The sequence below is a fragment of the Hermetia illucens genome, chromosome 1, assembly GCF_905115235.1.
Source record: "Hermetia illucens chromosome 1, iHerIll2.2.curated.20191125, whole genome shotgun sequence".
NCBI classification, from domain to species: Eukaryota; Metazoa; Arthropoda; class Insecta; order Diptera; family Stratiomyidae; genus Hermetia; species Hermetia illucens.
Genome location: NC_051849.1, coordinates 185,322,619 through 185,593,707, shown reverse-complemented (window position 1 = coordinate 185,593,707; position 271,089 = coordinate 185,322,619). Strand labels below are relative to the sequence as shown.

Sequence of the window (271,089 nt, the reverse complement as noted above, 5' to 3'; positions counted from 1 at the left end):
CATAACTAAGAAAAACGCGAAGAACTCGCCGGTCCATGTGTAATAGTGAATAAGTAAGTAAGAGCAATTTATTTCAACTAGTGGCAAAGCAATTAATGATAAACCCGATATCATAACCAAGTCCGATGGACTGATCCGGATAAGTGATTCAAGATGTATGGACACCGTGAGAAGTAGAAAAACGACAGATTTGAGTGGACATAGTTTATGGAGGAAACCATCGTGGAAATTTCCCGGGCGGAAACGCAAATTTCGTCAGGGAAATGATACTTCTAACTAATTGTCCTTCTGTGTCTACTCCTGATCCCGGCGATAGCTACTCGGCTATTCGAGACCTATAATCTCCTATAACCAAGCTCTTTGCGTCGTCACCTATCAACAGTCCTCGATTTGAAGGGGGATTACGAGCTAAGGGAAGAAAGATCGTGCTTAGATCGTAGCTTCAAATATTTAATGTTCATTGGATATTCTAGGAATGTTCGACAATTGGTATGTTCTGGATGAGATTTCTGGCAAGTTTTTGAGATTCTGGTGAATCTCTGGAACATCGACATTTTGTGCAATTACTAATTTAGTGCCTGTTATCTTTTATAATCTATTAAAGTTCTAGTTATTCCATTTTTACCTCATTTTCGTATTTCTAGCATTAATCATTTTTCTTGTCTATTTACGTTGTATTACATTTGATAATTTTGGTATTACCTCGCGGGGCAGGATCGGTTACGAACTGCGGCTGGTGACGTTATTTGCTACTTTCCTCCGAAACCCCCTCCTTCCTCAGCAGATTATGGATCGCTTTCATTAATCTTTTCAGCACCCTCCAAGCTCAAAAGCTAGCATGAGGTCCACGCTATTCTCGGAGGACAACCGTGCCACGGCATAATTTCCGCCTCAGCTCTGTATGTGAAGAACTTCAGGCAGTTCAAGACAACATGCTCCGCATCCCTCGGAATCATCTCGCATGTCGAACAATATGGTGACTCGCCACGCCCGAAGCGACAAAAATATGCAAGGTACCCTACGTTTCTGCTTATGAGCATTTCATCCATTTTTTTAAGGTTTTGTGTAAAACAAAACCTTATTAAAATCGATTCAATGTCTGTCTGTCTGTCTGTCTGTCTGTCACACGCATTTTTCTCCAAAACGGCTAAACCGATTGGAACGAAATTTTTGGACAGATGGGAACTATGAAATCCCACGCATACAGTGAGTGGCATAAATTTAGGTGGAGTTTAAAGGGGGGCTCCCCATTAATGCAAAGGGGGGATTCAAAAATTTTTTTTCACCGGATATAGTTGTGTAGGGTATCAAATGAAAGGTCTCGATTTATACTTTCCGAAACTGACATTGGTTTTGGCATAAATTGCAAAGTGCATGAGTAAGGAGTCAAAATGTATGCACTTGAAGTAAGACAGGACTCATTTTCAGAAACTACCCAACCTAAAAATCCGAAAAAAATCAGGGTGGTGCGCTTAGATGAAATCTTGGCCTCAAAATATGTCCCATTCCGATATCTGCTCAAATAAACTTACTAATAGTATATTACTACTTTTTAGAAATTTACTGAAAAACCCCCCTTAGGTTCATCCTAGGACTTCCGAATTTTGTACCAGCATAGAGGACAATATTTCGTATATATGTTTCATGGAATTTCATGGAAATCAGGCAATTAACGCCAAAGTTATAGCAGTTCAAACTTAGCAATTTCGCACGAGTTTACTGCTTCCAAAGCCATGCAAATCAGATGCTGACGTCATAATTACCCGGAATAATTGACATTCGAGTGGAATATTAAAGTCACATTTATGAAGAATCCATTATCTGCAGCCCTTTTTAAGGTTTTTTGTAAAACACTTATGTGAAATCTAATCTTCGAGAGATGTCCCATTCCGCTATCTGCTCAAAAAATTTACTAATAGTATATTATCAACTTTTAGAAACAGACTAAAAAACTCTCCTTAAGTTCATCCTAAGTGTACTAAATTTTGCACCGACATAGAGGACAGCCTTGTGCATACACATGCCAGGTTTCATGAAAATCCAACTATTAGTGGGAAAGTTATAGCAGTTCAACTTATCAATTTCGTGCTAATTAACAGCATTCTAAGCCATACAAATAAGATGCTGACGTCATAATTAACGAGAATAATTGAAATTCGAGTGAAATATTAAAATTCCATTCAAGAAGAATCTAATTCTCTCTAGCCCTTTTTATATTTGATGTTGGTTAAATTGTGGGCATTTTCTAATAATATTAAACTCAGTGTGAAGCGTATGAGGTTGACCATTATCAACACAGGGCTTTCCATCAAATGATTTAGTTAAAACGCTTTCTAGAAAATGGAGGGCAATGGAATTTTTAGCTATATTACACGGAGCTGTCGTGCACTCGTCGCTCCTCACATCTTTTTCTTTTTCTTCAGCCTTCAGTTCACAAGCGGGGTCGACTCGTGGTGATCGGTTTCGTCATTTTATTTTATCAAATGCCTGATCGGGATGTAATCGCTAGACCTTTAAATCCAGCGTATCAGGCCACCATTGTTTTGGCCGGCTTTTTGGTTGCTTACCATTGCTTTCGATGTTCTGACCAATGTGTGTGTGTGTATGGTGGGGGAGAAGCTACAGCTTCTGAGCACTCAGGCCGTGTTGGCCCATTGTACTCGCCTCCGCCGTTCTGACCAATACTGGTTGATGAATTCTCGTTAGGGTGAATTACGTGACCACACCATCGAAAACGCCTCTCTCGCAGTCTACGATCGGTGCAAACCCATATCGATCGCGGATATTCTCATTCCAAACGTAATCAAAACGTGTCACGCCACCAGTGCAATGCAACATCATCGCCCCATTACCGCAAGACGCCGTTCATTGTCCTTTATAGTCGACCAACACTCAGAACTATAGAGAGCGGCAGACGGACGACATTGCAGTAAATTTTAGATTTGGAGCGTGCGCTGATATGTCGATCACAAAGAACACCAGTGGGGGAATGCCACTTCATCCAGGCTGCATTAATGCGTGGAACAATTTCATTACGCAGTTCTCCATTGGCTGATAGCATTGACTAGAAATATTTAAATCGCTCAGTACTGGCAATGGAAGTAACCTGCCCTTCGAGATATTAAAATCGCTCAGTTCTTGCAATGGCAGTAACCTGCCCAGAACTGAGCGATTTCAATATCTCAAGTCAATGCTTTCAGTCAATGGAGAACTATGTTATGCTCCTCACATAGGGAAACACAAAACCTTTTATACCTGAAGCGTCAAGCTTCCGGTTTCCCGACTTGTTCTTTTTTGCCACTCCAAAATCGCTTTATTTCCTGCTAATTGCTTGTGATACGTGGCATTCGCAATGCATTCAATCGGTATGGGACTGTGATTTTTCTTTTATTTGCATATAGCTTCAATTAAGATGCCCAGGCTGAAGCTGCATAAAGCGAGATAAAGAACCGACGGCTTCACCTAGGGCCACTTACATTCGGTAACATTCTTACTAACAATGTAGCAATCCCGAAAGCTTTTGTTGCTAAATTCTTAAGATGGAGCTTGAATTTCAGCCTTTGGTCAACCATGATTTTGTCTTCCTTCGCTTGATGATAAAAGTTACCACGGTTCTGTGAGCGTCAGACCAGAGTTTTCTAGTCAATATCTGATTTAAAAAATTGCCTCGTTTGGGAGAACCTCGATCTCCTCAATATCTTGTGCCTCGATAGTCATTCCGATGTCGTCTGCGTAGCCAATGATTGTCACTCCTTTGGGTAGTTGCAACTTTAAAATTTCGTCATACATTATTATCCACTTGAGAATACCGAGGACCGATCCGTTCGAATCGTAACACAATAGCCTCGCATCAGGTATTTAGGAGCGCCTAATTTAGTGAAAGCTGCTATTATTTTGCTCCATTTTGCAGTTTGAAGACACTCTTCGCATCAAGAGTGACTACCGCGCAAGATTTATTTGTCTCCATTGCTTCCTCCCCAATTGTTGTCACTATTCCAATCGCATTGATGATAGATCTGTCTGTCTGTCTGTTTGTCACACGCACGTTTCACTAAAATGTCTAAACCGATCCGAACAAAATTTGGTGGACATATGGGAACCATGAAATGACATAAATTTGCATAGAGTTTAAAAGGGGGCTCCCATACATGCAAAATGGGGGTGTAAAATTTTTCTTTACCGAATATAGTCACGTGGAGTATCAAATAAAAGGTTTCTCTTCCCTTCCTCCAGGCACAGGCGTCATTCTCCAATATTTTGACCTCAGGAAGCCAAGGCAAGGTGGGAGCCCCAAAGGCAGCGCTTCTTGAACATCTGAAGCGGTACGGATTAATGGCATATAAAGTTTTGTACAATGACATGCGGGGAGCTGAAGTACTTAATGGGCCACCCTCAGATTTCCGACCCTGACTAGTAAAAAGGCGCGGAGCGCATGTCAATGGAACACTTCAGTAGAGCTTCAATATTTATGGGCGTATGCTGCTGTTTGCGCTTCTGGGGGATCATCCAAAAATTCAGAAGAACATAACCTATAATTCAATACCGTTTCTGCAGGAGCAGCTTCCTCAAATAGCGTTCCCGGTCAACCTAACGGACATCAGACTTCATATAGTGATTTTCCAGCTTGTCTTAGCTCCTAAATGTTATCCTACGAACGGCGAATCAGGGCTCAATACGAATCAGGACTTAGATCAAGTTGGCTGTGAGGTAATCAGGGATCATCAAATTCAACCCTTTGAAAAACAACTGAAACTGTTGCGCAATGGAATGCCGGTCAGCAAAGTATGGATTTAAATAATATGGCGTGGCCTTTGTGGATCATACACATATCCCGACACGACCGAAGGAGATCGCTAAGGAGATCCTGGTGAAACGTAATGAAGCAGTGAAATATAATGGTTCAAAAATAAATCAAAATAAGACCAAAATCACGACTCAAACCAAAAAAGAACTCCAATCGGACAAAATGTGACCTTGGACCATGGCGATAGTTTTATATATCGTAATTAGGCGCAACTCTGATAAAGTTCAACAAAGAAATAGACAAAATCAACAGGCAGATCATACTTACAAAATGTAGACAGGAAAACAGGGTTCACAATATACAAAACTTTGATCGTACTTGTCCTGCGCTACGGCAGTGAGACATAGACGGCGAAACAGACCAGAACAGAGCAAAAAATCAATACTTTCAAACATCGAGGGGGTACGGCGGATAGCGAATCAGATTAAAAAATGAGTTCTGCCAATTGTACGACTATATATACCAGAAACCGTCATCCATGTTAAAATTGAAAAGCTTCGTTGAACAGGCCGTGTAGAGTATATGGTCCAGAGTAAAATTCCCAGGAAGAAAAACGGCCAACAGGCAAGCTTCGAATTCAGTGGACAACACAACTTACACGCAACTCGGTTTCCAAATTTTGGGGCACGATCGTTCGACTGAGAAGAGAAAAGAATAAGACTTTGTGAGGCCATGGGCGACATCGACTGAATCTCTATAGAAGTGAGTAACCGTTGGGTTTATAGAAGCGAAGTCCGAGGTAATTCACTATAAGCGGAAGCGGAACGTATATAGGCACAGTAGAGTAGCTTCAGTACATCGAAATTGTATTCGATTCGAGATAGGTCTGGTTATCAGTGTCATCGTTCGCATTGATCTATCGCCAGCGAGCGATAGAAAATCTGAAACGCCAATAGGAAAAATAGGAAAATTGACGGAAGTTGGTCGCGAAACTAGGCGTTCTTGAAATGATAGAAGATTCCGCAAATTTTCTCAATTATTTCCATCAAATGAGCTAATCAGAACATTTACGCTTTATTTTTGTTAATGCAGAAATAAATGATTCTGAATATAGCGTTTCCTGTTCACTCTTTGGTGGAGTATGGGGCATCCACACAGTCAGATTGTGCTTCAGTTTCACTATCATCACACTTAACGCTGCGCAAGTGATAAACTCACAGCAACGAGACAAACACAAGATAAACACAGACACCCATGGCGACTAGGATTCGAACTCAGAGCAACGAGATTCGGAGGTTGACGCTCCACCCCCTCGACCATCGTCGAAGCATAACACACCCGCCAACCGCCAAATTTTTATGTGTAAAACAAGAAAATCCTAAAAGTGAACTCTGTGAAAACTTATGAAATTTATTGACATTCGTTTAGTTCCAATTTATCTCAAAAGCGAATATCCTCAAATCGCCTCTACAACTTCGAACCATAGTATGACCGGCATCACGCCCCTCTATAAATGTTCAGTTTGTATCTCTCTCAGCGTTTGTCTACCGCTGAATACTACCCTTTTGATATTATTTCGTGGATTATTCTTTCAAATGCATACTTAAATTGCATCGAAGTTTTCGGGTTCACTATACAGCCTATGTTTGACTTGTAATTAAAAGCTGAATAACCTTTAGTTCCTTGAGAGGGTCCTCTTTGATCGACTGGTTGTATAGGGAACATCTGAACTCTATTGCCCGCAAGGTCGGCCTGTTAGAGTTTTCTCGTTTTCATCTCTTGGCGCTGCTCAATCCATACTTTAAGGTACATTTTTAGTACATACATATATGTATAAAGTATCTATTGGTCTATTGGACTTGCTTATTTCAGAACATTTCGATTTATATGGTAGCGGACAAATTGATTTCCAGTTGACTAACCATAAGCACTCTCAGGACCCTAGAGCCATATGACCTGCCTCTGGAAGGTCATCTAAATTTAACCTTTAATCAAATTTTTTAACCAACTGTGTCAACCCCTCAATTTGGCATAAATGTATTACCTATGTCACTGCAAAATCCACCTTCCTCTGTCTGCAAACTCTCAAACTCCTTCTGTCGCCATTATCTATGCAACTTTATTATGTCCTTCCCATCAAAACATACACACCATAATAACAAAAGAGTTATTGCAAACATTTCTAAAACATTCCTGAAATAGTTCAGATCATTCACAGAGTCATGGACGTTTCTTGTACATAAACAGACCAACAACCCTTTAGAAATGCCAGCCACAAAGGCTACTGAACTCTCTTGGCAAGAGGTCCAAGTTCAAGTGATTTGAATTAGACAATTAGAAGATACGCAATATGCACCGGCTAGATAGCTCCAATTATAGTCGCCAGTAATAGAACATAGCGTTAACAATGCCCTAGCCTCCCTTCACTCACTCAAGCCGACAATGATCCTTTATCACCAATCTAGCCAAGATGCAAGAAATATTTTTGTTGTCCCCTGAAAATGCGCCGCCGGCAATATGAAACCCCTTGTATCTGTGTTCCGCGATCTTTCTCAAGTTGCTACGATCGCAACAATGATGCTGCACTTCTGCTCGTTACGATCTCCATTGTAATGAATTGATGGTAATTACACCAGTGCATATTGTGCATGAAAACCGACGTTTCTTCCGCTTGACAATCTCACTAGTGCCCCATAGTGGTCCATATGCGATTATGAACCCAACGAGGAATTCGATAGATGAAAGCAACAGAATAAATTCAAGAGATTTGAATATCAATTCAATTCTGTGCAACTACAAGTTACTAGCTAGATGTATCTGATAACAGCAAATTGATTAAAATCACAATATTGTTTTTCATAGTTCAGATAATAATATTTTGTTAAGGAAAAAGCGTTTAAGGTTATATAACTAGATCAGCAATTCTTTTAATTTTCTCAGCCCATTAAGATAGCATTAGCACATATATATGTACACTATGTATAGTAGAGAAAAGTGTCTTCGCGCTCTACTTTCAGAGTTGTTTTACTAACCGAATTTCACTCCACTGAAGACGGAAAGACCCAATTCCTCACTGGTAACTTGTTCGCATCATTGCCAGTTGACTATTTCGACATTATGTGAATATTTGTGACTTTAACAAATGCGTTTGCAAAATTAATTAAAATAGTGCTCCACTGGTTGTTGCGACCATAGTCATAATATCTCGACAAATACCAGAAGTCATGTTCACTATTCAACACGTCTTGCCTTCCTCATTGAGTTCTCTGACTTGACAATAATGGTAAAGGCTGTATGAAGGCTACCAATGGATGTGACTTCTAATTCTCAGAACTTCTTGCCGAGGCCTGTTTCAATGGCATTAAATTAATTGACTTCTGCGGCTGAACATTTGAGCTATTCTTGTCCTGATGCCAAAAATAGGAGGAAATATTTTTTGACAGCAAACTGCAAGCACTTGATAGTATGAACAGGGTCAACGTTTGCAGCATCTTTGATGGAAGTTCGTTATTTCGATTGTTGTTCCGCAGTCGTGTATGTCAATAAAGAAATTAGTATAGTTTACATTTGAATATTTATGCTATTTTTAAACATATTCATCTAATTTTTCAAAGTCCTTTAATCGTGAACAAGAACTATCCTTGAAGTCCTTAGTGGACTTTAACAGCACGCGATACTCATGCAACTGACGTTAAGTTTAGCATAATTTTTGAAAAATCGACTAAAGTCAGTTCTGAACTAGCTTTACACTCATGACCCCCTGTTAGGGCAAAGATAATAGACCGCAGGTTAGGAAGAAAAAGCGGACAGGCCAAAAAATGTATCTAAAAATTAAAAATTATTTATTAATGAATAAATTATAGATACGGTTTCCCTTGATGTCCTGAAACTTTCGCACAGTCTGGTTCAAACCATGCAGAAGTACACAATTCTGCATACGTGCTCGATGTTGCGGGGAGTTCTCGACGGATTCTCCCAATAACCTACCAGCGGCTACGACCACCAGCGCTCCTTTAGTTTTTAAGTAGGTAGGATCGTTTGAGCCTAAATGCTTCGCACTTAGTGCCAATCTGCCATCTGCCGAGATTGTGATAACTCAGAAATAGACATAATTCCTGAGCTATTTTACGATGAAAAAGTTTTTAACATAGAGCCGCAAGTACACCGTGATTCGCCGTTTTGATGCCACAAACTCCTAAGGCCGAGACTGCTGCTACGACAGCAGGGAGGCAGAGTCCAGCCGGCTCAAATCTTCAGAGTCAGCCCGTAACATTCACGAAGGAAAACAGCTCTTCCACCCTGCAGCTAGCAGTCTCTCTGGGGTTCCCAAAGAATAGTTTACCATGTGTCCGTAGTCTGACTCTAGCTAAAGCTAAACAATCGCAAAGGAAGTGCCTCACGGTTTCCCCCTCTTCTCCGCAATGCGAATTGTAGGGTATGCTGAGCCTGGCGAAATAGTCCTTTATGAACCAGTGCAGACCGCCCTAATCTTGTATGCATTTCCACGCATTTGGCACAGGAGATCGCGTGGTCGACTTTTCTTATAAACTGGCCAAATCCTCCTTGACATGGTACAGGTGGTGAGTCTTCAAGTCGCTCATTCCCCTCTATGCTCCTATGACCGGGGACCCAGAGGAGGATGACCTTAAAAGTGCTTCCCACTCTGTTCAGCGCGTTTCTGTAGAGCCTCACCAGCCTGGACGATGTCGTCACTGAATACAAGTCTTTAATGGCTACTTGGCTGTCAATCAGAATGGCGCTCGATCACGCCCCAGCCACCGAAAGATTTCCAGTATCGCCAGTACTTCCACTTGGAATACGCTGGTGAAACCTGGGAAACCATACGACTCTGATATACTGTGTGTATTAGAGAAAACCCCCGCGCCGACTCCACAGACCATCTTTGATCTGTCGGTGAAGAATACCGTGTCAAAGCCTTGTAACACACCGCCAGTCTTCCACTTTGCCCTGGTTGGAAAGTGCAGAGCAAAGTTTCTCGTGAAGTTCAGCTTGCGTGTGGCATAGTCCGGGGGAATGCCCAGATTTCCCGAGGTACGTCTAGGATGTTACTATGGCCGTAGGACTTCGCTGTCCAGCATCAGGGCTTAAAAAGTCTGATCGGACTGCACAGCACAACGTATTTCATGTGAAGGTCTAGGGGAGGAAGATGCAGGAGTACATTAAGAGCAACCCATCTTTCTTAATTCACCCGCAGTAGATGGAATCAGGTACCCTTTGGTTTGGTGGTGAATAGCATCAGCTCCGTTGTGGTTGGGTTTGTGCCGAGTCCGTATCTTGCGGCCGACAAACATCCTTTTGCAACCCTCCTCTCATAATGTCACTTATAAAGGAAGGAAACATCTCTGACACTGATATCACCCCACTGCTGTCCAATTTTCGCAAAATTTCATTCATCATTATTAACCAGAGCACCAGAGAGATGGCGCCACCCTGGGGTGTCTTCACAGCTTTGGTCAAGTGGTTACCTCTTAGATGCGACTGGATTATCCTGGTTCTTGGTATGGATATAATCCAGTGCGTGAGATACCCCTCTAATCCAATACTGTTCAATGCTTCCTTGATGGCAATGGTATCAACGTTGCTAAATGCTTCCTCTATATTTTGGAAGGCTCCTAGGATATTCTACTTGTACTGCGGTGACCGCTTAACCGTGCCAGGCCCCTCGTGGATTTGCCTTTGAGACAGGCGTGCTGGCACTTAGAGAAAGGCGTTCTCTCCATAATCACCCTTAAGTGGACGTCCAGGACGAGATTCAGGATCTTCAACACGAAAGAGGTGGGACTAATTAGTTGAAAGGGCTTACGCAATTTTCAAACAGCTTCCTGGTAATACTCGTGGCGCCAGAAAGATTTATATGGACTTCTTTATGATCGAGCGTATGCCATCGGTGGATCTTCTGTCCACCAACCGACATATGAGGTATTCAGAGAGAGAGCATACCTCTATCGATTTGAGTATGACAATTTGTCATATTAACCTGCCTGAACAATGCAAAGTTATAGGTTTTATTTCAATGCCCAAGATTGGCAGTTCAAATGACCTCATTAGAGACTACAACCAGATAGCACTTAAACCGTAAAAACATCTTGGAGTGAATGCTAAATGCGAAAGGAATATGGACTCAAGCTAAAAGGTGATAGCAGCCATCCATAACAAGCTTAAACATAAAAAAATCAGTCGAAAGGAGGAAACAAGTGAAGAGTGTGTGTGTGTGTGTGTATGGTGGGGGAGCACTCAGGCCGTGTTGGCCCATTGTACTCGCCTCCCCCGTCTAACGGAATATTCCGGATTCGTTAACGTATAGCAGGATTTCCGTTAGTGGATGTGATGCTACCCGTCCCAATTGGAGAACATCGGCACCAAAGATCTGATGCCTGATGCGTCCATAGACAGGGCATTCACATAGGAAATGCTCCGTGGATTCCGCTTTCTCAGTATAGGAGGGACACGTATCATCTTCGGTAATTCCTATTCTGAACATATGCCCAGCTAGTGAATTATGGCCTGTCAGAATACCCACAATACACCTGCAAGTCCTCCTGCTTTTCGACAGGATAAAATTTGCGGTACGTATATTAGGCTCTGGCAGGAAAAGTTTGGTGTGTCGAGCAGCATTTAGGCTTTGCCACCTGTCATTATGGGAAACTTGTTCCCAGTTTTTGAAAACAGATTTAGCCAATGCTACTGATACCCCAATTGCTGGCTCTGGTCCCGGCATAGGGGAGATTGACCCCTCTTTCGCTAAAGTGTCCGAGATTTTATTTCCCTCTATGCCACAGTGACCAGGTACGATTTTCGAGGTGATCAAAGGACTGCTCAATGCCCTCAGTGCAGCTTGACTGTCGCTGCAGATTGCGATGCGTCTGCCCTTCAACCGCTCGGCAATCACCCAGTTTACCACCCTTGGGATCGCATAAACTTCGGCTTGAAAAACTGTTGCATATTGTCCCAAAGGAAAAGCCCACTTCTCGTTTTTATTCAAGAGATAGACTCCGGCTCCAGAACCCTCTTCTGTTTAACAAATGAAGAACAAGAACATGAATACGAATGCAGAATCAATTTTGATCACCACGACATAATAGAGTATGAGAGTGCCTTGGGGAGAGCTGAAAAGGAGGGGGGGGAGTAAGGTTCGTCAAGTCGGGGTGGGGTTTGGGTTTTTGGGTTTGGGAGGACTGAACCACTTTCCACACAATCAGACAGACAAACTGTGAGAGCTTGCCAGATCTCCTATCAGGGTCAACCTTATTTGACGGATAAAGACACACTTCTTTATGTGTAAATATGTACTTATGCACCTACTTTTCAGGCCATGCATTGGTATATAAATATTCTGTATGCAGTGATATATAGATATTCTGTACATAAAACCACCATTTAAGACGAGAGAAGGAGTAAATTTGCGGTGCAGGGGATCAAATCCCCAGCCCCTCTCTCCCCTCCTCCTCATTAGGAGTGAGCATGCAGGCTCCGTGTGGCCGATATCCCTCGCCGGCAGTGGACTGGTGGTGGACCACTTGCCCACCGTGGTAGCTAATGCCAGAAACAGCTTAGATTATGAGAAAGTGTTCAAACCTAGTACCGCCTTACCGAATACACCAATAACAACACCGCATTTGTTCAAGTCATGCAACAGCAGGAGGTATCCCAGAGAAAGGCCTATTCAGGAGAAGCTCACCGCTAACATCTTCGTCATCACCAAAGATTTTAAAAAAAATAAAGGCCAGGGTAGGTCAACGAAAGCTAAAGGTGAAAGGCTGTATAATAGGAGTAATCCGGGTGGGGCGGAATTGCTCTTCACACAGCTAATTGATGCAATCCGATGCTATAAAAAATAGAGTGACAGCTATTAGGGTCCTCCAGAACAGATCGCAAAATTGAAGAAGATATTCCAAAGTGCCTGCTGCCCCAACAGGGAAGGTTATTTCCTCCACTGTGATGTCTATGATTAGAGAAGCGCATGACATAAAAGAGTTTTAGTCGCACACTTGCTATTCCCGTAACCACTCCCAATCTCCCCTTCCTTCATTAATTTTGCTGACTCTAATGTCAACTCCCCACAACAGTCCTATGACCTACTCTGTTCTTACTTTTGTTCCATGTTAACTTCCACCTCCAGTGCACCCTCTACGCCTCACCTGGATGCAGGTTGCCCCGAACCTGTCGACTTCTTACGCATTCCTCAATTGAGTTCCTCATTGGCAACCTTGACACCAATGTCAAACCCGGCACCGATGGGCTTCCTAACCTCTTAATTGGTAATTTTAAATAATACATTTCGCTCCCTGAGTGTATAACTTTTAACAAAGTCAAAGGCTCTTTTTATCCTTATCCTCAAAAGTGGAGACCACCTCTAGTTGTGAACTACCTCTCTTTCGTGAAACATCGACCTAGCACTTCAAACCTTCTGGTCTTTATCAACTTCACTGTTAGATGCCTTAATTTACGACAGGAGGTACATGCTATTTATACCGACTTCTCGAAGCCTTTGGTACCAGTGGCCACAATATTCTCCTCTCCGAACTCTGTCAACTAAACTTCCCCTCCTCAATCCTCCCACGGCTATTCTCTTTCGTATTATATCGTTTCCGTAGAATTCTTTTCTATGGTTACTCATCCCATTCCTCTTGTATTCCCCTAGGCTCTATACTTGGCCCTCTACTATTTTTATTTTTTATTAATGACGTCCCCTCCACCCTCATCTGCCCGTGCTTTCTTTACACAGACGACCTTAAATTAAATAAAAATTAAAATTTTACAGTCCAACCTTAATAACATAGTCCGCTGGATGCCACTGAATGTGTTTTCCACTTAAACCCTCCCCAATATCCTTTTCCTACTCTTTTGGTGACTACTGCTGACCTCGTTTAAAGCCCTGGATCTTCCAAAATTTTTGGTTTGCTATGAGGGGAGCGTACATAGCAGCCAATTAGCATGGCCAAAGTCGAGAAACACGTGATCTGCAATAACTTTGGATGAACAGACGTTCATAGAGGTGTGGCTAGACCACATCCCCGAAACGTGTGATTTGAACATGACTGGGAGATGCAAATTCGCGAGTAGAAAAGCTAACTACTCGTGGCATAGTAATCAAGCCAGCCCTCGAACTACTCAAAGGATAGCGGCAAGGCGGGGACACCTATAAGGAAACCCGCAAAACCTGCAAAGTGGATACCAAGCGAAACAAGAGGGAATATTTTAAGGAGCTCTGTTCGTTGTAAACCCATGGGGAAGCGCTAATAGAATCAGGATAGAAATGGGAATCTTCTCCACAGACTACGTACCCTACCCTCATGTTGAAAATAAATCAGTAACCAGAGACGAGCTATTGAAGATTTGCAGCAGAATAGGAGACAATAAAACCCCGGACATGGCCGGAATACCCAATAATGCATTTAAGCTAGCTTTGTGAACATGTTTGCTGAATAATTTATTGTGTATGTACGAGAGGATATTTTCAGCAGAATCTGGAGTTGCTGCCTAGGACTGGTAAACCTCCAGGTTTGGGGATTATTCCCGGTTGTTGAAAGCCAAGGAGACGTCAGATCGACAGTAGTCTGGTAAAGCCAGATCCACCATTATGCCATCAAATTTGCTACTGGCTTGACAGAAGATGCAATTCATCAATAGGATAGTACCAGCACATGGTTGTGACCCGGGCGTGGGAAATGCAGAATTCAGCTAAATGAAACCTTATACGGAAATCGCGACCGAAGATTGGTATTCCCACATATTTCGATACTATTGTCAATAGTTATTTACAAAAAAGAAGGCTCAAGTTTGAAAGCTATTGCGGAATAGGTTGACTCCGCCGGTATACCACAGAGCTCCGTCATGTGGTAGGTTACTCTGATGCGATAGCATGAGTTTTAGTCGCAAAGTATCAAGCAGTTAGTTCTTTTAAGGCCTGGTTAGAGAGTTCCGATCTGACGTCTGTGGAGGAAAAAACTGAGAAGGTCTTCATCGCCAAGCGCCGTAGAAAAAAATTACCCACATAAAAGTCGGGAGTCATACCATCACTTCAAATAACTGTTCAATTGTAAGTAATGCGTGCATTATGCTTGAGACAAAGCATCCATCGCAAATATAACTCTAGGAAAGGTTATGGCGAATGTAGGAGAGCTGGTGCTCTAATTTGGGGAAAGACTTTGCAGGTCTCATTTAATACTCATAAACTTAGTGCAGTTTACAGGAGAACAGTCTTCAGGACTGTCATTTAGGGAATGACGGTGATTGACATTTTGGTAGATGATGAATGATGAGGAACATATACAATGTGAAGTCTCTCCTTTAGTACGCTGAATTTAAAACAGTGTTCATTGCCGCAACCTGTAAACAAAAGGAAGGGTTCCGGTTACTTCGATTTATCTAGAATTATTTTACTTTCCACTGAAATTTTATCTAAATAACTGTTGATGAATTCCTATAAAAAAATGCTGGTCTCGATTATTCGAACGGTTGAAATTTAGCTTTTGGTCAACGTGGATTTTCTAATTCAACAATATCATCCCCAGGATATGCAGTGTACATACCACGTACAAATATAATTACCTGACTAAGTAACTATCTAATAGGCTTAGTATTTGTATAAATAAAAACGAGAATAAAATTTGAAATGCAATGAAATGGGGAGAGCACCCGTTTGCAGCTATTTCTTTTATTTATAAAATGATTCAAAGAATGCACACGTGGGCTTTGTATCTACGAAAACATATTTGGGGCGAAAACACCCAATACGTTGTACGAATTTCCAATCCATTAAATTCAGCGGTTGATATTTTCACTCCCTCATAATTCAGTAATAGTTTCTATGTAGTTTTAAAAATATCTACTAAGGGGTAATGGGAAAATAAAATTCTTACAAGCACATAAAACGGGTAAATTATGTCCGATCTTTTAAGATCACAACCCCAGTTTGTAACGCAATCTTTACGACATATCCCGAACAAATCACAACATGTGACTTTGCATAAAATAAATCTCAATAACAAATCGCATTAATTGAAACTCCCGAACAAATTAAATTTAGGAAAAATAATAAAAAAATCTAATAAAAATAGAAACATTGATGCTTAACCTATTACTTATCTAACGTTGCGCCATTTTGTAGTAGTCATTCCATGAGTTTATATCCATCAGGTATGTATGTAGGTAGCAATCACAATGTGCACGGAAAAGATATCTTTTACGCATCCACTTTAAATCTTGGCTAAGGATTGTTCTCATTTGATTTATGGCAGCATTAACACTATTTTTACCAATAGGCAGCAATGGAGCGGAATCTTTATCGATGTTTTATATGTGCAAGATGTCACACGTAATTAATCAAATGTGTGACGAGGAATTCACGGTATTAAAAGTGTCCTTTTCTCAAAACCAAATCGTATTTTTTCCGCCGATACATTTAGGATTATACTAATGACACAGCTTATTCTGTATTCCAATGAAAGTCCATTGCCGAGAGAGAAATTGTAAATTATATGAGGCATTTTTTGAATGATTTTGGAATTGTATCTGAAATTCATCACTGCTCTATTTATTTTCGCTTTGTGTGCGACAAAGCTTTTCGTTTTAAATCTCCGGAGCAGCAGGTCATGAAGAATAAATTTTATAGTATATCGCCGAGTGGAGACAGTTTAAACATTGATATATGTGGTATTTTCATCCTTCCTAACGTAAATTAAAATTGCATTCAGTGGAACCTCTTAAATACAGTTACTGTTAAAGTCTTCCTGGTCTAACCTCATGGTATTTGTTCTCTTTTGGTGGTTACGATAGAGTATACCTTCACAAAGACATAGCTGGAAACCACATGATCAGTAAGCATCAGAATCATTAGATGTTTGCCAAGGAATTTCAAGATAGGCGTATGTCGGTATTATCATCTTTCCACGCGTCAATGGTGTGTATACATCCAGTTAATGCATTAGGGTGAAAGTCCTCAGGTCTCACCTATCCCAGTCCTACAGCTCCAGAACAATCTGCACGATGTCTCATACTATTACTGAATTTAAGGCTTCCATGTCAGCTTCAAGTCGAGATGTACTTCTAAATACTTGACCCGACGAATGCGATAAGACCTGAATTTAGACTCAGATTCTTCACTTACTCAGGTGGGAATCAATCTAATTGGGACCCAGTCCTGAACGGACGAGCCGAAGCAGGCCCCTTCTGTCAGCACTCCTGACCCTAGGCTCCAATCGGAGCCACCTGCTGAGGCTAAAGTCTTGGGTAAGCATCTGTCCACGGACAGCAAACAGCCAAACCGCCTCCGGGCAAACCGCCTATCGGCAAATCACCTCCGGGCAACCCGCCTTCGGACAAACCGCCTTCGGGCAAACCGCCTCCGAGCAAACCGCCTTCGGCCAAACCGTCTCCGGGCAAAGCGCAACCTAAGGGCTATGCAAAAGTTGTGGGGAAAGGATCGTTCGGGGCACTTGCGGTAAACCGAAGTGGCAGCGGTCCTCGGACGATCCTAACTCTTCGACACAAAAGGAGCAAAGAGGGCTCGGCCGGAAACGGGGCCGTACACCGTAAAATGTTACGGTTAAACCGCCGATAGGCCAGACACTTTTCTCACTACCGGCGTTCCCGAACCCGATGTTAACAAGGTTCGGGAAAAATCGGGCTGCCGAATCTACTACGGGCTAGGGACCGTCACGTTACAACTGTCGGTTCCTAAAACCATTTAAAGGGACGTGCAACCCTCGGCATCTTCATCTGAAACGTAGATGAGGTGCCATATTTCCCAAATAAATTTGCAGCATTGTAAAGCGGCGACTGCACTTATCAATCGTCGGATCAGTAGCTGCAAGACATTTATATACCTCATACAAGATCCATGGGTTGTTGGTGGGGTAGTAAGGCCTAAGCCTAAGCTTCCAACATGCTGACCTGTATGCCAATGGAAATGATCGACCCCGCTCCTTCATGGTAGTCTCCAAAGACTTCCAGGCTAATCTGGTTAACAAGTTATGTGATGGCGACACTATATCGGCTAAACTAACCATAAAAAGTCAACAGGGAGATAAAGAAATATTATGGTACTCCGGATATTTCCCCTATGAAGCAGAAAACGTTGCCAGTGGAACATTCATCAGAGCTACCCAACATGCCAAAAGTAAAGGTATGGGGCAATATCAGGATGTGATGTCAACGCTCACCACATATGCTGGGGCAGTTCCAACATCAATTCAAGAGGATACTGGAATATCTAGTAGGAACCGATTTGCAGATCCTTAATTTGGATAATCAACCCACTTTCTTCAACGTGGTCAGGCGAGAGGTCATCGACATCACGGTGGCATCTCCTGACATCGCGGCTCTGGTCGGAGAGTGGAAAGTATCAAACGATATCACACTTTCGGATCACAGACGCATTGATTTCGTAATGGGCATGGATCCACCTCCACCCATTTCGGAATCCGCGGAAGACAGATTGAGTGATGTATAAAATAGAATTGAGCGCACGATCCCTGGCAAACGCATCAAATCCATTGCTGGAATTGAGAAGATAACCCAAATGATCACAACTACCATGAGAGAAGCTTGCGAAGAAAGCTGTACACTCAAGATGCCAAAGAAGGGTAAAACACCATGGTAGAACTCGGATTTGCCAAACAGAGGAGAACGACAAGGATGCTCCTAATTCGTGCTCTGAAGTGTAATTCAGCTGCTAAGTAGAATCGCTATAAAGAGCCAAAGAAGACTCTAAAGTAGAGCATAAGATCCACTAAACGATCATCACGGAGACGCTTTCGCGAAGAGACTAAGAGATTCTGGTTAAAGAACGTAGCCAGAAGCTGGGTTATTTACGTTTATAGAACGGGAGGTACACAGAAGCGAGAAACGACAAAGCATTTGCTGGAAGTGCACATCCCAGCCAACATCCAAAATCAAATCTTGCGCCAACAGGAACATACAGCCCTCAAATCTGGCATGCAAAACGGTATCATTGGGGCGAGTAAAATGGACATTTAATTTGTTCCATAGATACAAGGCAGGTCCGGATGGCATCATTCCTGCGCTAGTAATAGAGGTAATGGATGCCCTGGGTCTAAATATTCGGAATATATATCCCGCATGTCTACCACACACTTACATTCCAATTAACTGGCGTGATGGGAAGATGTTATTCATTCCAAACCAAGGAAACCCGCCTACACAGACGCAAAAAGCTTCCGACCGATCAATCTAACGGACTAGAAAGACTAGTAGATCGGTTCATAAAGGATAGATACATTCCAAGTGGCCACTTTACCATAGGCAACATACCTACCAGAAAGGCAAATCCACGGAGACAGCACTCTATGAACTTAAGGCAAAAATTGAAAAGGCGATGTTAGAAAAGAATACGCCTTAGGCACATTCATGGATATCGAAGGTGCCTTCAGTTATGCCTTATTCGCGGCAATTTGTGATGCGGCAAGACAGCATGGAATCGAACCGCTGCTGATAAGTTGGATCCTTCACATGCTAGAGTGGAGAAAAATCCACATATTGGTCGGCCAGAAGTCGATTGAAGCAGGATGTCTAAGGGGCTGCTCACAGGAAGAGGTTCTCTCTCCACTGTTATGGCTCTTGGTAATGGATATACTGCTGTGGCTCCTGGAGGATAAAAAAACCTCGCACAAGCATTTGCGGAGCCATAATAATTAACGGCAAGTTTGCGAACACACTATGTGACCGCTTGAATGCAACTCTGCATGAAATCCACAGTTAGTGCCTCCGCAATGGACTCACGGTGAACGCTAGAAAGACTGGACTAGTTGGACTGGGATCGAGCCCAGGGGTGTTGTCGGGGAATCCGATTATAGAACTGGCCCGACCCCCCGGGAAAATGACGACCATATTCCAGGCGGAGGTATATGCCATTTCATTAGTAGCAGAAAAAAGTTTGCGACAAAAATGGAGGGGTCGCACCATTCGACTCCGTTCGGACAGTCGGGCCGCATTATCAGCACTAAACAGTAACGTCATATTAAGCCAGTTAGTGTGGAGTTGTCATCAGGTGCTGCTGAAACCCGGCCGACTGAACGAAACATTCGTGATGTGGGTGCCGGGATGCTCTAACATCGCTGGTAATGAGGAGACTGACAGACTGGCTCGCCGAGGGTCTGGATCCACAATGGTGATGCCAGAAGCAGCTCTTGGAATCCGATCATCTACTGTCAAGTCCCCTCTGAAGGGTGAAATTGTAAGGATTCACGCAGCCGAGTGGAACAATTTGGACTCTTGCCGGCAGGCGAAAATCCTTGTGAAAGAACCTAGGGTCCCTAGAGCGGCATTTTTGTTGTCCCTTAAGAAGTGGGACATGAAAACCCTAGTTGGGCTTTCAACGGGACACTGCTCCTTAAACTACAATATGAAAGAAATTGAGGTGGTGGTTTCGGCTATGTGCAGTCAATGTGAGGAGAAGATGACCCTGCACTTTTTATGTAGCTGCCCGGTCTCCTCAGATCTCAGTCGAAGACACCTTAGCAAGGTTTTTTTCAATGAAGAATCTGCACCCTCTCTGCTTTTAGAGAATGTTCTCAGATTCGCTAAAGCCTGCGAACGCCGTAGGCGGTAAGCCATTGAATAGGCAATTTACGGGGATAGTATAGTAGCCTGAGTGCTCAGAGCTGCGGCTCCCCCCAGTAAACTAAACGAATTAGTCTTCAATTTAACTTAGTATCTGGGATCACACCCAGATACTTTAATCTGAAAAAAAGTGGCAGTCTTTGTTTATTTTTCTGCGTGACGTAACGTTTCTGGTGCTTTCTTTTTCCCAAGTCTAATTGATGTTGCCCCATTCAAGGACAGCATGTTAAGCTCTTAACTTTTCGGAGAATACCTCAAAAATCCTGCTTATTAATGAACGCTCTTGCGTTACATAGCGCATAGTAGTGGAGAGAAGTGCAGGCTTCCCGCGAAGTCCTGGAGGGAACTGCAAAACATTCCAGCGAATCGGCAAAGATGTCGGTTAGATATGTTTGACACACTATGCCGTATTTAAGGCTCATTATAAGCCTGTACTGTCTTTCAAAATGATCCCTTTTCTATACAATTTTTGGGCTTCTTAAGGAAGCTCACATAACCCCTTATTCCAACACACTACGAATGATCTCTGTTCATTCATTCATTTCATTCTTTTTCATGGTCGTTTTACATTTCACATAAACGCCACATCTTCATAAATGCTCATCACTCAGTAAGTCTACTTAACATCGCCGCGTCCGTCATATTAGTAAAAATCCAATAAAGTTTTATGACACCCCTAAGGAACTGCTTTAATTATTTCACCGAGGAGCCTTCTCCGCGTTTCAACCACTTGACCTTCAGCAAAATATTCCAATTCCAGCTGAGAACTAAATCATTTGATTTCCTGTTTAACTCTTAGATATCATAATTTTTCAGCAAATGCAATGCATCTAATCTTTATTACCAGTTGATTTTCATTTCCCCATTTGAATTGTAGTACCTCATGGCGTGAATTATCCTCACCAAATCTGAAAGAAAAACAGAAAAGAATGAAAGACGTGAAAAATACCAAACATAAAAACACACTCAATTCGGGAAAATGAGGAAACAAATGTAGCTTTTGATAATCATCGCGGGCCAATATTTCTGTAGTAAAAATTTTCAAAAATAGAAAAACCCATGGAAATTAGTGTACGTGGCTCGAGTATGATGTGTTTCAGAAATAGGAATTCGGAGGAGGAAGGGGCCATCCTACAATTCGGGATATTACAGGGTTTTAATGCAGAGGCGGATCATTTGGGAACTTCAGTTCGAGCAGTCAATGTTCGAAAAGGGATACCATTAGTAGAGCTAAGGGGGTAGTAAGTGGGAAAAATAAGGGAGCGGTCTTCTGGATGACTTTGCAGTCATTAACTGGATAAATTTGGACGTTCAGGACCTGATGTTCAAAAAGGGATCAGCCGAATCTACCCTCTAGTATTCGCAATTAAAATTGGTCCCAAAATCTGCGGAATTAGTCTGAGTCAGACCCCATTTTGCTGTACCAACGTTACATTGCTGATTGTGCTTTTCGGGCACCTGTAGAAATTAAAAATAGCCACATGGTGGGATTAAGAAAATAAATTTTCACAAGAATACATCCTCAAATCGTTTTATGGCTGCCTCAAATGGTCCAAGATCGGAAAGTTACGTTCCCGCCCCATGGCATTAGGCCCATTGCAATGCACCCTAGTATCTCTAGTGGAGCAAATAGTCAGCGCATCCGCATGTCTAGCAGCGGGAAAAGCGGATGTATGGGAAAACGGATAGGGATTAACTTAAAGGGGGATTTCCTCTATTGAGGTCTACCGCAGAGGCTAAGTCGATACCGTTGGCAAGCGTCGATTAATGGTCACAGATCCAATGTTATGATTGTTTACAAATCCGTTTTGTAACGACCGGGCCCCGGAATAAATGATTGGTTGGAACATTCGACAGCGTGCGTTGGTACAGCTTCAGCCGCTCTCATAAATTTCCCGATAATTGTCATGTTCGGCACTCAACAGTGAAACGTCCGCTTTGTTGTTTGTTCTGGATTTAAGTGTTTTACGATATCTAAGACAGCTCGCTTTTTGATGATCCACGGCACACTTCAAATACGAGATTTTCGGATATGATTTTGGGTGGAAAAATATGAGGTATACCATGATTTATTCAAAATGTTTATAGTTCGGAACATAATTAATGTAAAAGTTTCTATAAAAATATTATATTTGACTGGATAAGGCAGCTGTGCGGAACTATACGAAGATGCAAGATACTGAACTACAGTTCAGTCAAAAGACTGAATTTATGATAATTTCTAATGCAGATACTATCATTCGAAGTATTTAAAAGGGAAGTTCTTTGGATTTCTGGAGATCACTCCTCTATTTATGCGTTTATCGCCCCATATATTAGGTGCGCTACTTGAAAAACCGCGTATTTGAAATAAAATGTATTTTCATTCGGAAGAAATGGTTATACATAAATCAACCTTTTCATATTTGTCTGATCCTTTAACGTTATCCTTGAATCGTTAGTTGATATCAACAGAAGTGCTGTCAAGATAACTCATGGGCAAAGCAGGTGAAAGTTCGAAGAAGTCACGTCTAGTGAATACTGAGGATGGGGTAGTACTTTCCATTTCCTTGTTCCGAAGTATGTTTTGACTCGTCTTGCAACATGCGGCCGATCGTTAACATGTTAAAGGATAGCTTTGTAATGTCTTCTTTCGTATTGTGGTCGACGGTTATTTCAGTCTTATCAAATGCGGTCGATATCGGTCTCAATGATATGCTGATATGATATGATGACCATGCTCATCTAATCCCATCAAATGCTGAGCATGAACTTCAAGAAATGGATATTTGGCTTTCCTGATAAAATTGGTGCATGATCCGGCTTACCTAATTATCATAATGCATCCACTCTTCTTCGCCGGTAACAATACTATGCAAAAAACCTCTCCGAGTTTGTCGTTCGAGCAGCAATTCCACGCTTTTTAACTTCAATTCATACAGTACCCAATTTCCTTGTCTTCGGACCATCTCTAGTAAATATGGGAAGCCTAAAGTTAACTTCACAAATAACTGATACCGACTTCAAGAAATGGGATTAGATTGGAAGGGCTGCCCTTTTTGAACAAAAAAACACCCTAAATCAGCTTTGATTTAACGAAGCTAAATTATTTTGCTTGGCACAGACGGAAAACGCTATTTTCGGCATCCTGAAGGTTCGACCAAAGGTACACCTTTAAGGCCATAAAGTTAGAGATGGGTCAGTCATCATTTGGGGTTGTTCTTCAATTGCTTGTGCTGGTTTTCTCTGCTTGTGGAAAAAAGAACGTATGCTGGATAGTACCTACACACTCTGAGAACAAAAATGCCAATAAATGCTAGAGTATTCATCGAAATTATTGAAAGCTTGGCTGCAGTCAGTAAAAATTCCACTTATGGAATAGTCCTCAAATTTCCAAACCTTAACCTCATAGGACTGTGGCCTACACACTTAAATAGCGACTAACAAAGGCATCATGCAAATTTCCATTTGTTAATTATGAAAACTCAATTAGAAAACAATGTCATTTATATTTTTTTAAATTCACTCCAGAAACTCAACTCTTTTTCGCCGACTACTCACTCTCTACTTTTTTTTCCTCCACGATTTCCGCCAGCTTCATGACTTTCACCCCGCTACCCACAGGTAGGCGAGCAACTCAGGCGGGTGAGTTTGACTCCATGGTGAATTGCATCCTTGTGGTGATCCTTCCGCTCAGGACAGTTGTAGCGTTTCTTAAAAAAATATGTGGGAACTCATAGGAATAAAAATAAGAGTGAATTCTGGGCAGGAGTCATAAAGCAGCATCTCTAGTGAAGGTAGTTCTAAATTTCTTAATTTGATGTTGTAGCTTCTCTCTTTTTAAGGAGTTGCAAACAAATACTATTAATTTATGCTCACTTTATATTTAAACCCTTCTTCTTCTTCTTTAGCCTTTATCCCGTTTATAAGCGGAGTCGGCTCGTGTAATCGGTTGCGCAATTTTTCTGTCAAAGGTCCGATCTGGACGCAGTCGCGACTTCCATGTTCAGAGCAATCTTGCCAAATAAATGCTCGTTACCGCGGCTCTCTCGTAATTTTAAATCGCTCATTTCTGGGCAGATCACTACCGCTGACAGTGATTGTGCCTGTTTCATGGAGATCGGTCGTCAAAAATTCAGTTTTGTTCAGATTCAATCTAAGACCGTGTGGCATGAGGTTATCATTCAATTTTTGGACAACGCTAGAAAAACACTATCTGCATAAGTCAGCGTATAGGGTACCGGACATTGGATGTCCCGTGTGACAGTATCCATAACAAGAACAATGAGGAGTGGTGAGAGAGTGCTTCCTTGATGAACATCAACAGAGACACGAAGCGATTCTGATACACCCGGCACACTTCGAACTTTACTTTTCGGATCGTGGTAGAGCAATTGAACCCAGCGCATGATTTCTTCTGGCACTAAGTGTTGAAGTAGAGCATACCAGCTGAAATTGTGTGGCACACGGTCAAATGCTTTCTGCAGATCCAGAAATGCAATGTAAAGAGTTCGATGCTTCTCACCGTGGTTCTGCATCAGTAACGGTGTCGTATGTATTGCGTCAGTAGTTCCCGGCCTGATTCACGGTTATTTCAACAATTTCGCGGATACGGTTGTGAAAAATGCCATGGTATGGGAAAGTAACCGGATTCGACGGTAATTTGAACATTCTGCTGGATTACCTTTCCTTTTCCATATTGGAACAGTGGTACTTTCTTGCCAGCCAGATGGTGTTCTAGCTTCCTGAATAACCCGATTGAAGAATTCTTCGCTTTCCAGATCTCAGATACGATGTCGTCAAGTGCTGTTGCTTTCCTCGATCTCATTCGTTTTATTGCTTCTTCGGCTTCAGTTGCCCTTGTCAGTGGAACTGCTGCATATGTCGGAAGTGCTTGTGGAAGTGGCGGTTGCACAAGTCCTTCCGCTGAAATCCGCTAGAAATATTCTCGCCATCTATCTTTCGGGGCTCGTCGGTCGGTAAGCAAAATACCGTTCTTGTTGCAACGCAACAGAAGTGATCGATATTCTTCTTCGTTGGTGTCGGCTTGTGACAATTCGATACAGATCTCTTTCGCCATCCCGGGGCGTCTTATGAGAATATAGTCGATTTGCGATTGCGATTACATGTACAAGGTCATGGGTATCCGCAAAATCGATTATACGCTCGCCACCCTCATTGCGCGCTCCAAAACCGCTTTCCCCCATGGCACTCGTCACCTTCTGACTTTTCACTCACATGACCATTAAGGTCACCGGCAATGATGATATAGTCATCACCAGGCACGTTACATGTTTTTCTATCAAGAAGCTGCAAGAAGGCATCGGGTCGACTTGTCTGTGGTGCGTATGCGGTGAAGAAGTGAATAGTGCGATCAGCTGATATAATGGTAAGCTTCATCATTTTCAATGGCACCACGGAAACCCTCTGAGATGGTGATGCCAACGCCGTATTGAGTGTGTGGACTACCAAAACAGAGAAGTTCATAGCCATTTTTACAGCATTCGCAGATTTTGGCACCAGACCATCGGGTTTTTTGCAAAGCGCAGATATCAATGCGCCTTTTCCTTGATCCTTGCGCCTTGCGTTGCTCTTACGAGTTCCTGGGCTTTTTAAGTTATATTAGCGGCATTTAGCATGCAGGCATGTATCTGTTTTGCTTCTGCTCGGACTAACTTTCTTACGTCTTGACGGCATCCATGCATCAAGAACGCTTGCCCATTTCTCAACAGGACCGGGACCCGTCCTGCCGCGTCGAATGAGATGGACGCCGTAGCATTTTTCTGAGGTTTATAACTTGATCCGATCATCTTGTTTCTAATGACATTGGATGTTTTTCTTGGTCGGCCTGCCATGGGACCTGTCACCAATCGAGATCAGGTAGAATTTAGCACTCCAACTATACTTTATTTATCTCTTTCCCTGGTCTCAGAATTTAATTTTTGTTTTACTGAGGATAGTACAAAGTACGTTGCCTCAATCCTTCTCCTTTACCTGCATTTGGGACCAGCATACTATGTTCTTAGCATGGCGGAGTTGGAGACAACTCATCATCATTATGAAGAATGGTTCCTTTCTATTGGTTTGTTCAACGAATACTTTCATTATAGGGGGGTTAATTGTATTTTTTCGCAGCCAACTTCACATGAGTATTTTGACAGGTGATATGACAAAGTTCGTCCGTGAAAAATATTGTCTGATTTTATGCCGTAATTTTTGTTTGGTGCCCTATCGAATATGAAAGTCATTTACGTCATATTGTATTTTGTACTACCAAAAAGATAAGCATGACATTCCACCATAAGAGAAATTAGTCACTATGTAACTGATGAAACCAAATTGAAGGAAATGACAACCCAGCTACCCGCCGAACAACAGATCGCTGAACGATTAAATATATCAGTTAAAGCAGGAGATCATAGAGGAAAAATACGAATCCTCTTAAAGCACTTTGAAAATTGATATGCATCAAAATAAGGTAATGCTATCTATTTTTGCAGTATGAGTGGGATATTTATCTAAGTTACTATATTTTTCAAATCTGGCACGTTCATATTACTAGTTACTCAAGCTCCGTAATTTTTTTTTTTGTGGCAGAATCTTATCTTAATGTATATGAAAATTTCAAGAAGGTGTTGTGTCTTTTGCTAGCCAGGATCTAAACTTTTATAGGGGTGGGATAATGCTAATATTTAAACACTACAAAAAAATAGCGTTTTATTTTCACTTCATTTCATTTTCACTTTTCCCAAAACCTTATATTTACTAACGAGTTTGTAACAATTTTCAGCCGACATACGACCTATCCACTACCTTTTTCGCCTTCTGATTAACACGTTTGCAGGAATCTGGTCAACACTTCGAAGTAGTTATTCATTCGAAATTATCCGACGGAGGCACGAATTGACATAAGTTTGGTGCGGTGACTTTATACATAGATAGGATCATCGAATATATCTTCAAGTAATGGCTGCCTTGTTTCGGCATCTTTCCATTTCTTGTGGTAGCTTTTCAATAATAGCTAATCCCCGGAATATTTCTGCTGTTGAAACAGTATCTTCTCTACCTCCTCTGGTTTCAGTTGCATGGGGATTAGTTCATTTTTGTTTTCAGTTTTCATTTGTCATCATCATCAACGGCGCAACTACCGATCTAGGCCTACCTTAACAAGGAACTCCGGTTTTGCCGCGAGGTCCACCAATTCGATATCCTTAAAAACTGTTTGGCGTCCTGGTCTACCCCATTGTTTCATCTCAGGCAGGATCTGTTTCGTCTTCTTTTTCTACCATAGATAATGCCCTTGTAGACTTTTTGGACTAGATTATCCTCATCCATACGGATTAAGTGGCCCCCACAGATATTCGCTGGACCATCTATTTCCTATCTCAGTTCAAAAAATATGTTAGTTATTATAATTTTTTACTTTTTATAGGGATCCTAATCGTTTACTTTTACATATAAGTGGCCGTTTTGAATAGATTTAGGCTCCAACAACCATCAAAACCTTCAAAATTTGAAATTAAACAATTCTCTACGAGCCATTCAATCATTAGACGTATTTCAAAACTGAGGAAAACAAGACAGAGGAACTAGTCATTATTTTTAACACCTAATTAGCACGACAATCATAAACTACACAACAAATAAACTAAAATCGCGTTATCTCCTCGTTAAGGCCATGTCAGCTAATTGTAAAAACTTGCATACGCTACTTCCACCCAATATTTCCTCACCCTATCTACTCCGAGAAGAATGGAAAATCATGGACATGGCACCCAGAAGAGGTCCCATAAGAGCTACAATTCTGTCCAGCAGTCTCGTTCAACAGAAATATCCCCATCATGTAGTCGTTAAGTGTCGATCAAGCATATAAAAAACTTTCGAAAAAGTCATAAAACTAATTTTAAAAAATCGTAAACAAGACAAGATGACGACTGCCTCCTGATTTTGACTACCTTTTGGATCTGCTGCCACCACACGGTATGGTGATATATTTGAAACAGTTTTGAAATTTGAATTTGAAAATCAAGAAATTCATATTTTTTGTACGGAGGTGTTGTCAATTCGAGGCTTGCCCAGTTATTTGCAACTGCCGTGGGTGGCACATTTGTGATGACTCATTAAAGGTGGATAAGCACCCAAAGAAAGTTCTGGAGATAGGTGCATTAATTTAGTGGGGTACCAAATACCATACTAGGTTCGGGGATGCAAAAATGACTATATACATTGTAGATACAATGGCAAATATCCCCTTTGGTTACCTATTTCATCCTTTATCTTTTATTTGCTATAATCTATTAAGGACTAGCATTGAACTGACAATTTTCACGCAATTTTGCTTGTTCCAAAGGCAGATCTTTCTAAGACTTTCTCTGACAGGCAACCCTATCCGTCCGCTCATATTTGTATCCCAAAAAAATGAAATCTGATTCTAATTTCGAATTCTAATGTTAGTTATGAATCTACCATATCATGTTCAACTGGAAATCGCGTCATCTCATTTCATAATCAGTTCACGAAAGTCCCGAATCGACGTAGTAGCCGCCTCCACGTCGACACGGGCGTCTCATCATCTGAATAATTTAATGTTTGTGTAACGATTTATGAATTAGTTCTTGCTTTGTTTCAGATATGTATAAACCACGATCAGCTCATCTAAAACCATCGCTTCATCATTCTAATGTGGCGCGTATAGCGCACACGTCTTACCGCGGATTTACCCTAAAAAATCTTCTCCAAGCAGAAAAAATCCCCGACAGTTTTTCAAGGAGCTTCTTGAGCTTGAACGGCGGCCGATAGATAAACAGAAGATGTTGTCATTTGGAAGCCTTGCCTAAGAACTCCAGCGTTTTACAGACGTCTGCTCTGGTTTCTGGATATATCGAATTATGTTACGAATGATAGGCTGACATGTGGAGATGCAGCGTGCATATCGCGAGAGACATTTGAAAATACCCCACATTAGGACGTAGGCCATGCTGTAAGCATATGTTGCGCCCTAAGTACAAATTTGACGCTTAGACAAACTGAAAATGCATTGGAACAACAGTCGTGCTAATGACCTTTGGCAATATGTTTCAATGACGTTTACAAGTCATCAAATGCAGGGGAGATTGAGAAGATTGATGTCCCCTAATCGCCGGATGGATGAAAACAAATTTTCGTAACACATTTCAAATGATGTGCAATGATTTAAATCTTGGAATCTTAGTCTAAACTTTGACGCGAAATTCCGGCTTACTTGCCTTTTGAATTTCAAATTTTGTTTTGAATTCAGCTGGTTTATTTCATCCCATAAGAAAAGTACCAATCTTACCATTGGGTAATCAAAGGCAGGAAATTAATTGAGTTGCAAACCAACGAGGACACTTCCCCAGGCATTATTCCTGTTTGCTATATTCCCAAATAACCGTTAAGAATTTACAATTCATGATTCCACTTTATGAGATATGTCCTTAGTTTGAAAATAAAAATGTTGTCCCTTCTATAACCCTATTCCTCTTCTTCTTATCCTTAAAGTGGGGCCAAATGAACTCCGATAGATAGGAAAGCAACTTTGTCAACAATCGTTATTTCCGAACCAAATCGACTTACACCACTCCCTGGATAACCACCATTCAGTCTGGTGGCGGGCTAAGAAGAGTAACATCTGCAAGTACGTTAAAAGCAGGCTCGGTAGATTCCTGACTAGTGCGTAATCCCGGCTCTGAACACTAACTCCCATAAGGATTTACATCAGTCGACACGTGAACTCCTTGCTTGCATAGACAACCAAAATGATCCGCTTGGTGACTGCACTTCCCAGCGAAAATAGCGACTTGCAGCTGGATCCCAAAATACAATGGCCAAATCAGCAATGATAATTACAACGACACAACCGGGAACAGTAAACATTTTTGGAAGGAGCGGTAATACACCACCCTTATCGCTTCTGGCAGCTAAAATGGAAGATTCTACTATAAATCCCTTTGCAAGAAATGCGGTATTACGATCATCGCCTACTGGAAAACCAGAAAGGCCCACTATCCGAACAGAGTGGCATCGTAGAATATAAAAGTTCTGGCGATGAAAAGGAAAAACACCATCCAAGTAGAAAAAAGGGGAACGAGAAAAGATGGCTGTGTAACCCTCCATTGTCAGGAGAAAAACTTACCGGAGAGGAAGGACCTCATCTGAAAGGTAAGGGTAGAGACGAAAAGATTACTCAAGAAGTGTTTGGTGATAATCAATGTGTGATTCGCGGGAAAAGTTTAAAGAATTCTAACGTAACATTGTCTCCTTCGCTAATAGTGATTGTTTTTGTTAAGCAAATATTGATATTTCGGGAACAAAGGGGGAAGTTGTTCCCGAAATAACGATGTTTGCTTAATAAAAATAATCACTATTAGCGAAGGAGACTATGTTACGTTTTAATTCTTTAGGTCTTCGTTCGTTGAACAGAACATCTTTATAGATGTGAAAAATGCCTGCTGGACCTTATTACATTTCAGCGAAACGCTTGCAATACAGCCGAAAAGAAACTGATGAAGAAACACGTCACCAGCGGACAAAAGCGGTGACCTCAGCACGGCAGAGGCGAACAAAAAATGGACAGAAGGAGACGAGAGGAAAATAGCGTGAATTTACACCCAAGAACGCAGTAAGACGAATTCCACGAGGTGGTTACCAAATGGACCAAGCAGCATCGAAAACAGAAAAAAAATCACTAACAACAACGTAAATTGAATAGTGACGTCATTAACTCCACTGTAGTAAAATCGAGGTCAACTTCGACCACAACATCAGCGCTAAAGAAAAAGAGAAGAGACGAACTACAGTCAATGGTCATTCTCATCAAGCCGAACGAAGGGAGATCTTCGGCGGAGATTCTTCGAGAAGTTCACGATAACTCCAAACTAGATGACGCTAGGGTGCGTGCGTAGGTCTAAAACTGACAGTATATTTCCCTCGAAGTGACAAACGGCCTCTCCCAATGTTCTGATGTCCGGCAAACACCTACGGGGTGGAAGATCGGCAAAATCAACTTTGAAAAATTTACGGAAACTCTCGCAAGAGGGAGAAATGAGCGACAATACCCAGGCACGGACAGAAGAACTACAACTGAGTCACAAGTACATTCAACAATGAATGATCCCTTCACGAGAAATTACTTGTATACTGGTAAGCGCCTGCAAGGAAGGAACTGCCTCAGAATATACAGAGAATAGAAGACAGCAAAAAATAAACTTCGCCAATAAATCAATAGTCAATAGAAAGAACGCTGCTGGCAAGAACTAATAAGCAACGTCAACAAGGAGCGATGGGGTTTTGGGGACAAGTTGGTTACCGAAAAATTCGGTACCCATCGATCACCATGTTTTACGAAAACAGTGAAGATGGAAGAACCCGTGCAGGCACTTCTCTGCATTTAGAATATTAACGATTTGCAGGCTGATGTCCAACTTCGTAGGTGTCTTATCCATTAGGTGCCGTTTGCTGATGAATTCATTTCAGTCCATCCTTCTTTACTGCTCCTAGGTATGGGCTGGCCTCCTCCAGTAAGAAGATGTACTGTAAGCGCCTAGCGCAAGAGCAACGGCGAGAGGCTTTGCGAGATGCGTCCGCTTATCCCACCGTCTTGGAGCCAGCAGTAATGTTGGCAATAGGAGTTATTCCGATCCCTCTCCATACTGCTGGGTGAAGCTTTATATAACTCTGGCGGGGCGAGGGAAATAAGGAAGCCGGTGCTTGTGCGGAAAGAGCTCATACGTACGACAACCCTGGAGACGTGCGCTCATGGTTTTCATACTGAAAGCGGATGAGCGCGGCGACGAACCCGAGATGGACTTTTGGCCAATCAGCCTCACCTCTTTCATATTAAAGACTCTACAGCACGCCCTGGACATTAACTTAATTGCGATCATGGATAAAAAGTCCTTCTCCAAATCTCAGCACGACTACCTCAAAGCCAAATCCACAGGAAGCACTCTTAACGAAATAGATAGCAAGGTTAAGCGGTTGCTACACTACAGGCTATATATCCTACCTGCTTTACTGGATACAGTGGGAGCATTCGATATATCAAAGCATGTAAAGATTCCCTAACCCGAATAGGATTGTAGTTGCGTCTTACGCGGATATTATCCATGCTAAAAACTAGGATAATTTATTGTCATTTGGGATGTAGCTACATGACCAGAACTTAATAGAATTCAAAGAACCGCGTTTGAAGGTGCTACTAGGACGTTACCGGCCTGCCCGCAAATACCCTCAATGTATTCCTACACCTCCTCCCCCTAGACCTTTACATTAAACACACTGCATAGTGCAGTGCTGTCAGACTGCGGCCATAATAAGATTCTGGAATACCTCGGCAACTCTGGGCATTCCAATATTCTTCACCGACGGATGAAAGATCAGCTAAGGAGTCGGTGCGGGAGTTTTCTCGGATACGTACAGTGTAATCGAGTCGTGCTGCCTTCCAGGATTCGCCAGTATATTCCAGACGGAGGAACTGGCGATACTGGGAACCCGTCGATGACTGGAGCATGATTGTAGTTCTAAACGTAACATAGTCATTTTGACGGACAGCCGAAGGTCTTGTACTCAGTAGCGACATTCTTCAGTCTGGTGGACCAGTACATGGAGTCACCTTCCTCTTCCCGACCATGGAAACATAGAGAGGAATGAACGGGCCGATGGGCTGGCCAGGCTAGGTTCTGCTCTTTGCAGCCCCTCGGTGGTCGCAGGCAGCATATTGATAGCAACTGTTAAGAATGGAATCTACTCGCTATACTTAACAGCCGCTAACTTCAGATGGCCAAGGCTCACCACCTGCGCCACGTCATGGAGAACGCGATCCTCTTCTAGCAAGACATAAGAGTTTTTGGACCAGATGACGTGACGGAGAGGAGAAGGTAACCATCAGACACTTTCTCTACTAGGTTTAACTAGAGACAGGCTGCACACGCTAAGCAAACAATTCTTTGGGGACCTCAAAGAGATTTCTATTTGCAGGATGGAGGGCTCTGCTATCGGTTGGACTCCGTTCCCTTTGCTCTTCCTACGGCAGCATGGGCTTAGATGTTTGTAGCGTCAAGACTGCGCATCACAACGCTAATTAGACGCCTCGAAGCGTCAATCAGTCACAATAATTCCGCTTGTAAGGGCCTATACAGTATATACGATACGTTAGCAATATTCTACTGACAGGTGGTTATCAAGCTTTTTTCCCTAATCGAGAATTGGATCAATAGTTTTTAATTAAAAATGGAGTATGCTGAAAATGTATATCAATGTAGCCCGAACGATTCTCTTAACTGTCTGAGTTGCAAAGCCGGAAAAGTGCTCCAAGATATTTTCTTCTGTTGCAATTACATATGTATATTGCAAGCATCTTCACCTCCAACCAGATGAACTCTAAACTAGTATGGGAATGCCTTGAGAGACTGAATACACTCAGCTCGTCCAACAAGGTCTGGATACTTTGGATTCCAAGCCATTCTGGGTTGGAAGGCAACGAGGCAGCGGATGAACTAGCCAAGAAAGGAGCAGGGACGCCTTTACACGGAACAGAACCCTTTTGTGGAATTGGAAACGGTTTCATGGCTATGACTCTAAGAAATGAAGAGGAACGGTTGAGGAAACTATTCTGGGCGGGTCTACCAGGGATGGACACTGCCTGCAGGTTTTGTGAGGAGTGTGACGAAACCTCTATACACCGCAGTGTCCGGCACTTGTGCAAAGTAGGTCGAGGCATCTGTGAGAACACTTAATACCAGATGCAAAGTTGAAAGATCTGGAAGTAGAGAACATTCTAAAGTTCCTAACGATTATAGGCTTGCTTGAAATATTATGATCAATAGGTACACTATAACCAGTAAAAGGGGCTCAATAGTTCTTTAAGGACGCGGTGCGACTTTCACTTAACAGAATAATAATAACTATATCGGCAAGGGAGGTAGTGTCGGTTATAAAACTTGCAGTTTTAACAAAATTCACAATAAAAATATGGAACCAATCAAGGGTAATGTAATGACCATAACAACTCAGGAGTCATATTTGAAGAAATTTTCAAAATTATTCAATGGAAAATAATTAATAATAGAATTACACATTACATTTACATTAGTCACGTATGATTCATGCCACCAGCGTAGAGAGTTAAACACGATAAAACTTATCTAACTACAAATAAGGGCATAGATTGAAACCCAAGGCGAATAAATTCTTTACCCCCTATCCGTATTTGGATAGTGAAAGATGTTTAAATCTATGTTCACAAACAAGCTAAACATCAAAATGTTGCTTTAGTAAGGATATTTGCATCAAATTACCTATAAAGTGTGATTACTACTTTATTATAATGCGATATTATCAATAAATAAATACGTTGACAATATCCAAACATTTAACTAATGAATAATTGTAAATATATTCAACGAATATTGCCGAGACGTACCTTTTTTAGCTACAAATATGTGTACTTTATAATAATTAAAAAAGTTGAAGGCCATGAAATGTTTGCATGCATATGATACATACATGCCCATTACTATCATGAAATTGTTTTTATTTACTCACATTTAAGTTTAGGCGCCATACCTACTAATGATTCACAGCAAAATCCAGCCTTTGTATGTATTTTTTCTGGGGGTTGTAATGGATAACTTATGCGTAATAAAGTTTATAAGGAAAGACATGAATACACGCTTTATTGCAATAGGTTCTAAAATCGGCAAGTGCAGGCTCGTTTCGTTCGTGACAACAAATATATTTATATATTGTGGAGCTGGGCGGATCATGTCATCTATCTTCAAATACCCCAACTACGCTCATGATACCACCAAGTTATGGTAAAATATCTTTTGGAAGCAGGCCAGCAGAGTGAAAGTAAAAATCAATACCAAAAAACTAAGGTTCCCAGTCTGACTTATCATCCCAAATTGACGTCGCTCGGCATATTAACAGTTCTAGACCCACCCTGGCTCCTTTGTTCAGAATCTGGAAATGCAGCTATCTCAACAACTTCAAGTTGAGACTAGTCCGTACACATGTTCTTCTTATACTGCTATATGTACAAAGTAATAGTACAAAGAAAGTAACCATCAATGTTAATCGAGCACTTTAAGCCATTGCCAACACTTATCTGAGCCATGAAACCGAAGTACTCTGGCCTTACACAATTTAAATCGAAGAAATTCGTCGGGCCAGGTAGAGAGAGATGAGAAGACGGAAATGGCAGCGGATAGGTCACATTTTAAAGAAGAACAAAAACTGTTCTAGCTCAAGATGGCCGCGAAGTGAATCGCCCCATGAATATACATTTTTTGAAAAATGAAGACATCGAAGACCACATACCCTGTAAAATAAATAATTAATCATCATGATCATCCGCGGCGCAACAACCGATGCCCGGTCTAGATTTGCCTTAGAAAAGAACTACAGAAATCCAGGCTTTGCGCCAAGGTCTATCAATTCGATATGCCTGAAAATTGTCTAGCGTCCTGGCCTACACAGGTTGAACTCTACCTAGTAAGGTCTGGTAATATACAACTCGACCGATCAACTCCTAGGCTTACACCTCGAATTCAATGTTGTTATGATCCTAAAGCTATCTAGAAAGTCCATTTTTGCCAGCAATGAAGTACCCATAAAATTCTCGCTCACGGCCTAAACAAACATGTCTGGCCGGTTGACTGAACCATTTTTCATTCGATCACCGCCCACCTGAACAGTCAAAACTTTCAGACCAACTGGATCCCATCCACGTTACGGCCGTCGTTCAAATAAATACTCCCCAGGCGTAACTGCCCTATCAAACTGAAAGTGAATGGCGGGTTTTAAAGTCTCTTTCTTCCTTTGATAACATGAAAATTTATCATTTTTGTGTTTCTCCTGGAATTTAGGTTCCAAAAGTAGTTGTCTTCCTAGAATCGTTGGAAACACTGGCCTAGCTGTTATGCACTGTGAGACGTTTTCTGTCCAGGCTTCTTGTGGGACTTGTATTTCGTTCGCTTTTTATCTTCATCAGAGGGGAAAGAATATTAGTTATTGCGAAAAAGTCTTTTCAGTCCTCATTGATTTTTCCAAATTACTTTAATTATTCCCTTGTATATTGTATAGATATATGCCACGGGGTTTTAACTCACTTTGTTTCATTTGGAAATGAAACAAGTCGGGAAACCGGAAGCTGGACGCTTCAGGTACGAAAGGTTTTGTGTATTTCTTAGTGCGTAGCACGTAATATATCCATATATTATGTGAGAGTATCCACTTTCGGGTGATATTGACATTCATAATCTTCAATTTTCAAAGAAGCAACAAATTTGAGGTATTATAACTTTGCTAGTAATAGTGCGATTTCCACCAAACTTCGTACGATCATGCTCTATATTATAGCCTATATCACTGCAAAATTTCATGGAACTAGGATGATCTTAAGGGGGGTTTCTAACCAATTACAAAAAAATATAGTAATATACTATTATTAACTTTATTTAAACAGATATCGGCATGGAAGGTATTTCGGAGCCCAGGCACCATATAGTGGCAGCCTCCTGATTTTTTTCAGATTTTTCGGTTTGGTAGTTTCTGAGAACGGCCCCCTTAAAGAAGTGATCACTTTCAACCCCCCGCGCTCCCCACCCTTCCAACGAATGTCAAAACTAAGATCGGCTTTGAAAAGTACTAATCGAGACCTTTCATTTGATACCCCACATGACTATATTTGATGAAAAAAAATTTTACACCCCCCTTTTGCATGTATGGGGACCCCCCCTTGAATTCTACGTAAAAGGATGTAATTCACTGTATGCGTGAGCGTTCACAGTTCCCAACTTTCTACCAAATTTGGTGTCAATCGCTATAACCATCTCCGAGAAAAATGCGTGTGACGGACAGACAGACAGACAGACAGACGGACAGACAGACAGACAGACAGTAAACCGATTTTAATAAGGTTTTGTGTTTACACAAAACCTTAATAAGAGCCATTTGTAAACATTTTGGGGGTTCGAATTGTCGATGGTCAAGGTTGAAAAATATCTGAAGTTGGAACCGAGTGATCCGCTGGAACACTATGGGATATCTAGTAGTAAGGTGGAGTAAATGGGAGTAAATTCAACCCCGATGATGGGAAAAGAAACGAGGGGCGAAGGTGGCCACAAGAAAGTGATCGTTCCGGTTTTGGAGAAGAAACAGGCCCAAGAACTGGACAATCGTGTAATATAAGAATAAAAAGCGGATACTAGCGATACACCACTGGCCAAGTGTTGATTGACAGTCTGAAAGCAGACTTCTACTGCATTTCGGGAGCTAAACTAAATAGCAGGTATAACGTGCAATTCACCGGGTATAATATTATCCGGAACGACAACAACACTGACGCTGCCCTTTCAGTCAGAAAAGACTATCAATTTGAGGAAGTCGTTATAGAAAACCTGCTGACCTCTTCCGCCGTGACGGCAATCGTAAGAACCACCGATGGTAGACGAATTTTGGTAGTTTCCGCCTACATCAAATGCAACTCTATAACTGAGCAACTGAGACAAGACCTTAAGATCTTGGGCAATCTCCAGTTAAAATACAAGTACCTAATTTTCGATGGCGACGATGGGGAAACCCTCCTTAAATGGATCCAAGACCCTTACCCGCCAGCCAATGTCGATTTGCTCTTGCCAGATTCTGCTACAAGACCCAGTAGTCAATCAAACATTGACTACTTCTTCCTATTGGAGGAAACTTCCCTGAACTTTCAAGCGATATCTTGCAACACTCTACCAAGCATGTCTGATCAGTTCGCAGTACAACTCAAACTTTTCTCGTCCTCCTAACTGGGAAAGCGAGTGATGACCACCGTAAGGTCCTCCGCCCACACCGACTGGGACGAATTCAAGTCAGACCTTGCACCAAGGCTGAACTTGAAAAAACTCACACCTGGCCGCAATCTATCAGACATAGAGATCGACGAAGCCATCATTTTGACCACAGATGCCATTAATATTGCTACACGCAGAAACACAAGGCTTATCGACTAGTTACAGTCCCTCACGATATCATGCTCCACATGAAAGTCGGACAAATTTGGCGTAGGAAACTCAAACGGATTTTCCACAAATACGGAAATAAAGTTAATGCTGAGTTTAAAGCATTGCTTTCCCCGATTAATTGTCTGAGTACAATAATTCGGCAAAGAGTGGTGATTTTCCACAACAAAGTACTCACAAGGAAACTAACAGATATGTTTCAGCATATCAATTGACTAACCGCAAACATAAATCCCGCAACATCGCTTTTTCCAAGAACGGGGAGCACATCTGCAGTAACGCCACGAAAGCGCAAGTTTATTGGCAGTTTTTAACAACTCCATTAATAATGGCTACTTCCCATCTGCGTAGAAAGTTGCAAAAATTATTGCGATCCGAAAAAAAGGCACCTCCAACGAGCCAAACAATTTCAGGCCCATTTCCTTATTATCTAACCTTGGCAAACTGTTTGAGAAATCATGAACAATTGGGCTAGTCCAGCATTGTAACCTCAACAGCATTATCCCTGACCACCAGTTCGGATTCCGCTCTAAACACGGAACCCAGCACGCACTGAGCTACCTTCACAACGCAGTCGTTTCAAGACTTAACATCAATAACAAACCGACAGTAGCATGTGCGTTAGATTTAGAAAAGGCCTTTAACTCCCTATGGGTAAACCGACTTCTATATAAATTAATATAAAATGAATTACCAGTCCCGATAATTGTAATTGCGTTAAGTTTCTTTGAAGATAGGCACTTTTTTTGTCAGCCTGGGGAATGAATTCTCCGATCTCTTGCCGGTAACGTCGGGAGTACCGCAAGGATCCATTTCTGGGCCAATCTTTAACAATATCTTCACGGCTGACGTTCCGATCCCTGATAATGGCGTTGACCTGATCCAATTCGCCGATGACACGCTTATCTTCGCATCGAACCTCCACCCCAACAGGGCAGCCAAAGCGGTTGAGAACTACATTGTAGATCTCTGCAGATACTACCGTAGTTGGGGAATTAAGATAAATAAGTGAAAAACGCAAATCTGCACTTTTAGGAGAAAATCTAGATACTTAGGTTCTAGAGCCATGCACAGAAAAGCTAAACGCTTGAAAATAAGAATCGGGAACACCACACTGAGCAGGGTAAAACCCCTCCATTGTCATATACTTGAGGCCCTGCCAAATCGTGAGTTCATCCCTTAAACCCAAAATCCGCACCCTTTTTGACACTCCTGGCCTGGTAGGGGTAGATAGAGGTTAAGCACAGGAAATTGTTAGTTAAGTATTTATTTTATGTTAGGTTAAGCTAGGTTAAGTTAAAATAAGTTAGGATAAGTTATATTTTACTTTAACTAGAATATTTTTCGTATTTAGTCTTTGAATAATTTAAGGCTGAGGGAGGATGTACAGTAAACGGGTATCCACTATATATACACATAGTATCTGAATAAGATTTTTGCTTTTGTTCTATTAAATGCAAGACAGATAAGTAAACAAGTCGGAAACTGGTTTGGCGCTTCAGGTATAAGATTTTGTTTGCTTCTTATGTAAGTATATTTCAGTCCAAAATTATCCCATTTGTAGCCCCTAATATACACATATATTTAACATGTCAAACTTTACTTTAGTGTGATATTGATGTTTACTTTTTTGGGTTGCAGTAAATTTACACGGAAAAGAAAACTTTGAGCTACTGTATCCTTGCCAGTGATAATGCGATTTTGACCTTACTTGAGCATGATATCTTAATACTCTGGTCTACAATGCTGTATTTTTTAACTCTAGGATAAACTTAACGGTGGTTTGAAAATAAATTTCCCAAAAACATCGTAATACACTATTATTAACGTAATAGATATCGATATGGAGAGTATTTTGAGGCCTGCGCACCGTATAGAGGCAGCTTCATGATTTTTTTCCAGATTTTTTGGTTGGGTAGTTTCTAAGAATAGACCCGTTCGACCCTCAGCACTCTCCGCCTTTTGAGCAAATGTCAAAACTAATAGTGGCTTGGAAAAGTACTATTGGAGATCTTTTATTTGATACCCAACATCTTTATATTTGGTGAAAAAAAATGTCCACTCCTCCTTTGCATGTATAACACCCCACTCAATACAGAAAGTTGTAACTTACTGCATGTGTGGGCGTTCACAGTTCTAATCGTCTCACCACATTTTGTCGTTGTCAATCAGACAGACGGAACAACAGGCAGCCACATCCGAAGCAACGGAAAAGCTATTGCTGTTGGCAACATTCACCTTGGCTGAGTCATCTGTCGACTGTGAGAACAGACATCGCAGTGAGGTGTTTCAAATTGCTGGAATTTGGACACATTTCGAGAAACTGTTCAAGCAAGTACGATAGGTCTAAGTTGTGCTGAAGATGCGGGGAGGAAGGAAGAAATATTGCCAAAGAGTACAATGGAAGTCCTAAATGCCTGCTATGCAGAGAAACACAGGAAAGTAACATCGAATATATAACAGTAGTTACAAATGTCCGCCACAAGAAGGCGGTTTAAGCTTTTCGTATGAAGTTCCTTCAGCTGAATGTAAGACATAGCAAATCAGCCCAGAACCTGCTCTCCCAAAGAATGCTAGAAAGTAAAATTGAAAAAGTAAGTGGCATTCACGTTGCTACGCTACGCCAAGCCTCATGTATTAATGGTGGAAAGATTAGCTTCCGAAGCAAGGCATCACAACCTAATAATAATAGCTGACGATTTTAACGCTTATCCCGAAGATTGGGGGAATCGCGAAAGAAATGCCAGAGGACGTATATTACTCGAAGAGATTTCACAGGGATAGGGATGCTATCCAAGCCAGGCCCTTTGTTCACAACTATTTTTTTCGCAGCTTCGACCTCCTCTTCACTTAACAAAGGTACTTCGTTGATGTCCATCTCGCCAATGGGAAGGTTAGCGGTACTCACGTTTTATGGAAAAGATCCATTACAATTTCGACATCATTTTCTTGTAGGCACCACCCCAAGGATCCGTGCCAGCTTCCTTACAAAGCCAGATCGATTTCTGTTTTACTAACTAAGTTTTCTGCCTTTGGCAGGCTTTGCGGCATTCTTCGATTTTAGAGTTCCACCAAAAGTTCGGAACTCGCTCCTGGTATACAATACTCCTTGGCATGGGTACATCACATGTTCGCCGTATCTTTTCGTCGATTTGTAGGGCTTTGTCCTTTGCGTTTCCTTCGAGCCCTGTGCTTTGCTGCAAAGATCTCTCGTCTCTCGTCAAACTTACTGGCTGCCCATCTCTTAGCTGTGTTCCCGAACCAATTCATTTTTGAACGCTGTGCTGCTCAAAAATGATGGCACCGTGGTCAGTTGGTGTATATTTTTCGCTGACGTACCACCAGAGATCCTTAGCTAGAATATAGCTGACAAATGTGATATCCGTTACGGACCCCATTTCTCCTTCTTGAAAAGTTTTGACGTATCCAGTGTTTACAAGAACGAGATTCAGACGATAAAGAGCAGTAGTATATATAGGTCATCTTGCGTTCGTTTCTCGACTGCCACATTCTTCAGACCACGCATTCAAATCGCCAGCGACTATCTTATGGCTCAAAACTAAGATCGGGAAGTACTAATCGAGACCTTTCATTTGATACCCCACATGACTATATTTGATGAAAAAAAATTTACACCCCCTCCCCCCCTCCCTTAAATTCTACGTAAAAGGATGGAACACACTGTATGCGTGACCGTTCACAGTTCCCACCTTTCCACCAAATTAACCGTCTCCGAGAAAAACGCATGTGACGGACTGAGCGTTACTGTTATTATTATTATGACTACGCATAACAGCTACCGGTTGCAATAGCTCTAAAGAAAATATTATTCTAGTTTTGGTTGTGGCTCATTGACAGCGCGTCGGTTTGCCAAACGTCGTAACCGGGGTTCAAGACTTGGAGGGCGAGGACAAGCCCACTTCCTTTTTTGGAGAGAAATTTATTTATTTAACGGAGCTGAAGAAAAGCTGTGTACGACTATAAATTTGCGAACGGAAAAGGATGATTTAAACATATAACTAACAAATGGAAGAACGCGAAGTCCAACCCGGGGTAGGGGAACCTACTCCAACGTCTGAGGTAGATGCAGCCTCTGACGCTCCTTCCATTTATTTAAAGAAATTCACCGAGAAGTCGTCGATGTCAAAACAAGAAGATCCGGTCAGAAAAAGTAGTTGGATAATGAGATCGCCATCAAAAATATGCAACAGTGAATCGAATCAAAGGAGTGACCAGCAAAACAGAAGGAGAAATCGAACCAAAGAAAAACCAAACAACCCTGGAAGAATCTCCCACGAAAGCACTGGCCAGTGTTGGAGCAAAAGGAGCCGACAGGCAAAGGGATCCGAGTCCAAGCTGGACACTAGTTAAATCTAGTTAAAAAGGATCACGACGACCTACAAAAAAACATGCAAGCTTCACTCGGCGAAGAAGCCACGCGGACCCGTTAGTCGGCCAATGGTTGTAATAGAGTGCAAAGATCTTAACGAGGTTATCACCAAGGAGGAAATTTGCGAAGCACTCAGAGACCAACTGAAACTAGAAGACGTACAGGAAACGAATGTGAAGAGTTTAAGGCGAGCATACGGCGGAACACAGACAGCGACTCTTACTATGTCTGTTGCGTCAGTTACGAAAGCATGGTCTGCGGATAAGCTTCGTGTAGGGTGGGTCGTGTGCAGACTACGCGAGTAAATTTCCATAAAAAAGTGCTTTAAATGTCTCGAATTCGAATACATGGCGAAGGATTGCACTAGCACCATCGATAGATCGAAACTGTGGAGGAGAAAACCATTTGGCGATCGACTGCACCAAGGACCCTCACTGTCTTCTAAGTAGGGAAACTAAAGATCGCGATGATAACCATATAACAAGTAGTCCCAGGTGTCCAGCCTACCGGATTGCCTTAACTAGTTTACATAAATGAGAATCATCCAGCTGAATTTAAACCACTGCCAAGCTGCTCGGGTTCTGCTATCACAAAAAGTATTTGAAAAGGAAATTGATGTTGCTATTGTTTTCGAGCAGTAAAAAAACCTCTACCAAGGGTTTGGGAAACGGAAAGGCTGCGATGTGGGCCTGCGGAAACCGAGCTTTGCAACAAGCAATGGAGCACCGCGAATACGACTTTGGTCGGCGACCTCTACTTTTACAGCTGCTGTGTCGCACCAATTATGACCAGATCAGAATATTGCAATATGCTAGACAGACTAGTGAGAGATGTCAAAGAGCACAACCCCAAAATTATTGCCGGTGAATTCAACGCCTGGGCAAGTGGGGAAGTCGCGGGACAAATGAGAGGAGAAGAATTCCACTCCTGCCTAAATATCACCCCGACTAATGTCGGAACCGTAAGCACGTTTAGGCGCAGAGCACTTGGCTCCATCGTGGATCTTACTTTCGTAATTAACTCGCCGATCAAGCATATACTCTGGCATGTTAGCGATGAGCATACGCATAATGACCACCAGGCGATATATGTCACCATTGATAAGCGATCTAGAACCATAAATATTAACCTGAAAAGACGAGAACCAGGTTGATCATCAGGACCAGTTGAAGAGGATACATTTCTAGGGGCATTTCGATGGAGTACTGAGTTCACAGGAGCGGCTGCAGATAAAGCGTCGCAGTTATCCCAACAGATATATCGGGTCAGACATGCTTCCATGACGTATGCATACTCAAAAGCGGAATCCCAACTACTGGTGGAACGCTAAAATAGCGAAATGTCAGAAAGAATGCTTGAAGGCCAGAAGGCGGAGTCAACGTCAAAGAAACAGAATAGGGACAAAAGTACCTCGAGTGTAAAAAGGCGCGTAAAAAGTTGCAATGGGCCATCAGGAAGAGTAAGAATGATTACTTCAAGCGACTCTGTAATAAAGAAGATTCTGAGCCTTGAGGAGGTGCGTACAAGACGGTAATGTCGGCAGTAAAATGTAAATGATCTCCTTCTATAATGTGTCCCAGATTGCCGCGGGAGATCGTTTCGACACTGTCTTCCCAACATCCGGAAACTAGATTTCCTACGATCTCACTAAAGGCGGAAGATATCCCCCTAGTAACCACAGACGAAGTTCTGGATGCAGTAAAACGAGTTCGGGATAACGCAGCCCCCGGTATTGTTCGTATCCCCAACAAGACACTGAAAATAGCAACGAGAATGGCACCAAGAATTTTCGCAAAAGTATTCACGGACAGCCAGTTTGGCTTCCGGAAAGCTCGGTCCGCGGTTGATGACGCCAAAGCGGTTTTTGACCTGGCCAGGAAAGCCTTCGATGAAGAAAAATACTTCGCATTGGTGACTCTCGACATCAAAAACACATTCAATTCTGCCAGATGGAACCGTATCATCGAAGCGCTCATCGCAGCGTAAACGCCAAATTATATGCTAAATATAATCTTCGATTACTTCCGGATAAAGAGTCGAAGACATACAATATAATGGCAGGAGTTCCGCAGGGGTCTGTTCTGGGCCCTGTGCTATGGAACATAATGTGCGATGGCGTTCTACGGCTCCCAATACCTAAGCAGGCGGTTGTCGTGGGATTCGCAGATGACGTTGGGGTGAACATAACATCCAGTCACCCTGACGAAGTAGAAATTTATGCGAGTGAGGCTATCTGTACGATCAAATCTTGGCTTGAAGCTTGCCAAACAGAAAAAAAAACTAGTACTTTGTACGAAGCGACGAAAACGAAAAACCATTCAGATCTGCATCGGCTCATATACCGTTCATTCCCAGCCATCGCTAAAATACCTAGGAATAACTTTCGAAGCAAAGCTTAGCTTTAAACCCCATTTAAAGATTACTTGGCAAAAAACAATGACAATCAGCTTGACATTGGCTAGAATGCTTCCAAATATAGGCGGCCCGAAACACAGCCGACGTTTACTTTTATCGCGAGTCGTCACATCGGTTTTATACGCGGCACCACTGTTGGCATCTGCGATAAAAATTGTGGAAAATCGCAGAAAGTTTCAAGCTGTATATCGGCTAAGTGCTCTCCGCATATGCTCTGTCTACCGGATAATATCGTATAAGGCAGCATGCGTAATTGCGGGGATGATTTCAGTAGGGGGACGCATGGGACCAGGCGAAGAATGATTGGCCAGTTCCGAACATAAGGATATGGACTACACGAAACCATGGTGAGACAAGGTACAACTTGACCCAATTCTTAAGTGGACATGGTGGGTATAGAAAATACCTCTATAGGTTCGGTTTGGATGAATCGTCAGGTTGTCCTTCATGTGAAGGTGCACCAAAAGACGCAGAACACGTTTTCTTCGTCTGCCCCGAATTCGAACGCCTAAGGAGAAATTTCGAGAATGGGCCGGGGTCCCCGTTAACGGTGGAAAATCTCGTTACCTGAAAAGGTTAGGTGAAATTAGATACCACGTGGAATGCACTAGTTGGAGCGGTGAAACGGGTGCACCAACGGCTAAAAGAAGCAGAGGCTGAACGGAGACATAGAAGTCAAGCTAATGCTAAAGCAGAAGCAGCTATTCTATGAACAATTAATAAACTGAACAGCCCCGTGAAGCAATACCAGAACGGTGATCACACGGGGAGAATGTAGGAGAAATATGAGAGGTTTTAGTCGATAAAAGTCCGGCACGCACGTCCTCCATTGTAGATGCGTATCCATGATGAATTTCCCCCAGCCAAAAAAAAAGACAAACAGTCATCAAACCGATTTTAATAAGGCTTTGTTTTACACAAAACCTTAAAAAATGTGCAACCGTGCTTTCTTCTGTAGGGGAAGCCACTTTTAATTTTCCTATTAGCCAACTCTTGATGAGGAACCCCGCTTGTGAATAGGACAAATGCGAAAGAAAAAGAAGAGGATACATGTCCTTAAAATTCTTACATACACGCCTTTTCCATGTTTTTCTACCCGCTTTTGTTGACAAACATAATTCACCATCCTCGCACCGCCCAACTCCTTTTTCTTCTAAGTTACTTAGGTAAGAAATTGAGAAAATGAGCGTGCAACCTTCGTTAAGGCTAGGCCCTTCACCCTGTTTACAACTCCCTACAGGGATTATCTCACAAATTCCTCAAGCTGGTTCTGGTGTGAATGTCCGAAACATTGCCACACCATGTAGCTTCGGCACTTTTAATTTTCCAGCTTCGGGGGTGGAAAGTCACTTTTGCTATGGACTCCTAATCGCAGACCACTCTTTTGCCTAAAATGTACTGTATGTTGAATTTCCATTGCAAAGATCCGGTGTACATCTTTTCTGACAAAGTAAACTAAACAGAACCATTCTGTTGAAACGTCTTTCACATAAAAGATTGCTATATACCAAAAAACGTCCTTTTGAGAAAAATAGTTGGAATAAATACTTTATTCGCATACCAGTTCCAACTATAAAAAGATGACCTCGAGGTATTACTGAAAATGATGTTTTAATTTGCTGATAATTTTGTGCAGAGTATGCCAATAATGCAAATGTTGTGTTTTAGATATTACCAGCAGTTAAACAGATTACAAACCACTTTAGTGTGAATATATTAAAACACCTACTTTAAGACCCTTTCTAAAAAACTCAACTGGAAAGTCAGTTCCAGTGGTCAAACCGCAATGCTGACTATTTTATGTCTGGTGCGGCTAAAAGATCATTTCGACACCATGGGTGATAGCTCACAGAACGATTGGTCATAATGTCGATGATGAAATGATAAATCCACTGACTAATAGGAATTTGCTATAAAAACGCAAACCAATTCAGGAGTTGCAGAGCAGATGATAGTAATACGAAATATATTTCCCGCAGCCGACTAAGCCACCTAAACCAAAAAATAAAATGAAGGATATCTGTAGATGCATTATATGGACAAAGATAGTATTCACGCGGATGATTCACCCCTCGTTCGTTGAAGAGAGAAAGTGGGACTTCAGTGATCTTCAAGACGTGCTTGCATGTACGGAGAGTTCCTAAAACGCAAAGTATTTGGGACATATCCTGAGCAGACCAAACAGCAGGCTTGGTTTTTACTTGTGACTGGAATACTAATAATGAAGTCTTATAATTTGATAGAAAAAATAGCTAAGGTAAAGAATCTGAAATAATTAACCGATGATTAACGAGTCTGATCCAATATCCTCAAACACAAATAGTAAGCTATAAATATGTGATCCCCATGAAGCCCTTTCAAAGGCCATCAAACCTGTACAGCATCTTCTTTGCAACAAGATCAATGCAACATGAACAACATGTTGAAATAAGACTCTCCTTGCGGCCAATACACTTCCGGTCACCAGTATAACATCTATTCGAAGAATTTACGATCAAAAGCCACGATTGCGATCGCAACCAGCGAAACATCCACAATCCTGTCCCTGGTTGCGTGCACGTTGATTTTACGCTGCAACCACAAGAAATGCATCCATCCATCTGTAGCTTGAGACAAAATCGAACGGACATATCAGGTGTAACCACAAAGTCCTCCTAATCAGAGCCCCCCAGAAAAGACAAAGGGCGCACTCGCATAGAATGAGGCGAAACGAGAAGTTGATCTGAAGAAGCGGTAATTTCAGATAACGATCAAAAGACTCAGCCCAATAATGTGTAAGATGAGACTGCAATACGGGTCCTTCTATGTCTTCCAGGTTCAATCCTATCTTTCCAGTGCTTTGTTGCCTATTATACAATGCCAGGCAACACACTTCGACAAGTTGCTGCTTTATGCTTTTCTTCATTTTTTCCTCTGAGGCGGTTGTCACACTTTACACATGATCACATAATGCTGCTTCCGCTGAAACGACCTCTGCACTGAGCTATCGTCTTAAACAGGTATGCTAATGGTTGGATGCTGGTATGTTCATTATAGGTATCGGTACACGATTACGTAAAAGTATTTGAACAGTACAAATCCAGTGCTTCCTTATTATATCCATACTATTAATACATACTGAGCCTCATTTCAATATTCAGAATATCCTTTATGCTGATAATGGGCTTCCTTCCCATTTATTCTATTAATGCTATCGTTTTTTAGATCTCCCTCCTCATTACGTTGGAAATATGCAGGCCTGCTGAAAGGGGGTGGAAAGGTGGCAGAAGTTTCCCCGGGCCCGGAACTTCTTTCCCTCAGGGGCCCAAAAAAGATAGTTCAATGAAGAAGGGAATAATATGGGATTCGGATAATTTACACGCCGAACCCGGATTTCTTCTCTACACCCTGGCCTCCTGCCATCTAATATTTAGCTGCAATTTTGGTCTTGACATTCGCTTTTCCCAAAATTCGAAAAATTGGATTTCGCCCACTTTTAAGACAATGACTCCAATTTTTTGGCATGTTTCTTTATCAACTAAAGACAAAGAGAATTTGCGAAAAAAGTGTTCACGAACTCCAAAAGATGGATAACGCACCAACCTATTCCATGCGGTAATGGACCGGCTGAAGAATCATACACAGAATGGGCCTGTTAAAAAATAAGTGAGTGAGAGCATAATCACCACGAAACCTACGGATCTCCCTACTAATAATCTTTACTTCGTTATATTTATAGTCAAATCCCTGATTCCCTAATGCTAGGACACTATAATTTGCTTGGACAAATAAACTACACCAGAAGAATCTATATCTTCCGTTGTCAGCGAAGCTAATGACTGATGATGCTTAGTAAAGGTGAAAGTAAAGAGGAATCCAAATGAAAGCTCCAAACTTTTGGAAAATAAAGAGGCGTTGTCCCTCCTGGGCCTCAGAATAATCTGAAGTCCAAAACAGAGTCCGCCACTGTTGCAGTCTGTCGCCGATAATATTTCTTCATATTAACGACAATACTTTCCGCGCTAGCTTGTCCGGAGGATACACCTCGACGCTAACCGAACTATTGCAGCCAAACACCAATAAACTGAGAATGTTGAAAATGTCGATTGGTTTGTTTATCTTCAAAACGTTGTTTCTGCCGATAGCGACGTCCTAACACCACCAAGGCTAATATCAACTTGAAGCTGCTCCAGTGCCAATAAAAATAGTTACTATTATTCTTCAGAAGCTCCAAACTTTCATTAACGCTTGCCTGAATCATGTTATCGGGGTACTTTGGCCTGAGACCCTAATAAATGAAGGACTTTACCAAGGTATGGGACAAATATCCGTGGAAGCATCTATTAGAAGGCGGAAGTGGCAGTGAATATTGTGAACATTGAGAAAGAGCTCCATTGTGAGCTTTGTCATGTAATCGAATTTCTTACCTCACAGTAGCCGATAGGTGGATAGTAGAGGCATGCAAACTCCTTAGAAAGACATGAAGGGGCAGAAACACATGACACTGACATTTGCTGCATCTAAAGTGGAGCTTTGTGATAATGACGAAAGTTCGGTAAGAAGGTCGGTGTTAAAATTGTTTCACTGCATCAGTAGAATTAGGTAAGACATCAGTGCATACACACAAGAATGAGTCTGGCTTAAATTCAAGCCCAGTTTAGATAGATTACTTAATAATAGACGATTTGCGGTTTCGTCCAAGACAGAGGCAACTCATCAAACGCTGCCTCACCTCTGCCCTGGGACCAGCTCGACCGAAGTAGTTACTAGGTATCATTTGCCCCCTTATATACAATTTATAACACGTCATAGGTATGAATTACATTCATAACAAAAACCGACTAAATAAGTTCAGGCCTAAGCCGGCCGAGGCTAATCTAAATTTTGTTTAAGGATTTGAGGGAGTCCTGAGTCCACCATCCACTAGTTGGCGGACCAGACCAATTGGAAGGAAACTTTCTTCTTCTATTTCTGGTCTACAGATCGAAGCGTCTGATGAGTTGCCGCTGCCCTGGACGAAACCGTGAGTCGTTTATTTTTGTAAAATTGCGTTCTAGCCCAGAAGATAGGGGTCTGCCGATTAGAAATAGAGAAAGTTTCTTTGCAATTGGTCTGGTCAGACTCAGGACTCCCAACAAAATTTAGATAAGCTTCGGTTGGCTCAAGCCTGAACTTTTCTGGCAGTTTTTGCCATTTCTTTTTCTTCATCGGGGAAACTCTAAGCTCCATCCTCGGTGCTTTCTCTTTTATTTTCATAAATAATCTTCTTTTTCTATCTAAAATTATTTTAAGTTGTTAAGTCGCCAATCGAACGAAGAAGCCTTCAATCAATATTCAAAATGATATATCTGTGGGGCATTCGTATCAAGGTGTCAACGTATTTAAACTTTTTTTGCATTTCCCAAGGATGCTTTAAATGTCCTCAAGCCTTTTGATGAAGATCTGGGCAAAAATTCCCTCCTGGAGCAACAGAACATGTGGAAAAGCTCACCAAGGCACTTGAGTGGAACCTCTGTCATAGTTGAGATTGCAGCTTATATGGCAGCCAGGCGGGAGAATCAGTAGTAGATAAAACGTTCATGAATGGGAGAGATAAGCCGCGCGGAGCCGGGTGTTGAAAATCAAACTAAAGAAGACAGGATTCGTCAAAGCAAAAAGATACTTTAGACATCATGGATTATAGCAGCATCCTTTATGGACCTAGCATCGATAATTCAGTGTGAGCTAAACCGAAAAATCTCGCTTATGAAAGTGTTATTCCAATTTTTTGGGGGATCAAAACTTCAAAGCGTTTTTCCCACAACTCACGTATTCAAAATCGATGCCCCTCATTACTCCAAAGTTACTACACCGATCCATTTTAATATTTCGAATTCCAGTTCTATACATAATTTACGAGGTAACGCTTGGGAGTTTTTTTTTCAAACTTGCAATAATAAATTAGCCGATTTTTTTCAGCAAAAATCGCGTTTTTCACTTTAAAATGTTCCCAAAAAGTTAAAAAAATGAAATTTCGAAAAACCATGCCAGAGGTACCTGGAAAAAGCGAATATCCTCTGAAACAACTTTGATTTTTTGATTTTAGATGATCCAGTACTGAGTTATGAGAGACACCGCAATCCTCTTTTTTTCGGAAACGCTTCCGAATAATTGCTTCCATTGTCTTATTTTTTTAATATTTCTTCATGAAAATTCTACACAATTTTCTTCAAATATCATACTTTAATATACTATTAGTTTTAATAAATTTCAACTGTGTCCTAAAAAAAATCACAGAATTGTGCCTTTTTTGCAAGAAGTAATTTTAGCCTCCCCCCTTAAATTAGCAAGGACCACGTGAGCAAATACCATTCATTGCAATGTCCACCGAAAACCCTATGACTACCTCAATATTAAACCCTTAATAGCTATTTTCCCGTTTAAGAATCTCATTCTTTCTTCCCATCGTTTACAACATCTCAAGATTCGCTTTCTCTCGCTTGTTTTTTAAAGGCGTAGGAGAAAGTAATATCTGCGAGCCCTGGGTATGTGGATTCTACCAATATATTTCCTAACCTCCGCGCGAAGAGTAATTATAGAGAAGCCCACTAAAGATACTGCAATTTCCTCTAATTTCTATGAGTCAAAGGCCATTATTGATCTTTACTCTCTAAATAAAAATGTAAAGTAAAAATGAGTTTCCCAATATTATGAAATTCCAATCTTTCCAGGGAAAAATGGAGCATTATATGGTATCTGTCCATAAGATTTCTGGCTCTTTTTTGTCCTGTTCGAACTTCAAGTTGAAACGTTTGTGAATTTATTCTTCCTGGTATTCGTAAACGTTGCCCTTTAGGGTCCGAGATCAATGCCAGGTTCTGTTCACCCAGCATGCAAAAGATGTCCCCAGGTCTTCTTCCGATGACCGGGTATCTAACATCCTACATATTATGCCTAGCTCTGTTCAGTATTTATGATAATCAAATTAGCCCGATCGCCAAAACTAAAACCAAAATTACCTACTGAAACCAATTGAAGACAGCTTTATCAATGCACTCTAAACACTAATACTTCTTTTGGAAAGAACCAGCTTCATTGAGATCTATCCTTCTGATTTGATCATCTCTTGGTACGCCGGTCCTAATCCGTGCGGAAAGTTTAAAGTTAGGCCCTAGCGCGGAGCACAGTGAAGTTTCGCCTTGTTTCGCAATGTCTTCATCTGCCTTCCGCTGGGAGCTTTCCAATTTCATAGTGCAAGATATGCATGACTCTATTTGCCCTACTAGCATTCACATTATAAGCATCCCTTTCTTCCATTCTTCCTAGTAAGGGTGGTAAAAAGGGCTCTTCTAGGCTTCCTGCCTTCCTGCCGACACTAAATGCACGTTTCCAATTGAAATGGATAGGATGGCTTCTCCGGGGCAGATCTAAAGCTGGTGAAAAATTTGGAAAAAATGACCGTCTTCGTCTACGCAGTTTGAAGCAATCGAACCAAGTTAAAGGACGAATCCTGTTCCTTGTTTACAATACACTAATTGATTTGAAGGCTAGGCATACCTCATGGCTACACGCACAAACAATTCCAGAGGGGTACTCCTCAAATCCTGGATAGGACAATACCAGACAGAGTATGAATGCGAACTGCGTGGATTGGATAGTCCAACCTGCCCCAGGGCAAACTCCTGTCTAGATTTATTCATTGCTGATGCGCTCCCTCAATTTTAGAAATCCCCAAAGAAGACTATGATAGCGACTATAACGATATTTTAAAGGAGGCTCCGTTTGAAAGACACGTTCTGCCGGTGGGCAGTGGTGTCTATGGATTTTCGTTAAACTTATTATACTAGCCAGATGGAAGAACTAAGTATCTTTGAAAGGAAATGGCTGCGCCCTTGCACTTACTTTACAGGATTGTTCCCTCAAATTATGAACATTATGTAACTAATGCGGCCAGCGTGTACGTCAGCGTACTACAATCTCTGCATTTCCAGAGAAGATATCATCGGCACAATTTTCTCCGGGGTCATCTCGCCTTTTGATTTTTAACCACTGCCCTTACCGTAGTTCAGTTACCATTGCAACAAATTCAATTCAAAATCTTTGGAGAAACTGCAAATTTTCCCCATCTCATTTCTGGTCCTTGCTCCTTCGGATGGGAGACTTTATGCAGGCTCAACCTCCGAGTTTGGGGAGGTTCTATCTGCTTTTTAAGAAACTCGAGCTTGAACAACATATCTCTTTTAAGGATTCTACACCGCTCTTTCTGGAGGTGCGCGTGCATGAGCGTGTTTATCCACAGGTGAGGCAGTTCTAAGGAAAACGCCCTCCTTTGGACAAACATGGCTATGGGAAGCTCACCCAGAATAATAAACTAGAGATAACCGAATCCGTTCAAGAGAAGCTCAATCATTATGATACTTTCTTGAATTTCCAAGGCAAGGAGTAAGAGAGCTAGGCCAAAAGAGCTTTGCAAGTGTCCCGACAACAAGAATGGAGGTCATTCTGAAAAAAAAAAACTGTGGAACAAAAATCCGACCAGGAAGAGACATCCTTCATTTTGCTTGGAGCGAAAATTGTTGAGTTGTCAGAATTTATCAAAGATAAACACAACGTGCACCGGCAGATAAAAGACAGTTCAGGAAAAGGAAGACAAACCAGCAGGTTGCCAAAAAACAAAAAAGGCGCACATATAGAGGCAGGGTCCCAAAACCCTGGTATGTGGAAAAATAGTGCCTAAAGTACTAGCGCCTATGCCCAGCCAAAAGATACGTGACGTTTGGACTAAGGCTGGGACAAAACAGTTTAAAAAGGTGAAGGAGAGAATGAGGATTCGCCTCGAGGCGATCAGCATTTCAAGCATGGGTAGTATGTCCTACGAATACATATTAAGTAGAGTGAAAGTTGATCCTGAGGTCAAAGATTTGGGCGGAAGTGTAATCAAGATCGGCAGCAAGGAAATGAGGGATCTCATGCTGGAATTTAAAATGTCCGACCGCTTCCAAAGCCAATTCAAAAACTTACTTGGAGAAAGTGCTGCCGTGGATGTTCAGATCACTATACAGTGCAAGGACCTAGACGAGTTCACTTCTAAGGCAAAAATCTGCATTGCCTTAGCAGAGCAGTTCCAGCTACAGGTCTTGCAGTGTAAGCTTCGCAAGACTTATGGAGCACACAGATGCCGACCATCCGGCTACCAGCAGGGGCAATGCGCAAGCAGCTGGATGTCAGGAAGGTTCGTATTGGAACATCAAACGTTGTCTGGCCTTTGCAAACGATATATGTTACCATAAAAAATAGATAAATTTTGCATCAAATTTTAATGGAAGGCTTGTTCGTAACGAATGACTGAGAATTTAATGAGCTGGAATTCTGATATTACGCCATGGTTCAAAAAGTAGTTAGGAATGGATGAATGGTTCCAATGGAATTTCTGGAGATTATTTTTAAATTGTCAAATCTTCCGAAAAATTTCTATTTTTTATTATTCTGAATAGCCTCCTAAATTCTGAATTCTCTTTAATTAAAATTGACTTACGAGAAGGACAACGTGTATAGATACGAAGCCAAGAGTGCATATGTCAGTATGACCCACTCGTATCAATTACGTACAAAGTTGAGCGAATGCCTGCAATCTTTTGCGAAGATAGTTCCCTGGATAGGCCAGTTACCTTTTAACATAAATGCAATTTAAGCTACTTAAGTAGAATATTCTAAAATTTTGAATACCTTCCAATATTTTCCCTGGAAAAATGTTCAATGACTTTTGAATTCTAATATGCCCATAACTCTTGTCCGCAACATTACTCCTATCTTGTGGAGATCAAAATGTATTATTTTCCTCCTCCAATTCCAGCTCTTCCTCATCTGTCTGACAATACGATAAAAAAAAATAAGATTTCAATAAAGAACAAATAGCGTACACTTTGGAGTACAATTCTGGAAATGCTTCTCGTACATGTGCAAAGAAAATGGTCGAGGGCAAGAGCACCAGAAGGAATGGTGAAAAGGCCCAAAGATTCTGGCGTTCAAAATGGACCGAAAGAAGAAGCATAGAATTATCTTGGCCGCAAGGTGATACAAAGGGATCTTGGGCGTCGGGATGTTGATTGAAAATTGAAATGAAATGAACTACGTGAAGTGTATAATAGGTAAACCGGTTCCCACTCATAGTGATCAAGATGATGATGCTGCTGATGGTAATGATGATGATCGTGCGGATGATGGCTACCTTCACGATCATTTCATGCCTTTCTTCTCTACATATTGTCTTCTTGGCGTATTCTTCCCTTGCTTATGCTCACAGAACCTTTACACTTACGTGGATATGCTTGATCTTGTAGCCCCGATATGACCATTTCCGAGGAATTGATCATCAAGCAAATGTTGAGAGATGTCCGCCCCACAGTGAAACAACATTCACAACCTGCAAGGCTATTTATTTTCGTTAAGAATGTTTCGCGCAGATATTTTCCTGGTTCAGATTCTTATTTTTAGATCTTAATGAAAGAGATTAATATTTTTTAAAGTTTCAATTCTTTCGGGACTGTTACGCCAATTTGTTTGTTGGTACTTTTCCACTGGTTCATTGGTACATCTATCCCCGAAAATTTTTGCGCTGACTTGGGAGTACTGAGACATGACTGGAATTGCAGTCATTTATTTACTCAGATAAGTTCTTGCTTCTTACCACCCACTGATATTGAGCAACAGGTTTTCTCATACCAGTAGCCGCACATGAATTAAGAGAAAAATGAGTTTATCCCACATACGAGGTTCGAAAATATTTACTCTAACAATTGCTGAGCGTGCGAAAGTTATCCATGCACAATCTAGCTCTGCTGAGTGTAAACTGAATACCGGCTTCAAAATGCAAAATTTACTTCATTTTAATGTCCTTAAGGCGGATCATATTTTAAGCTACCACCCTGGAGCGTGTCGCATTGCAGCCGAGTTGGTTCCCTCACGCGTATCAAATTTCATGTAAACTTGATTGATGATAAATTCACAAAAGGTGCACGCGAACCTGTTTTGTGGTTCTCGTAATGTCTGGGGAGATAAGTTAACTTGGAAATATAGTTTCCGAATTTTTCAACCATAGTGATAATGGCTCTATGCGTCAGCCATAGGGATATCAGTTACCAACACTGTGTAAATACCCCCGGTGACAATAAATGCAATTATTTTGTCCCGCAATGAAAAGGAATCGAATCAAAACCGTAACATTTGTTAAAGACTAGATACAGGTTCTCGAATTGGATAAGTTACTACATATAAATAACATTTTTTACACCCCAAATGTTACTTGGAACTAGAGACTCTTAGATACTCGTACTTAGAGAGTATGCCCTCGAATTTCAGCAAGAAAAGAAGGACGAACTACTAACTCTTCAGGAACCTTTTCTAGAACCAGGTTCGGTGCCAAAACGTGCAAATTAATATTTACCTGAAATGAAAATTTGTTGTATTATCCAGCCAATCCAGGAGCTCATTTTAGGACCAGGATTGGTCTTGTTTGAAAGAGTATCTAGTTGAAGTCAAAATTAGATGACGGGAGACCCTTTTTTTTTTTTTGAGGAGGTGGAAATCTTCGAAAGACACTGGCCTGGACACGCCAGCGTGTGGGATTCTTACCCACTAAAACCACCCCCGACTTCCTCCAAACCCCCTGGAACCACCGTAGTACGGTATTACATCACGGGGCGGAGTCAGCTCATTTTAGCTTCGTCCCCTTTCGTCTCTACGCGGCGTACGTAACCGCGCTTTTCTGATCTCCTCTGCCTTTCGCAGTTTGCTCTGGATAGATACGACCATGGAGTTGATCGCATCCCAGTCTTCCTGTCATATTAGCATTCTTCGCACCAGATTCTCTGGTACCTCTCCTAGAGTCTCCTCTAAGTCCTTCCTTTCCTCCACAAACCTTGGACAGTGGAAGAATACATGCTCTGGGTCCTCTGCGACTCCATCGCAGTTTGGACAATCGGGTGAGGTATCCAGTTTAAACCTGAACAGGTACTGGCGATATCCTCCATGCCCCGTGAGAAACTGGGTAAGATTATAATTAATCTCACCGTGCCGTCTCTCCAACCACTCCTTGATGGCAGGGATGAACCTGTGTGTCCACCGACCCTTTCCCGAGCGTTCCCAACGCTCTTGCCATCTATTTAGCGATCTCTCCCTTTCGGCGTTCTTCGTCTGCGATAAAGGAGAGATAGACTTTGCATTATATATATTCGTCATCTCATCTGCCAAGATGTCAATGGGCATCTTTCCAAAAATGACGAATGCTGCATCATCTGAGACAGTCCTGAATGCCGAGCACACTCTTAGGGCTGTTCTTCTGTAGACTGAACTCAGTTTGTTACCATTAAATAAGACCTGCAATGCCTTTCACCAAACTGGAGCTGCATAGAGCAGGATCGAGCTCACTACCCTAGCTATAAGCAACCTGGAAGCATGCCGTGGCCCTCCCACGTTCGGCATCATTCTTGCCAGGGCCACACTCGCAGTGGATGCTTTGTCATAGACATACTGCACGTGTGCCTTATAGCTAAGCTTCCCATCTATCATCACTCCCAAGTATTTGATCGCAGGCTTAGAAGTGATGATATGATTCACAATTTGGATACGGGCAAAATTTCTTTTACGGCGCTTGGTGATAAGGACCGCTTCTGTTTTTTTCCTCCGCAAGTGTCAGACCAGAACTCTCAAGCCAACCCTTAATAGCTCTGATCGCTTCGCATGAGTATAACTCAGCATCTTCGAGATGCTTTGCGGCAACAACCAGCGCTATATCATCGGCGTAGCCCACTACCGTGGCTTTCTCCGGAAGGGGAAGATTAAGAGCATCGTTGTACATGTTGTTCCACAGCAGTGGGCCCAGTACGGAGCCCTGTGGAACACCCGCGGAGACAACGTACTCTTGGGGTCTGTCATCGGTGTCATACCAAAGCCTCCGTTCTTGTAAATAGCTGTTGACAATAGCTGCAAGATAAGCGGGAACACCAATCTTCGCCAGAGATTCCCGTATTAGGTTCCAATTGGCCGAATTGAATGCATTTCTCACATCCAGGGCCACCACTATGCAATATTTGCTAGTACTGCCCCTTCCGTGGATTGCATCTTCGGCCAAGCCAGTAACCATTTTGATGGCATCAATGGTTGATCTGGCTTTACGGAACCCATACTGCCGATCTGAGAGACCTCCCTAGCTCTCAACAACCGGGAGTAATCTATTATAGATTACTCGCTCTAGCATTTTGCCCACAGTGTCCAAAAGACAAATAGGTCTGTAGGAGGCTGGCTCACCTGGAGGTTTGCCAGCCTTAGGCAGTAGCACCAACTTCTGTCGTTTCCATGATGCAGGAAATATCCCCTCGGACATGCACGCTTCGAACAACTCCGCGAACATGTCCGGTCTGGATTTCACGGCAAGCTTAAGGGCCTTATTCGGTACGCCATCCAGACCCGGAGCTTTATTATCTCCTATCCTAGTGCAGATCTCCAGCAGCTCACGACGGGGGACCCTGCGTAGAAAGTGAAGAGAAGAGACAGGATAACAAGAGTTTAGGCGAGCAAGAAGAAAGGCCAGAGTTGTGGTCAGAGAAAAGAAGAGGAAGGGGAAAAAAGAAGCCGGCGGAAGAAACAGTCAAAGGATGCGAGGGGACGGGAGACAAGAAACAAGGGAGAGAGGAGAAAGGAAGGTGAAAGGGGGGGGGAACCTAGAGAGGGAGGAGGATAGGAGAAGTTTTAAGCAATACCTTAAAACGGCAAAATGCCACTTACAGCCAAATCTGTTTAAATACAGAGAGAATAACCAGTCGAATTTCGGTAAGAAAATAGAAGCAATAATACTAACTCTGCAGGAAACTATTTTAGAACCAGAAACGGCCACAATTGAAAACGTGCCAACCAATATATATCAAAAATCAGAATTTTATCCAAAAAAATCAGATCAGATTGTGTCCTGGATAGGGACCTTATTTGAGGACACGGTCCGGTCCGATTTATGAAAATATTCAACGAAAAGTGAAAAAGTTAAAATTTGGCGAAATGATCCTCTGAATGAGCGAAGAGGAGCGGAGGAGACGGGAGAGGAGAAGGACGAGGTGGCAGAGAGAAAATAGGGAATCAGAGAAGGTCCTGGGCTACCTCGGAGTGGTTAAGGTTGATTTATATCAAACTTACCAGTATTTAGTTATACGATTTAGCAAATTCAGGTAAAAGTATTTAGCACACACTCTTTTCCTTTATACAGAGTGCGGCAGCATAACTTCCTTTTTTAAAATGCGCGCCACTCAGTTAGTTGATGTCATAGCGGAGCGCTAGTGGTCTCGTCCAAGAGGGGATACTGAAAAGTTTTGTCCCGACATGGTTCAGTCGCCATCATGTGTTGGAATAGTGAGGAGCGTGCCTTTGCCGTTGAGGTTTACTTTTCAAGCGGATATTCGGTTATTGCAACACAGCGTGCATTTCGGAATCGCTTTAATTTAGCCCCGTTCGCTCCCGTCCCAAACCGCAAATCAATTGTTACATGGGTCACTACATTCAGACAAACTGCAAGTGCGACAAAAGGAAGAACTGGAGTCCCTCGGCCAGTTAGATCACCTGAGAACATTGAAGCAGTGAGAGCGTCAATGTTGCGATCGCCACGGCGTTCTGCGCGCAAACACGCATCTGCCTTTGGACTATCCGATCGTTCTGTGAGAAGAATTCTTCGTGATGATCTTCATTTTCATCCCTATAAGATGGCGATAGTGCAGGAACTTTCAGAACGTGACTTCAATTCTCGGATGAACGCGTGTGAGCTTCTTCTTGATGTCGTTCCCGAGGGTGCTATGGGGTTTTTTGAAATCCCGTGTTTATGTGAACCGTCCAAGAACCCTACAAGATTTGAAGACCAACATCCAAGAAGAAATTGCCAACATAACACGTGCTATGCTAACAAGAGTCATAACAAACGCCAGAAATCGGTTTACGCAATATATGGAGAATGGGGGACGTCACCTAACCAATTTGATCTTCAAAACAATGTAAATAAAAACTTTAGACATGTACCTACATTATAAAAAATAAATAAATATTTTCCGATGCATACAATAGTTTTTATTGAGTTTTGAAAAAAGGAAGTTATGCTGCCGCACCCTGTATAAGAAGCATCGTGGATTTCCAGTGTAATCTCTTTAGTAACCGAACCTACTCTACTCTCTATCTCTCCCGCGGTAATTAAGTAAACCATTACTTCCACTGGCACTCAAATTAAATTGTTCTTTTGGCACAAAAGAGAGATCTTCCCGCGAAGGAACCCGATTTAGGTCGTTGCGTTCGAATATTATCTCCTGCTTTAGGACTTAACTTAACTTCTTCCTGCTCTCCTGACATTTTATACAGCGGCCGCGGAAGCAATTCCTTGACGTGTAGGGCACATCCCCTTTCTGAGAAAGCTCTATTTCTTCCCGACAGATCTTCCATTTGTCCTTTTCTCTCTTTTTGCTGCTCACGTTCAGCCATTGCTCGGCCTTCAGTGTTGGATTCTTTACTTTTGCCGGTGCTGCAAACGAGCAAGTAATAATTTTCCCGGGGATTTTTCCCGGTCTAACTTTCTTCGGTGGATAAAATTGTTTATCTTGGCAACTTGCTGAGATTCTAAATGCTCACTGCGCTTTCCCTTACGAAACTTACCCAATTTATTTATACGATCCAACAGCCAAAAGGACGCTATTCTGGATTTCTTGGCCAACTTTTCAAGTGATAGTTCAAAATTCATCGCTTGAGTAAGTGTTGGTGCTTATCAATCTACTAAATAACCATATCGAACAAGTCCTTTCTGGAATTAGGTAGGATAACGTGCTTTCGGTTGCCCCCATTCTGAAACGCGCACCCACCATTATGGTTTGAACGTACTAAGACCCAATTTCGTGTGCGTCGGATCAACAAGGACGTTAGGAGTTAGGTTTGACAAAGTCATACGCGAATTCAATCCCGAAATATTGTCAGTCAAGTTGGCGACATAGTTGAAACGTCCCCAGATAAGGCCTTCAAAAGATGGTGAAGATCAAGGTTTCGTCCTGGTAGCAGTCGCTCAAGCCACACAACTTCACAAGGGCGATACAATCGGGGTTCATTCCATATGTTTCTTTCATCCTAAATTGCGCGAGTGGGCAACGTACTACTTAAGCAATTCCCCAATGCGGTTAATCCATTCGTATATATTAACGCTTAACACCAATTTCAGTATTATATTGTCGCAAATGGTCCTTTGGCGGCAGATGAGCCTTGTTGCTTAAACCCAAGAAATTGCAGACAGCTTAGTAGGACTTCGATTACTCGTATTTACCGAAAATAGGAGATTGTTGACCCTCCAGCAGTCCTTTCGCATCACCATTACACCTCATGCCTAAGAAGAATAGCTCCATGCGTAGATTTTCATCGACGTAACGAGGCCAGATCGGTTTCTGATGCCGCAGACACATGACGTTATTTCAAATTTGGCCAACAAAATAATTTTCTCAAAGGCCGAACTATTTTAAGCATTCCATCAAATACCTACTGCCCAATTCACAATCTTCGGCTTGTTTTAAATTGTGATGGTGACCTCCGTTCTATGAGAGGCTAAGCAGTCATTTTAGCGGTTTCTAAACGAGGTATTACGTGGTCTCGACTTTTGTACGTATTATGTATCGACATCTTGATCGAATTGACAGAGCGGTATCTCTAGCATCATAAACTCGTGTTTGAAAGACCGAACAAGAATGGCATAGTCATAGCCAAGTGTCAGAGGCCCAATACCTGAGCTATATAGTATCTGCCAAAGGAGTCGCTACACCTAGTTCCCGTGCCGACCTGATACAAAACCGCAAGAGGCTGACGACTTGGAAGGAGCTTCGTCGTTCTCTGTTGCCATAGATTTATTGAAAATGCTACTTTGCAAGCACCACTTAATGATATTAACCTGAAGTCAATAAACCGATTTCGGATTGTAGAAGTGTTTTTGTACACTGCACACTGATCTTTCACTACCCGCCTAATTTACCATTCGCTCTGGTCACCAATGCGTGAGACGTAGCCACATGGTCAGTACTGGAGTTGTACCACAATAACAAGCGAGTTCCTTGGGCTTGCTTCCAGTAAAAGCTGTCATCAGCAGGAAGAAGTTAGGCACATACAGTCGTGAGGTACTGTCCATTTATTTTAGCGGTCGACATTTCCATCATTTTCATGGAAAACTCAGTGCAAGACGCTGACCGCATTCGGACAAAAATCGGAGACACAGTCAGCGCCCCAAACCAGACAGTTGTTTTCATCAATCAATTGCGGATTCATGTTTTGATCACATCCAAAATGAGGATATCCGCGAGCGTTATGGGGTTGCACCGATCGTGGAAAAATTGCAAGGGAGGCGTCTTCGCTGGTATGGTCACGCGATGCGTACTAACGAGAATTCACTTGCTAAGATTGGTCTGATCATCGAAGTCGATGGTAAACGACATGTAGTGGCCAAAATGGGAAGAAACTTGTGTTTAACATCTCATCGGCGGTGATTCGATTGTGCTTTTCTATGGTCACTTTGATTTGGCATACATTGGGCATTCCACTCTGGGCTCGGACACTTTTCAACATTTAGCTGTTCTAGCCACGCGCATTCAGCAGACCAAGAATGCGCTCACTCGCTTAGAAAGCCTACCGATATTGAATTTCCAAGGTCCTGCATCATAAACAAAGCTCCTTTCTCCTCTACTATATCTGATTTTGTAGATACGAATGAGCTTTATGTTGTTATGCGTGCACATGTCCAGATACGCATGTTCATAACGCATCCATGGTTACCAAAAAACACCTTGGTGCGGCATAGCGGGCCAAATAGACCTACGTGCCATAATTGTCGGTGTCGAGTGATTTGATTTAACACCTCTGCCTCGTTCAGAAACGGGGTTGGGTCGTCTTGATCGATTGCGTTGATTTGCTCGATCATAGGGTGATCTCAAATCACGACCTAGCGTATCGGTCGACCTTTTAGTCGTTTCCTATCGACTTCGATACTTCGACCAATCTTAGCAAGTGAGCTCTCGTCAGCACAAATTACATAACCATTGAAAAGGTCTCTCTCGCAATTTGCACGATCGGTGCACCTCCCCATCGATCTCAGCTGCAGGCGTGTCCAGTGCAACATATTTGTCTCCATTACCGCGAGAGGCAACAAATTGCGCTGATGCGTGAAGCAATTTCATAATGCAGTTCATCATTGGCTGACATGATTGACCCGACATTTTAAATAGCTCACTGACAGTGATAGCGACTGTCCCATTGGCGACAGTCGTTGAAAATTTCGTTTTATTCAGTTTCACCCTCATACGTAAGGCGTTTAGCGTTATTTAAAAAATTAATGCATTTTTCCTCAACTCTACCGCCTCTCAGACCCGCAGCCTATATACTATTTTGCAGGTCGAACCCTCCTCTAAACTTAGTGAACACGAGTTTCGTTCCTTTTCTCCAAATTCCCAATATTGAGGACATTAAGGTTTTTCAAAAGGTTCTCTGCTCGAGACCAGCTTTGTTATGAGATGCTAGGAAAACTTCATCTGTATAGAGTAGTGAAGAGGACGCCAGACGTTGGATGTTTCGTGTGACAACGTCCATAACAAAATCAAAGCGGAGTGGCTAGATTCCTTGGTAAACACCGACAAAGGTATAAAACGGTTTTGATGTACCTGCCGCCTTTAGAAATTCATTAAGTTTGTATCGCTTTCCCATTGGTGAACGCCACTGGCCAGTACTGAATTTAAAGGATCGACGCTCTATTCCCTTTCGAGGCCGATGTCAATAGTAAAACACCTACGTCTCTTCCTGATCGCAATAGGGTCCATCGCGTCCATCCCGTTGCAGGCTAAGTTCCCAAGACCATGCGTATCCTCGACAAAGGTGTTTTCAGAGCCGCCACTTTGGTACAAAAGTCTGCAGGCTCTTTTAATGGATACCTTCACCTTCACTTCCTTGATTCTATTAAGTCATTAAGTTTTCTAGTATCTATAAAGAAAGATATGGTGACGCTATCTATATGTGCCACAACTGTTAAATATTAAGTCTTAGTTACGACAAAAATATCATTTTATTCTGTTAGTAGATGCCTAGCACTGATAAAGGGAATCATTTGTTCCCAAAATATCGGTAATATTTGCGGAAAATAAGTATGCATATTATGTCCTAAGTATCTTGAGCGCACATAAATATACATTTTACTATTTTGGTAGTTTTTTCTACTACCCCACTTCTTTTCGGTGTATCTAAGGAAATTAAAAAGTCTTACAAATATGCGCATTTCGTTAGTTGGGAACTTATAATTTTTCACACAATTTATTGTTGTCCTATGTGACCATCAGGATCACGCATAAAACCAGTTAATTTTATTTTCATACAAATTCCCAGGAAAAACCAAAATATTTAATCTTTCACTATTATGTTTATTTGCACTCATTAGTGAGGTATGTAAATTCCCTTCTCTGCCGCCACAACTAAGTCATTGCTACTACGTCACACTAGCGACTTCATTCCAATCCAAATAACGAACGTTGTAAAATAATGGTCCAGAGTTGGGTACTGTGACTGATACTGATAAAGTTACTTCCTCCCCAGAAATCTTCTTTCCAACAAACTTGAGCCTACTGCATACTGCAGAGATGATAAAGCGCTTACAGTATCTAAATATAATTTGATAATTTAAGTCACTACGAAATCCGACCAGAAGCTTTTAGAGCCTATAAAACAGAGTAAATCCAGATTAAATAAAAAATAATGATGTAAAACCAGAATCGGCATTTCTCCCCATCGAACGCCTCAATGAGTCATTTATTTATTTTCACTCATTCGATTTCAGATTGAATCTTTTTTTTATTTAATTTTGTCCCGGGAAGAATGATTTTCCTTTGCCCGATAATAAATGAAAAGAAAGAAAAGAAATTTATTAGAATTCAGATTTGAATAAATGTTCTCTTTGCGTCTGCCCATTTTTCATGGTGTTGGCCAAGTGCCGGGTGAACATGTAGAACCTCCTTTCCGAGATTTGAGTGACGTTTTTGCGGAAGGAGGCGGAGATTAGAATTTTGTAAATTTCTAGGGTAGAAAGAACGATGGTTTCCAAATAAGTACATGAATATTTAGGCATTTTGAATAGTTGTCTTTGCATATGAGAAAAAGATGGAACGCATTCGAAATGGAAGTAAAGGTCTTTTGAGGATCTGTAACGACATTCGAACCTATGCTGGAAGACCTGACGGGAGCTATTACACCCAAGGCCACAATTTTCTCGACATCTCGTGGGGATAGAGAGCACATTGCAAAGGAGATGGATAGGACCTTAAAGCCATGTTCGGTGAAACAAAGGACAGTTTACAAACTAGCCACCGGCAAGCCTTATTCTTAGTTCTGGCTTATACTCCGCAGCCTGTTCTCCGACACCCGTGACAGTTGGTGACCAACAAAAACCCAAGGAAGCGGAATTCATTGTTAGGCCTCGCACAATTAGGTGTGGTACTAACTAACAACGTTCAGTTGTGGAATTCACTTTCGTGGATGTTGCGCTGATGCATATCATGTTTTAGCACTTTTGTAAGGATTTCCCCCACAGCTTGAGAAACAATTTTAATCCAACTATGGAGGAAAGCTATAGAAAATTTTCAAGACCAAACGAAATCGTCAAACTGGCCAACGAAAGCAATGACCAGCAAAGTTTGGGAGGGTATTATTAAATCAGAGAGCTTTCTACAGAGCAAAAGGGGACTCAATGTTGGGATGATATACATTCCTCAGAAAATTTAACTACTGGTGGAATAGTGAACTTCCTAACTTTCGCTTGGGTCGCTATCGAGTTAAACAAATGCCCAGAGGGCGACAGATATCACTTGTTAAAAAGGAAAAAAGAAACCTGTAAAGAAGCATTAAGAAACCTGAAGTTAATTGTGTAGTGAAGTAAGTGAAGTTTATAGTGAGTCTCCAAAGAGTTACAATGCAACCACTCAAACGCTATACAAATATTGTGTGTGTGTACTCCATAAGGCCATCGCACCCACAGTAACGATAAAATTCGCACCCAACGACAGGAATACGCTCTGAGGAATCAACCAGAAACTAAACGATAATAAACATTTCATGCCAAAGTGTGACTACTGTGCCGATGGCTGAATGATCCGGGTTAATATGTACCAGCGAATCATTAATTCTGGGTACCAGACAAACCCCAGTTTCAACTACCCTTGTCTCGACAAAAGGGAATTTCGCCAGGATTTTTCAACTTAAAAAGCAGCTAAGAAGCGAAGGTCCACTGGCCTCCTACCCAAGAGCCAGTACCAGAAGGCCATGCATATTCTCAGCAAGACTGCTAAGAATAAGGAGGCCGGTACTGTCGATGAGCGAAATGAAAAAGGCTTCGCTAAATACCAGGTGATTGTTAAGGAATATAACAGCAAACGCATGGCAGACGAGAAGAAGACAAAGCCCATCGCTCTCAAACGCAATCGATCTCAAGACAAGGTCGAAAATATCACAAGCGGAGCAGAGTGGGCAACAGCTCGGACACTAAGCAATATCTGGAGAAAAGTACGCAGCAACAGTCAGCCGACGCAAGGCATACGCTTTGGGGTGAAAATCGACGAAAGTGGTGAGTCATTCTTTGACTTTATTATTACTACAAACGTATCGGTGTGTAACAGGGCACTACACCAACCTTCCATTTCCCTAGCTGGGAGAACTGTGACGGTTGAGAGGAGGTTCTTGGTATCACCCTACTAACCGACAATGGGATTCTTATGGTGGAGCACTGGGGAGTGTTTGACCAGAGATCCTTCTCAGATCACAGTTGGATACTTTTCAGTCTAGACCTCGCCCCAGAGGTCTCCAAACCCTTCAGAGATCCCAGGAGGACCGGCTGGAGAAAGTTTGGCCAAGTAGTTAAGAACAAAGTCTCCGGTGCGTAAATTGGCAAGATTGGCAAGACAGACGAACTGGAGTCAAAGGTCGGGGCACTAGAAAAGGAATTCGATACCGCCTTTCAAATCTCGTACCATGCTAAATACATCAAGAAGACACTGCCACTGTGGTGGAATAAGATCTCTCCAGCCTCAGGAAGCAGACCAGAGAAATCCTCACCATCTGCTACAGCGCAAATAAATATTGGCAGCCATATAAGGACTAACCGAAGAAGTACAAATCGGCCATCAAGACCACCAAAAGACGGTCTTATTTTTTAAAAGTCGGAAGGCTTCTGGACGGAATCTTCTGGTGAAACCTTGGAGCTGCTGGTTCACGAATGGTTTTCATACCGCGGAGGACTTTCGACCAATCAGCCTCAACTCTTTCGTGTTGAAGACCCTAGAGTGCGTCTTTAACATCCACTTAAGGGCGATTATGGAGAGAACGCCTTTCTCTAAGTCCCAGCATGCCTAACTCAAAGGCAAATCTACAGAAACTGCTCTCCACGCAGTAATTGGCACGGTTGTGCGGTCACCGTCTGGGTGTAATCCTGGATCCAAAACTAGATTGGAGATTGAACATAGAACTGAGGGTTAAGAAGCCCTGCCGTTTATATCTGCAAGAGAACCTTTGCAAAGAAATTGGTCTCCGGCCGAAGATGGTGGTCTGGCTGTTCACTGCAGTGATGCGATAAATCCTAACGTACGGCTCTATTATATGGTGGCAGGTTTTGAGCAAAAAGTACAATAGAACGAAGCTTCATAGGGTTCAAAGAACCGCGTGTGCAAGTGCTGCTGGGGCTCTGCAGTCCTGCCTGGCCGATGCTTTCAATGTACTACTACATCACCTCCCCCTAGATCTCCACATTAAATACGTTGTAGCGAGCAATGCCGTCAGATTACGTGAGTCCGGATGCTGGACAGCGGAGCCCTACCACCACAGTCGACGAAGTACCTCGGGAAATCCGGGCATTCTCCACGGATTATGCCACACGCAAGCTGAACTTCACGAAAAATTTTGCTGTGGACTTTCCAGCCAGGGTAAATTGGAAGACCGGCGACGTATTACAAGGTTATGACCCAGTACTCTTCACCGATGGATCAAAGATGATCTGTAGAGTCGATGCAGGGGTTTTATCGAATACACACAATGTATCGTTTGGTCTCCCACGTTTCGCCAGTGTTAGTTAGAATACTAAGCAGAAATACTCGCGATACTGGAAGTCTGGATGGCTGGAGCATGATCTATATAACATAGCCATTCTGAACGACAGCCAAGCGGCCATCAAGGCTTTGTACTCAGCGACGACATGCTCCAGGCTGATGGGGTAATGCAGAGACGCGCTGAACAGTCCTGGCGACACACTCAAGGTCACCCTCCTCTGAGTTCCCGAGCATAGCAGTGCGGGCCTTAGGTGGCGAAGGCTTACCGCCTATACCAAATCAAGGAGGATTTGGCCGGCTTATAACATATATAACTCGATCTCAAGAGCTATTGCACCGGAGCGTTCAAATGCACACGAGATTACAGCGGTCTGCGCAGGGCACTACCCATAGGGGATCATGCCGCCAGGCTCGGCATTCCCTACAATTCGCATTGCCGAAGCTGCAGAGAAGGGAGGGGGGACCCTCAGGCGATTTCCCAGCTCTGACTAGAGTCAGGCTACGGATAAGGATAAACCATTCTTTGGGGACCCCAGACAGATTTCAAGATACAGGGTGGGAGATCTGCTTTCCTTCGTGAATGCTACGGACTTGCTCTGAAGATCTAAGCCGGCTGGACTCTGCCTCCCTGTTTTCATAACAACAGTTACGGTCTTAGGAGTTTGTGGCATCAAAACAGTGAACATAGCGCTAATTGGGCTCCTCGTAGCGGCCACTGAACCTACCTACCTACCCAAGTTAAGAAAAGACCAGAAGTCCAATCATGAAACTATATACATAATGAAACCTAGAACAAGAGTGCGGGGAATTCTTCACTTATTCAATTCGGGATCAATTCAAGTGGGATCCAGTCCTTAACGGACGAGCTGAAGCAGGCTCCTCCTGTCAGCACTTCTGACCCTGGACTCTTGTCGACGTCACATGTCGGAGCCTTGCTCTCAGTTAAACATCGCCGCCGACCAAATCGCCTTCGAACACAGTAATGCACAGGGGAACGGCATACGGACAATTACGTCCTGGTGGTCCAACGTGAATGGTTATCTCGTAGGCTTAATCCCATGGTCTTCTTAAGATACGGATTCATTTTGTGACCACATTCAGAACCCCGCCGAGACAAGCACAACGGTGGTAGTCTATATTAAATGCTGCTGGCGCGACTCTGTTCGCTTGAACGTAACCACAACCAACATAAAGCTCCCACTGGGGGTCCAACTGCAGCAACCAAGCTGCATGCACATGAAACAGGAATTCTCCTGACAGATGTGAATTCAGGGACTATCCGAGTTCCCATGGTACCAGTACACCCCTGGTAAGGTTTCGTGACTTATTGCGATGAGTCCCCATGCAGACTTGGGTCTGATCGCCCTAATTAGGACTTCGGAGCACTTGCCTACTGCATCACGACTAGCAGTAGTGAGTGCATCGTATTCCGATGTCACCACGTGAAGATTCTACTCGTCCTCCTCCTCCGGATCATTTGCAGCTATGGGCAAATCAAAGCAGCAGCGGCCCTCTGACGATTCCAGTTCTTCAACCCAATTAGCAGCAAAGAGAGCTCGAACAGCAACGGCGAAGTCTTCTTCTGCAGCCAAGGCTATCGAAGCTGGATTTTGTATAATGAGACCAATCTACCAGGTCACCAAAGCGAGCAATGCGAACAGCTTATGAAGGAATTCCTTGTCGCTATAAGAACTGCACCTTCGCAAGGCGTCAAGCTTTGAGTCGATAGATGCATACCGTAAAATGTTAAGGCTATTGACTATTGCCGGCAAAAGCACAAATGGCTGGCTCAGACAGTAATACTGCTCCTCCAATGACGTATAGGATGGTAAGAAACAAACCCTGAAGAAGGTCTCTGAGTTTCCATCATTCTGACCTCCAGGCGAGGAACGTAATGGCGCTCAGTTTCTAGAACAACTTGGTGTCCAAAGCAACCTCAACACCACCACTTGAATCTTACCAGACAGCAGAGCAGGAACGGAACGAATAGGCTGAGAATTTCCTTGCAATCGGCGCTCCTAAACCGGATGTTAAGAAGGTTTGCAAACCAACGCGCTACCGGCTCTACTACTGGCTTGGGACCGTCATGTTACAAGTGTCGACACTGCGCCAAATTTTCGATTTGAGACGTTCGTTGATGCTTCGTGAAACGCTACTTCATCAAAGTTCCGCAAATGCATGAAACAATTTCATAACGCAGTTCACCATTGTCTGATAGCATTGATCCATGATATTTAAGTCGCTCAGTTCTGGGCAAGTCACTACTACTGAGAGTGATAGTGCCTGTTTCATTAGGATCGGTTGTGTTCACCAGATACTATTTCTTAAACTAACACTTCAGAGAAAAGAGAAGCAAAATGGCCCTGTTATTTATTTACAACTACCAGGCTTCCTCACATCTCAGACTTCTTCTCATACTTCAGTTTTCTTCAATGAAGAGCCTGTGCCTTCTTCGCCCATGTAAGACGTTCTCAGATTTGCTAAAGCCTGCAAGTGTCGCAGTCGGAAAGCTGTTGGATTGGCGATTTTTGGGGCAGCGCAATAGGCCTTATAAGAGTCCTGAGTGCTAACCTTAAAAGGCTGGATACGTTCACTATGGTGTACTGATTATGCATTGCAGAGGAGACCTCCCCTTCATTATGGGCCTGATAGAAGCTCTTGTTGGTGTCTGGAACTGATAAACCTACAGAAAAGAGTACAGTCGGCCCGATAGACCTTATAACACTAGAAAATACTCAAGCGGATAATGACTACTCTGATCTGCTGATAGTCTGGAAGCTTTTCAAATTGGTACTGCCCTTACTATTGCCGGATATCATATACAACGATCTGTTCATCCTTCAACAACCACATAATAGTATCATAGATAACACCAAAGATAACCAAAAATTCAAAAAATTGACTAATGGAGAATTCGGTATCTGAAATTAATGACTAAATAGTCTGACGCTGACTAAAGTGCGAAATAAAATAAAAGCAACAGGATCACTCTCGAGACCATTCAACATCCAAAACGATCTAAGGGGATGCCCTATCATGCGTCCTCTTTAACCTGGGCTCGGAAAACGTGATCCGTAATGCTGAAGTCATCATGTATTCCTCGGTGACTTGGGTTCTCAGCAAGATAAAATGCGAACTCTTGGCGGCGTTCGAGAGAAGAATCCCCCGAAGAATTGTTGGCCCCCTACATGAGGATGGACGATTCCGTAGCCTATATAACGCCGAAATCTATGAGCGAAACCATGACCGTCTGGTTGTAGATAAAATCCGGTGGGCGGGTCACTTGATCCATATGGATGAGGATGATCCAGTCCGGAAAGTCTATAGGAGTCTATAGGATCCAGTCCGGAAAGTCTATAGGAGCAATAGATGATAGAAAAAGAAGACGAGCCAGACCCTGCCTGAGATGGAACGGTGACGTAGGCCAGGACGCCAGACAGCTTTTAGGCATATCGAATTGGTGGACCTCGGGGTGTCTGGAATTCCAGAAAGCAGGGGTCCGTGGGCCACAAATGTGGAAGAAAGTTTCCTCCCAATTGGTCCGTCCGACATTAACTGGATGCGGACTTAAGACTCGCTCAATTCTTAAACAGAAATAATGCCAAAGATAAAATTGGTTGTGTTTGCAAAACATCTGGAGCTTGCCGAGTTGAACTTCTCTCAAAGCAAATTTGAGCCGAGTGTGGAGAGTATTCATTATCACAACGCGCGTAAGGAAAACTATGTTCTCATTTGCATTGGGAACTTCATCGTCCGCTTTTGAGTCGACCTCTTTTTCATTTTGCTTAGCTTTCGTTGGTCGAATGATAGTTCCTTCCGTATATTGGTTGAAAATAATCAGCGACAATCATACCTAGCAAACCCAGAAGGAGCGTCGTATACTTTTAGGTTGCTCAGGTCTGAGAACAGAAGTAGAGAAGAAGGTGATTTACCTAAACTAAAAAATGTCACAAAATCCTGTAATAAAACTATACAACCAAATACGAATACGATAATAATAGCAAGGTCCAGATTTTCTGTCTATAACCTGAGATACAAGGTAGTCGGGATTATATCATAAATATTTCCTCGAAGATGCTGAAGCAGGAGGGTCAGAGTTCTATACAACAATCAACCCAATTGGGGGTAGGGAAAATAGGCAAAGCGAGTGGTTTGCTCTCTACAAATCCGATGAAAACTCGAAGCTGCGACCCCCTCTCTAAAAACCCCTTAAAATCATGGTAATGTTTGAATTTTTCAGCAATACCCCCTGAAAAGGAGAGAACAAGGAAAGTATACAGGAGGAAGAAGAAGAATTTCAACCTCAAATGTGGAAACGGTAGCGTATAGATTTAAATTTCACCGTCGAAAGGGCTGAGGAGGGTAGGGTCCTTAAAAAGTTATGTTGTCGCAAAAGGGGGGAGTTTTAATACTATTATAGCGAATTTCGATTTGCCAACTCTACCCCACACTGATAGAGGATAAGGAAACAGGGACCGCCACCCCCCACTAGAATACAAGTTACGGGCCGCACCCATGGTAGTTTTCGATACCACCCGCAGTCGTAGCGATAATTGTCTTGCCAGTGAGCTTATTAGTAAAATGAAAGTAGGACCTGACGATATTGCATCTGAGCGCTGGAAAGTGTGGAGCTGGGACCTAACACTGTGGTTCAGTGAATTCTTTAATCGGGTTATTCAGGAAGGAAGAACACCATCTAACTAGCACGTAAGTACCAAATTATCGTCCGATCCGGTTACATTCTCCTACCATGAAGATTTTTGAATACATTCTTGACAACCGTATTCGCGAAATCGTTGAAATAACCGTGAATCAAGCCGGAATTGTCAAAAACTGCGAAACTATTCACGCAATACACGCTGCACGGTTACTCATGGAGAAACACCGTGAGAAGCACCGCCCTCTTTACATTGCATTTCTGGATCTAGAGAAAGCCTTTGGCCATGTACCGCATGAACTCATCTGGTATGCTTTACGGCAACACTTAGTGCCAGAAGAACTTGTGCGCTGGGTTCAATTGCTCTACCAGGATCCGAAAAGTAAAGTTCGAAGTATGGCGGGTGTATCACAACCACTTCGTGTCTCTGTTGGTGTTCATCAAGGAAGCGCCCTCTCACCACTCCTCTTTGTCCTTGTTATAGACACCGTCACACGAGATCTCTTTCCTCCTATCTCTCATACCGTTCCTGCAAAGTTTCTTTTCATCGTCACTCATCTGGTTCCTTTTCTCCTTCCTCTGGTATTCCCCAAGGTCCTATACTTAGCCCCTACTCTTCCTGTTTTTTATCAATGATCTCGCCTCCATCCTCACCTGCCCGTATTTGCTTTACGCAGACGACCTTAAATTGTTTGCCTCTATTTCGTCTCCGTTGGACTGTGCTCTCTTACAGTCCAACCTTGATAATTTAGTCCGTCGGTGTTCGGTCAACAAGCTAATACTGAATGTCAACAAGTGCCACTGGATGCGCTATTCCCTTAAACCCTTCCCAACATCCTTTTCCTATTCTCTCAGTGGACAACCCCTTTCACTACTAACCTCCTTCTAAGACCTGGATGTAATATTTGACGATAAACTTCGCTTCAATTCCCACTTCGTAGACATCATCAATAGAGCTTCCAAAATGTCTGGTTTTATCCTACGTTCCTCCTCCGACTTTACCTTAATCCAGCCCTCCTTAACACTCTTCCATCTCCTTATCAGAAACATCCTTGAATATTGCTGTGTAGTCTGCCGCTCCTATCGCATCTGTTACTGCCGCGCTCTTGAAGCTGTACAACGCAAATTCACCCGGACCTTCTTTTACAACAAGAACCTTGCACGGGTTGATTACCCGTTACGACTCCGCACCCTAAATCTCCCCTCCCTACAGCAACCCCATATCTTCCTTGCTATGTGTACTCTTTTCAAACTCTCCAATTGTCTGATGGACTGCTCCGCCAACTCGGATATTACTTCCCGTATCGCCTCGTCTCATAACACACGTATTCGTATATCGATATTTACTTCCACTCTCCGATCCCAAGGCTTTGCCGGTCCTACAATGCCCTACAACTTGGGTCCTTTGACTCTCTAGCTTTAAGCGTAAAATAAGCCATTCACTTGCTCCTCCCTCTGAGGACAATATGTAATAAGGAATTTGCTTTCTGTGCATTGTCCTCATAAATAAATAAATAAATCTCCAACGTCCAACGTCCTACAATGTTTTCCTACCATCTGATAGCAAAAATGATCTCGAGCCAGTTGTCCAGAAATGGAATGATTACCTTATGCAGCACGGTCTCCGATTGAATCTAAAAAAAACTGAATTTTTGACCACCGATCCCCATAAAACAGGGACAATTAATGTCAGCGGTAGTGATTTACCGAGAACTGAGCGCTTTAAATACCTCGGGTCAACCCTATCGGCCAATGGAGAACTGTGTTATGAAATTGCTTCACGCATTGACGCAACCTGGATGAAGCGGCGTTTCACAACTGGTGTTCTTTGTGATCGACGTATCAACAAACGTCTCAAATCTAAAATTTACCGCAATATCGTCCGTCCTGTCGCTTTCTACGGTTCTGAGTGTTGGCCGACTATAAAAGCCAATGAACGGCGTCTTGCGGTAATGGAGACGAAGATGTTGCGTTGGACTAGTGGCGTGACACGTTTTGATCACATCCAAAATGAGGATATCCGCGACCGTTATGGGGTTGCACCAATCGTGGAAAAGCTGTGAGAGAAGCGTCTTCGATGGTATGGTCACGCAATTCGTGCAAACGAGAATTCACTTGCCAAAATTGGTCTGAACATCGAAGTCGATGGTAAACGACCAAAAGGCAGACCTAAACAACGCTGACTTGATACGCTTTATGGCGATTTAAAAGCCTCGAGATTGCACCCAGATCAGGCATTTGATAGAGCCAAATGGCGAAACCGATCACGACGAGCCGACCCCGCTTGTGAACGGGACAAATGCTGAAGAAGAAGAAGAAGAAATGCCTGATCTGAAAAGTGTTGAGCGACAATCTAGCCTAGGCAAACCTAGAAGGACCGTCATATACTTTTAGGTTGCTCAGGCCTAAGAACAGAAATGGAGAAGAAGGTGATTCCCCTAAAAAATGTCACAAAATCCTTTAATAAAATCACACAACGAAATACCTAGAGTTTAAGGGATAATAACAGCAAGGTCCAGATTTTCTGTCTACAGCCTGAGATAGGTAGCCTGGATTATATCATCAATATTCCCTCGAAGATGCTGAAGCAGGAAGGTCACAGTTCTATACAAAAATCAACCCAATTGGGGGTGGGGAAATATGGAGGCAAAGCGAGTGGTTCACTCTCTACAAATCCAATGAAAACTGATAGCTGCGACCCCCTCTCCAAAAAACACCTTAAAGTCATGGTAATGTTTGAATTTTCAGCAATACCCCCTGAAAGGAAGAGAACGAGGAAAGTATGCAGGAGGAAGAAGAAGAGTTTCAACGATCAGCCCGCTGTAAAAATTTGACACACGAAATGTGGAAACGGTAGCGTATAGATTTGAATTTCACCCTGGAAAGGGCTAGGGAGGGTAGTGCCCTTAAAAAGTTATGATGCAAAACGAAGGGGTTGTGATACCACTACTATGAATTTTGTTTCACCAACTCTACTCCCATATTGAGAGGGGATAAGAAAAATGCGGGGGACCTGCCACTCCCACTAGGGTATGAGTTACGGCGCGCACCCCATGGTGGTTTCCCATACCACCCGCGGTAGTAGCGATATAATTGTCTTGCCAGTGATCTTATAAGGAAAATGGAAATAGCCCTTATTTGGGCCAGCGCAACTTTTTAAGGAGGGGTGATCACGCAAGTTTTGGCAGGGCTAGAGGGAAGCAACCTTTTTCTCTCTCACGCATCTCTCTCCATTAGTAGAGTTGGCAAGTCAAAATTTGCCATTGCGATATGAAAATACCCCTCTCTTAAAGCGCCATAACTTTTTACGGGAGAAGCCTGCTGCCACGTATTCTAATGGGATTGGAGAAAGACGAGCGCCCGCTTCTGCTCTAATAACCTTCCTACCCTCTCTGGGGGTTGGATTAAAAGTCACCCCCTCTCGTTTTTTAATCAAAATACCCCCATTTTGAGGAGCCAAAATTTTTTAAGGGGCTCAAGGGTGACCTCCTCAATTCTTTAACGGAGTTGGAAAGGAGAACCACCCTTGTCTTCATCAGGATTGTAGAAGAAGGATTCTCTCTTCCCGCTTTTTAATCTTGACCTTTACCTGGATGATTTTGAGTTTGCCCGTTCAGGACATTGGCTGGAATAAGGCAGGCATATTGAGCTCTGAGTGATGTGAAGTTTCTAATGACAATAACAGTGAAGAGAGTGCTAGCAGTTTCAGTATTCTGCCCTACTTTCAAATGTAGCCCAATGACGATTTGCAACCATACAAAATCAATAATAAAGAATGTGTTTTACTTCCTGAAGATGTTCCACATAGCATTAGTCAGCGTTTAGTTTTCAGCTCGCTCTTTACCTGATTTCATGAATTCGCAAGTAATGATAGATACCAAGAAAAAATATATACTTTTTGGTAAAAAATTACTTTCAGTTACGCAATTTGAATGTTGGTTGCCACGATTACTGCGAACTCAAAAATCCAGAAGACGAAGAGGTCGTTATGTAATGACCACTAATTGACTTGCAGAGCACAGGCAATGTGTGGCCAGGTAAGACCCAACGTGAATGCTTCATTTGTATGCTAGGAGGAAGCCTCTAGGCTCTAGCCAAGTGCAGCTCTAGTCTTACCGGAGGAAGAAAATTATCTACAGGGTGGCTGAGCTGAAGCAATATCTGAACTCAGCGGTATAGTGCTTTTGTTTAGTTGAATCCAGACCAGAAGGAAACGAGAAACTGGTCCATGAGCTCAGATTTCAAATGAAATAGATACCCCACGAATTGAATGCAGTTTTCAAACATTATTATCAATAGTATCTTCCTGTTTTGGTTCATAGCAGTTCCCTAATGGTAACATGGATATCTTTTTGAAACAAACCGGAGACCACCCTACATTATTACTACAATACGTATCTAAATATACGAGCACATATTGGAAGCTCTATCCACTCTGCATACAGAGTATGTACATTTGCCTATAAGTGATACGAACCCAAAATCCCAAACTGTTGATAGAATAACTATCTTTTCTGGTTTTATTTCATTCCGACACATTCGAATTTGGACGTTGAAAAGTTACTTGTTGAAAGGTAACCTATAAAGTGTGAAAAGAGTAAAGGTAAGATTTTGAGTTGTTGACGAAATACCATTTTGGGATCTCACGTTGCTGGGAAAGATGCCTTGTTACACTTGCTAACATAGTTGTTTGCTATTTGCGGTGAGAAGATGTGTTTGCAATAATTGTATCCATCAAATTTTGATGGTTTGTTTTGAGGATGCCAACAATGGATGAGTATTTGACCACACTCAGCCATTTCTTCAGGACTAGTTGCGCTTAAAAATGAGAATACCATCTCGTAGTGTGAGCATATGATAGAAGACATAGTTCCAACTTGATGTATAGACAAAGAAACCTACCTAAATACGGCATAGTTAAGGTGATGCTATTTGCCAATCAAAATTGATTCTTTCAGGTCCTTAATGCAAATAATTCGAATATTGGAGGAGAAGCCCCCAGGGTCATCAACGATCCTTAACGGGTCGCGTACAATATATGGGGAGTGGCGTCCCCGAGGTACCCGAGCAACTAGTTCTGACCCCCTAGCTGACATAATGCCTGCGTCCTAGGTAGTAGCCTCGAGAAAGTGTCTAGGTGAAGAGCGAACTGGTAATGACCGATACACGCCGGAACACACTGGGAGTCCCCGGAGCCCTCGGCAACTCCTCGATAGGGTGATGTGAGCCTAGCCTTTCCAAGGTGGTAGTTGTGGCGTGTATGAGGAGTCAGCCCCTTCGGGACCCTGGTTGAGTAATGTGCATTGAACCAATATTAGCAGCCCGCGTTGCAGCCGCTGCCCGCTCCCTTGCATACGATGCGCTGTTAAAAAACGAAAATGGCGAACAAAAACAAAACGAATCAAGAGATAGCGGAATGGATAGTAAGCTGGGTGCGTTTATACGCAGCACGAAAATGCGTTTCTCGCCCCAGCGTCCAGGGAAGAACGCAGCCAAGGCTGAAATACCCGACGAGACATCAGGATGCGCAGACAGAGAGGAGGATTCGCAAAGTGATGATGCACCTGTAACGGAGACGGGAACTCAGACAATACCACGCAAAGCTATAGTTGTGGAAAGAGGCACAGTGGAAACGTCCGAAACTAACCAAATGGTTTCTAATATAAGCCGAATGGGAGGACTGTCGACTACTCTGGCGCAAGCTGAAGCAGAAAAATTTATTAAGAAATGCGCAGCAGATGTGAAGCGTATGCAATCTGCGACGTTCCTCCAAAAAAACGTCAACAAAGGAGTGAAAATGGGCTCCTCCACCTCGTCCACCTGGACATGGAAAGTAAGAGAAAATCCGCAGGAAGCAGAAACAAGCACGCCTCCTGATGAGAACACTACGAGTGCCAAACGGATGGCAGACAACCCATTGTAGAAAGCACTGTGGAAGAAACGAAAGGAGGAAGGGGCATCTGAATAAGACTTGACTCAGATACTCTCCAGGGCTCAAAAGCAGAAGGCGAAGAGAGACAAGAGACAACAACACGCCGCATGATCAGAAAAACCTCTGCTTAAAATTAAGGACGGAGCACCAAAAGGAAAGGTGGGGAGGCATAGGAGGACTAGATCGCCAGCTCTGCTTATTAAGCCGAGGCAAGACTTTTGCGGAAGTTCTCAGTCAAATTCGTTGCAAGATCAAACCAGAAGATAGCGAAGCAGAAATGTCTTCCATTTGTAAAACGAAGGGTGGTGGAGTCCTAGTCGAACTAGGCCCGAATGCAACAAATAAAACTATGTTCTGCGAAGCAGTCAAAGGATTTCTGGGAGATAAATCTTTTGTTTCCAGCCTGGAACCCAAGTATTCCCTGGAAATCCGAGACCTTGACTGCCTTACAGAAAAGAACGAGGTAGAAGAGGCCATCAAACGCGAATGTCCAGAGGTAACCAATGTCCGGATTGGTATGACCTCTGCGAACTCCCGAGGCCAAAAACTCGTTGTGATGGAAGTTGCGAGCAATACACGTGGAAGTTTCAGCAGGAAAATCAGAATTGGTTGGGTAGTGTGTAGGATATGAATTCGGACCGCTCGAACCAAATGTTACAGATGTTTGGATTATGGGCACACGCCTGCAACTTGTCATGCGGTCACTCATGCCATAAAGAGAACACCTGCAATAAAAAAAAGCTACGTTCTATGCAGGGACTGTGGCGCGTCTGATGAGAGCGTTGCGCACATTGCGGGCTCGGGGGGGGTGTCCAGTCTTCAGGGTAGAACTGGTAAGCGCTAGGACGCGGTCAACATAATTCACATCCTACAAATCAATATGCACAAGAATGCAACCGCTCACGAGTTGCTAGCGCATTTTGCTGCGGAGACCAAAGCTGATTTAGTACTCATCAGTGAGTAGTACCGAAACAAGGGCTCAGTTTTATGGCACCCTGTGACATATTAGATACCGCCATATGGGTTCTTACCTAAGGCCGAGGGGACGGCTTTGTCTGGATTCGGTTTTTAAGGATTACGTTTTTCAGTATCTATCTTACGCCGAGTGAACCGATGTCGGACTTTCGACGCAAGCTTGATGATGTGGAGGACGCTATCTTAGGCACGGATTGGCAGATCCTGGTGGGGGTGACTTCAACGCCAGGGCATGCCTCAATCAGACTCCCGACAGAAACGAATTCTTGGAATGGTGACGAGAACAGGACTAGTAGTTTTAAACACCGCATCCACTCCAACGTTCCGGCGCCCAGGCTGCGGGGGAAGCATTCCGTACGTAAACTTTGCTTCGGAGTCACTGGTATCGCTGGTGGACAGGTGGCGAGTTGTGGAAGACTTCTCGTCAAGCGACCATGAATACATTTCCCTCGAAGTGGTGGACACAAACTCTCGGTGTGCGCCACCCCGGCGCTCTTTCTATACAAAGAGTGTTGCGAAAGTGAACACCGGGTGGTTTGTCGAAACTCCTGGGACCGGTGGAGCGGCGCTGGAGGGTACTCCTGGAGCTGGTGGTGCTGCTGCTGACACTATCGTAAATTAACTTATGAACCTGATAACGATGGTCTGCGGAGCCTCCATGCCCAAGAGGGCATCGAGACGTGGCAAACCTTCTATGTATTGGCGGACGGTGGAAATTGTAGAGCTCCGGAAGGAGTGACGCAGGCTCGGTCGCTTAACACATTGTCTAAGCGACCGGGAGGAGGCATGCTCCATAACGACGGATTACAAATCTACCAAAAGGAGACTCTGCAGCGCAATAAATGGGAGCAAAGCTCGCTGCTGGCAGGATCTGGCCGACGAAGTGAATGGGGACCCGTGGGGGCTCGGTTACAAACTGGTAACCCGAAAAATCGGGGCTCTGCGGAAACCCTGTTCACTTAAGGCTGGACAGATGGGCCCCATTTTACGGGCACTATTCCCTGCCCACCCCGTACGGGATGATGATGTCCACTTTTCTCCATAAAAGTGTTAGAATAGGCAGTTCTCCCCGTAAAAAGCAAGAAGGTGCCAGGACCCAATGGTATTCCAGCAGAAGTATACAAACTGGTATTCCAACACTGGCCAGACCTACTGCTCATCGCATTCAACGCTTGCCTGAAAGAGGGCATTTTCTGCTCGTTAGAAGGTGGCGAGGCTTGCGCTGAACGGCAAAGAGGAAGCCGGCCCCAGAAGATGTCGCGGCGCCTGTTGCTGAACGCACTGTCGAATAGGCACAAAGCAGACTCGGGATATTGATGCGACGGGTAAGCGGATCGATCACTACTCATGATTTCCACCTTGTACTGGAGAAAACCGAAGGATTCATTCTGACTAAAAAGTTAATTCCGATCTTGTGTCCCATATTGTTCGGCGAGTCGATAATCGAGTCACAACCAGCGGTAAAGTACCTCAAGCTGACTCCTGACTCAAAGATGAGTTCGTTTTTGAGCAAATCAAAGCAGCTTCGAAAAAGCCTGCAGCTGCAGTTTCGGCGTTAAATAAGCTAATATTAGGGGTCCTGCGTCCAGCAAACGACGTTTGCTGATGAGTTCAACGCAGTCTGCCCTGCCCTACGGCGCAGAGGTATGGGCTGACGCTCTTGGCAAGGAGGTATATCGTGGGCGTCTCGCGGAAGGACAGAGACGAGGTGCGGGTGGTATCTGCATACTGCACTGTCTCTGAACCGGCCGTGATGATTATCGCGGGAGTGATCTCCGTTTTCCTTCTTGCTTATGAGCGTCAAGCTATATACAAACGGAAGGGAAAAGAGCCAAGGAAGGTGGTGGGCTAACAAGAAGAAATAATATCGGTGACAACATGGAACCCTGGCGGACTCCGCTTTGAACCTCAGAACGCAGATACCCCTTCAATTTTCATTTTCAAACGGGTGTCTTTCTTTGGAATCTTAACGATCAGCCATTCCACTCTTTGGATAAGGTCTTAGATTCCTAGGATTTCCGTATGAGTGGAAGTAACCGATCTGCAAAAAATACATGTTCGGCGGTAAATAACGGGGGGGAGACCGTCAAACTGAAGGACTTTACCCCGTTTAGGTGTATTGTTGGCTGAGATGACTTTTCTTCTGCTTGGATAGATACAGTTAAGAACCGTGGTGAAGTGTTCTTTCCACCTCTTCAGCTACTCGTTATCCTGGATGAAGAATCGACCTTTGACAAGGCCATTGAAATATTTGTGATCACATTCAAGCTCTTTCATTTCTAAAATTAGTTCGTTCTGCTGCATCTTTCGCTTCCCTGATCAGCGTAATAACAAATTCCCTTTTGACACCGCAGACACTATGTTGAACTCCTCGGGATCTAGGTCGGTATTCGAGTTCAAGCGCGTCATACCCGCATTCGTAGTGATCAATAGAGCATTCAATCCCTTCGTTCACCGATCCGTTGCCTTACCTTTTCCAGAACCCTGACCTTTGACTCCAGTTCGTCTGTCGTGCCAATCTTACCAATTTGCGCAGCGGAAAGTTTGTTCTTAACTACTTGACCAAACTTTCTCCAGTCGATTCTCCTGGGGTTTGGAGACCTCTGCAGCGAGATCTAGACTAAAAAGTATCCAACTGTGATGTGTGTGTCAGATGTTGCAGTTCTTCTGGCCGAGCTGACCGATCGTGGGCCATGTAAACCGAGGAAATATACACCTTCTCTGCCCGCGCCTGCTCCAGCTTGACCACGACTAGGTCGCTGGAACTCAGGTCCGGACACAGAAAAGCGTACAGACTATTCCTCGCGAGAATACATGCTCTAGTTCTATCCTGATCAGCGTCTCCTGTGCTGTGGAATAAATTAAAATACTTCCTTTCGAGCCCTTTGATAGTTCGGTCGCCTCCGAATCAGGGCTCCTGTATTAGTGCGATGTCGATGTCTTCCTCTAAGAGGAAGACAAGCAGATTAGCCGAGGCGCATTTCGAGTGCTGCAGATTTATCTGCATTACCCTCAGCATGATCTGCTTGCGTGGGGGGTTCGTCAGTCCCCGTTAAACCGTCGATCGTCATCTCTTCCAACAGCTCGTTGGCGGCGTCGTTTGGATTTAGGTCGTCATCCGGTTTTGCAGAGCGGAACGCTTTTACCTTTACATTGACTCTGAACCGCTTTTTATAGTCGGCCTGCCTTTTTCAGTGCCTCCAGGCTCTCTTCGTTTATACGGAGTAGTAAAGTTTGGCTGTTTGTCTGAGGTTCCTCCTCCTTGATAACAACCCAGTCGTCCATGGGAATCCCGGGGTTTTAAAGGCGCAGGAATTGGAAGAGCTTGTCCTTATCCATACGGATCTTCGACAACCAGATGCGAGCGACCGGTCTCCTGGGAATCTCGTCGTAAGGGATGATCTTGAACTTTATGCCATTGCAGGCGTCGCTGATCTTAGCGACACCCGAACCGATAAAGTCCCTAGAGAACTGGTCCACGCAAGCTATAACGTCGAACCCACGAACCCTCTGAGAGGAATCAAAGCAGGGGATGAGTCCCGCGTGTTTACCTTCGGTGTCCAGAAAATGGTCAAAGATCATCCCCGACAGCCTGGCCTCAATACTGATCCACACCTCTGCGCTAGTTTGCCGCTAGAAGAATTATCATTTACCATTTGGTATTTAGTAAGGTCTTTTTTCATCCTCCTCATCGACAGTACCGGCCTCTTTATTCTTAACAATCTTGCTGAGAATATGCATGACCTTCTGGTACTGTCTCTTGAGCAGGACACCAGTGGACCTTCGCTTTTTAGCCGGTTTCCGGCGACCGACGTTCTTGTCGGTTTTCACTTTCCAGGGATCCCCCGACGTTGAGGGTTCCGGGTTAGGAGTACTATGTCTGGTACTCGCTACAATTAGACGGCAGTGGGTTCCAGGCTGGAAGCCACTAGTCCGTCTGCCGCCTCGCTCCGGGAGGTCCCTGGGGCTGGTTTCAGCACTACGATGCTACGGCTGGCACCGAGTGCACTGCTCTCGACGGCTACTGTTTCCTGGCTGGAGGCCAGCAGCTCGTCCTCCGATGATGCGCCTGGCTTCCCCCCCCCCCGTTTTTGTATTGTCGTTTTTTGTTTTTTAAAAATTGAGTACATGTTTGGTCCCACGAGTAGTCCGGGAAGAATGCCCAACCTGGTTGGCCCGACCACCGGGACAAGACTCTTATTTGAAACTGAAGTGCCAAAGGTATTTAGAATTCGCATACTAAAAACCAAACTCCCCATTGGCCAGGCAGCCCTCGGCGTATGCTGTTCCACCTTGGCACCTTCTCCGGTGCAGAGCTGTTGCTTTGGTCCATCCCCCCACCAGATCTACTTGCCCCTAACACATGACCAGCAGCCAAGCAGATCCTCGGCAGTTGGATGAGCCTACTTCCAACTCGGCCCTACACACTCTTGGCCATCGAAGACGGTTTCCAGCGGCCACTACGAGGAAGTCGTGTGAGGACTTGCCGAGTTATGCAACTTTAACCTGAAGCATATTCAGCCTAGGTCGCCATATTGAAGTCAAACTGAACACTTTTAGTCTGAAGCGTTATCTTACCCTTCCGATTTGTTTGATGAGCAGAATAGTGAAGGATTCTGGCAGTCTGGACCTCAATAACCGCTCTTCTTTCCCACGATGACTTACTCTGAAGCCTGATGGTCCTGCAAAGCCCATTTTGATACCAGTGTAACCTTTCGGGCGAGATTTTTTGCTACAGATAATTTTTCCCGAAAACTGATAAAATTTAACCAAAATATCTGTCTTAAAACTCTTTTCGACGAAATTAATTGCATTTTTTCCTCTTCCTTTGAAGTAAATTAATTATTTTTTTAAATGGAAGTTATTTGGGCTATAATTCGCAAACAAGCAGGTTATCGTGGGCGAATTTGAGTTCCTTTCCGTTGCCACCAAGGAATGTGTTCGGTCATTTTATTTTCTGCACCGAAAAAGAAATAATCGCGGAGATACCTGAAGAAATTTAAAAAATTCTTTGGCGTAAACAAAACATTCGCGCTAACACCGAAAATATTCCATTTGACATAAAAAGCTTTCGGCGACTGTAACTAGCGCAAAACTCTTTAAATTTTCACGTTTTACTGTGAATTCTGATTTCAAAGGTTTTCGCGGAGCTTCTGTTGCCGTTTATTTGCCTACTTAAATGCTCATCAAAGAAACCGTTTTACGACGCTGTTTTTCCGGAAGTGGAGAAATATTTGTCTCAAAGCGCCAAAATTAATTGCCCCGTTCCAGTCGTTAAGCGAATAGTTCGCCTCGCATTCTGTCTAGGATATTTGAAGGCTCCTTCCCTTGCTCATTTAGTGATTGTTCGTCACTCGTCGCCCAGTATCAGTTGATTACGCAAACCCCATGCCGCTGCCACTATCACTCCAACCACTTTCAGCAGAACCGCGATATCAAGTGATATAAGACAATTGCGGTTATTACGCGTCAACACACTTTCCATATCACAACTTCTTTCTCTTCGCTTGCACAAAAAATTTTACTCGGCACTGTGGCACGGTACGAATCATACACCCACACCCACACATTGACGTAACTGCACTCCCCTATCAAATCAAAATCAATTTTTTCTCATCTGTCGCTTTACCGTTTTCGCGCTCTTTTTAATCGTCGTCTTCTTCCTTGTCTCCACTTCCTTTGTGCTTTGTTTTGCGTTGCATCGTCTTCGTCGCATGCTTCTTCGTGAGCAATCGCTCGTCTTCGCCAGAGGCTCGTGAGACCCACACACGAGGCAGTTGTGTTCTCAGATGTGTGAGAACGTAAGGAATGAAAAACAAACGAGTAAAAGAAAGTTATTTTATTCGTTAAATTGAATTTCTACCAAATTTTAAGTTTACACTGTTCTAAAGGTTGACACGAAGTGTTCTAATTCTATTCTGCACTTAAACATTACACTTTTTGTTTTGTCAGCATTTTCAATAGCAAAATATAAATTTCAAATTACATTAGAAAATAATTTGATGCTTCAATCCAAGATAAAACGGTTGTTGAAGACAAGATAGATATTATGTTTCAATAAACAAACTCCGGCAGAAGAATAGAAAAGAATTTAAAACGATAAACAATCTAACGTGAATTTAAAACAGTATGCAATTTTGAATGTATGAAAAAGAGGACAGATCACTTGTGCGTGACGTCATGTGGAATAGTGCAGGGTGTTGCCGTAACCCCCCCTCCGTTAGACTGAACCTCCTGGTTCAGAAGAATTTGGCTCTTACGATTTTCATATTTAATTCGCTTTTTTTCCAATTTATCAAATTTTTTTGCAAGTTTTTCTGCCGATGCATTTACGTTTACGTTAACTGTTTTACTTTTTAATTTGAAGTAGAAATAGATTAGAACGAGAATTACAATAATAAAAACTACAGTGGAAATAGAGGAAATAACCATATTTCGTTTGTGATTGAAGTCTATTAATTTTATTTCTTCAAGTTTTTCCGAATTTTCTAACTTTATATCTTCAAATGTTACTTCGTGTTTTGTATAATTTAAGAAAATTGGTGCTGACATTATTAATTTGTGTTCGAACTGTACAATTCTATTTGTATACAATTTTTGGTTTAAATATACGGAGCAATTATTAAAATTTATTACAAAATTACCATTGATTTTGAAAGGTTTTTCGTTACAATTATGTTTTACTTCACCAATAAAATTTTCAACAAATAAGATGCCTTTCTCGATTTCTTCTATAGAAGTAATATTGCTTACTTTAATAAGTTTGCAAGTGTGTTCGCAGTTAATTGGGGTCTTTAATTCCTTAACATATTTGCTTTCGGGATAGTATTGATCTTTGAATCTGATTACAATTTGGTTTGGTATATCTAACTTAGTACAATTATTAATGGGAATAGTGCGCAAATAATAAGTAAATACAGGTGCCTTATAAAAGATAGGAATGTTAAAAACAATATATAAAATATTTTCGCCGCTTTTTGCGAATATTGAAATAGATAGTTCTTGTAATTCATAGAAACCTATTGAATTTTGTTCGACTTCTATGCGGTCTAAAATTGAACGGGACATTATTTTAAAACGTGCGGCGTTCACGTTATCAATAATTTTATCAATTTCGTACGTTAGATCAAATAAGGTGATTTTATATTTTAAATAGTAAATTTGCAAGTTTACGTTATTTAGCTGATTTGTCGTCCAGGTGGAAAATTGTTTCAGCTGATCCTGAATGTGAACAGTACGGTTTTTAAGAAGTTCAAGATTTCTCTCAAAAATGTCATTATTCTTGATTTGTTTGTTCAATTGGCTGGCCAGTTTTTTCTCATTTTTGTCAACGACCTCTAAATGTTCCAAAATTTCCTCCCTGTCGTCATTATCCATAACTCCGAATAAAAATTTGTATAACCCTCCGATGGGATCTACTAAACCTCGCCTTGTGCGGTTAAAATTAAAGTTGTAAATGTTATGTGCTTTTTCCGGATCAATATTGTCAATTCGTTGTAATAAAGTTATTTTTGTTAGTAAATCATTTATTTGTGGCTTTAAATCAGAGAAGTATTCGGTTATAAATTTATAGCCATTGTCAGAAATTTTGACTTGAATTTGGGATAGTGCCATCAGTGTATTGTAATAATCAGTTAGATTTATTTTATGAAAGATGCGATATTGATCCGCTATTAGACGTGTTTGTTGTCGTTTAATCAAAATAATTCCATTGTCGGATTCTAATTTTCAACCTGGATGTCGGTCAAAATTAACCGTAATGTTAGGAACAAAAGGATTCCTTGTAGAAGTTTCGAGATTGGTGTCATCTGCAATGACAAAACGTTTTGGACGATTTATGTTAATTAGTGCTACATTTTCCAAACTTCGTTTTTGATTTTTAGGTAGATGTTTAGCAGTACGTTCAGGAGTTTTTACATAGCCTGTTGTTCTAGATTCGATATATGTCTCGCGAGCTTCATTTTGTTTTGAAATCGATTTTTCTTTATTCCGCTTCATGGTTTCGAGAATTTTCATTTTATTTGCCAAACCATGATGGATTTTGAAAGGTTCTTCATCAACCGATGAATGAATTTGGCGATTATAAAAGTATATAGAAGTAAATAACCGTGATTTAGAGGACTCATTGGAAGAAGTTGCTCTATATTTGGTAGCTAGGGTTTGATGCAATCGTTCAACATCGCTATTACCGGTATGAGAATAAGGTTTTGTAAAATGTATTTGAATGTTATGATTGTTACAAAGTTCTTTTATAAAGAAACTGTTGAACTCATTATCAGCAACAATCTTATTAGGTTTACCGAGACTAGATAAAAAAAATAGTAACGCTTCCTTCAAGGAAGGTTTGGACTGATCAGGTATGATAATGGCTGATGCATACTTCGAAAATTTATCTATGCACGTTGCAATTTTCATACGGTCAATGAAAAATATATCAACATGAAAAATTTGGTTGATTTCTTCTGGAGTCTCCGAAATTTTAAATTTTGGTTTAATCGGATTAGCAGAATGTTTGACTTTATTACAGGTATCACAATTATTAATATATCGAGTAACTAAGTTTTGTAAGTCAGGGTAGTAGAAAAGTTGTCTGATTCCTTTAAAGGTTTTTTCGATTCCTCCGTGACCTATTTCTCTTGTGTGATACATATGTATTTGGTAGATTGCCTCGTCTTCTGACTGGAGATCTTGAAGCATTCGAGATACTTTGATAAATTTATAGTGATTATCAAATACTTCTTTTAATTTCAATTGCAGTATATTATAGTGATGATCACTAAGATCGGAATAGATAGCGATATTTTTATTTGGTGGTAATTTAGAAATTAGTTCAGAAATGTATCCGCCCAAGTGGAGATCTTCTTCTTTAATTTGAATGCGAGTCTTATTGACTGGATTAGGGTAACTTCTATTGGATAATATCAGTTGATATTTATATTTATTGACATAATCATCCTTTATTGGAATTAGGATGTTTTGGTTTTCGGGTTCAGAATGAATAGTAACACTATTATCAATTTCTGGTGGACCGAAAGCTGTTCCGTTTTGCCCTTGCAATGAATCTGGTATAATGGGCACGATGATATCTTCAGGGAGTTGTGTACTTTGTTCCCTGCAAATGTCTAATATTTCCTGAAGGGTTTCATCAGGGTTGTGGCGAGTTACTATTTGAGGTGCAATCTGAAAAGGTATTAGAATTTCTTCGCCCGTGTGAACCTCGTCACCTGCGACCTTGTCATCCTTTAAACGTGATAAGAAATCTGCCACCAAATTATTTTTTCCTTTAATATATTGCATTTCAAAGTCGTACTCGTTGAGTCGGAGTTTCCACCGAATTAATTTTTGGTTGGGCTCAGTTAATGAACTAAGCCACACTAGAGGGCGATGATCGGTTTCCAAAATAAAGTGGCGACCATACAAATATGGTCTGAAATGTTTAGTTGCCCAAACAATAGAAAGCAACTCTTTCTCAATTGTGGAATAATTGCTTTCATGACTATTTAGAGTACGTGAAGCATATGCAATTGGATGGTTGTCTTGGGACAACACGGCACCTAATGCATATTGAGAAGCATCGGTTGTTAAAGTGAAAGTTTTACTAAAATCTGGATATTTTAGCACTGGTGGATTTGTAAGAATTAATTTGAGTTTAGTGAAGCATTCTGAATAGTCAAAATTGTTAACATCAATTTTGGCACCTTTTTTAAGATATCTGGTCATAGGGATTGTTAGCGCGGAGTAGTCACGAATGAATTTCCGGTAATACCCAGTTAAGCCCAGAAATGATCTTAATTCTTTTATAGTTTTCGGAATTTGCAAATTTTGAATTTTATTCAGCTTTTCGGGATTCGGTTTTATGCCGTCCCTTGTGAGAATATGGCCAAGAAATTCAGTTTGATAGGTGAAAAAGTTACATTTATCTGGTTGAATTTTTAAATTGTGTTCATCCAGTTTTTTAAATATTTTGCGGATAGAATCAATATGTTCTTTTAGTGACGTGCTAAATATTAATACGTCATCCAAATAGACGACACAGATTTTATTAATATATTCCTTCAAAACGGTGTTTATCATCCGTTGAAAGGTAGCGGGCGCATTTTTTAGCCCAAAAGGCATTCGCAAATATTCATAGTGTCCATTATGTGTCGAAAAAGCAGTTTTCGCTCGATCACTCGGTTTCACTAGAATTTGATGGAAGCCTTTTGCTAAATCTATGGTTGTAAAATAGTTAGCTTTTCCTAACTTATCGAATAAATCCTCAATATTCGGGATTGGGTATTTATCGCTAACTGTGATACTATTTAATTTCCGATAATCGGTTACGATTCTCCATTTGCTTTGTCCGGAATTGTCTACCTTTTTAGGCACAATCCAGAGTGGTGCATTGTATGGAGAATCCGATTGTTGGATTATTTTATTTCTCAGCATTTCAGAGATTTGTTTTTCCACCTCCTTTTGGTGGACTTGTGGCAACCTATAAATTTTGGTGAAAATAGGTTTATCAGAAGTAAGCTTTATTTGATGCGTAACGACATCAGTTGAAGTCAGGGCGTCCCCTTCTTTGTAAAATAAATGATTATAATTATTTAACAGCTTAAGTAATTCAGCTTTTTCTTCGGAATTGAGGTGATCTGTTTGTATTAAAGATTTGCTTTCACTTTCGATTGGAGCAAGTTGCTCTAAACTAAGACGAAGACTTTTAGAAACTGTTTCAGGATCTTGATCCTCAGTCATAAACGGAACCTTTTTATTATTTATAGTAATGGAACCATCAATATTGTTAATAACTGAACGAGTTGGAACTAGAACATTTTGTCCAAGAATGGCATCAAATTTGGGATTTGCCAAATTTGTTAGTTTCCATTGGATATTGGATTTAGGCAGATCGAACTCTGCCGGAAAGTTTGTCCAGATCCCTTTGTGTATGATTTCGTTAGAGTGAAGACTAATTAACTTCATTGGATTTTCGAGATTGTGTGAGAATGATTCCGGAAACAAATTGTTATCGAGAAGGGATGTATTGCATCCAGTATCAATTAAGCAACGAATAGTTTTGTTTTTTATTGTGATGGGAATTATGGGAAGTTCCCATCCTGTAAGTTTTCGAACGGTTCCGAGGCAGATACTGGAAAATTTTCTACCTCGTTAGTGTGAACTGTGCGCATACTTACATCGAAATTTTGGTTATTGTTTCCGAAATTATTAGGTTTAGCCGTTCGCATAGTTTGGTCACTGTTCATATATTGCTGATTATTATTTTGTGTAGAACGGTATTGTTTTTGTTGTGAAAGGTTTACTTTAGAACTAGAGTGGTTATTATTGGCAGGAAAGTTTTGAGTATTATTTTGAAAGTTAGGTTGTGGCACATAATTTTGTTTAACAAAACCACTTTTGTTTTTGGAATTTCTGTTTTTACTTTCCAACGAATTGTCAACATTTTTAGGAAAGCTACTATCGCGTAGCTGTTGAATTTGTTTTAACACGGAATACGCATCGTAGAGCGTAGCACATTGTCGCATTTCAACTAACATAGTCTTGTATTCCGGAATACAAGATTTGAAACGAGACAAAGCGAAAATTTCATTAAACTGCGGTTGAAAGTGAGGAAACTGGGCCTTTTGAGGGTCCTGAAGGTATTTGGTATTAATTTTGTTTAATATGTCACTAATTTCCGTGTACACTTTATCAATGTCGGTATTGAATTTAACGTAGCTCATTTCGTTAATTAGAGCATGGTATGGTTGAGAAATACCAAAGTGTTGGTATAAAATTTGTTTAATTTGTTGCCATCTGGCTGATGGAAAACGATCTAAAATGTGTTGTGGTTCGCCACGAATTTTCGTTTGGACCACTTGCTCGACATATTGTTTTTGTGGTTCAGACTCACAAAATTCTAATAGTCGATCAACACGGTTACAGAAAGCCTGTAACGAAATACCGTTACGCGAATTGGAAAATTCGTCCAGCCGACTGATTTCCTTTAAAATATCATTGAATGATAATTGGAATTGAGAAATATTCTCAGGGACACTAGCACAATTTGTACACGATTCTTCCGAACTATTTTGCACTGTATCTGTATTTAAATTATTTGCTAACATTGCCCGAAGCTGGGCTGCACTATCACCTGGTGTGGACATTTTAAAATATATAATATATCTATAACTAACTTACTGTGAAATAAATTCCCTGGTCTCGCTGCAGGAACTGTTGGGCCTTCGTAATTTCCAGATTCGCTAATTCCAGATTCCAATCCAAGATCCGCCACTCTGCACTAAAGCTCCACCGTTGAGGATCAGTTTCTACGTTTTAAGGTCGGCACTAGACTTATAATTGATGTTTTTGTGCGGCTTTTGAAGTCTGCACTGGACTTATAATTGGTGTTTTTGTGCGGCTTTTGAAGTCTGCACTGGACTTATAATTGGTGTTTTTGTGCGGCTTTTGAAGTCTGCACTGGACTTATAATTGGTGTTTTTGTGCGATTTTTTTTTTTTTTAAAGTCTGCACTAGACTTACAATTTTTATCCTTGCACTTTATTTTAATTCCCAGCTCGGGAATCCGCTGGATTTACCAGACGGGGTTGGACCGTTTGCGTGTACCGAATGTTTCCCACTCAAACGTATGGTGGGAGGCGAATTTTTTTAAAATTCAGCCTTTCGCGGAGACGATGCAAAGTCTCAACTCTCAAAAGTTTACCGACTGCGCCAGTTGTGTTCTCAGATGTGTGAGAACGTAAGGAATGAAAAACAAACGAGTAAAAGAAAGTTATTTTATTCGTTAAATTGAATTTCTACCAAATTTTAAGTTTACACTGTTCTAAAGGTTGACACGAAGTGTTCTAATTCTATTCTGCACTTAAACATTACACTTTTTGTTTTGTCAGCATTTTCAATAGCAAAATATAAATTTCAAATTACATTAGAAAATAATTTGATGCTTCAATCCAAGATAAAACGGTTGTTGAAGACAAGATAGATATTATGTTTCAATAAACAAACTCCGGCAGAAGAATAGAAAAGAATTTAAAACGATAAACAATCTAACGTGAATTTAAAACAGTATGCAATTTTGAATGTATGAAAAAGAGGACAGATCACTTGTGCGTGACGTCATGTGGAATAGTGCAGGGTGTTGCCGTAACCAGGCGAGGTGCGATGAGAGACAGCTGATGGAAATGCGGAAGAGAGAAAATACACATGGACAAAATCACTGCTTGATTCGTACGCAGGGGAGCGTTGCCAATTGGGAATTTTGTCTTTTGCTACGTAAACAAAAAAATTTCATGGGGCTCTTACTGAGCGCATAAGTTTAGTTTTTCAACGGTACTGTTGCAAAATACAATTGGAGTTTGCCATTTCTTTCTGGATTTCTGAGGAAATAAAGTATTGGAAACTGAAAGTAAGACGGCAGTTTCTTTTCGCTACAGTTTTCTTTCTGCTTATATAATTAAGGAGTTCAATGGTACAATGATCAGATAGATCCTTGAAGGAATGGAGCTTTCTTTGTAATCATTGATGGATGAACCGAATTGAGCTATTTTAAATTAATTTTGGCATCCACTGCACCATTAGAAAACACAGTCGCATCTATTATCCATTTGGACGTATCTACCAATCTGAAATTGACCTTTATTCAAGCTGAATAGTAACACAAAATACCATGTATTTATCACTTAAATAGCGATAAGTGGGGTAAGACTGATTTACGAAACAGTAAGTAGGAGACATTCATTCATGCATATTTTATTCTTCGTGGTACCTAATTTGGCGTATAAATGCTGGTGGGACCACGAAATCCTTCCACCTTCTTAGCGATTGTTTCAGGCTTTATTGACTCTGAAGTTGTAATCGGCTTATGAACAAAGAAACTGAAGCTACGGACTATATCTAGCTAGCCAGGAACCGTTTCTCACATTACTTCGGACTAGTATCCGAACTGTCCCGCCGTGCGAAGCCTTCAAATTCCTTTCACCAACGGGAGGGGAGAGGAGGAAGGGAACTGTCAGTTCAAGGAACCCCCTGCCATCCGGCACCTCCGGTCGAGTTCTATCTTCTTAGTAACGAGAAGGGCCCGAACGTAATGGGCAACACGGTTCCACCTGTCAGCAGTCCTCAGCATCTCTTCCAAAATGTTGTCCCCTGTGTTTAAGAAGAGCTGCTGACGAATCCCATCCGACCACAAGAAAAAAAAAATGGGCGTCGTCCACAACTCCATTGCAAAACACATGATCCGGTGATCGTGCCTTTCCACTCTTGTGCAGGTAAGACTGAAAACCTCCATACATAAGAGCTGGGTAAGGAAATAGTCAGTCTCACCATGCTTCCGATTCAGCCACGCACCTAAGTTGCCGATGAGCCGCGCAGTCTGCCTCTAGTTTCATTTAGCCACGAGAGCTGCCACTCGTCTAGAGTGTGTTGCCGTTCTTCGCGAGCAACCACCTCCCTTGGCTCATCTCCCTTGCGCTTGTACATGGCCTGACGATCCCTAGCAAGAAGGGCAACGGGGATAACTCCCGCGATCAACATCACGGCCGGTTCAGAGACTGTGCGGTACGCAGACGCCACCCGTAAAGCTCCCCGTCTCTGCACTCGCGCGAGGCGTTTACGATATACCTCCTTGTTAAGAGCGCCAGCCCATACCTCTGCGCCGTAGAGCAGGACAGACTGCGTTGAACTCATCAGAAGACGTCGCCTACTAGACGTAGGTCCCCCAATGTTTGCCATTAGCGTACTTAACGCCGAAACTCCAGCCGCAGCCTTGTTCGCTGCTGCTTTGATTTGCTCAAAAAAGCTCATCTTTGAGTCAAGAGTCAACCCGAGGTACTTTACCGCCGATTTTGACTCGATTATCGACTCGCCGAACGATATGGGACGCAGGGTCGGAATTCTCTTTTTAGTCAGAATGACTACTTCGGTTTTTCCAGTGCAAGGTTGAAACCATGAGTAGTCATCCATCCGCTCACCCGTCGCATCAATATGCCGAGTCTGCTCTGCGCCTGTTCGGCAATACGTCCAGCAACAAGCGCCGCGACATCATCTGCATAGCCGACCAGGCGCGACTCTTCTGGAATGTCGAGTTTAACTAGACTATCATAGGTAGGATTCCAGAGGTCCGGCCCTAGGATGGATCCCTGGGCTACCCCCGACATGACCTCCATCCTCCTCTGACCTTCTAGTCTTTCATAGAGCATCCTCCATCCTCCTCTGACCTTCTAGTCTTTCATAGAGCAGGGAGCCGTTCCTCAGATAGTCCTTCAATACCCGTAAGAGATAGTTCGGCACGTGGAAAGTATTGTGTGCCTAGAATGTCCTTCCATCTCACGGAATTAAAGGCGTAACCACCACCCCTCGAGTTCGGTGGTTATGTGCCTCCGCTCATCGAACGGCATCCACGACTCGCATGATAGCATCAACTGTGGATCTCCCTGCTCTAAAACCAAACTGCCGGGGATATACATCTCGGTATCAACTTGGGGTCGCCTTTCTCTTTGTGGATCAGCGCAAGCCTCGCCACCTTCCAACGAGCAGGGAAAGTGTCCTCTTTCAGGCAAGCGTTGAATGCGCCGAGCAGTAAGTCTGGCCGGTGTTGGAATACCAGTTTGTGTACATCTGCTGGAATACCATCGGTTTCTGGCGGCTTCTCGCTTTTCATAGAAATGTCTGCCTGTTCCAACTCTTTTATTGAGAAAAGTGGACAGTACTCTCCGCTCTCCGCGCCGACGTCATCATCGCACACGGGGTGAGCAGGGAATAGTGCCCTTACAATGCGGTCCATCTGTTCGGCCTTGAGTGAACATGGTTTCCGCAGAACCCCGATTTTTCGGGTTACCAGTTTGTAAGTACCAGATGGCAGCGGTACCTGACATGTCATGGTACCAAGAAACTGTATCATCGTTTTGGTACACTGATGAGTAGCAAATCAGCTTTGATCTTCGCAGCGAACTACGCTAGTAACTCGTGAGCGATTGCACTCCCGTCCATATTGATTTGTGTGATGCGAATCATGTACTTTACTCTCGTCTGAAAAAATTACCCTTCTCCAAAAGCGAAAAGCCTTGTCAAGATATTTATTTGCGAAATTTACTCCTTTAAGGTGTTGTGTCTGTTGTCTTTTACACGCACTTTCCTCCAAAACGGCTAAACCGATCCGAACAAAATTTTGTGGACAAATGGAAGTTATGAAATTCCACGCATACAGCGAGTGGCATAAATTTAGGTGGAGTTTAAAAGGGGCTCCCCATACATGCAACATTTTTTTCACCGAATATAGTCATGTAGGGTATCCAACGAAGTGTACTTTCCAAAAGTGACATTAGTTTTGACGTGAATTGCAAAGTGCGTGAATAAGATTTTTAAGGTTTTGCGTAAAACACAACTATTAGTTCGTTTTGAGAATGATGGGGCCCTGAGTCCGCATCAACTTAATGCTGGACCGGACCAAATGGGGAGCAACTTACTCCCTGTTTCCTGGTCCACGGACCCCTCGCTTAGGGCTTGCACCCAAACTTTTCAAAAAAGTCAAGCGATGACGGCTTTACGGTTTCTTCATTCCTTCTCAAAACGAATATTTCAGCTCTGGCCAAGCTCTGGTCAATGAGGCGGATTTGCGCTCAATATAATTCGTAGTCATGTCGTGTTCTACGAATTATATAAAGGAGCACTCAACATCTGTGAGCCACTACGGTCATGCTGCTCCCAGCGCAGAGGTGAGGCAGCGTCTGACGATTTGCCTCAGCCCTGGTAAGAAACCGTAAAGGCGTCATCGCTTGACTTTTTTGACAACTATTAGTGTCAAAATTATAACAGTTCAAACTTATCAATTTCGTGCCAGTTAACAGTATCCTAAGCCGTACAAATAAGATACTGATGTCATAATTAACGAGAATAATTGACATTCGAGTGAAATATTAAAATTCCATTCAAGAAGAATCTAATTCTCCTCAGCCTTTTTTTATATTTGATGTAGGTTACTTTCCTGGCATTTGCTAATAATATTAAACTCAGAGTGTGAGGCGTATGAGGTTGACTATTATCAACACAGGGCTTTCCATCAAATGATTTATTTAAATCGCTTTCTAGAAAATAGAAGGCAATGGAATTTTTAGCTGTATTACACGGAGCTGTCGTGCACTCGTCGCTCTTCAGCCTTCAGTTCACAAGCGGGGTCGGCTCGTGGTGATCGGTTTCGTCATTTTATTTTATCGAATGCCTGATCAGGATGTAATCTCGAGACCTTTAAATCACCATCCACCGTATCAAGCCACCATTGTTTTAGGCGGCTTTTTGGTTGCTTACCATTGCTTTCGATGTTCTGACCAATACTGGTTGTTGAATTCTCGTTAACGTGAGTACACCATCGAAAATGCCTCTCTTGCAGTTTTTCCACGATCGGTGCAAACCCATATCGATCACGGATATTCTCATTTCAAACGTAATCAACAAACTTATCGATCACAAAGAACACCAGGTGTGGAATGCCACCTCGTCCAGGTTGCGTTAATGCGTGTAGCAATTTTATTATGCAGTCCTCCATTGGTTGATAGCATTGACTCGAGATATTTAAATCGCTGAGTTATGGCAGTGGCGGTAACCTGCTCTTGAGGTATTTAAATCGCTCAGTTCTGACAACGGCAGTAACCTGCCCAGAACTGAGCGATTTAAATATGTTGGGTCAATGCTATCAGCCAATGGAAAACTACGTTATGCTCCTCACATAGGGAAACACAAAACCGTTTATACCTGAAGCGTCAAGTTTCCGGTTTCCCGACTTGTTTTTTCTATTGACGTTACCAATAAATTGTTTGCGAGCAGCAATGCAACTGTGCAAGCCAAGTAATTCTGAACATTCCGCGGAGTTAATTTGATTGCGAATTGATCGTCGATAAGCGCCCCTAATTTCGCTCCACTAACAGTGTTATCCTGTACAAAATCAAATAAAGGTTTGCTGTCGCCTTGTTGTTGTCTATTTCGGTAGCGTATTGTCTTTTGGATTCTGCTGGTCTTTTTGTAAATCGCAACGACACTTTGGATGGTAGAATGACTTCTATCGGAAATTTTTCCTATTTTGCTTGAGGATTTGCCGTCCTTTTGCAATTGCACTGCTAACTTTCGCTCACTCTTAAGCAGTTCACCAGATTTCCTACCCATTATAACCCTTTTTTTAAAAAAGGGCGTTTTTTTAACTATGCTTTCCTCAAAATTGCTTATCACACTTTATTTGAAGTTAACAACTGAAATTTTACAGGGTGGCACAGCAAGTATTGTACTAACAGCATATTTTAAGCGATCGACAGGATGTACGAATGCGAATTTTGTTTTGACTTAAGCAAGAAATTTCATTCCTGTTAATGCAATAATGATCGCAGCTAATATTTCGCATTGTTAGACAATTCTAGACAATGTGCGTATTTTGTTTCACATATTTGATATTAATTTCGAATAATATCCGAAAAAATCGCAAAATGTGTAGTGTACGAATACGGATTTTGCATAGTGTAGCTTGTTTTCAAAACTTATTCCAGAAACTAAATAAATTTAACTTCCTTTACTCATTAATATTAACCAACAAAAGCTACTTTTGTAAAAAATTATCCAAATTAATTAAAACAAAAAATCAAAGCCACATATAAAAGATTTATGAATAATTTTCCCTAAATGTTCCAAGGAGATACGTACGAGCTGTGAGTATATTTGTTGTGTATGCATATGACCAAGATCTTATCTCTGCAAGGAAGATTCAACAAATGGTTCATTATAACACTGTTCGGTCTGGCAATGATGCAAATAGCGTTCATTCCGTTCTATGCTCGTACGGGTCGTCCCCAAAAGAATAAGGAAGTGTACTGAAGACGGAAGACAAGAAAGAGCGAGACATGCAGGCAAAGGGCATTTGATTTGTCCGCATCTTCTCTCGCTCCTCACCGGGTGTTTCGCACGAGAGCGAGCGGAGCAGCAGCACAAACTCTTCCACTTGTCGTCGACATTCCTGGCGGTCTCCTGTTCTCCTTCGCTCGCTGGTCGTGTGCTCGCCACTCGCCCGCATTCAAGCCGCCTCGCGAGTGTGTGCGTGCTCTCAGATGTTTACGTCGTCTTCGCGTCTTCCGCTTTGCATCGTCGTTCGTGCGAGGCGCGCTGGGCCTCTTCCGCCTCCGCCGACGTCGTTCCCGTTCCTGTTTCTGGCGCTGCCACCGCCACCGACCGCTGTCGACGCACCGTTCCACGGCTCGCTCGGTTTGTCGCCGCCGCCGCCAGCGCCACCGCTCACAGTAGTCGATGGTCCGTCGTTGATGCAAGTTGGCGTGATTGGCTTTCGGCTCGGACATTCGCAGAACTCAGACCAGAGCCGCCGCCGTTCCCACAATTGCCAAGTGTGTGGGCAGCCAGAGAGCAAGGAACAAGTGCAGTGCAGAGCCCAGTCTCGCAGTCTCGCAACGTGTCTTTAGTTACGCATCCGCCTGGAAGTGCACTGGAACCGCGCAAACGTCCGCAACGAACCCAGAATCCTGAGGAAGTGCTCACGCCGGCCGCGAACTGTTCCTCGGGCGTTGTTTACAGAGTCCCGCTGTCGCCGAAAACCCCGTGAAGTTGCACCAACTCCGCATCCTGCCAGGAGCAGCGCGAAAGTCCCGTCGACCCAGCATCCGTCAAGTGGGAAGAATCTCGTTTTCCGCCTTTTGTTTTTGTTATTCTGTTTTCGTTGTGTCCGAGCGGCGGAAGGAAAAGGAAGTAACGGGGCGACAGCAGGAAATAGCAGTGTGTGTGCGCTCGTAGGCGAACAGTGCAGTCCGAAAAAGTGAGACGCGGAAGTGCATTCTACCCCAGAAATCCCAAATCCGACTGGCGCAAGAGTGTGTTAACCCTTCGTGTGACGAATTGTTACTTTATCGCAAAGTTTGTTTACTTCCCCCATAGTCGACACGATAGCGTTCGGCCAAGTGCCTGCTTCGTGATTTGCCCGTTTGAGTGAGAGACAGGATCATTTCCGCGTTTTAGCCTGATTTTCGTAGACCGACAATGGCAAGAACTGTTTCAGAGTCCTTATGCAGGCGTGAAGGATTTGAAATCGAGCCAGCTTGCGAGTGCGAATGAGTGCCTCTAACATTTCTGCCGGCAACCGTTTTGGATTATTTTACAACTAAACCCGCCGTTTTACGTGGATTATTTTTGTGAAAGCCAGAAACAATTTGAAGAGGTGGTGAACGAGTACCGTCCGATGTTACAGGGTACCCAGGACTATTGCAGATAATTAAAAAGGTAAGAGTTTGCTCCAAGTGATATTAAGATGTGGGTTCTGCAGCCAAAGTAACATTGAAGCGCACAAAATTTCAGGAACTTAAGGAAATTTGCCGGCTAAACGTAACCAAAGGCGCAATAGCGCAGTTTAAGCCTAGTCTTTCAAGCTTTTTTGACTACTTAACTTTGAGACCGTAATGGTAGCTAGGAAGCAACGTGGTTGGCATTGGGTTCTTCCGAGGTTATTACCCTGATTTGATTTAGGTGCTGCTCACTCAGAGCTGATATTCGACCTCTGCCCCTTAGCAACAAATGAAATTTGAATCGTGACCTTCCGCTGCTAAAGTTCAATGTATTAACCCCTGCACCTTAGTCAGCACACCAGTGATAGTTGGTTCCCGAAACACAGCATTTCCGCAATATCAAGAATGAGAGCTCTCTCCAATGGTTTCTTTAGATAAAGTTTGGGTAGAAATAAGCAGGTTAGGTGATAATAAGGCCGCATTTGTTAGTTTTGCCCCAGATACCCCATAGCAGGTCGATGATAGATCACACGAGTTTGAAGGAAGCGATAGTGGTTTGACATTGGTGACTCTCCTTTCCAAAATGTGGTTATAAATTATTCTGAGTTTGGATGAGTAGTTCTTCTGAGGAAGGAATCGACTTCCTCATCAAAAATATATTATCTTCCTTTTCATCATCATCATCAACGGCGCAACAACCGGTACCCGGTCTAGGCCTGCCTTAATAAGGAACTCCAGACATCCCGGGTTTTGCGCCGAGGTCCACCAATTCGATATCCCTAAAAGTTGTCTGGCCTTTCTTTTATCTTATCTAAACCTCCAACTTAGTCCTCCCCTGCAGACACGTTTTACAAAGTTGTCTTACTTGCATACTATCTTCAAAAAACAGCATAAGGTATTTGTTGTTTAATCGTCAAAGTTTCCATCCCTTCTCCTATGCATCCCAAAAATGCAGAAACACAAAGGATACCGGCATATGTACATACCAGTTGGAGGTACTTCCAGTTGGAGTTACTTATTAATATTCTAGAAAATTTGTAGCCTGTCATGACTGGTAAACAACGCAACAGTCTGCAGTGACAAGTGCAAATATTCTGAACTCGCGATTATCACATTTCACGGTGCAAGTGTAAATTCCATCTTGATAACAGACTTGGTTGTTTTAATGTGTAGCAAATACTTGACATACTTAGAAGGGTAACTCACCTGATGTCAACTAATTTCGTCTGGAGAGAGGAGAGAGAATTTTAAATTTAGTCCCAACTCGTACCAATTTTTCTAGAGAAAAAGAGAATCACAAGCAAAATTCGAGATAAATACTGGTAAAACACAAACCTTGCCCAGAGCTGAAAGTATTTTGTTTGAGGGTTGATGGATGCTAAATCAGCATCGACTTGATTTCGGATCCGCCCAAATGGGTACGAAGTCGTGAAGGCATCTTCGCCTTTTATTTTTGAAGTTTGGGTGCTAAACCCAAACCAGGGAGTACACCAAAAAAAAGAGGGAGTTGTTCCCTATTTAACCCGGTTCGACAACAAGTGGATGGGGACTTAGCATCCCTCAGTTCTGGCCAGGCTTCGGCTCAAAAATTTGACGGATATGTATGATAATCCGTAGTCATGTCATGTTGTGGAATTATATAATGAAGCATTTTACATCTACGAACCGCTTCGGTCACTCTTCTCACAGGGCCGAAGTGAGGAAGAATCTGAAAAATTACCTCTGCCCTGGTACGAAACCGTGAAGCCGTCTTCGCTATTTATAATAAACATGAAAATAATTTGCGGTGAATTTTATTTACTGCAGACTTCAGCATTTGATTCGTAAAAAGATGTTAGGAACTTTAGTTCGATATCGCTTCCCTGTTGTAAATGGTTCTAACGTCTTGGTTCGGTCGGTAGAATCGACAGAACTGGACACCTGAATTTTGGACCAATGTAAAGTAAGGAAGGAAATTTAGGGAAAAGGACCTTGTACTACCACTGGTAAAATATAATTGATGAAAAAAAAACTGATAAGGAAAGCGTGCATGATTGCTCAGCATAGTTTAAGTAACTGTAAAACGCTAAATCCTACCTTATTTCTCTGGGTGAGACGTCCATCCACGAATCAACCAAGGAATGATTGTTATGTTGTATGTCCCGAAATAAGAGACTTAAAAACTGGAGGCTCAAGCTTAGAGTCAGGAGAAGTGGGAGATCCAATTTAGACGAATGGGAAAAGGATTGAAGGAAAAAAGGTTAAAAAGGGGGGAGGGAGGGTGCGAGGGGTGAGGAAATGCCGCTTTCCCCCCATTTTTGCCTTCACTGAGTCTGTGCTCCAGTTCCATTATAATCACACTTGATACTGTGCAAGTGATAACCTCACAGCAGCGAAGCAAGCACAAAGGCAAACACAAACAGTCATGACAACTGGGATTGCAACCCAGAGCTTGAAAATACATTTTTATTACAATTTGTGGTAAGGTTTTTTTTATATTAATGGAAGGGGTGATTGGGAAACTGTTGCAGTGTATCTCTAGTCTTTCTGAATATCTATTCGGTTTATCTATATAGAGGCTGGTTCGACTACTAGATGGTGCTGTAAATTCAAGCTATGTCCATATCTGACAGCTAGGGTTTATCATTTATTTCGTTGGTCAGTTAGTACCTTCTGGTTGGCGTATATCATGAAGTACTGGTCCGAAAATGGCCATTTTTGTTCATTTCTTCAGCTTCATCTGAAAAAAAAACCGCTGCTGCAATACTTTGGTTGTTCATGCAAGCTTATGCTAACCATGCTTCTGGAGCCACAACTTGTATAGCCACACTTGGTTCCAATGCTTCAAGAAAGGTGGTTTCGACGTAAATATCAAAAAGAAAAGAAGGTTAGAGGGAAAGGTTCCAAGTTACTGAATTGCAAGCTTGAATGGATGAAGATTCGAGTGAAACGTAACAGCAGCTTACAGCTTACGGGTTCGCAAGGCTGTGACTTCCCGACGTCTACATGCCTTGAGAAAAGTTCGCAAAGAAGGAAAATGAGAGGAGAAATTATGGAAAGAGTAAGACCATTTGCTGAATTTTTGCTTCAAAAACAAAGTAGTCTTTTCTCGTTCGAATTATTACTGGAGATGAAAAATAGGTTTGTTTTGAGAACTCTAAGCGAAAAAATCATGGATTGATCCAAGTTAACCATTAACATCGCAAGTGAAATTTAAATGAAGAAAGCTTTGTTGCTCATTTGATGGTACTAGGAAGGATCAAATCGGACGAAACGGTAACTACAAATCACAATTAACAAAATCTAATCAATTGTGAAGGCTTTGTAATGAAATCGCGAAGAATTTGGTAATAGGCATGTCAAAGTATTTTTGCTCCATGATATGAACCGATTTCTGTGAGGCATTACTCATTTCTTGGCCACTGGGTTGTCATCAGCCTTTTAATCTCGTGCTTCATGATGTGATCCAATTTTTATGAGGCATTTCTGTCGTTCTGACCATTATATTGCTATCAGTCTTTTAATCTCGTGGTCCGACCGTAGGTGTATAGGACTGTTTTCATCCCGCTGTTGAGATAGCAACCTGCGTACTGAACATGACGCAATGAAATTAACAAAAAGATATCAAGACCAGCAGTAAATGGGAGATGTCTTTGGTTTACATCAGGAGTCAGTGTCCACAGCGTCTGATTTTGATTATCGTTTTTACTCCAATGTTGATATGATTATCGAAAAGATGGTAATAGAAAAACAATTTCTCAGAAATCCTAGAAATGTTTTGAAGGTTTTAGGTTCATAGTTCTAGGTTTTGTCTCGAGTTTCAGGAATATTCCATTATTTTCGTTCAATTGTGCTCCATTGGTCAATCTCGGCCACATTTGCTTATAACAATTCCGGACTTAAGACCAACACTTTCAAGAATATCGTCTATTCATTAAAAGGATTTGTCTGCGAATTCCACCAGAATCATTATTATGACTCGTCAGGTGCTACCTTCCCTTGGTACTTGCCCGCAATTAGATGATCCGTACACCATTCGTAGAATTTGCGATCGCTACTAATTATATGAAAGTTAAAAACATGTTTCCCAGTCACAACCTATTGTGGATGATGTCATAATTCTTACCGGGAACTCAATTGGATGCAGGTGTTTGAGGCCAAATCCAGGAAGGGAAATTTTTTCCAAACTTTTGACTCAAGGATTTCGTTCGAAGTTACGTTACCATTTTAATTAAAAACTAACTGGCTTTTTCTTATGGAGGATTCGGCCACACTGCTGTGACCGTATCACTGCAGTGTACATTCACAAGACTGTAAAGAACCCTTAAGTCGGATTGCCTTGCAGCTTTCGTAGTCGTGGAAACCATTATATGTGACAGCACCCTAAGTCGGTTGCGGCCATTTGCCGGCTGATTATGAATGACAATAGTACCTAACGAGCCTTGCTCTTGTTCGACAAAACCGCTAAGCTAATATTTTTGAGTAAAAAATATTTTTAAGCAGAGTTCTTGTTTGCTGGGTTTCCCTGTCATAAAAGCTTCAGGACCAAACATATTGATTTTGATGCATCTGGCTATGCAAAAAAAATGTTTATAATTTACTTTCGTAGCACTTTGGGAAACGGCAGAACTTGACTTCTAAAAGAGGAACCACGCCCAATATAGTGCTTACGTGGTAAAGTTGCATGTTTGAAATGAACGAGAAAACCTAATCAATGATCAAATGGTCCGGATGAGTTCAAATTTGGTAATATAATTTCCAACTGAGTTTTTGTCAAACTAGGGGTTATCCTAGTTATTTGCCTACTCCGGTTGCATGCAAACATATTCGCGGAATAAATCTAATTTTGAAGATGTTCCCACTGCCCTGAGTTTATCTTATCCGTTCATACCTATGGATAAGACCCCTAACTAAAAAATACCTTAATTGGTAGATATTTTTCAAAGTTAAGGGGACGAAATTCGGCGCATTGGGTAAATAAAATTTTATACGAACTCGTCCACAATGAGGATACTCATGATGGATGGACGTGGAGAAGTTTCAAGAGAAGCATTTTCAATAATCATGTCTCCTGCGCTGGTGACAATTTATTTGCTAAGATTAGCCTGAACATTTCAAGGTGATCCGATGAAGAAAAAAATCATTTCTTTCGCAATACGGCGATCTGAAAATTGATCGACTGCAATTGTCAAATCTTACAAGCGAGACCTAGATGAGCCGACATGTCCTCAATGGATGGATTAAACGGAGCTGCTAGACCTAGCATACTTTTGGTATGATTTTGGATTTTTAGATGTATATATACAGGACTCGCTAGAATTTTTTGTGGAGTTCTCATTTAACTAGATGCGTGGTAGTGTATCTTCTCCTTATACTCAAGTTATTGGCTAAGGTCTACAATCGGAACATGCTTCGAAGACATATCAGAGGTTGTTAATTACTCACAATTAAAGGATGGTGTATTTTTCATACGCATACCAAAGGCCAATGAACAGATATGATTCAAAAACCTTCCTCTGAATGTGCTTCATCCGCTTGCTTTGAACCACATTTCGATTACCGTTATTGGAGGAGGGTTCAAACAGTCTTTTTATTCAATTACTGAGTGTCACTTTTTCCGTTCCTCCGTGTGAGACTTTCTGAAAAAGGAAACAAGCAGTTGCTTAAAGACTGTTTATGCGATAATTCAAAGAAAAAATTCTAGTAAAACCCGTGAAAATTTACTACTGATTTTCAGTTAGGTGTTAGCTTTAGCCTACCCAAAAAACCTACAATTCACCCAGTAGCGATAAGCAGGGCGTGTTTCAAAGGAGGGAATGAACTTATACCGCAACTTTTGAACTTAGTCTTGGAGGGGTTGCACACCCTGTATGTCATACGCTTTGACGTAAAAGCCTACATTTCCTGGTAATCTAAAATATTTTATAGTGGAATTTTTGGTGTTGGTAGGAGTCGTCAGTTTTGAATTAAAGATTTCTGAACGGAGAAGTGGAATATGGGTTTTAGGATGAGTGATGCAATTTTCATAGAAAGGCGTTTTCCCAAAATATCCCATACTGGTTTTTGCTGGTTTCAGTGGAATTATTCTTGAAATGAAATCGAAAGTTCCTCTTAACGCTATCTACTGTAAATACCTGAGAATTCATGGTGATAACTTTTTCCACAGTAGTCAACTCAGATATCTAACAGAACAATAGTCCGATGGAACTTCAAAATATTCAACTGTATATATAATAACACCTTAAATAACTGCATCAATAGCATCATCCACCACAACGACAACAGGATTGCCGATTGCCCCGCCCAACTTGTTGAAAATCTGAAAATTCAGTTTAGTTCATTGTCGGAAATATTGTTATCTTATCAGCTAACAATAGAAGTAAGAAACATGAGATAGTGTGGATGCTTCACGCTTCACAAGGGAGTGAACATATGGGAGTCCTGAAGTGATTAGGAAGTAGAATTGGAAAAGAAAACCTCCATAACGGGAAGTAATGTGACAGTTTTTGAAGCAGAAATCTTAGAAATAACTACCTCAAAAAAGTTGACCAGTCTCAGATTTTAAGCAGTGTTCAGCCTAATTCTGGTTTTCGAAATTGTATTTATAGTTAGAAGTATATTACTGGACAGTCTCGTAACTTTGAGAAGCTATTTTCTAGAACAAGCGGAAAAGCTATCGGGAACAAAGGATGCTGCAACAAATTTCAACATGAAAAGTTATGATGCCTTTTAATCTATTGGTCCTGAGGTTTTTTTTTTCACTATGGCACTTGGCCTTCTTTTGAAAGTATCGGGTTGTTTCTTGCTTCCTTTTTTTATTAAGAGTTGCTGAATATCAAATAAAAAGTTCAATAACAAATGTGCCAATGATGTATTCTCCGCCTTTGTTTACAATCTTTAGGGCGGGTGCTAAGAAAATTGTCAACTTTTGGGGTGTTTGTTGTTATTGACAATTACAGCCCTCATTTGTTTTGATATGCAACGGAAAAGCTGATAATCTGCTGCCGCAAGCTCTAAAAACTATGGAAGTTACGGTAGAACCTCACAGTCGGGATTATTAAGAGTTCTGGCCATGTTCGAGGTATCCGGGATAATTTTATTGTTTTCTCCCTATTCATATGGTCTTACATGTGAAGCACTCAAGTGATGAGTTTTCCGGTATAATCCATGGATTGAAGGTGTCGGAGTGCCGATTCTCGACATGTTTGACACCGTTCTTCTGCGAAAGTGGTTTATGTCGATTGTCATGGAGGTTGACGGTATCATCATTTCAAAGTTGCCAATTTTGGAAATATTGAACCGTCTGCATTAGTTACAAATGTCCCAACCTGCTCGGTAGCCTTTGGGCCACGACTAAACGTAAGGAAAATGGGGTTTTTGCCACCTGGAACTTCCATTTTAATAGTCCGAAATTGATTAAAATGAATTTATTCGAAAAAAAAAAAATTAAGCTGATTTGTAGTGGTAGAAGAGAATGCGGTTTCCAAAAGATTACAGAATATTTGGATGAACCACGTATGGATGTGGAGAGTGTAGTTGGCATGTAGTCACAATTCCATTCTGAACGTTAGAACTTGCGTTGTGTTGGATGTTCTTTCCAGGTTTACGAGATTTTTTGCAAAATTTTTGACAGCAAACAAAGAAATCGATTCGAATGCCGAACTTTATTACTTCTACTCGTTTTAGTGCCATTTTGATGCTTTTCAGAATATGCACGTGAACTTTCACGAACTGCTTGAATAGTAAGTCTTCAGTGCCATAACGATTTAAAAAATTGAACATTTGGCCCGTTAAAGAACCAGAAACATAATTAGAGGCGTTTCGATTGGGTTTTTAATGAGACCCGCAATTTATCTACAAGTGGGTATTGTGATGTGCGGGGGAGGGGGGAATTTGTATTGTGACTGGATGTTGGATACCAGTTGATTCAGCAGGGTAATAATCACGGGCGGGCGCAATGCTGATCACATTGCCTCCTACAAGTCCTTGTATGACTTCAACACAGACTTCAAGGCCCAGACCCAATTGGGTTGTTGCAACAATGATTATTATTGTTATTGTTAAAAAACTGACGTCCAAACCGAGGTGAAGATGAGTTGATGAGCGTGGACATCTCCATGTCTTGCTTCGCTGTGCATCCCGGTTGTGTCAGGGATGTTTATGTTTGTCCCTCTCCTGTAGGCTTAATACTTGTACATCATTTAAGTGGGTTCTTTTTTAGCCTAACTGAAGCACAGTATCATTGGAATTGAAAAAAAATCAATTAGAAAGAGGAGACTATTGTGTGCATGCCTTATACTCCGCGAAACAGGAAACAGGCAGGATGCATTGTCTGTCATTTCCGTCCACGCTTGCGAGCAGTCTTTAGGAAACCCGCAATGTTGTGAACGTAAGCAAATTCATGGTGCAAGTCACGAGCTGTCAATGTTGGATTTACGTCAATTTCAATAAGTACAGTTTTTGGTCAACGCAGCACGATTTTTCGGATTTTATACTTCTTTTTTCCTTTGGGGTAAACTTGTTACTACCAATCTGAATTTGTATTCCAAATTTTCCGACTTACCTTAGGAAAGCACTTATCAGTCCCAGTGTTGGTTACGACGTTGATATTCATTCTCCAAGTTCTTCAGAGGACTGTCAATACTAGAACAAATTATTTTCAGTTTTCCTCTGCGTTAACGCAAGATAATAGAGACGCCTGCTTTTATCTGTCTTTCGTTGCTTCCTCAAAGCTGCCAATTTGTTTAACTACTTCGTTCCAAGAAGTTTCATAAAATATTCCAATCAGTCCAAACCAGCACATTTTTTCTCTGATTTCGTGAACCCGAAAAAAAACCCCAAACAAATGCTGAAACCACTGAAAAAGCCTAGAAATCGTGCTAATTCCCACAACTTGCAATCATCCGATACAATATACGCACCAGCAACGGATTAATTCATTGCAATGTTTATAAAATGCAATTCCAGCGATTGCGTAGGTCGAAGCACAATGGAAAAACTTTAATTTTGTATCGAATCTAATGAATTTTAATCTTATTGCCCATGGAAGTATTATCCATTCTTACGTCGGCAAATAATAGATTGCATTGCGGCCGATCTATGTACTCGGTCTGCTATGTGCAACACTTTAGCTCCTCCGATGGATTGCATAGCGAATTACAATTAATTCAATGTTTACGTCATCTTTATATGGTGGCGGCCAAAAGTAGACAGACTTAATAGCGTGTACATTCGATTTTATTTACAAAATTTCGAAGATGCAGTCTGCTAGCTGTGAACCCATGCAGACTGGCTGTATAGTCGCTAGTGTCTGGTCTAGAGCACATTGCATGCAAACAGCCTTCCAGCAATACGTTTGTAGACCATTGCATTTAGCGAAGCGCTCACTAATATCTTAAGTAAGTACGCGCGGATAAGTGAGGTAAGAAGACATTTAAAACAAGTTAGCACTGTTCCCACCACCTCCGGACCGTCACATACTAGCACAGGCCACGCAAGTACCGTCGCCACCTCCGTAGATGTCTCGAAACTCCTTAACACTCTGCCTCCCACTATGAAGCTGGCGGAGAAGACACCTTTGGCAACTTTAGGTGGCTTACGCGGCTGCCATCGTCTCACGCGTTTGCAATTATCTTTTTTTCCTACAGATACTTTTTTCGTATTCAACATTACTTTATCTCTATCCGTAGTTGATTTTTTTCCATTGTTTTTATTTTTACATTTCTGGTGTACGTACTCACGTAAGTTCCGCATTTTCGCGGCTACACCGTTCTGTTCACTCCACTACCCAGTTCCATACATCCACAGGCAATTGTAGTGTATTATCGTGGGCTATTCATCGATGTTTAGCATTTCAGCGCGTATAAAAAGCTAAACAACGTTCCGAGAAACATTCGCAGAGCCCGCAAGCTTGTATGAATGTCTGTCGGTCTGTCCGGTGATTGACGCAGCAAGGTCAATCCAATTGCGGAAGGAAAATGCTGCGATTTTTCACACGAGCGAGAAAAAATAGTTTCGCGTATACAGACTTAGGTTGGGTTGTGCATATTTTAAAGATAGAAGAATTCTTAAACGTTACGGGAAAAAACTGTGTAGCGAACAGATGAATCCATTTCCTATTTTTAAAAAGCGGAATTCGCGCTTTGGGGATGAGTCAAAGGTTTCGAGTCAAGTTTCCCAGTGTGAATGCTTAATTTGGAGCTTTCGGCGTGCGCGTCTAAGTAGAGACAACTCAAAGGGGGGCGACAGCATTGCATCATTATCCGATCCATCTTCCACCCGCGCTTCGTCATCCTCCACTAATTGTTTTCCGCAAACTTTGCCGTTTCTTCCTCACAGATATAAATTCCATGGAAAAACCTGTCTGCAGCTCGGCTTTTCCGCAATATCATATGGAATAGTGTTAATTTTGTTGCGCTTGGCCAAGTGGAGCACACGTAGCAGCTCTTGCATAATGACAATCGTATATACGTACATATATACGCCCAGTAACCAGTTTTAAGGGGGCAACCATGATAAGCGTGAGCTGAATGGAATAGATAACGTTTCGTATTGAAAAATCGATAGTCCGATTGCAAAAATAGTTATATCGTTTCGCACACAAAGACAAAACTATATAACAAAAGGCACGAACGATTTGGCTTGGATTACCAACGACTTCCGCAAAATCGTCAAAACCAAGTGGTAAATGATAGCAACAGGTGGCGAAAGGGGTGAAAGGAGGCAGTTAATCTTATCACGACTACCGGTAGCAACGAAACATGTTACTAATGGATTGTTCGATGTTGAAACACTGTTCCAACGCCAAATGATAAATAGTGCAAGCAGTCAAATTGTTTTTTTTGTTTTTTTTTTCTGTTGTAGATATTTTCGGTTCACCTTTTCTCTGTAATTTTGTAATTATCATAATTTACGCACGCACGACGCGGAAAATGTTTTGAACGACGGAAGCAATATGTGAGGGGTGTTCATGTAGTAAGTGCTTGGTTGGATTACTTGGCCTTGAAGACAAATTTGCATTGTTTTGGTTTGATTGATTGGAGATAATAATCGGAAATTTTTTGATAAGATTGTTACCTGAGATATTGAAATTGGTAAAGATTGGAAACGTTATGAATGCTATCTGGTAGATGAATCGACTTTTGTTAATATGTAGTTGCATGTATGGTCTTGTTTTGAAAGCAATTCAAAGTCGAAAACATAAAGAATTTTGAATACAAGTGAATGCTAATCGGGAGAGGGTAACACTTTCCGCAATAACGTTCAGAATAATTGGTCCAATTTTAGCGTATATGTACTCAGAGACGTTTTTCCTGATCTCTTAATAATTAATGAATGTACGTAGGTAGCATTCACGAAAGAAAGCAGCTCTCCCACCCTGCAGCTAGAAATCTCTTTGAGGTCCCTAAAGAATGGTTTATCCAGTGCCTGACTCTAACCAGAGCTGGGCAATCGCAGAGAAAGTGCATGAGGGTTTCTCTTCCTTCTCCGCGGCTTCGGCAATGTGAATTGTAGGGTATGCCGAGTCTAGCCGCATGGTCCCCTATGGGCCAGTGCCGCGTGTAGATCGCTGTAATTTTGAATGCATTTGCACGTGTCTGGCTCTCGTGATCGGGCTATGTTATAAGCTTCTCCTTGACTTGGCGCAGCTTGTAAGCCTTCGCCATCTTAGGCCTGCGGCTGCTAGGTAGAGCGAGTAGACTCGGCCCTCGACAGCCGCCAGCGGAACACCGACTGTATTCGCCGAAGGACTGCCAAGAGCAGAGCCTCGCCTGGCCAATCTGCCAGCCCGCTCATTCACCTCTATGTTCCTATGCCCCGGAACCCAGAGGAGAATGACGTTGAGCGTGCCGTTCAGACAGTTCAGTGCGTCTTTGCACTGCTCCACCAGCCTGGAAGATGTCCTCGCTGAGTACAAGACTTTGATGGCCGCTTGGCTGTCGGTCAGAATGGCTATGCTACGCTTGGGGCTCGAATCTCGCTCCAACCATCGACAGATTTCCAATATCGCCAGTACTTCCGCCTGGAATACACTGGCGAAACCTGGGAGACCATACGACTTGGATACACTGTGTGTATTCGAGAAAACCCCCGCGCCGACTCCACAGGCCATCTTTGATCCGTCCGTAAAGATTACTGGGTCATAACCTTGCAGCACGCCGCCGGTCTTCGACTTTGTCCTGGTTGGAAAGTCCACAGCAAAGTTTCTCGTGAAGTTCAGCTTGCCTGTGGCATAGTCCGTAGGGAATACCCAGATTTCCCGAGGTACTTCATCTAGGAAGTTGCTGTGGCCGTAGGAGTTCGCTGCCCAGCATCCGGACTCACGTAGTCTGACGGCACTGCACGCTGCAACGTATCATATTTAATGTGGAGGTCTAAGGGGGGAGATGCAGGAGTACATTGAGAGCATCTGCCGGGCAGGACCGCAGAGTCCCAGCACCTGCACACGCGGTTCTTTGGATCCTATAGAAATAAAAAGACTTTATACTCTCTGATTTCTATTTCAACCTATCAAGCTTTATATTGGGTTGAGGAAAAAAATGTCGTATTTCTGATCGAAATTTGACGCTTTATTTAACATACTTAGAATTATCCGATTTAAGTCAAAGATGCACCGGTTTGCAAACTTGTTACTATTTAGAAAGGAACTTCATTTATATGCCCCTTGTAAAACCCCCCTCCTTATTTGCAAAAAACTCAGACAGACAGTTTTCAAAAGTTTCTTTTGGGTCTGATAGGACATCCCATCCGAGCTCCCGCAACTTCTGGCGGGTCATTAAAAGATGTGTGAGAGCGAGCGTTGTCCTGGTGGAATACAACACCATTCCTATTGACGAATTCTGGCCGCTTCAAACGGTCGATATGTTCACAATAGAGGACCGAATTCAGGGTCTGGGCATAGTTGGACAGCTCATAGTGGATGATTTCCTTCCAATCCCACCAAACACACAGCAAAATCTTCCTGGCCGTTAATCCGGGCTTGGCGATGGTTTGGGTCGGCTCACCGCGCTTCGATCACGATCTTTTTCGCTTGAGGTTGTCGTACGTGATCCACTTTTCATCACCAGTCCCCATCCGCTGATTTCGACGATTTTATCAGTTTCTACGACGATTGGCCTACCAGTACGGGGTGTATCTTCGACATTCACTACACCAGAACGAAATCGATCGAACTAACGCTGTGCTGTGCGAATCGCTACAGTATCGGACCCATAAACTTCACAAATTTGTTTGGCCGCCTTCGCTGCATTTTTGCCTCTCAGGTAGTACAAATGTAAAATATGACGAATTTCTTGCTTGGTGGACTGCAACTTTGACGCGCTATAACTTGAGACTGAAACATACGATCACAACACTGGCACCTGTAGCCCAGATTGTCGTCTTCAAATCGCCGTATAGTATGACCCGATGCGATAAGTACAACATAAGATATGTTTAAATGTCGCCATCTATTGACATAATGCGAAATTACTTTTCCCCAACCTAATGTTTACAAGCCAATTTATTTTGAAGTAAAGGTTCCTAATTTTAATTTTTTTAAAATGTCAAATTTACATAAGTAGCAATCATTGTTTATTGTTGATTGGAAATTGACACTGTTCAATGCCTCGCCTCAATGCCCTTTGATGTAGACAAAGCCTTAATTGCCGTTAAACTTAATTAAATTCGGTAAACATTTCGTTAAACATTTCACATAGGTGGAGCTAGTTTGTTTATGTTAACTTCCTGAATACTTAGAAAACACCTTAATGCTCCGTTGAATAAGGTCCTGGTAACTAACAATCTTAATGCGAAACACACGCTTGGTCATCGATTTTTTTTGTTGTTTAAGGAAAGAAAGTGGTTATGGATGATAAGTCAGAGGTATCAGATCCGACATTGTCTTTTTTCTGAGCAATTTGATTCCTATTATTATCTCCTATATCTTCGAAGTGGACACTGAAATTAAATTATTCTGTTTCCTTGTGCACCTTGGCGATTTACAAAATGTTGAATCTATCGAGTTCGAATCGAAGATTGTACGGTCAAAGTCTCAGAAGGAGTAGTTTTGGATCAATTTCGAAGGCGATCGAACTAGATAGTAAATCAGATGCGGCAATCTGATAGCAAAAAACACGGTGCGTCCGCAAAGTAATGCAATCAATATGTTTCAGAAGAATATATTCGAGACGGGATTACAAATGTTTAATATTATTCAGAGTAATCCCTTTGGGCTACGTAAATATTTGCCATATAGGCATAATTCCTTGGTCCGCTTTGAACATGATTGATTTGACGGCCACAATCAGAGCTCTGGGTGACACAACAGTACTGGCTCAGGATTCATACGAGTGAATGTGAAGCCTATCCAAAATCACTGCCGAAACTAAGGGCATGACTCACGAGTTGTAAAGCGGATCTCCACGCGTTGAGCCCGCATTGAGCTTTGTTTGTGATGTGGACGTAACCATAACTACCATAAAATTACTACAAGGGGCCAACGGCAAATAACTGATGAAAGCATATCCTTCAGCAATTTTCTTGGAGCATATGTTCTCATAGGGCCACTACAAAGGGAGCCCTTGCAAACTTGAGCTTGATTGTCCTTCTTGAATATGTGGCGATGGCATTCCCCGATGAATTTTGGGGAAGCAGTTGGACATCCGCCGGTTTCATGTTAGAACTATAGTGAAGCTGGGGCTGTGCTGCCAAGTTGTCGTTTGCTGGATACTTCGAAAGGAGCGGAACAGTAGTTTAGAGTATTGGCATGATGCAATTCCCAGGTAGCAGCAATCCTGTTACAACACAAAGGTACAGATACCATCAAGTGTCTAGTTTTGAACAAAGAGATTAAACACAGGAGGAGCAAATCAACTGTCTAGGAGACATGGAATGTCAATGCGTATTCGCGGGGTAGCTAAAGTAGCTAACAGGCTCATATATTGATGTATCGGTGTGTCGATGGTGCCTAGATGATTTTTTTGTATGTGTTTCCTCATTCCATGTGCCACGTGCCCGCGACATGTGCTCGCAATTCCCTGGCTGCGCAATGCAGCATATATGTACACGACACTAACACCAGAGCTAATGCGCGAAAATTTACTCGCACACGTAGGTGGAACATGCGTAATAATTTACTTCCACCATTCATTTTCAAGTAATGCACCGGGAGACGAATATCCTGTGTAGAGTCTTAAACCACTCGGAATCCCGTGATTTTGTTTCGGGGTTGTATTTTAATCCACCTTTCATTACTTGCAATCATTTTGTTTACTTTCAGCAGGTTGCAGAAGTTCAGTAGACAACAGTTTCGGAACCAGCCTACACAATGTTCTCAAATTATTGAAATTTTAGAGTTTCGGCAACTTCAATAAACCATGCTGACTTCGCCATCTTATTGTTTGCCTGGAACATCGTATGATGGCAAATTTAAATGTTCTGTCTTCCGCTTTCAGAGTTATAAGTATGATACGCTAGCAGAGTGACTGTCAATTTACTTGTGGACCTACTCATTGATTTGCCACGACTAGAAATATGGAAGTAAACTTCGTTGCGGGATCTGCTAGTAGTATGAGCCTATCCATCATTTTAAATTCGTCCTCTCGGTGTTGGTGCGAAGATATTACTAAGAACAGTCTGCCGGAAATGCCGAGGGGTCTAAAACATCACCCTGTCGGAGATGAAATTTGATGGTCTGTGGTATAAATCTTTGACGAACAATATCAAATAATTTTAGTTTCGCCTCCCCTCTCTCCCCGCCTTGTCGGAAAAATTGGTTTTCGGGATAGCGGAAGCGGATAAGAGGCTTGATTTCAGTAAAATAGCTGCTATCTCGAAGGAATGGAGCTCGCAATCAGTCAAAGTACAAGAATCATGCAAATAGTGTTTGATTCAAAAAGTAAAATTCGGCGGTAATACTCAAAACGAAAGTTTACTGCAAATCCCAAAATCAATTTAAGATTTTTGCGTGTATTTAATATCAAATCCTTGCTAGAGTCTCTTACTAAAAAAAGCCACTATCTACTTCCGCCTTATGGCGTTATCGATGATTGACACGTTCAGGCCAAATATTAATGTCAGTGTTATAAGGCGAATTTTCGATTATCCAAAAAAAGTTCTTAATTTCTTGAGATGATAATAAACTTGGAAAGTCCATCCAAACTCATGATTGGCCTTCACATACATCTGTAAGCTACGACTTCCACTTGAAACTGTCAGCACCTCTAGAGATCTTGATAAATACTTATCAAATAAGTACCTAACACAACTGCTTATGACATGAGCGGTTAGACTTCCGGGAAACTGCCAATCCAGTTTATTTACGTAACACAAACGTCTCCAGGTACGCTATTATACCACTAATAGCAATTCTAAGGAAAAAGGCGAATCTATGAAAAAAAAATATTGATTACCGCTCCGTAAGCCTTTGGGGGATATTAAATAATTGCGTTTATCATTATCACATATTTTCGATAGCAATTCTGATACTTCGTTCCGTTTTATTCCCGTCTATTTACAAAAATTCTTATCAGAATCGAGCATAGATTATTGTTTGCAGAAAAATACGAATGGAATTAGCAAACAATTAAATAATGAAAGCACTTAAAGTAACTCATCCACATTGTTTTGCAAGACAAGTATAAAGTCCAATTTCTAAATGCGATGGCAATAACCCTTAAAACCCCCCACGAGTGCAATTTATAAATTTATGCTTCGCAAAAGAGGCAACATTTGAAGAACATGTGTTATTGTTGGTGCTACTTTTCAAGTAAATTTTCAATGATAAAATGCCTTAATGTGTGTAGTTTGCGTTTTTCGTTTACCCCACGTTTTACTTCCAAGATATATTTGAGGAGAATTACAGTCACACCTCAATTTATATAAATACTTATAAGCCTTTTTCATATAAAGGCAGCAGGTGAATCTGCACCCGAGAAGTAATCAGTTTTATTAGCAATCTTTCATGTTCATATGTTTTTTTTTGTTCGTGAGTACATTCTTTCATTTTTTTACAATATTTACTGATCGCCGCGCCGAAGAGAATCCACACAGAAGGAAAAGACAACAACAATCTAAAGAAAGAATTCTTATCTTATCTTGACCAACAACTGTTAAATATGATGATGACTGGATGACGTCAATTGGACACGAGTTAATAAGTGCTAATTATTAAGGCAAAGATTAAGAAAAGTAATATATAATACCTGTTGACATTTTTTCGCCAAACTTTTTTTTTTTGGGGCTGCTCATTTTTGCGGACTGTATAAATTTATTTAAGTCATCGTTTTTGGTGTGTTAACAGTGGGAAATTGTAAAAACTACATACAAATATTTTTATGACACGTTTGGCAAAGATATGTGAGAATGGTTTTTGGTTATGATGTTATGAAATTGTGAGAGGAAATTGTTTTTACGGGTGGTCATTAGTGAGAATTTGGGGCCCCGAAAAAAAATAATTTACTGTAAAATGGTGATAATGGGGAGTCAATGGTGTAGGCTCGAAAAAAAGAATTATAAATTCTACGTGGAATAACAGAAACTATTTTTTACATGGACAGATAGCTTCAAACGGAAAACTACTTAACTTTGTCGATCAATATCGCCTGCACTACTCATGATTCCTTTATAAGGTAAGTGCTAGAAAGCAGAAAAGATTTAGGAGACAGTTATTAAAAGGAACGAAATAGTCGAGGATAAAAGGATTAGCTTATCACTAAACTGGCTTTAGACTTTGCCACTTGGATTACGTAGCCATTAATCCATCATGAAAAAAATCCATTTGGGAAGCGTTGACGTTATCATTGACTTCAAATATGTATTAATAAGTTTCCATGAAATTGGATATATATTAGACGTTTCCTTTCGAAATATAATGCCAAACGGATATTGGTTTATACTCTCAGCAAGCGTTATTTCTTGCAAATTTATTTTTGCGGCAAGGGGCGTATCCTTTATCTGGTTCTCGTCTAATATGAGCCATCAATATTCCGTGCTGAAGCAAACTCGATTTCTTGTAATGAATTAGTTGCTGTTTTGACAGAAAAGACGTCATTATTACCTTAGAGGATGAACTAATTATAGAAACAACAACAAAAACAGTCCCGAAATTTGGATAGGGTGGCTGACTCGCGAAAACATTGTTCTTATTCCCAGGCCTGAAATCCTTCTCTTTGGGTTTTAGTAGTCCATAGTAAACTACGCCCAGCCGATTTCACCATATGCCTAGCATTAGCTTGGATGCGTGAATATTTGGCCATGGAGTAGAAGTCACTGGTTCGCTAGCTTTTACCCACGAATTTCTACGCTTGGGGCTATCGCACAAGATCCATTTTACGTCACCAGTCGCGACACGACGCAAGAAACATTTTCGTTGTTGCCTGGCGAGCAGTTATTGCATGCAAAATCATCTTTTCACATCTCTCGGTTTCAGCTCATACGAGACCTAATGTCATTCTTCCTTCTAGATCATTCCAAGTGCATGTAAACACTTGGAAATGGCTTTTCGATCAACTCCGAGTAATTCTACGAGCTCTTCTTGGAATTAACACGAGTTGTCTTTTAGCGCTTCCTCTAATTCGACATCTTCAAACTTTTTTGGCTGTTTGGAGCGCTCTTTGTCGTTGATGTCAAAATCACCACTTTAAAAACGTGCAATTAAACTTCCCGAAAATGCTGTTTTTTTCTCAAATTTTTTAAATTTTCCATCGTCTATTTTGTTGACACTTGCACGTAATATTCGGTAACTCAATCTATGTTTGAAAGCTTCCAAATAAACCTTCAAAATGAGTCACTACTTAATGAGGTACTATAACATCTTCAGTGGTGTCATCGTATAGAAAGTTCCGGTTTTTAATTCACACTTAATGGTTCCTAAAATCTGAAAACATAGATACAAAGTACATCCACATAATTCAGAACGTCAAAGAGAGATGGTCTAATTCAATCAATCCATCACTTCTAACGTCCACCATATACTGCAGTTCAAAGAATCATCAGAGGGCTGTTTTTTCACAGCAACGTCACGCTGCTTCCTAACACAAAATTCTGGTTGACAGTGATAATTTCAATTGTCAACTACACGTGCCAAGCGTTCATATTGAAGTTTGAATCAAACGGGCGAAGACCAAAAACCGTGATGACCGCAAACTTACATTTGTTGATGTACATTTTTTTCAAAGGTATCTGGTATTCGCTTTCTGGAAATTTGATTTTATGGATTCAATAGTCACAATACGAGATTCATCAAGTTTGAGTTGCAAGAAAGAGGGGTTACCTCAAATGTCTATTTAATTATGATGTGTTGAATAACAGTGGGGACACTAGCGATAGCGGAAGGATGCTTACAACAATTTATTTTCAGTGCTGTTTTTGCAGTTCAAAAGCTAGCTCTCAACTTCTGACGTCGATTTTTACCACCGTTTCCCTTACTTCGTCATTTTTCAGTCAGCTCAACGCGCTACTTCACAAGAGAGGAGAGAGTAGGCCAAATTGCGGATAATTAAACGGCAATGATTGAACAAATTGTGCCACTCATACGAACATATTTTGGATAACAAGTCACTGTTACGCTTCTGCAACATTTTGAATGATTCGGCAGACGAAATTCTATTTGAAACTCGAAATCTTCCATGAATTCATTATTCCACGAAATTATGTAAAGGAGAATTCGTCAGGCACATGAGGTAGACTGACAAAACCGATCAGGGCAACCATCATATTCGCCATTTTGAAATGCTTTAATATTCAGTATTTCAAATGATGAATTTAAAGAAGATGCTGCCTTTTTCGGCTACAAAGTAACTCATTCAATAAAAACCACATTTCGGAAATCAGTTGCTTCCCTCTTCAGTGTTTTTCTAAAGAAGGGAACAAGTGTTTCCCGAAATGTGACATTTGTTGAATAAGCCAATTTGTAGTTAACTAAGGTAACATCATGAATGATGGCACTAAAACTCAGCATCATTGTGGCCGATAGTACTACCAACTTACCACGAAAAAGAAATTTGATGAAGAAATATTTGTGCGGGTTTATGTGGCATATATAACGCCGGGTTGTTGGTAACAGAAAATTGGTTAACATCGGTCTATACCAAAGGCCGTTGACGATGACGGTGACTCCTTTCTAACTTCGAAGGAAATAATGTGCCATGATACCGCCATGCAGTGATTTTTTTTGGATGCATTGATCAAGCACTTGTAGGCTCAAATCCAACCACAAAATAAGCCGAGTTGGTTTTCTCGCGATGCCCAATTCCGTTTATTGGTGCCGAATTGACAATTCTAGATCTGCTTCAATTCTGGCCACTGCGGCGGTTGAGTTTTCTTCATTTCGCAACGAACTCTGTCTGGTTTGTAGCGGAAGGAACAAAGTTGTGCACTCACCCTTAAACATTTCCAAGGTGCGACGAGTTGCCTGTGCACTGAAATTCGGCTTAGTTGGGAATGGGTGTTTCCAACTGATTCGTAATTTCGATCATATTTGTTAAAAATTTTGCACACACTCGGTAAGCTTCAAACAACTCATTGTACTTGTCTTGGGTTTCATTTAGGCTGCCTCCTATTTACCCCACTGTCTGTTTTCGACTCCAAAGTGCAAAGACGTCTCAGCGGGTGAAGTGGTACTTCAGCATCTGTCCGATAAACCTCTAAAGGCTTAAATTTTGATTTCCGGTCAAAAGGCGAGAGACCCATCTGACGCAAACTTTACGGATCTGTACTGGTCGTTTGCAATGATCGTGCGATGGCTTCCCATCCAGGGAGCATCCTCTCTGCGATTTCGCGAATTCGGACTCGTCTTTCCTCTTCAATAATTCCTTGGATCGCTCGAATATTTTCGCTTGCAATGAGGGAAGCGATTCTTATTTTGCATTCATGTCCTTCCTTCCTCAAGCTCTTTATGCTATGTTAATACAAGAGTCCTTGACGGAGTTTGATCACCAAACTGTATAGTGAATCTGGGAAAAAATGTTAACGTTGACTCCTTACGAACAAGAAATTGTATTATTATGCGTTGCACAAAAAAAAAATGTTGCTCTAACCTTGTGAGTGGTACTGACGAATTGACTAAAAGTATGAAACGAACGTCTATCCCACACAATCTATTATCGAATTGGGATACTGTTAAGCAGAAACCCCGTTTATATTTGACTAAATCTCATAAAATTGCCTTTTCTGTGAAGTTTCTGTCCTCTGGAATGTTGACTTCGTTTTTCTTTTCAAAACTCTGCGTTGCCCAGCCATATCCTTAGTGCTTAAGTCCAGAAAGGAATATCTGATTGAAGACTCACTGAAGCGCAGAAACGTTAAACCTTTCTGGTCCCATATACCCAACTCCTGCAGTATCGTCCAGCTACATACTTCTTCCGTTAAATTTTGTGCTTTTTCTGCCAGTTCCCCCTGTCTTATGATTTTCACTGCCGTTACTTCTCCCTCAGTCTTTTTTCCCTCTCCTCTCTCCTCTTTCCTGTAGCTAGCCCTCTATCTTCTACCATTCCCCCCTTTACTCCTTTCCTTGTCGAGTACATCTTTGGCAGCTTGACGCCAATGTCAGCCTTGGTTAGCGGTCTAGCAAACTTCTTTTTGCTTAAAACTCGTCAGTCTAGCTTTCGTCTCCATTCCATAATTTTCAACAAGATTCTCGAAGAGTACCACTTTCTTGGCCTGTGGTAAGAGGCTCTCATCATCCTCATTTACAAAAGTAGCGATGGCACTCTTACTGAAAATTATCGTCTCATTTCGCTCCTCTCCTCCGGAAAGGTTTGTCAGCGATTGGTTGCCCATCCACTTCATAGTGAAAAGTGTATATCCGTTACCTCCAACCTGCTTGACTTCACCAACTTCGTTGCCAAATGTTTAAATTCATGGCAGGAGATGCAGACTAACTACACTCTGTCTTTGCTAAAGCCTTCGATATTGTAAGTCACAAGATACTGTCCAAACTCTCGTTTCTAAGCCTTTTTTTCTAACCGATCCTGCTGCGTCTTTTTTATCAACGACCTTATCTTCTCCTTACTTGTCCCGGCATGGGGCAAGCCGACGGCCTTAAGCTGTTTTCCGTTATATTTTAACGAACGTTCCTTATCATATCAGAACTCTATTGGAGACTTCGGAGTCACTTTTGACAATAAGTTCCGCGTTGACACCTACTATCCCGAAGTCACCATTCGGGCAGCAAAATTGTCCGGCTTTAAACTTCCATCCTCTTCTGATTTTGACTCCATTCAACCCTTACCCTTCAACTTCCTTGTGAGAAATATCCTCCCCTTCCGTTATCCTCCCGTAACTATGACTATCTTGCCCTTGAAAAGGTGCAACGTAAATTCATCCGTTCCCTCTTCGTTAAGAAAAATTTTCCTCGTATCAAGTAGTTTCTCCCAAAAACGTTTCGCATTTACAGTCAACGCTTCATGTTCAATTGTCGTGTCGTGCTAGATATTAAGAACTTCTTGGACTGCATGTATAACAAAATAAAAACAATTTCCTAAACTTCTACGTTACATAAACTGATGTAATTTCAGAGCTCCTGGTTTCTGTTTTGTTCAAAGGAAAAATAAATTGTATTCTGTAAAATTGGCTAATTTCCATACTACGGGCATATATCGTCAAACCTGTTGCCAATTTCAATTGAATTATAAAGATGAATCCATAAATTTAACTTCTACAGACACAGCCCTTTCCACTCCCAGCAACGTACAAGAACATCCCACTGACCATCATTCAATCAATCGATCTATTGATTTTCCCTTCATCGCCATAAAATCTTTTAATGAATCAATTTATTATTCAATAATTGCATTCGAACAATTTTACCTTCTTGGAAAATCAACAAGTTGTGCACCCTCGTGTACACTGTGTCATCCATCGGTATTTTTCAAATCGCCACCTCTTCCTCCTCAACAAGATGCAAGTACCTAGCAGATAGTTGCAAGACAATTCTATCACTACATCTCTGCCGCCAAGTATCTAAATATCTGCAATACATACAAGGCATCTCTAAGATAGTTAATTAAAATACTCAAGAGAATTTTCTCCCTGCAGGCATACGAGCATTTTCCACCTTTTTTGTGTGTTTTATGCGGAGCTAGTTTTGTCTTGATGTTATTGTTATTGTTGCATTTGCTACCCGTTCGCTATGTTTGTGAATGTGCCGGAGAGTCCTCATTCCCACGTCTTGCTTGATGTTTTGAATTTAGCCGACATTACTCCTACCGCACTATTATCTCAACATCCCGTAGAGACGTGCATATAAACTTACTGTTCCACCCAACCACCCACGGTCTCCTACACGCGCTGTGCATCGGAACACCTCATCCCCCGTTGAACTTCTTAAGAGGCTAATAATACGTACTATTCCTGGCACGGGAAGGGGAAGTGCAGTCTGACTGGGTCTAGTTGCTCATTTAAACCGACAAAAGTGTGCACCAGAAACCGGAAAATACTATTTTTTCTCGTGCGATTTTTCTTTTTTACTACATCTCTGGCTTCACAATGTCGGGGGAGGAAGGTGAGATTTTAACGTTGCTCTTTTTCCGGGTTGACATTTTCTTTCAAGACCTGTTCCTCATTGCTTGCTTCTTGTACATACAATTTAGTTCCTAGAAGAATGCTATGTAGTCTTGCAGTATGAGCAAAAAATGCAACGCGCGAAATGTTCTTTTTTTCTGTGTGTTTCGTTTTTGTCTTATTTTCGCAGGTTTTCCAGCGAAACTTGTATCTACAATTACAGACCGTGGTATTTGCATACATGCATAGTACACGATGCAACAGTTCATAATACTACTAAGTACTGTAGTGAATTCTGCTATGTACTGTAGATGCCGACTGCCGGTTTGTACTGTTTATTCTTACTTCCGCATTGCTCCAGAAACACAAAAAACCGTATACTTGTTTTATGTGTACTGTTGTTTTAGCAGTATAAAAGATTTGCATGTAGATACACTGAGCGGTGTAAAGATGGATAGAGCAAATTTTCGCTCTCTGTGTTTTGACTGAAGCATTGACGCTGGGAATATTTTGCTGTTTTTGTGGTAACTGCCATAAATCCCTAAATAGCACGTTGGTCATCCCTTCGAACCTCTGCTGTCGGTTCCTGGTAATGCACTTTACCTTCGCTTCAAATTTGTTCGAACAATTTACACTCCTCTCCTGCTCTGTGCCTAATACTTCCTTTGTGAGGAGCACGTCGGCTATCCTGGGATAATGAATTCAATTGCATGGCGTAATAGAATTGTCCTCTTCCGCTTTGTCTAGCCTATCCACTGGACGTTCTGCCCCCTAACCAATTTGTCCACTAGTATCTGACGCCGATTTTTTGTTTGATATCGTCTCACGTCAGGTACCCTACGATCTGATGTTGATTCAAGTTGAGGATTACTTTAAAATATTGACAATTTTCAGTCGTAGGAATGTTGATAAGGATACAGATATTTTTTAAAACTTTTGGTTTTCTTTAACTCCTTCTTCCTGAAATTGGCACACGGCATTGGGCTATCATTCTCTGTTTGTATTTTCCTTGTATTTCCTGGGGGTTGGTAACGGGTCAGCATTTCAATTCGGGGGAACTTTATGGTCTGTATTGTAGTTTTGGTTTAAACGCGAAAAAAGAATTAATATAATGCGAGAATTAGATTTGTAACCTGAAGTAAGGGAGTCTCAACAGTGGAGGGCAGGTTATTATAAAGGAAATTCTTCTTCTTCTTCTTTCTCTTCAGCCTTTTCCCGTTCACAAGCGGGGCCGGCTCGTCGTGATCGGTTTCGCCATTTGGCTCTATCGAATGTCTGATCTGGGTGCAATCTTGAGGCTTTTAAATCCCCATCCAGCGTATCAAGCCACGGTTGTTTCGGCCTGCCTTTTGGTCGTTTACCATCAATTGAGTCCTAAGTCCGCCTTCACTTGATACCGGATCGGAGCGATTGAAGAGACGTTTTCTTCCATTTTTTGGTCCAAGAACACTTTAGTGTGGGTTAAGAAACCAACTTTTGTTTTTTTCAAAAAAAAAAAAAAAAACCGTTACTCACGGTTTTCTCCAGAGTAAAGACAACTCATCAGACGCTGCCTCATTCTTGTCCTGGAAGCAGGGTGATCGTTGGTAAAGATGACAAATGAAAAATTTCTCATTCGCCCACACTAACGACAAAGCGTTTAAAAAGAATAAAGGAGAATAAGCACCTGTAACAGGACTCATCATCAAACAAATCAAAATAGGAAGATCCGATAATATACCAGTGGAGATGTGGAAAGGTATTTGTCCGACAAGAACACGTTATCTCACGAAACTTCTTAATAAGGAAGTTGCAAGGAATAACATACCCAACTTGTAGTATAAAAACTGAATCGTACTCGTATTCAAACCTAAAAGGGACGCGTACCAGTGCTTCAACTGTGGACTAATTGAAATAACTTCGGACACCTTTAGATTATGAGAACGAGAAAGCAGAAGGTTGGTAACCATCGCAAAGGTCACTCCAAAGTTATGCAGATTTGTTGCAGGACGATCAATAATGGACGTCAACTAAATGAAAATTCTAATGGAAAATACCATCTAGGTTTTCATGAATTGGAAGAAGCGTTTGATAGAGCTAATTTCGCCAAGTTACATTAATATTTTGCAAGATATTTATCGAGATATTAGAACACATGTGAGGTTTTTAACAGATAAAAACAGGTATACAGGGGTTTACTATGTAGTTCGGCCCTTCCCAACATATTGAAAGTCTATATGCTAACGATATTGTACTGACGACGCGGACTGCAAAGCGATGAAACCCAATGTCAACAAATCTTACAAGATTACGGGCTAATTATTAGTGGTGACTAAACAGGATGTAAATAGTGTGATTTTTCTGTAGTTAGTCAAGCTCTCCAGGGAGTACTACATCTACAATCCAATCGTGTCAATCAATTTGAGTTCTAGGTTCCATATCCACGACTTATTGCAGTATCCTAAAGACCGCTACAACGAATTGCAGTTGGACGTCACAAAAGAATGATTTGAAAATCAAAGGTCGGTAAACAGAAAAAAGGAAGGTTAAACCTGTTATAAGGCTCGGAGTGTGTCCCGCATAATGAGCCATATAACAAAATAACAATGATAGAGGCAAATGTAAAGGATAAACGAGAATATGGTCAAGAAAGTAATAATGAATACTTAGAAGACGATGGGGTTATCAAATACCCCTTGATTGGATGTCGAGCATTAAAAACGGGGGATAGAAAAACCGGGAACCTCATGAAAATAAAAGCAAATCTTAAATATAATAAATGCTGAGAAAAAAAGTTAGGCTTAAGTAATATTTACGAACAGGACAACAATGGCTCCATCTGTTTTCTCCTGAAATTTAATGTAGAAAATCGGTCTTGGCCATAAGTCGATGAAAACTGAAAAGCAAAACTGTTTTGAATCGACTTATCAAAAAAGAAAAGAATCCCCCCTCCTAGGTGCGAAATAGGAAATACACTGAAAAAAGTATAATAAGAGCTCGCGTAATTTTCATTCCGAGCCCGTAAAGAGACCACGGTCCTAGTGGATGCCAAGCGAGTGCAAAAAAGTTGCCCTACTGAATTCGTACACGTCTGTACAGTTGAGCACTACAAAGTGGTAATGGGATACCTCGGGAATTGAAAGAGGACCACATACGACACAAGTTGAGTGAAAATCATCGTCAAAGTAGTGGTCGGAAGCTTCAGACTCAATTAGAAAGCCTGGCTTTCCGAACAAAGAGCTCCGTTATTCGATGTTTGTAGGATTGGAAAGAAATCATCATTATGAGCTGCTCCACCTTCGTTAACATGATTGAGACGAGCAATTAAGAAATATATTGAGGAAATTTGAAGGTGTTATCTTACAGCAGGGCAGTGTGAGAAAACATCTTCCGTTAAAAATTAGACGAGGTTGCCTGGGAAGTTTAGACACATTCATTGTGCAGCCTTAATAGTGCACTGTCCCACATTGCCATTTCTTCCAGTCTTTCTGAAATTCTTTGCAAATTCTTTCAAAACGATAAACCTGACTGGATAATCTTGCGTAAAACTGACTAAACTGAGATTTCTTTAATTTTTAAGAGGGTAAAATTTTTCCACATGAAAACAGATGTCGAAAATTATGGTCCACTGTAAGGAAAACTCAGATTATATAAAGATACGGATACATTAGCTAATGTTAGGACACTTCTAAATCATTTGCCCAAGAGCTACGACTTACTTTTTTATGGTCTTCTAGTCCTAGGCCTCATCACTGAGAGAGATTTTTCGGTATATCCAGTATTTGCCTCTCAATTATAAGTCAACGCACGCACCAGGGTTTCAACTAAATGTGAACTACAAAGAAACGTTGAGTAATACACAAGCATTCGAGGATCTTCTCATGATGAAATAGCAAACACTAATGAATAGAAATGTCGGATCTGTTGAGAGGTTAACCCCACTTGAACGATCATTATGTTACCTTAAAGTAGTACCTTGAAATACTGAGAGTATTTGTTTTTTTATCCAAAAATATACCGTTATGTTACAAATGATGGTCAAAAAGTATTATTTTTATGTTTTGCGATGACCAAAATCCTGGCGATTTGGATCATTTGAGCCAATAACTGCCGATGAATTCAGTTAAATAACGGTAAAAGCTGTTGTTTAATCCAAGCATTTGAAAAAATAGGTGTTTTCGAGGGTCGATTTTTCTCTAAAAAGCCACCGTTTTTGGGCTATAAAATGGCCATTTTTTATCGAACGATTAAACACTAAATTTTTATGTATTGAATAAGCCTGTTAAGTTTCAAAAAAATCGGCTCAGTAGCTCCGAGTAGCTTTGATCAAAAATTCGTTTAAAATTTCAACTTCAGGTAAATTACGGTACGGATTCTTCTCTTTCAACGATGACATCTCAGTCAATTTTATTCGGATTAGCTTGAAATTTTAAGGACGTATTCTGAGAAAGTTACATTTAAAAAAAATGCAATAAAAAAAATTGATTTTTTTTATATAGTCACAAGTCTTGTAAGTAAAATTCCATTTGAAAAAGAGAATACACTAAGGGTCGTGGAAGTTCCGTTGTGCATCTCTACCCCAGGCCTGAGGAGAGCACCTCCTTTTCTCTATCTTCCGGTCCGACTGGAAATAATGACAAAAAATCTTATCATCCCAGTGGCCTGTATTCAGTCTCGAACCAGCCTGCGAAATATAATCAATGACCATAATTGAACGTTTAGAATCAGCAGTAGTGAAAAATTAGTCGATTGATTATAACGAAGCGCACTTTTGTACTCTGCAGCAGAAAAAGGGGGATGAATGGCTAATAACTTGAATGAAAGCTGATTTTTAACAAAGTTAATCGCCCACTGGAAAGTTATATGATTTAAATTCCTTATTCGCGATCGGTTGACATTCAAGGTAGAGGTCACCTTAAATATGTGGAAACTTTCGGAAGTAAAACTATCAACTAGTGACTATAGCTGTGTCAAGAAGACTGTATACAGGAGGAGCAAATTGGCACGGAATGTCGAGTATCTTTGGGGCAGGGACGAGGTAGCTAACTGGCCTGTGGCACATGTGGTTAATGTACTGGCGTGTCGGTGTGTCGATAGCACTTAGATGGTGTTCTTGTGTGTTTCCTTAACCCATGTGGTAAACCATAAACAGCTGTGCAATGCCACATGCTCGCAGCCATGTGCATCACATATACGGCACTAATATCAGACCTTATTTGTCTCCGGCAAATACTGTCGCGGTCAAAGATGTGCAATGATTTTTCTCTACCGTAAAGTTTCAACAATGCTTCTAGCATTTAGGGATCGGGTCGAGTTCTTTAATAGATAATCGCATCGCATCCCTAACTGTCAACTGATTAGATATACCACCTGCAGAGCGCATCGACTGTCATTGCAAAGCGATGGGAGACGCTTTTTTATCGCTCAGTGTATCTAAGGAAATAAACGAAGGCACAAGTTACATGCCACCAGCATCACGTTCACTTCACAAAAACCAACTTGCCGTGCAAATAAAAGCGGAAAACGTCGCCGTCTCGCTGTTCTTGCTTCTGCTCGGTTAGTTAGTTTTCTTGCTAGTCTGGATATTATATCACACACATTCGTAATGTACTCAGTTTTCTTAGTCATGCATACAGAATGCAATGCAAATGCATATCACTATGTCATCTAACTACACCAACAATTCGCAGACTTGCATCTCGAGTATTTTACTCCTCACTCAACAACGCAAGTAAGCTTCAATCCGTAAATATTGTTGCTCATTTAATGACGTTATATGTGCTTCTTTCAAACTTCCCATATGCATGTAACTAACCAGCAAACAAACAAACTTACATACATCCAAGGAAAATTTCTGTTGTCTTAAGATCACAATTGTACGAAGCGGAAAAAAATCGTAAGACACTTTAAATGTTGCATGGAGTGCAAGTGCATTCATTTTATATTGCAAGACAAGAGCTTGAACACTCAACTCTACACTATAAACGGATTTAATAACGACAACAACAAAAAAGTTAGTAGAAAGGAAAAAGATGCAAGTGTGATTGCCATGAAAGTCTCCAGAGTAGAGACACTTGTGGTTGATTCAGAGAAAAACAACTTTTTCTGTTGTTGCTGTAAGAACGTGGAAGTGCAATAAAGTAGTCGAGACTTCAATTAATTATTTTTTATTGACCACATACATTACCGTTTTGAATAATTGATCGCTGTATGCGACAGACGTTTATGAATAATTTGATAAATTGTTGATGATTATCAGTTTTATGAACTAAGCCGAGAAATGGATGATTCAAAGATTTTCAACAACAATGGATTACGGAAGAAGGTGATCAAATGTCGGAAGAATGGTGTTGAGTCATGAATTAGAAGCGACCCTGCTGCATTTGAGTATGTAAGAAGATATTAGTGGCTGCACACTAGGACCAAGCAATCTGACGGGTTTTATTTACTGCTTTTCTGCAGGTTAAGTTGTGTCGACTGATCTAATGTCAGTTGTTGACTGTTAGATGCTTTTCAAAATCAAAAATCAGTTCCCGACATAGATTACCAGGCCTAGGCCTGCGGTCCATATAAACCTTCCTCCTATACCTACGTCAACAAACTTCACTGGCTACAATCAGCCGTGGCTACTGATAAATCTCTCAGCCATTTTTTTCTGCGCTCTTAATATTTATCAGTAGACCAAACAAAGAGTCTAGGATTACACTTTTGCTGGTCACCTTTGTATTTTAATCACGCACCCCCACCATGTTGAAATACCTTTCGAAAAAAAGCTCGGACAATTACTTCTGCCATTGGACTTTACTTTGTATACTATTTTTCTTGCCTCCTGATAACCCACGATCACTGGTAGTAAGCTGCAGCTCTCGAAAGCAATCAGACAATCTAAATGAGCCATAAGACTATAAAGTCAAAATCAAGATTATAGGAAATGGACTTAAAGAATGTCGTGTAAAACAATTTGAGATCATAAACAGAATTTATTTTTATAATCTTCCAATTAAAAGTGGATTTTCCTGGCGTTTTTATTTGCGGTACTTTCAAATATAATACCATGCATTGCTGATAAGAAAGTAAATCCCGGATGATAACATGTGAGTTTTGCACATGTAATTCTTTTTGTTCTTACTTGAGGATAGGAAATAGCTTTCCTGCTCACTTTTTTTTTTGGCGATACGTATTGGTGATTATTAATAGCGCGAGTTTGACGTACGTACTTTTATGGCTTACGTGGAAATTATTACCTTTTTATATTACTAGACGTTGATAGGGTTGTAAATATTTCGATGTCGGGGGGTGTTGTCATAAATATTATGAAGTAAAAGAGAAGGTAGACAGTATGCGTTTATGTCTGATAGATATAAATTTGATTAGAAATGAGGTAGCTGACTATTTTCACTGATGATTTCATGCTATTCGTAAGGTTTTGAAGGGGCCATTTTTTAAAAATGTATTTCCTATATATAACATTTTTATCAATTGTGATTAATTGGAGGCTTTTTTTTTTTATTTTTGCAGGTGAGATTTCTTCATTGGTCTGGGAAACGCAGTAAGTGTAAATGACAAAGCATTTCTATATTTTACGTATAAGCTCGCATTTCAGGTTTGACTTAATTTTTGTGCAGTTATATATAATATTGGAACAATCCTAATATAGAAAATATTCCAAATCTTGAGATATTTAATAACAGTTTTGGGCAATGGCAATTAACTCCTATTGACTAAAATTTGTTTGGTTATGCATTTACAGTATTTCGGGAACCAGCTTCTCCAGTGCGTCTTCTTCAATCATTGACCATTATCTTACAAATTACTCCAGATTTCAGTTTAGTTGAAATTTATTGATAACGGAAATGATTTTGGTGCAAATTCGTAACGTCCTTACAATCTGAACACCAAGTCTTCCTCTAATTTAAAATTAGTCGGTTTTATTCAGGCCTCACTTTCTACAACAGGATATATTTTTCTATTGGTAGATGCACACCTTGAGCACCAGTTCTGCCCTTATTCAGTATATCAGTTAATAGTGTACTGAAGAGAGGCACAACTGGTGTCCGAAATGTGCGTCTACGGTTAGTAAAAATCTACAAAAGTGCTTTTATTTCTCTTCCTTCGGGTCAAGTTAATAATTTGCATTATTTTTCTAAACTACCTATGAAGGTTGATCGACACTATGACGCCCGTTTTGTCTGCTTTGTAAACACCTGAGAAGAATTCAAAACAACAGCGCGTTGCCTCTGTCATCTCGGTAAGAGTACTGGCATAAACGGAATGTTGATATTGCTTCCAAATATTTCCCGGGCGTATACTGAAACTGCTGTTGACTCTGCGTATTCTGTGAATACGTGATTATTGTTTCCATATGAACAATCTAGCTTTCCTTCACTAACATACAGAAGTTGTCGTGCATCGGGAGACTAGAACGATTAAAAGAACAGTTTCGATTGCTGACCAAATCTATCAGTTTCCGACGTTGTTTCAACAGGTCTGGCTTCCAATCTAACGAAAAAAATCAGGCGAAATCAGAAAATGCTGGTACTTCTGCTATGGTGCTGTCATTCTTAATCCATTTCGTGCTTCCTGATTAACGTATAATTGAAATGGCCGAAAGAAGCGCGTCTCCAGATCATGTATTCAGTAACTAGGTAGGCATATGATCATCCTTATATTATTATCTGTAATTTGAAACATATCTAGATCAGAGTAGTGGGGCCATCCAAGATAAGCAAATATTTGTTAACTGGTTTATGCGGTATGAAATGTTAACTTAACCTAAAAAGACTCCCAATTTATAAGGGATGATTTTCTGTAAAAGTAAACGTTAAATCTAAATGACAGATCTGCAGAAATTTGCAGTTTTCTGTTCTGGTGAAAGGAAATTACCTTCTGTATCCAGTATACAATCACTATAACTTTCTTCTCTCGTTTTTGATTTTGATTGATTGTACTTCATTATATATCTTTTCGAGATTTTGATTTCTTCAGGTTTATTCAAAAGATAAATAACCATTTACCATTTAAATATATGGGATTGTTTTTCAGTCATAACTTTTCCGAGCAAATCTAAAATTTTTTTCACATTTATGCCTTTACCGCTGGACAGTGGGCGATCTACCTGCCATATTGAAAGTTCGGTATTCCTTTTGGGAAAGAAAAACCTTTGCCATCCCAGCTTGTTCACGAAATTTAGGTTTAATAATAAGATTTCTGCCTCTTGTTTTTTAGGTTGAATAGAAAAATGGAAATTTGCCTTCAAAGTCAAGCAGTCCTTTTTCCACGTCCAAAGTGGTACATGATATCGCTGTTGCACTTCTCTTTTAATTATTTCTTCAGCCTTGAAGTCAGAAAATGTCTCACGGAGTTGCTTCATGTTTGGCTTGCGCTTTTCTGAATTGCGGCTTGGCTTATTAGTTGCATTGGATGCTCTACGCCCCGATAATAATATATACAGTTACTTGATATTTCAGAGCATCCTTGTCCCCGAGATAGTTGAATAGCTAGTCGGCAAAGGATTTTGAATGGATGTCGTCATGAAGCGGGGGAGTTTTTAAAGATTCATGGTCATACGTAATAAAACATGAATTCACCATCACATTCGGGAGTCAAAACTGACGAACAAAGATGGACGACAAAAATGATGGTTGCCTTTTGTATGTTGTTTGTTTGATGGTATGCATTTAGTCTGTCAGTTGTGACTGTTCAAGCGCTCAGTAATCCAATGAAAAATGATTCGGGCAACCGGCCAGACATGTTTCTTCAGGATGAGAGCGTAGGTAAACAAACATGTTTAGGCTGTGAGTGAGAATTTTATGGGTATCTTTATCGCGAATGAACATTTTTCATAAATACTCACGCATAAAATTATCTCAGATTTGTATATCAACGCCTTCCACGTCCAGAGTTGCGCTAGTAATGTTGCAGCTTGCCGGTACGTGAATAGTGCTTTCAGTTCAACTTGCGGCCGGTTGCATGTAGGCTCTTTTCACGTAACTGACAGTCAGAATTGTACGTGGATGGCGGGCGTTTCTCCTTTCGGAGTTGAAATTTGAGCGATACTTAATTCATTGGGCCCCTGATGGGTTTAACGATACCCTGTGTTATTTGTCGAGAGTGCATTGCTAGAGAAGCTTCCTTCCACAATTACTTAAGCAAAATACAACAAATTGAGGTTTTCGTGAAGGTGCGACCACTCACGAAAACTCAGAAAGAAGTGATTCCGAAGAAGGCACACTGCTGAAGGAGCTTCTTTTTGTGAACTTTCAAGAAAACTACAAGAAGTTGAGTTTTTGATGAGGGCGCTCTCCTGAAGGAGCTTCCTCTTGCGAGAACTCAAGCAAAATATTAGAAAGTTAATATCTTTCGCGGATGATATTATTGATTATGTATTTGAAGACCCAAAATAAATTAAAAGCCCAAAATTTCCCTTGTTGATTTAATCGTTTTTGTTTTGTTTTCGCAATACAAAACACTTTTTTTCTTGATGTATTATGATTTTTTTTCTCAGATCAGAGTCCTTTGCTAGCATTACCTCGACGACCTGGGGTTATGTTTTCTATAAACTTCCGAAAGAAAATTTTGTCAGTTGAATGCACAGGATCTGCACGAAGATAATCTTCTCATCGATTTCTTTACAAACGTTTCATTGATGCGTCCTAAATTTCAGAAAGTCATCGCTTTGAAATTATTCACCAAGTTTTTCATACATAAAGATAGCCCTGCTATTCGGAGCCGAAATAATTAAAATTGCACACAAATTAAAAAGAGGCCAAAACTTTCCTAGAATATGTAATATTATTTATTTTTCTCAGCCTTTGGTCTTGTGAAGCATTTCCGTGCCATCAATTTTTACAATTTTATTTGAAAATGTTTATAAGGCAGTGATCATCACTTAATATTACCAAAACCAATTATTTCATCAGCACAAATGTATCAATTCAAAATTGATTTGTAAAACCACGAATGGGAAAAATAATGTAGTATAATATGTCTGGCAAGAAGCGTCCGATTTCATAACAAAGTAATAATTACAGCACTAACAACTTTTCCTTATGTAACTACAGCGCAACATATAATTAATACTGATCCATCTAACCACCAAAAGATATATCAGAAAGTACAAAAACCAAAAGCAAAGCAATCTTAAACCTTAACATTTATATTAAATTTAATAACGCCGTTCGCGCTTTTCTTCCTGCCTTTCTGCAATTCACTTGCTATCAGATGTTGAGCCCACTTCTTTCAGCAATTGTTGCTCACTAAAAAAAACAAGTTCAAAACACAATCAAAAATCAAACATTTTACTTGCTCTTGTAATTTCCTTTCTTCCTCATCTATTCCCGCAAATATAATTAAACCGTGATTCTACCTCAATGTACGAATGCAACCACAGCAATTCGGAAGTAAACCATACGTAAAATGTTTATCAGAACATTAGGGGTGTAATAGTACAAATTGGAATTCATGTTTTTCTTGTTTCTTGTCTGATTCCTGCATTTATCTGGTTTATTAATTGACTTTTCATAAATATTATCGAATCGTTCTGCAATTTTTCATTTTTATTCACCTTTTTTCCCTCGATTGATTGAATTTTTTTAATGTGTGCGTATCATTTTCTTATTATCGGAAAAGAAATATGCAACTGACGTAAATAAAACGGTGTCTTACAGGAATTTTATATTTTAATGTGTCTGTTACCTTGTCTCAAACTATTTTCTCTATTTAGTTATTTTACGAATTTTTATTTTATTGTAGTAAGTAACGTGATATTTTGTTTGTTTGATCAGTTGCGTGGTAGAAGCTCGAAGGGGAACCCATGAAAAGATTGAGGGGGGGCTAGCAAAAACTTTCTACTGGATTAGATTTGTTGCTATATTAATGTGTATGCGTATTCGATTCGCTCACCAGTATTTTTAGTAGCGTTTGACGAAACAGGAAGAAGATAAGTTGTCAGGTGTAATCAATAATTTTAATTAATATTGTGGAATATGAGAATATTTTCGGATTGGAAAGGTGGAAACATGATTAGCAAAAATTTATTTGAACTTTATTGAGAATGGATTTTTTCTAGTGGAAACATATTAATTGCATTCAAAGGGATATATTCTCTTAAATTACGGAAGGGGGGAGGTCCCCATACATGCAAAAGAGGAGTGTACATTTTTTTCATCAAATATAGTCATGTATCAAATTAAAGATCTCGGTTAGTGCTTTTCTAAGCCGGTCTTAGTTTTGATATTTGTTGGAAAGGTGGGGGGTGGGGGGGTTTGAAAGTGATCATTTCTTTAACGGATCCATTCTCAGGAACTACTTAACCGAAAAATCTGAAAAAAGTCAAGAGGCTGCCACTGTATGGTGCCTAGGCTCTGAAATACCCTCCATACCAATACTTGTTCAAATAAAGTTAATAATATATTGGGTTGAGGAAAAAGTAATGTCGTATTTGTGATCGAATTTTAACACTTTATTTAACATACTTAGAATTATCCGATTTAAGTCAAATATGCGCCGTTTTGTTCAAAAACTTGCTGTCATGTAGAAGGCAACTCCATTATCCATTATAGAACCCCTCCTTATTTGTAAAAAACTCAGACAGCCAGTTTTCGCAAGCCTCTTTTGAGGCCAACTTAGTAGCACCAAGAGCGTTTTGCATGGACCGGAAGAGGTGGTAATCACTTGGTGCCAGGTCCGGACTATACGGTGGGTGCGATAAGACATCCCATCCGAGCTCCCGTAGCTTCTGGTGGGTCATCAAATATGTGTGACGCCGAGCGTTATCCTGGTGGAACACAACACCATTCCTATTGACCAATTCTGGCCGCTTCTGGTCAATTGCCTGCTTCAATGGGTCGAATTGCTCACAGTAGAGGACGCAATTGAGGGTCTGGCCATACTTGAGCAGCTCATAGTGGATGACTCCCTTCCAATCCCACCAAACACACAGCAAAACCTTCCTGGCCGTCAATTCGGGCTTGGCGATGGTTTGGGCCGGCTCGCCGCGCTTCGATCACGATCTTTTTCGCTTGAGATTTTCGTACGTGGTCCACTTTTCATCACCAGGTACCATCCGCTTCAAAAATGGGTCGAATTCGTTCCGTTTCAGCAGTGCATCGCAGGCGTTGATTCGGTACAAGAGATTTTTTTACGTCAACTCGTATGGCACCCAAACATCCAATCTTCTGCAAATGGTTCCAAACGGTTTTATGGTCCTTACCCAGTTTCTGACCAATCGAGCGAATGCTCACATGCCGGTCTACTTGGATGATTTCGACGATTTTATCGGTTTCTACATTTGGCCTATCAGTACGGGGTGTATCTTCGACATCCACTACACCAGAACGAAATCGATCGGACCAACGCTGTGCTGTGCGAATCGTTACAGTATGGGACCCATAAACTTCAAGTTTTTTCGGCCGCCTTCGTTGGATTTTTACCTCAGGTAGTAAAAAATGTAAAATATGACGAATTTCTTCCTTGGTGGACTCCATCTTTGACGCGCTATAACTTGAATCTGAAACGTACGATCGTAAAATTGTCAAAGAGACACCTGTAGCCCAGATTGTCGTCTTCAAATCGCCGTATAGTATGACCCGTTGCAATAAGTACAACACAAGATATGTTTAAGTGTCCCCATCTATTGACAAAATACAACCTTACTTTTTCCCCAACCTAATATTATTATAATTTTTAGTAATTGGCAGGAAAACCTCCCTTAAGTTCCTTCTAGAATTACGTGCAGCAATGTAGGCTACTGCATAGAACATGATCCCACCAAATTTGGTGAAAATCGCATTATTACTAACAAAGTTATAATAAGTCAAAACTGTCATACTAATGGGACAAATGTACACTCAAATCTCTTTATAAAAGAAATACGCAAAACTTTCATATCTGAAGCGTCTATCTTCCGGTTTTTAAAAACTCGGCAATCTTAAATCTATTCTTTTCTATTTGTTTCTTCCATCTTTCAACGTTGTTTTAAACTTGCGCCACCAGGCACCTTACCTAACAATCTTGTTTGGTGAACCTGTTTCTACCACTTCCCTTCAAGGTTACCTTTATCGATACATATCCCATAATTTATCCCTACGAAGCATCTTAAAGCATTTGACTCTATTTTTCCATTCAATTTCATATCAACCCCTTTATATACTCCCTTTCATAAAACACAAAGATTTTCCGAAAGTTCACAGTGAACCTATCCTTTCCGTTTTATGGCCAAAGATCAGGAAAGAATGCAGGGACCAAACGTTTAACCTTCCCTTACACTTTCCCAAACAACAAATACACAACTCGGGAATATAAAAGAATCACCTCCAAATCATTCGATTTGACTCGTTCATATACAACTGGAATTTCGTTCCATATTCGAAACAACTCTCAACGTGAAAACTCTCTTTCGGACAAAATAGAAAAGATTCACCGACACAATACTCGACTATTTGTTGGTAACATTTGTCTGGAAAACCGTAGGGAACAGGTTCCTTGTTGTCTTCCCTCTGATTTTTCTTTTCTTTCCTTTCCTATATTTTTTTGTCAGTCCGATTTTGTATGCACAACCTGATGTGTTCCTTCTCGTTTGTACGTTTATTTGTACCTTGAATGTTTCTTTTTTCACTCCTCTGGTTGTTTTTTGTCGGAATTGTTGCCCTCTTGTCCCGTTTGGTTGATGCATTTAAATAGGAAGGGTCAGGAGTTGCATGCACACATATCTCGGGTAGAGGATTCGAAAGGGATTAATTTTTGGGATCCGGTAAGGCAAAGATGAATGTGATGTAGGGAATGTAGTTACTCCGACACTTTAAAATGATGGTTGGGATTTTTTGGGGTGCAAGGTTGCCAAATTTTTTCAAAACACACAAGGGGGTAGTTGACATGGAATGGAGGTGGTGGAAATGATAGGGTGGTTAGAACAATCGTAATCAAAGAGAATGGGAAACTATCAACATCTGGATTGAAAATATCTTCCTCTTCATTGAAGTCGGATTTGAGATATGAAAATTGTATTTAAGGGACTTGAAGAAACGCCTCAATGTCTGCACTTGTTCCAAGGATTTCGATTACGTCATATATATTTGAGTTCCACTTTATCCTCCCAAATGAAAATTAAAAGTTTGAACTCATTTACACGGAGTTCTACTATCTAAATATGCATATGCACCTGTTCAAACCTGCCGCAAACACATAAATTTCTCTTTCAAGTTTAACGCGCTGGGGAAAAATACCACAAATTTATGTAAATAACTGGGTGCCGACATAAATTATTAACACAGAAAACTTTTGAAATGTATGATGCACACCAATCTGAATTTGTTATCGAATTCTTTTCGACAATCGGTTTCAACCCACTTGGAAATATTGGATAAATCCTAAGAAACCTCAAATATCGTAGAAACAAAGTTTATGAATTTCAATGAGTTTGGAGCAAAGATTGTTTCTTCTTATCAATGTCTGGTCACAGCATTTTATATCTTTTAAGGGTTCCAGCAAAATGAAAATACTCAGACCGAAGTTATTGCACAAGAAAAATATCCTTTCAGAGGATGCAAAACATAAATACTTTTAAAATCGGAAATAATCCCAACCTCAGTTACCTTCACCAATCAGACCATTTCTTTGAACAATGAAGACAATTTACACACACTTGAGAAAATGGGTTTCACTAGGATTGAATTTTTGTAAAAACTTTATTACCTTATGAACAGTTCGAGGCTCAAGTCAAGTGGCCAGGTAAACGCCTCTTTTGTTCAAAATTCAAGTGGGAAGTCATAAAGTAATTTCAAAATTTAGGATAGTGACAATTTAGAAAAAAAGGACTGCATACGAAGAAAGTCATTCAACATCCTTTTGCATTTCTTTGAGAAAGTTGAAAGGTTTTATTGAGAGGCTGGAAGTGAGTTTATTTGTTTCAAGATTGCACCTTGTCAGGTATCGTTTTTCTATGAGGTATCGGTTCTACGTAGAAAAATTCAAGTAATTTTACAGAGAATTTACGACAGCAGCGTGAATAATCAATTTTGTTTATTATTAATAACGGAAACATGCTATATTTAAAGAGAACATTTTCCTTCCTTTGTTTCGATTTTGCATGGGATCACAATAACTATAAATCCAATCGATTGATTTAGGGAGGTGGAAAACAATGAGCTGAGAAGTCTTAGCTTTAAAAGTTTTTTCAATCTTCTTTGAGTTTTTATAATCGAACTTCACACTGTACTGAAGAAGTTCTTCAGATAATTGCAATATCCTTGATGATTCAAATGATTCAAATTTGGGGTACTAGATGTGATCACAAATTGGATGCTTTCAAAATTCTTGGTCAACTTCTTGACCTCTTCTAGAATAATTTATATGAATTTTGAAAAATGCATTAATCGAATGCAGGACCAAATATAAGGAAATGTAGATATCACCAGGGGTTGGAGGTTACAAAAGAAACTTTGTTATTATAATAAGAATACAGGTGGGTCAGTTCTTCAGTGGTTGAAGATCGTCCGGCCCGTGTTACTGCACTTTACTGCTTACCATTTCGGGGAGTAGATAGGGCCCCTCCAGTAAACTTGATCATCACATTATTTGTTACCAACCCGAAACATTCAAACGCAGAGTGGCATTATCGAAGCACGCCCTCAACTGTACACTTCAAATTTTAGACGTTGCATCAAAAAAGAAGGATATAATATATGTACAATATCCTTTAGGTCTTATTTGCTCTTTTCTTAGCAGATCAAGGTTACTAAGATGTTAAAAATATGGTACATTGTCACCGTTCTTGAATCAGTGGCGATCCTCTTCATCATTGTTTTTATGAAGTCTACTGAGTGAGTATATATGGAGTTGCAATATATAGCATTTTCACCTCTAGTCGATGACATTCTATAATAGATGAAATTAACAGTTTTCCAGGTCAAATTTTTCCACATTAAATTTGCAGGATCAAATTATTTCATAATTTAAAAAAAAAACTATGTATGAACAGGATCACATTTCCACTTTTTAAACATAGTTTTGCTTTAAGATTATTTCATAATTTAATATAATAATTTTAATATCATTTGGAAAATCGTGAATTTAATTTGGACGAACGTGAATTTGGTGTGGATTGCTGTTAATTTGATTTGGAAAACCGTGAATTTCATCTGGAATATCTTTAACTTCAGTTGGTAATGCTATGCCATTACGTGCAATGGGAAAAGTACATGACAGTTTTTGATAAGTGAATCAACCAGATTCATAAGATGCACATCGATCCCATTGGTGAAAAGTTGAAAAAGAGGGAAGAAACTGTACAAGATTGATGCATAGGCCTTTTTTGACCTAAAACGGCTTTTAGGAAAACGCCGGAGACGATTAGATTCTACCACCTCAATTATTCCGTAATGAAGCATGCCCTTGCTCACGTTCCCTATTTTTCTTTCATATTTTTTTCGGATCAGAACACCTTTTATGAAATTCGCGAAGTCAACAAGTAAGCTGTTCTACGTTCTGATCAAGGAGACTCAGATTTTCTCAATAACACGGCAACGATTCCTTCCAATTCTTTCACTTTTCACAAGCTGATTTAGGAATCCTTCTGCGAATTCTCCTTTATTGTTTTAATTATCTCGAAATGCTTCCGACGAAGCTAATTTGAGTTTTGGGAATAAGAGACCGTCATAAGGAGCCATGTCAGATGAATAAGGAGATGTGTGGCCACTGCATTGTTGTTTGTTGTTTCGCTTAGATGTTCAGGCCTGCCGGAACAAATTCGGATTAAACCGCACTATAACAATAAGAGAAAACGGTAAACAAAAGCTTTGATTTTGGATCGACTCTGTCGTAGTTTTAGTTGTTGGCTAATCAGGGGAGCGTTATTCTGATGATTGTTGGTTAGTTACTGCCATAAATTCAGCACTGGGCGTAAGTCGCGCTTCTTTCTATCTCTTGCCCAGCACTCTTCCGTAATCAAAGAGACCAAGGTCGGCCGCTATTTCCGATGATCTCTAAGGACAATTTCTCTGAATTTTTCAATTTTTTTTCAATGATATTGATGAACGACCGGAATGAGGCAAATCATCAACCACGATATAAGCCACTTTTAAAATCTTCATACCATTCGTACGCTTGTGTCTATCTGACCCAAACTGTCTGTAAATGGCGGTTAAACAGATATTTGACCTCAAGCAAGATTTTTTTGAATGGGGGATTACTGTGTACAGCAGGACTATGCTAACAATAATTACAAGCAAAATAGAACTGCTTTGACTTTAACTATCTACCTTTGGGCAAATTCTTGCGAGCATATCACTGATGACAGATGCTTTTTCCGCTAGCTGTGGACAAATCGTTTGCTCGTTAGTCTTGGTTTATATAAAAGTTTAGTTTCATCAACAAATAATGAAAACTATTCCAGTTTTATACTATGTGAATGCTTAATTAACTGACGTTTACCAATCAGAATCCAATTTAGAGGTCTTGTTTGCGAGGATCGCAAACCTTTTGAAGCGTCCCGCCGCGACAATCCCTTGGATGTCCTCTGCAAAAACAAACACTGCGAAGAATTAAAAATGGTTCCTTTTGGAATATAGAAAATTGTTCGATACACTTTTGGTCTCTCGGCCGAATTGTAGTACAGCAGTTTTTTCCAAAGGAATAACGTTAATAGTTGTCATCGTTAATGGTTTCACAGAACAACATCCAAGCGTAAAAATCAGTCAGTAATATGTGGCTTCTTTCCCCCTTTCTTGTTTAAACGATCGTTCCTAATAGGTAAAATAATGATAGGCGATTTCGTCTAAGCCAGACGCAACTTATCACATGTTGCCTTAATTTAGCCCTGAGGTCATTGTGTCTAAAAGTGAGACCCAGGTATTAGTTGTCCTTTATTATTCATCCGTAAGCATAATTTGGTTAGCAGTTATAATGAGCGAAAATCAGGCATAAACTAGACGAACTACAATAAAATTTTATTATTGGATTATAGTGACTTGCTTGGAAACTAGCCTCTTTGCAGAGGTTGAATTTTATCGTGCAAGATTTGGTGTAGCACATATGCATATGAGTGTCATCTATTTTAGTGGAAGTATATCCGCCCTCTTAGCTTTTAACCAGGTGTTGGATAGCTGGGTTTCCGCAGGTCTCAGCTGAAAAAACTTAATTTACGCCTAGTATTGATCGCCTTTTTGAAGTATCATATATTTGTTTGCTTAACAGATATGGAATTCCCCTTCCAGCCTTTGATAATGTGCCCTTCCTCGCCCCATTTTACACGGAAATCAGATATGTATTTCGAGCTGGTATTGTTTGTTATGATGTGTCCACATTTCGTACATTTTTAGTTACACATATTTTTCCTATAGGTGACGCAGGTAATGCAGCCCATCCGAATAATGTCCCTAGCAATAGCTTTTCTCGTTCCTTCAAGAAGCTATCACATGTGACCTATGTATTCATTGTCATCCTAGTTGTGATTTTGAGGCCCTATAGATTTCCGTTTTTTGGCGATCTTGCGATCTTGCTAGCCTTCAGTCACCTCTGAATTTTGCATCTTTTGATTTTGATCTGCACTTTTACCTATCCGCAATCCGATTTTTGTTTGTTGTAGATCGTGGGCCATATTTTTGCATGGGCTTAACTTTTATAGGGCAAAACTCGATAAACTAATTTTGTAACTGCAATTGTTCGAAATTGTGACCGCCAAACTGAATTTCACAAATTAAAAAGCCATCATTGTCGGGGGCGGGGAAGTAAAGTTTGGACTTTTTCTTAGACTACTGGAATCTTCCAAAAGAATCCAGGGAAATTAATTTTCATTCTTCGCCTATGAAGAGCTAATGGGTTCCAAAAAGAAACTGCCTGTTTTAACCAATCGCAAACAAGAGTTCCTTGGCTCTTTACTGGCGCTTTACTATTGCATTATCTTACGTGGAGTATTGACTTCGCGGATATCCGTATTTTTGCTTCTGCAGTTAACTGCCTTTTCTTGAAGCACCTCGTTTTGTACATCGAAATATATCGTCTATAAAGCCTGTATTTTTGTAATAATTTGATGAATGCGTTTTCCTTTGCGTCTTGTGTGGGTTAGCGTTTTTTTCGCAACAAACACGCTCCCTGTTATATTTATATTTTCTATACTGTCGATGTTGACGTTGATTCAGCTCCATACTCATTCAGCTAGAATATAAAATTAATAATTGTCCTGTTTTGTCTACTTTCAGGTAACTATCTTAGAATTCAATAAATGAGAAGTTTCAACTCATAGTTGTTCATTTTACCGGATAAAATTAAAAGCGCAAAGAATTTTGCTGAAAATACACCGTGAAAAAGTAAGTAGCGTAATATGTTAACTAGGACTTTAGAAAGGAAGACCCAAGTCTCACAAAAAGATAAACATTGCTAACCTATCAGTGTCTAAAAACGCTTGGCAATATTGGTTGGGCCGAATCTGCTGGAATCGAAACGGTGTTCAAAATGGAAGATCCAAACCCAGATGTATTTATAATGAGGTCGTATTACTAGTGGTTTCACCAATCTCAAAGCAAGGTTTGGGCTTTTGTGAATTCTAAACAAACTTTTTTCCTCTGCATTTTATAGTTTGACATCCGATTCTTGATATCCAAAGTTTTTCGGTTTTCCTTCGTACCATAACTGTCAAAATTTTGTCCTTTTGGCTAGTTTATTTGACATTCACCATTGGAGAAAATTCCGTTGACCAAAAAATCTTATATACTTTCCTATAATTTTTCACGCATAATATTTTTTCCATTTCATTTCCCACGAAAACACAAATAAAATGGGAAAATTATGTGAAAATCTCATTAGCTTAAATGGTTTATTATTCATTTATGTCTGTCCAATTTGTAAAAACAGTTAATGGCTAGAGAAATAAAAACAAATCAGCCAAATACTAGTAAAAATCCTCCATGTAATCATTCAAATTTTAGGCATTGTGCGAAATACAGATTTAGAGTGTATTTTAATTGGATCTAATAAAAGTCTCGTGGAAAATGAAAAATGATTTCTCAAAACTGGATCAGATTGATTGGAGGAAATGAGTATTTTTTCCGGTTTTGTCATAAGCCAAGCGCAGATAAAACTTTTAACACAATTACGGAATTTCGGCGGAAATTTCAAAATGGTTTTTCTGGAATGGACAATAACTAGGTTAGTGGAGTAGACATACTGATAGTGATACGTGGACTCCCTATTTAATTCATTTGTTGATGTCTACTAAATGAAATGTGATGTAAATTTCCCATTCCCACCATTTCCCAGGTGTTCAAAAATACTCAAAACTATTTTTACAATAAAAATATGAAACAATCTAAAGATAGACACCAAGAACCAATACTTTCCGCACATTTCGAAAAATTATGGCATACATTTGAAAGCTTATGACATAATAGACCACATTATCATGTGGCCATTTGTAAAAACATTCTGCATTGTTATCATCATCGTATCTGTCCAAATAACTTTAATATTCATGCACATTATAATATGCAAAACTTTTTTTATTGCATCTAATTTCTTAACACTACCACGTCAAGACATCCAGTATTTGAACGATGGATTAACCGGCGAAATAAGTTAAAAAAAACATTTAGAGTTTTGTCAAGTGTGGGCATAATACCGGCAAGAAACCTATATAGCTGCGTATTTGCAATTCTATATGCAAGAAGATACATTTATTGGATATAGATAGTTGTTTCTGAAACATACGGAAGCTAAGATGGTTTGGATATTCGTCAACATTTGTTTTATACCAATCTCTGTTGATATTCAGATTACTTAAGTTTTATTTCAAACATTTTGAAAATATATTTGCATTTGAAAATGCCAAAAGTGGATAAAATTCAAATAAGCGTGGTGCAACGGACGTCATTGTATTTATGTATATAAGTAATTTGTATGTAAGGGGATTCGGAATTTTCAATAATTCATTGATTTTTGACTGCTAATAAAATAATAATTTATGATGAAAGTGTTTTGTTACGTGGCAAATATCAGAACGTAGACATTCTTAGAATTTGAAAATAATAAATAATGAGAATTTCAAATGCAACTTTTATTTTAAAATTATTAAAAGCGATGTTATCAAATCACGCGAATAATTTAATTTCAACTTCAATCTTTTTCCCACACAGTAGTAAAAAATATTAATTTCTGCACATTTAACTCCAATTTTAGTTCCGAAAACGTTGGTGGTGCTTCCACACATTTGTAAAAGCTTACATGATATCAAAAATCACCTTTGAGAATTTTGCACTTCCAAATATTCAAAAGATAAATACATTTAAAAATAGGCATCGTAAATTTCGACAGCTCACTTTTGAGAAGTGAAAAAGTGGAAAGAAAGATCCAATCACTGGATTACTGTTGTTGCAATCAAATGCGATAATAACAATGATTGCATAATAACAACAGCGGAACGACGGTTGTCTGTTGAAAAAAAAAAACGAAACATACGTACCTAGGTATGTTGGTTGGCGTCGTGCGCCACTTAAAAAATTTTGGTGAGAAGTACGAAACAGCAGCATAACTTCTTCAACAAGCGCGCAACCTCTTTCACATGCAACAATGTTTCATAACGGACTTGATATTTGTAAGATTGTAATAGCTCTGGTGGTTTTTATCGGTTTCATGTAGTATTTTTTTACCTTTCTTATGTCTTTCTCTCCCTCATTTTCTTTTTTCCTTGATATGATTACATTTCTTTCATATTTTCTTTTGGGCCCCTTTTTTACTGTATCCATGCTTTCTGTGAGTAATCTGTGATTTTTTCCTTTCATAGTACCTTTAAAATGAACGGGGTCACATTTATGTCATCAAAGAGCTTAACTGGGCAAATGTCTAGTGGATGCAACATTAAACGTATGTGTGTAATCCAGTGTTAGATATATGGGAAGAAAAGCGGAGAGGGACGAGAGAGAAATTAAAAACCACTGGATGCAGTAATTTTGCGTTAACGTGGATAATTCGTTCCCCCAAGATACAAGTTATTAATATCCAATTTAAGTTAAGAAAAGACGCAGCGTGGATTTCACATAGTGAAGCGAAGAAACAAGAAAGGGGCACCTATCTTAGTTGATTAGACAAAAAAATAGTTGGAAGGTATAATTGCGGAATCGTGTTCACATGGTGCAAGGAACAGTATGGTATTTCCATGATACATCACATATGATCATCTATTTTATCTAGTGCAATGTAGTTTTTTGATGGTGTCCTGCTGATAGAAAAACAACAATTCGACCTATCAAATTTGAGAGGAGCTACCATGGATTTCTATAAACGAGTTTAGTGGTTCTAGATCCATTCTAAAAGTGATGGGTTCTAGGTACCAATCTTGATTTTTGCTGCTATAATGGAAGTCGAAATTCTTCAGATTTTCATAATTAAAGAAGTGTTTCTTTGAAATCCAAGATAAGCTTATTAAACTGGAAGTGGTAAACAGTATGTCATCTTATTATTTCATTCTGTCATACGGCTAAGCAGGTGATACCCTGAATAAAAATCAAGGACGTCTCCTAAAATATTAAATATTCATGCCTAGAAAAAAATTGAGTAACTCATAGTAGCCAAATATTCCCCAGGCTTAGTATTTACTACTATTGTTATAGTGCATGCTATATACAAACACAAATTTCAAAGACTATATTATTGCACATCCACCTTTATCCATTGGCAATAAAAAATATTGGATCTTAAATCAAAATTAATTCTCAACAATTAGCTATGGGGTATAAAGCAACAGAAATAATGATGGCTTCCAACACCATTTGAAACGTTGGGCTAACAACTCATCAAGCCGCTTGAAGCAACCAAGCTGATGCATTCAAAGCAGAAATTTAAATCATCTTCATCTTATTTGAAAATAGTGAGGAAAGAAATAGTAAAGTATATAATAGTGTTGAATTCAAACTGATCTTTTATGCATTATATATGCATGTACAGGGTGATCGGCGGAAAGTAATATACAACCATCTTTATAGGAAAAATGAAAGAAGAGATTTAAGAGGCTTGATGGGAAAAAAAGACTGCCATGCAATGTTGACCGTCACGGTATACCATTGGATTTCAGTACCCTGTAGGAGGCAATGCGGTCAGCATTGCGCTCGCCCGAGATTATTATCCTGTTTGGACTCAGGTACTCATTCACTGCTGAGTCGACTGGTATTCGACGTCAAATCACGATACAAATTCCACTGTCAGCTGTGAGATTTGAACCGCGACCTTCCGTATGATAGCCTTGTGCTCTAACCACTCAGCTATCCGGACACAGGAAAACAAATGAAAGCAGTAAATTCTGTAAAAAAGAAAGACGAAGGACCAAACCTTTGGTTCAAGGCCACGACAACTTTCAGACACTGCCTCACCTCTGCTCAGGCAGCAGCTGTAGGTCCTGAACCTCCTCTTGTACACTTCCCTTTCGATGCAGGTGGTGAAGTTTCATCATCAATCGGAAAACTCTCCCGTCAGCTCCTTCGCTCAGTTCTTCATCCGCTTTCAGTTCCTCGCCCGTTCAAAACCTGCTTCCATCCATGTGCACCTTCAGGGAGGTGGTAATCTGAAGGTGGTTAGTCAGAGTCTCATCCAAACGAGTCCAGAAATTGCTTCGTGGCGTTGGCCATTTAAGGTCTGGCATTGTCATGCAGTAGACAAAACTCCAGCATGTTCTTCCTTTTCGTCTGAATTGGACTTTTCAATTTGTTGAGGGTCTCATGGTATCTTGTCCTGTTAATAGCCTCTATCTAAACCAGATATTCAATCAAAATTATGATGTGGTATTTTTTGACTGAAATTATGGTTTTGAATTTTTTGGTAGAAGTTGAAAAGGTCGACGTCACGGTTGAGACGCTCCTTAGGTTTCAGTCGTGTTGTGAGCAATTAAACTTTCATCTCCAGGAGCAACAATTTGCGGCGCTCCAAAAACTCTTTGAAGTTCTGTACTCTATTCAATTTGTGTTGTTCTACCAGCTGTTAGGAGGCTCATCTCGCAGACGATTTCTGACATCCGAGAGTTTCTGTAATTGTTTCGTGCAGCAAAGGCCTCGAGAAACATTATAGGCGGTTCATCCCTTCGCATTGTCTTGATTTCTCCCACAAGTTTGTCAGTCACAATTGGAGGTATTCCGTTCCTTTGATAGGCGCGGCCACTTTTTAAACTCGTGACACCACTTGTACATGCACTTGTACAATTCATAGCTTCATTACCATCAATAGTTTAAACCTTATTAAAAATCGCGTCTGGAGTTTTTGCTCTTACAAGAATGTAGGGGATGATGCCGCGGATGTTGCATTTGGCGGGACATTAGATCGACATTTTTTACTAGAGACGCTCCTGGGTTGAGAGTTTATAATGTGTTAACCATACCTACGCTCGCAGTTACCGGAAATGCGCTCCTCTCCCTCTTTTTGAAAGGATGATTTACCCATTGTTGATTCTTATATCTTCGCATGATAGATTCATCCAAACTTTTGCCAAGTGGTTTCATTAGTATGTAGATCTGCGGAACTTTCGTACATCGTAAAATACTTCAGTTGAATGGTTTCATTAGCCAATGAGGTGGGGTCTTATTTTCATATGCTTCGTTCTACTTTTTTTCAAGTAGCCGCCAGTATATGCGGTAGCAGCGTAACTCATACCAAATCAATGTTGGACCCTACACCGAGTCGTCAAAACCAGTCGATCTTGACAATTTTTCCATTCGCACATTACGCTAATGCAATGTGCTCTGCTTCCATGATACTTAAGACCACTGAGGTCTGGTCATGCTTCTCTCAAATACGGGGGAGTCGACCAACATCGCCACGTAACCGTTGATAACTTTTCCAGTGTAGAAGTCACCAATGTTTCCGCATTTGCTCAACTTTTGGCTCGAAGATCTAAAGACTACTTTTAAATGCTTTAAGTATAAGGGACAATATTTAACCGAATTTTTCATGACACGATTTGACTCCGATGATTATTCGATTGCAGCTGACTTTTCTTTAACTTTCTTTATATCCAATCCATTAGCCAACCCCTTTCGACTTTGCAGTTGCAAGTACATAGTTACATTGTCTCGAAATAGGGTACTGATGGCCAGACTTCGTCGATTCAATAACTTTCCTTTGGTTATTAGCTGTAGACCCTCTTTGTATCCGTTAGTTCCTCCTGGCTCATTGGCTTTAAGGCAGAACATGACTACATTTAGTTCCCAAAATCCATGGTTTACTTTGGAACGTTTTAATTTCGGATCTACTTCTTTCTCGACCTCTATTTTCCATTGCAAATTTATACAGAAACATTACTGGCACCCTCCACGATGATAAACATGTGTTTACTTGTTGAGGATGTTGGGAGTCCTGAGCCCGAGCAACTTGATGACGAACCGGATCCAAACCAGGCCGAAGTGAATTTTTTGTTGAGGATGCTGGGAGTCCGGAGTCCACATCCACTAGATGACGGACCGGATCACTTGGGAAGCTCTCTACTTCCTCTCTTGTGGACCACGGGCTCCTTTTTTTTGGGTTAAACGCTCAAGTTTATCAAAAAAGTTGACTGACGGTTTCGCACTCATGTCGTGTTTACGATTATATATAAATGGAGCGATTACCATCTGCCGCTTCTTTCGGTCACGCTGCTCCTAGGGCAGAGGTGAGGTAGTGTCTGATGAGTTGCCTCTGTCCTGGACGAAACTGTCAGTCAACTTTGATGTGTTTACTACGGTCGTAACTTGCCACCTTGGCCAATCTCGTCAGATCAGAATGGATTAATTCTAGTATTTCGGCCATTGCCCTTTAATGAACTCTTTCGTAATGATTAATGTTGACTTACCTCACAAACAACCCTTGCATGGTTTATAAAGGTTGCTGTGGCTTCATTCTTTTAATCGACGTAGATTTAACAGTAAATTGCAGCAAACTTCATAATCACCAATATTCAATAATTATATGATGTTGAATTCTCCCACAGTAGGCGCACAATTTTGGAAGGAAAGCTTCACTTTCAGAATTCACAACCTTTTTATGTTTCTGTCAAGTGTCTTGTTCGAAAAAGTGGTCCATGCTTCGAAAAATTTATGTACACTTCATCTATAGTTAAAAGCTGTAAATTAGATCCTTTTCGCTGCTCAGAATTCAGATGTCTTTCTATTCATTGTAACATATTAGGATCGAATGGTTATCTTTTTTCTGTTCCTCAAGGTCCTTTGGCTGCAGCTCGCAGTTTGTTAACTTAGTCCTTTTCGATCAAAAGTTTTGGATAACTTCAAGCTAAAAAATCTTCCTTGCGGGATGATGCGGCTTCTAAGAGACGTTACGAATGAGATCACAATTTCTAATTTACGACCATAAAATGGAGCTTTCATTGATTATCAACTTACTACATTTCTTCAATCACGTTCACGCATAAACTGAGTACATCCAAAGCTAGTTTTTTTTTCTTAAGTCGTTACCTTACTTTCCTTTCAACCTGTGCAAACATATAACGCCCACATACCTGACGAGTGAGATGCTCTTTCCCATAACCCATCATTTCCATTTTAATTTACTTTTAATGCTTTAATGTAACTTTAATTTTCTCAGTTGGTTATCTATGCTAGCACAAAAGCATGAGTAAAATACAAGAAATCCCATAAACAGTGAATCTATAACCCAAACTAAAAACCCAAGATTGAGAGAAAAAAAACTACAAAAATCTAAAGATGAAATTTTCTGTTCCTCTTACAAATGAGCAATCTTTTGTTCTGTATGATTGCTTCTAGATATTCTTTCATTATTTTTTTGGACGATTTTTTTCTTTCATTTTCAATTTTTTTTGTTCACTTCTGCGGTTCAGAATCGAGGGTCAAGCGTATGATATATAATCTGGACGTTTCATGATGATTCACTTACATTTTACTTCCGCAAACTAAGTCTGAGGCTATTCCAAAGATTACTCGTACGAGTACGGGTTACACACAAAGTCTCTGCACTTTCTTATTAACACATACTGCAATGTGTAATGGATGCTTGTTGGAATTGTTGGTATGATGGAGCAGTGGTTTGTTGGTGTGTACTATAAATAGGGGAGAGCGGTATCTTGGCAGTTATTAAAATATGTATTTTTTTGTTCGGATAATTCATGCAGGGGTTTTTGCAGTGAATTTGAGGTTACCCGGGTGAATATGTATTTTACAGATATGTATATGACTTCTAATTTGGTTCGATGGTTAAATACGACTACATATTTCCAAATTGTGGTCAGGAGCCATTTTTGGAGTGAGTTTGGTAGCTGTGAACGGGTTCCACTTTATTACATGAAAAGATAAATAAGGGGTTTTCTTTGTTTACTAAAATTTTCTTTTAAAACTGCAGCTCTTCCCAAATTTTTGATAAATTATCTGAAAAAATAAGGAATTATCAGTTGTCATCCTGTATCCCTTTTGGCAAGGTTAAATTCAGTAGTCTAGGCTGGCGTAGGGGAAGGTCGCGGCTCAAATCTCGCTCGTGGCAGAGGAATTTGTTATTGTGGTTGGATGTTGGACACCAGTCAACTCAGCTGTAAATGAATATCTGAGTCAAATCTGGGTAATAATCTCGGGCGAGCGCAATGCTGACCACATTGCTTCCTACAGGATAATGCACGTCTTGAATGAAGTCCACTAACATACTTCAAGGCCCTGATCCTGAGGCGTCAGAAAAAAAGAAAATAAGTCCCCGGTCGTCAAGTAATAAAATCTTCGTTTCTTCATCAAAATGGTTTGGAGAAAATACATTTATACTACTACTGTACAATTCTATTATACTTCGGGAGCAAAAAAAAGTCGGGTGTTTAGAAACGGCCAGATGGTGGTTTAAGACGACCTCCGTTTTAAATGGGACAAAGGCTGAAGAAGAAGGAGAATGACTTCGCTTCAAATTAATTTTTCTTTAACTACTATTCTTTTGGAGCATACACAAATTCTCCGACCCCATTGAAGACATTGTCGGCTTTTTTCACGCTGATCACATATTTTTTAATTTTATTCCCATTTTCAGTTGGCTTAGTTCAACGCATAGATTATGTATGTAGAGAAAAGTATGGATTTCATAGTCATACTTTTCACCACTTCTTTTATATTGGGATTTACACTAACTCCTAAAATATATAAATAGCGCATCATTCTTCATTTCATTTGAATGGTATTTGTGGATCTATCCTTCATTGGGCGGCTGTTAGGTCTTACTCCCTTCTAGGGCGGAGATTTTATAACCCTGGGTCCGCTTGCTAGTTCCGCATTTGAGAAATTATTCTTCTTTTGAATGTGGTCTAAATGTTCTCCCTTCTTAAGGTTTTGTTGAAAACTGGTTTTGGTGTGAAAGTGGGGACTATGAATCCCACACATGTAGAGGATTATATTGTTGCACGTTGAAGTTAAGGGAGGGGGGTCCCCATATACCTAAAAGATAGGTGTAACATTTTTTTTCATCGACTATGGCCATCTGGGGTATCAAATGAAAGGTATCGATTAGTGTTTTTCAAAGTTAGTATTGACATTGATTACAAAGACAGGGAGTGCGGGGGTCCGAAGTTATTTGAAGGAGCTATTCTCAGGAACTACGCAACCCAAAAATCCGAGAAATCATAGTAGTGCATGCCATCGAAGGAAAGGTGACAAAATAGTGCTAGAAGTCGAACAAACCGAATTTCGAAAGGCATTTAGCATATAAAAGAAAACTTTGGAAAAGTGGGGATCTATTTCTTAGTATAGTCTTCTCTTAGCTCGATATACTTGACTGATGCGAAAGCGATGCTCTAATTTCTTCAACTCCTCTGAAAAATACGTATTCTCGAGGTCTGGTAAATTGGCCTCCGCGGCGGCGATGACCTCCTCATTCAACTTAAATTTCTACCCAGCAGGTGACATTTTCAAGTTTGGAAATAAAAAGAAGTCACACGGGACCAAATCTGGAGAATATGGTGGATGGGGGAGAAATGCGTAGCCTAACTCAAACAATTTAGCCAGTAGGGGTAGCGGATGGGAATGGTTTTCCACGATGAGTCTGAAATTTGGCGTCGAATCGACCCAATAATTCGCCTTAGTAAAACTCTGTTATCGTTTGGGCCTTCTCCAGGTCGTCGATGTTGATCACATTTTGTGAATCCCAGAAAATGGTGGCCATCACATTTTCGGCTGATTGGACAGTCTGCGCCTTCTTCGGAGCGCGTTTGCCGGCTGAAGTCCACTGTTTCGACTGTTTCTTTGTCTCTGGTGTGTACCAGTGGAGTCATGTTTCGTCGATGGTGGCGAAACGATACAGAAACTCCTGCTGATTACACTTAAACTGGTTCAAACACTGTTTTGAGGTGGTCTCTCGATTGCGCTTGTTGGCTGGAGTGAGCAAACGCGGCACCCATGTCGTCGATAGCTTTCGCATTACCAAAATTTCATGCAGTTATCTCGCGCACCTTCAATCTGTGGTTTGCCAATATGAAATCGTGGATTATTGTGACGTTATCATCCGTGGTAATCGTTTTTGGGATACCTGGGCGTGGCTCATCAAAAAGCAACGTGAGACCACGTTGAAATTCGTTAAACAATTTTTTGACCTTTGCCATCACAGGAGCAGAACGATCGTCGCCATCATCCAGGCGCCTTTTAATTTCGTTGCGCAATTCCTCAAAAAACAAACGATTCACTGACCGATATTGCTCTTTCTCCATTTTTTTTAAAATCCGCGGGCACGCTTGCTTCCACAAGCAGTCAAAACAAAACAACGAATCAGATTCGGCCGAAATCTTTTGTTGATGAGAATGCAATACACGATAGAGAATTTGGGGTAGGTAAGACTAAGTACTTATCGGACCGCCCTCGTAGAAACAATTGAGGAGCTTTCCAGGAAGTTTGTTTGGAAAAAACCAAAGGTTCCTTAGCCATTCACTCTTCTAGGGAGCATAGTAGATCCAAGGCCAAAAACAATCTAAAATTACGAAGTTTAGATGATATGCTATATTAAAAAATTTGACGCTACTGGTTCAGGATCGGATTTGTAATTTGTTTCATAGAAGTAGAGGAGCAATCTATCAAACCAAAGAGCTACCTTTCGAAAGACAAAAGAAGTCTGCGGGGAAAAGAATAAAGTTTTAGGGTTTTATGTCACAGTTAAACGGTTTTATATTGCCTCAAGGGAGATAAGTGAATTTTGCAATAGATTCTGGACTTCTTCCACTAGAACCTACATATTGCTTCATTAAAGAGAAATCGATGTAAATAATAGTCAATTTAATTTCTCATCAATGACCCCATTTTCCCCTACATTGATTGTATTCATATGCACATATGTAGCGATGCCAAGCCCTAAAAGCATATAATTTTATAAGAATGACTTCAAAGATTATTCAGTGAAGACGCTATCATCAGCAGCAATTGCACCAACAAAGCAGACATGATCAACAGTGGGAGCAGTCGCAGTAACAGCATCAATTTTATTATAAATTTCTGTACAGCGTTCCATGACATCAACTTGGGGGGGAAGTGGTTATAATGAAGATGATGCTATTCTTTGTTTGAAGTTTACAAGTTATAGTAGGTTTAATGCTTCGGCACATACGCTTGGCGACTTACATATTAACCGACACTCGGGATGATTGACTGAGTGTCAACTTGAATGATGACCTGAATATTTATGGACCAGATCACACAGAAAATATTAAGAAAAATGTAAATAATGTAAGAGTAGGAAGTATTGTTTCTAGTATGACTTGGTTATTTTCCGCGTAAATAGCAATTTTGTTATTACTATGTTGCGCTATTCATTCAGAGTTGGTGTGCCGATAAGGGTGAAGGGAATTTTCCGGGTGATAATTTATTTTGCCTGTGATTAAAAAATTCCTTTCAAATTGCGTTTTCAAAATTCGCTCGTAATAATTGTTTCACTTTGAAGTGATAGTGATGAACAAAGGTCCTGAAAAATCGTTACGATACAGGATTAATTTACAAGTACTTCCTGCAACAAAACAGATCCCGCCATCTCCATCTTGATAAACACAAATGTGTAAAATCAATGCTGAAAGGTCCTTTCAGTATTCCTTTTCCCATAATCCACACAAGGACTCCATTCTCTCTAATTTCTTTTTTCCCAAATTTCATGTTCAATGAACAAGGGCCATCCTCTTTTGAAAAGAAAAATCGTAAGCAAAGTACTATTTCTTTCAACATCAATTAGTCCTAGACATTACGAAGAAAAGGACCTTGTCCAAAAAATGACACTTTCAAGCACACCCACCATGAATTCTTCCGACTCGTCGATAATGATCTCTGCAACGAATTCGGGGCTACTCTAATCTTAAATGCCTTCACGTTTTTCAAGGTGGTGCTCATGTTCAATTCAGTCAGTGCATTTCTCTTAAGGACGATTCAGGCCGTGCATTCATTCCATCCTATCCGAAATTGCTGATAAAAAATCTTAATTTAGACCACGGCATATGGTTTTAATATGGTTTTGAACCCAAGAAAAAATTACCAATATAAAGAAATTCAAGATTTCTTGTTTGATTTCAAGAAATTTGACTCTTTTAACACTACCACGAACATCGTCTATATTCGTTTCAGACGCGGAGTTTAGGCTGTTTAATGATAATGTCCGCACTATAAAAAAAATCAAGGAAAATATTTTGTTGACTGCTGATATTAAATTTCCAAAATAAGGAAGACTATAAAGTTGTGACCGTATAAGAGTACACAAAAAATAGGCGGCTGAGCTAGCCTGGTTTTGGTTTTCTTTCAATTCTCTCTTCACATTTCAGGTCCTTTTCTATGTGATTTGTTGCGTTAACGTATCCTCCTACAACAACAGTTCTCAGCATGGGAACCTTATACACATTTTTTTTTTGCTTTCTGGATGAATACACGGTTGCTTCAGAAAAATTCCTTCACGCATTATTTGAGCAGGGATCATTTAAGGGAATTCGGACCTTTGCCCTATTGATGTCGAAAGATTTAAAGTGCATCTTGTACGGATTTTTTTTCTCCGCTTGTACGTTCGTGCCTTTGTTCGGGAGGAAAATTAAATGTAGTCATGCAACACATGCAATGGTCTGACTCTAGGAAATTTAAAAAAAAAATCAATGCATTAGAAAAAGGATCAAATGTAATGATCACGGAAAAGTATCGCTTGATGGGACGGTAACAGAAAAAACTGAGAAATGTCCCAGAGGGCACGTAGTTATTGAAGATGTGTACGGGCTGCTTAGAGGAAGATGGTGAATTAAGACTTGTTGAGTGATGATTTTCCAAGAACTAAGGGAGTGCATTTATTCAATTTTGTAAAGTGGATCGAAGAGGTTCGTCTGTGAGTTGAAGTACAAGTTATTCAACGAACAGGACAGTCCAAATTGGAGAGATAATTTTTGTTTCAGCAAATCTAAATTTCGGCATTGTTATCTTCACCACTAAATCATTAGAAGTCTTTTATTATAAGTGATCATTTTGAAATCAATAGTTCTTCGCCATATAAAATTGACACCTTGTCCGCCCTATATTAGGAAACAAAAAACTTTATCAGGTTGTACCCACTTACAAAAAACCGCGATATCTTAGAAACACGCCTGAATAACATAAAAACCTCATGATTATTGCCCGCTAAAGGGGTCAGCACATCGACACTACCTTGGATACACTTTTTTTCCTCACCCGGCCCACCTATTCTTGAACATATCAATGCCCTTGCGATAGACCCACAATACGTAACGCTTTTTTATTGACACTAAGCTAACTGAAAGATTGATTTCCACAGTCATTTTAAAAGCTGTCAGCAAAAATATCCAGAACTTTGCCGGTAAATATAATGGAATCGATTTTTTCCTATGAAAAGCACAATGAACTGAAGTTAATGTTGTAACCTGCTGTGGCGAAAATATTGATGACTTGTGTCTTCTGTATCTATTTGGTCGGGTGGACGGACAGACGGACAACGACCACCACTTGTTGGACAGGCCGAACAGACGGACGCTCAGACGTTATAGTAAAAACGAGAAAGATATAACATACACTTCCATATGCACGTAACTGGAGAACCTCCAAAGTTTTGACCATTCTTCGTTGGATTTTTAACTCATTTTCAAGATTAATGCTGGGAGAAAAAATTGTGTTCGGATAAGAAGATATCTCCAGGAAAAAAAAGCTGAAACGTCCGAGAAGAAATAGAATTAGAATAGGACGCCCAAACCATAAAACATTCCACATTTGTGATTTGACAGGTTTTTTTCTTAACTACCAGAATTTGTGGATTCTGATGTTAACGCTGATGATGATGATCTTAATGGAAAGTAACAGCGCACAAATCTTAAGAATTCTACTTTGGGCATTAGATCGTACATGGCATTGCTCTTATGGTAACATTTCTTTTCTGCCTTTTTCATCTTAAGCCTTTTCAATCGTCTCTTGAAACACTTTTGTTCACTTTTTTTTGGCAACGTCAAATGTAAATTATTGATGCTTTGCGAGATGTGCTTTTGAGATATGACCAAAAAAGATTTGTTGCGGGCGATTTAAGCAAGTGACACCAAGATTTTTTTTTTTAGATTTTTGAGGTTTTTTGGTGGAAAAATCGGTTGGATTAAGGTCTAGATTACGATTGATTGCTTTGATTACTATTTGGAAAGATGCGGTTAGTTTGCAATAAATAATGGAATAATGAACTATAGAAAATAAAGAAAAAATTTCTCTAGATTTATGGGTTTACTTTCGGAATAGTTTTGGCAACTGCAGTCGAAAGATATGTACATATTGGTTGATATTGTACGTATGTAGTGTGAACGTGTTTCCGTCTTACGTGACGATTTTCACACATCATCATTGTAGGTGGAAATAGGCGGAGAGCTAAACATTTCTCACTGCGACTGCGGTACGTCCGGGAAGCCAAAGCGGGAGGGGCGAGAAGAGAATCCTTTACAAAAAGCATGTCATTTATTTGTTTTCAAATAGGACTTTAATCCTGTTTTGTCTATACGTTCGTTCCATTGCGAGAAGCATCTTTTGAACTCATTCGCCTTGAAACTAGATAGCGCCGTCGTGGCTTGCGCTTATAACAAAATACTTTGTCTTTAAGTCCTCTTTTATCCCAGACAAATCTGGCAAGTAAAGTGGGTGGGTCAAGCTAGTAGTTTTCGTTGAGACCAAAGACAAGATCCTTATGAATAGAAGCTTTGTCGTGGTGCAGAAACCACCCACCCAATTGCAAAAAAAACGGACGATTTCGCGTAGTCTTTTCATGATCTAAAGGCATCTATAAGTGGAGGTAACTAGATAATTGTGCGCTTTGATCGTTTTCAGGGCTTTATAGGCATGGAGGGAAACCGTAATATGTAGTTGCTTCTTAAAAATGGGTTTACCGCTGCTAGTTCTGTCGTAAGAAGCGAAATATCTTAGGGAGGGAAACTTCAATTGAGTTTTCTTACGTCGGAAAACCACCGTACAGCTAATTTCATTGTCTAGCAACGCAGCATCTGTTGCTGCTGTTACAAAACCTATATTAAAAAGATCCTGTTCATCTGGAAAGCCTGCTTTGTGCAGATGATGTTTTCCTAGCGTCTAATTGAGAAAAATGATCTCTATTGCCTCATGCAACATGATTGAATCTGAATAAAACTGAATTTTTGGCAACCGATCCCCACGAAACAAGCACAATCACTGTCAATGACAGTGACTGCCCCGAATTGATCGATTTAAATGTCTCGGGTCGACGCTATCAGCCAATGGAGACCTGCGTTATCAAATTATGAAGTGGCGTTCCACAACTGGTATTCTTTGTGATCGACGTATCAGCGAACTTCTCAAATCTAAAATTTACCGCAGTGTCGTTCGTCCTGTCGCTCTCTATGGTTCTGAGTGTTGGCCGACTATAAAAGGAAATAAGCGACGTCTTGCGGTAATGGAGACAAAGATGTTCCGTTTGAATAGTGGCGTGACACGTTTTGATCACATCCGAAATGAAGATATCCGCGATCGATATGGGTTTGCATCGATCGTGGAAAAACTGCAAGAGAAGCGTCTTCGATGGTATAGTCACGTAATTAGCGCTAACGAGAAATCACTTGCCAAGATTGGTCTGAATCGAAGTCGATGATAAACGACCAAAAGGCAGGCCGAAACAACGGTGGCTTGATACCCTGGATGGGGATTTAAAAGGCCCATGATTGCGTCCAGGTTCGGGTGATAGAACCATATGGCGAAAACAATTACAACGAGCCGATCCCGCTTATGAACGGGACTAAGGCTGAAAAAAAAGAAGAAGAATCTTCATCTGGAAAGACTTGTTACAGACATAATTAATCCGTGGTTACAAGGTGTAGATTTTTGAGCAAAGTCCGGCTTAAATTTGTTGAGGAACATTCTGAACCTCAGGAATGCTGACATAACTAGAACTTAAATGCATAGTTTCTCGTTTTTACAAATAAATTTTATTTTAGCAAACAAGTACTTAATTCGGGAGCTACTTACTCCGTTCTTCAGTACTTAGCTATGTAACTAATAAAATTTACTTGCAAAAAGGAGAATCAATGCTATGCTAAGTTGTACAAAGGCTTTACAAGCATCGGAAACGATAACTAACCTAAACTGACTTAACTATTTTTAAGAAAAGGGCTTGATTTAAAGAAATAAAATATTATGACTCTTCTTTTTGAAAGATGCTAGTTACAGCTATAGTAACTAGGATCATTCTGGGGCCAGAGTAACTCGTGATTTGGAGCGCTGTGAATGGGTCATATCAGTAAGATTGAATAATTGATTGAGGACACTGGGAGTCCTGAGTCCGCACCCACTTGATGACGGACCGGACCACATGGAAAGCAACTTATTTCCTCTCTTGTGGTCCACAGACTTCTCTTTTTTGGGTTAAACACCCAAGTTTGAATAAGTCAACTGCAACGCAGCGGATTACACGATAGGTCTCTCTGAAAATGTGGGAACTTAGAACAAACTTAACTGTTTTTAGAATTATGATTGTCGGTAAGTGTTACATAGTGTCCCATGAGGCCTTGATTGATAGCATGGGCAAATTACCCTGAGTCGCAAAAAAATAATGCTTGAGGTCCTAGATGCTTTTCAGGCCCTTTTCTTGACTTTATCTTTCTGGTTGGACTTTACATGAGAATAGAAGCGGGAGAACAAAGATGGACAAACTGCCTTCTGAGTTATGCTGTTATCATTTAGAGCAAAGTTCTAAATTTTAAAACGTTGAATATTGAGTTTTTCGCCGGTAGGGTAAGCTGGAGCCGATCGTTTTCAAATTGTTCAGGCCAGCCTTCTAACAGGCATTTTTTGCGTCCAGAACAGCAACAGTAGCATACCTTTTTTCCTGCTTTCTATGACGGAGTTCTTTATTAAGAGGCACCTCATAGAAACTTTTGGAAGTATTCGACATAGATTAGTTATCATTTCTGATGCTTGTACATTCGTTGTAGAACTTAAAGACATAGCTACCTAGTAGCTACTTTTACTGTATTTTTTCTGTACAGGAACAGTTTTAATTGCTAATGGTGTGAAGGCTGGGTCAAGTTTAATTAGAATCCTCTAAAACGGTATCTTTGACATGGCTGTTATGCTAGTTGATGTGATAATACAATACATTTTCTGGTTTCTGAGCGAAGAACGATGTGCGTTTGTACAGTATGTTATCCAAGCCTGTTATTCAAAATAGCTTTATACTAAGATTTGTTCCGCCTGAAGTGAGATATATAGTTTCCTTTATTTTATTTCGGCCTTAATTTTGCTGCTCCTACTGTTTCTTCCAATTGTTCCCCAGACGAAGGACAATTGTAGCTATTTAAACAGCTCGAGCCAAAATGAAAGAATTGGGGTTGCTTAAATTAGGGGGAAATACTTTTGCATCGCACAATAGTTTCTATTATTATGTAGAAGAAAGAATAGTTTCAGTGGAACCAATCTTCTTCTTAAGGATTTGTCCCGTTCAGAATCTAAGTTGGCAAGTTTTGATCGGTTACACCATTTCGTTCGGCAATAGACCTGATATGGATGGAGTCGAGAGGTTCTCAAATCACCCTCTATCGTGTCAAGCTGTTTTTGTTTTGGACAACCTTTTGGTCATTTATTATCGACTTCAATATTCAGGCCAATTTGGGAAATGAGTTTGCATCAGCGCGAACGACATGTCCTTATCACGGAAGACCCTCTCTCGCAATTTCTCTGCGATCGGTGTCATCCCATATCATTTTGGATGTGATTGTGCCGTGTTACATCACTGATTCAACGCAATATTTTCCTCTCCATTATTGCAAGGCATCGTTCATTGCACTTTATAGTTGGCCAGCATTCAGAACATTAGAGGTCTTTAGGGCAAATGGCACTATAATAAATGTTGGATTTGAGCTATTTGTTGATGCATCAATCACAACGAATCCCAGTGCCCAATGAAAATAATTTGCTTCAATAAGTTGTATTCAATTTAAGTTCCAAAAATTCCACTGAGTCGAATGTCGGCAGAATAAAAAATATTCTTAACCAAAGCAAGCTTCAATGAAAGCAACTGACTTGAAACATTCTTCACTTAGGATAATTCTTTCTACCTCCATATCTTGCTCTACAAATCCGTAAATTACTTACACGTGTTTGGAGTCAGATTAGAGAAATAAAAGCAATCAAAAAATTAAGAGAGAAATTTTGTTTTGTTTTTGCACGGTTTCGTTGCTTCCGCTTAAAAAATAGCATGATGAAATCCTGCTATATTTCGGCGTGTGTTCACTTATTCATTCACGGAGAAATTTGTGAAAATGAGAGTTCCCATAGATCTCCTATACAGAAGTATGAGAATAATTCTTCGAAATTCGGTCAATAATCAATGGTTGCAGGCATAATTTCAACGACTTCGATGATTATTGTTTCTGACAGGCGACTGACACTATTATCGTGTTTAGTACAAAACCCTACCATGAAAGAGCCATGCCCTTTACCTTGAACACTCTCACATCGTAAACGTATCCAATTGATGGTAATAAATTTTCCTTTATTGTCAATTGATCCTGACAACAGGTTTTTATTAGCTTTCTTTCAATTTCTCGTTAGTGCTCCTCCTACCTTGCTTGTCGTATATGCATCTGAGACATTTGTTGTTAGTGTTTTCGAATTTGGTTCTCGACCATTTCTGCGATTTTCAGAAATTGTCTATTTAGTTCACCTCATGAGATTTTTTTTATATCTTGAACCAAAAATTGATGTCCGTTGAAATTTAGAGAGAAAAAAAATAAACTGGAAATGTTTTGGAGTTTTTCTTCTACTAGAGACGTGAGAAACCTTTCACGCACGAGATAGAATAGTTCTTTTCAGTTTTATTTCCGACGAATGGATGTCTACATTGGTATCATTCTTTGGAAGCAAAAAGAAACAGCCAAGGCACGGACTGAAACTTGATGCGCTGTTCCTTTTGAACCCAATGCCAGTCCCTTCCGAAAAAAGATTTTTTACGATCGTTTAATGTCCTTCCGAGTTAGGCTTCATAAATCTTAAAATTAGCCACGAATCTATTCTCCGTTCCTGTCTTTTTATTTGTTTCTTTGTTCATTCTTAATAGATTTTCTAAGAGTATATTATACAAATATAGAGATAGACACAGTGCACGCACTTTAGATCCCAAGATTTTTGGGATATTTTATAGATTCTCGTCTTTTTCTACATTTAAGATTGTACGGTGGTTTAGTAAGCCAAAGAGAAAAATTGGAAAATGAAAACTCCTCCCGCAACAAAATACATTTCTTGTGTAGTCCTGGAAGAAAGGCCGCTTGGAATCTTGCAACGTTCCGTTTTGCTATTCAGCATTTTTAAAAAGCTATAAAAATAAGAATAACGATGACAATAAAAACTCTGAAACAAGATGACGATTGAAATAAAAGAAATGAGACAAGGAATCGTTTTCATTCTTTTCGGAAGAAAAAAATTCATGGAAATAGTTAATCCCAAGAATAAAGAAGTTGCAAACGGGAACAAGATGAATGGAATGAGATTTATCCTTACGTTTGCGTGGAGCGTATTGTTATATTATTTACGCCATATGAATGCGATAGGGTCAAAATCTTTTTTTATATACACCACTGGAACGTTACTCAGGATATCAAGCCGCTTTTTTACAATAATATTTGCCGCCTGGCAACAGCCTCATTTTATCTATTTAGCGGAATATGAGTAGAAGATTTTATATTTTTTCATCTTTTGATGTCCTCTCGCACTGTAAAACGTATATAAGTGGATAAAAGTTAAAACTTAAGAGACTGAGGATGATCCTGTTGTGAGAAATTTGAATTCCTCCTTTTTTCCTTACAATTGCCGAGCATGGATGGATGGACTCTTTACAATGTGTGTAGTGTGCGCAAAAATACACCCTTGTTCGCATGGAGACGTGATAATGATGATATGTCCGTGTCAATTGTTTGTTTTCGTGTCTGTTTTAAGTTTTATCCTTTTCATTTTTTCTAAGAACTGTTATTTATGATGATTTCATTTTCACTTCCCGCTACTAGCGCTTTCTCATTTCTTTCCTTGATATTGTTGCAATTAAAATTATTCGGTTGCTTTTCTTCGTTGGTTTTGTCCTGTGTTTTCTATAATGAAATGATGCAGCTTTTCCTCTTGAGTGAAGGATCCCAGCAACATAAAAAAGATGTGATGCAACCATCTCTTTGGACTTTTAGACAATTAGTTGCAGGAGTGGAAGTGTTATTTTTTGTCGTATATTTCGCATTACAGAAGTGGCTTTATTATGATAAAATTACGTAGTCTTTATATTCGCCAGAATGGAACTTAGTGTCTCCACAAATAAGGTTGAGAATGTCGCAAACAACATTATAAATCAGGATCTAATTACAAAGTTAACAATGTGGTGTTACATTTTTACCGCAGCTCTCAGGACATAGTATGCTCGAATAAACATGGGCTATTCCGGGTTCATTGTTTTTCTTAGAACAAATTATATTTGCTTCACATAATTTGTCATTATTTAATTTTGGATATGCGTTAATTTCTCTATTGCGTACGCGACGTGACTTATCAAATTCCCAAGATTTTTCTGGATCATTATAATTTATTAAGTCAGTAATCACGTTAATGCGCAATTCGAGATGCATTTCATTTTTAGAGATTTATTGTCACAAAATTATTCAAGTTGTCATAAACTCCTTTCAAATGTTTCTTGTTATCAGTGTTAGTTGGGAAAATTTCTGTCTCCTACTCACTGGTTTTTACATTTCTATGACAATTATTTTATGTGGATTTCTTCTCAGTATTTGCATAACTGAATACCCCAGAAAATAAATTTTTAGTCATTGGCAACTTTTTGTCTGTCCTCCTATGTCGTTCAGTTTCAGACCTATTTCATAACAATTTACCATTTTTGCTCATAATGCTTTTATCAAATGCAGATTATGACAAGGATTGGGAAAGATGAAGAAGCGAAGTTGAATGGTCGTAAATTTCATTTTGTAATTTCAACCAAAGACTGTGACTAATGAACGATAAGACGTTGCCTCGATGAGTCAGAAATTGTTTCGGCATGTGATGATTTTTATGCCCACAAGTTGTATATAGTTCTTTTAAAATCTGAAATTGTCGTGGGTTTTTTCTTTTCAAATAATGAATACTTACATTGCTCGATAAGGTCCCTAATGACTTAATAGTAAGAAAACACCAACAGATATTTTGCAAAACCAGACTTCTCCCAAAAAGGGTAATACCTACAGACATAAAATTTAGTAGAAAGGTTTAAAATGTGAACACAGACGCATGCAGAGAACGACCTCGTCCTACGTTAAATTTAAGGTGGGCGGGAGTCTCCATACAAGGAAAAGTGCGTATCCTGTTCATTCCTTTGTGGGATATAAGGCATCCACACGGTCAAAATGATACTGTCTTTCAGTTTGGTAGTCACCACACTTACAGCAGAAGGACAGCACAAGTTTAGTTCGGTGGGGGAGCCGCAGCTCCAACCACTCAAGTATTTTATTAGGTCCTCCAAATTTGCTCATTTAACGATAGCAGAGAGATGAGCACAAACATCCATGACGACTGGAATTTGAACCTAGGGCAACGAAAACATGAGATTCAACCGTCGAAAAACATGTAAAAAGGGGATTCCGAATGTTTTTCCACGGAAGATAGTCATGTCCGAGTCGATGGGACAATTTGGTGGATGAGCACAAACATCCATGATGAACCAGGGGCAACAAAAACGAGAGGCTCCACCGTCAAAAAACATGTAAAAAGGGAATTCAAAATGTTTTTCCACCGAATGTAGCCATGTCCGATTCGACGGGACTGTTCAGTTGGAGCTGTATTTGTGTACTTCGTGATCAATATCGTCACCTGCCTAGATTTTGGAATACATCCAGATAATCACTTGGCCTCCCCGCGATTCCTGGAGTCATTGCAAATGGTCCCACGTTGAGAACCATTTACAAAAGTTAGTATAGTTTTGAGGTGGCCAGGTGGTCATCTAAATTGGTCAAGTTCAACCACAACAGCTGAGCTATCCTCAAAAATGTTTTTTCGAATATTTTTGTTTGAAGGTTAAGGGAATCCTGAGTCCGTATGAACCCTATGGTGCAGGGCAGACGTCGATGTGAGCATTCGCGGTAACCAACCTGCACTAATTTTTCTCATGTGCCAATTTTCATGGAAAATCTCTCCAACTTGTTCTTTGCTAATCTGCAGTTCTTCCAGTATCTTTCACAATTTAATTTTTCGATCTTGCTAATTTTTAGACTTTTTGAACATTTTCTTCGGTCACTACTGTCACTGGGGAACCCGGGCGAAGGTCTTCTTGACAGGTTTTTCTTCCTTATTGAAATAGCCGAGCCCATTTTTTTGTCATTGTATATGAAGGTGAAGAATCCCCAAGAACCGATGACATTTTTCGCCGTATTTCCTTTTTTTTTGCAAGGAATTTGATCGGAGCGCGATTCTCCAAATTGCGAAAATTCCGAGTTTCCGTTCCGTGTCTCTTTTCGTACTAGGAATAACTATAAATGAACCAAAGAAAGGAAAGGAAGTATTATTTATACTAGCAATGAGTCATGTAATCAGAGTTAGCAGTAACGAAATTATGAGTCATCGCTAACTACCTTAGACCACACACTTATCAGCCTCGCCTCGTATATATATTAATGGAGCGATCACCACCTGGTGCCACTTTTGGCCACGCTGCTCCTAGGGCAGAGGTGAGGCAGCGTCTGACGACTTGCCTCTGTCTTGGACAAAATCATCAGTTATTCTTTTTTATCGAAAATAATATTTTCTACTTCTGTTAAATCTATATTCTTATCCCATGATATCCAAATCGATGGCGCCTAACCCCCTTTCGATTTGGTACCTCGAAGTTCTTGTTTCTGGTCGCTCCAAATGATCTGATAAGTAGTAATAGTAGAGGATACTTGGCTAAAACGTCGTAGATTAAAATGTGGGAGTCAGTTGCTGCTCCAAATAAGTGCAGTTCATCATCAACTAGATAGCACTCAGAATCAGCGCACATACAAACCACCAGTTAACCTCTATCTAAAAACTTGAATGTTCAATTTAAAACGAGGGGTCCGTGGACCACAGGAGAGGAAGTAATTTGCTTCCCAAGTGGTCCGGTCTTTCATCACGTGGATGTGGACTCAGGAGTCCTGCATTCTCAACAAAAAGCTCACATATTCAAATTAAAAAAAAAATTGTCTAGGCTTAGGTCCATTAAGTTTAGAACGGACGTTTTGTTCCTCGAAATTCATTACTAGGAGCAAACAACACCAGCAGAGCAGCGTCTGAACAACTGAAACTGCTCTTGCGATGAAACCTCCAATAATTTTCGAATTAAAGAAGTGGGTACTTGTCCAAAACGAGTGGTCCCTGCACTAAAATTTAGGAGATAATTACTCCTCAAAATCAGTGAGTCCCGTAATCAAGTAGGTGGGGACTCAGGACCAATTGAAATCCTTAAATAAATTTTTGATTGGTAAGTAGGGGGATTCCGATTAGTTTGGACCAACTGTCTATTAGGTCTGACCTGTCAGGCATCTTCTTCTTTTATTAGGGGATAAATTCTACTGCTTTCCTCATCATTGATTATCTATTTTTATTCGAGTACGGGGTCCTTATTTTACTAACGTAACGTACTATCGAGTATTTTATGTTCTTATAGTTTTAGAAGTTCCTAGCGATACGATGGTCGTAGTAGAATTCCTGGGGATGCTATTGTGATCATGAAGTCAATAAATATTTTCAATTAAAGATATGCTAATTTTTTTCCTGTTGTAGTTTGCAATAGAATTGTCACCTCCAGCATAATCCAATTCACTTCCATTTTTACAAATGATATAATTATTTTATCGTAAAATTTTATCAAACCATATCTTTGACGTAGCCCAGTGTTTCTAATTTCACCTTGTTGTATCTCCTTTCTTTACACATAAGATAAAGTGATAAACTTCTCACACGCGCCCAGATATGAGAGTGAGAGAGAGAGGGACATGCAGACCATTAAACCATATCACATAAAAATATCGTAATCTAAACTACTGATTTTTTGTATGCAGTGTGTGACTTGCTTGTTGTATGTAGTATCAACCGTGTAAGCGATGTGTACTTTCTGTTATCTTCCTTCCGATATGAAGAACCAGAAAAAAAAGAGAAAATCCAACCATTCTCGAAAAGTATAGTTGTGTACAAACCTCTCATATTTCGTTGATAAGATATCATGGAAGTGTGGATATTTATTTAAATAAAAAAAATGTATGTATATAAACAGTACAATAACAGTTTAGATATAAAATACGGTTCTACTTAGATTTTATAGAGATAAATAGGTAGCTAACCTCAGCCTCATGTGTCTTATTGTTTATGTAGCCAATTTATCACACTAGTTACGTTCTGAAGCTTTTATATCACAAATTCCAGCGTAACAAATGTCTTAAAGGCGTTTCGTGATAAATAGTCATCGATTAACGTCAACAATCTTAAATCGAATCAAGAAGAAATATTATATTAATGTTTCTAAATCCTCTCGATCGTTTAGAAAACAAAAGATGTAGCTAACTGATATGTATTAAAGATTTTGGTTATTGTCTATGGTTTATGATAGACTAAGATGAATGTCGTTTATATTAATGGAAATAATAGGCGGATCAGAAGTTCGAATAGTATCAAGATTTCATCTTCAAGATCATATATTAATGTTTGTTCTTCCTAGTATTGATTAAATTTGGTTATTTAGTAAAATGAAGGGTATTTATTTATTGATGAAACTATACAATTAATCAAGATATGGTGGAAATTCAGATGAATAATGGCGTTTCAAGGAGTGTCAGCATTTAGTAGATTAAATGTATTTACTTTTAGGGATTATTATTGAACTAAGGCCTCTTTGAAGTCAAAAGTTTGGCGTCTATCTGTAATTGACAATTATTAGTAACTGGATAAGATACTTTTACCTTTAGACGTAAAAATCCGTGGGGCTGTACATCAGGCCTCTGTAATAGCCGCTTTAAGATGAGACTGGAGCTGGGTTTACCTGTTTCAAAAAATCAATTAATCCATCTTTTCAAATCCTTTTCCATTTTGTTCAGTATAACTTACTGAATTATTCCAATTGTTCTGAGATGAAATACAGAATGTTTTGGCAGAGTGGCGCTTTGTCTTTCCATTTTTTTTTAAAAGCATGCCGAAAACATATTGAGTTGTTTCAAAATTGTGCCCCGATAACTCGAAACGATTCCTGAAGAGAAGGTTCATAAAAATATAATTTGTGCTTTTATAAGAAATTGATATTTCTAGTAAAGTATGAAAAAATACATTTGTTGTTTTTCAAAATAATCAATTATTCTCTCACTGCCCTACTAATACCATTTGAAGGACTTTTGTTTCATGGTTCTGGCCGCCGAAGACCTTCAATTCGAAATGTAAATATAAAAAAATATGATTTTTTTTGCTTATTTTTTTTAAAGATTTTTTCGTCACACTGATTTTTTTATAAAAACATTTCTTAAATGAATTGCAGTTCAGTCAATCTATCCAGAACAATTTCGGAAATTAAAAAAAAAAACTTGATTTTTTTAAATTAAAATTGCCTCCGTTGTATGCCTTTCAATGCTGCAAGTGCTGAGTTGATTGAAGGCGAACGTTTCGATCTCGTTTCTCGGGTTCGAATCCCAGTTTGATCATGGATGTCTCTGTCTGCTTTTCCCTGCTGTATTCGCTTTATTGCTCTGCCAGTGAGTGTAAAGATAATGAAATTGAATGGCCTGCTCATTGAGAGTGAAATAGAAAAGCAACACAATAAGGAAAAGAAGACTAAACGTCCTATGCTGCACAAATGAGTAAATAAGAACAATTATTCGCGGTTGATTGATGGTGATTATCCGTAAATCAAGGCAACATATTGAAATCCCCTGCAATCCGTAGGGAATATAGGCATGAAATATGATTGTTGAATTCTATTTAATTACTCGATCCAACTTTGATATACACAGGTTCGTTGGAAAGTTGAAGGATTAGGGGATACATTGGTAGCGATCATTATATTAACTATGGTTTCCCCATGCGATATCAAGTGGACAACTTAAGACCCTTCAATCCTCAAACCTTTAGTCGAACTATGGCGGATCTACGCTGGTTATCATTCCCATTCATATTGCTCAAACTTGTTGCTCCTAGGGCAAAGGTGAAGCAGTGCATGGTAAGCTATTACTGCGTCTTGGATTTTCGAAGACTTGGGTGTTAAGCGCGAAAGGAGGACCAGTTGCTCTCCATTTCGTCCGGTTTCCGACATCAAATGGATCCGGACTTAGGATACCTCAATCCTCAAACCAAAAAAAGGAACAATTCGTTCAGGCTTTGTGTTCGGTTCTAATCCTGAATTTATTTTTTCAATGCTGATGACGGAGTCCGTCAAAAGCGAACACATCATAAACTGTTACTATTAATATAACAATATAAAGACCCGATATTACACTTCATATGACTGCTGAATAATGCACTATCTTTAAGATAATATTCGATTATGGGTTTTCCCAATATAATTACTCTCTAACAATAGCAACCACTTGAAGATTTCATCGCATAATCATACATAAATATATCCTCCATAAAAGTGTCTTGACAGTATCCATTCGTTATGATAACGTAAAATAGATCAGAGACAACAGATATTTTCAAACATATACTGTCACAATAAGACCAGTTTGTATTGTATCCTGGTGATAAAATGAAACGATGTTTATTTTTCTATAATTGCATCCAATAAACGATTATATTTGTTTTTTTTTATAATTATTTTACTACGAAGGAAATTAAAGAGATTATATTCGAACTTAAGTTTGACCATGACTTAATCAATGCCCGATAAGCTTCCGAATTCTACGAATAAATTTGACGTGGAAATTGATGACGTGGGAAAGGATTTTCTAATTGAAAAGTTTATATTGTGAATATAGTGTCACTTACGGTAAGGTATGGTCTCGACTTTGTGAAAGGTACTTAACCAAATCCTCGGTTTAAGTAGGTAGGATCGTCCAAGCCTGACTGCTCGGTACTTAGTGTTAGTTTGTGGTAAAATCCAGCAACAGTCGAAATTGTGACGACTCGAAAATAATAATGATGTTGCAACAGTCCAATTTGGTCTAGGCTCAATATTTACTATAGCTCTTCGCTTGAAGAATGTAACGACATCCTAGAAGGCGATGTGTTCAAAATTGTGCTTGCCCGAGGCTATAATTCTAAAATGATTCAGATTCCTTCTATGTATTTTTTATGGTGCTATTCAGAATATATTTAACAATATCTCTCATGGTTTCGTTATTGCTTTCCACCATTTGTTCCTTGCTTCGGTAATACACTGTACATTGTTAAGTAATAATTGCTAAATAGTAAATATAATTATTATTATAAAGCAATGAATGTGAAAAATCTATATGGAATATATAAAAGGAAAAAGAAAACAAAATTTATATGATTTTTAATTCCCATTGAGGATTTTAATGTTAAATTAATCATTTATGGATAGCTAAGTTTCTTAACTGATAATATTGGAAATAGTACACACTTATTACGTGTATTTGAGGATTTATTCTCCAAAAATATTGAAAATATTCCTCAATAAATAGTTCCTAACTATTTCCAAAAATTTTCTAGGCAACTTAAAAAATTCAATAATAATATAAATAAGTGTAAGAAAAAGGTCCTAGGGCTATTTTTCAAATCTAATTTGATCTTTTCCTCTTTTCAGGTAATTTGGAACCTTCATTCAAAAAATACGGTACTTCGTTAACGCTTTTTGACCAAAGGCGCTCAAGGTACATTTCTTTTAATATCTATCATCTTCCAAAATATACAAAAATGCAAGTCCTGTGGAAAACAAGGTCACATTTTTGTGGTAAAATATGCACATAAACTTTAATTTGTTTAGAATAGAGAAACATAAAAACAAAGAAACGTGTGTAGTATACGCATTTATTTTGCGTCGAAAAAAAGAACACTATACAACTTATCATAAAATGCAATGTTTATTGGATGTGTGATATTGCCTTCTAAACAGCCACGAGCGTGCTATATCACTTTATCACATTTTGCACACCGTTCTGTCTGACAGATCACAAAAATATCAAATAAGACAATAATAGAATTTATTAATCGTCCAAAACATGAGTGCTGACAAAAATGTTCAACGACGAAGGAGGCGTTTTCCTGAATTTTTTCTAGAAAGAAAAAAATAAACAATAGGAATTTTGAAAAAGGTTTTTTATGGTTCACGAAAATATACGTTAGATTCGTATTAGATAATATGTTGTTTGTTATTATATACGTTATAATTTCAGCTGCAACTATTGTGTTAATTTATACACAATTTCTAGGAAAATTTTATAATATGCCCATACTTTGCTTCCACAGGCAAGTAATTTGTACTATTTCACCTCAAACTGTAATCCTTGTAAACAATGTTATATGGTTTTCGATCGCCGTTGTATATTTTTTTTTACTTTTGGTTTTTTCTGAATCTCATTGCCTTGGGTTTGGATATCAGTCGTAATAGATGTTTGTGATAGTCTTGTGTTTGTATCGCTGTTGTGAGCTTATCACTTGCACATCATTAAGTGTGACGATGATGAGACTGAAACGTAACCAAAAACTAAAAGACTGTGTCGTTGCCATATACTCCACATAGCAGTAAACAGCAGACGTAGCTTTACGGAGCAGTAGTATTCCACCAAATGCAGTTTTAGATTATTATCCTAACTGCTTTTTAGCGTATACAACAATTCCGAACTTCCGTGGTTTATAACTTTGCAATCCAGTTTTTCTACGTTAAAAGAAGTTACCCTATTTATGACTGGCGCCAACCGGAATTCCCATTTTATTCCAATCATGAAATATTCCTCTCAATCTGACCAGTTTGTTTCAGAATATTACAATTTACTCAAGGTTGAATAATTATATATTCCGAACAACGGTATATCACAATCAATTCACAAGTTATATTGCAAGTTTTATAAGAATAAGAAATACTTCAACAGAAGTTTATATTTAATTTTCATAATCAATTCATTCAATACAAGAATAACTAAGCTTTACTGCAAGTAAATATCAACAATTTCCTGGTAGAACTGCATTCTATCGTTGACGGCCTTGCATTTATATTCTACTTCCGCCTTAAGACATAAATATGCACTTTGAACCTGGTTGGATAGAAAATTCATATAATTTTCTTACACGTCTGTAACTAGCATTTAAAATAGCATTTTACCTGTAAAAAAAAAAACTTCAGAACATGATAGTACACATCTTCTCAAGTACTCAGTGGCATTTGAATCGAAAAGCAATTTATTTCGATCAATTCATTCTCTGGCGCCGTACCGTGAGAAAATATTGTACATTTATTGATATCACTTTTATGTTCTCGAGAAGAACTGCTAACAACCATGAGAAGACGCCCATGGAAACTACGAGTAGCATGCATTCCTTGGAGATTGAGGTGAAAGTCTGGGAAATAACATTATATTTAAAAGAAACAGAACAAGTATTAATTCATTTGCATATGTATTAATGTCAGATGTTTTTTTCATGCTGTGAATAAGTACTACAAACTCTTTAGTGAAAAAAAACCTCCTGCAATTTTCCGCTACCTCTTTTCCTGCTTTACGAATAGATATTTATTTGGTAACCATTTCCGTAATTTGCACAATCCGGAAAATAAGAAATTTAGCAACTGTTTATACATATTAGAGAGACACTTTGTTATTTGCAGAATTAGTGAAAAATGAAATGAAATGTCAATCTGTATAAATATAGAGATAGAATAATTTTTACATACATCTGTGATGTGATGTAATGTCCTAAAAATATATGTAGTTTCGCTTCAATTTGCACTTCATTTAGTAGTGATATATATGTCATATTTATGTAAGTGTACAAATGTTTGCATGTTTACATTTTTTCCCTTCTTAAAGATACCTGTATAAAGGCGTCCTATAAATCCGATTATTTTTTTTATATCTGATTCGAAAGATGATTCAACTGTTCTTAAATCACGTAAATTGCACATATTTTTGGATATAAGGTTTCGAAAAATTCGCTGGAAAGGAGTCAGCGAAATGAAATTCTTTTTACTAATGTTGAAGATCGTTCTTCTCAAGTGTCACGAGAATGCTGGCTAGAATTATCTTGGAACAAATCAAGAAACACTTTGAAAACTTGATCGATAAAGATATACTTATTCCCTCTTTGGATCCTCCCGTAAAGACTACATTAGCACCCTCCAGTGGGCGGAGTTTAGATCATGGTTTCGCCCCGTTTACGCAGCAGAGATGCACGAAACATCACCTTCGTCCGCGATGTGAAATCACATCGCTTTTTGGAAGAAATAATATTACAAAATAATATCCTAAATATTATCATTTATTACGCTAACCGTACATGTGATGTGATATCACATTACTTTTCACTACATTTATATTTGCCATACATTTATCACATTCATAGCGTAAACTGTATAACAGCGCCAAGTAGATATAAATGAAGGATGAACCTTTTATATGAGAGACGAATGAAAGCAAACGATCTCATATCCCACAGTAAAGAATGAGTAATCGTGATTCTTGGAAACGAATGTTACTTATCGCTTACTATATACTATAGTTAAAAGTTATCATACCCAAACTCGAAATCAACTTGCCAGACCAAAGTCATCTAAGAGTACAGGGAATTGTAATACTAATAGTTTCGCAGGCGATAGTCCGCATTAGTTTGGTATTCGGTAAACCCAATGCTCATTTGTACTATGAAGAGTGGTGGTGTTTTGTGATGTGATATTTCTCCAGCACGGACATGACCAAAGATTGCTTATTACATGAGTAATATAATCATCATTTCTGGGAGACAATGTGATGATGTTAAGTGATGTTGAGTGATTTTGTGATGTTTGCATCCCGTTTTGTGATGGTAATGCATTTTAAGTGATATCATTTTTATGATATTAAATCGTTGTTTTAAATATTTCAAAAAGGAAAACAACTTCTGTTTTGTTTTTAACTTTAAATAAATTGGAGGAGAATGAAAGTAGAACCAAATCAGCACTTCCAAACTTTGTGATTTTTTTCTAAGGTCGATAACTGAAGAAACCTTAGAAGAAAATCACAAAGTTTGCTGATCCTACTTTCGTACTCCTTCAATTAGAGGTTTATAATTGATTGGTAAAGCTACTTGAACCCTGGCTCGTTCAATATTGTACATGCATTTTCAGTGGCAATAGGATGGGCCTATCTGTTCAAATCGTTCGAAAGTACTGTTTCACGTTATATTAACTCGGTATCATAGCAAGCACTATCTTGCATAAAAGTGGAAGAGATTTCTTTTGGACTAGATTTCCCAAACTAATCGATTAAAAAATCAGACCCCACTTTCTGGCCACGTTATATTAGGTGTATAACTTTGCTTCCGCCGTTTTTTTTCTCAAAATTTAAGGCGCTATTTTTAAAAATTGTTAGTACATTTGTGATTAAAAATATTGCCCATCGCTGGCCACTACTTTTTCCCATTTATCCGGCAGCAAACGAATCACGCGTCGAATCACTTCAACATAAGAACCGAAATGCTGATCGAGCAGGTCGTGCGCCATTGATCGGAAAAGGAGGTAATCAGATGGAGCAACATCAGGAAAGTACGGCGGCATTGAGGGCGAGGATTGCCATGCAGCAAAATCATTTTGTCATGCTTTTTCTCGAATCGAGGCCACAATTTCTTTAGTGCTCCTCTCAAATGCATCAGTTGTGTTTGATAATGGTATGGCAATGGTTTCACTCGGTTTTAGCAACTTCTAGTAAACTACACCGAGCTGGTGCCACCAAATTCAAAGCATAACCTTGGAGCCGTGAATATTAGGTCTGACTGTCGATGTGAAAGTAAGGCCGAGCAAACCCCATGATTTTCTGCGTTTTGGATTATCGTTGTGAACCCATTTTTCGTCCCCAGTCACGACACGGTGCAGAAGTCGCTTCCATCGTTGCCTTTGGAGCAGCTCTTCACAAGCGAACAAAGACCGCTCAATGTTCCTCGGCATCAACTCATGCGGCACCCAATTTTCTTGCTTCTGAACTATTCCCAGGGCTTTAGGCGTTAGGAAATGGCTGGCTGACTCACATCTTCTTGGGTTGCTTGGGGTGCTTCGTCGAGTAAAGTCGTCCAGAATTTGGTTCGTAAACTGACATTTTAAAGCGATTAAAAATATATAAAGCGAGACAAAATCACTTATGTTTGGAAGCGGTGCTTTCGGCAGATATATAAAGTTGTCAAATGACACTTTACACCCAACAGTTCTATTCACCACGTATATCTAAAACCATTTATTGACAAACGGCGGAAGCAAAGTAACAGATCTAATAGGTGCATCACCTATCCATTTCGACTACGCTGATGATTTCTTTCTCCTTTTTTTCTCATGTGGTCATAGACTTCGGTCAAACCGCTAATGACAAAAGAAGGAGGTAAGCAGAGTCAGAGTCAAGATGCACCCAAAAAAAAAACCGGATTCTGGCAGAATATCGAAGACGCCAAATAATTTATATCTGGAAGGCGCTGTTTCTGTTGATGGTGGTGTCTAACTTGATGTCACTTGTAACAAAGTCACCCTAGAACTACATGGCCAAAATCAATGGAGGAAGAGTGGAAACTTCTCGGAAAGTCGTGGGGTGAATTGAAGCACATTAGCAGAAACTGACACTGATGACACATAGGTATGGTTGGCATTTATGATAACCATTATAGCGTTGCAGGTCTATTTGATTTCAAGGGTTATTAATGAAGGAAAATAAATACAGTGGGTCATGCGGTAGAGGAGAAATGATCTAATTTCAGGAGAGGAGGGTGTGATATATGACTTTAACTTTGGCCCAGGTTTTCCTTCCTACGACTTCACCTAACGCATTACCATATTGCTTTTACACATGCACTCAAAATAATTTACGGAGGAAATATTATGGTTCATTGATTTTTTTAGCTGTAAAATTATGCGAATTTCCGCCATAGTCATCTCGGGTGGATTCGACTGAAGCAGCTTTATGTTTTTATTTAGGCTTTACAATATTGTCTTTCTCCCCAATGGAAACTTCTCATCGACTGATTAGCTCACTTTCATCTTTACCTAAACTAATGGCGGAATTAATCTGAAACCCTGCCGTCCATCTCAAGTATCGTGGAGAATTCTGTCGAACAAAAACAATCGATTGACAAAGAAAGTGGAGTCACAGTGTGGGCATATGAAATCCGAGTGAGTCTTCCTCAAGGATTCATCCCACGTGCATCTGTGGGGAACAGAATGCACTTCAAAGACAGATGCTGCTAACATTTCAATCTGAGATCCCCCGTCCTCAAATAGCACTCCTACAAGTGTCTGGCCTTCAAATAAACGCAAAATAAATTAAAAAGGAAATGATTTGCCCTAGGATTAGCTATGTAACGTTTACCGATTGGGTTAAATAGATATATGTATACAATTCATAGCTTACCAAACATATGCTGTTCCCAGACAGCTGATTCATATTTCCAGCTAAAACCCCTTTCGAGTTAACTTCATTACAACTAAACGATAAATACAGTCTTAGAAGAAAATAACGACAGTATTGACACACTACGATTACGATCCATGAATCACAAAGAATTCTCTCCAATGACTCAATCGCAATTCATTCCCTCCAATACGAAACCTCAAACCTCCTAATTCTTAGTTTGATTAAATTCTAAATAATGGTAAACATATCAGTGAAGAAATCATTTATGGAGTAAACGCTTATCGTTAATGAGTATGACTTTTCCCGACAATCCTCTATTTCGTCAGGGTTATAAAAGCTAGAAATCCACAATGAAAGGAAATCATTGAAGCTAATAATACAATTTTTATCGTTCCATTCCAATGTTCAAAGTATTTTTGGTTCCATGTACAAGTTTGTCTAAAATAAAAAGAAAATAAAAGACCCTACTCAAAACTTTTTTGATGTTTCCGATTTCGCATTTCCCCCTTTTTAGGAGGTTGTTGGAGAGAAAAAAGAACGTAACCATAAATACTGTACACAAAAGTCAGTTTGAAGTTTGTAATTGCATAATTGCCGATTTGATCACCTTGATATGTCATCAGAGTTATTGCCGGATAATGAAGAAATAAAGCTGAGTTTAATTGATTTTTAAAATAGTTCCAGCTTTTTTTGTATACATTTCCGGTCTTTTATCGACATATCTTATGGTTTGGAGATTTAGAAAGTTCCAAAAGATACTTTAAGCTACCATATTATGCAGGCCAATTCAACAGTCTCGAGATTAACATTTCCCGTTAATTAAATCAAACATCCTAAACTCATTAATCATCGTTGAAGAGAGAAGTGACACTGCCCTTAACTTTCAGACATTCTTCTAAATAGAAGCAGTAAGCATGCAGCTAATTTGTTTTTTCTAAAAGAAATCTTATTTTTGGCTACCCTAATTTAAAATTTTCATCTCAAAATGACGCATTTTTGTTTTCTTAATAAGTGAGGATGACAGGAATATTGCAAGGTTGATTTTGTCTTGAATATTATAGACAGATTTTCCTTTGACCTTAAACTTGAAAATATCTGACAAAAAGGGGGTTGAGTATTGTAACCTCGGTGAATGACACAATTTAACGCGGACCTAATTAGTATGTTTGAAGCGTGAGTATATTAACAGTGAGGGTTGTTTTTCCCGACTGATTCAGACAAATGATAAGAATGTTATTTATTATTTTAAGCCAAGTCAGAAATGTTTGACAACATGAAGGTCATGTGACAAAGGAAAATTTTGGTATATCATCAGTTTTGCAATTGTAATTGATTAATTTGTAAGCGTATGGCGTGCAGGCATAAAGAAACAAATTTCCTGGAGTTGGTCTAATTGATATTTACTAAAGAAATATATTCAAATCGTCTTTTTTTCTGTTGGGAGACCTGATATTGCGTCAACCATGCTTGGTATTAGAAAATCCACGATCTCAATAATTACACATGATATTAGCATCGAAATTTCAAAAATCTATGTTGTGCGTCAAAAACTTTTCAACCTCAAATAGTACCACGTGTTCGTAGAAAAGTATTTTAAAGAAGGATCATGAAACGTGTTTAAAATATTTCGCGAAGCCAATAAACTTTGAAGAGTGAAAATCTGGAAGAAAGATGATTCTCTCTTATCTTAGTCTGATTTGTGTTTGTTTATTCTTTCGTTTGTTTTTCTTTCTTGAAAAGCATGCCATAAAGAAATGCAAAACCTCAATTTCAAAAATATTCAATTATATCAAATTATCTTTATTTCTCCTCAAATCTTTTCAAGCACGCATATAAATTCTATTTTCCCTTTTTGCTATCCTATAAGATTAAGAAAAAAAAAGCGGGAATCAAACAAAAATCATCTTAACGTTGACGGACTGGCTATTGTTTATATTGTTTGTGTATTTAAATAAAATAAAATAAATTCAGTTGTAGAAAATGATTATTTTTTCAGTTTGTTTATTTGGAAAAAAAGATATGGCATGAAAGATTGATTTGTTTTAGTAAAGCAATTTGGAGGAAGGAAGTGGGTTGCAAAAATGATATGATAGAAAAAAACTTACGAGTATTTTGATTGAGTGTGAAATTCCTTTTGGCGAACGTGTTATGTTATTTTCAAAATAAAATTTTTTTTCTGTTTGGGATGAAAATAGTGTTAAACATCTTTTGGGATTTGTTTGTGTCTTTAAATGGAGAAACAATTTTTAAAATTTCATGGAATGATATAATATTATTGTAAGGGGATGATAACGAAACGGATATATTCTAACTTAGAATATTTGAGTTTTGGAAGAAAATTGGCAGTAGTAATCATTCTGCCTTATATATATTTATCTCAAGTATGTTTATATGGATCGCACACTTCCATATAGCCAAATATAATACATGCTGAAATTGCTACGTTACCTTTTCTAAGAAACGTTAAGCCGAAGTGAACTGTGAAGTTTTCAAAAACTGAAGGATTTCGGAGTCGATTTAAACAATCTCTGTAAAATATTGTAAATAGGATCACACCGATACTTTCTTAAATTAAGGGGTGATATAAAAAGTTGAAAATGGTTTCCCCGCATTCGAGTCCCGGTTTGTCATGGATTTTTGTATTCGCCTTTGTGCTGTCCCGCTCCTATAGGCATATCATTTGTACAGCATTAAGTGTAATGGTAATGAAACTGAAGCACCCTTTTATTAGAAACTGAAATTGTGTGGTTGTCCTCTACTCCACAAAGAAGTGAACAGAAGACATAAAATAAGAACTCTTGTCGTAGCTGTTTGTATAACTAGAGTGTCATTATTCATTGTCTCATTCTTATCATTTATATTTAATCCTCAGATCAGTGAATAGGCAGTGATATATCAGGTGTACAAGCTTAAATCCGCTGTTTGCTCACAGATCAGCCGCTGAGTTGCATCGAATGCTTGTGGAGACCTACGGCGACAATGCTCTATCGGAAAAAACGTGCCGCGGCTGATTCCGTCGGTTCAAAGATGGCAATTTCGATCTGAGCGACAAGGAGCGTGGAAATCGGCCCGGGAAAGTTAAGGACCACGAATTGGAGGCTCTTTTGGACGAGGACGATACTCAAACGCAGAAAATGCTCGCCAAGCAATTATGTGTCCCTCAACAAGCCGTTTCCATGCATCTATGTACAATGGGTAAGGTTCAAAAGATCGGAAAATGGGTGCCGCATGAATTGAACGATAGGCAGATGGAGCGGCCAAAACACATGCGAAATTTTGCTTGCCAGACACAAAAAAGATGTTTTTGCATCGGATTATGATTGGCGACAAAAAATGAATTTATTTTGAGAATCTTAAACAAAAAAAATTGTGAGTATATGCGAGCCAACCAGCGACATCTTCTGCAAGACCAAATCGCTTCGGACGAAAGACGATGCTGTGCGTTTGTTGGGATCAGCGGCGTATTGTCTACTATGAACTGTTGAAACCTGGTAAAATTGTCGATGCTTGCCGTTATCACCAACAATACATCAAATTGCACCGTGCTCTGAATGAAAAACGGCCGGAATATTAAAAAAGACATGAAAAGCCGATTTTCCTTCATGATAATGCTCCGTCGCACACGTCGAAAAAAGTTCGAACCTACTTAGAACCGCTCAACTGGCAGATACTACTCCACTCCGCTTATTCACCAGACCTGGCCCCATCCGACTATCATCTGTTTTCATCGATGGGCCACTCGCCCGCTGGGCAGCACCCCGATTTTTACGCAAACGTCCGAAAATGGCTTGATGGAGTGGTTTGCCTCGAAAGATCAACAATTTTATTGGCATTGTATCTATAAATTACCCAAGAGGTGTAGATGGCAAGGGCCAGCATTTTGAATAAAGTTTTCTTCGGCTAACTTAATGAAACGAAGGAAGAGAAATAAGAAAAGAAGCACCTCGTAATTTCCTTTTCCTAATATATTTATTCTTATTGTGCATGGAGGAGTGCCACAGACAGATAGATTACAAAATTGAATTAATGATAAGCTACTGAATATTTTTGAGATTTTCTTTTTGGAAATTTAAATTTACAAAGTCTTAAATAGTGTATCATTCAAATGTGCTCTGTCCCCTCGTACTATGCACTGTAGCAGGCCTTTTCCGAAGTTTCCATGCATCCTTTCAAGCATTCTAACAACGTTTTCACGACATTGGCTCCGACATTGTTGTTGAGGGCTTTGATGGTCCGAAGGTGGTCATTATAAACTTTGGATTTGACGTATCCGCAAGGAGCCAAACGGAAAACGTACTGGCCAGTTCAAATCTTCTTCTAAAGAGATAACGCGTCCGGGGAACTTTGCCCTCAAAAAATCCATGACAATTCTTCCTGCTAAAACCAGAAATCTTCCAGTTCAAACTCATTAAATTCAGACACGAAAAAATCCTAGATCATGGTCATGTAACGAGTTGAATTGACCGGCACGGCTCGGTTGTCTTCTTAAAAAAATAAGGGCTGATGATCCCATTTCTTGTGAGAGCACATCAAATTGGAACTCTGCCGGAGTGCAGAGGCCTCTGGTGGAGATTACTGGGGTTTGTTCCATTATAATAGCGCGTGTTTTGTTTATTGACTGTTCAATGGTGAATGTTTTCTGGGTTGTTGACAGTGTTCTGATGAACCCTTCTGATGCTGACAGTCCCTAATGCATTCACCTATGAAACAATTCGATCGCGATCGGGCAAACGACCGCGGTGACCAATATTGAACCTCAAACGAAAGGCGCGCTGTACGCGGATGATTGATTGCGCATTTTCAAAATAGGTTTTCACCCAAAACGTGCGCTGTTGGCGAGTGAGTGGGATCATAACAAACCCCCCATCCTCCTCTGCCGAATGATACCACTCCCCCATCACCCACATCTACTACAAGAGGAAAGCCCCACTCTCAAATCCATCTGTCTGTAGCGCTCCACCCTGTTTATACCGACATTTCGGGAACCATTTGCCCGTTTGCTCAGTGCAGAAGTTCAGCAGTAGTTGCGCATGGCGGTCCAAGGAAATCATAGCTCTTTTTATCATTATCTGTATTGTTTACACTTGAAAACTTCTCAAAATTCAAGAACAACAAATCCAGAAATGAAATCTTGCTCCAATTTCATCAAGGCAAAGAAATTCCCTCTAAATTAGAATAACATACTCCGATATTTTGTTAACATTAGCTTTTGTTTGCCAGACAGTTTATATGATCAATGAATACATGTATGAAAATCTGTACATTATTTTGAGCTAATTTGAAATACATTCTATTTATACTTTATTTTAAATGTTATTTGTATGAAATTATTGTACAAAGCGCGTCTGAATGTTATCCTATGTATGTGCTATAAGTCTTTCAGTCAAATGATAAGTGATGACTTTTCCTTGTGGTAAATATTTTCATCGAAGAAATAGCTTGTTCCGCATATCCACTTGCATAGTGAAGATTGATTTATGTCTTTTTAGTACGTCTCTAAACAATATCTGCAATGTTTCGGATGGATGGTTGTTAATCCTATGGTTTTAGTGTATGCATTTGGCGTTTTAATTTATATAGTGTGTTTGTGAATATTAATGTAAATATAAAATAAATACAATGGTGTATTTAACCCGATAATAGAATTTTCCAATGAAGCTGCAGATACTGCGGAAAAATCGGTCGATTCAGTGTGATTCCTTCTACTTTCTACTCGTACAGTTGCTAATTCGATCCATTAGATCCATTAGAAATTCTAAAAAAAAACTTTTTTTAAGTGATATTATAATGGTTTGTATTTAAGGACAGCTATAAACGTCACCAAAAAAGCAAGTCCTCTTAGAGACGCTTTTTATGATAACTATGGGTTCTCTTCTTCGTTAGGCTTTGTCTCGCGTGACAGCGGAGTCAACACGTCTAGATCGGTTCCACGACTTTCCTTGGCTGCGGTCATTGGCTTGATTCGAGTGGAGTCGAGGTACTCTTACGTCATCATCTAGCCTGTCAATCCACTGCTGTTTCGGCCAGTTTTTGAATTGCCCCAACCGTTCTCGTTAGCCCGGGTTACATGTTCATATCATCGAAGGCACTTCGTAGTGTCTCCACGATGCGTGCAATGACACTTCAGACGTGCTCACAGCCTATTACGTCTTACTGGTCTCACTGTCAAATGTGGAAAGGTGAAACCACTGAGTCGTACATGGACAAGTACAAGCTCATGGGTGGTGGCGAAATTGACGATACCTTCACTGCCCTTATTGCATCTTATGGGCATCTCGAGATCAGATTGGCCTGTTTGTCTATCATGGGGTCAACTGAGATAAGAGCAAGATTCATCAATTGGTGCTCAACTTCTTGTCGTGGTAGTCTACAAGAGTTTATAGCCATTTCGCCCGCATTCAAGTTCTATGTCGTAGCCCTTGGCACCAGACCATCGAATTTTTTGCAAAGCTTGGACCAAGAAAACTGAATACAAGAAAGCAAATCAAGTGTCTAAGGGGTACGGAATCTAATTGCGTATTCTTGGGGGAGGGATGAGGTAACTAACTGGCCCGTGACCCTTGTGGTTCATGGTTTGGTGTGTTGATGATGCCTAAATAGTTTTCTTGTTTCTCCCATTTCTTGTGGCAAGCTATAAACAGCTGTGCAATGCTCTTACTCGCAATCAATTGGTCAGATTTGCATCACATTCACTATCACCGGACCTGATGCCCGCAATTTTTTTTTCGCATTTATCGCAGACGCTCGTACATGCGCAATAATTTCTCCCATCATACAATTTCGAACAATGCGCTGGGAGATGAATCTCCTGTGTTTAGTCTTTTTGGCTTAGACATTAATGTGTCCCTTCTGATGGTTCTTACAAGTTCCTTTCTTTTACTAGTGAGGGTACCAATATCTAGGGGGCAGCCCCGAATTTTTACGGCTCGGACTAATCTGCTTACGTTCTGATGCTGCGTCGACTAAGACCGAGGACTTAGCATGAGCTGTTCCTTCTTTTCTAATGAGATTCAACGCAGATAGAGTTTAGCATGGTTGACTAACTTTAGCTGTACTTTCTCTTTCCATGATTTCAGCATTTTATTCTTGTTTTACTGACGATTGCGAGTCCGCCGAGACGGAGTGGCAGTGGGGTGATTCCCCTGGGCCCAAAGATTTTTCAAATGGTCAAGAATAGACGACCCTCTAAGAAGATTGTGTTAATTGTGCAATTTTGAGGATCGCTCCGCATTAATTCCGCCCCGAATTTTCTATCTATGGTCCTGAACGATACTAATAAGTATATTGCCGCAAGCCCTCCTTTATCTTATAAGTAACATGTCGAAGTTATGGATATTCAACAAAAATACATCTTCCGATACCTTTCAATGTGCTAACTCACTTCCACTTACACCTTAGGGTTAAAGTCATTGCATTCAAATTCTTAGTACATGTCTCTTCCGTACTATTTTTATATTCCCTCAAATAAGCAGACAACACCTATTTAAACTTTTCCCAGACACTATCATTGCTGTTGTTGGCGTCGTCGTCATTATTGTGAGTTCCTTTTACTTTGGTCAACAACATTATGCTGTTATGGATGGTGTGCTGATATCGACACGACATAAATAAAAGTTTAAAGTTTACACTTCCGTACACCAAACAGATCGGTGACCACATTATAACACCCTAGTAAAAGGCCTAGATAAAGTAAAACATCCCAGGTATACACTGAAGATTATATCTATAGATTTTTGTATCTTTAGCAGATGTAAATCTTGCGAGGTTCCCCAATTATACAAGTATCCAACACTTGGATGCTGTGTTGTACTCGTAGATAGATGAGAGGAACTGATTTTAAGATTGTTCGGTATAGCGCGGAAAATTTTAGTTGTAAATGCGGAAGTGGATTTGATGGCATCTTGAGAGTTCATTTATTTTATCTTTCGCTTTATTAGTTTTACTACAGCGTTTTCCATTTTGTAAGCTATGAGTCATTTGTCAGAACGTGAGCCTTCATTCAATTTTAAGATATAGTATAATAAAGATTTCCGCTGCATATCGGAATATTTAATTCCAAAGATCAGGTAGGCGCCTTAATTATTAAAAAGATTTATGCAAATACGGATATATATAGTATATCTCATTCTACGATTTCAACTAGTTGCATTCGAATTTGCCTCCATTTGCAGTCTAGATTCATTAAGAATTCTTATATACTTACATATAATTAATGGAAAAAAATTCGAAAAACAAGTTAGTCTGAATAGGAAATGAACAGAATGTCGCAAGTTAGCCAATTCTTAAACTGATCTTTTGAATTAAACAAGATTGAATCTACTCTAGTATGAGCGGCGCCATAAAAGTAAAATATAAAAGAACAAGTTCCCTGTTTGTACTTCCGCAATATGATGTGACATTGTAATTGACTTGTAGCTGGTTATCTAGTTGCGAAACGTTTATTTTTATTCTCATAGTGCTGTGAATATTGCGTTGGTTATGTTTGGAATGTTCTGAGTAACTGACATGGGACATGGGACATGAATGCATATATAAGTGAGAAAACATTGTTAAATATGCAATGTTACATTTGCTCGAAGTCCTACATGTAATTCAGAAAAAAAAATTGTCATTGTAGATCTACGTGTTAAAGTAACATTCATTTGATAATTGCTGGGACAAGATAAAAGATGTAACCAATCTTTACAACCACACTTGGAGATAGTAGTACAGAGGAGACGAGGCGTCTTGCAAGTATTAGACTGATTTTTTTTTCAAAGCAAGGGGGGCGGCTTACCATTAAACATCTACAATAGTCACAAACATCGGATTTGGATACGAATATCTTTACCCGGATTCGGCATGGGGGAGAGGATTCCCGCGTCGAGTTTTTTTTGACAAACTGAGAATGGTGTTGGTTAGTCTCCATTCTCAGTTTGCCAATGCCGAATCTGGGTAAAGATATTCGTATCTAAATCCGATGTTTGTGACTATTTTAGACGTTTAATGGACTGATTATGCGATCTCGGGAGGGTACATTATTTTCATCCCAGGATCCCCAGGATCATCCCAGAGGTCCAGGAGAAAGAAACTGGCCAAAAGCCCAAAAGTAATCTGTCAATGATTATTTTTTTCTTTTAGTAGTTACTGATTGCGAATCTATCTATCTATCTAAGGTAGGTAGATATCAATGCCTGCTTCGAACAGCCCAATTCGCGCTGTCCTGCGTGTTTTTTAATGTCACAAACTTCCAAAGCCATAACTGCTGTGGGAAGAACAAGGAGACCAAAATCTGACCAGCTCAGATCGGCAGAGCCCAAATTTTTTGATATTTCGTTTTTTTACATACGAAGCCCACAATAACCGGTAGGTGGAAGTCATTCTTAATCTTGGTATCAATGCTCGTTTTTTCTTTTGACATCTTCCTAAACTGATGGGCACTTGACCAATTTATATATCATTACAAAGGAAGGTGCCATTTTTATTTCGGCGTGAGTGACCTGAGCTCTCCAGAATCGTATTTTGCATCTGGGTGGGTCTATTGTAATGTCCATGAGAATCTATTTTTCACCACGCTCTTCAGTTCTTACCATAAATTTCAAATTCTGATATGCCTTGTTTAAAACGTCCAGCATCCCTTTCATCTTTATTTCGTTAACAATGGTAAAAATATCATCCACGTATTTCATTCCGAGTTACGTAGTAGGCTTTTGGATTGATCCTCCTCTCTCGATTCTGTCCATGAATAGGTAATTCAAGAAGGGTGCCAGTTGGTTCCTCAGTATCACACCTCTTGTTCGTTTGGTTGGTAAGTTTCATGAGCATATGGGCTTCCCGTTTCCACTCCAAGGATGTGACTTTTCCTTACTACCTATTCCAAGCCTTCACCGGGATGCATCGCAACAAACAATGTTTTCACGTCAAACGTCACCTATCCTTTATCCGCTGGCTTCCTCATCTCTTAACTTTGTCATGAAGCCCTCATCTAATTGTATCAGCTTCTGCTTCTTTCATTCTAAAGAAAGGAATGTGTGTTCTGCAAACTACCAAGAGTAATGAAAGGATGGTAAGGCAGCGTCAAAATGTTCGATTTTTCCAAATTATTACTTATTTTTTTATTTTTCCAGTTATTATATATTCTTTCTGATATGAATAAAAGTGCTTGAAAACTCAGGGGCAAAATTATGGAATACGCGCAGCTATTCATGCGTTCTTGACATTGTGACAATTTCTCAAAACTAGAAAGGCCAATGTGATCTTCAGGATACCACATTGTCATGGTATGGTATGTTCTGTCTGTAACGGATAAAGGTGAAAGCCTCAAATTTCTACTATATCAAAATTAAGCACAAAAAAATCTGGAAGATTCAGTCAATATTTTGTTTCTGAATTGCATGATGTCAAAGTTTGACAGTTGGAGCGCTTTCTCGATATTTATCTTCCAAACCAACATCGCCTCGACGTACTTATTACGATTGAACGAAAACCAAAAACGAATTTCTTCAGGTCGCAGGTTTGGGGTCAAATTACCATTATTAGCTGGAAAGAAAATCTCGGCTCAAATAGCAAACTTTATGGTCTGCCGTCATCGGCCACTATTTCTTTCAAAGACTGTTTAGATTTCTTAGAATTTTTGTCTTGTTTATCAAAAACGTAAAGAAAAATGGCGAAGTTGACGGTGCCCCACTAAAGTGTCCCGCCTACTAGAGATGAATGAGTGGTGTATGTTATATCATAAAAGTGATATCACCTCAAACATCACAACAGCACTAAACATTACAATATCACCGCGTCAGTAAAGTTCTGATGATATCACAGTCAAATTTTGATAATTATAATTCCAAATTGTGGATAATTCGAACTTTTCTCTCTCTCTCTAATTTCCTATTCTCGAAAAATCGTGGATTTTCGAAGCCTTGTTGGATAATTCGAAGTATTTTAGAAAATATTTCAACTTTGAAATTGATATTATAAAATTCCTTAGGAAAAGGAATTCAAACAAATCGAAAAATTGGACTCTCATAAGATTTTTTGGTTCGATTCGTTTGTCCTAACGCTAAAACGACCAAATTATAAAGGGCTAACTTTAGAGGATTAGGCATATGAGATTCGTGCGATAGGGAGGGAGGGAAAAAGATTCTGTGACGATCTCATAGATCAGGATATTTTGGAAGATGTGAAAAGGCAGACGACCGCTAATGACTGAATGTCATCTTCACACGAGGAAATCATAAACGAAGAGAAACCACTTCCATACGGTTGAAACGTTGCAGAATGCACATAAAAGTTGAAGCTCATGACAACGTGTAAACTATTCGCAGTTGGTTGGTTTTTTTCTGACGAACAAATGACAGATGGTTATGTTACAATCCTACAGAAGTTCCTGTTGTCATGCGCAGGAAGTTTCCACCCACTATTATGGTTTTACCCTTGTTCACTCAAGGACTTCGAGAAAATTCTATTGCATATATCGAGGTTCTAGATCCAGTAGTTAAACCTTGGATTTATAGTGTACGCGGTGACAGCCCGTACATATTTCATCAAGACTCTGCTCCTTCACACAAAGCGATGGCGACACAAGATTGGAGGCCGAAAATTTCCATGACCAAATAACACCAAACTTTTGACCACCTAGCTCCCCAGACCTTAATCCCCTGCATTACTACGTATGAGGCATAGTTGAGCGTGAAACCAATAAGGACCCTCATAATACCATTTCTTCTTTGAAGGCTGCAATTAATACCGTTCTGGTCAATATGAATAAGGAGCATTTGATTCGGGCGTGCAATCGTTTCCGGAGCCGAATCGAGGAGGTTATTGCAGCTAATGGAAATTTTATTGATATTAATGATTTTATAGATATATAATATGTTAACGTTGTCTAAAAAATTGGTCAAATTTCATTAAATTTTGTTCAAAGTAAAGTCTCAAGTTGTCCTCAAATACCATACGCACCCTGTATACATACTTCTTGTCTTTAGGTACCTACTCCCAACTTTCGTAATTCGACTTCGAATTAACCAGATTTGACTGCACTTTCCTGATAAGTAATATTTTGTTGGTCCGTTCCGACGTGTGTTGTGTGTGAACTTTTCAAATTTTACGCTATGAAATTAATAAATATAGGACAAATATCACTCTAGTGATAAGTAGTAATGAAAAGTGATGTTTGTGATATTACTTTGTATTTATTACTTTATAATATCATAAGTGATGCGATATCATATCTACTATCTACTACCCTATTTAGCTTCACTAGATAAAAAATACCAGTTCCATTGTGCGCGTGGTCGAAAATTTCGGAATTTCTTTTAAAAATAAAATAAACAAAGAAACTATACTGGTCTGAAAATTTATACTTCCAGTAAATGTTTTGTGAAGAAAATATCCAATAAAAGATAGATCACTATTAGTGTCATCGTTATTTGAAGGTTGAAAGACATACTTGGGTTTTTCGAAACTTTACTACCCCTAATTTGCTATCGACAGTGTGATAATAGGAAATTCTATAATGTTACTTGATATTTTGACTATTTCCTCTTGATGCTTCTGCAATTCTCATGACATATACCACATTTCATTAGCTTTATATTAAAATTAATAATGATTGACTAAGGAAGAAAAAGAATCTTGTCTGGGAATTTTGTACAACTAGAACTGGCTCTATCCTAAATATACTCGACATATATAATTTTTTTGTTATATCAAGAGCTATTTGTTTTTCCTAAAACTAGTTTTTTAAATCTTCATAATTACTCTCCACACGAAAATAGCGAAAAGGCTTTTTTGTCGTGACTGAATAGCTAAATATTTTATAAAAATAGCAATAACAGACAACGTAACTTTTTTTTAACCTCATTCTTATGAATTCAACGGTAGATCCCTTGGTAACTATCTAGTTTCTATCACTCTCTTATACTTTACGGAGCCCTACTCGAATAACGGAAAATGTATGATAAATTGACAACAGAAAGATTTTTTGTTTCGGAAATTATGTCATAGAAATCATTAGCTACCATTTGTATATATCTGTTTGAAAAATTCCTAAAGTTGATCACTCTAATTTTATTGATTCCAAGAAGTGCGTATTGAATTAGTAATCAAGAAAAGTTGAGACTATTATTTATATTTCTGTTTTCTTCTTTCAGGTGAGAAATGTGAATTTATTATCAACAAATGTACGTAAGTGGTAACTGATTTTATATTGAATAATATTATCTGATCAAAGAGTTATTTCTAAGATATGTAACGTTTTTAACCATATTAAAATTTTTGGTTAGGAATTTTTCTATTGATATCAATCTATGTAATTATATTTGGAAACCATATTTTTATCATTCCACTTGCCATTGTACGGACTCGAAAAAATGATCAATCAAAAAACCTGACAATATGTTTCAGTCTTAAAACCAAATTCTAGAGCATCGTAATTGACATCAGACAAAATAATTCAATCAATCTAAATTTAAATCAGTCAACATTAAACAATACCACTATACAGTAACTACACTCAAGAAATTCATCTTAACGAATTTGCTTCCGGGCTCAATCTTTTCAAATTGTCAATTCAGTTCATTTCGTCAACTGTCTCGACTCGGGTCTTTTAAGATGATACGAAAGACCATGATGGCTGAACTATTATTTTCTTCTGTGGACCCAATTTAATATTGTAAAATAAGCTCAAATTGAATAAGAAAAGTAGCAGTTAAAAAACAAACAACTATCCGATTTATGGATGAGTAAATAAAATGATTTCCATACCGAACCTACAAAAGGAGAGAATAATTCTCCTTGGTTGTAAACAAAGGGTATGGCATGGAGATATTTTATGCCAGATTTAGTATAAGACAGACAAATCAGATAACATAGAAGATACATATAGATTTGCATCCGGACATGGAGGGATGATATATAATGGAGTGGGTTTCAAAGCTGGGAAGGAATCAAATTCATGGATAAATATAAAGAATTGCTTTACATTTTTCGCGCTATGGATGTATTATATGTGGATGCATACGCGTCATGATTTTTACATTAATTCTCAAGGTCTTATTCAAATCTCTATTTCATGCAAAGGATTTGAATTGAATGTACATACATCTGATGGAATATCTATGTTTCGACAGTTGGGGTCATGTAGTCATTCTTCCCATCAACTGAAGGCGAAATGATCCGCCTATTAAAATATATTCACGTAAAGTTACTACGAATTAAACTATCAGATGTATTGTTTCATAATAAAACCAAGATCTGTACATAATGAACATTCATTTTCTTATTATTTATATTCTTCTGTGTGCATAAATTGTTTCAGGAACAAGGCAATAAACGAATTAAAAAACTGGTTGAAACAATTCACTAAACAAATAAAAAAAAATGATATAATTTGACAATAAGGCGGAAGACACACTATCTTACAAATATAGACTGTGTCTTCTACCACAAAGCCCTCGCTAATGATTACTTCACTCCTTAGCTTTTCGTTATTATGAAAAGAGTACGTACTGGTATGTTGCTGGTATAATGCACAAATAAACTCGACCAAGTATATAGTAACCATATTAGCCGGTAGCCAAGAAGGAAGCAAAAGACGATCCAACTTTGCCCCACAACTATGAGCAACTTGAGCATTATCATGGGTATGTTGATATGTTAAGCAAATATCATACGGACGTATGCATCTATTTATATATATATACATATGAGTACATGTGTTGAAAAATTGTATCTGAGCAGTCTAGCTGGTACTATTAAGAAAACGATACTTAAATCCGAGGTCATGCTGCAAATCACTTATTTCCGCTTTTTCTGTTGGTTGCCTTTTGTGTTACTCGGGGCATAAGGTTGGCTTGTGTTATGGGAGTTTTTCATACGCGGTTAGTAGATTGCATTTCACGGACTTAGATATTGCAAGTGGGTGCTGTTGGTTGATGTATCTGAGCCATTAGCTGGAATTTTTAAGGAGAATTTGCACGTGGTTGTATGCAACGGAAAGAAAACTGGATGGCTGCTCCCTAATATGTACAAGGATGGCTTTAACTTTTTTTCACATAGGGTGAGTAGTTAAAATGCTTAAAAAATGTATTTTTGCGATTTCCTAGTCTGAAACATATCGCCTTTGTTAAAAGATTCAATTATGTACGTTTTACCATATTTTGAAATATAAAAGAATTAAATATCGAAAATATGACTTATGTCACCTAACAACTATGTTACCCTCACTTACGCGTTGTTAAATGAATAAAAAATATGAGCTAGGTTACCCAGAACTAGACAATTAGCATGACGAAAATCGTATTATTTTAAAGTCTCATAGCGCAATCGAAGCAGAACATGGCTAGCTTGAAGAATACAAACAAATTTGCTTGTAAGTTTTCTTAATATCCAAAAGTATAATTGAAGGGAGAATAGCTTATTATTTAAATAATTACCACTTTATCAACCCAATTTTTTTCGCTACCGTGGTAAATTTGTATTGAGTTTCATCCCATTTTCTAGTTTAAATGAATAATAAAGATTAAAGATCCACAAATCGGAAAGTCTTCAATTCCCAGTAGTCATACTAAGTTTAGGATTCCGGTAACAAAGTTGATTTTTGACCATCCACAATGCGCCAAAATTCTCGTGCTTATTTTCTTTCTAAGTAAATTTTACATAATTTCCATAAGAATTAGTGCATTTCTTGCTGCGGCTCATAAACTTGTCTTGGATATGGATTCAGAATTTGAATTAATATCTCTACAATCTTGTCACTAATCAAAAAATAACATTAATGTAGAAGTGGTTCTAACTTATTTGGGGGAGAACTTGTTGGTTTTAATGTATTCACTTGTTTTGTTATATTTCCTTACTGGAATTAATCGTACGACTCTGCGTTATTCCTGCTTGTTATAGTAAATAATATTAGTTCATTATAACTTCCCTGGATCCTTTTTTAACATTTGACTCCACATCAGCCTCCTCCTCAAACTTTGGTACATCCAGAAAGTTACACAGTCTGTCAAAATATTGTTTGACATTTTTGTTTACTGTCTCTTCCGAAAATGCTTTCCATGCGGCAGTCATTGCTTTTTAGTCCACAGATCCCTCTTTTTGGGTTCAGCACACAATTTAAAAAAAAATGGACGACGGACAGTTTTTTCCACGGCAGAAGAAATTTATCAGACGCTACATCACCTTCGTCTTACAAGCAGTGTATCCTGGTTAAACTGGTTAAAAAAGCAAGAAAAACTCACGGTTTTGTCGAGGTCGGAGAAACTCATCAGCCGCTGCCTCACCTCTGCCCTGGGAGCAGCGTGACCGAAAGTGGTCAACATTAAGCGGATGGGGGCTTAGGATCCCTCATATCCCGAACAAAAACCTGGGTAAACAGTATTATTTGCTCCCTTATATGCATTCATAAACACGGCATGGGTATGAATCATATTCGAGTCGGAAAGCACGTGTTCTGACCTAAGCTTGTTGAGATGAGACAGCATTGTATTTCTATTGGCGAAATCTTTTGCAATGGAAAGGAGTAGGTGGTAATCACTTGGTGTGAGGTTCGGTCGATAAGGTGGGTGCATATGAACCTTCCATTTACATTCCCGGATCTCCTGGCGAGTTACTATCGAGATGTGCAGCCTGGGTATTATCATGGAACATAACTCCTCTGTTGACTAAAATTGGCCACTTTTGGACGTTTGTTTCTTTCAGATGGTCCAATTTTTGACAGTACAGTTCTGAATTAAGGGTTTCGTCGTATGGGGGCAGCTCATAATTGACGATTTTCGCCGATCCCATCAAACCCACAGCAAATTTTTCCTAGCTTGGTCTCCGTTTGCGCCGGCTTGCCACGAGTCAACAACGACCCTCTTCGCTCAGCGTTGAGGTATGTCACCGATTTTCTTGCGATTCAGTAACAATTAGTAGATAGAAATTCGGTTTATGAAGTTTTCTGGCATAAACTCGTGCGGCATCCATACGTCAAGCTTCTTCCTCACATATAGCCTTATCTAAATGATTGTAAGCCATTATTATGCAACATTTAGCTCATGGGAATTCAAAGCACCACTTAGGTAGCGGTCGCACCCGATCGATTTTCGTGATTTTAATGTCATTTTTGGCAATTGGCTTTGCAAAGCGTGATGCATCTATCACATCGAAACTCACTCATTTCGAGTCTTGGATGGCCTTCCTCCAAACATCTCGATCCATCGATCGCGTCCTCCAATTTTGAAATTCGTTAACAGAATTTGCCCAGCGCTCTCGGGGTTTTCCTGGCGGCTTTCATCTTTTTGCCCTTTCTTTCAATATCATGTTAGATATCCGAGTGTTGTCCATACACTCAAGACACTTCTCTCGAAGGTATTGATCAGTTTTTCTGAAGTTTGTGTTAGGGTCCATGTTTCACATCCGCGTCAAAGCACACGTCTTATTATCGTTTTGTGTACTCTGAACTTTGCTTGCCTGTGTATGCAGTTGGCTTTGAAAATCGGTAAGACCAAGTAGAAGGTTATGTTTTCCGAGCTGAATTCGTGGTTTCACATCGAAACTACCGAACCAGAATCAATGAAATCATAGACAGTATTCACATTTTTAGCTTCCTAGCCTGCGTTTTCACCTTTATGGAAGGCAAAATTGTAAAATATAATACATTTTTTTCTTTTTTAACATCCTTTTTTGACGTGCGCTCAAACAAAACTAAATTATCCAATCTGAAAACTGTCAAAGAAGTGACATTTTTTCAGTGTAACTGACCTATACGCCGCCATATATAGATCACTGAAGCCATCAATTGGAAAGATAAAGGATTTCTTTTTACTCGTCCTAATTCTTTTATCATCATCCAAATTCTAATATTTTATGCTGACTATAATTCCAGAGTAATTTTAATCTGCTGACGCTTTAGAAACACGTAGAATACGCGCCGTCTGCCTTACGATCGAAAGTTTCGCTTTGATCCTCTTTCTGCCATGGGACATAACCCTTTCACAAAAGATGGAAAAATACGCCAATTTCATCTGAATTAAAAATTGTCCCTTCCCCAGAAAGATCTTGTCAGGAAATGTAATGAATTTTTTGGCTTCTACTTTGATGAGCGGTCGAGAAATTGTGCATCTAGGACCATATCAAACTTTGAAACTAGTCAAGCCACTTATTCTCCGTGTGCCTCAACCCATAAACGAACTGGGTGTCAATTCTACTGTGATAACAGAGTGGATTTTATTTCGTGAAGATACAATTCTGGAAAGTGTAGATTTTGGAATCCCATAATTTTCTGAAATCATTTTTCTTATTATTCGTGGCTTTACGAATTTTGAATTTTTCTTTAATTAAAATCAATTTTCATTACAAACTCGTAGACGTAGCGGGCGGCAAAATCACATAATCTTAAACTGAATTAAATGCTCTGCGAATCGATCGAAACTGAATTAAGAGTGGAAAACAAAGCAATGCTCGATAAGGGCCGGGGTCTTTAAACCTCATTTTATGGACTTTTTTACAAAACTGAGTATTTGAGGGGCTTAAACTTAGTTCGTAGTTTGTTTTAACTGAGTTTGTTCACTATAACGAGGGTTGCATTTGAATCAGTGCTAATTTGCGGGGAACATTTCTGAAGATCATTATAATGAGGCATTTGTTGAACGTTTTAGGAAGAATTTGTTCTATTGGTAATGACTTCTTTTTTAGGCTTTCAGCAAAACATTCTCGATTCGCTGTCTGTGCTTTTCAAATCCCTATCTTTCTGTCAATGTAAATGGTATGATTTCACGTTTAATAAAGGGGACTCCTTGTCATCCTGAAGAAACATTTTTATTAAAGTTATATGGGGTTAAAGAAAAGCGGTTTGATAAGGACCTGTCTAAGTTTTCACACTTGTTGAGAAGGATTTCATAGAACCGATAAAATGTACAGATTTAAGTACGGACGTCGTTTTCAAAAAATATTTGACCGAGAAATCGGGAAAAACATTTTTCACGAAAATGCGAAGTCTCAAAATATATTTTTTATCAAATAAAGTTAATAATTACATTTTTCTTTGATATCGATTTACATCTACTTTACGGACCAATTGATCTACATAGAACCTGATATGATTCGGAAAAGTGGAAAGTTTCGTGTAAATCTCACTATTATTGAATAGATTGCACTACAAGAATAATGTCACTATCTCTATAATAATTGCTGTTTATTCGTTTAGCATTCAGAATAGTCCATCATGTACATTAGGTATCTGTTTTCTGCGTCATTAATGTAGAAATATGCTTCGGTAGATAACGGTAAATGACGAAGGCAGAGGTTTCTAATGACACGGATTATCATTTAGTGGCAAACACAAACTACCAATGAGTTTGTTCATTAGTAGCAGGGAGGGTCTTTTAAATAACTATAATATATATGAAAATATCACTGCTAAGACGCAGACCACTTTGTTTTTTTATGCGAGCGGGCAACCAATGGTGAATTTGTCGTCACTCCTTCTTACAAGGAAGATACTTCATTTTGATTGAAAGGTTTCTGACGTGGAAAAATTTCGTCTTGACCTTCAAAATATCTCGTTAGAGAAAATGTAGGTATCTATATCTTAAGCTCGTGGAAGCTGGGTGACGATGAAGTGCAGATGGCATGCATTTTCTTACCTTGACTATAGACAGCCAAGCCCTCCACTCCAATAATCTTAATGTCTGGTTGCCTCAATCTGTCCCATGGAAACTACAAATTTGAAAATAGTTTTATCTAAACAATAAAGATTTCTAAACCTACAAGAAATTATTAAAACATAGAAATGGCAATTCCCACTTTGCTTACGTCGACCTTACTGGGATATATCAAGTGCATTTGTGATTATACTCAAATCCCGGTTTATTATTTAGATAAGAAGATAGCATTTATAGTCACTTAATTTCCATATATGATTTCACGTATGTGGCAAAATTTATAAATGTTAACGGCTGCTTTGGGCTTTCTTCTAGTACAAAATTGCATAAACGTGACTAGCGCCACGCTTTTCAATTTGAACAGAAATTAGTTCGTTTCACATTCACATTTCTCTAAACTCAGAAATTTATTTGATTATTTAATGAAACTAAAAAAAAATTGCAAAATTCTGCCTGTAATAAAAATATCGTAACTACTTTTTCACAGCACCTCGTAAATCATGAAAGTATTATAGATAAAACAGACTGTCATAGTATATAAGAAACTAGACACTCTTAAGATGTAAGATTGCATGACGGTGTCCACATCCGGAAATTGATTCGCTAACATGACTAATTACACCTCAGTGTAATTATATTTAAATTAGTTTTAGCCACTCTAAACTGCCGTGAATATAAGTAAGACTAAAGTGACTGTTATTACTGATACGTTCAACGATATTTACTAGGTTTTGATTATAATTGTACAACACCAGAAAATTGACGATTAGTAAAGGAGCCTTTTTTATCATTGATGATTCTATTATTAACAAATTTTTAATGAATTCATAGTAAAATGGTGTCTTAATTGAAAATTAATTGAATCTACAAGTATATGTGTTTGGTTGGTTGACTCCAGATTGGTATGTTGTCTTATTTGCTTGGTTCCGCATTGATACGTATGTGTGTATCGCTGAATTCGTGAGTGACCATTGTCGTATGGACGCTATTGCGGCAAGACTTTGTGATGCTTGAGAATTCATTGAATAAATATATGATTGTTGTGAGTCTATTTGCGTTTCCTATTGTGCGAATATCTATGTGGACTGTTGGTCACTAAAAATATTTGACCATTTTCAAAGTTAGCAATAGGAAGATAATTTGAAAGACAATCGTCTACCTTCGAATGATAATCATATATAGGATTTAAAAAGCTTCAAGTAACTTTACATAGTTTCGAAAATTTATAGTTCGTCACTTTTTCTTTGTTAGCAAGCCTGATTTATGAATTCAATACTCATTTTCAGTATTCAAGTTGTGGGTCGCTGTTTCTGATTTATTTCAATTGGTGGGTGGTTAATTGATTTTAAATTAAAAATAAACATTGTATTGTACGTGTGTCTAGTGTACATTAAAATAATTGCGGAAGCCATTTTTTAACATTTTTCTATTATTAACTAGAGCTTCAATGTTCTCTCCTAAAATACTAGAAAAACGTTTTCTTTATTATTCAATAATCCAACTATAAAAGAATTATAATTACTTGCATTTAGAATATTTTAAAATTCAAATTTTAAATATTCAATGCAATAGAATTAGAATGATAATCACATTAGTATAACACATTGTAGACAAACTGATAAAAACCGGAGACAGGAACTAGTTATTGTATGTCATACACAGCCCTGACAAGACTACCTAACATCTTATCAGTGATTATGATAGTAGAAGTTATATCAATATTTACTGACATCTTACTATGGGATAACCATTGTAAAGTACACTAATATTAGATTACACGTAAGCAGTCACTCAATTCATAAAAGTAGACAAAAATTATTGTTCTGAAATTATATAACTTAATAAATAAAATGGTTGTAAAATAACCAAATGATAATTTTTTTACATTTATAAATAACTTTCTTCGATTATGCGCTCCTTTTTTGTAGAGTGTGTGATATTTAGAAAGCCAATAGATCCCTTACCGCATTTTATTCCAGAATTTTCATGATATTTGTACATTTATGTAAATAAATTCAAATTTTCTCTCAGAAGGCAATTGTCTTGCTGATTATTTAGGCTATTATGACTCCCTAGTATCGCTTACCAAAGATCCCAAACTGTGATTATTTGAGTAAATATTACATTTCTCATCTAACCTACAATAAGCACTTTATGGATGAATATTCTATTTAAAGTTCAATTATGAACACAGAATTGTTATAAATAATTTTTTTAATCTATTATGTTATAAATTTAGCAATAAATGAATACTATGCGAAAGTAAAGTAGCTTCAATTATTTCAAGATTTCTGTACGATTTTCCTATTTTCTCCCATCAAGACAATCTTCCGGGGTAAATATCAATAGCCAGGGCAACAGAAGCTATTTATTTCCAGAAGCATGCCAACAACTAAACTTAACTTGCAACAAGTAAATTAGCACGTTTTGTTTTATTCACTTGTACACGAGCAATAAGTCTATGCTGATTGCATTGACATCAATACGAATGTTGTTTTCATTTCCTATTCAGATAATGAAAGATGCAGGAGAAATAACAACGTATATAAATATTAATTGTAGGCGAAACCAGAACTCCTGTTATCGCTTACGACCTCTTTAAATAAAGCTGAAAGCAAATAAATAAAGGGCGCTAGAACTTACATATATGTAGACATGAACGTATATTATGGTTCCGTAAACAAATCGAAATTTTTGAGGGCAAATTTCTAAATGATGTGAGAAATTATCTAGAGATAAAATTAAACCTAGTTAAGTTACTCGTGATTATCTTGACAAAAGTTTTTGTTAGGTACTACCTGTTTTGTTTTTATCATAATTTATTGTAGTTGGATGTTAATATTAAGTGGTATCTAAAGCCTGGGATTTAAGATAATTGTTCATGTTAAGTAAAGTAGTATGTAGTTTATGGTTAAATTTGAGTACAGATAAATTTCAATAAAATAGATACGTTTCTTGTCGTTATCGGATATTCAATTGGAAGTTAAACAGAAAGTTATATGTGCTAATTCTGCTTCTTAGAAATTGAATTTCTCGGAAGTAATTGATTGATAACTCTATGGAATTAAATTTTATTAAGGTCAAATCTTTAATATGGATGGAATTTTTAAAAAAACTTGCGTATATTCCAAGAATCAATGACATTTCGTTGCAAGTTGGTAATAGTTGCTATTTTTATTTTCGTTGTCCAGAAAATCATTAATTCTTTTGAAACTTGATAGATTGACTTCCTTATCACGGATATTTTTAGTCCGTTATATAAGAAAATGTTATCATGCACGAAATAGGAAAAACAAACATTCATAAATATAGGAGGTATTTGTCAGGGAAAATGAGATTTTCTAAGAAGATGGAGACAAGGTCGATAATTCTTTTCGTTTGATGAATCGAGGATTGATTCTAAATCAGCTGAAATTGGCTTACTAGATGAACCACATCTAGCTTTTCTTGGAATTAAGGCCTACTCTACTGAAATTTAAAAAGGGAGTTCATATTCGTGTGAATTCCAGATCTACTTCATCTCAAGTGCAATTTTTATATTATGGAAATTATAAATCTACAACAGCAGGACAAGCACGAAATTGAACATAAATAACCATGACGCAAAGAGGTCTCGTGGGATGGGGTCAAAAAGGTGAAACTCAACCAGTTCAATCACCCCATCCAGGGCGAAGACAACTCATCTGATCGTAGCCCACCTCATCTTTGTTTTTGATTGAGGATTGAGGCTCTGTATAGAAAAGATCGTCAGCCGAAATATTTTGAATAATTTGGATTGTTACCCCAAAAAGAGGGGTCCGTGGACTACATGAGTATCAATCGAGTAGTGGCCCGGTCTGTCATTAAGTCCATGTTGGCTTGACCTTCCCTCAACACTCAAGCAAAAATTCTTGCGCTAGTTCCACTACGCGGGGAATTATTAGTCCTGAATACGCAAATTTTTATTTTCCTGTGCACATACTAAGCTGAGAAATTGCTGTTCGATATCTTTTAAATCATCGTTGCCTTTCCTTTGCAATGTTGACAGAAATTCAGTTTCCTCTGGTTCGTGATTTTCGCTCTTCATCTCTTGTCCTCCAAATTCAGCCTGTTTTTTGCTTTCATCAATTCATCTAACTATTCTTCCTTTATTACTCCATTATTGAAATTCTCTTCGACAATGTTAATAGGTTGCGGTCCCGATGGCATTCCAAAACTCTTCCTAAACAAGTTTAAACACAGCATTTTCTTTGCCCTTGATCCCGTTTCCAACAAAACTTTGGCCAAGCCATCTTTCCGGATAAGTGGAAGTAAACTCGCATTAACCCCTTACACAAATAAGATAACGCTACACTGGCCGAAAACTACCACTACTCCTATCGCCTTCCTTCCCTGTTTCTGAGAAATGTTTAACAGGTGGTTAAAAAAACGGCCTACCTTTTATTTCGGCCACCTCATTGTGAAAGAGCAGCAAGGGCCTCAACCCGGTCGCTTGACTGTGACCAATCCGTAGAACTCACCGACTTTGGTGCGTAATCCCCGGATGAAGAAAAAAAATGTCCGTACAACCTGTACTGTTTTTTTTCGAAACCTTTCGATTCTATTGACAACTCTCTACTTCTCATCAACTTCGGTCATGTGAATTTTCATCAACTATCAAGGCTGGGAGTGCAAGTGAACGAGCAAATTGAGCCTTTTTTTATGGTTGCATTTTGTCTATAATTTTTTCCATCAGCGGGGGTACCTGAGGGTGTTGGATTCTGTTTCCATTTTTCATGAGCCATCCTTCTTTCTAATTAAACCTGCCCCCGTGTTTCATACGCTAATGATTATTTTGCGTTGTAGATCTGATGACTGATCAGAGTAGTCTTCAATTAAACTTTGACACATTATCCCTGGTGCATTCTGAACAAATTGCCGCTTGAAGTCAGAAAATGCTGCTCAATCTGTAATTTACTTAAATCCTCTCCTGTGACGCCTGTTTACTATCTTGATGTAGCAAGGTGATATTTGACAGCAAACTCTGATTTCATATTGCCCCCTTTTATCCTTCTATCAGTTCACGGGTATTTATTTCTCAGCCATCCTTTATATTCCCTTCGTCCGTAAATGAATCAATTCAAAGGGGGTTTATTCAATCCATTCCTACTTTAGTTATCCTGACACTTGGTCTTCCGTAATCTTCCATCTCTGCAACTCCAAAGGTCTTTGATTTCAAGTTTTGTGAGGGATTGATGGATAGTTCTGTAGACTCCCATCATCCATTATATGATGTACCACCGTAATGACGTGTGTCCTTTTTGTGAAATTCCACTCACAGAGCTTTTGTGCTTCTTCGACTACCCCGTGCCTAAAGTGGAGCTGGCCCATTAAAGGCCAATCACAGTTGGAAGAATATCTATTTTTTGCATGAAATTGTTTACTAGCAATGTGACAGATTTTTCGAAATTTGTCACAATTTTCTAATTTTGTGATTGAAGATGAATTTAGAGGAGGTATCGGGGGAGAAAGGAAGGTCACTTTCGTACATTGAGAAATCACAGAAGTCGCAGGTTTCCGCTTTCTGACTTTTGATACCAGCTCAATTTAAAAGTTTGACATTTAATGACATTGATATGATTTTAATGCTCCTTGGCCCAAATGCAGTTATTTAAAAAAACGATGCTGTTGCTCTGGATGACGATGGGCGATTGCCAAGTAGGTTTCGACTCAGCCTCTCGATCTCATTGCCTCGAGCTCGCGGTTGGGCATGGATGCTTCTGTTCGCCGTTGCGCTTTCCAACAATTGTAGGCTTCACACTTGCCCAGCATTAAGAGTGGTGAAAATGATACTGAAGTACAATCTCACTGAAAACCAAATAGAAAAGAAAACAATATTAAATAAATTTGACGTCCTATACTCCACAAAGGGGTGAATAGAAGGCATACAAAATGAATTGATTTTCGCTAGCTGAGGAAGCATTTATACTGTCTAGAACTTAAAAAGATGTACTCTCAGGTATTATTTATTATTTATATAAAGCTTAGACGGTGAGAGAGCCAAAGTAGTTGAGTCGTTAGATTCACGATTTCGGTACATGCCCCGGGTTCGAATCTCAGTCACGATTTCTGTGATTGCCTAAAGAGAATACGATGGTGCCTGACTAAAGGCCTGAGTGCTAAAACTATAATTCCTTGCTTTAAAAAAACATAAAATATAATAAAAATAATAAAAAATCTGAAAATCCTAAATAGTGTTAAATGAATGAATGAATAATATTTTTTTTATATTTTTTTTCTTTCTAGGTAAAAATATTGTTGAGTGTGGATCTAAGATGTTACATTAGGCAAATTTTGCTGTAAGTACAGATCTCGGATTATACATTTGAAATTTAAACACAAAAATTTAAGTACTAATAATACAGTACAATAAGCTGTTGTGAAATAATGCTAATTGTTTTAAGGTATTAATGAAAAAAGATATTTTATTTTCGATAACAATATTATAAATCCATCTTTATTTTATATTATTAGAGTTTATTGGTCATCATATCTTGTTTCTCCGACAAAATTAACACTCCTTCCCGATCTTCTCCCCACTTTTCAATGAGATTACTGTATCTCTAAATTTAAAATAAACTCTTACTCTAATTAAAATTTACTCTGACAAAATCTGTTGTGTCATGTTCATCAAAATTATTTTAATTTTATCAGATAAGATTCAATATGATATCGATGAATCAGATTGCATTCAAGATATTACTCATAATTCATTGCGGGGGTCTTAATAATAAAATGAAATGTCAACGCGATTAATCGATAATTTATTTCATGTGTACTTTCCACCAAAGCCCATGCTTTAGTCAGCTGATAAAAATATATTTCACAGTTGCAAAATTCACACAATTTTCAATAGGAAAAAAACAAGCACATTAATCTAATCAATTCTGACATATTTTCAATTATTGATTACGATTAGAAGAATTCAAATGAATTCACATATCGACTTCCTATAAATTTTTTTCCCGTCTCCTTCTTTTCCTCTATTGCTATTATTATGTATTTTCAAAAGTTTTTATATGTACATATGAGTATGAATTTTATTTGAACTTTTATCACTGATTGATTTTCTTATCTATCAATGGCTAGAGCTTGGTTTTTGAGATAGACTCTATGGTGCGAAAATTATAGTGATATTCGCGACTGGTGTGCTTGCAATAAAATTCTTTTCTCAGTTTTTATCAAATTTTTTGAAGTTATCAAAAATGATTATTGACAGGATTAGTAGTAATAACATAACTTTTTCCTACTGCTGTCCGTATTGTATTTTTGCGTACGTTTTTCAGTTGATGTCCGTCAATCAAATTATAAAGAGTTCTGTTTAATTTCTTTGCAAATAATTTGTTAAAAAAAATAATAGAAATATCGGTTGATTATTATCCGAGATTGAAAAAAAGTTGGGGAAATCCAGTGTAGATTGCGAGGAAGAAGAGATTTGGTGTACGATTGTTTGATATAATAACAATATCTTCTGCTTACGTCTGTACCGTTCAGTTGTTTTATTAACTTAATACCATAATACTAGAATTTGGTTTTCGATGTGATGATAAGAGATTTTTTTTTGTTAGCGTTTTAATAACTCTAGTACTATAGCAGTAATTATTGTCTTAGCAGCCAGTTGGTGAAGTCGTTAGGTGTGTAATTGGATGTTTTTCCGTGAAGTGGTTTTGGATTCTTCAGTGTGGATTACATAAATTAATTAGCTGCTGTTAAGTTTTGTGATTATGTTAACACTATGATATTTACGGTGTATTTGGAGGTGGTTTAAGTCAATAGTTCAGAACACGCAGGTTTGTTTACATTTTGCCAAACATTTACTAGACAAATTTAACGAGTTGTAGAGAGGATTTCCTTTATTAGCTAAAATTGTATCGATATGGAAGAGATATAAAGTATTTCGGGAGCCAGCTGCCCCTTCTTCAGCGTGCTCAATTCTCTGAAGGGGACAGTTGGTTTCCGAGATACTCTATTCTCTACAATATATTGAATTTGTTTGACTTCAGGCTAACAAACAATCTCCTAACTCGAAACTATTTTTTTAAGATTTATAATCAACCCCTAAAAAATAATCCTTCCTTCTTCTATGGTTTGGAATGAATCATGCCTAATATCCACTTTGTCTTTCCGGTATAAAAGCAATTCCTATAATTTCATATTCAATAAGAACAGAATTCATTGTAAAATGGTGTTGAGTTTATCAATGTTAATAGGGGGTTCCCCGAAAATCAAAGGTATCCACATAATTCCGAGTTCTTCCTGGAAATCTAACTCACTCAATTTATTTTAATACATATGCTCCAATAAAAATTAGTCACAGCACGGATTTTATCGGAAAATGGTATTATGACGAGGTTTTCAGGCCTTATCACCTAAGTAACTTACAATTCAGCGAAGGAAAGTGGAACGAGCACGTATGAATACCTTTTTGCTCATAGTTTATAAAGGCGCAGCTTTTCTTGTTTCTTAACTTTCTGCTTCATATAAAATTCATTTCTTGTTTAGAATGCACTACATTATTATGTTAAGGTTGAGATATATGAATAGGAATAGTTTCTCTTGTCTCATAACGTTATAACGGCCCAGAAATTCAATTTAGTTTGACAGGGCCTCCAGCTCATAAATAATATTCTTCATATCTATTCTTCCGAAAATTTGCTTGCGCTTTTGTTTGATTCAGGAATAATATACAAAACCGCTGAGTCACTATCATTTATAAATTTATCAAAAGAGCAACACAATTGTTTTTTTTTTAAATTTTCAATTCTTTTTTTTTAAATTTATAAACAATATCAATTGTTATCGTATCAGGTAATTTAAAAAAAAAACCGATAAATGAATTGTTGAACTTTAGTTCCTCAGAAGTAATAATGTTGATTAACAACTCAGTAAATTCATCATTTGGTTACTTCCATGAAAAAGAAAGAAAATTACATCTGCGCACGTTTACCTACTAGTAAATCTTTGTAATGTCGATATTCACTATTCTATTCCCATTTGTCGTAGAAACTAGAATTTTTTCTTGTCGGAAACGCACAGAATTCGCAAGCCTAATCTGCTGAATATACAATCTTGAATTTGAGAGGATATGAAACGAGGACATTTTATCTTTGCTATGATAACTGCATATTTATATTTTGGAATTTTTAAAGTACTTTGAAAATTTCAATTTGATTTTACATTTGTATTTTTTTCCTATTAGTCTAATAAAAGTAAACTTAGACATTTTTGTTTTTTTATAAAAAATATTTACTAAATTAAAAAAAAATATTTGGTCTGAATTCCCTTTTATTGAACTTCCAGGACAAAAGGCGATCTATTTTGTTAAATATTTACGGAAAAATGTCAATAATTTATATATAACAGCTCTCAGTACCTTTCCTCGTGGTGCCGTTTTTTAAAATATTTATTTATTCTGTTTTTATTTTATTTTTATAACAAACTTTGCTAAACCATGGACTATCAACCAAATTTATATTAAAATATTCATTTTGCGATGATTATAGTTCACAACCAATCCATTTTACCTTATATTTATTTTTCATGTTTCAAAAGCTATTCTCAGCCTAATCACTATTATTAAAATCATTCTGTGTTCCATTCAGATACCTTTGAGTTCGTTCTCTAATTTATTATACATCTATAATCTACATTCAGACAATCTTCAAAGTATTCACACAATCCATTTTGAAAACCTATAGAGACCACAGGAAACTCTAAAAATACCTAGAATGCCTTTATCCCGTTGAAATCATCATATTCCCATCTTCTATAATTTAACGCGATTGATATCCAACTTCTCAATTAAATGACGGCGATTTTCTACAATAGTTTGTTGATGATTTGATATGGCGTTTCATTTTTTTTTCCACCAATAATCCCCCTATGACGTAGATAGATCTGAGAATTTATTTCCTTAAAACATAAAATTTTAATATGGAAAGTAGTAAAAAAAGATTCGATTGAAATGGGTAACGCAGAAGAAATTTGCATTTATTTAGATTTACTGTAGTGGAGACAAAAAATAACACTATAGGATTGCCTTATAGCTATGAAATGATCGAAAACATAATTTCATGAGCAGATTCGATATTTTGAATATAGATTAAAATAGAATACGCATCTTTAGAGTTCCTCTTGGAGTTAGTAACCTTTTATTTTCCTCTGTATCCGGTCGGGACTTTTTAGAAAATTAGATTCGATCAGGTGAATCATTGATATGCATTTGATCATGTTTTCATCTATTGATTGGTTGATCATCCACAGATATCTCGAACTCATCTACAGACGAGAATTTGTTAATAAAAACGCGTTATCTTTTCATAACTTCAATTCGATTGACTGTTTTATTCTAATTTTCGTTTGAATTGACAGAATCGAAATGATGGTTTCATTTGATTACGATGATGACAATTTTTTCCAATGGAATTCTTGTCAAGTGATATTTCCTTGCGGCGTTTCGCTAAAAACTTAGCTGTAGTAGATCGTTTTAGTCAAAGCAAACCTGAATAGAACTAATCTCATTTTTCCAGTTTAAAGTAGGGAAAAAATTTGATTTGAATAGGTTTGATATTAGTTTTGTTGATTAAGCGTTCAATAACCTCCTTTTTCGCGGAAAAGACTTTTTTTTATCCGACTAGTTTTTAATATCAAAAGCAAATAACGTAGATTGTTGGGAGAAAGAGGTTTTAAGTTATGGCTTGTTGGGAATTTTTTTTACGGACTTCTTAATGAATAATTTATTGTGACTTATACGGCTATTATTTCTGCGTGTTCCTCGATATGCGCTAGTAGATAATCGCATGGTTGACAGTAAGTGATTGGAGTGTGGTATGTAATAAGTTGTATCATAAGATAATTTTATGGAATTTGCTCATGCTCATTTCTAAAGAAAACAAGTATTCATAGAATTTTTGTGCATTGAAAAATTCCTATGTAAACAACATTACGTAACTATAGTTCTACAGAAGAATGCAAACCATCATCATCCAAAGATTTTTATTTTGACAAAAATCCTTTAAGCAGAAACCGTTAAATCATTTTTGATGTTTACGGGTTTTGATACTTAAATAATCTTTATTTGTTCGTAATTGATTTCACGCTAATTCTCTGGGTGTTATTTATACGTTTTCTGTACCGCACTCCTAGAGGTTTTTTACTTGCATTTTTGCATATTTCACTGGCTCTGTGACCGTTCGAAAACAGGTTTTACTACCTTCCTTCTGATCTAAAATTTCTCATAAAAGTAAGCACACAAGAGTACTTGGATCAGGTTAGAAACTGTTAACTGGCATCAAAGTGTCCCAATAATAACCAACCAAGTATCGAAAATCTTAAAAGCTACTTAGATTTTATTGTCTTCAATTTGATGATTTTCAACAAATACTTGAATTCTTTGTAATAAAATGGTTTAATGTGCAATTTTCACCAATAAAACACTTCTCATTGTCTAACCCAATAATATAACCCTTTATTTTGGACAGAGTATTTTTTTAAAATTTTGACACAAACGTCAACGTCAAACTTCGAGTTCGTACCAGTTTCTCCTAATTGTTAGTCTGTGCTTTTAAAGCATATCGATGAAACATAATGTCCTATTTTCAATTAAAAAAAATTAGAAAATGAAACTATCCTATTGTATTATAACTATTTTCTTTAAAAAAAGTGAACTGTATTTCCAGCCCTCGTATTATTGTTGAACTAATACGTTATCCCTTTTTGACAATCGCAAACATTCATGACCAGAGCCAAGATTGCAATACTAGGGTCGAAAATCAAATGGATGTGTGGCTAATCAAACTTGATTGAATTTGTTGTATTTACAGCCGCTCTAAATCGTGAGAAGTTCTATCTGTCACTATGTTAGAGCCTTATTTGAATTATCTAAATAGTGGACTTAAATTTAAAATTAATTTCCATATTTATCGCGGTTTGAGTCGATGTCAAATTTGCAAAAAAAACTTATTTTCAATAAAATTATTTGCAAATTTCTGAACGGCTGTCGCAACGTTCAATAATAACTGATGGCAGAGATATTTTTATCGTAACCGGACTTCGGATACCAGTCTAGATTTGAGTAAGAGTAATTATCCCGGTGGAGTGTAATGTTGACTATATTGTCCTTTAGAGCCGATTGCGGTGTTTCACTGTTAACATTATGGGCCGATGTCACCTCTTTTCAGTGAGGGTATTATCTCATTTTAGGGATATGGATCATTTATTTAGACTTTTCTTCACCTAAATATTTCGATATGGTATTAAAAGTGAATCCAGCTTATTACATCTTTGGGTAATTTGATATCACACAGGTCTGGCAAATATTTTTTTTCTCTATTTTGACTTTCAACGAGACTGCTATAGTTTCATTATGATAACAGAAGCTGCGAGACAACACAAAGACGGACACAAACATCCATGACGAACCGGGAATAGCACTTGGGATAAGGAGATCTCTTATCATCACGGTTTCTCGACTGCTTCCATATTTACAATTATTGTAAAAAAACTAATAAATCGAACTCCATATTGATGGCTTCCACTAGTAGTAAATTCCCTAAGCTCCATTTCCAATTCCTTGATTGCTTCCTCTTTGGTGATTTGATTTTATTTGAGGACCACTCTCATTCTGGAGTCATCGGTCGGTAGAGGGCCTTCAAGGTTGTCTGGTAGAATGCAAATGCTGCCAAGTTAAAGGTGGTTGTTTGACAGGAGGATGCGGCCAATAATATGAGGTTTTTCAAGGATCCAAAATAATGGATGGAAACTGAAAAGACAAGCGATTTGAATTTTCAAAAAAAAAAGAATGAAAATATATGCTGAGTACTTTGATATTTTCAAAATATTCTGAAAATTTCTTTTTTATATCCAGAAGATTGCTTTTTATTGTCATTATAATAAAATAAATGCGAATTTAGTACACGAGAATCTATAATTCACTTCTTGATGGTCGGAAACAAAACCTAATTTATTCTAAAATTAATTGTTCATTTTTGGGATATGATTCGCACTCTTACCGTGTTGTTGTGATTATATTAAGGAGCGTTTTCCGCCTGTTGCATCTTTCGGTACCGCTGCTCCCAGGGCAGAGGTGACGCAGCGTCTGATGAGTTGCCTCTACCCTGGACGAAACCCTCAGTCTATGCCGCCAAAAAGTTACTAAGGATAGAATTCAGTGAATGACTTACTAATATTCCGTTTTGTTCGATGAATGTTTGCCATTTTTCGGTAATCTTCATAATATCCCATTCGTAAGAGGACCTGTCCTTATTAGCGAAAAACTGATGGTCGTTCTGATTTGCTGCCCGATTGAATTCACTCCATTCCTGAAGTTTTAAAGAGAGTGAACCAAGTGAATGGCTGACAGCGCGAAGTCAGGCGAGTTCGTTGTGTGACATTGTCGTAGTGGGGCACGGCTTCCGAATTTAGGATAAGGGATACTTTTAAATTGTTCAGTTGCCTACAACACTCTTCTAAATTGGTCGTTCGGTTTTTTTGGTAATATCTCAAAAAGCAAGCACTTCCAATCCCACCACACTAAGAGTATAACCCTCCTCGGATGAAGCTCTGTTTTTGATGTCGTATGAGGCGAATTTTTATATCGGGACCATATTCTAGCAAACGATCCGCTTTTATATCAAAATTCCCTGCACAGAATTTCATGAATCGATTTTGGAGTTAACATTTTTTGAAGCATTGTCACCATGGTCTTCACACAATTTTCTATGGGCGTAACTCGCGTTCTTCTTTTTCATCATCATCATCAACGGCGCAACAACCGGTATCCGGTCTAGGCCTGCCTTAATAAGGAACTCCAGACATCCCGGTTTTGCGCCGAGGTCCACCAATTCGATATCCCTAAAAGCTGTCTGGCGTCCTGGCCCACGCCATCGCTCCATCTTAGGCAGGGTCTGCCTCGTCTTCTTTTCCTACCATAGATATTGCCCTTATAGACTTTCCGGGTGGGATCATCTTCATCCATACGGATTAAGTGACCCGCCCACCGTAACCTATTGAGCCGGATTTTATCCACAACCGGACGGTCATGGTATCGCTCATAGATTTCGTCATTGTGTAGGCTACGGAATCGTCCATCCTCATGTAGGGGGCCAAAAATTCTTCGGAGGATTCTTCTCTCGAACGCGGCCAAGAGTTCGCAATTTTTCTTGCTAAGAACCCAAGTTTCCGAGGAATACATGAGGACTGGCAAGATCATAGTCTTGTACAGTAAGAGCTTTGACCCTATGGTGAGACGTTTCGAGCGGAACAGTCTTTGTAAGCTGAAGTAGGCTCTGTTGGCTGACAACAACCGTGCGCGGATTTCATCATCGTAGTTGTTATCGGTTGTGATTTTCGACCCTAGATAGGAGAAATTGTCAACGGTCTCAAAGTTGTATTCCCCTATCCTTATTCTTGTTCGTGCTTGTGTTTGACCAGTGCGGTTTGATGTTGTTGGTTGATTCGTCTTCGGTGCTGACGTTGCCACCATGTATTTTGTCTTGCCTTCATTGATGTGCAGCCCAAGATCTCGCGCCGCCTGCTCGATCTGGATGAAGGCAGTTTGAACGTCTCGGGTGGTTCTTCCCATGATGTCGATATCGTCAGCATAGGCCAGTAGTTGGGTGGACTTGAAGAGGATCGTACCTCTTGCATTCACCTCAGCATCACGGATCACCTTCTCGAGGGCCAGGTTAAAGAGGACGCATGATAGCGCATCCCCTTGTCGTAGACCGTTGTTGATGTCAAATGGTCTTGAGAGTGATCCTGCTGCTTTTATCTGGCCTCGCACATTGGTCAGGGTCAGCCTAGTCAGTCTTATTAATTTCGTCGGGATACCGAATTCCCTCATGGCCGTGTACAGTTTTACCCTGGCTATGCTATCATAGGCGGCTTTAAAGTCGATGAACAGATGGTGCAACTGTTGTCCATATTCCAACAGTTTTTCCATCGCCTGCCGCAGAGAGAAAATCTGATCTGTTGCTGATTTGCCTGGAGTGAAGCCTCTTTGGTATGGGCCAATGATGTTCTGGGCGTATGGGGCTATCCGGCCTAGCAAGATAGTGGAGAATATCTTATAGATGGTACTCAGCAACGTGATACCTCTATAATTGCTGCACTGTGTGATATCTCCCTTTTTATGTATGAGACAGATTATGCCTCGCTGCCAATCGTCAGGCATTGATTCGCTGTCCCATACCTTGAGCACAAGTTGATGAACCACTTGGTGTAACTGGTCGCCTCCATATTTAACCAATTCGGCTGTAATTCCATCGGCTCCTGGCGACTTATGATTTTTTAGCCGATGAATTGCACGGACTGTTTCTCCTAAACTTGGTGGTGGCAGTATTTGTCCGTCGTCTTCAGTTGGCGGGACCTCCAACTCGCCGATGTTCTGGTTGTTCAGTAGCTCATCAAAGTACTCAACCCATCGCTCTAATATGCCCGTTCTATCGGAAATCAGATTTCCCTCTTTGTCTCGGCAGGATGAGCATCGAGGTGTATAAGGCTTCATCCTGCTGACTTGTTGGTAAAACTTCCGCGCCTGGTGCGGTTGCTCCCTGTACTTTTCTAGTTCACAGACTTGTTGGTTCTCCCAGGCCTCCTTTTTCCGTCTGTGAAGTCGCTTCTCCGCTCGACGGAGTTCGTGATAAGTCTCTGCGCGTGCCCGCGTTCTTTGAGAATGCAACATTACTCGGTATGCGGCATTCTTACGTTCCGTTGCTAGCTTACATTCATCGTCAAACCAGCCGTTCCGACTCCTTTTGCGGCTGGGGCCAAGTATATTTGTGGCCGTATCCATGATAACATTCTTCAGGTGGTTGTGAAGATCATTAGTTGATGCTTCATCTCCAGGTCCTCTATTTACTGCGGTTATTGCGGCATCCATTTCCCTCTTATAGGTGTCGCGGAGGGTTGTGTTGTGGATGGCTTCAGTGTTCACTCTCACCTGATTGTCAGAGGGGATTCTAGGTGGTATTGTTATTCGAGCTCGGAGCACCATGCCAACGAGATAGTGATCCGAGTCTATATTGGCCCCCCTATATGTTCTGACATTCATCAAGGCTGAGAGGTGGCGGCGTTCGATCAACACGTGGTCAATTTGGTTGAAAGTGGTCCCGTCTGGAGAGGCCCACGTATGTTTGTGGACCGCTTTCCGCGCAAACCAGGTACTTCCAACAACCATTTCGTGTGATCCTGCTAATTGAATAGTCCGCAGTCCGTTATCATTTGTTTTTTCGTGTAAGCTATGGGAGCCAACGTATCGCCTGAATACGGGCTCCTTCCCTACTTGGCTGTTAAAATCCCCAAGTATGATTTTGATATCATATCTGGGACAGGCTTCGAGGGTTCTTTCTACTGCCTCGTAGAAGGTATCCTTCTCCGACTCTGCAGTCTCCTCTGTAGGGGCGTGAACGTTTATGAGGCTTATATTTCTAAACTTGCCTCGCAAGCGCAGAGTGCATAGCCGTTCGCTTATACTTTCAAAGCCGATAACAGCAGGTTTCATTTTTTGGCTGACTAAGAAACCTACTCCGAGCACATGGTTTACTGGATGGCCGCTATAATATATGGTGTAGTGGCTCTTCTCCAGGAAACCGGTCCCTGTCCATCGCATCTCTTGCAACGCTGTTACATCAGCCCTATATTGGGACAGGGTATCGGCTAGCTGCTTATCAGCTTCATCTCTGTACAGGGAGCGCACGTTCCATGAGAAAATGCGCTTCTTTTTACAGGACTAAAAGAGGCAAGAATATGGCGAAAATGTACAGTTTAGTTTTCTACTTTCAACTTGTTCTAAAATCGCGAAAATTCAACTAACTTGCTCAACTTGTAAAGGATGAAGCTTAGGTTGTCAACTGCCAAACGACCTATGGCAAATGGATACACGTGGCATCCCAGTGGCGCCAAAACTGTACCAACATCATCACTTGCAAAGAAAACGTAATGACTTTTTATTCAACCCTATATTTTGCCTCAACACTGATGCAGTGGAATAGTAGTCACCGATAATTTCTTCCTTATCACATATAAGAAAATATACATTTTCCTCGTACAACAATCTCCTATGCTGAAATTCACGTACGTTTGCATAGAGCTAAAAAAAACATTCCAAAAATTAGTTTAATTTCTTCTTATTTCTTATCAAAATATCCGGTATAAAGCGCAGTCCCAAAATAATAGTGCAATATTTGATAATTTCGCTAACCAAATTTATTGCCACCGCGAACACATCCAGATCCATTCACACATAACTGGAAGTCATATAATGCCGTAAAAGATCGTCATAGATTGTCTGACTAATTGTTAGATGGGTGATAAATTTAATTAATAAAATTTATTACTAACTCTTACATAGAATAAGTATAGAGTACACAAAGGAGAAAAAAAACGCTTTCCACAAAATAAATGCAAAAAGCAAGTCAAGTGTACCGAAATTATTAAAGGAAATAAAAATGTATAAATGTTGCTGGTTTACTGAATATCTTTATTTCATTAAATCACTACATATATGTTATTGCGTGTGTTGTTACGCGATTCATTCCAGTTATTTATTTCCGGGTTTTAATGTCTAGATAGAGAATGAACAGCTCGAATGGCATTGGGGCGGAAGACCTGGCTGATCTTGAAATCCATGCAAAGATCTTCTCTTGTTGAATAGTCGAAAGAACAACAAGAAATTAACAATTTAGAGGAAATGAATGGAATATATCTGTCTTTAGAATGTTCTGGATTTAAGTGTGAGATAAAGTGGCATTTTTAAACTAGTTTTGAGGCGAATCTAGAATGCATTTTGAACAAGAAAAACTAAAAAGTGAATGTATCTTGTTCCTTCCAACTCCTTCCGCATATGCACGAATGCAATATTTAAAACAATAATTTTTCCACGTCTAGTTGCTTGATGCTACCTTGTTGCTCTTTTCAATCATATTATAATTACACTGTATTTAACAACCTGTATAATTTCACGAATTACATGTATTTATTATATATTTTTTGATTGTTGTTTTCCTGATATTCTCTCAACTCCGCGGCAGAAGTGTTTGTTTCACTTCAAGTCGCTCGCTTCCGCACGCAACTTGTCTATCAAGAATATCTTCTAGTGGGTGCAAGTAGGCGAAACTGGTTCTTCTGTTAGTCTTAATCTATTGTTGCTGTTATTGCGCGAATAATACTAAAAATATTTTAGAACAGGAAATTCGGAATTGTGATTATTTCGAGAACCAGGTAGAGGAAAAGTTGCTTAATTTATGGAAGCATTTACTGAATTGTAGCTTAATTATAGAGGCAGTAAGGCAAGGTCGACTGTTGAGGAGCAGTGAACCTTAAAGTTCTAGTTGATGTGAAGTTGTTGCGTATATTTTCTTAATTGATGTGAAAATGCGTAGGATAATTATCGTTAAAACTTCTAAGTACAACTCTCGGTTTACCTTGCTTTTATCAATAAACGAATTAAGTTCAAAAGAAAACGTTCATGGTTCCTTGACATATTAATTTACTACAAGGTTGTGTCGCCGCCAGGAAGCTTCAAACTTCGATCTTTGTTTCAAACTTTCCAGATAAATTTGGAATATCTAAAGCGGAAACGCTTAATGGGCAACAAAAAAAGTCAATGAGTCCAAATAAATTGATCCCAGGAAATCAAATCAATTGTGATTATAAAAAAATCTACGTTTGACAATATCCCTTATCGTTTTGCGCTTTACCTGTGCTGATATGATCATTGGATCAACTTGTGTCGGCTGAAAGTAATTATCTAACGTCAAACGTCCGTCCATCAGTGCAAACTCGCAGACAGTATGAATGGCAGTCGCACGACGTAGCATCTCTCCAAAGAGGAAGTAACTTACGAAAACTATGACTAGAAGATACATACATCTCTAATGGAAATTTCTACAAACTAAAAAAGAGAAATAATGGTGTTAGCTGCGGAAACTTTTTATATTTGAGTTGCATATTTGGAAAGACTACAATATTGATCGACACATTAACGTTGAAGTGAAGCCCATCTCCTCTTGCTTCATGCTACCTTTCGAATAGATACATACGTACATAGTTTTAAGATGAAACTTTTGAAACTCGATATTTATTGATTTTCGATCACGTCAAGTTTGATGTTTTATCGGATACGGAGGCATATTATGAAAGCATTCAGTATTTCGAAACAGAATTGACACTAATGTCTTATGTAATGCATCTCATCTCGATTCCTGGGACACTTAATTAATATCTAGTATTCTAATTGACATGGAATATATATTTGCATCATTGTCATGCTAATAGTCGCTCAAGAATATGAACAAAAGCTAAACGTAATCGATAAGTTTCTAGTCAAAATAATAAGATAAAATATAATATTTTAATATTGAAATATGAAGACATAAATCTTAAACATCTAAATTGAAAGATACCATCCTGTTAAACATGCTGTAATGCTATAATAAATTTTCGATAAAATATGGTCCATGACTAGTCAGTGCTGATTCAAATTCATTTTGTGAGAATGTTCTTCGTTCTTTTTCTACTGGTCAGTGGCATTTGGTAATTTTTCATTTTTGATTTTGTGATTTCTCTTTTGATATATGAATGATGAATTTGTTTTGGATGTGTCGCAAATGAAATCACACATCACAATCAAATCACAATCTTCTGTTATAATTGCGTTAATTTGTGGATTTGAGGATGACGTTGTGAAGCAAAGAACTAAAAGAAAATGCAGGGTCAGTGGAATTCAAGGATAAATTTGAGTACATTTTTTCCACATATATTTTATTTTGATGATAATTTTTATTCAAAACGGAGTACCGTAAAGATGATTGTCAAATTTTGACTTTCTCATTTCTTTTTGAAATTCATTAGAAAATCACGAGGAAGTTGACGCAGATTAGATGAATTGAATGGGGTTTTCCTATGTGACGGCTTCCAGGAATCGATTTTTTGTTTTCTGCTTAAACTATCACCTTAAAAAATTTATGTAAGAGGATCATCTAATTCTAACCAATATAATGAAAAACAGCGGCAACAACGGCAATCTGCTCCCTTTTTGCCTTTGGAGACGTCTTTAGATTCACGAAAATTCGAAGCGAATTTGAATGATGTTTTCTGAAAAGTAAATATGCTTTTGGACTATTTTCTTCCACTTTTTTTAAAGTTTTATGGCGAGCCCCTGAAACTGAAGGACATAAGCTTGATTAAGTCTTCATTTTTATAATTACTTAAAAGTACCCCTTGCATTATCTTATATTTAGCAATGCATGTGCAATGCGAAATTTTTGCAATTTAAACAATCTGTTTATTGACTCCACTAGAGATTGTCAAATGAGTTTCGTCCGACATCAAAATGTTTAAAAAATGTAAGCCGATGACGGCTTTACGGTTTTTTACCAGGGCGGAGGCAAATCGTCAAACGCTGCCTCACCTCTGCCCTGGGAGCAGTGCAACCGAAACGGCTCCCAGGTGTTAGTACTCCTTTATATAATTCGCAGAATACAACATGACTACGAATTATATTGAGCGCAAATCCGCCAATTCTATTGACCAAAGCTTGGCCAGAGCTGAAAATATAGGAAATATAGGGACTTAGGACCCCACAATTCTCAAAACAATATCAAAATGTTGTCCTAAAAATCAGGCTCGACTATTCCCATGTTGCAAGCGATGCAACTTGTCCATTTGCAATCTTTGGATGAGTTGCATTTTGTGTGGGAAGAGATCTTCTTATTCCCCCTTAGAGGTGTTGCACTCACGTTTAACTCCTGAGATCGGTGGCGATACGACCCTTTTCGCTTCTTGGTAACACTCCTACCGCTTCAACAACTTCATAGGATCATCGCGAATGCAGTCGAATAGGATACTGAGGAGTGGGTCTAGACGCACACTCAAAAAATTGTTTACCAAATTACTAATGACGGACTTTAGAGGTCTAGAGGATTCAAATTTGGGGCGTTGGGATGCCAGAATACAAACAAACCATATCGTTTGCCAATCGATTTCACACGAACGGAGGGCGTATTGTCCTGTCTGAAATTAAAGCCTTGCAAACGACAGATTCCATTTTCAGAACACATAAATAACTTCTTTTATGCCATTTTCCCTTTGCCAAAGATAGAAATGACTTTGCAGATATAATCTTCACTGCACACAACACCTAGTACGTGATCTTCCTTCAGAAATTTCGTTCTTACAACAATGGGTATGTCTTCAGGATCTTAAGTGTGTAACAGTCATTTCAAGTCAAGAATAAAAACCTGAGTTGCTCTATGACATTGTTTCTTGAGAAACAGAAAAACAGGTCGTGATGTTCAACGCGATTCGTCTCTTGATTTTCACTTCACTTCAATTGTATAAGGCTTGTAGCGAATATCATCTTTGATAACTTGACGCATAGTTTTGTCGTTCATGTAAGCAATCGACGCCCTAGATCCTCAAACATCACCTGCTAAGCCCACTGAAAATCCGCTCTGTCGTATGAGATTTCCTCTTGGGTGTTCAAAGAAATGGCAGTCGGTCGGGTAAATATGGTGGATGAGGCAAAGTTTCATACCCTAATTTCTATAATTTTTGGGCCGTTACTCTCGATATTCATGTGAAGTCGTGCTTTGTTATGAAGTAGTATGACTCCATCTCTGCTGACCAATCTAGTCCTTTGAATACTCACATTCCCACAGTAATTCTGCGCACTAATGGTTTCATTAAGTTGCAAGAAAAAACTGGTGTGTAATTGCAACTGCACCCTGCCACCCTCTTCAGATCAAGGCTCAGTTTTGAAATATGTTTTAGAATCTTGCAGGATCTAGCCATTGTCTTGATCTGAGATGATTGTTCTACAGTACCCGCTTTTCATTTTATGCTACTATTCCTCACTGTTTGGGAGAGCGGAACCCCCTTATCATAACTGTTGGATAGTGTGAATAGTGTACACCCAATTTGTCTTCAATGCAGATTCTACCAGGAATTTACCGTTGTCAATCGATGGTCTTCACGGTTGGTGGTTCTTCACGTGATTTACTGCCTTGGAAATTTTTCTGGTTGGCTCCGTTGCATTGTGACTAAGTTTAAATTCATAAAGGAAAAGTAGGCGTTTTTGACTCGTTTTTTTTTTTCAGTTTAAAACTCAAATGAAACCTGATCTATCGTCGATCTCGCGGGGATATTTTCCATAATCGCGGCTGTTCCGTTACACCCCAAACTTGATGGGGACGAGTTCGAAGTTATAGTAGTTCAGGACATACATACGCTGAAAGCTAGAATTTCGAATTGAATTTTTTTTTGACGCCGCAATAATACAACACTTTTGGTAAAAATTCATTACACAGAGTCCACATTATTGAGATATTTTTCCCAAAGGTGTACCTTTTTTCGTGCCATTGCAGCTTTTCATTAAGACTCAATCTTCCACCCATAGCCATGAAGTATATCCTTCCTTTTTAGTCTCAGAAGGTGACAATCCTTTAATACATTACTCCTTAAGCTGATAGAGTGACTAATAAAACAAGTTTCAGGAAAAATTATACTTTGCTAATCAGTATAGTCTCCTTCAAAAGTGATACCTCTATTTCGACGCTTCTCGAACATTTTGGGGTTTTTTTTGCAGCTTTGCCCTCAAAATATCCTTAATTTCACACCTTTTTCGTTAGAGCTTTTTTTAGATCCCCAAATAGATTGAAGTACTGGGAGCCAGTTCCGGAGAATTCGGTCGATGTTATATCGGCTCAAAGTGCGCTTGATGGCATTGGAACAGTTCATAATTAATGCTGTTTTCAGTCGATTGTGTGCAAACATGGTACCAATCTGGTACCAAACCTAGGATTTTGGAACCATTTACGTAAAACAAAATCTTATTAAAATCGGTTTCGTCTGTCTATCACAAAATTTATTTTAATGTTTTCTAAAACAACTGGAGCAGAGTCCAAATCACAGCTGTCATGTAAAGCCATTGTTTTCATGGGATGCTTCTTTTTTCCATTAAAATACAATACAAGGAATTCACACTTTTCTGTTATTTTTAAAATTACAAAAATTGCATCCCGAAAAACACTCTTTGTGAACTAAACGTCAAATTGTCATGGAATTTTGACATGTATCGTTTGACGTTTTTATTACTTAGAGGTAGTAACGTCGTCTATATGTCATCCCAGAAACTGATTGATCATATAATGAATTTGGTTCAGTTCAAGAAAATGTTTCAGGACTTGTCAATTCAGATAATACAGTAATATTTCTGCTGAACAACGTTGTTTTCGGGGAAGCTTCAGTCAGCTTTTTGTTGCTAAGTCATTGACAAACACATTCTAAAATAGAACGGAAATCAGCGACTCAATGCACGACCATTCTATTGTCTCAAGGTTACCACAAAATTTTATGCACCAAAAATGTCTCTTGCACCTTCCCAAAAAAACACAAAAACAAACTAAAATCTCCAATTCTTAAAACTTATTCTCAACTTCTAGCTGATTACCAGGAACATTACTCAAATATTAGGAAGTAACAACAAAATAATAATCCGTACGTTGCCATGAAATTATGCAAAATAGCTTCATGATAATGATGTAGGCATGCTAGCTGAAGCCTCGGTAAGTAGTTATGGATTAGTCAGGTTGAGACGGGCCAGGTAGAACTGGTTTTCTATGTTTGCAAACTCATTTTCAAAGTCATCGATGTTGTTGAATATTTGTTGGTCTCGAACAAAGCCAAAGTTGAATTTATTATTTCCCTTCAATCACTTGAAGAAATTCCAATCGTAAGGTCATGATCGTATTATCGTATGTATGAGATCAATTAGTAGGTCCTAGACCTTTTAGGGTGTCCAATATCGATTTTGAAAGAATTGTTTAATTAAGTCGTTAATGGTTTTTTTTATTATATGTAATGGGATATTACATGGAAAGGTATGTTTATTCAATGAATCTATTAGTTTTATTGTTAGTTGAATATAATCGGATTAGACTATCTATTGACAATATCTTGTGATCTAGATATGTTACTACTACATTTCGGTCAATCAATCAGTGCAATAACACATATTTTGATGAGGTTTAAATAGCAATCAGGAATAGATTAAGATCAGATGTATAAAATGGAAGCACGAGCTCAATATCAATTGTCAGTTCAAATTTTTGCGCCAGAAGATCCACTAGAGGGGAGGTGACAATTTATGCAGTTAAAAGGTAGAACCTGTTGCGACCTTTACAGTTTTGTTCATTTCTCGTAGAATTCTAAACAAAAGCACGGGTGTCAAAAAGTATCTTGTCATTTCCTTAGGATTTTTCCGAACCTTTTCTAGTTTAACTCTGATCAATTTATGCACATATGAAATTCATGGATTTACGCACAAGTATATCGGACGTCATTAAAAAAGTATAAATTATGGACGATCTCATAGAAGATATAGAAGCTTTCTGTTTCATGACAGATACGAAGTGATATTTTTTTCTTGTTTAATTATTACGTAGGGTTGAATGGTTTCCACTCTTAGAAGGATTGTTGGTAGAAGGGCCTTAAATAAATGGGTTTAGAGCCCAGAATGTATCAACTTCAAAATTAAAGGACGTTCACTGGTGAAACGCAGATGAATTGATCTCATAATATGGTTAGGTGTTAAAAAATTACAAATTGGATATCTGGAGTAATGTCTTTTTTGAGAATATCTTTTGCTCCTGGGAGATATGTTTTATGTTTTTTCCCACAAAAAAGAAGAAAAGTCTCACCATTTCAAAAATAGGATACTGAATATTTGTTCACCCATACAAAATATCCCCTTATAACTATCATCTGTTCAAATCACCTCCAGGTAGGAACCTCTGTATATGATCTTCATTGTTGGCTTATTTTTTCTTGCGTTCCAGTCTGAGGCTATTATTTGTGTTGCCGCGATCTTCAGGTGATCTTCGCCTCTCCTCATCTATTTTTTGTTCAAGCAACAGATGATCAGAAAAGATTGTGTGCTATTTAGTTACTCTGGTAGGTTTTACCTTTCAGTTCCTGGATCGAGATTCCAACCTGTGATCGTTTCGTTTGTTGTTGTTGTTGTTCTTGTATTTCTTATTGTATGTATGACGCAAAACCAGCGGTACGGTTAGAAAAAAAAATCATATCTTTGTACGGGTCCGTTGATACTTAGAATGTCTCGCGCACGTTGAAGAGGAACGTCGCGTTGTCCAAGATGCGGAGGAGAGTGGAATTGGTGCTTGGTGAGAGAGAACGAACCGGTTTAAACGGAAACAGCACATAATAACAAACAGAATTTTTTCCGCCAACAACAACACAAATATATATAGTATGATGATGGTGGCGCAGTTATGGGTATAGTTTTTCTCTGTAAGGGAAAGGCCGACAGAGGCTGGCAAATGTGAACATTAATGCGTTCCTTCTTAAGTGATCAAGTGATCTTCAGTGTATAACTATAGAATACATATTACGTATGTTAACCAACGAGAAGAGCCAGCCCATGAAGACATTTTTCCTAAGAACTGTACAAGCCGGTTGGAGTTAACTCAGCATCACGAGCATCAGTGATTCGAGAGGAGGAATGGAAATAAGATGAAGAAAAAGAACTAACTGAACATAACGTGGATACGGAGTCACTTGCTGAGATGCTGATGACGAACCGATATCTTCTGGGTATGAATGTTTATTGTCGCGCAACTGTTGCTCCATCATGTGCTTCTTTTTTCCGGAAAATCTTATACGGAATGCGATGGTATCATTGATGCCTTTAGCTGTTTCAAAGGTCTGGTTACTCCTCGTACAAGTGTGTTACATCTGATGCAATGTTTCCAGTAAATTATGTTGATTTTGTTCTGTTCTACATATATCGCGGGTGATGGGAAGTTGCGGTTCGGTTGATGTTTGTAAGGTTTTCTCATGGTGTAGTTAAAAACCTTCAAAATTAAAATCCAAACGTCTTTCTGTTATTAGTCAAGAAGTCGAGTTGGTTGACTTATCTAATTTAAGGATTACCTTGATCCAGGCACCATGCGGGCTGTGATATTGTGACTTTTCTCAGAACTAACTGCAAAGACTTCACACATTCTTCTGTCGTCAGCTCCACTGATTCCTAATTCTTTCTTCGGAAAAATACCCACCGAATCGTCAACCTTTGTCCTTATGATGACTGCAACTGATTCTTACGAGCTAAGCTAACTCCAGTGGAATGTCGCGCTTAATCATTGATTTCACATTCTTATATGATTCATTACTCAAGTGTATCCGGTTCGCCGATAGTTGCGAGCCTCTAAAATGGGGAAGTGGAATGGTTGGTTAAAAATCGAGCAAAAAGATGAAAATGTTCTTGAGGAACGTCAGATAGTAGTGCTTGCGATGTAAGTAACTAATGAGTAGTGAATACATGTATGGATGTGCGTTAATTAGAGATGTTGATTACGACGCCAGTTTTTCACTTATAGACTGCAATAAAAGCAGGAATATTGATAAGCTGCAATCATTTAATTGCCATTGATTATGGAACTTAGTAATCGTTTTAATTGTTGAAGAAGTCAATAGTTCAGTTGGAAAGAGTTTTTTATTGGATGATTGATTGATTTATATTGTTATATAAACTGTAGTAAGGCGGTTGATGCTGAGAGGTGATTCCCTCAAAACATGCATGTTTGCTAAATATTCTGGAGCGGCGTATCGGAACGCAAGACGGTCAATATATGAAATGTTCGTTCTTATTAGGTTTTTGCACATGAAATGGCCGATTTGGCAATCAAGTGAAGTTAGTTGCGATTTTTCTGTATCAAACCATCACCAGTTGGCGCTGTTGGTGGCGAATAATGAAGTATAGATACTCCTACATTTAATCGAGGAGTCATTTCAGTTTTGATCATCGTTGTGATAACAGAGAATACAAAGGGAAAAAGGATAGATGGATGGATGGATTTTTGTAAACCTTCAAAGTGAGCCACGTGGACATCCAGGACCATCGATTGACAACGACGAGCTGCGTTTGCTAGTTGAATCCGACACACGTCAGTCTGTGAGAGACATTGCAGAGAAACTAGGCGTACACTATTTGACAGGTTCACGGCACTTGCAACAACTTGGAAAGGTGAAAAAGCTCGACAAATGCGTTTCGCATCCCCTTATAGAGCAAAACATGGCACTTCGAACGCAAATTTGTAGTTCTTTAGTCTCCCGCAGCAGAACCGATCCTTTTTTGTACAGAATAGTGACATCTAATGAAAAGTGGATATTATACGACAATCGTCGCCGATCAGCACAATGGCTAGATGCTGATGAGCCACCGACGCATATGCCTCCATCCGGAGAAGGTAATGGTGACTGTTTGGTGGTCTACAGCTGGAGTTGGCCACTATTCTTTTTTGGCATCTGGCACAACGATAAATGCACAAAAATACTGTGACCAACTCGAGGAAATGCACCAAAAATTGAGTATACAACGGCCGAGATTAGTCAACAAAGAAGGTGTGATACTCCTTCACGACAATGCACGACCCCATGTATCCAGAACAACAGTTTAAAAGTTGAACGAAATCCAGTATGAGACTCTGCCTCATCCAACATATTCATCGAACCTTTCGCCAACTACTACCACTTTTTTAAGTATTTGGATCATTTTTTGGCGGAAGAACAATTTAGGAACGAAGAGGCTGTCAAAATTGCCTTCGACGAATTTATCAACAACCGACAGTTGGACTTCTACGAAACTGACATACATGCTCTTAAATCTCGTTGGAAGAAGTATTTTGAATCGATTGGCACCTATTTTGATTAAATACATTTTTGTAAGCTTTACAGTCGTTTCAAATTTTACTACCAAAACGGCCATTTCATTTGCAATAACCTAATACATTAGTTGTCACTTTAAGAATGACACACATTCCTCAACCAAAATAAACAAATTCTACATTTGAACCTCGATTTGCTACAAATTGCTAAAAAACTATTCTTCTACCCCGAATACATTTCCAACTATCTACTTTGGAAAATTAGGACTGACACATTCATGCCCCTTTCTATTATTGTCGTCAAGTTCCTGTTTATCTCACGAAATTACTATACCGCAGCATGCCAAAGTGTCACACATTCTGTGTCTGAAATACCACGTATATATAGCCACAATAAATGGCCTCGGAAATGCTCTTTCCTCTATAAATAACACAAACAGACAAGACAGATAGCAAAACGCGAAGACAATTTCCTAAGTGCCCGAAAACATCGCCACCGCATCATCGCATTTCCCGTCACAGTGGCTACAATAAACTCGTTTAACCCAGCATCATCAGAACCGTGAAGATAATCGGCAAGATCGCGAGAAGTAAAAACAAAAATATATGTTTCCCCTGAAAAATATCACGTTCACGTCAAGAAGCTAAAGATGCCAAAACGGTTAAGAAAAGATAAGAGGAGCGATGGGTACTTCTCCCATGAAAAATAAGAGGAAACCGAAAAAAAAATCCCAGTTGCCAGTTGTGATCAATATGGTAAGGTAGTGGATCGGATCGTGAGGAATTATTCGATCTTCTTGCCATTTTGCAATCCTAAATGCTTTTCAAGGTGTAGACATAGATCGGAAGTGGAAGCATTTCATCTCTCATCTTGGTCGGCTCTAAGTAACCTTAAACCACCTTCAGTAGGTGGATCTTGATGAACGGTCAAGCGCCCCGACAAGAACATCTTGAAAAGATGGAGATGAGCGGATAGATCGCAAAGTAATCGGTGATTATAATACAGCCGAATATGAACATCTTGCACGGCAACGGTTAGACATAACTTAGAAATTCGCAGTAAAAGCAGATGAACATCTTCCCACGAAAATGAATCGACGAACTCTTGATGATGATCAGTTTTGGTTGGGAGTAACGCACTAGACATGATGATCGTGCATTGTTCGAAAGTGTCGTATACATGATCGATATGAAGTGAGTTCTTTTTCGTGGCTGGAGGGAGGAGAGGATGCCGTTTTGTAGGAAAAAAGCGTTAAAGGGGCAGGACTATTAACAAAAATAATTACATAAGTTTTAGTTGAAATACCATTTAAAATGATGGATACCTCGATGTTTAAACGATGCTTAATGCAAGTGGCTTCCGTAAATGTATCGGTTATTTTCTTGGTATCTGATATGCTTTACTAATAGACAATGGGATAAAAAATCAGGGAAAAGTACTACATGGTCAGGACCTGCGAACGATTTTCATCGATGCCGTAAGAAACCCACACTGCTGAATTCAAATTTTTCCTTATATATTCAAACTTTCCCATTGACTTGAAAGTGTTACGAATTTCAGATATTTCTTTCAATTTTATTAGTCCCATTTCCTCACGACGGCACCAAAAAGCCTTCCTAAATAATTTCACTCTTCCAGTCAAGATTACAATATCCAAATGCGAACAACAACGCACTACATTTAAAATCTTTAGAAATGGAAGTGCTTATATAAAATTCCAAATAAAGTAAGACAACTATCTATCTTACAACAAACAAAAGATACTCAAATGAAACGAAACGATAGTTGGATATATTCAATTTCCGTTCGAACCGGATTCACCGGATATTGCTTGCATGAGTTAATCTTGGAACGGATTTTGTTCTTGTTTGTGCGCCTCTCTTAGCATTCAACATAGCCGCGCTAAATGCTCTATGATCATCGCATTATATTGTGAAAGATACATGCTTACATATTGCAAAGAAGCTACAATCCGTTCCGAAGATAGTCTCGACGGACTTTTTGTGTTTCAATGATGAAATCGTCGTGAAGTTTTTGAGAGTTAATCTCTGTGTTTAGTTCCGGAGTTGAATCTGTTGCTGACAAACGACAAGATAATTTGTAGTCATTAGGACTAGGTAGCTCTAACTAAATGAACAGTATAATTTTGGATGGCTAATGAATATCATGTTTCTGTAATAACTTCGTGTAAGACATAGTCATATATCTTTTGCCTTCAAACTGCATATCTAATAATCAATTTTGTTTCTATTTCAGATCATTAACATAAGACGAAGCCTAGCCGCGCTTAGATCGAGACCGCAGCGTAATCTCTAAGACGAGGAGGATAACATATTGGACACAGTACAAAATCATTTGAACTATTGTGTGTGATTCGCACAATAGAAATTTTCATAGCATCGTGGTGTTGTAACCAAGATGAAAATGTTACCAATACCATTATCATTGAGCGGACCACCGCTAGGTCTTTGGAGTGATGTTCTATGGCGATACCCGCCAGCACCACCAAGTCCCTTGGCCGATTTGAAAACACAGCTTCCACCCCAGTTGCCTCCAGATCCACGACTTTGGACCCGTGAAGATGTCTCCGTGTTTCTTCGTTTCTGCGAGCGTGAATTCGATTTACCGAAATTCGAGTTGGATCTATTTCAAATGAACGGTAAAGCATTGTGCCTTCTCACACGATCAGATTTTGGCGAACGATGTCCCGGTGCTGGAGATGTTCTTCATAACGTTCTACAGATGCTCATGCGTGAATCACAGATGATGCACCGACATTTGCCTAGCAGTCCAGTCACACCGACAAGCAGATATCCCCCATCACCGCATAGTCATCCACCTACACCAAATTGGGCCAGCCTTGCACCGCCTGAAAGTCCCTTCCATAATGCTCATTTACACCATTTCATGCAACCAAATTCGGTTACATTGAGTCCCGCGCCATCAATAGATTCACAGGCCAGTAGTCCGCCACAAAGTCAGGAGACTAACCAGAATGTGTTCACACAGAATAATGCAACAAGTTCGAGTAGCAACCAATCGGACTCGGATGAAGATAGCTACTCAGAAGCGAAACCCCAATTGCATGGGAGTCCACCTTCGACGCCAATTCTTAAGGATCTCAAACCAAATTTAACACAACAAATCACGAACGTGATGAATTCGTGGACGCAGAATCATAGCCAGAAGAATGAAAGTAGTGGCGGATCAATATCAGCTCCTACAACACCTGCCTATATGACCGTCAAACGGGAGTTCTTCGCTGAAAGCCCGGAAACAAATACAAGTAAGTAATTCTTCTACCGCGATCGAAATCTATCTGTAGTTTTCCTTCTTCCTGCTTCGACAACAAACCTAACTCTGCAACAATTTCTTCACTTTTAGATGGACGATTATTATGGGATTTCCTTCAGCAGTTGCTCAACGATCCCACGCAAAGGTACAGCAATTACATTGCTTGGAAATGCCGTGACACAGGTGTTTTCAAAATTGTCGATCCACCCGGCTTAGCCAAGCTATGGGGAATCCAGAAAAACCACCTTTCGATGAACTACGACAAAATGTCACGTGCATTGCGATATTATTATCGTGTAAATATCTTGCGAAAAGTTCAAGGCGAACGGCATTGCTACCAGTAAGTACTGAATGAGTTATTAATGTCACAACAGGAATTTAATTAATTATTAATTAAATGCATTTAATTTTAGATTTCTTCGCAACCCAACTGAACTGAAGAACATCAAAAACATTTCCCTGCTCCGACAATCGGTCAATAATACATCGGCGTCAACGCCATCGAGCACCACAAACGGTACATCAGCATCATCGACCACATCATCATCGTCGATATCATCAACAACAGGCACCGGTCATGTTACAGCTCAAACACATCAGCCATCATTGCATCAACAGCATTTATCATCGCATCATCAAACGCAACAGCAACAATCACACCATCAACAGCAAACGCAACAACAGCAGCAATCGCAACAGCAGTCTAGCAATCATTTGATTCCGCCATCAAGCTTAGCACAATCAGCGGTGGCATCATCGATCTCATCAGCTTATGGTGGCCCGCCACCAACTTCACCAATAATTATGCATGCCATCAATGGTGCCTTCCATTATATGTCCGCGGCTGCAGCTGCTTCTGCGTCCGTGTCGTCATCGCAACCGCCTTCATCGCCTGGACTGCAACAGAGTCCTTGTGAAAAATTGCCTTTTAATAATTTGAGAATTGAAAGTAATGGTGTGGATAGTGATGATATGAAGCCAACAGATTTGAGCGTGGCCGGAAGTGAGAGGAGATTCAATGCTAGCAGTAGCAGTAATAGCAGTGATTGTTATCCGTAAGTAGTTTTTGATATAATTTTTGGCATTAGCTAAATTAAGTTTGGGCGATCAAAAGCTGGTTCCGAGTGGAAAACTAAAGTGTGAGGATTAAAACAAGATTTACGTTTGAGATATATTTGAAGGCATTGGTCAGACCAGTCCAGTGCGTCTATTGTGGCCACTTTAAAAAGGAAGGGAATGGAAGCTTCCACGTATATTAGTTATTGGGTACCATAGCTCTTGGACTGATTGAATGTTAGGCACGGAAAGCAGAAACTCACTATTTTTATCTTTATTTCTTGGCTTTATTTAACAATGTTACAATCTCCCTCTCCCCCCGTAAATCATTGCTATTCAGGAGGAGCCAGAGATCTTTAAATACATGGAACAAAAACGGCTTTTTGTGGCCTGGCATATAGTGTAGATATCAGTCCATCATTAATTTCATCAGTCCATTTTTGATGGATTGACTTATGGCAGGCTGATGAAATACTGATCGTGTAAGGTCAGCCCATGAGGTTTTTTTGGAATAGCTATTGCGGCATTCAAGCTTCTTTGAAAAGCCAGGCTTGTGTAAATGGTTCACAATTATTGGCCAAGGTCAATTTTCAGCTTGTAGTTGATCCTATGACAGCTAGTCGTTCCTGACTACTCACAAAGAAATCGAAACCGGTCTCTAATATTGGTGTACTTTTTAGGTTTATCGTGGTTTCCCAGCCAAGCGGGAAGTTCTTTCAAGTCCTGCAAGGACAACAATAAAGTTAGTTGCACTTGTTAACTAGCATTTTAGGAGTTCGCTCTTTGTTTCTTCGTATTGAGAACAAGAAAAGTAACCACATCGATTGGGTCGTGAATGATGTGGGCAATTGAAGATATGCTTACCGTCAGGTATTTTGTGGAGAGGTACGCCGGCAGGTATTTTGTGGAGAGGTACGAACTGAAGCGGGAGCACCACCTTGATCTGAGTATTGTTTTCTCGTCTTGGGATCTGACAAGTGGTTGTCTCATCAGTACTGAACTGCACTTAGGCTCATTGGTTCAGCTGAGCAAAGATTCTTCTATAGGCTACATTCGCTCTTAAAACTGCACATCCGCTTCATGGGTCTTCATGGTGACATGTTATTTCAGACGTTACGAGGACTTGGGGTTTTGTCCATTAGTTGACCTCTGTAATATCCTATCAAATACTGCTTAGTCACCAGAAGAGTGGGTGGTATTAGTATGACAGCAATAGGCACTCCCCGAAGAGCGACATCCTGACAGGTCTCAATTTTTATGTATTGGTTGTCATTTAAGTTGGATATTAAATGAAATCTATATAATTTATTACAGATCTGCCAATCACTCTGTAGGTTATCAGTAGTGTCTGCTCATCCTACCCCCAAGAACTTTCAGCTAAGGTTGTGTTTACTTCGCTTTTGCTTCTTTTCTTGCTACGTATGATGATATGGGCATGCTTTCGAGGATAATACGCATGTTGGGTGGGAATAAGTTGGTTACATTCTGATATATCCAGAATCAGTCTGTATGGAGAAAATTTGCATTGTGGATATACGAGCTGATAGTTTCAAGTTCTCCATGACGAAAACAGTGATAAGTTTTTCTAAGTATCCTTTGATCAAAATCCACAAAATGGTGTTGACGCTTCTGGTAGCCAACATCAAGCAGTCGTCAGCGTAGTCGCTAATTCGAATGTTCTTTAAACGGTTTGGGGAGTTTCGCAAGAAGCAAATTCAATAGGGACGTCTTACTCCTCCTTGTATGACAGCCTGGATGATCCTTCGAAGTTTGGGGCTGATTGTGAAGGACCAGCCAGATATTTGGCGACTTACTTAATTTTTTATTCGGAAGCGATATACAACTTGTGTTATTCAGTAGTTGTGTGTGACTGACCGTGTCAGCACCACTTAATAGGTTTTCTAGCTCTTTGCTTTTTTAGTGGCTAAGGCTACTTCAATATGGATGAATTGAAGAGTCTAATTAGCTGTTAGGTTGCGAATCTTGCCTCATAATTTCCGCTTGGGTTTGTCAGGTGGTAGGTTTTCCATGAATTATCTATTAAAATAACTGACGCTCACTAGCCATATTGCTGCCGAATGTCTAGCAACATTTCTTTTATGCTGAGTAGGTTTGATATAGGCTCCGACTGTCCATCATTCTCAACCCAAGTTCATAATTTTAATGACTCGAATGCGACCTTCTCCAATTAATAGGTGCTGTGGGAAAGTTGAGCTGGAACTTAGGAATTCATCCTGCTGGAATAATAAGACTCGTCTGAGAAGGTTTCAACATTAGGCACTGTAGTAGATGTTTCGGAACTAAATTAATGATGATTTCCAGATTTTTCAGTTGAGGAACGAGATGATGTTTGATTTTAATCTCCTTTATGTTGGGGCAGCTCTTGGTTTGCTGGTGATGTGGTAGACGATAACACTTGATTGTATGAGGTGGATGTTTGTTTTGCATTGGTTGAATATGGCAATGATATTGCAGGGCCGGAGCAGCTTCTAACATGGCGCTACTTATTGCGCACAGTTTCTTCTCACTGATTTTGTTGCATACACGGTGGATCTGAAGACCTAGTTTGAGTTATGTGAATATGCTGGTGAAGGAATTGAGGGGGTCCTGAATCCTGATCGGACCAGTTGGGAAAGAAAGTTTCTCTCACCGTTTTTGTTCCCCGGACCACTTTGTTTTGGACTGGCACGTACCTTTTCAAAAATAGACGACTTCCGGTTTCGTCCAGGGCAGAGATAACCTGTCTCACCTCTGTCTTGGGAACAGTGGTAAATCAGTTGTACATTCAAGATAGCTTCTTTATTATAAAAACTAAACGTGCGTTTCGTAGAAAAGTAAGAAGTGCTCCATTTGATAGCATTATAAGGCTTTTATACAACAAATTTGTGGGTTCCGGTATCGTTAGCTATACCAGCCACGTATCCAAACAATGACCAAGGCGTTATGATGAAAGTATCGCAATCGTACGGGCCAGTGTTTAGAAGCCTCCAACAAAGCCGAGCGTAAGTCATTCTCAGAAATTGGGCATCCTTCGGACCACTCTCTGTTGCATAATTCGTATTGACTTGAAGATGCTTCCATACAAAATTCAAATGATTGAAAAGCTAAGTTCATGTGACTTTAATTATCTTGTGGAGGATTGAACTGGCTAAAAACGAACATGACTGGCGATTGGTGAAAAATTATTAAGTCCAGGCAAATTTTTCGTCGAGACTCATTTAATTGAGGAGTACTTTCTTTACTAACAAAGGAGGCAGTCGTCTTGAAAGGGATGAAACGGGGCCATCAGTATTCTCCCAAGTCTAATTACATGGTTTCGTGGCCTCGGAATTGAACCTTTAGTAGTACCAATATATAGCCTTGGGGCGAAGATTTTTGGAGCTGCGCTGAGTACTTGACCTCGACTGAGAACGTTGAGATATCCTCCTAGATGAATTCTCGGCGTGAATTTGCCGTTTAATTGCGCGCTCGTAGCTCTGCGAGCTGGCTGAATATGCATTAAGAGTATTCCCGCTGCTGAAGGAAAGGATGATAACAAGTCTGAAGTTGAACAGCAGATGGTATGCGTCTTACCCATATACTACACATTAGCGGCTCTAGAACTGCGTTACCGCTGAGACAATGCAGGTGGCGGAGGAACTGGAGGGTTTCTCGTCACCCATGGCCTTGTTTTCTCTTCCTGACTTGCACCCCATCACTTTATCAATTGTTCACGTAAGCGGCTATATGAGACATCTGTCAACGGCTCTAAAATTATGTTGCGGACTTCGGCGATATACCCCGGTGACTGCACTGCTATGACCTGGAAGTATTGCTGTTGTGGGTCTGTTATGTTACACCTCATAAAGCTTGCTTTTACTATTTTGAACCGAATTTCAGGCGCCTGGGAATTGAAGTCTGGAAATTTTGGAACGTAGTTTACCGTGGTCGCAGTCATACACATGTCTGCAGGTGTGTTGCTTGTTCTCGGCATTCTCAAACTGTTCCGCTCGAAATGTCTCACCACAGCGTCAAAGCTCTTACTGTAACATACAATGATCTTGCCAGTCCTTATGTATTCTTCTTGGGTTCTTAAAAATAAAGTGCGTACCCTTGGCTGCCTTTGAAAAAAGAATCCTCCGAAGAATTGTTGCCCCCCTACAGAAGCATGGTTGATTCCTTAGCCTTATATAATGATGAAATCTATGAGTCAAACCATGATCATCTGGCTATGGATAAAATCCTGCTGAATAGGAGGCAGTGAGCGGGTCACTTAATCTGTATGGTTGGCAGACCCTACCTTAAGGGAACGATGGCGTTGATCAGGATCAGAATTTTAAGGATATTGAATTGGTGTACCTCGGCTCAAAATCGGAATGTCTGGAGTTTGTTATCAAAGTATGTCTAGACCGTTGATGATGATGATGAAGGCCCGAGCAGATTGGTAAAGGTAATCAATAAATTGTTGTTGGCTAATATATATGTGTGGTTGCCATTTATCCTTTGGGGGGGTGTAGCTCTTCAATCGAAGCTATGTGCCATCGCTTGCGATTACTTGAAAAGTACTTTAGATCCCCCACGACTTCCCTAAACGCCTGCACTTCTCTGCTTTCTGCACGAAGTGTCCTTGGGGCGACCCACTGGTCGGCAAAGAAAATGCTAAGTATCTGGAAATAAGTTCAAGTTGTACTGACGACAAATGATTGACTAAATGTGGTCCTGTTTGCTATACTGGTCGAAGAATTCCGTAGTATAGCACAAGCATCAGCAATTTCACGAAGGCATGATTAGGCCGAAAGTATTTTGGTTTTTAAACTTGTAATTCGGCGACATTGTAGCAATGGTTCCTGAATTCATTTTGTTCTTAAATGCTGTTCACTTGATAACCGTGATGCATAAAACCGCTGATTGGAACATAAAGCAATAGTTTTTTATTACAATCACTTTCAACTAATTCCTTCAAAGGAGATTATTAATTATCTTTCTATTTCATCCCTTCCAGGCTCATTCGAAATTCCGATGGCCTAACAACAATCAAATTGATTCGATACAATGAGAATGCATCGCCACAAAGTCAACAATCACAGCGACACGATGCCTCACCACAACATCCATCACAACAACAACAAAATGATGTAACAATGACAACTACATCAATTAAAACTGAATCCGTTGATATAAATGTAGACGACAGTATGATGCCAACTGATCTTCGGAAATGAATGAAACCTGTCTTGACGCATTCGCACATCGCTGCTGAGGGAAAGACTCGAAAGACTTGAACAAAATAATATGTTGTCGTCTTTAAGAAATCACGTGATAAGTGAATAAATAATATTAGATTATTCAAAAGAATTATTAGCCAAAATATAGATGAGATATTTTACGCCTTTCCAGGGACGTACAAAATATATCTGAAAAAAGTGAAAACCCTGTTCTTCCGTTCTAAAGAAAACCAGAGAAGGATTTAGAGAATTCTCAGTTTCTTTTTCGTAAAAGTATTTAAGACAATCATAGAGTATATGAGATAAAGTGTTGAAATAGAGAAGCATTAAAAACATGTACAGTCATAACTTTGTATAAAAATTCGTAGAAACAATATTAAAAACAAAACGAGGGACCTATTAATCAGCACCGATTACGATTATATCACGGCCAAAAAAGAAACACATATAATAGTTTGTTATATTATTTTTGTAGATAAATAAGAGAAATTTAAGGGCCATCTCATCAAATTACAAATTGATAAATTTAACAGAAAGTACATTAGAGCATTATTAATATTAGAAGTAAAATATAAAATTCTGATTGTAGCGATAGTGATCTAAATACAATAACTAATGTGCCAATTTATTAATTTTTTAAAAGAACTTCTTTTTTCTATGAAATTTAACATTTAATGGGAATCGATAGCGCAGGTGCGCCGGCGATTTCCCAAGGTTCGGATAGAAGTGATGAATGCGCTCGTTCTCAGAGATTATAGCCAGAATACAGACTGTCCATTTAATATACTCTCATTGCTCTGGAGAGTGGAAAATATCTTTTGATTTAGATGTTTGGAAATCGTTCAGCGGATTACGTTTTGTAAATTCAGAAAATTTAAATGAGAAATTTAAAATCACCCCGAAATAGGCTTTACATTATCGATAAGTTAGATTCTGGTAGGTTTTACTGTAATCATACTAAATAATTAATTATGAATGATTCTTTCTTTAAAAAAGTAATGATTTTAAAGAAGTTTATGGTTTAATTAGATTCTTCTGAAATTTCAAATGGAAACATAATAGGAGAATGTAGTATAAAATATACATTTAATTACAATATGAAATTAATCAATAGAAATGGTTAATCAATAGCAATTATACTTCTTATCCTAGTTTACGATTTAATTACAGCAAAACGATTAGCATTAGAGTCCAGACCGAAAGTAATGTAGGAGAAAACGCATGATAGTGGAATAAAACCATACACTTTAAAGTAAAGATTCAATTCAATGTCTTCGTATGATCCGTTCTGATTTGCGAACGGACCATAGTAATACAATACTTTCACCATTAAGTCTTCTTTTAAGTGTGATTTATTAAACAAGAACTCTTTATTTAGTTATAAGTATTTGGAATATTTATAGTATTTTTTCTTTTATTTTTTATTATTATATCTACTTTAAATAAACAATATTTTGTTTTCATTGTTCATTTTGGTTTTTATTTTTATTTTCTTAGAATACTTTATCATTTTTCCCTAATTCTACAATCACACTTTCGATTGTGTTTAAATTTTCGGTGGCTTCCATTATTGTTTCCAAACAAATTCCTTAGTTTTCGTTTTAACTTTACCGTTTTCCATCATAACACATCTAGAAAATGTGTATAAGTTCTATTTAAGTGGCGTTACAATAGATTTTTTTTCGTAATAAAAACATAGTGGAAAAGTAATGAGACATATTAAGTATGTTCAAAAGTTATTATAGCATTAAAAAAAATTGTGGTGAAAAAAGAGAGAAATTATCATATTTGCAAGAAAGTAGAGGTGAAGAAACAAAATATCAGTTTTTATATATACATATTATATATATATTGTGGTGATTGAATGTGATGAAAACCAAAATGTTACAAAAAAAAGTGAAGAAGTAAAATGAAAATAATGAGAAAGATAAAATATTATAATAGTGAAAAGTTGGTTGAAAATGAAACAACACACACACATTTTTTTAAAAATAAAATAACAAATTTACGAAATTATTTTGATATTTTTTCATTTCAAAATTGTAATTGCGTTTCCAGTTCCAGTTGGCCCTTACTACTTCCTTGGTTGAAAAGTAGTGTTTGAATATTATATTCTAACCTACTAAGAAATATCGTGTTTTTCCTATGTTATGTGATTTTCTTCGATCTGTCTGATACAATAACGAGTGTTTCAAACAATTTGTCAACAGAATGTTGGAAGCACACCTTTGCTTGATTCTCAACATCATTAATTAAAATGCACGAATCCTTTCAAGCAATGGCATGGGTTAGGCTTTTTTAAGGGCGCCATTGGCTCCTATATGAGCACCGTTGATGGCTTCTTGCAATGTTTTTCAACTTCCGCAGCTCTTATCGCAGAATATATGGCCTTGATCCCTTTTCTGAGTTTTTGCAGTATAATGTAGAAGTCGAGCTGCCGGGAAATCGATTGTAGCGGGGATCTTGACCTCCTCAATGCGTGTTAAAGCGTCAGTAACTACGTTGTCTTTTCCAGACACGTGTTAAATGTCAGAGGTGCACTGGCTTATGAGGCCGAGGTGCCTGAGTTGAAGAGGAGACGATTTCGGGTTTCCGCTTTAAGACAAATGTAAGAGGCTTGTGGTCCATGAACACTGTGAACGGCTTGCCTTCTAGGGAATAACGAAAGTATTTTACTGCGAGATACGCGGCTAATAACTCACAATCGTAGTTCCGTTGGCTGGGGTTGAACTGAGAAGAAGCTCAACGGCTGCTAGGTTTGGTTCACATTTTAGTGAAGAGCAGCATCTATGGCGATATCTGAGGTATTGACGAAAACGGCTAGGAGTGCATCTTGTTTAGGAAATGCCAGAAGCCTGGCGTCCACCAGCTGTTGCTTAGTTGGCTGAAATGCCTGGATAGCCGCTGTGGACCACTCAATCAATTGGGTGTCTTTGGTTTTCGGCCCGAACAGATAACTGTTAAGGATCGATTGATGATGAGCGGCCTTGGGCAAGAAACGACGGTAGAAGTTTAGCACACCCAAAAAGCTTCTCAGACCCTTAACAGTTTTGGGGAGCGGGAAGCTCGAACCTTCTCCGAGTCCGGTTGGATGCCATAAAGGGAAATATTCAGGCCGAGAAATTTCTCTTGCGGTTGGAGGAATTTGCACTTTTCAACGTTGAGAACAAGACCGGCGGCAACGAAACGTTGGAAAACCCGCTCAAGGTGCGCTAGATGCGCAGCTTCTGAAGAGGAGGCGACCAGAACATCGTACATGTAAACGAAACAAAAGTTTAGGTTTCGTAAAATAGGGTGCATGAATTTCTGGAATGTTTACGCCGCATCGCACAGTCCAAAAGTCATCCTAGTAAACTCGGAGAGCCCGAAAGGTGTGCATATTGCCGTTTTCGGAATGTCTTCAGGAGCTACAGGTATTTGGTGGTAGGCCATGTCTAGATCCAAGGTAGAAAAAATTTGGCTATCCGCGAGAGAATGCGCAAAGTCTTGGATGAAGGGTGTGGGACATCGGTCCGGAATAGTCTGAGCGTTTAGGCGTTTTTAGCCGCCAAAACGTCCCTATTCTCCGTGTTCGGTTTAGGAACCATGTAGAGTGGCGAAGACCAATAATTGTCTGAGGGTCTACATATACCCTGTTTGAAGACCTCTTCAAACTCTTTCCGCGCAGCGGTGAGCTTCTGTGGTGGTCGCGGACGCACCTTAAAGAAGATAGGAGAGCCGGTGGTTTTGATGTGGTGCTGAACATCATGCTTTACTGGCTCGGAGAGGCTACGCTCAGTAGCTGTGTTGCAGTATATTTGAAGAAGTGCACGAACGCGTGGATCGGCAAAGTCTTCGACAATGATGGATAGCGTGTCGGATCGTAATAATAATCAGCAAGTTCGCAGGCAGAGTTTGTAACCGCTTGATTACAATTCCGCAAATATTTTACAGTTTGTGGCTTCGCAATGGATTCAAGGTGAAGGCTAGAAACACTACACCAGTTTTGTTCGCTGTAAACGTCAGGTAGGGTAATTTTTTGGTACAAACAGTTAAGTATTTAGGTGCGCACCTTGACTCTAGACTAAAGTGAAAGTATCATATCTGCATAGGAACGTCTGGTGTTAGTGGTATGGGGAGTAATATACCCTAATGCTGAGAAGGGGTCTTCTTTCTTGAACGCCTCATTAGATTTCCTTTTCCCCATATGATACTGGAAATTTTCATTTGCACTTCTTCGAGTATTGAAAGTAATACTACAGGGTAGGTATAATCATATAAGATTCGTATGGCAGTCACGATCGCTCCCTTGATAAGGCACTAGACACCCACCAGATTATGCTCACCCCTGAATATTGTTTTTTTTTAAGAATCTCCTTTTTTTCGCTAAACAATTAGCTTGGAGCTTTTTTATTGGTTTGTTGTTTCCTTTTTAATAAGTCTTATCTGCCGCTGGCAATGTTCGACCGAAAGTTAGACAATTCATTATTCCACCCGAAATTAGGTTTTCTGCTGGGGAATGTGCATCATCTCAACATTGAATCACAATTTTTTTCAGTAGAAGCCTCTCTCTGTGCGGGTGGTTGATATAACCATATAAAGTTTGCTAGGCCAACGCTTTCACTAGGTAGGTTGGCAGTTTCCTACATTATGACTATACAGGTTTCTAATAGGCTCCTTTTCTATAGTAGGGGACCCCGTGGCGATAGTCCTGTTTATAGTGCTATGTACCAGCGAAGCGCCAACGAACGACAGTTCCACAACCGGACCATATTCTCCTTTTTAGTATGTATTGCTGTCACTTGCTAGTACAATGCCAAAATGTGTAGAACCTAATAATGAGCCGGGTTTCCTTGGGTTTTTACTTGTCATCATAGCCGCGAAGAGTAGGCAGCTGAATTTCCTCGAACTCTGCATAGTAAGACTTTGAAGAACATAGTAAACACACATGCTGCCATGCTGCTATTATCTATTTTTGTTAGGGGTAGGATAAGTGGACTTCCATAATGGTACGCCATCAGACTACCAACTAAAGACCTCCCTGCCATCAGAGAAGTCAAGGTATTCTTTCAGGAAAGGGGTGAGGAGAAGAAAGTTGTTAGTTCTTGGAACCCCTTGTCATCTGGTCTCCCCACCAGTCGAGCTCAATTTTCTTCTGCTCAGCATCCCTCTAGCAATGTTGTCACGAGAGAGTTTCCCTGTGTCTGCATAAAGCTGTTAACGAAAGCCATCCCACCTTTCACAAGAGAAAAAGGTGTGTTTGGCGTCGTCCGACACTCCATTTCCGAACTCATAATTAAGAGATCGTGCTTCCCCAGTCTTGTGCAAGTAAGAATACAAACCCCATCTCCACTTAGAAGTTGGATAACGAAATAATCAATCTCAACATTAAAAGAGGGACAAAGACGGCTAGGGTTTCGTGCCAGGCCAGAGGCAACTCATCCGACGATGCCTCAACTCTTTCCTGGTATGAAAGGGGGGAATTCGTTGACCATAAAGAGTGGGGGCAACTTCCTCTCCATTTGGTCCGATCCGGGATCCTGAAACAAAAATCTCACCATGATTTCGTTTCAGCCACACATCTAAAGTGTCGATAATCCGCGCCGTCCATCAGCCTCCTGACTAATTTTGCCAACAGTTTTACCACTCGATAAGTATGTGTTGACGTTCTCCATGGGCAACCAGGGCTTTACTTTCCTAAGCAAGAAGGGTAGCGGGCATCACTTTCGAGATCACATAAGCAGACGCCACTCGCAAAGCTCCCCGTCTCTGTTCAGCCACAGCCTTGTCAGCTGCTGGTTTAATTTGCTGGTAGAAGCTCATCTTCGAGTCGAGCATTAAACGAAGGTATTTACTCACTGGGTTTGAATCTATAGTCAACTCACTGATTAATATGAGACGCAAAGTCGGGATTCTCTTTCTGGTCAAGATGACTATTTCGATTTTTTTCCGGCAAAAGGTTGAAACCATGAGCTTACTCGTCGCATCAAAATGCCAGGTCTGCTTTGCGCCTGTTCAACAGTGTGTTCGGCGATAAGTAACGTAACGTCGTCTTTCGAATCGAGCAGCCGCGAATCATCTGACGTGATCTCCATCGTTCTCTGGCCCTCTAGTGTCCCATAGAGTAGGGAGCGATCTGGAAAATAATCCCTCAATATCCGCAAGAGAAAGTTCGGCACATAGAATGAATTTTCTAATGTGCCCAGCATATCTGTCCACCGTGCGAAATTGAAGGCATTTTTGACATCAAGCGTTACGAGAAGTACTATCCGTCGAGATTGGCGGCTGTGTGCCTCAGCCCGATGAACCACCCATGACCTCCATAACAGCATTCATCGCGGATCTCCCTGCTCTGAACCTGAACTCCTTGGAGATAAGTCCCTGACAGCAAGGATCGCTTCTGCGGGTCTACTACTGATAAGACTTTTGAGCACTTTTCTGGCAATGTCAAGCTTGTACAGCGGTCGGTATGCAGACGGCAGTTCAAGGATTCCTTTTCCTTTGCTGATTAGTGTGAGCCTCACCACCTTCCACCAACTAGGTAAAATGCCCTCTTTCAGGCAAGCGTTGAACACCCCGAGCAGCAAGTCTGGCCGTTAGTGGAATATCAGTTTGTAAACTTCCCCCGGGATACCATCTAGACGTGGCGCTTTCTTATTTTTATGGTGGGTACGGGGAACACGGGATGTTAGGGGAATAATGTCCGTACAATGCGGTTTAATAGGTCGGTATCTATTATGCATTGTTTCCGCAGATCCCTGATTTTCTGGGTTGGAAGTTTATAGTTAAGTGCCGACGGTTCACCCACCTCGTTGACTATGTTCTGCCAGCCGCGAACTTTGCTTTTATTTATTGCCCTGCGGAGTCTCCTTTTCGCTGATCTATACTCTGCCTTTATAACGCATGCCTCCTCGCCGGCTTGTAGACGTTGTGCCAAATAGCAGAGTTTAGGCCACTCCTTCCGTAGGTCGGCAATTTCTATCATTCATCAGCACATAGAAGGCTTATCACAAGTGGGGTCCTTCCGGGGCTGTTGTTATCAGGTTCATTACTGAATTTACGACCCTGTCAGCTGCGACCCTGCCATTCTCCGGAACGCCCTGCAGCGTGACTCTGCCTGTTCCAAGAGCTTCGGCGAATTTCCTGATATTCACTCTCGCAACATTTCACACGCAGGGGGAGCGCCGAGTTGCTGCACGCCGGCAAGTAGCGTTAATCACTTTGAACGCGGTGTTATAATGGTCATTTGCCCAGAACTTTTCTAAAACTCGCCACCAGTCCACCGAAAGCGCCAGATATTCCAATGTAAAAATTATGTCAGCGAAGCTTCCTTCGTAGCCTGCGCGCGGAGCATTGGTGTGGATTCGGTATGTAGAATTACGAACCAACAAACAAAGCTATTCCCTCGGCCCTGGGTAAGATCACGAAGTTGAATCCCGTCCTGAGTCCAGATAACAGCGGTTACCGGTAACTCCAGGTAACATGAAGCTGGGTTCTTTTTCCGGTATTGCTCGATCACTTTTTACCTCTAACGCAAACTGCGCTGAGCAGTTGCATTCCGGTGCATGTTAATTTGAAGATTGCGGATCATGCTAATCGCAAGCCCTTTCTAGTTCCGCCCTGAAACTAGACACGCCCGAAATCCGCAGCATGTACGACGCTTTTACTAGATGCGCCCCGATCCTCGCAGAGAATGCAATTTTCGCTTTTAATTTTCCCGCTGTTAAGAAATTGCCTCGCATATTGTTCGGCAATTTGCACCACGTCCTTGCTGATATCCTTCTGGAGGAACTTTGCCGACCGCATGCGTTTCACCACTACCGCACATTTCTTGATGAATCTTTTCTCTTCCGTTTTAGCTAAGACGGTCGACTGCACATCCACCGGGTTCATGTATGAATCCACTTGCTCAGGTCTAGTGATTTGGACTGGGATTTTTTCCGAAACAGGAACGTCGCTTAGCATAACTAACAAAAAGCTGTCTGCTGCAATGCCGTATGGTTTGGTCGCCGGAAGCTCATGTTGCGGGTCCACCAGTATATTCCGTGATTCGTGCATCATTCTAAACCGTCCTGCAGGGTTCACACCGAAAGTCGTCTGAAAATAAAAACCATAAATTGAGGACAAATTAATTTTAATTTTCTGTTCCTATTGATAGCGCGTTCAGTTCTGGATCAGGAATAAAAGATTTTGATTAAAGTAAGAGAAAAGGGTTTCGAATTTTTATTTACACTTCCTAATTTTATTAAAGTCTTTGTTCCAAGCCCCGAGAAAACTTCGGGCCGCCTGCAGGGAAACCACTCATTTTCCTTCCGGTGTGAACCCTGAATCCCTGAATAATAAAAAGATATGGAGGATGGATATGGATATTACGATTTTAACTTGGTTGGGTAATTTTTTTCACTCTAATATTTTCGGGAATGTCCGCCTCAGAAAAGCTGGGTCACGTTCTAAAAGAACAGATTACATTCTAGGAAGAATAAAGGCTAAGTTAAGGAGAAACTTACTATAAACTAACTTTATGTTATTATTAACGAAAAAAGGAATATTTAGCGGACCTAATTCGATCAACAAGGACTGCTTCAATCTATTCAGTGTGCTGACGCTATTAGTGATTGTATTTACTAAAAATGGGATTTATTTGTTTACTAAATTTCATAAGCAAAGAAAACCATCTAATGCTCTTCAAACAATATAATTTATTTATATTTTTGTTTGGACAGTTATTGACTATATATATGTATATATATCTGCGTTCCTTTTAGAGATAGAAATTATCTTGATGTGGTTCTCATACAAAAATTCCATTCGTTCAAGCTTACAAATAAAGTAATGTTCTTTACACTCTTACCGGCTACTGGATCAACTTCAACTAACAAATTAAAATGTTGGCTCTAGTTAGGAGCGATACAATTATCGATATTGCTGCTATTGGAATATTAATTCACTGCAAAGGATAATTATGATAAAAACTAGCGAAAGTTGCTAATCTACAAGGAATGAAGACGAACAAATTACCATTCTTGGTTAACTCGCTTTTAGAATAGGAATATAATTATTAATCCTTGCTTCAATATATTTATATACATTTATGTATTCTGAGAATGGGGTTATGATTTTATTAGCAATAATTTATGAATCCTGTTCTGTTGAGATTTAAGATTTTGTCGAGAACTTTATGATCAATTTTGATATTTTCGCCTTTGATCAAGTTCGAAAGTCTTTATTTTATAAAAAAATAAAACAATAAAATAATGGAAAAGTAGAACTAACTGGAAATGTTTTAAAATTTGAGAATTTTTGCGAACTACAATACTTTTATATATGTAATATAGCTATATAAATGGTTAGTCAATGAAATTGTTTCTTCCTGTTAGGCTACTACGACCAAGTATAGCTTACGCACTAAATAGTTTTCAACATGGAATATTTGTCATGATAACCTCTGCCTTGTTACAAGTACGTTTTTAATCCAGTTACTTTTTCACTACTTAGGTACATCGGACATATCTCTTCATAGAAAAGTATCTTCTAAAAATAATTGTTTTAAAAATTTGTGTCAATTATTCTAACTTGTTCATAGCTCTCAAAGTCGCCCTCATTCTTATCAAGTTAACCGTTTTCAACGACTAATTCAATGTAAGGCTCTCGAAACATGGGCGTATTTATAAATTCCAACAGGTAGACAGTCCATTCCATTTTCAGTATATTTGTGTTCTTATATAAGCCTATGCCTCCTTCAGACGATCAGAAATAGCTTTGTCTATTTGTTTTCTTTTCCCACCATTTTATGGGGTGATTTTCGTTTTCCTCATGGAAGCCTAGAGTCCGTGAGTGGGATCCATTGAGCAGTTGCAGTCTTGGAGCGGAACACTTCATCGAAAAAGGCTCTGTCTTCGGAGCGCACTTGAGGTGTGTTGCCAATGATGGCTCGCCCTAGGATTTCATCAGAACCTGAAAATTGGTGAAATCAAGAATGGTATCCTTAAGTATGGGGCTATACTTAGAATAGGAAAAATAAACTGCTCACCTAATAAACTATCATGGAGTACAACGAATTCTATTATGGAATTTTTCAGAGTATCTTTTCCAATATCGAACGTCAAAGCCTCATTGAATGTTGGTGAAACTGTATTTCTTTGAACTCCAGTTTTCCGTTTTTTAATTTTCTTCCCTCCATGTATAACCGCCACTTTCACATATGGGTCTGAAGAATTCCGGGTATCGTCGACCACCAATAGATTTCTGGCTTTTATTACCACCACTGTTAAACGTTCAGCGGATGGTAAAAATGACAATGAAATCATTAAATCACCGAGATCAATTTTTGCATCCTAAAAACAAATATAGAAATCTATTAAATTTTCTCGAAAATAATGATAGAGTAAAGTCCTCACTTGTTCAGCACAATTTCCAAGAGGTTTCCAAAGTTCTACTTTATCAGATAAGTCAACATGTGCCAGACCAATCTGTGTTCCTCCAATGCAGACATGTCTCGAATATGCGTCGAAATCGTAGAGCAATATTTCCAGAGTTCTTCGCCCAATAACTGCTGGCCGCTCTTCGAAAACGAAATCTTCATCGAAAACTAAAAAGAGTTTAAAACAATTGTATTTAGTACTTTAGATTTAAAAAGTTGAAAAGGACTTTTTTGATAAGATATCTGTAAAGAGATTGTGTTGTCAAATCTTCTGACTAAGCGTTTCAATTTTCCATTTAATTTCTAGAAATTTTCTGGTTAAGAATTTAGGGTGAGAGGCTAGTCCTCCATCATGGATCTTTATGTTTTCCATACATGTAATACTACTTTTGTCCTTTTATATTGGTGCTCTAGGGTGACGAGGAGGAAGATGGAGACATGAACCCCCAACTCTCTAACAAGGGCCTCCGTTTGGTGGTACCGGGAAACGCTGTATTCACATTGACTTGCTGGTCGTGATGCAGTAGGTAAATGCCTCAAGGCCTAATTAAGGCGATCAGACTTGAGTTTGTACGGGGACTCATATGAAGTAGCTTCGGGTACGAAGCCTCACCAGCGGTTATTTGGTACTATGGGAACCGCGGCCTCACCAGAGGTTATTTGGTACCATGGGGACTGGGGTATCCCTCTGAGTTAATATGTCTCAGGAAAATTTTTGTGGTATGTGTCCCCAGCCCGGTTATACGTAGTAGCTCCGTATTGGGAGTTTCATGGGAGTTGTAGTTATGTTCAAGCGGACAAGAGACCTTCGGGTGTCAAGCGAGTGCTATACTCCTTAGTTCGGTAGAAATTTCGGTAGGTCTCACATGCACCAGTACGAATACTAAGCTATGCACTTAGTAAAGACTGGTAACGATGTTGTTTGTCACCGCGAAGCTCTGATTGGGGTCAGAAAGTCAATCTGTTTCTCAAGAAGACCATAGTTTCCAAGCATTCAGATTTTATTGGGCCCATAGTAATGTCTTGGAAATCATTTCGCAACGTTTTGCGTATCTGAGAACATTCTCCAGCGGAACACAGTTCGCAGAATTTTTGTTGAAGAAAACCTTATAAAGGTATTCTCGTCTAAGATCTGAGAAGGCCGAAGTGCAGCGCCGTTTCCTCCTCTTCCTCACATTAGCTGCATATATCCAAAACCACCATCCTATAGTAGTTAAAGGAGTGGTGTCGTTAGAAGCTCTATTATGGTTTTTCTGGCACACTCTTTAAGGGACAACAAAATTGCCGCTCTAACGGTCCAGGATCCTCCCACAAAACTTTCGCCTGACCGCAAGAGTTAAATTGTTTTTCTTTCGGCTATGTGAATCCTTCCAATTTTATCAAAAACCTCGTGGCCATTTGTCAGCCATTATTTTATTGATTACGAGAGAGTTTGTCTTTTTGAATCTGGAAACCATATAATCCGCCGGCATTAGAGCCACTGGATGTTTGTCAAGGAATTTTCAGATGGACGCATGACCGTATGATGTACTGCCTTCTCACGCGCCGATGGTATCGTTACCTGTTTTCCGTTTCCACTGGGGGCTATCCTAACAACTTCAACGATCGGCGTAGTACCCATTGCTCCAGTAATACATCGATAACTGAAACTCTAGGTATGGGCTTTGTTATGGATGTATACATCCAAGGAATCCGATGTAATGAAAGTCCCGAGATCTTACCTATCGCAGTCCTACAACGCCAGGGCAAACTGCAGAATTTTTAATATTGTTCCTCTATATAGGATATGGTGCTTCCACGTTAGCGAGGAGTTGATACTTGATTGTTTGCAGCTGAATTTCCGTTGTCCACCTAATGTTGCTAACGAACATAACAAGTCCAGGCTTCCTAGCGTTCATCTTGAATCCGTTGCGGAGGCACGAGCTGTGGATTACATGCAGAGCTGCATCATTACACACATGCACTCCTTCTCTACGGTTCTGGATCAAGTACCCTTGGGGCAACCCACCCGTCGTAAATCTTGGGAATACAGATTCCACTGCGACATAATATGTCGCTCTGACAATGGCTAATAGTTTCTCCGGAAGAGCACACCAAATACACTCTCTGTTCACTATATCGAAAGCTTATTTGAAATCGATGAAGAACAGGTGTAGCGAAGATCCAAACTCAGCGCACTGTTCCAAGATTACCCGCAGGATGTTGATATGGTCAATGCAGGAGGATCCAGAGCGGAAACCATCCTGCTCTCTAACGATGAAGCCTTCGAGAACGGGAAACGGTCAAGCTCAGCGGCTTTACTCCGTTTGAGTGCATTGATGTCAAAATGATTTCTCTTCTGTTTGGAGGAACAGTCCGTATCTGCGCTTTATGGTGACTCACCATTTCATCCACAGGATGGGGAGCTTTATCGGATGCGACACGGTTAAGAGCCATGGTGAAGTGTTCTTTTCACCTCTTCAATTGCTCGCCATCCTGGATGGGAAGTTGACCATCAACATCTTTCACAGGACCATCGAAGAATGTGCAACCACTTGCAAATTCTTTCGTGATGTGGTATGCACTGCGGAAATAATCACCGTTTCCCCGGCCAACGCAATAGCAAATTTTCTTTTGTCTGCAGATCTTTTCAAGATGGTGCCAGCTCTCCAACCCTGCGAGAAGTGGTGGAAGCAACACGGTTCTCGTACGGTGTCGGTCAATTAAAACCCAACTGACCTTATGACCTCTGTGCTCAGAAAATGTGCCATCAATGAAGAGGCGGTGGAAGATGCAGAAATCTACGAACCTCTCATCGTCGCCAAGACCGTGTTACCCTGTCACATGTTCGAGTAAGATGTTGTCAGATCCCACCTTGGAGTTCAGATTATCTATTGCGGTCACATCTTTAGGAATCGTCTGCTGGACTGCGTGTAATTCCTCATAGAAAGCATTCTTCCTCACTATTTTGGAAGTTTCTGTTGGTACATGGCACTATACAATTGTGATGCTTCTTAACCTGAACCAGTTAGAGTTAGAAGTCTGTCAGAAACCGGCTCCCAGGTAACGAGAGCGCGCCTTGCGCTAACCATCAGAAACAACCCGACCCCGGATTCGCGTCTGCTACCACTTTCTTTTTTCAATGAAATACAAAAATACACAGAATATGAGACAAGAAAGTCGCCTTCTCATAAAGTAAAACGAAGACAACAAACAAATGGGGCAAATTGATTAAGGTCCATTCCATGATTGACATAAAGTGGACAATTATTTCAGAATTTATATCACGGAGTTTTTACCAATTAAAGCACTATATTTGCACCAAAATAAACTGGCCAACGAAGGATACGCCATGACATTCTATTTCTTCCTTTAATCAATTATTTCACTTTATTGAGGATTAACATGGGAACAGTGAAACATTCAATAGCAATTTTCCAAGAGACTCATTACTAATGAAGCGGAAGCCTATAGTGTTCTCCATTATATGTACGTGAAATATTCGTAAGATTGAGGGTATTTATCAAGTATTTCTTTCCTTATCGATTGATTGTATTTAGAATGGGAATCTACTCCGGAATTGACCCCGTTGCTTCTGCAAACTTAATGAGTTCATTGCCTTCACGTAGATTGATGGCGAATAATCCTAAATAATGTATTTTAGCCGCTGCTCCCCGATTCCATTTGCAGTTCGTTGATACAGCACTTAGAATAATAGAATCGAGTCCTTATGGTTTGGTATTTAAGTTATTATATCTTTATATTAGATATTCTGTATTTTGGATAACAATTACACTGACCTCTTGGTTGATCGCTTTGTATTTGTTACCATGATTTGAGGAGAAATGTCCGTTTCAAAGTGATGGAAAGTGATTGATACTATTGTATATGGCTTGATCTATTTACATATATATACAGGTATGTATCTGCCTGAACATATTGTAAGTACTATAGTATATTATTTCAAAGATAATTGAAATTTTTAAAATGCGGTATATATTCAACCATTTTCAGCTGCAGAGGCTGCAATCAATTGGGAGGTGTTTTATAATAGACGTATCAATTTAAGAAAGTAGATCAATTCGCCGTAGAGAGAAAATCTAAACTCGGCGTGATGATTATGCGGAAAATCGGGCCCGGGATTACATCGAACTTTCAATTTAGAGTTTCCGAGAAAACTGTGGGACCGGGGGAATCCCCATTTTTTCATCAAAGGGTCATGGTTAATTGATGGGGAAATCGGAGGCTTAAATTTCTGATATGCTGATTTATTGTATGCCAACGCAGGCACTAGACTCTTGTTCTGGCATACTAGTTGCAAAACACTTTTGTTTTGAGACAACAGCGATCAAATGGTTCAAAATGGCCGCTGCAGCAGCAGGCAATTAGTCGTACAGAAAAACACAAAAGGTAGTTTTAAAACACTGACGTTCTTCTTCCTTTTATAATTGAAGATGCAGAATCATCGACTACTGATATTGTGTATATCTCTCTCCCTATCCAGGCTGAAGCCCGTGTGCACCCCTAAACAACGGCGCATTCGCTTCAAGGACTGATGGGGAACACAGTTCCGGATTCGGTCGCTGAAACCCCTCGGTTTCATCTGGGGGCGGAGTGATGTGGCGCGGCAGGATTCGCGGCATTCGAAATTTATTTCGAATGTTGCGAATAACAGCGGACAGATGACGTCACCGGCGCTCTCGACTCAGTTTAGACCTCGCTACAGGAGTGAAGAGCAGAGTAGGTGACGAGAAATGTCATATTTTGGAATGAGAAAAGAAAATGAGAACCGAAAGCTACAAGATGTCAGAAAAATAATAAAAATAACCAGCACCAGTTGTGTTGTTGGAAAAAGTGAAAAGATTCTTATACAAAGTTTCTATGAAATTTATCCTTTGTTGAAGTTGTCAGTGCCATTGTTTTTATGAAATAAATGAAGGTTGTAACCAGTGAACATAGTTGTTCTTAACTTCTAAAAACCCATCTAAAGGAACGCAAAAAGCTTCCGTTGAATATTTGGGAGAGCACCTCGACTCCAAACTATGACAGAAATATCATATCCAGCAACAATATCAGACACAATGTAGATAACTTTGGTGTTCTAAGAGTACGATAGGTAACACCCTGGGGCTTTCATCATAATGAGTTCACTGGATATACAGATAGTAAAGCCCATTATAATGTATGCATGCATGGCTGGAGGACCGAGGCTGAAGTTTGCTAACAACAGGAAGCCACTGAGACAGTCTTTAAATCTGTCTATTTGGTTTGATGATTTACTAAGTATTATATTATTGTGGGAATGAGAACCAAGCCATCTGCGACCATCGAATCTATCGCAAATTTATTTTCTACTTATTTTACGGTTCAAAGCAGCCAACGATACACGCAGGCTTGATATCAATACAGCGTGGACAAACGACTAGTTGTTGGGGGCGTTCATTAGCAAATCTTTGGGAAAATATCAGCTGGTTCCGCTGCTTATTAATCATATTATTAGTTTGTTACAAGTCCTTTGCGATTACAGATATAATAATCTTCAACCATGGGTGGGTCATGTAAGGGGTATCAGTTTTCGGGAAGCCCGATTATGAAACATTTAAGTTGCCACCTTAGATATACACCACTTTACAGGCAGTCATAAAAATGTCTCCGGCTGTCAAGCAGCGTTGCCAACACTAAATATTAAGTCAGTTGGTGTGGGGATGCCCCAGTTGCTGCACGACACCAGTTATGCCAGGAGGCTGCCAGACTGGTTCCTATTATGAGGAGGCTGGCAGGTGCACCCACCAAGGGCTTCAATATGGTGGGACCAAAGCCATCCTTTGAAGCTGTAAGAGTTCTCATATGAGACCTGAGTCTTTAGAGCTGCGACTTTGTTCGGTCGCTGATCTGGGCTTAACTTAAACCGAATAATATTACAGTCGAAAATCTTTTTGATAAGTGCATATATATATACAATTGCCATATGTAAAATTTACTGGGCATAGTTCATATCTATACTCATGCTACTACTGGTCTTATTTACACACCAATAATCCTTCTATTGAAGCAGTAAGACGAATTTTGCTATTTACTAGTGTTTCTATTTAGGTTGTTCCTTTTCAATGCCATATGTTCCAGAAATATCGGCAATTGAAACACTAGCGAATAGCAAAATTCAATCTATTTCGACAACTTCATTCAACTGCTATGGGACAGCAGCTATATATTTAGTTGGAAATGGAAAGTATGAATGAAAAGTAATTAGGGTATGGGATGATATGCAAGCTTACTTGGATTCAACGTGCGTTTATGGATTCTGGTTTGCCAGACATTTTTCTTATCCGGTAGCAGGCGTATTTTCGCATACGGATCCGCTGTACCACTAAAGTCCCTCGGTTGTAAATGTTGAGCCTGAGAAGAATGAAAATAATCGATTGCCATTATATATATAGGACATCTTTAAATATTCTTGAATACAAACCTCAATCAGTCTTATGGTAAGAATACCAGCGATCGGATCATACAGTATTGATAGGTGAATAGTTCCTCGCAAATCAGCATTTTCTTCTTCTGCTTGATCGCTGCCCGTCTAAAATATAATGAAAAATACAAAATAATAACATTGTATATCGAATATTCTGTTATCGAAAAATATTAACAATTTCATATATGGTGATCTTACATTATTTGTAAATGGCAGAGGATCTATCAACTCATCCCATTATATATAGTGAGTATGTATATTAGGCTCGTGACGCATTTTTTCGGCCTCATGATTGCGGGGGTAAAGAAGTTTACCCGAAGAAGCGAGAAGCCCACCTATAACCAATCTATGATTGAGTTCCCTTTACCTTATATGACATGGCTGTGAATAATATAATTTAAATTGAAATTTTCATTGGCCCAAGAAACGGGAGCGTATTAAGAAAAACTTTTTTTTTTGAAATATTTTTTTTTTCAACCTTAGTAGCCCTCTAGTTCATGCAGAAAACTCAAGCCCACCCTACCTAGAAATTCATGTATTGACGAAGAGAATGATGGATTGGTGACCAACAAAAATAAACTAGGTTCATTGTTTCCCTACTCTTATTCCTGAATAATATCATTTTATCCATAAGCAAGTTCGACAATGCTACCAGTGCACAGTTAAAATGTTGGGATATGATAAGTTTTAATAGATGGGTTGAGGATTTAGTAAAAGTAGAAGATATATTAAAAATTTAGGTAAGAGACTAGGTCTTACCGAGATTATGCAAAAGGTCGATAGAATGAATTTTGGATTAGTCATCTAGTTTTAGATATTTGATAACGATGTGGTAGGCCTTAGAAAGTTTAAGAAAGCTCACTATGATATTTAAGAAAATACATTTTGTTGGAGTGGGAGTTTAAGACGTTTGCGCCACTAGCTTGAAGTATGAAGTTGTTGTGATCGTTAGTGAGTACTGACAAAACATATCAGGAGCTTGAGCTTATAACCTCGAACAGCAGTATATGGCATACCATTATATTCACTAAGTCCAATTAGAATAAATAAAATAGGTTATATGACGATAACAGAAAGCTGTCGAATTTGAAATAATTAAGACTTGCTTTTGCTTTTCAGCAGTATAATTTATTAAACCTTGCAAAAACCGATATTTTGGAAACCACTTGTTCCTTTCATCAATGCTACAATTCTCTTTGATGCAGCACTAATGAAGGGAACACATGGTTTCCGAAATATTGGTATTTGCAGGGTTAATAAATTATACTAGTGAAAAGCAAAAGTAAGTCTTAATTATTATATTTGCACCCCCATTTCGGGAGGGATTTGTCAGAAAAGCATGAAGATAAATATTTTAATGAGAAAATAACAACGTATTATCATACCGTAATGGCGTAGGCGGATTTATTCACCAAATATAGTAATGTTTCACTCCTGATCTAAATATGGAAAACAGTAAAAAAGTCGAGGAAATCAATGACCTACAAACGAATAACTAACAAATTAACAAAAATCGGTCCATAACATGATAGCCGATAAAGATTGCATAGTGGTCATTACGAGAAGGGAAGAATATGGTAACTAAATCAGAAAGGAATTGAAAGGAAAGAAATTCTATGGGATACGAAGCTGTCAAAATCGAATTCTAGACTTTCCAAAATCTGCAAGGATGGTAACGAATTCCATGTGACGAAGTGATGGTCTCCTTCGATATGAAGGCTATATTCCTTGAGCGTGGTAATAAAGAAAACACTGAATTTTATTTGAGAAAGTATGAAGATTTACTAAAAAACACACGAACGGAAACGAAGAAAAGATCACCCTCACTCCTTTTCTAAGAATTCTTTATGGAAAACTTGGGAAGCAGACTCTCTGATTTAGGAACATTTCCGAAGTTTTGGATAAGATATGTGAATGACGTTTTGGCGACTTTTGTAACGATTAAAAACTTCATCAGTGATGGACATCTCTAAAGAACAAGACTACAAATGGGTCAGAGTAATACATTCGCAGATCATATACACACGTGAAATGCAGCCATCTAGCAATAGGAGGGCGCTAAAAAAATCTTAAACAGGAAGTAAGTAACGGCTTCAGTAAATGCAGTCCATCACATTATAAAAGGTATAAAATAACCGACTAAGTTGGACATAAGTAGAACGACGCACTGAAGAAGCTGACAGTTCGAAAATAACGAGACGTTATTCGCAATTCGCATGTCTGTTCAAAAGCGCCATGGCATTGAAAGAAGTCACCGCATGCGCGGGCGGACAGGTTCACTTTTAGAACATACGCCAAGTATTATGGACAGCGGAGTTTCATTGTCGCCCAACCAAAATAACACCATTTATCTCCGAAAATAATAGAGAAACTATCAAAATCTTTGACTTCTGGTATTCAGTTCAGTAGTCTGGCAAAAATAAAATCAGGGTTTTGTAGCTAAGTCACCACGAATCTTAAAACTTGCGACATACAAGAAAATATCAAGCATAGCGGTGAGAATCAGCTGGGGCTTCAAAGTGATCAGTGTGAATAGATTGGTATTTATTGACTAAAACATGAAAAAGAAATATCCTCTAATGTGCTCTTTTTTAATTTGCTACAAAACGCCACATTAAGCGTAGAACAAGCGTTTTTCTTCCAATAGCACAACAACCCCAAGTAAGCTTCATTCTAGGTCTGAGAATGATTTCTGTATAATGCCCCATGCCGACTCTATACCTCTCTCCAATCGGTAATCCTTAACATGGTCTGTAGCAAGTCAATGCACGCACTCCTCCTCCAAATATGATTTCTGGAAGGTATTCTGGGAAGCTATGAACGAAATTTCCCCTTTCCAATTCGATGTATTGTTGTCTTACAGTTGAATTTGCGTACATAACATTAAAGTTCAATATATATGGGTATGGCATAAAATACAAAATTATGAGTATGAAAACTTCCGACGACACTGTTGAAACCCCTTCATCCATATAGGGGCAATATCCAGTCAATTACTTTAGCTATTCTATATTACTAAGTAGCTTCGTCAGGCATTCGATAGCACAGACGTTTTTTGCAAGGGGTTCAAAGTTATCAAGGCACTGATAGGCTATGCTAAATAAAGATTAGGACCATTTACTTTTTTGGAGATGTTCACGCAGCCAATGTTTCAAAAACCCGTTCAAAACTTCAATTAGGCCAGCGAAATAATATTCTCTTGAAGATTATTTGATGAAGGTGTGGTTTCCTATCTTTATTTATCCAGGCGGGCTCACGTAGAAAACTTAAGTAATATTGACAACTTAGTGCTTAATCGATCCTTAATCGATCAACAAAACAAGTTGGAATACCGGAAGCTAGTGTTTCGAGTATAAAGGTTTTGTGTTCATCTTATGTGAAAAACCCATAAAACGCACATTTTTCCGGTCGTATATGGCTAAACACCCACCTTCCTTCATATTTTCTTTAAACTATAAGAAATATGTACATATTACAAACGTAGATATTATGCTCACCCTAAGCAAACAAACATTGCCTGTATATAAATGTATATAAATTGATCGTACACATATTTCCGATTTACTTCGTACACAAAGGCATAGATATGTACATATAAAGCACGTATATTTGAGTACCGTTGGTTTGATCTACAAATATATCTATCTGAATTATACATAAATACATACATATGACTGCCTCGAGTAAATAATATTGATATATACGTGATTAAAAAGCTAAAACAATTAACGCCACGCAAAGCGGTAGCAGCTCGTTTAGAGTTTTTTTTTTGGGAGTAGGGTAGGTGAATGCGTTTACGCACAGGGTGTTGGACTCCCGCAACAGCACGCTGGCGGACTACCAACTAAACACCTCCCTGTCATCAGAGAACTAGCCTGGAACCATTCGACACATTACTTCGGGCTAGCCTTCCCGCTCTCCCGGCTTTGGGAGCCTTCAAGTCAGGGAATTCCTTTCACCAACGGGAGGGAGGGGAGGAAGGGAGTTGTTGTTAGTTCAGGGAAACCCTCACCGTCCGATCCCCCCGCCGGTCGAGTTCAATCTTCTTCGTCATAAGAAGAGCCCGAACATAATGCACAATACGATTCCAGCCACGAGCATCTCTCTGACAATGTTGTCTGGAGAGAGCTCCCCTGCGCTTGCATAAAGCTGTTGGTGGAGGCCGTTCCACCTCTCGCAAGAGAAAAATGTGTGTTCAGCATCGTCCGCCACTCCATTGCAGAACACACAATCAGGAGATCGCGCCTTCCCAATCCTGTGCAGGTAAAACTGAAAACCTCCATGCCCGCTTAGAAGTTGGGTAAGGAAGCAATCAATCTCACCGTGCATTCTGTTCAACCATGGGTCTAATCTGTCGATGAGCCGTGCAGTCCACTTGCCCCTTGGCTCATTTTGCCAAGAAAGTTGCCACTCGGTAAGGATGCGTTGACGTTCTTCACGGACAACCACTTCTCTAAAGTTTTCGCCCTTACGGCAATAGATAGCTTTTCGCTCCTTCGCAAGGAGGGCAACGGGGATCACTCCGGCGATCACCATCACAGCCGGTTCGGAAACGGTGCGATAAGCAGACGCCACTCGCAAAGCTCCCCGCCTCTGCACTTGAGCGAGGCCTTGTCAAGGGCATCAGCCCATACCTCCGTAGAGGAGACGTATCCTAGTTGATATAGGGCCCCCGACATTCGTCATTAGTCGACTCAAGGCCGCGACTCCAGCTGCAACCCTGTCCGCTGCCGCTTTGCGCCTGTTCAACAGTGCGTCCGGCAACAAGTGCGCAACATCGTCTGCATAACCGATCAGGCGCGACTCTTCAGGCATATCGAGTTTCAGCAGACTATCGTAGGAAGCGTTCCAGAGGTCCGACCCTAGGATGGATCGGACGTGATTTCCATCCTCCTCTGGCCCTCTAGCGTCTCATAGAGCAGGGAGCGGTCTTTCAGATAATCCCTCAATATTCGCAAGAGATAGCTTGGCACGTGAAAGCAGTTCTCTAGTGTGCCTAGCATATCTGTCCATCTTACGGAATTGAAGGCATTTCTGACATCAAGCATTATGAGGAGCACTATCCGTGGAGATCGGCGGCTGTGTGCCTTGGCTCGATTAAACGCATCTACGACCTCCATAACAGCATCCCGGCAGTCCCCGGCAGCACGGATCGCTTCAGCGAGTCTACCTCTGATGAGCTTCTCGAGCACTTTTCCAGCCGTGTCAAGCATACACAGCGGTCGGTATGCAGATGGGAGCTCCGGGTCTCCTTTACCCTTACTGATCAACACGAGTCTGGCCACTTTCCAGCGACAAGGAAGAATGCCCTCCTTCAAGCACGCGTTGAACACTTCAAGTAGCAATTCTGGCCGTTGGCTGAACACCAGTTTGTAAACTTCCGCCGGGATGCTATCAGGACCTGGCGCCTTCCTGTTTTGTGAGAACCGCTTTCTCATTGTGAAAATGGGGGAAACCACGACGCTTTCCGTGCTATTTACATCAACCCGTACAGGGTGTCTGGAGAACAATGCCCGCACAATACGGTCCATCTGGTCGCGAGCTTTGTTTTTATTTATAGCGCTGCGGAGTCTCCTTTTTGCTGATCTATATTGTGCCTTTATGGCACATGCCTCCCCGTTGGCGTGAAAACGTTGTGCCAAACGGCGGAGCTCGTTTAGAGTGAACAGTTAAGAATTGAACAGCCCTGCGAAGCAATACTAGAACGGTGGTCCCGCGGGGAGAATGCGGAGAAAATATGGGAGGTTTTAGTCGGTAAGAGTCCGACATGCGTGTTCTAGATTCCAGATGTGTATCCGTGATGGATTTCCTCCAGTTAAAAAAGGACAGATAGACAGACGGACCGACAGACATCGACTCGATTCAAATAAGGTTTTGTTTCACACAAAACAAACAAAAAACAATTTTCAGAATCTTCGCCAGTGATTTGCCGTCTTCATATCTAGTTGCTTTAATTTCAGTGCGTAATTGTCGACCCAACTTTCATTCTAGAATACGATTCTATTAGTTAATAATTTACTTCGTCGCTGCCGTTGGGCAATCTTTAATCAGTGCCACTTTTGATCTTCCCACAGTACACATGGAGCATATTTATAATTTGTAATATCAGAAGTTCATTGTTAAAATATGTTGGGTACTTTCGAAATTGATGTTCAGAATCTTATTGGTTTTCCAGAAAAATATAATACTTATATACCTAATTTCCACATTGTTCTTTTTTAGATTATGTTAATGTCGGCCAAATTCGCCCTTGCATACAATTCATAGTGCGATAGAAGGATATAGATTTGTAAAAGGATATTTTCCGAACCGTGCCCGTGATTGCCACATTTTGTTTTCCAAAAAAAACTGGGACTAGTGAGATGTTTACGCCTCTCTCGCTCAGAGCTTTTTGATATTAAACGGATCCAAGAGAATATAGGTCTGGTTCGTTATCTTCAAAGATATCTTTTGTGTCCGGATAGCTTAGTGGTTAGAACACAATGCTGTCGTACGGAAAGTCGCGGTTCAAATCTCACTGGTGGCAGTGGAATTCATATCGTGATTTGACGTCGGATACCAGTTGAGCGCAATGCTCCCTACATTGCCTCCTATAGGTTACTGCGATCCTGTGGTGTACCGGTATTGAATGAAGTACTCTAACACACTTCAAAACCCTTATCTAATTGGACTGTTGCGCTAACGATTATTATTATTATTAAGATATCTCGGCGGCTACTTTAAAGCTCAAAATTCTTCTGATATTTATATGAAAATCCTTCTGGTTTATATTTGACGCACGTTCATACCTTTTTGTTCTTTTTTTTTATCGAATAAAGTGCGAACTGTTCCCATAAAATTTATATAATTTATGATCTTTTTATTGAGATCCTAATTATGTGCACAGGCAGACAGTATTTCTGTTTCTCTAAACTTTCCTTTTCCTTATATGAATAGCAATTTAACCGGTGATAATTTAAATCCAAACCGGCACTTCCTGCCTGTTGCATTCTTTCTTTAAAATCTACTTCCTTCCTTCTCCTAACAAGGTAATTTACATTAATAGAATCTACCAGTATAAAAGATTTAAATTCGAATATGTACTTACACTTTGATATAACGAGGTATCAAATTTAGTATGATCCAACTTAGCGGTCATCGATGCCACTTTCGGCCGTGTTGGGTTCATCGCCAGAACCATGTGTTTTTCTGATCTAGCAATCGGGATAGTTCCAGAACCTGTTGACAATGTCACAGAACGATTACTTCCAGAAGGAGATGTTGGAGTTACTGGTGGTGATTCATCTGTAAAGAAATGATTCAGGTGAATTTGGTTTTCGCTGAATATATTTCGTTGGTTGGCAAGCACCTGCTGAGGACACTGCATTTGCACCTTGGCAGGATTGCTTCGATGGCACCCAAAATGTTGGATCATCATTTATGGATGTTGGTGTTAAATTTCCTCTATTTATTGATCGGGAACTCTCACTTATGTTGTCGACATTATAAGGTAGAACGGGAACATTAACCAAAGCCTCTCTACTATTGAATTAGTTAAAAAGTGTATCAATTGATTAATGAAAATTATTAAAATTATAATTATTCAGTTATTACTGCCGTCTTACCTTTGGGCCATTTCTTCTGTTTCTGATGCTGTTTCCAAAAGGTTCTTTTCAAACCAATTCAATTTATATTTTTTGGAGCATGTTATGTATAAGACGATTCCTAGTAGTGATACCAGGAAAAATGATAGTGAAGCGTATATTGCAACTTGCGCCAAGGAAAATTCTTCTTCCTTTATGGTGACGTCCATGTTTGAAGAGAACCTCTGAAAAAGAGAAAATATGTAGCATAATTACTTATTTTTTTTCAGTGAATATCTGATGCAAATCTTCTAATTGAATGCTCGTTCGAAATGAGAAAATTGCTTTATTTCGAGTCAACAGTTTTATAAATTAAATGTCGGAAAAGTATTAAGTGAGGACAAATACATTTCTATATACATATGTATGTATTTGCATACTGTTTCAGATTTCTATTTCAGGGTTTCAATGTTCAAAAGCTCATAAACTGACAGAGAGATTTACTACACTGTCACTGGTTCTTAACTATTGGTCCTTTCTATTCTCATGGTTCGCTGATAAGCTTATTTTTATTTAAAATAATTCTGTTAGCTATCCTTTTGCAGATTCTATTGTCTCTACTATGAGCAATGCAATAAACTCACTATACGACGCGACCTAGATAGAAACTGAGAAAATCTGGAGCCCTCGATTTATTCAGTGATAGATGATGAAGTGATTTAATTTCGTATGACATTAGCAATGGAGGGATAATATTTCATTTTAGGTTATTTAGGAATTTGTTATGCCATGAGATGCTATTGTTATTATAGATGGTTCAAATAGCTTTTAGTTTTTGTTTAATCTCCCGACCCGTTTTTTTTGTGATTCTGAATTTGATAAAAAAATACAGCCTTTTTGGATGGGTTTTTAGCGTACAATAACACTCTGTCTTCCATTATGTTACTGGGGGTTCGATCGGGTAGTGCGGAAGCAGAGGTGGCGGTGCTGACGCGAACTTTTTCAAAAATTCACAGTTGATTCAGTTTTGGTTAGCTAGTTCCCTTGCGGGAATTTCATGTTGGCTTTCTAAGCCCTGGGAACGAGCCCTGTTAAGTCGGTCTAATAGTCTGAACATTAATTATTCACTTGACATAGACTGTTACCTCGATCGTAAGAATGGATGTCTTATTTGCCTCCTCCTCCTCTTTTTGTAATTGCCTTAGTTACCGAAAAATCTCTGGCTTGTTATCGCGGTATACTGGTGTCTGACAATTTCAAATGTCGACGGACGAGCCTTGTGCCAGAAGAAGATTGGAAGATGGAAGTGGCAATGGTTAGGTCGGTAATTTCAAGGTGAAGGATGACAACCAAATATAGAGGAATTCACTATCCTAGAGTAGTCGACGATTGTGTCGTCCTAGAAATACCTTCCACAGAAGAGGGAGGGAGGAGCATATATTACGAAATATTCCTTGGTGGTAGAATCACCGTGGGGGATTTAAGCGCAACGGATAGATGATCAGGCAATAATAGTACTTTTTGGGAATATATGGTTAGTGTAGATCCTTAAGGAAGCCAATAACACTTAAGTGCCATCGCTGCCTGCTTCTGACAATGTTCGTCAACTTCGCGCAGGGCTTGCCGAGAAGTATACACTTCTCCTCTAGAAGTTGGCGTTACTAATTCGACAGCAAACCAATCGTCAGCTGGAACTGACCACTGGATTACGCTTTTTTGGGAAGGATTTCAATTATAGTGTTCTAATTAAGTTCCTTTTGTGGCTTTTACCGTGGACACTTTTCCGTAATTAGAAGTTGGCAAATATTATAGTGAAACGTCTTTAGATATTGCAGTGATAACGAGCGTGGAGGTTGCTGATAATGAGTATCTAAAATAACTATTGTCAACCAAGAATTGTGTCCATTCAGGTTTATAATCTAAGTGCAATTCCAATAAAGCATCCACCGAAATGTGCTTGCTACCGCTTTGGAAGCCATCCCAGAATATTTGGTACTTCGTTCTCTCACACGACATTAGCTGACAAGAATCACGTGTCTTAAATCCGGAACATTTGAATTTGCAGATAAGCGCATATAGAAACGTCATTATTCACCAATATTACAATACGCAAGATAGCTCAAATAAAATTTGAAGCATATGGAAAAAATTAAACGGCTGGAACGAGGGTTTTGAACCACTAATATTTGACCGGGTGGATCGCCCCGGATTTATTACACATAGATATTAGTTTTCCTCATATTAATATTGAATGGAGATACGTGGGAAATAAGTTAATAATGAACCACTGACTCCACGAAGCAAAAATCTGAAGTTCGAAATGTAGTATCTCGGGAAAGTGATTGTTGTTCCCACAATATTACCGGTTCTCCTTAATAATCTACAATAAGCCGCATGTCTAAGACCTCAGTTTTTCTTTACTATTTTACTTTATTTATTTCTTCTACTTTTTTTAGCCTTTGTTCCGTTTAAAAACGGGGTCGGCTCGTCGTGGTCGGTTGCGCCATTTTATTTGATCAAATGCCTGATTTAGATCGCGAGGCCTTGAAATCACCATCTAGCGTATCAAGCCACGGTCGTTTCAACCGGCCTTTACGTGACTTACCATCAACTTCGATGTTCAGACCAATTTTGGCAAGTCAATACTCGTTAAGGCGAATGACGTGACCATACCATCGGAGACGCCTCTCTCGCAACTTTTTCACTATTGATGCAACCCTATATAGATCGTGGATATCCTCATTTCGGATGTGAGCAAGGCATGTTACGCCACTAATCTAATGCAAAATTTTCGTCTCCATTACCGCAAGACGCCGTTCATTGTCTTGCTTAGTCGGCCAACGTTCAGAACCGTAGAGGGAGACAGAGCGGAACACATTGCGCTGAATTTTAGACTTGAGACTGATACTTCTATCTATTCTACTTCTGGGCAGGTCACTACCACAGGCAGTGATGGTGCCTGGTTAGTGAAGGTCGGTCTTCAAAAACTTTATTGAATACAATTTTTGGAGAAGTTGCTCGAGATAATTAGTCACCAGGAAAATTAATTAGTCGCCAGGAAAACATCATCTGCATAAAGCACTGTATAGGGCGCTTCCCTGATCAACATTGATAGAGACACGAAGCGGTTTTGATACATCCCCCACACTTCGAACTTTATCTTTCGATTTATGGTAGATTAATTGAACCAAGGGCACGAGTTCTTCTGGTACTAAGGGTTGTCATTGAGCATATCAGATGAGTTCATGTGGCACGCGGTCAAATGCTTTTTCCAGATCCAGAAATGCAATTTAAAGAGGGAGATGTTTCTTACGGTGTTTCTCATCAGTAATCGTGCGGCGTGTATTGTGTCAGTAGTTCCGCAGTTCTTGATAACCCCGGCTTGAGTCACGGTTATTTCAACCATTTCGCGAATACAGTTTTTAAGAATTCGTTCAAAAATCTTCATGGTATGGGACATCAACGGAATCGGACGGTAATTTGAACATTCCGTTAGACTATTTTTCCTTTTTCAGATTGGAACTGTAGTACTTTCTTGCCAGTCAGATGGTATCCTTATCCTTAATAACCCAAGAAATGCTTGTGGAAGTGGAGGATGAATAAATTCTTTTGTTGAAATTTGCTCGAAATATTCTCGCCATCTATCCGTCGTGGCTTCTCTGCCGCTTATCAGAGTAACGTTCTTGTCAATAACGCAACAGAATTGTTCGATATCCTGTTTGCATTCGTGTAGGTAAGTCGATACAGTTCTCTTTCGCCATTTCGAGTGTCCAGTTTATCGTATAGATCTTTGTAATGAACTGCTTGGCTGATAGTGGTAATCTTCTTTGCTTTCCGGTTGGCATTCTTGTAAATTTGTCAATTGGCCAGTGTTTTGTCGTTCAGAAACGTGTGGTTGAGGCGTTTCTTTTCACAGACCTTTGTTCCAACATCGTCATTCCAAAGCCAGGTATATCGGTTCGTGAACCGCTTATCTAGCTTGGTGGCCCCGAGGGTTGCATAGGCAGCTTTGGGGGTCGGGATCGTGTCTTTAACTTGGTTCCACGACTCTTCTACATTTTCGTAATGGTTGGTGATCGCAAAAGTGGGATCATTTCTACGCGGCGGGTCAGATTTTATTTTATTTTATTTATTTACTCGAAATATACAGAGAATTCTTACACGCATAAACCCACATAAAAAAATCCGGAAATATTTACAGTGCAGAAAGTCAAAAGACCACGCTGCGAACGATTGCATTGTCGTAGTATTCTTGGCGCAGTTGAGTGAAAGTAGGTAAGAGTTACACAAACGAGAGCTCGAAAACCTTAACAGTGTGAATCCTATATGATGAGTCTTTGAGATGAATTTTGGCGGCTTGATAGTAGTCATTTCAAAGATCTGCGGCATTCTCCCTTTCTACAATATGGAGTTCTTTTTGGAAGTTTGTTACAATGCAACAATATCTTCTCATTCGTCCTGCGACTGTATCAAATCCTCTACGAAACGCTCATTCGATATGTTAGACTTCCACGCCGCGAAGTAGTTGGGTTAAATGGTAGCCACAGCCTCCATGGAGAGTATCCTTTATGACCGCGACAGCTTGTCCTAATTTCCTTGGTAGTCATCTTTGGTTAAATAGCTAATTCAGGAGCGGCATAGAGGAAATTTCATTATCGAGCTTTATTTCCAGGTATTTTTCTGGGTATTTTGATCTGGTTTCCAACTCGACATATTTTAGTTTCTTTCGGCACCAGTTTCAATGTAACCTAGGATCTACCGGACTACTTCATTTGGTACTGTCTGAATCATAGATATACGTTACCCCCACAACCCTAGAATAAATCCATTACCTTTACTCTTTCCGACTGGAGCAAACGTAAGACTCTATCATACATGATATTGGGTCTAAAGAGGGTGAACCCAGCAACGATTCCCGAGGGATTTATTTATTTATTATTAACGAATAATAAACAAAGTAAACTCCAGTTACTAATTGCCTTTAAGAGGAGGAGGAGAGAAGAAGGATCGTAACATATGCTTAAAACTACAGAAAGAAAAGAAGTTTAAGGGATCAAGCTGTTGTGCCTTATAACTTTGACTAAGTCTAGGAACCGGGGAATGGAAATAGAGTTCGAGTTCCGCGAAGGCCATGCTGAAAATATCTGTGTTGTGTGTATTATAAGACGCAGGTGACTTCGTTAGAGGCGAGCACTCCATCAGACCCTAACAAAGTTTAAAAAATATGAATAAAACCAGATATGTTCTACGCTCTTGTAGGAAGAGGAGGTTCAGAAAGCGGAGGGGGTAGAAATTGTTCACACGACGGAAGTTTTCTTAAAGAAGAGGGAACGGGTGAATTTACGTTGCTCCTTTTCAAAGGCAAGACAATCATACTTACGGGAAGGTGGCCAGATCGCGGAGCAACACTCGATGGAGTTGAAAAGCGTTAAGGAGGGTTGGATGGAGTTAAAACCAGAGGAGGAGCGAAGTTTAAATAGCCTGACAATTTTGTTGCTCGACTGGTGACTTCGTAGCAATAGGTATCGAAGCGGAGCTTATTGTTGAAATTGACTCCGAGGTATTGAGTGGAGTTCTAATATTATAAAGAATGTCCGTCAAGAGAGTAGGAAAAGGAAGTGGGTGAGGATTTAAGTGAGTAGGAGATAGAGGGGTTGACAACTTTACTTGCTTGGACCACTTTTCAATTGATCTTTGATTCATCGCATCTCTATTACTGGATATCTAGTGTATTGCAGAACTAACTCTTGAGTAGCAAATATAAAAGTTGGCTCCGTTTGTTTTACTCCGTATGAGACCCTCCACTCAATGTTCGACTTCTTGGAACACTTGTTTCCCACACATCCACATTGCAGCTTGTTTAGTTCCGTCGCGAATTTATGCGCTACTTTCCTCCACTATAGTTTGTACCAGTAGACCCTGAACTGTATCTTAATAATTGAGGTTTGTCTGAACCATTTTCATGAGGATTTCATAGTATACAAAGCCCGCCGAAGCGCCGCAGATTCAGTAGTGCTAGCTATGGGACTAACGTTTTTTGTCTAGTCCTTGCTGAAGAACGTAAACGTTGATTTTTGTGGGATACAACAAACAACCTAGCATATTTTTATTCTCCTCACTTTCAGAAGCTTCTTTGTACTTTCTACTGTGCATTCGATGGTAATTCGGTGGGTTACGGTTCTAAAATCTACATCCGCGTCCATGGCTTCGCTGATGGCTTACAGAAATATATCACTCAATTGTCCCGCCTCACATATAGTTATTTTGCACGTGCTTATAACTGAAAACAGGTGATCATCTTCGCTCATGAATGCCTGATTTCGGACCCATATTGCCGTTGATTAGTGTAGCTGGCAACCATTTATCACCTATATCTTGTCTGCACACTCAGTTTATCATGATATCAGCAATAGCATAATAAAATATTAATCTAGGAAAATGTAAATAAGTCATTTTTTAAAAGAAGTTAAGAATTATTGGGCTTGGGTGGGAATTTTTTAATTAACTGATAATCATTTATACAGAGGATCCAGGGATTCGGAGAAACGGCAGTTGGAAAAATTCTATGCTGGAAAAAAAAGAAAAAGGTTGAAGACATTATAGGCGACAAATAATTCTCTGAGGGCCGTTTTTAAATCATGTAATAATTGGAGTTTCTTTAAACTCTTAGCTTGCATTTTAAAAGATCGCATGCATGCTGCACTTTTCATGTTAACTTTTCGTTTAGATTTTTTGAATTTATCGCCAACGCTTTTTCAAGAAATTTAGCAGTGATTGTAACTATCCTTCAGATAAGGATTTGTTTGCCAACACGAAATATTGCTTGATAATGAATAAAAAAAAAAATTTTGTAAAACCATTCTTTAATCCCATTTATTTATAATCCAATAATACTCTCTAAAGAGCAGAATAGATAATGATTCAACAAACGTTTAAAATTCCGATGAGAGAGTGCTTTACTGCGCGAGGTTTAAAGGAGAAAGAAAAGTTCAAAAGAAAACTCTGAGGATTGCTACAGGAATGGTGGACCAATACGAAGATGTTACATTAGCTATTTTTAGATTGATACAGAAGACAGCCTTAGCGGTATGGGTCTGGCGTTCACAGATCCTGATTTACTGGATAAAAAATAATCAATACTTTGAAAGTCCATTTACCTGTTTGATACTTCCAAACGATTTTCTAACATATTTTATCCATTCCAATATCTATTAAGAAGCATTATTGTATAAAATTTTAAATAAAGTGCGTGAAAGCTCTGGAGAAAATTATTTTCCAAGATTGGATTTTCGAAAATGCCTGGGAATAGCATTAAAGAAGACACTTTGAGTGAAGTTCATGTTCACGGCCTCGATAAATTTTGAATGAGCTACGAACGGCTAGAAGATAAATCTTCCCAGATTCCTGGTAGATTATTATTTTAGTGAATCACAAAGGTCAATTTTATTTGTTATATCCTCGAAAAGTTTCGAAGCTTAATTCAGGAGGAAATTCAAAATATAGCCTGCAATTTAGCACAAAGTGAAAGAAGCAAAATGGAAGTTTGATGTAATTTGAATAGAATGAATTTAACGGATAGTGGCTCCTTCGTTGAGAGGAAAGATACTCTTAGGAAAAGTTGAAAAGAAAGAGCAGTTTGAAAATTACATTGTTCCATTTTGAAGGTGGTAAATTTATTTTTGGTTGAATCTTTTGCCTTGAACTGCTCAATTCAAATTTAACTTCTATTAAGGGTTTTTGTAATCCCCTTTTTATGTGGTAACTTGTTCTCGATAATTGCTTCTTTTAAGTAGAAATGTTTTTATTTCATTGTGTTTTCAGAATGAACTAAGGAGCGAACTCTTGAGGGAGTCGCTAACATCTTCTGAATGATTTGCATACTACATTGTCCACGAAAAAGCTTCGTCCTATCTTTAATGAAACCACTTGTTCATTCATATTTCGGTTTGCCTTATAGATGTTTCCAGTTTTTGCGGGAATTCCAAGCAAGCTATGGAATACTTCCGAGGGAGATATTTGTCAACAGGCCTATGTTTATGTTATACCTTCTTGATGGAAATCTACGCGTTTTGAAGTAAAGCAAATCTCTTTGTCGAGACATATTCAAATAGAAAAACATTTTAAATGCATCATCTATAGTATTTACTGGGTACATGGCATTTTTTCTTTTATATTGTCGTGTCCTGGACTGACGTGGAAGGTTCATCTAATCGTTTAAGCGCTTACTTTCCCCTATGTATTTTCAGTACTTCCATAATCCTGACTACTAAATTCGGAAAGGGATTTCCGAATACACAGTGCTAAAATTTCTATCCTTTAATAATTAAAAGAAACAAACTCACATCAGCTTTATTCCAAATCCTTTTATCCAGACAGAAGTAACATTATTAATATAAGTGCACTGCCGGATAGACTGACGCGGAATAAAGCTTCCTGAGGCCAACCTATCTCTCTTTGAGGGTGAGCTGTCTCTCCTCTAGGGCTTTTCATATACTGGTAGACTGCACGACGGAAGACGCTGCAGAGTGGCTTAGGATCATATTTCCTAAATGATCAGGCTTGGAAGGAGCAGAATTGTCAACACGTGCTGGGGATGATATACCAGGAGCACCCATGGTGACAGCTTTTCTTCCGAAAGCCGCAACAATAGAGACGGAGGATCTTATGGACCTCCTAATCGTTCAAAATGAGGAACTGCATACTCGATTATGGAGAGTCTTCAGAAGCAAGGTGGAGTGCAAGGGTAGACTCGTCACAATCGGGATAGACGATCGATCCCTGGAGGCAATCAAACGTCGGAATTGTCATATCAACTACTGATTTGGCAACATATCTGTGCACGTGCAAAGGGAAAAGCCGAGGAAAGATACCTCGGAGGAGACACCAGGTGAAAAGCATACCGAGATCTCGGAAGAAGTCTCGATAATCATAGAGGCGGAAAGGACTGGATCAACCAGGGAAGTAGACCTGCTGCCCAGTGAAGAGCAGAAGCTCGACAATCAAGACCTAGGACTTCTAGGACTCAAGGTCGGCCAGGTCGGAGAAGGAGGGCGACGCTCCGACAGTGGAGAAGAGTTCCAAACAATAACGTAGCCAATGGCGAGCATTATGATCGCCCAGATAAACCTCCACCATGCGAAAGCTGCATCTGCGGTAATTGCAAGCGCAAGTTCCAAGGAGAACATTGGAATAGTGCTGACTCAGGAGCCCTTAGCGTACCGGGGGCAGATTCGCGGTCTGCAAGGAGGAAGCATGCAGGTAATTTGGGACTCCTCTTGTGAAAAACCAAGAGCTTCCTTAATTATTAAACATAATTTAAAATATATATGCCTTTCATGGTTCCTGGCCGGGAACCTCGTGGCTATCCAAGTCTCATCGGAAGCCGAGAGGAGCACTCGATAGGCGGTCGTGGCATCGAGATACTTCTCAGGAGACGACATCCGGATTTCATCGGAACCAGTCGCTAAACTGGTGAAGTTCTGTGAGAAAACTTCTCCGCGGTTGCGGTGCGAACACCCATCACAAAATCTGGGGAAGCAGCGACACCAATCTTGAATTTATTCTTAGCAATAAGTTAAAAGTATTATATATAACTTAGGGAACACTATGACTTGCGGTTTCGTCCAGGGCAGAGACAACTCATAAGACGCTACCGTACCTCTGCCCTGGGAGCAGTGTGACCGAAGTGGTTACAAAATGGTATTCGCTCCTTTTTATTCCTTTACATACACGTCATGTGTAAGAATTATAACAAACACAAATCCGCTTTGTAAATTTTTTTTAAAGCCCAAGCCGGCCGAAGCTAAACTAAAATTTTGTTTAAGAATAGGAAGAAGAGAAGAAGAGATGAAGAGGGATTCCTAGGTCCGCCATCCACTTAATGGCGGACCGGATCAGTTGCAAAGCAACATGCTTTCACAGTTGTGGTCCACGGAACCCTCATTCTTGGACAAGCACCCAAGTTGCAAAATTTATGACTTGCGGTTTCGTCCAGGGGAACGCTCCAACATTTGTGACCAACACTAGAAAAAAGGTACTAGACATAATTCTAGGAAATACTCGAATGAACGGGCTGGTCAGGAATTGGAGGGTGTCTGATCACAGAATAATCAGATTCGACATTGAGGGTAATTCCGAAATAAAAATAATAATAAGGAATCCCAGGAGAATGGATTGGGAATCCACTTGGGTAGAAACATGGCCCACCTTCAAGGAGGCGGTGACATCAGGATCGAACTGGAATTAGAAACAGTGGGGGAAAACCTCAACACAGTCGTCATTGACGCTTATGAGGCCAAATGTCCGGCTAAGACAGTAAAGTCATCAAGGGATGTACCATGGTGGAACAGAATCCTGGCCAGAATGAGAGCATATGTAGGATAACTAGTCAACCGGGCAAAACAAACCGGGATTGGCAGAGGTACAAAAATGCACTAACTGCGTATTGCAACGCGGAGGGGGGAGAAGCGAAAAACGGAACAGTTTCAGGGAATTCTGTGAAGGGATCGAACAGATCACAGAAGCAACCAGGCTTTACGAGGCTGTAGCCAAAGACGGGGGAATATCCTTTGTCTGTTTGAAGAAGGAAGATGGGATATTTACCGAGAATGAGGAGGACAGGGTACACCTGACTCTCAGAACTCATTTTCCGGGGTTCTACCCTATGGCAAAAGGCGACAGCATTCTGCCTGATACCTCAACAACGAATAAGAGGGGAAGAAAGGAGAACTGGAAACTAGCGAAAGAGGAATGCCTAGAAGCTAGCGTAAAGTGGACAGTGGGAACTTTTAAACCATTGAAATCACCCGGAGCAGATAGCATTTGCCCACTCCTAATCCAGAGAAGCCTAGGAATTATCTTAGAATCTCTTCTGAGTGTAAGGGGGTAAGGAGGAGCATAGCCCTTGAATATATTGTATACCAAGGGCATGGAGATGGGCAAAAGTGGTCTTTATTTCGAAAGCGGATAAAAAGGATCGTTCTCACCTTAAATCTTTCAAACTAATTTGTCTAACATCGTTCGTACTCAAAACGGTGGAGAAGGTCACAGACAACTATATTAGAACTAACGTTTTAAAGCGTAATCCCCTACATCACTGTCAACATGCTTACCGAGGAGAACAGTCAACTGAAACTGCTCTGTATCAGCTGATGGATGTTCTATGAGATGCCATAGAAACAAAAAAAATGCACTTTGTGCGTTTTTAGACATCGAAGGAGCATTCGATAACTCATCGCACATAGAGGTACAAGATGCCCTGAGCCGCAAGGGAATGGGAAACACCCTGGCTTTCTGGATGGGAAAAATGCTAGAGAGTAGGCAAATAGAAGTACCGACAAGTACAAATTCCATTCTCACGAATACTACTCAAGGTTCTCCACAGGGCGGGTACTATCGCCCCTTATGTAGAGTATGGTAGTGGACGAACTCCTGGACGTGTTAACAAATACTGGAATACAGGTTCAGGGTTACGCGGACGACATTGTTTTAATCTGTAGGGACAAATATGAGGATACCCTATGTGAGAGAATCCAAACTGGACTAAGGGAAACACTTGTCGGAAATTCACGAGGGCTCTGATGAGTTGTAGGTCCATAGCAGGAAAAAATGGGGTTGCAACTCGAAAATACTACTTTGGATATATGCTGCAATAGTAAGGTCAATGATTACCTATGGGGCGGTAATATGAGCAGAAAGAACCGAACTCAGCACACAAGCCAGGGAATTACACAAACTCCAAAGACTGGCTAGCGTGTGTATCAGTGGAGCGATGAGTACATGCCCAACGGCATCCCTGGAGGTCCTTCAGGGATTAACCTCTCTCCATCTGCACATACAGATGCAGACAAGGAGGGCAATATTCAGGATGGTCGGGAGTATGAGTGAGGCGGAGAGCTGTCTAAATCGAAGGAAGATTGATATTCTCTTCAGGCTGTATCCCGAATACCAAGGGATAACATGACAGCGAGGTTTCATTTTGATATGAAATCCGAAACACGTTGGAGTAACAAGGCAAATTGGGAGAGCGTGGCTGGGATATATGGCTTAAACCATGTCAGGGATACAATAGGAAAATATATATATAAGAACATGGAATTCAATGAGTTCGAAAATTATCAGAAAGGCAAACTATAACCATAATGTCTCTGATATATAATAGGAAGTTGTTTCGTGCAAACTAATAAATGTTACTAATGAACAATTCCTAATATCCCTTACATAATTGGTATACGGGAAAGTTTATAGCATCTAAGGAATATATACGTGAATGTATGTAGGTTATTGGCAAATTTCTAGTTTGATTGAACTGTGACCACATCAAAGCGCACTATGTAAGACCACAATATGCACTGTGCATT

The 271,089-nt window shown here is 39.7% G+C and overlaps 2 protein-coding genes and 1 long non-coding RNA gene across 5 annotated transcripts; 1 reads left to right on the top strand and 2 right to left on the bottom strand.

Moving 5' to 3' along the window:
* The first annotated feature begins 99,073 nt into the window (after window positions 1-99,073).
* LOC119647972 (ets DNA-binding protein pokkuri) lies at window positions 99,074-235,791 on the top strand. 3 transcript variants are annotated; one of them, XM_038049365.1, is made up of 6 exons: window positions 204,402-204,523; window positions 204,698-204,873; window positions 227,024-228,053; window positions 228,152-228,401; window positions 228,475-229,116; window positions 234,099-235,791. In XM_038049365.1, the coding sequence occupies exons 3-6, from the start codon at window positions 227,186-227,188 to the stop codon at window positions 234,316-234,318; spliced, it is 1,980 nt and encodes a 659-aa protein (XP_037905293.1). In that variant the 5' UTR covers window positions 204,402-204,523; window positions 204,698-204,873; window positions 227,024-227,185; the 3' UTR covers window positions 234,319-235,791. The 3 variants fall into 3 exon arrangements, with proteins under 3 accessions (XP_037905277.1, XP_037905293.1, XP_037905284.1); XM_038049349.1 differs by lacking the exons at window positions 204,402-204,523; window positions 204,698-204,873 and adding an exon at window positions 99,074-100,052; XM_038049356.1 differs by lacking the exon at window positions 204,402-204,523 and having other exon boundaries at window positions 204,554-204,873.
* On the bottom strand, window positions 221,657-222,688 carry LOC119647986. The gene is made up of 2 exons (XR_005248999.1): window positions 222,046-222,688; window positions 221,657-221,975 (listed from the first exon to the last, which is right to left on the bottom strand). It is a non-coding gene; the product is annotated as an uncharacterized LOC119647986 (long non-coding RNA).
* Window positions 235,792-242,985: 7,194 nt separating the features above from the next.
* Window positions 242,986-258,967, bottom strand: LOC119660726 (synaptotagmin-5). The gene is made up of 9 exons (XM_038069384.1): window positions 258,773-258,967; window positions 258,517-258,686; window positions 258,256-258,452; window positions 256,631-256,640; window positions 251,166-251,257; window positions 250,975-251,095; window positions 244,698-244,888; window positions 244,331-244,634; window positions 242,986-244,254 (listed from the first exon to the last, which is right to left on the bottom strand). Exons 1-9 carry the CDS (start codon window positions 258,958-258,960, stop codon window positions 244,112-244,114), a joined length of 1,416 nt encoding a protein of 471 aa, XP_037925312.1. The 5' UTR covers window positions 258,961-258,967; the 3' UTR covers window positions 242,986-244,111.
* Window positions 258,968-271,089: the final 12,122 nt, after the last annotated feature.

Bases quoted from the DNA above. Each gene is read 5' to 3' on its own strand.
- LOC119647972 (XM_038049349.1), top strand. From the start codon at position 227,186: ATGAAAATGTTACCAATACCATTATCATTGAGCGGACCACCGCTAGGT. The intron at 228,402-228,474 runs GTAAGTACTGAA...ATTTAATTTTAG, and splicing joins GGCGAACGGCATTGCTACCA to ATTTCTTCGCAACCCAACTG. The intron at 229,117-234,098 runs GTAAGTAGTTTT...CATCCCTTCCAG, and splicing joins AATAGCAGTGATTGTTATCC to GCTCATTCGAAATTCCGATG.
- LOC119660726 (XM_038069384.1), bottom strand. From the start codon at position 258,960: ATGGACGTCACCATAAAGGAAGAAGAATTTTCCTTGGCGCAAGTTGCA. The intron at 258,687-258,772 runs GTAAGACGGCAG...ATTCAATAGTAG, and splicing joins ACAGAAGAAATGGCCCAAAG to AGAGGCTTTGGTTAATGTTC. The intron at 244,889-250,974 runs GTAAGCTTGCAT...AACTCTTTTTAG, and splicing joins TAAACGCACGTTGAATCCAA to TTTTCGATGAAGATTTCGTT.